This window comes from Nycticebus coucang, chromosome 7 (assembly GCF_027406575.1).
Source record: "Nycticebus coucang isolate mNycCou1 chromosome 7, mNycCou1.pri, whole genome shotgun sequence".
Taxonomy (NCBI): domain Eukaryota; kingdom Metazoa; phylum Chordata; class Mammalia; order Primates; family Lorisidae; genus Nycticebus; species Nycticebus coucang.
Genome location: NC_069786.1, coordinates 100,037,846 through 100,265,157, shown reverse-complemented (window position 1 = coordinate 100,265,157; position 227,312 = coordinate 100,037,846). Strand labels below are relative to the sequence as shown.

At 40.0% G+C, this 227,312-nt stretch overlaps 3 protein-coding genes, 1 non-coding gene and 1 pseudogene across 14 annotated transcripts; 3 read left to right on the top strand and 2 right to left on the bottom strand.

Moving 5' to 3' along the window:
• The first annotated feature begins 1,552 nt into the window (after positions 1 to 1,552).
• Positions 1,553 to 90,690, top strand: ICA1L (islet cell autoantigen 1 like). 7 transcript variants are annotated; one of them, XM_053597440.1, is made up of 14 exons: positions 1,553 to 2,100; positions 3,031 to 3,157; positions 36,313 to 36,481; positions 40,759 to 40,831; positions 45,310 to 45,433; positions 47,567 to 47,765; positions 49,718 to 49,843; positions 51,520 to 51,618; positions 53,733 to 53,818; positions 57,899 to 57,942; positions 61,539 to 61,613; positions 66,204 to 66,461; positions 69,522 to 69,611; positions 75,161 to 76,616. In XM_053597440.1, the coding sequence occupies exons 3-14, from the start codon at positions 36,320 to 36,322 to the stop codon at positions 75,274 to 75,276; spliced, it is 1,452 nt and encodes a 483-aa protein (XP_053453415.1). In that variant the 5' UTR covers positions 1,553 to 2,100; positions 3,031 to 3,157; positions 36,313 to 36,319; the 3' UTR covers positions 75,277 to 76,616. The 7 variants fall into 7 exon arrangements, with proteins under 7 accessions (XP_053453415.1, XP_053453418.1, XP_053453413.1 ...); XM_053597442.1 differs by lacking the exon at positions 3,031 to 3,157 and adding an exon at positions 10,683 to 10,710 and having other exon boundaries at positions 2,084 to 2,100; XM_053597443.1 differs by lacking the exons at positions 3,031 to 3,157; positions 75,161 to 76,616 and adding an exon at positions 90,276 to 90,690.
• LOC128590188 (zinc finger Ran-binding domain-containing protein 2-like) lies at positions 8,710 to 9,692 on the top strand (annotated as a pseudogene). The gene has a single exon (XR_008381238.1). The product of XR_008381238.1 is annotated as a zinc finger Ran-binding domain-containing protein 2-like (transcript).
• FAM117B (family with sequence similarity 117 member B) lies at positions 48,681 to 220,611 on the bottom strand. Of its 4 annotated transcripts, XM_053597436.1 has the most exons (9): positions 219,843 to 220,611; positions 148,007 to 148,158; positions 118,701 to 118,793; positions 116,659 to 116,772; positions 99,408 to 99,551; positions 97,424 to 97,649; positions 94,867 to 94,987; positions 49,841 to 49,912; positions 48,681 to 48,896 (listed from the first exon to the last, which is right to left on the bottom strand). In XM_053597436.1, the coding sequence occupies exons 1-9, from the start codon at positions 220,429 to 220,431 to the stop codon at positions 48,875 to 48,877; spliced, it is 1,533 nt and encodes a 510-aa protein (XP_053453411.1). In that variant the 5' UTR covers positions 220,432 to 220,611; the 3' UTR covers positions 48,681 to 48,874. The 4 variants fall into 4 exon arrangements, with proteins under 4 accessions (XP_053453411.1, XP_053453412.1, XP_053453409.1 ...); XM_053597437.1 differs by lacking the exons at positions 48,681 to 48,896; positions 49,841 to 49,912 and adding an exon at positions 59,105 to 59,953; XM_053597434.1 differs by lacking the exons at positions 48,681 to 48,896; positions 49,841 to 49,912 and adding an exon at positions 81,568 to 85,418.
• LOC128590984 (U6 spliceosomal RNA) lies at positions 64,101 to 64,208 on the top strand. The gene has a single exon (XR_008381440.1). It is a non-coding gene; the product is annotated as a U6 spliceosomal RNA (small nuclear RNA).
• LOC128590189 (non-histone chromosomal protein HMG-17-like) lies at positions 109,182 to 109,904 on the bottom strand. Its single transcript, XM_053597445.1, has one exon. The coding sequence runs from the start codon at positions 109,794 to 109,796 to the stop codon at positions 109,524 to 109,526; it is 273 nt and encodes a 90-aa protein (XP_053453420.1). The 5' UTR covers positions 109,797 to 109,904; the 3' UTR covers positions 109,182 to 109,523.
• Positions 220,612 to 227,312: the final 6,701 nt, after the last annotated feature.

Sequence of the window (227,312 nt, the reverse complement as noted above, 5' to 3'; positions counted from 1 at the left end):
TTTAAGGATCTGGACTTTGAGAATCTGAGGAAAAGTTGTGGATTCTTTCCTAAAAAAGTGACACACACCAAAATTTTACATATAATTTCAGGTATTTGCCCATTCCTTGAAATCTAAGTATCTCAGAGTAAGAATCTAAAGACATCTTAATATTTTCTGTCCTGATTAACCCTCTATAGTATAAAAGCGTGCCTCTTTTCCTATTCTAAAACTACATTTTTCAGATTTTTTTTTTTTGGTAGAGACAGAGTCTCACTTATTGCCCTCGGTAGAGTATCGTGTCACACAGCTCACAGCAACCTCCAACTCCTGGGCATAGACGATTCTCTTGCCTCAGCCTCCCAAGTGGCTGGGACTACAGGCACCTGCTACAACGCCTGGCTATATTTTTGTTGCCGTTTGGCCAGGGCTGGGTTTGAACCCACCACCTTTGGTATATGGGCCGGCACCCTACCCACTGAGCCACAGGCGCCACCCCATTTTTCAGATTTTTAAGGGGAGTACTTTGTAATATTAATATTCTGGAATCCCACCCCATCTTTGGTTTTCATGAGCATATAGACTAGTCATCCCCTTGGCAATAAGCTTTTTATTCCTTGCTTGCCTATGTGTCACAATTAATATGCAATTAATAGAGGCAGTAATATGCAATTAATTAATATTCTGCAAAGTTTTTGTAAAGTTGTCAAATTTCGGATTTAACAATAATTTTTTCATTTTAAAAATAAAGCATCTCCCATTAGTAACACAGTTTTACTTTTGCCCTATTTCCTTTTTTTTCCCTTTTGAAGACTCATTTATCACAAAAATTATGGATATGTGCATTTGAGACCAGTTGTTAGCAGCTGTTAAATTAGTCCTCTTAAAAATGAGAGTTAAATATAGTGTGTGAAACTTCCCTCGTGCCTAGCATTGGTACAAATGCTCCAGGAATGTAGAAGGCTCAAAAGCTTAGACCAGTGTTTTTCAACCTTTATCTCAGGGCACACTTAAACCTATAAACTTCCGCGGCGCACTTAAATTATGTTGAAGAAAGAAAGAAAGAAAAGAGTAAAAAAAAAGAATATACTTGCTGTGCTTTGAACTTTTTTTTTTTTTTTGTAGAGACAGAGTCTCACTTTATGGCCCTCGGTAGAGTGCTGTGGCATCACACAGCTCACAGCAACCTCCAACTCCTGGGCTTAAGTGATTCTCCTGCCTCAGCCTCCCAAGCAGCTGGGACTACAGGCGCCCGCCACAACGCCCGGCTATTTTTTGGTTGCAGTTTGGCCGGGGCTGGGTTTGAACCCGCCACCCTCGGTATATGGGGCCGGCGCCTTACCGACTGAGCCACAAGCGCCGCCCTGCTTTGAACTTCTTTAGAAAATAATTTAATCAACGATCTTTAAATTTTTTTGCGGCGGAGCGGTTGAAAATCACTGGCTTAGAGTCTCGCAGGGGCGGCACCTGCGAGCCCTGCGGCTGCAGTGAAGGCTCGGAGGCGGGGTGGGGGGGGACCCGAGGTGAGGGCGCGGGGCTCAGAAAAGGAAGCCGAGAATTCCTTCCACTTACCCACACCTCAGAGGGCTCACAGTTCCTCATTGTGATGTTTTAACCGTTCGGTGTTTGTTATTATTATTCTTATTATTTTTTGAGACAGTTTCGCTTTGTCGCCCTGGGTAGAGTGCCGTGGCCGTTTGGTGTTTGGTATTTCAGTTAAGTAAAGGCGCATTCAGGAAAGGAGGAATAGAACGGGTCCAGGAGTCCGCTCAAGAACCGACAGAGACACCATGGGACTCTACCCAGGGTGACAGCTTGAGATTCTGTCTCGAAAAAAAAAAAAGAAGAACCGACCTAGAGACTAGTCGGTCCGGAGCCGGTCTTCGGTGCGGCTAGGCTGGCGCCCGCGGGGAGGCAGGCCGACGCCGCGGCCGGGTGCTGGGCCGCCCGGTTTAAACCTCCCGCCTCCCGCGGCGGGAGCCCGACACCTCCACGCGCTGGTGCGGAGGGGCACGGGCTGCGGCAGCGGCGGAGGCCGGACGGGTGCCGGGACGGACCTCCGCGCGGCCGAACGCGACCTGAGGCAGCGGAGGACCGGCGCGTCGCGGCTCCGGCGTCGCGGTGAGCGTCTGCGGCCTCCCGTCCTCCGTCTTCCTCTTGGGCCGCGGTCCAGCAGGAGGCCAAACCTTGGGTTCCCATGGCGACGCCGGGAGGTGGGGGCGCTGACGGATGCGCCGTCCACAAGCGCACGCGGTCTCTCAGGGCCCTGTCTGGCCTCGGTTTCCTCAGGGACCCGGGCCCCAGCCTGCGGCCTTCCTTTGGGGCAAGGCCCTCGTTCGAGCTCCTCCGGACAGAACCGGCAAGGAGTGGCTTTTCGGGCGGCTGGGTCTTCTTGGGCGTAAAGGACCATCTACCCACCCTCGCCCGGGTCGTGACCCTGAGCAGAGGCCTGAGGCTTGTTTGGGTGATTTCTGTCGAAGGTGTAGGTCGCTTCTAATAGAGGCAGATGCTCACAGCTTTCAGGTGCTTGCCGGCTGACCACCTTTTAATTTTGTGCATATTTTTATTTCACTATTATTCTGTGATGTAAATGTCTTCCCTAGAAACTAACTGGCAACCGATTGATAAAACAAAAGTAAATAAATGTTCGCGGTTTGGGCTGAACTGCGGAATGCGCGCGCTCCTGCGGGGTTCGGAGCACAAATCCTGCCTCCCCAGGCCGGGAACCCAGCCCCCCTGCGCGGATCTTGTTCCCGGATCATCTGATTAGGTCCCCAAGTGATGTCAGTGGTCAGATACCTGACACTCTTAAGAAACATAGAGTGGGTAAAGTGGGGTGGGTAATCCATCCTGGCAACTCACCCGCGATGCTGTGGCTTTGCCAGTAGAGGGGGTGGGGTCATTTTTCGTGTAATAGATGCTCCTGATGCAGAGTATAAAAGCTATTATAAATTAGTTCACGTGAAATCGCTTGTTTGGAAAATAACGTTTTCCATGGTTCTGGATTTTTTTCTAAGTATTTATGTATTAATTTATTTGGTTCTAACTCAGGCAACGTACTGTAAGGCGATATTACTTTAATCATCTTCACACCAATATTTATGGAGTAGCGACAGGTGCCTCATCCTTTAGAAGGAGTTAATTGTACATTTACTGGCCAAATAAACATCTCCTAATGGTATGTATTTATTTTTATATGACCAAATTTATAACTTGTTTTATATGTTATTAACACCCAGCAGTCTTAGAAATCTACGTATTTAATACTGTGAAATGATTATACATCTAGCCATTGAAAACAGCTATGTGCAAGGCATTACCCATAGTTCTAATTACTAGTAATTATAATTGCCAAATGATTATAATTTTAGAATAACAGGTGCTCAGAGATCACCTAGGTCAGTTCAAAGGCCAAAAATTTCAAACATGAGATTGGTGGAAAAAGTAATAAGTTACTTTTTTTTTTTTAAGACAGTGTCTGGCTTTGTTGCCCTGGGTAGAGTGGCGTCATAGCTCACAGCAACTTCAAATTCTTGGGCTCAAGCGATTCTCTTGCCTCAGCCTCCCGAGTAGCTGGGACTACAGGCTCTGGCCACAATGCCCGGCTGTTTTTTAGAGACAGAGTCTCACTCTTGCTCAGGCTGGTCTTAAACTACTAAGCTCAATCAATCCCTCCGCCTTGGCCTCCCAAGAGCTGGGATTACAGGCATGAGCTGCTGTGTGCGGCAACATTTTTATTACAAATGCTTATCATAATATAGCTCATACCTGGCTTGCACCAGCCACATACACCCATGGTTGGCGGGTTCAAACCCAGCCTGGCCAGCTAAACCATAATGACAACTGCAACAAAAAATAGCTGGGCGTTGTGGTGGGCGCCTGTATTCCCAGCTACGTGGAAGGCTGAGGCCAGAGAATCTCTTGAGCCCAAGAGTTTGAGGTTGCTGTGAGCTGTGATGACACAGCACTTTACTGAGGGCGACAGCTTGAGACTCTTGTCTCAAAAAAAAAAAAATTAAAAAAAAACTTATACCCATTACTGAACTAGGACCAAGTATCAACGTATTAAATATAAAATATAATATACTGTTTTGTTTTACTATACTGTAAAACTTTGTGAATTTATTGTTTGATGCATCCTATGTTTAAAATTTTTTCTTTACTTTTATACTTTGGCTTTTTCAGTACTCACTGTGCCTCCTTTCAATTGTTATTCTTTACATGTATTTTTAAAATTTCAGAATATTATGTGGTACATACATAATTTGCTTTTAAATATTTATAGTCAGAGTTATAGGTGTGTTCCTCATCCAGTAATTGTGCAGTGTACCCATGTAATATACCTGTTGGGTGGGAATTTACCCATCTCTTTTTTCCATGCTTTCCTACTTGAATTTCATTGATAATTTACCTACGTAAGAACATATAGTACATATGGTGTTTGTTTTTCCATTCTTGCCATATTTCATGTAGGAGAATGGTCTCTAATTCCATCGAGGAATTGTAACAAAAGATACTAGATTTCCATTCTTGTGGCTGAATAGGATTCCATGGTATATATATACCACAATTTATTTATCCATTCATGTATTGATGGGCACTTGGGTAGTTTCTACATCTTTGCCATTGTTAATTGTGCTGCTATGAATATTGAGGTGCAAGTGTCTTTTTTTCCATTGGGTATATAACCTAGTAGAGGGACTGCAGGATTAAAAGGTAGTTCTACTTTAAGCTCTTTGAGGAATCTCCATACTAGTTTCCATAGAGGTTGAACTAGTTTGCAGTTCCACCAACAGTGTATGAGTGTTCCTTTTTCTTCGCATCCACACTGGCATCTGTTGCTTTGGGACTTTATGATGTGAGCCATTCTTACTGGTATTAGGTGATATCTCAGTGTGGTTTTGCTTTGCATTTCCCTGATAATTAGAGACAATCAGCAGTATTTCACGTGTTTGTTAGCCATTAGTCTATCTTCGTAAGAAAAGTTTCTGCTCGAAGCATCACCGCGCAGTGTCCTGGCGGGCTGTGTCCTGGGGCCTTGCGCAGCAGTTTGCACTTGGACTCTTTGTCATCACAACAGAACTAGGATTTATTGCCTTCCAGTGGCTGGGTGACCAGATCCAGGTGCGTAGGTGGTGCCCGGCTGTCCACGGCATCCTGGGCTGCGGGGAGGTGTGGGAGGAGCCACTCGGTTGGTGGGAAGGTTGGTGGAGAGGCCACAGAGAAGCCTCAATACTAGTAGGGTGGGTGTGAAGGGCAACCCAGGCCGGATTCTGCCCCATCTGATAAGAGTGGCCCTTTCCAAGGCTGGGTCCTCTGTGGAAGAAAACCCCAGAGAGGAAGTTCTCAGGGTGCCATCAGGGTGTGGCCTGCAGCAGGCATGGCGATTTGGAACTTATAATTGTTTAAAGTGTTAAAAAAAATTACAAATGATTTACTCCGAGTGTGTAGAGTTTAAAAAGAATGTTTATTGAAGTTAAACAAAAAAGTTTCTGCTCATCTCTCTTGCCCCATTTCTAATGGGGTTGTTTGATCTTTTCTTGTCGATTTTCTTAAGTTCTTTGTAGATTCTGGTAATCAGTCCTTTACCGGATGTTTAGCATGCAAATATCTTCTCCTATTCTATAGGTTGTCTGTTTGCCTTGCTCACTGTGTCATTGGTTGTGCAGAAACTTTTTAACTTGATCAGATAGTCATTTATTTATTTTTGTTGTTGCTGTGATTGCCATTGGGGTCTTCATCATAAATTCTTTACTTAGGCCAATATCTAGAAGACATTTTTATATTCTTTAACAGAAACAGATGGGGTGTGCGAAAGACTTTTAAATATGTCAGTAACTGGAAAGAATACCTCGTATGAAGTGGATTTTGTTATTTAATGGAATTGGATTCCCTTTTTCCAATTTGTTTATTATTCATTCATCCCTTAATTTTGCCTTTTTCTGGAATCAAAATTTTCAAACTTCTTCATGGACCAAGTATTCACCATTAAAAGTTAGTCACCCTGGCTCAGTGCCTGTAGCCCAGTGGTTAGGGCGCAGGCCACATATACCAAGGCTCATGGGTTTGAACCCAGCTGGGACCTGCTAAGCAACAATGACAACAGCAACAGAAAAATAGGGGGCCTTGTGGCTGGTGGCTATAGTCCAAGCTACTTGAGAGGCTGAAGCAAGAGAATCGCTTAAGTCTGAGAGTTTGAGGTTGCTGTGAGCTGTGACACCACAGCACTCTACCGAGGGCAACACAGTGAGACTCTGTCTCAAAAAACAAAACAAAACAAAAAAAAAGTTAGTCACCTTCTCTGTCCTTATTATTTTGCTATTGTTGACTCATTTGCATATAGGGTATCTTTTTCTTTTTTGCTTAATTTAGTTGAAATAGATAAGAAAAAAACAAAGACTGATGTAATAATATCTATATTTGCATCAGTCAACATTAAAAACTGTTAGCATTTTCTTATATTTCTTTCTAGGTTTTTTGTTTTTGTTTTTTGTTTTGAGACAGAATCTCACTCTTTTGCCTGGGCTAGTGGAGTGGCCTCATCATAGCTCCCTGAAACCTGAAACTCTTGGGATATCCTCCTGCCACAGTCTCCTAGGTAGCTGGAACTACAGGCACACACAACCACATCCATAATTTGTCTATATTTTTGTAGGTGACTCTATTGCTCAGGCTTGTCTCAAAGTTCTAGCCTCAAGCAATCCTTCCACTTCAGCCTCCCCAGGTGCTAGGATTATAGAAGTGAGCCACTGTGCCCAGCCTCTATAGTGTTTTTAAAATAAATTAGAGATTTCTGGCCGAGCATGGTGGCTCACGCCTGTAATCCTAACACTCTGGGAGGCTGAGGAGGCTGGATTGCTTGAGCTCACAAGTTCAAGACTTAACAAAAGCGAGACCCTGTCTGTACTAAAAATGGAAAAACTGAGGCAAGTGAATCATTTGAGCCTGAGAGTTGGAGGTTGCTGTGAGCTATGACGCCACAGCACTCTACCCAGGGCAACACCTTGAGACTGTCTCAAAAATAAATAAATAAATAAAATAAAATAAATTAGAGATTTCTAATAATGTTAAAGTTCTTTTTCTGCACATCCAATCCTCTTATTCCTAACTCAAGTACTCATCATTATGATTTGCTGTGTTTTGTATCTTTAAAAAAATGTTTTATGTGGTATGTTTTTAATTTTTAAATGTCATATCATATTGGATATAATCTGTACTTTTTGCACTCAGTATTTTTTTTTAATCTATTTTGATATTGATAATCTAGTCAATAGCATATTTGTTTTGTATAGTATTCTGTCATATGATTATATTACTTTTTGTTCATAGATTTTGATTAATAAGATTGTTTCCAGTTTTTGAGTATTACATACTAAAATAAACAATAGATATTCATTCGGTAAATTTTTTTTTTTGTAGAGACCGAGTCTCACTTTATGGCCCTCGGTAGAGTGCCATGGCCTCACACAGCTCACAGCAACCTCCAACTCCTGGGCTTACGTGATTCTCTTGCCTCAGCCTCCCGAGCAGCTGGGACTACAGGCGCCCGCCACAACGCCCGGCTATTTTTTTGTTGCAGTTCAGCCGGGGCTGGGTTTGAACCCACCACCCTTGGTATATGGGGCCGGCGCCCTACCGACTGAGCCACAGGCGCCACCCACATTTGGTAAATACTTAGCAAGCATCTACTATGTGCTCCACACTATTTGCTCACAAACAGGTGAAAATCTCTGCCCACATAAAGATTTAAATACCTAGTGATTGGCTCAGTGCCCATAGCTCAGTGAGTAGGGCGCCGGCCATATACACTGAGGTTCGTGGGTTCGAGCCCAGCCCAGGCCTGCTAAACAATGACAATTGCAACCAAAAAATAGCTGGGCGTTGTGGCAGGCACCTGTAGTCCCAGCTACTCAGGAGGCTGAGGCAAGAGAATTGCTTGAGCCCAAGAGTTTGAGGTTGCTGTGAGCTGTGATGCCATGGCACTCTTCCAAGGGTGACATAGTGAGACTCTGTCTCTAAATAAATAAATTAATTAATTAATACCAGGTGATAGAACTGCTAGGTCCAGGAAATAGAAATACCTTTAATTTTATAAGAAACTTCCAGACCTTTTCCAAAATAGTTGTTCTATTTTATATTGTTCTATTTTATACTTTCATCTGAAAAATATGAGAGTTGTAGTTGGTCATGTCCTCATCAGTTGTCATACTGGCAGTCTTTATCATTTAAGGCAGTATAGTGGGTGGGTAGTGGTGTATTTTCAGCTGAGAATCCATGCCTGCTCTTAGATTTATCAGAAGTTTCCACGGCCATGGTGCCATGTGTGCCTGTAGTCCTAGCTATTCCATATGCTAAAGTGGGGGCATTACTTGAGCCTAGCAGTTCAAGGATCATTGTGCCAGTGCACTCGAGCTGGGTAACATTGAAATCCCACCTCTTAAAAAAATACAAAAACTTTTTTTTCTTTTTGAGGGAGATTCACATAACCATACAGTTAACTATTTTGAAGTATATAATCAGTGCTATTTAGTGTTTTTACAGTGTTGTGAAGTCAGCTCTCTCTAGTTTTAAAACTTTTTCCTTACCAGCCAGGTGCAGTGGCTCACACCTGTAATCCTAGCATTCTGGGAAGTGAAGGTGGGTAGATCCCTTGAGCTCAGGAGTTTGAGACCAGCCTGAGCAAGAGTGAGCCTCCCATCTCTATTAAAAATAAAAATAAAACAACTGCGGGTGGCTGTGGTGCTGGCGTCCAAGATGTCAACCAAGAATTTCCGAGTCAATGACGGAGACTGGATTTGCCCGGACAAGAAATGTGGAAATGTAAACTTTGCTAGAAGAACTAGCTGTAATCTGTGTGGTCAGGAGAAAACAGCTGAGGCCAAGATGATGAAAGCTGGGGGCACTGAAATAGGAAAGACACTTGCAGAAAAGAGCCGAGGTCTTTTTAGTGCTAATGACTGGCAGTGTAAGACTTGCAGTAATATGAATTGGGCCAGAAGATCAGAGTGTAAAGTGTATGCTCCAAAGTATGCTAAATTAGAAGAAAGAACAGGGTATGGTGGTGGTTTTAATGAAAGAGAAAATGTTGAATATATACAAAGAGAAGAATCTGATGGTGAATATGATGAGTTTGGATGTAAAAAGAAAAAGTACAGAGGGAAGGCAGTTGGTCCTGCATCTATATTGAAGGAAGTTGAAGATAAAGAATCAGAGGGAGAAGACGAGGATGAGGTTGAAGATCTTTCTAAATATAAATTAGATGAGGAGAGGATGAAGATGATGCTCATCTCTCAAAATATAATCTTGATGCCAGTGAAGAAGAAGATAGTTATAAAAAGAAATCTAACAGACAAAAGTCGGTCAAAGTCTCGATCTTCACATTCACGATCTTCATCACACTTATCCTTCCCCTCAAGTTCAAGGTCTAGGTCCAGGTCCCGTTCAAGAAGTTCTTCAGTTCACAGTCAAGATCTCGTTCCAGTTCTAGAGAACGTTCAAGATCTCATGGGTCAAAATCAAGATCCAGCTCCAGGTCCCACAGAGGCTCCTCTTCCCCATGAAAAAGATCTTACTCAAGTTCATCATCTTCTCCTGAGAGGAGCAGAAAGAGAAATTGTTCTAGATCTTCTTCATCTGCTGATCGCAAAAAAAGACGAACAAGATCACAGTCACCTGAAAGCCAGGTGATTGGTGAAAACACTAAACAACCCTGAGTCCAGGGCCAACCCCTATGGAACATCACTACTTTACCCAGGCGCCGCAGGTCATCTTCTGGATCATCCCATTCTGGTTCTTGTTCAAGTTCAAAAAAGAAATAATGTGTTAAAATTTACATAAAAAAAAAATCCAGTACAGTGCATGAAGCATATTTTTAAAGAAGTTGGTGTCTTACTTGGTCGGAAGTGCTAAATCTGCTAGTAGAGGTGCATGCCTTCATTGCTTTTCAGAACAATACACCTGTGTTTATTTGTGAAGTTAAAAGTAAATAGCATTTTATTTGTCTCAAATAAATAATGTCTCAAAATAGATGTTCTATTTATCATTTATTATTTACAACCATTTGCTTCATCCATCAACCATCTCAGCTATGACAGAATACTTTGTTTCCTAATTTAAACTCTGTTTTTCTCATTTCCAAATATGTCCTGTCTATTGACTAAGACAGTGTTAACCAGGTTCGTTTGAACTTTGTGCATGGAGGCAAGACTGGTAAACTTGTTGGAAACTGCCTGTTTTATGTTTTTATCTGATAAAAGAAGTCAACCTGTTTGTTGTTAACATATGTCAATGTTATACTTAACATAAAAAAGTTAAACAGTTTAAACAGCTAACTGGAAACTTGTTTATTTTTAAATTCCCTATGCTAAGGGTGCCTTAGAATCATTGTCTCCCTTTTATCTAGCTTTATTTTTTTGTACCATCACATTTATTGCAAAAGAATCTTGTGGAATTCCTGAAGGAGAAAATGTTATTTTCCTTTCTGACACATAATTTGGGGCAAGAAAGAAAGCCTAACATTTCATCTGCATTGATAGGGTTTCCTGTCAGGAGAAACATCTTATTTTAAAATGTACCATCAGTATTTTAAGAAGCTTTGTGTGATACCCTTTAAAATCCAGTTGTGAAATGTGATAGGGTAGAAAAGGCTAAATCATAGTTAATGAGAAAATTTAAGAAAGCTTTTGAAGTATATTTCTTTTCAGATGAAAGGACACCACAGACATTGTGAATGTAAGTGAACATTTGTCTCTAGATGACTTACTATAAACACTGCATAAAGTTTTCTTCCAAATAAGGCAAAATCATTATTTTTTTCCTGTTCACTTGAAATAACTTATGGCTTAAAATGCTTTCAGAGTTTGTTTTATTTTTCAAAATTAAAATTTGGTCGCTGAACTCCATTTTGTTTTCTGGTTTAAAAATGAAAAAGGTTTCTCTTAACAGTATCTTCAGTGACAATACAAGGTAAGTATATTAAGGGAAACTGACAATTGTGCTTGTGGGTTTTTGTTACGGGGTATTGACTTATTTTTTGGTTTTCTTTCCCCGGAACATTGTCTGCTACAGTTTAAATAAAAATTTAAATTTGTTCAAGGTATTTAGTAGACAGATCAAACAAAATTAAATTTGTTTTTTATTTTAAAGTGTTTTTCTCTTCAACTTATCTAAAAATGAAAGCAAGATATTTTATGTAGAAATATTTTGATAATATTTTTACAATGGCTTTCCCGTGTTTTTATGTCTTAATTTTCTTTGCTATGTGTACTGTAGGTTGCACAAGAACTTTTCCTCTCTTGTAATTGTGCCTCAGACTTTTTTTTTTTTTTTTTTTGTAGAGACAGAGTCTCACTTTATGGCCCTCGGTAGAGTGCCGTGACATCACACAGCTCACAGCAACCTCCAACTCCTGGGCTTACGCGATTCTCTTGCCTCAGCCTCCCAAGTAGCTGGGACTACAGGTGCCCGCCACAACGCCCAGCTATTTTTTGGTTGCAGTTCAGCCTGGGCCGGGTTTGAACCCGCCACCCTCGGTATATGGGGCCGGTGTCTTACTGACTGAGCCACAGGCGCTGCCTTGTGCCTCAGACTTTTTGAAAGTCCACCTTCTAAGTTGCTCAGATCATCTTCTAGATTCTGCATGTTACCATTGGTTTATTTTTGTGCTTTCTGTATTTAAAACTTTGACTGTACTAAGCAAATGCAAGGTAATAAATTTAGCTAATAGTAGTTTACAAACAACTGAGATGATTATGATTTAATTTGGTTGAACTAAGCTGTGTACTGGTTCATTTCATAAGGAAATGATACTGTAGACAAATGTAAATAAAGCCTGTGAGTCAAGCATCAAGTGGTGTTTGTTAGAAATAAACTAGAGATTTAAATAATAATAATAAAATTAAAATAAAAATAAAAAATTGGCAGGCACCTGCACTCCAGCTACTCAGGAGGCTGGGTCAGGAGTATCATTTGAACCTAGGAGCTTGAGGTTGCTGTAGCTAGGCTGATGCCATAGCATTGTAGCCTGTGGTCACAGAGTGAGACTCTGTGTCAAAAAACAACAAAAACAAAACTTTTTCATTACTTTATTAGAAAACACCTCCTCGGGCGGCACCTGTGGCTCAGTGAGTAGGGCGCTGGCCCCACATGCTGAGGGTGGCGGGTTCAGACCCAGCTCCAGCCAAACTGCAACAAAAAAATAACCGGGCGTTGTGGCGGGCGCCTGCAGTCCCAGCTGCTCGGGAGGCTGAGGCAAGAGAATCGCTTAAGCCCAAGAGCTGGAGGTTGCTGTGAGCCGTGTGACGCCATGGCACTCTACCGAGGGCGATACAGTGAGACTCTGTCTCTACAAAAAAAAAAAAAAGAAAGAAAGAAAACACCTCCTACTCATTCATTGATCACTCAGTTCTGTTTTATTGATGAGTGGTATTTCATAATATATTGTAATTTGTTTATTGTTAATAGACTTTCTAATTTTTAGCTATTATGAATACAGCTGGTAAGAACATGTATAGGTCTTTGGGCATAAGTTTTCATTTCTCTTGGGTAAATATTTCAGAAATTATTGAGTTTGTGTTCAGTGTTTATAGGAAACTGTCAAATTTTGCTGAAGTGGTTATACACGTACTATTTTATATTCCCACAGGAATGTATAAAGGTTCCAGTTTTTTACCGTCCCTGCCAACATTTTGAATTGGCAGTTCATTAGCAAATTCAAGTGATTGTGTGTTAGTATTTCTTTATCGTTTTAATTTGCATTTCTCTGATAAGTAATGATGTTGAATATCTTTTTATATGCTTATTGGCCACTAGTATACAGTCATGTGCTGAATAATGATGTTTCTGTCAATGACAGACCACATACACAACAGAGGTCCCATAAAATTGTGATATTGTAACTTTTCTGTGTTTAGATATGCAAATACAGGTACTTGCCATTTTGTTACATTATTTAATAATTTAATATGCTGTCTAGGTTTATAGCCTAGGACCAAGAGGTCACTGTACCATGTAGCTTAGGTGTGTAGTAGATTTATACCATCTAGGTTTGTATAAGTGTGCTCTGTGATGTTCACACAATGACGAAATCACCTAATAACATGTTTCTCAGAACATACCCCCATAGTTAAATAATGCATGACTGTATATGAATATCTTTTGTGAGTTTGCTAAAATAATTTACCTATAAAAATGAGAATGTCTAGCTGGACGTTGTGGCGGGCGCCTGTAATCCCAGCTACTCAGGAGGCTGAGGCAAGAGAATCGCTTAAGCCTGGGAGTTGGAGGTTGCTGTGAGCTGTGTGATGCCACAGCACTCTACCAAGGGCCATAAAGTGAGACTCTGTCTCTACAAAAAAAAAAAAAAATGAGAACGTCAGGCTGAATGAGGTGGCTTATGCCTGTAGTCCTAGCACTTTGGGAAGCCGAGGTGGGTGAATAGCTTGAGCTCATGAGTTCAAGGCCAGCCTGAGCAAAAGTGAGACTCCATCACTACTAAAAATAGAAAAACTGAGGCAAGAGGATCACTTGAGCCCAAGAGTTGGAGGTTGCTGTGAGCTGGTCTCGAACTTCTGAGCTCAGGCAAGTGTTGGGATGACAGGCATCAGGCATGAGCCACTGCCTGGTTCAATTTTTTTATAATTCATGTTTTTTGTAGTTTAAGAAATCTTTACCTACCCCAAGGTTGCAAAAATTTTCTTTTAGGAGTTTTACAGTTTAAAATTTTACATTTAAATCTGTTATACATTTTCCATTAATCTTTGTATATGATGTTAAGAGTGAAGAATATTTCTTTTGATATTCAGTTGTCCTAGAATTATTTGTTAAAAGTCTATCCTTTTGGGCGGCGCCTGTGGCTCAGTCGGTAAGGTGCCGGCCCCCATATACCGAGGGTGGCGGGTTCAAACCCGGCCCCGGCCAAACTGCAACCAAAAAATAGCCGGGCGTTGTGGCGGGCACCTGTAGTCCCAGCTACTCGGGAGGCTGAGGCAAGAGAATCGCTTAAGCCCAGGAGTTGGAGGTTGCTGTGAGCTCTGTGAGGCCACGGCACTCTACCAAGGGCCATAAAGTGAGACTCTGTCTCTACAAAAAAAAAAAAAAAAGAAAAGTCTATCCTTTCTACCAGTGAATTGTTTTGGTAGCCTTGTCAGAAATGATTTGGGTGTGTATTTGTGGGTCTATTTCTGCATGCTCTTTAATTTTTATCAGCAGTATGCTATATACCCTGTTTCCCCAAAAATAAGACATCCTCCGAAAATAAGACCTACTTACAGGAAAGATAAGACGTCCCCTGAAAATAAGACCTAGCGCATCTTTGGGAGCACACCTTAAAATAAGACACTATCTTATTTTTGGGGAAACAGGGTAGTAGTCCAGTACATCTTTCATTGAATTTGTTGCTAAATATTTCATGGTTTTGGATACTATGAAAATGATAGTGAATTTTTTTTTTTTTGGCCAGGGCTGGGTTTGAACCCTCCACCTCCGGCATATGGGACTGGCGCCCTACCCCTTGAGCCACAGGCGCCGCCCCGACAGTGAATTTTTTATTTCACTTTCTTTTTGTTTGTTACAGATACACAAAAATGTGATAACATTTGTTTTAGATTGACTAATTCACTAATTGCTAAATTTACTTTGATCTACTAAGTAGATACAGTAGGGTTTTAAAGAGTCTTTAGGATTTTTGTATACATGATCATGTCACCTGTGAATAAAAACAGGTTTGCTTTTTCCTATTCTACGTTAAAGTGGTATGAGTGATCATCTTTGCCTTGTTTCAAGTCTTTATTTTTTTTGAGACAGAGTCTCAAGCTGTCGCCCTTGTTAGAGTGCTGTTATATCACAGCTCACAACAACCTCAAACTCTTTGGCTTAAGTGATTCTTTTGCCTCAGCCTCCCAAATAGCTGGGACTACAGGCACCCACCACAATGCCTGGCTTTTTTTGGTTGCAGTTGTCATTTGGCAGGCCCCGGTTGGATTTGAACCCTCCAGCTCCAGTGTATGTGCCTGGTGCCTTAGCCACGTGAACTACAGGCGCTGAGCCCCTTGTTACAAGTCTTACAGGAAGATGTTCAGTATCTCACAGTTAAGTATAATGTTAGCTGTTGGTTTTGTTTGGTTTTGTTTTGTTTTTGAGACTTGAGTCTCAAGTTGTTGCCCTAGATAGAGTGCCGTGGCATCATGATAGCTCACAGCAATCTCCAACTCTTGGGCTCAAGCCATCATCTTGCCTCAGTTTTTTCTATTTTTAGTAGAGACACAGTCTCAATTTTTGCTCACGGTGGTCTTGAACTTGTGAGCTGAAGCAATCTACCCGCCTCAGCCTCCCAGAGTGCTAGGATTACAGGCGTGAGCCATAGTGCCCTTAATCGACATCCTTTGTCATCCCTACTTTGCTGTGTTTCTTTTTTTTTAATCATGAATGAGTCATAAGTTTTCTCAAAATTTTTTTCCTACATCTGTTGAAAAGATCATATGATGTTTCTCCTTTAATGGTAAACAAATCTTGCATCCTTGAAATAAATTCCACCTGGTTAGTTGTATTTTATCTTTTTATCCTACTCTTTATATATGCTTTTTAGAGCTGTTAGAATTTTGTGAGTGATTTTTACATTCATGTTTGTGAAGAATATTGGTTTATGATAATATTTTCTTGCAAAATCTTTTGTTCTAACATGAGGGTTATGCTCATAAAATGACTTGGGTACTGGCCAGGCACGGTGGCTCACACCTGTAATCCTAGCACTGTGGGAGGCCAAGGTGGGTGGATTGCTTGAGCTCCCAAGTTTGAGACCAGTCTGAGCAAGACCGAGACCCCCATTTCTACTAAAACTGCTTGAGCTCAGGAGTTCAAGAGTGAGACTCCATTTCTACTAAAAATAGAAAAAACTAGCCAGGCATCATGGCAGGCACCTATAGTCCACGCTACTTGGGAGGCTAAAGCAAGAGGATCACTTGAGCCCAAGAGTTTAAGGTTGCCTTGACCTATGATGCCATGGCAGTCTACTAAAGGCAAAAAAGTGAGAGTGTCTCAAAAAAAAAAAAAAAAAAGTTGAGAACCGTGACTTCCCCTTGTACTCTGTAAAAGAGTATGTAAATGTGATGCATATCTTCTTAAATGTTTGACAGAATTCACCAGTGAAGCCATCCAGGCCTGCAGTAAAAAAATTACAAATTCAATTTTTAAAATGGTTATAAAGTAATATAGATGATTTCTTCCTTGTATTAGTTTTTTTGTAGAGACAGAGTCTCACTGTACTGCCCTCGGGTAGAGTGCCATGGCGTCACACGGCTCACAGCAACCTCTAACTCTTGGGCTTACACAATTCTCTTGCCTCAGCCTCCCAAGCAGCTGGGACTACAGGTTTTGTGCAGTTTGGCCAGGGCTGGGTTTGAACCCGCCACCCTCGGCATATGGGGCCGGCGCCCTACTCACTGAGCCACAGGCACCGCCCCTTGTATTAGTTTTTTGTTGTTGTTGTTGAGACAGGGTCCCACCCTATGCCCCTGAGCAGAGTGCAGTGGGCGTGGTAGCTCACCACAACCTCAGACTCGGGGCTGCCGGCACCCCACTGCCTCAGCCTCCGGAAGCCGCTGGGATTACCGGCGCCCAGCTGGGTTTTTCCATTTTTTTCACGAGTCGGGGTCTCACTGTCGCTCAGGCGAGTCACGAACTCCTGAGCTCAAGCGATTCTCCCTCCTCAGCCTCCCACAGTGCTGGGATTACAGGCGTGAGCCACCACGCCCGGCTGTATTAGTTTTTTTAAGCTGCAACTTTTCGAGGAATTTGTCCATTTCATCTAAGTTGTAGAATCTTTTGTCATAAAGTTGTTCATAATATACCTATAACAATCTTTTTTCTTTCTTCTTCTTCTTTTTTTTTTTTTGTAGAGACAAGAGTCTCACTTTACTGCCCTTGGTAGAGTGCCATGCCGTCACAGCTCACAGCAACCTCCAGCTCCTGGGCTTAGGCGATTCTCTTGCCTCAGCCTCCCCAGTAGCTGGGACCAGGGGCGCCTGCCACAACACCCAGCTATTTTTTGTTGCAGTTTGGCCAGGGCCGGGTTTGAACCCACCACCCTCCGTATATGGGGTTGGTGCCCCACTCACTGAGCCACAGGTGCTGCACTATAACAATCTTTAAATGTCTGTGGGTTCTATACTAATCTTCCTTCTTTTTTGCCTGATATCTCATTTGCATTTTCTTTCTTTCTTTTGTTCTTTTTTTTTGAGACAGTCTTATTATGTTGTCCTCCATAGAGTGCTGTGGTGTCACAGCTCACAGCAACCTCAAACTCTTGGGCTCAAGTGATTCTCTTGCCTCAGCCTCCTGAGTAGCTGGAACCACAGGTGCCCACCACAACACCCAGCCATTTTTTTGGTTGCAGCTGTCAATTGTTGTTTTTAGCAGGCCCTGGCCGGGCTTGAACCCGCCACGTTTGGTGTACGTAGCTGGTGCCCTACTCACTGAGCTACAGGTGCCAAGCCTTTCTTTCTTGATCTGTCTTGCTAGAAGCTTATAAATTTTAGTAATTTTTTCAGGAGAACCAACTTTTAACTTTGTTGATTTTCTTTCTAATTTGTTTCCTATTTCACTGAACTTATAATAATTTTATTATTTTTTTCTTCTAAAAAATAATAACAACATGGGTTTAACTGGCTCTTCTTTTTCTAACTTCTTCAAGTGGAAGCATAGATAATTGATTTTATACCTTTTTCCTTTTCTTCTCCTTTTTCTTCCTTCTTTCTTATTTCTTTTTTCATTCTTCTGACAGGCTTTCAGTCTGTTGCCCAGGCTGGATGGAATGACATGATCATAGCTCACTATAGCCTTGAACTCTTGGGCTTTGGAGTAGGATTGCTTGAGACTAGTTTGGAGTAGGAGGAGTTAGAGACTAGTTTGATCAACATAGTAAGACCTCACCTCTACAAAAAAAAATAGAAAAATTAACCAGGTGTAGTGGTACACTCCTGTAGTCCCAGCTACTTGACTATAAGGAGGCAGGAGGATCACCTGAGCCAAGGAATTTGAGGTTGTAGTGGCTATGATGATGCCGCGGCACTCCAGCCCAGGCAACAGATTGAGATCCTATCTTAAAGAAACAAAACAAAACAAAACAGGAATATATGGCTCTACCTTAACGGAAAGGGGGATACATATATGTATTTACAAATGCCAGTGTGATGCTTAATGGTAAAGCATCATTAGCACTCCCACCAAAGATAGAACAAAATCAAGGAAGCTTCCCACTAGTCTATTATTTAGCATTGTTCTAGAAATGGTAAACAATACAGTGGGATTAAAAAAGGCACGATACTTTTGAAAAGGAGAGACAAAATTATCATTATAGACACTGAATAGGATACCTGAAAAACTTAAGATATGCCATTAAGAAACTATTACAAGGGGGTGGCACCTGTGGCTCAGTGGGTAGGGCACTGGCCCTATATACCAAAGGTGGCAGGTTCAAACCCAGCCCCGGCTAAATTGTGGCAAAAAAATGGCCGTGCATTGTGGTGGGCGGCTGTAGTCCCAGCTACTTGGGAGGCTGAGGCAGGAGAGTCGCCAAAGCCCAGGAGTTGGAGGTTACTGTGAGCTGTGTGATGCCATGGCACTCTACCAAGGGCGATAAAGTGAGACTGTCTCTACAAAAAAAGAAAAAAGAAAGAAAGAAACTATTAGAAGGAATAAAATATTTTAATAAGGTAATTATAAAATGTACAGAATTAAACCATTTTCCTATTGATTTCCAAAAAATGAATCATTAGAAAATATAATACAAGAAAAGTTCATCCTAATTAAAATTCCTAAGAATAAATTCAATAAGAATAATCTAATGTTGGCAACTTAAACATGTCTCAAATTTTTATTTTTATTTTTTGTAGAGACAGAGTCTCACTTTATGGCCCTTGGTAGAGTGCCGTGGCATCACACAGCTCACAGCAACCTCCAACTCCTGGGCCCAAGCGATTCTCTTGCCTCAGCCTCCCGAGTAGCTGGGACTACAGGCGCCCGCCACAACGCCCAGCTATTTTTTGGTTGCAGTTCAGCCTGGGCCGGGTTTGAACCCGCCACCCTCTGTATATGGGGCCGGCGCCTTACTGACTGAGCCACAGGCGCTGCCCATGTCTCAAATTTTTAAATATAACTTACTTTACTTATAAAAAGTCTTTAATAAGCACATTTAACAAAAATGTGTATTGCTAACGTCTCTGAATGGTGAATGATTTTGCGACAAATGAGGGTAAGTGATACTCTAATCTCTTTATAGCAAATTGTTTTATGCCATCTCAGTTATGATTAAGATCTAAAAAATCTTCAGTTGGTCTATCATTTTATGGAAGTCTCCATCCCTTTTGAATTAAGATAGAAAGTTAGACTAAAGCACCTCTAAAGTTTATTTTAACATTTCTTTTGTTTTTTTTTTTTAGAGACAAAGTCTCACTTTATTGCCCTCAATAGAGTGCTTTGGCGTCACGGCTCACAGTAGCCTCCAACTCCTGGGCTTAGGAGATTCTCTTGCCTCAGCCTCCTGGGTAGCTGGGATTACAGGTATCTGCCACAACGCCTGGCTATTTTTTCTTTTGTTGCAGTTTGGCCGGGGCTGAGTTTGAACCCACCACCCTCGGTATATGGGGCCGGTGCCCTAACCACTGGGCCACAGGCACCACCCTATTTTAATATTTCAATGGTGTGGTTTAAGTATCTGTTATATATACATATTTCTCTGTTAGTAATCTTTTTTTTTTTTTTTGAGCAGGGTCTCCCTCTGTCACCCTGGCTAAAGTGCAGTGGCATCATCATAACTCACTGCTACCTCCAACTACTGGGCTCAAACCATCCTCCCTTTGCCTCCCAAGTAGCTAGGATTACAGGCATGGGCCACCATGCTCGGCTAACTGTTCTATTTTTGGTAGATATGAAATTTTGCTTTTGCTCAGGATGGTCTTGAACTCCTGTCCTCAAGCAATCCTCTCCTGTCCTCAAGCAATCCACTTTATAGCCCTTGGTAGAGTGCCATGTTGTCTCAGCTGACAGCAACCACCAACTCCTGGGCTTAGGTGATTCTCTTGCCTCAGCCTCCCAAGTAGCTGGGACTACAGGTGCCTGCCACAACGCCCAGCTAGTGTTTTTTGTTGTTGCAGTTTGTCCGGGGCCGGGTTTGAACCCGCCACCCTCGGTATATGGGGCTGGCGCTCTATGCTCTGAGCCACAGGCGCTGCCCCCCAATTTCTACTTTCTTTTTTGAAGGTCTCATATGTTTTCACTGCTTAGCCATGTTTATAGAGCAAATACTCATGTCATCATTTTTTATTTAAGTTCTGTTAAAAGTTAAAATGAGTGGGTGGCGCCTGTGGCTCAAGGAGTAGGGCACCAGTCCCATATGCCGGAGGTGGCAGGTTCAAACCCAGCCCCGGCCAAAAACCACAAAAAAAAAAAAAAAAAAAAAAAAAGTTAAAATGAGTAATATCAAATGATAAGACTTCTTAGGGGGTGGCACCTGTGGCTCAAAGGAGTAGGGCGCTGGCCCCATATGCCGGAGGTGGCAGGTTCAAACCCAGCCCCGGCCAAAAACTGCAAAAAAAAAGAAAAAAAGAATTCTTAATTTAAGTGCCAGCAATTTTTGTTCTAAGCACTTTACATATGTTTTTCATTTAACTTATAACAACCTATTTTAATCTTCTTTTACTGATGAGGAAACTAAAAGTCAGATTAGTATAACACACAATTTCCTAGAACTAATAAATAAGAGTTCTTAGCTTGAAACATAGTCTGACTAAAGACTGAAGCTTGAAACATTTAATATAAATAAATTGTTTTAAACAATTAAAATGAATATTTAATTGCCTGTTAAATATTTCTGTAAACTTATATGTGTCTTATTTCAAACTCAAAATGTCAGAAATGAAATATATAATTTTCCTACTTAGATAGCTGCTTCTTCTAACGGCTTTATTTTTCAGGAGCAAAATGGTAAGTTGTTATTTTCTAAATTCTATAGATTCTTACTGTCCGGATCATCAGTCTGCCTTTTTATTCTTTAGCCTATATTCAGGATAACATTTCCTTGCCTCATGCTGTTAAAATCTGTTTTTCTTCAACATACAGTTCAAAGGAAATTTCACTCATGGTACCCAGTACACCTGAATTCTAATCCTATTTGTTAGTTATTAGCTGTGAGATTTTTGGCAGGAAAGGTGGATAAAAGCTCCTTTACAAATGAAGTAGATGTGATTTAATACATAGTGTTTCTAATAACTATTCTAACTTCTCAGACATTTTTATTTGCACTTACTAATTATTTCAGACAGGTCTGATTGCTGTATAAAGTATAGGCACTCAATGTATATTTAATAATGAATGAATGACTCACTTTTAGTAAGGACGTACAAGTGTTGCATCGTACTAATGAATAAAATATAAAAAGGTAAAACCAAAAACATATACCTGGGCTCAATAATCAACTAGACATTAAAAAAAAATAGTTATATAAAAACTAGTTATATATGTTAATTATAATACATTTAGAAACTACAAAAAACTGTCATCCATGATTTCACTTCAGAGAAAGCCATTGTTGACATTTTAGAGTGTTTCCTATCAGTCCTCCCCACAGTTTTTTTCTCCCCAGTTTATAAAAAGTCATTTATAAACTGTGACTCTTTGATGATTATGTTGTAAGAAGATTCATGGCTTGAGAGCCAGAATAATAAGGAGTACTACATTAATATATATATATATGTTTTTTTTTTTTTTTTTTTGAGACAGAACCTGAAGCTGTCCTCCTGGGTAGAGTGCTGTGACATCACAGCTCACAGCAACCTCCAACTCCTGGGCTTAAAGGATTCTCTTGCCTCAGCCTCCCAAGTAGCTGGGACTAAAGGCGCCTGCCACAACGCCCACCTATTTTTTGGTTGCAGTTGTCATTGTTGTTTGGTAGGCCCGGGCTAGATTCAAACCTGCCAGCTCTGGTGTATGTGGCTGTTGCCTTAGCCGCTTGAGCTACAGGCGCTAAGCCAGTACTACATTAATAGTAAACAGCAAACATGTGTAATGTATTTTCTTAATTGCATCAAATAGTGGTGTTATATTTAGGCAAAAGCCTTCACAGATTATTTTTCTCATAGGGATTTCAGTGCTTTAGCTTGCACATTTCACATCAGTCTGTTTTGCCTGCTTTCAGGCAATGAGATTGTGAGTACAAAACTACTCTAGGACAATATTGATTTGTTTTATTTTGTTGTAAGATTTAAATTCCAAATTGGGAGAAAGCTCAATGTGTTAAATATTTTATAGTGTAAAAGGGAATAAAGTGTTCTATGTGGTTAATTATTTTCAAACTTTAAAAATTGTGTTTTACTAGAAATAAAGGAGAATTCTATTTAAGTTGGCATGGTAAGAATAGCTCTAAATTTCTAGTAGTCATTAAAAAGAAGATAGCATGGCTAAATAATAAAATAAACTTATTCAAAATCCAAAGGTTGGGGGAAAGGAAAGCAAAACCACAAAAAAAGAGCAATGTTTGGATAATAAAACACTGTTATGCTTGTGTTTTGAAACTGCTGAAGTTGGCATTACAATTTATTTGGAATCTTGAAATAAATATTTTTCAAATGTCAAATCTGGACCAGAAACAAAGTAAAACACAAAGTGGTAAGTAGGGCTGAAACAAATGTGCTAAGGTCTTAATAAAGAAGTAGTTAACTTTGGCCAGGTATAAGGGTTCATGCCTGTAATCTCAACATTTTGGGAGGCTGAGGAGGCAGGATCACTTGAGGCCAGGAGTTTGAGATCAGCTTGGAGAATATAGCAAAGCCTTATCTTCAGAAAAAAAACTTTTTTTTTTTTTTTTTTTTTTGTAGTTTTTGGCCAGGGCTGTGTTTGAACCTGCCACCTCCAGCATATGGGGGCCTGCACCCTACTCCTTTGAGCCACAGGTGCCGCCCCCACCCCCAATTTTTTTTTTTTTTTTGAGACAGAGGCTCACTATGTCTCCCTTGGTAGAATGCCATGGCATCACAGCTCACAGCACCCTCAAACTCCTGGGCTTAAGGGATTCTCTTGCCTCAGCCTCCCAAGTAGCTGGGACTACAGGTACCGGCCACAATGCCCGGCTATTTTTTTGTTGCAGTTGTCCTTGTTTAGCAGACCCTCAGTGTATGTGGCTGGCGCCATAACCATTGTGCTATGGGCACCAAGCCAGAAAGAAAAATTTTTTTAAAGTAGCTGAGTGTAGCACACACTTTTAGTTGGAGGCCGAGGCAGGAGGATTGTTTGTGCTTAGGAGTTTGAGGTTATGGTGAGCTATGATCGTGCCACTGCACTCCAGCCTGGGTGACACAGCAAAAACAGAAATAGCTCCTGGCATTCAGGCATCTTGGAATTCAGTTTCTGTAGGCTGGTAGAAATTAAAGGGTTTCCCATTCAATGTTCCTTCATTTCATTTCATTTCATAGATCAGTCCTTAACAAAAATGATATTTTGGCTTCCAGCTACCACTCTTTATTTCTTTTTCTTTCTTTTTTTTTTTTTTGAAACAAAGTCTCAAGCTGTCACCTTGGGTAGACTGTCGTGGCGTCACAGCTCACAGCGACCTCAAACTCTTGGGCTTAAGCAACTCTCTTGTCTCAGTCTCCCATGTAGCTGGGACTAGAGGCACCCGCCACAACACCCAGCTATTTTAGCTGGCCCAGGCTGGGTTTGAAACCGCCAGCCTCGGTGTATGTATCTGGTGCCCTCCCCACTGAGCTAAGGGTGCCACCCCACCCTTTATTTCTTAATTTGTTTAGACTAGTGTAGGGAAAGGATTCCTCAGAGACCCCCAATATTTTATGCAATGGTGGGGACATTTGAGAAATAAAAGCATGAAATATAGATGGAAAGGCATTTGGTAAGACTAGGAAATATGCTATTTACAATAGCATCAAAAAACATAAAATACATAATAATAAGTTTAACAAAAGATGTATAGATAATCTATTAAAAACCCTAAAAACTATTCAAATATTGAAAGACCCAAGTAAGATATATACGATATTCACGGATTAAAAGATTTAAATTTGTTAAGGTGCCATTACTCTCCAGATTGATCTACAGATTCAGAGCCGTCTCAATCAAAATCTCAGAACTCTATAACTCAATAGTAAAAAGACAACTCAATGTTATCACAAGCAAAAGACTTAACTTTACAATATAGGGTATACAAATAGCCAATCAGTACATAAAAAGTGCTCATCATCAGTGAAATGCACAATAAAGACACAAAGAAATACCACTATACAATGATTAGATTGGATAAAACTGAAAAGACTGCAAAATTTAAATGTTGGTAAAGATATTGCTCATACATTGCTAATGAAAATGTAAAAAGCAATTTCTTTATTTTAGCAGAGCTGCTTAGACCTGAAGCAATTTCTTTTCTTTTCTTTTTTTTTTTTTTTTTTTTGTAGAGACAGAGTCTCACTTTATGCCCCTTGGTAGAGTGCCGTGGCATCACACAGCTCACAGCAACCTCCAGCTCCTGGGCTTAAGCGATTCTTTTGCCTCAGCCTCCCGAGTAGCTGGGACTACAGGTGCCCGCTACAGCACCCGGCTATCTTTTTTTTTTATTGTTGGGGATTCATTGAGGGAACAATAAGCCAGGTTACACTGATTGCATTTGGTAGGTAAAGTCCCTCTTGCAATCATGTCTTGCCCCCAGAAGGTGTGGCATGCACCAAGGCCCCGCCCCCTCCCTCCTTCCCTCTCTCTGCTTTCTTATAGATATGTTTATTATAGCTTTATTTATAATAGCCAAAAACTGTAAACATACAGAGATACACTCATACCAAAGGAATACTATTCCACAATTTAAAAAATGAACTAACTAGTAAAAACTAAGGTGAACAAAATCAAAACACTAACAGCTTCTGATAGGGTAGGGATTGACTAGAAAGGGAGATGGAAGAACTTTCCAGAAAGTTGGAAATTGTTTATCATATCCATTTGGCAAATGTATATAACTAAAGAGTTTACACTCTGGGCTCTGGAGAAGCTCTTGCTGCATGTGGCTTCACTCTGGGCTGCAGCTCAGCCTGCTTAAAGATCTTGTGCCCATCTCAACCCTAAAAACACTCTAACACTGAGCCCACCAGTGCTCTCATTCTCACTCCTAGCTGCCTCACAAGCATTTTGTATTCTATTCTCACCCAGAGCAGTAAGGATTCCTGCATCCTAGGAACCAGTGCCATTACTGCCTGGGAACTCAGAGCACCTATGGGTGCTATTCATCAGGCAACAACGGCAAAAGGGATCCTTTCACAGTTTAGTTGGTGGGAGAAAAATAGGTTGGAGGGACCCTAGCACTCATTGCCACCAACCTTTGCCACAATTTCCACAACATTTGCTGCTATGGATCACTGCAATTTTCATCAGCACTATACTCAGCTAACAGAGCTGTATAGAGATTACACAGCTAGCACCCTCATTGGTACCAGAACCATTGCACCCCTCACTACCACAGGGGAAAGCCTTTCCACAGTGAAACTAAGCCCATAAAGCTTACAAACAGTGATTGCTCCACCAAATGCATAGGTATCAATGTAAGATAACAAGAAATATAAAAAACCTTGGCCTACTAATAGCTCATGTCTATAATCTTAACACTCTGGGAGGCTGAGGCAGGAGGATTCCTTGAGCTCAGGAGTTTGAGACCAGCCTAAGCAAGAATGAGACTGATCTCTACTAAAAATAGAAGAACTGAATGGGAGTTGTGGCAGGTGCCTATTGTCTCTGCTACTGAGGAGGCTGAGGTGGGAGGATTGCTTGAACTCAGGAATTTGAGGTAGCCATGAGCTAGGCTATGCCCCAGCACGCTGGCCTGGGGAACTGAGTGAGACTGTCTCAAGAAAAAAAAAAAAAAATGAGAGAACAAAGAAAAGAAACATACACTCTGGGAGGCCCAGGCAGGTGGACTGCCTGAGCTCACATGTTCAAAACCAGCCTGAGACAGAGCAAGATTCCATCTCTAAAAATAGCTGGGCATTGTGGCAGGTCTCAACTACTAAGGAGGCTGAGGCAAGAGAATTGCTTGAGCCTAAGAGTTTGAGGTTACTATGAGCTATGATGCCAGGGCACTCTACCAAGGGTGACAAAGTGAGACTCTGTCATAAATAAGAAAAATGAAGCAGACATAACACTACCAAAACAACATAATAATCTCTCAGTAAATGACCCTATGAGTTGTTTAAAAGAGAATTTAAAATAATTGTTACAAGGAAGCTCAATGAATTTTAATAAAATACAGAGAAACAATTCAGTGAAATCAGGATAACAATAAATGACTAAGAAATTTAACACATTGATATTATTTTTAAAAAAAATTTTGAAGCTGAAAAATACAATGAATGAAATGAAAAAATGCAATAGAGAGCATCAGTAGCAGAACTGATCAAGCAGAGGAAAAAAAAAAATCTGTGAATTTGAAGACAGGATACTGGAAAATATATAGCCAGAGAAAAATAAAGAATGAAGAAAGTTTACAATATTTAAAGTTTACACGATTTGCTCAAAAGAGCTAATATTCTAATTATAAGAGTTTAAGAAATAGAAGAGAGGGCGGTGCATGTGGCTCAGTGAGTAGGGCGCTGGCCCCATATGCCGAGGGTGGCGGGTTCAAACCCAGCCCTAGCCAAACTGCAACAAAAAAATAGCTGGGCGTTGTGGCAGGCGCCTGTAGTCCCAGCTGCTCAGGAGGCTGAGGCAAGAGAATCGTGTAAGCCCAAGAGTTAGAGGTTGCTGTGAGCCATGTGACGCCACGGCACTCTACCCAAGGGCGGTACAGTGAGACTCTGTCTCTACAAAAGAAAAAGAAAAAGAAATAGAAGAGAGAAAGGGGTAGAAAGCTTAAAGAAATAATAGAAAATTTTCTAAATCTGGGGAAAGAGATGAATATCCAGGAAGATCAAAGGTCTCCAATCAGATTTAATCCAAATAATATAGTGATAAATAATTAACCTGTCAAAAACCAAAGACAAAGAATACTAAAAGCAACAAGATAAAAGAAAGAAATTATATATAGAAGAGTTTCAAGAAGGCTAACAGTGGATTTCTTAGCAGAAACCCTATAGGCCAGGAGAGAGTAGAATGATAAATGTGCTGAAGGAAAAAACAAAAAAAAAAAATCCCCTGCCATCCAGGAACACTGTACTTGGCAAAGCTATCTTTCAGAAATTAAGGAGAGTTAAAGACTTTCCCAAACAAAAGTTGAGGAAGTTCATCACCACCAGACTTGTCTTACAAGAAATGCTAATGTGAGTTCTTCAAGCTGAGAGAAAAGAATGCTAATGAGTAACACAAAATTATCTAAAAGTGTAAAACTCACTGATAAAAGTAAGTACACAAATTCAGAATACTCTAATACTATAACTCTAATGACCTATACCTTTATTTATGAATGTTAAAGATCAATACTATTACAAATAATAGCTACAATAATTTGTTATTGATGTATGATATAAGAATGTGAACTGTGCCATCAAAACAAAGTATGGGAACAGGGTGGAGTAAAAGTGTAGCATTATTCTATGGGATCAAAGTTAAGTTGTTAGCTTGAAATGTAATGTTTTATGTAAGCTTCATGATAACCAGAAAGCAAAAACTTGTAGTAGATAAAAGATTAAAAGTGGGCAGGGCCCATAGCTCAGTGGGTAGGGCGCCAGCCACATACACCCAAGCCAGTGGGTTCAAATCGAGCCTGGGTCAGCTAAACAACAATGACAATTTAAACAAACAAACAAACAAATAGCTGGGTGTTATAGCAGGCGCCTGTAGTCCCAGCTACCTAGGAGGCTGAGGCAAGAGAATTGCTTAAGCCCAAGAGTTTGAGGTTGCTATGAGCTATGATGCCACACCACTCTACCGGGGACAAGAAAGTGAGACTCTGTCTCAAAAAGAAAAAAGAAAGATTAAAAGTGAGGAATCAAAGCATACCATGAGAGAAAACTATCTACTCACAAAGGAAGAGGGCAAAAAAGGAAAAAAAGAAACAAAGGATCTATAAAATAACCAGAAAACAGTTACCAAAATGGCAGTACTCAGTCCTTGAATATAATTAATATAATTATAATATATAATAATAGTTACCTTGAATATAATGGATTAAGTTGTTCAATCAATAGACATAGAGTGGCCCAATGGATAAAAAAACAAAACAAGGAGAGGTGCAACTATATGCTGTTTATCAGAGACTCACTTCACTCTTAAAGACATGCATAGATTAAAAGGGAAAGGAAGGAACAAGATATGCTATGCAAATGGAAACCAAAGAGAGTGGGAATAGATAAAATTATATCAGATAAAAGACTTTACCTCAAAATACTGTAAAAGAAGGTCATTATGTTAATGACAAAGGGATTAAGAAGATATAATAATTTCAAAATACATATTTGGCCAATAGTAGAGAATCTAAACATGTATATAAAGCAAATATTAATAGATCTGAAGAGAGACATCAATATAATAATAGTAGGGGTCTTTAACACACCCTTTTTCAACAATGGACAAATCATCCCAACAAATTCAATAAAGAAACATTGGGTGCCCGTGGCTAAGTCAGTAGGGCACCAGACCTATATACTGAGGTGGCAGGTTTGAACCTAGCCCTGGCCAAAATGCAACAAAAAAAATAGCTGGGCATTGTGGTGGGCGCCTGTAGTCCCAGCTACTCAGGAGGCTGAGGCAAGAGAATCACCTAAGCCCAAAAGCTGGAGGTTGCTGTGAGTTGTGACACCACAGTACTCTACTTAGGGCGACAGAGTGAGACTCTGTCTAAAAAAAGAAAAAAAAAAATTGGAATTGAACTTTTTATTTTATTATTTTTTGAACTGTATTTTAGAACAAATGTACCTAACAGACATATGCAGAATATTCCATTCGATGGCAGCTGAAAACATGTTTCTTTCTTTTTTTTGTTTTGTAAAGACAGAGTGTCACTTTATCGCCCTCAGTAGAGTGCTGTGGCGTCACATAGCTCACAGCAATCTACAACTCCTGGCCTTAGGCAATTCTCTTGCCTCACCCTCCTGGGTAGCTGGGACTACAGGTGCCTGCCACAACGCCCAGCTATGGAAACATGTTTTTCTTACGTGCACATGGAACATTATCCAGGATAGATCAAATTGTAGGCCACAAAGTAAGTCTTAACAAACTTAGTAAGATTGTATTATATCAAATATCTTTTCCAACTACAATAGTTTGAAACAGAAATCAATAATAGGGGACTTTGCCTAACAATTGCAATCAGTGTAACCTGGCTTATTGTACCCTCAATGAATCCCCAACAATAAAAAAAAAAAAAAAGAAAAGAAAAAAATAATAGGGGCCAGGTGAGGTGGCTCACGCCTGTAATCCTAGCACTCTGGGAGGCTGAGGCAGGTGGATTGCCTGAACTCACGAGTTCGAGACCAGCCTGAGCCAGAGCAAGACCTCATCTCTAAAAATAGCCAGGCATTGTGGTGGGCGCCTGTAGTCCCAGCTACTTTGGAGGCTGAGGTAAGAGAATCACTTGAGCCCAAGAGTTTGAGGTTGCTGTGAACTGTGATACCATGCCACTCTACCGAGGACAACAAAGTGAGACTCTGTCTCAAAAAAAAAAAGAAAAAATGATGTTCCTAAACACTCAATTGGGCAAATAAGAAATTAAAAGCAAACTTTTTAAATATCTTGAAACAAAAGTGGAAATACAACATATCAAAACTTAGGATGGTGCCTGTGGCTCAGTGGGTAGAGCACCGACCCGTTTGAACACGGCCCGGCCAGCTAAAACAGCAATGACAACTGCAACAACAACAACAAAAAAGCCAGGGATTGTGGCGGGCACCTGTAGTCCTGGGTACTCAGGAGGCTGAGGGAACAAAATTGCTTAAGCCAGTGGTTCACAACCTTCCTAATGCCGCAGCCCTTTAATACAGTTCCTATGTGTTGACCCACAGGATGAGAACTGCTGGCTTAAGCCCAAGAGTTGGAGGTTGCTGTGAGCTGTGATGCCACAGCACTGTACCGAGGGCAACAAAGTGAGACTCTGTCTCAAAAAAACAAAAAAAAATCAAAACTTAAGGGATGTGGGCGGCACCTGTGGCTCAGCGCCAGCCCCATACGCCGAGGGTGGCGGGTTCAAACCCAGCCCCAGCCAAACTGCAACAAAAAAATAGCTGGGTGTTGTGGCGGGCGCCTGTAGTCCCAGCTGCTCGGGAGGCTGAGGCAAGAGAATTGCATAAGCCCAAGAGTTAGAGGTTGCTGTGAGCCGTGTCATGCCACGGCACTCTACCCCAGGGCGGTACAGTGAGACTCTGTCTCTACAAAAAAAAAAAAACTTAAGGGATGTTACCAAAAGCACTGTGAAGAGGGAAGTTCATAGCAATTAACACCTACATCAAAAAAGAAGAAAAAGGCTTGGCGCCTGTAGCTCAGCATCTAGGGTGCTAGCCACATACACCGAAGCTGGTGTGTTCGAACCCAGCCTGGGCCTGCCAAACAACGACAATTACAACAAAAAAATAGCTGGGTGTTGTGGTGGGTGCCTGTAGTCCCAGCTACTTGGGAGGCTAAGGCAAGAGAATCACTTAAGCCCAGGAGTTGGAGGTTGCTATGAGCTGTGATCTCACGGTACTCTACCCATAGGGACAGCTTGAAGCTCTGTCTCAAAGAAAAAAGGAAGGAAATAATAAAGCTCACAGTTAATATAAACAAAGTAAGTAAAGACTAAAAAAAAAAAAAAAACAATACAAAAGATCAACAGCAGGGTAGGGTGACTCAGGCCTGTAATCCTAGTAGTTTGGAAGGCTGAGGTAGGAGGATTGCTTGAGCTCAGAAGTTCAAGACCAGCCTCAGCAAGACTGAGACCCTGTGTCTATTAAAAATAGAAAAATCAGCTGGGCATTGTGGCAGTTGCCTGTGATCCCAACTACTAGAGAGGCTGAGGCATGAAGATCACTTGAGCCCAGGAGTTTGAGGTTGCTGTGAGCTATGATGATGCCATAGTACTCTACCCAGTCTTAGGAAAAAAGAAGAAAAGGAAAGATCAACAAAACTAAGAGTTTTTTAAAAAAGATAAATAAAATTGGTAAACCTTTAGCTAGACTGAGAAAAAAAAGAGAAATAAATAAAACCAGCAACAATAGAGGAGACATTATAACAGAAACCATAGAAATATAAAGGATCGCTCTCTCTCCCCTCCTCTCTCTGTTTCTCTTGGTCTCCGTCTCTCCCCCCCTTCTTCTCTCTCTCTCTTCTCTCTCTCTTCTTTTCTCTCCTCCTTGGTGCTGCTCTGCAGCATCCCTTTCTCACCAATAAAAACCTTTCGTACAAGCAAAAAAACAAAAAAAGAAATATAAAGGATCATAGACTGCCATGAACAATTATATGACAACAAATTGGATAACATAGAAGAAGTAAATTCCATGCCTGGCCAGATCGGGTAATTTTTATTGATTCAAGTTCACTTCTAACTTCTGCCATATTTAGTTTGCTTTTAAGGCTATCCAGTGTTTTTTTAATTATAGTTATTGAACTTTGTAGCTAGAGACTTTCACTTGTTTTCTTCTAATATTTTCTATCTTTTCATTTATTGTGCACATATCCTATTTTAAATCTTTGTATTATACATGTTTATAATGGCTGCTTTAAGTATGTGTCTGATTATAATATCTAGGAAATCGTAGGGGTTTGTTTTTATTGACTACTCTCCCCCACCCCACCCAGAGTATAGGTCACATTTTCCTATTTCTTTGTATGTCTAGTGTTTTTTTGATTGGATACTGGCCTTTTGAATGATGCATTTCAGAGACTCTGGATTGTGTTTTGTTTTTCTGAAAAAGAATTTTTATTCTCGAAGCCAATAACTTGGCTGAATTCAAACTCCAAACTCTGTCTCCTCTGTAGAGGTAGCAGCTAAAATCTTCACTTACTTGTTTTAGTTATCATTCAGGGGCTGATTTTCTGCCAGGGTTCCTGGAGTTTCCTCCTTCAACTCATGATGAGTTTAGTGATCAGCATAAAGATTAGGAGAAATTTATACTATATAGAATTGGTTCCCTCATCTTTGGTTCCCTCTCTTCCAGGATATCACTCCTAAATTTCTGGTATTTCTGCCAGCCTTGAATGCTGTCATTTGATATTTCAAACTAGTAAGACTTGGCTTTCTACTCTGGAAGGTCAAGGCAGGCAGATTGCTAAACTCAGGAGTTTGAGACCAGTCTGTGCAAGAGCAAGACCCCATTTCCAAAAAAACATCCGGGCATTGTGGTGGGCAGGATTTTGAGGTTGCTGTGAGCTAAGATGCCATGGCATCCTACCAAGGGCGACAAATTGAGACTTTGTCTCAAACAAAAAAAAAAAAAAAAAAAAAAGGCTTGGCTTTCTGGTTAACCTGCTACTACCAGTGGCAAGCAGATGTAGCAGTGCTCTCAATCAAAACCCACAAATGTGCAAATCTCACTTTTGCAGGTTTACCCTCCCAGACACTTTCTCCCCTTGCCAGGGAATGTGTGCTTTCTGTAGGCAGAAGATCCTCCAGAGAGGAAAGGGAGAAGTCAAGTTTATTACTCTCGGATTACCTGTCAGACAAGTTACTCTTTTTTTTTTTTTTTTTTTTTTTGCAGTTTGGCTGGGGCCGGGTCCGAACCTGCCACCCTCGGTATATGGGGCTGGCGCCCCGCCCACTGAGCCACAGGCGCCACCCCAGACAAGTTACTCTTTTTCCTCCAAGAAGGAAATAATGAGAATGGTGAGAGGACAGCAGTAAGTTATTTAAGCTACATCAACATGGAAGTCAATGGAGGAAAGAGATGTGTTCTCCTGATGCTCCCTAGCATTTTCTTCTCTTAACTCATTAGGCCTAACATAAGCCTGCAGTCAGTTTAGTAGAAGAGATTAGCAATTTGTCATACAATTGGACTGACCCTCATGCTGATAACAATTATAAAATGGGGTATGGGACAGCACCTGTGGCTCAGTGAGGAGGGTGCTGGTCCCATATACCGAGGGTGATGGGTTCGAACCTGGCCCCCACCAAAATGCAAAAAGAAAAATAGCCAGGCATTATAGCAGGTGCCTGTAGTCCCAGCTACTCGGGAGGCAGAGGCAAGAGAATCACCTAAGCCCAAGAGCTGAAGGTTGCTGTGAGCAACCCACACACTCTACCAAGGGCGACAAAGTGAGACTCTGTCTAAAAAAATGAATAAATAAATAAATAAATAAATAAATAAATAAATAAATCAAATGGAGGAGGAGGGGAGAACTTGAAAGCAGTTAATAGTAATGAAAAGCAGGGCGGCGCCTGTGGCTCAGTTGGTAGGGCGCCGGCCCCATATACCGAGGGTGGCGGGTTCAAACCCGGCCCCGGCCAAACTGCAACAAAAAAATAGCCGGGCGTTGTGGCGGCCGCCTGTAGTCCCAGCTGCTCGGGAGGCTGAGGCAAGAGAATCGCTTAAGCCCAGGAGTTGGAGGTTGCTGTGAGCTGTGTGAGGCCACGGCACTCTACCGAGGGCCATAAAGTGAGACTCTGTCTCTACAAAAAAAAAAAATAGTAATGAAAAGCAGACAGAGGGTGGCGCCTGTGGCTCAGTCGGTAAGGCGCTAGCCCCATATACCGAGGGTGGCGGGTTCAAACCCGGCCCCGGCCAAAATGCAACCAAAAAATAGCTGGGCGTTGTGGCAGGCACCTGTAGTCCCAGCTACTCGGGAGGCTGAGGCAGGAGAATCGCTTAAGCCCAGGAGTTGGAGGTTGCTGTGAGCTGTGTGAGGCCACGGCCCTCTACCGAGGGCCATAAAGTGAGACTCTGTCTCTACAAAAAAAAAAGAAAAGCAGACAGAAACTGGATGGGAAAGAAATATTGCCGGTTTCCCTCAAGATCCTCTATGTATTAGCACAGTGTAAAACTTGAGGGATAACATATAAGAGGCTCAGCAAGGGTGACTTATCTATACTGCTCAGGAATCTAGGAGCCTCTCCAAAGGACAATATCCAGAGGATATTTGGAAAAGTGGTCATTTTGTGGATTTTATAGTTTGTATTCATTCTGTTTTTATGCTTTTTATTAAAATCTCCTTTGTCTAATATTTATATTGCTATCCTGATTTTTGTTTGTATTACTTGGTATCTCTTTACCTATAACTTTACTTTTATTCTTTGTGTCCTTTTGTCTTAGATGGTTCTCAAATAGCTTACAGTTAGATTTGGGTTTTTTTTAAATGATTTTTGAGTTTTAGTATTTACAAAGAAGTCTACATTCATTTATACAAAATATTCTCATTCTTTAGGCTTGGTGCCTGTAGCTCAAGCAGCTAAGGCTCCAGCTACATATACCAGAGCTGGTGGGGTCGAATCCAGTCCAGGCCTGCCAAACAACAATGACAACTACAACCAAAAAATAGCTGAGCATTGTGGCGGGCACCTGTAGTCCCAGCTACTTGGGAGGCTGAGGCAAGAGAATCGCTTATGCCCAGGAATTAGAGGTTGCTGTGAGCTGTGATGCTATGGCACTCTACCTGGGGCAACAGTTTGAGACTTTGTCTCAAAAACAAAATAAAAAATATATTATTGTTCTTTTTCTATCATCTTGGTTTACACTGTGTGTTATATGTTACCTTACTCCTGTTTTTCCTATCCTGTCTTTGCTAAAGTTTCTCTGGCTTTTTGGTTTTATCCCTAGTAATTTGGAAATTAGGTATGCTATTTTTATTTAATTAGTAATTACTTCAAAATAAAAAGAAAGCGAACCTCTATTTCTTTACCAACATGAGGAATACTATCTATTGCTGTGCCTAAAAGTGATGAATGAGTCACATACTTCAGTACCACTTTTTTGTTCCAATGCCCAAATTTTACTGGAGTCAAATTATTTTTATTATTTCTTCTTTTATATTTCCTTAAGAAATAGTTTTCAAATTTGCATTTCCTTATATAGCCATGTTAACCATGTTAAGAACAATTACTTTCACATAAATTTTTGTGTTTGCATTTTATAATGTCTATTTCTTTCATAACAACTTTCTCCTATACCTAAGGTCTTTATTTTTGTTAGTTTATTGGCTATTAAAGTATTTCTATGAGTGATTTTTAAGGGATATGAATTTATGCATATCTTAGAATGTTTATTAAATGTGTGTTTGTCTTACATAGTAATTGTAACTATAGGAAGTTTTCCTAAGGAAATAATAGTAGCATGAAAAGATGTGTTTACAAGTTTGTTCATTTTGCAGAATTATTACAAAAGCAAAAGTTAGAAACAAATAAACATCTATAAATAGGGATTGGTCAAATAGAATTATTTTCAGACATAATTGCAAAATAATAAGTTTTATTATCCTTCACCTAACCGAAATTAGTATAAGTATCATTAATCTTTAGCCTGCTTTCATATAACAAATTTAGCTAAAACAAAGCAAGCATTAGTATGTTTGAATATGAACATATTCTATTATCTTTTTTAGCTTGTCAATTAGATAGATATTTCTTGTTGAGAAGTGTGTGTGTGTGTGTGTGTTTGTTTGTTTTTGAGACAGAGTCTTACTCAGTTGCCCTGGGATTGAGTGCCATAGCATCATAGCTTATAGCAACCTCAAACTCTTAGGCTCAAGTGATTCTCTTGCCTCAGCCTCCCAAGAGTAGCTGGGACTACAGGCAACCGCCATAATACCCGGCTATTTTTTTTTTCTTTATTAAATCATAACTGTGTACATTTATGCATTTATGGGGTACAATGTGCTGATTTGATATAAAATGTGGAATGCTTACACCAAACTGATTAACATAACCTTCAGCTCACTTACTGTTGTGGCAAGACATTTATACTCTATTCTTAATAGTTTTTGAAATGTACTATTACATTATGCACTTAAGGTGAGGTCCCACCAGGGGCTATTTTTTTAGAGACAGGGTCTCACTCAAGTTCAAGTTGGTCTCAAACTCCCACCTTGGCCTCCAAGAGTGCTGGGATTACGGGTGTGAGCCACCACGCCCACACACACCCCTTTGCTTTTTGAGACTGAGTCTCGCTTTGGGGCCCTTGATAGAGTGCTATGGCGTCATAGTTTACAGCAACCTCAAACTCTAGGGCTCAAGCGATTCTCTAGCCCCAGCCTCCCAAGTAGCTGAGACTACAGGTTCCCACCGCAAAGCCTGACTATTTTTAGAGACAGGTCTCGCTCTGGCTCAGGCTGGTGTCGAACCTGTGAGTTCAGGCAGTCCACCGGCCTCAGCCTCCCAGAGTGCTAGGATTACAGGCATGAGCCAACTTGCCCAACCTTATTTTTGAGAAGATTTTTAAAAGAAGTTTAATTTATTCCTTATAGTCACTCCATGGATTCCTTTGGGCAACCAAGACCAGAAGATAACCAGTCAGTAGTCAGCAGAATGCAAAAGAAATACTGGAAAACTAAACAGGTCTTTATCAAAGCAACAGGAAAAAAAGAGGATGAGCATGTGGTGGCATCTGATGCTGAACTTGATGCTAAACTTGAGGTAAATCTAAGTATTCTGTGTATTACGTGTAACTGGGACTTCCAGGGGCTCCTAGGGACTCCTAGGGGGAATTACCAGCTTTCACACTGAAGAGCTCATAGGGATAAATGTAAGTTTGATAATAGAATGTTTAATTGCATCTAATTGCCAATTAGAGTTTTGGATAGAAGATTATAATTCTTACAAACTAAGAATTTACAGAATTGGGATTTATTAAAGTAGAGAAATTATGAATTAGGCAATTTCTCTGGCACATATATTATAATTTTTTTTTTTTTTGTAGAGACAGAGTCTCACTTTATGGCCCTTGGTAGAGTGCCGTGGCCTCACACAGCTCACAGCAACCTCCAACTCCTGGGCTTAAGCGATTCTCTTGCCTCAGCCTCCCGAGTAGCTGGGACTACAGGCGCCCGCCACAACGCCCGGCTATTGTTTGGTTGCAGTTCAGCCTGGGCCGGGTTTGAACCCACCACCCTCGGTATATGGGGCTGGCGCCTTACCGACTGAGCCACAGGCGCCACCCCCATATATTATAATTTTTAAGCTAGACATTAATTCCCAATTGGAACTATATACCCATTACATATAAGGACATACTATTTTGTAGTTTTTTTTTTTTTTTTTTTTTTTTTTTTTTTGAGACAGAGTCTCACTATATCAGTCTTGGTGGAATGCCATGGTGTCACACCTCACAGCAAACTCCAACTCTTGGGCTTAGGCGATTCTCTTGCCTCAGCCTCCCCCCAAGTAGCTGGGACTATAGGTGCCCACCACAACGCCCGGCTATTTTTTGTTGTAGTTGTCATTGTTTGGCAGGCCTGTGCTGGATTCAAACCCACCAGCTCCAGTGTATGTGGCTGGCGCCCTAGCTGCTGAGCTACAGGTGCCAAGCCTATTTTGTAGTTCTTTAATGTGAAGTCTTGTACTCACTGAAATAAACTAATTAAAATCAAATAGTGAATGAAGGTAAGAGTTTTCTTATCTTTTTATTAAGGAATACAATTATTGGAGTATTTTTTGGTGTTTCTCATTTTAAATAAAAGAGGTAATTGCCATGAATTAACTTTAAACCTATACATGTTTTGGGCAGTGCCTGTGGCTCAGTGAGTGGGGCGCCGGCCCCATATGCCAAGGGTGGCAGGTTCAAACCCAGCCCCGGCCAAACTGCAACAAAAAAATAGCCGGGCGCTGTGGTGGGCGCCTGTAGTCCCAGCTGCTTGGGAGGCTGAGGCAAGAGAATCGTGTAAGCCCAAGAGTTAGAGGTTGCTGTGAGCCGTGTGACGCCACGGCACTCTACCCGAGGGCGGTACAGTGAGACTCTGTCTCTACAAAAAAAAAAACAACAAACCTATACATGTTTTATACTTTTATACTTATACATAAACTAATTTAAGATGGCTTTTCTATTTTCAAGCAATGCTCTGTTATACCTGGAATATAATCTTTACATTGAGATTCTTAAAAATGTAGGTCTATTTACAGTAGAACCTCTATAAATTGACCACCCACGAACACCATTTCTTTTTTTTTTTTTTTGTAGAGACAGAGTCTCACTTTATGGCCCTCAGTAGAGTGCCATGGCCTCACACAGCTCACAGCAACCTCCAACTCCTGGGCTTAAGTGATTCTCTTGCTTCAGCCTCCCGAGTAGCTGGGACTACAGACGCCCGCCCCAACGTCCGGCTGTTTTTTGATTGCAGTTTGGCCGGGGCTGGGTTTGAACCCACCACCCTCGGTATATGGGGCCGGCGCCTTACCAACTGAGCCACAGGCACCGCCCACGAACACCATTTCTACACATTGACCTGTTTGTGGGTGATCAACTTACACAGGCTCTAATGTAGACACATATAGGTCTTTAAATATTTCAGTCTGCAAAAAATAAACTTATGTCTTGGTCATAACAAATGTGGAAATAAATAACAAAGTAATAAGCTTTTGCTATTTATGTTGAAAAGTATTCCTCTTAGGATTCAGTGATAACTATGGAAAAATGAGGGAACTTTCTTTTTTTTTTTTTTTTTGTAGAGACAGAGTCTCACTTTATCACCCTTGGTAGAGTGTCTTGGCTGGGGCCAGGTTTGAACCCGCCACCCTCAGTATATGGGGCCAGCGCCCTCCTCACTGAGCCACAGGTGCCACCCATGAGGGAACTTTATTATCATAGGTAGTGTATGTTAAGAGAACTTGTCACTATTTCTAGATATATTACTGGGAAGGGGAAATATATGATGTTTTTGTATTGTTTTACATTATTAGATCTTTTTTGGATGACATATTTCATATTCAGTGTGAAATTGTCCACTAAACAAATATTTGGAATCACCAAGAACTTTCTCTCATGATTTGCACTACTTTTTTTTTTTTGGTGTTTGGCCGGGGCTGGGTTTGAACCCGCCACCTCTGGCATATGGGACAGGCGCCCTACTCCTTGAGCCACAGGCGCCACCCGATTTGCACTATTTTTTAAAGAATGAGAAATATTTTCATTGTAAAAATAAAAAGCCAAAATATACAAGTCTTGCAAAGATACCTGAGGAAAAAAATCAGCCATAATCACTTCATCCTAGTAGAACTATCTTTTTTGTATTTTCTAATCTTTCATATGCATTTAAAACAGCTTTTTAAATTGCCAAATCTGGATATCAATTCCAATTCAAACATGTTTAAACTTGTATGGGAAACTATGATTAGTTCTCCTTTAACATTTTAGTGTTTGTTATCAATCTTCCTTAGGTTTGTCCAAACAGCAAAATAACAGTAAACCTGCTTCAGAGATAGTATATTCAGACTTCTTGATGATATTGGGAATTTATTGGATATTCAAAGGGTTGCAGGAGTGTCTAACCTGCAGCCCATGGGACTGCATGCTGATTTTGTGAAGATTTATTTTGCTTATCTGTGGTGTTGGATATCAAGAAAAGTATGCACAGACCTTTTTTTGCTAACTAGCTTTTGCTAGTGTTTGTGTATTTACAATGTGGCCCAAGACAACTCTTATTTTTCCAGCATGTGGCAGAAGAGAAAAGTGGTTTGGGGTCACCAGATGAGGGGGTATTGGCGTGAGGAATGAAGAGGCTTGACACAGGGTCTGTGTCTAGGGACTGAGGAACTCTGGGAGGAGCCCTCCTGAGAAAACCTTGGTCCATATTTATTCTCATAAAATGGGAAGAAATAGACAAAAGCTGATTAGGGAGGACATGGAGAAGGTCAGATAGAATGTCTTCACCTTTGTTTTTGCAAAACCACAGACCCTGAGCCACAACCCCTGCCTCTAGCATCAAGAGACCTTTAGAATCTAGAGAATCTTTACCATAATTATTATTGCCATAGCTCACATACACATTTTTTCTTGGAGATCAGTTTTCTGATCTCCTGCACTTATACAACTCACATGCCATTCTCGTGATTCCCTAGGTCTCTCAAGCAGGAAGCGAGTTTTATGTTAAAGATCATGGCTCAGTTTCCCCTAAGAAAAAAGGTTGGACACAGGGCTTAATTTTACAAAATGGTTCCAAGGTCTTTTAAAACTAGTCTTAAAAAAATTGTTCAGTATAGGAATCTGTGAAGAGACTACACTTTAAAATCTATGCTGGTTTGCTTATCAAGGAAAAACTACATTAATATTATAGATATATGTAAAGAGTTATGTCACATGTATACTGTGCCCTCACCTCAAATTATCATGTGCTTAACTTTGAAATTAAAGTCTACTAGATGTTTTAGTTCTTTTCTATTAGCAATTAGGAACAGTAGTAATGAGGGGATTAATATCTATAGAAAATTCTAAACAAAAATAACCCAAAAATAATTTATATTTGAGGTTATAACACATTATTTTAACAGTAAATTTAGTGAACTGTTTTTCATAGACCAATACTGGAAAAAAGCTAGACTCAGAGTTATCACTTCCTGAACTTTATCTATACTCATTTCATCTGTGGTTGGCAATATTTGATGCAGTTTTATTGGATTTACCTTCTTGCTATTTAGATAGTTTGAAGCTGAATGGAGGACAAATTCTATAGTTCTTTTTTTATTTGCTCCCATCTATTTATCACCATTTTTTCCAACCCTTCTGGGGGAAATCTAAACATACTTTCTACATTAGAAGTAAAACTAAAACTGAAGTGTGTTGTAGCCAAAGAAAATAGATATAATATTTATAAAAGAGACATAATACTTACAAGAAAACATTATGCTTCCAAAGTGCTTATTACAGATATTTTATATATTTATGGTTCTTTAAATTGTCCTAATAAAATTTATATTTCAAGGTTTTTCACTCTATTCAAGAGACATGCACCGAACTTCTGAATATAGCCGAGAAATATCAACTGAGACTCAATGGTATGAAAACATAGATACTTCTGATAATTCTCACTTAAATATTTGTTTGCATTTTTGAAAATGAATTAATGTAAAATTAGTAGAACTATTTTTTGAATAGTTTCTTATGGTAAAATATGAATATTTACAGTGAGCTGTTTTTTTTTTTTTTTTTTTTTGGCCAGAGCTGGGTTTGAACCCACTACCTCTAGCATATGGGACCAGCGCCCTACCCCTTTGAGCCACAGGCACCCCACCCTACAGTGAGCTGTTCTTAAAGCCTCCAGCATCCATCCCTTTTTTCCTCAGTTCATCAAATCCTGACATAGATTGATTTTGCTAATATTCAGTTTTCCTTCAAGAGTCTTAAATCAATTGCTTCTATCACCTAAAAACTGTCCCTTGACCCTGACTTGCCCTTGCAGTTAACATCACATTCCTCTGTTCCTCTTTATAAAAAAAAAAAAAATTAGTGAGTGTATGATGCCCCATAATCATATCATTGTATACAGTTATGATTTAATAAAAAAAAAATTGACATAATTGCATGCATGATCTCCATTCCTTTCCTTCCATTTTATCTTACACTCACTCCAGTCAAGTTTTTGTCCCCACCACTCCACCAAACTTCACTTGTCAAGTTTGTAAATAGCTAAATCCAATGACCCATTATTTGGCTTATCACATTATTTAACACAGTTGATTATTCTCTCCTCCTTGATACACTTTCTTCACTTGACTTTCCTGTTTTCCTCCTCCTGGTTATTCCTTCTCAGTATCCTGCCCTTGCTGGATTCTCTTCTCTCCTTGACCTTTTCATATCGAAACTCAATAAACTAAAACTCTCTCTCCTCTTTAGCCATATTAATCCTCTTGACAGTAGGCATATCTGCATAGTGGGCTCCCTAACTTTCTTTTGTGTTTGGTGAAATGTCATCTTTTAATGAGACCCTCCCAGAGCCACATATCTAAAATGTAATACTCCTCTCCCTCAGAACTCACTGTACACATAACCATATTTACTATTTTCTATATTTTATTTATTGCTTTTCTTCCCTCCCCTAGAATGTGTCCTTGTAGAATTTGTCTGTTTTGTTTATTTCTGTGTCCCCAAAGTCTACAATGTCTAGCATATATTCAGTCCTTAGTAAATATTTACATAATGAATGAATGCCTTTCTTGTATAGAAAAGAAAGAAATTCAATAGAGCCTGATTATTAAAGTATATTTTAAATACGTGCCATAAGCAAGGTTATGTGCCTTTCCCAAGGAAATAGTTGGAAACACAAACTTTTGGTAACAAAATAAGAGATGATACAAATAGTATGTATTGGAGTTCAGAATAGTATTATAAACATAACGTTGAATTCCTAGGAGTAAAAAAATAACTGTATTGCAGCAATTGGTAAAGGCAACTCCATAGCTGGGAATTGAGGTAAAAAGAAAGTTTAAATAAATTGAATATTTAGGTTGGGTGTAGTGGTTCATTCCTATAATCCTAGTACTCTGGGAGGCTGGCCTGAGTAAGAGTGAGACCCCATCTCTACTAAAAATAGGAAGAAAAAATAGACAACTCTCTGGGTGTAGTGGTGCAAGCCTGTAGTCCCAGTTACTCAGGAGGCTGAGGTAAGAGGATGGGATCACTCAAGCCCAGGAGTTTGACGTTGCTGTGAGCTATGATGCCATGGCACTCTACCCAAGGTGACAGAGTGAGACTCTGTCTAAAAAAAAATAAAAATTGAATATTTAGAGAAAAGAAGAGATTTGAAGTCCAGGGAATGAGCTTAAAGACTGAGGACAGCCTGCCTAGACAAAAGAGTTTATCACTGAAACTAATGGAAGAATAAAGGAGCAAAGGAAATTTAGGGATATGGTACATATTGTACCAAGGAGTAAAAGGCCATCACAACCATTAGACTAAGGATATGTTTTGATAGAAATGAAAACATGAAGAAACCTGTTTAAGTTTGTGTTATTTTGCCTTGAAATCACTTATCTATTAGCACTCTGGTGGAGCATTCCAAGATAAGGAGGGGATACACATATATGGATTTCATTGTGTACTTTCTTTTTGAGATTATATATAAATATAATCTTTCTTGAAGACTGTTACATTAATATATCTCTGTTGGGAATAACATCAGACAAATGTATAAGGTTTGTCCAGTGCTATAAATGTTTATGGAAATCACTTGACAGGGTGAAGAACACATTGGGGTGGGGGTCTCTGTAGAATTTGGCAGGCAGGTCCCAACACAGAAACAGCACAAATGCATCCTCATCTCCTACCCTTTCTGCATTGATTAAAGGAAAGGTTCAATGATGGTTCATGCTCATTGATACTTGATAATGAAGGTATTCCAAGTTCTCAGAGGGATTTCTGAATCATCATACACAAATGAATATTTTTTTCTAACAGTGTTCATTGTGATAATTATGAAGTTCTATTCCAAAGGAAATGTATAATCTATATGTATCTCAACTAATCAGATGATTAATATGGCTACCCAAATCTCATCCAGTCTAGATCAGTTTAGTTGTTCATAGTACAGTACATGATTTTATGAAAGATGATACTCCAGAACGTAGACACCTCCCTGAAAACACCATCACGCTCTCCTTGGGTCACTCTTGTAGGCATGACAGAGAGTAGCAGCAGGAGTAGGGAGCCAGCAAGTGAGAAGGTCTGAGTTCTGTTGTTGCCTCAGAGATACTCAGGGACTTGTTTTCAGTTTTCTTATTTTCTTTTCTTTTGAGACAGAGCCTCAAGCTGTCGGCCTGGGTAGAGTGTTATGGCATCACAGCTCACAGCAACCTCTAACTCCTGGGCTCAAGCGATTCTCTTGCCTCCGCGTCCCAAGTAGCTGGGACCACAGCCCAGAAGCTGGGCTGGATTCGAACCCGCCAGCTCAGGTATATGTGGCTGGTGCCTTAGCCGCTTAAGCCACAGGCACCGAGCCTTGTTTTCAGTTTTTAACTTCAATTCTTTAGAACTGAATCTTTTAATTCTTTTTAGACAGAGTCTTACTTTGTCACCCTCGGTAGAGTATTGTGGCATCTTAGCTCACAGCAACCTCAAACTTTTGGGCTCAAGTGATTCTCTTGCCTCAGCCTCCCAAGTGGCTGGGACTACAGGCACCCACCACAATGCCCAGCTATTTTTTTTAAAGACGAGGTCTCACTCTGGCTCAGGCTGGTCTCAAACCTATGAGCTCAGGCAATCCACCTGCCTCAGCCTCCCAGAGTGCTAAGAACATAGGCATGAGCCACCACGCCTGGCCCTTAACTTCAATTTTTCTATCAGTGAAAGAAGGAGAAATTAAGCATGACATTTGTTGTCATTTTGTTCTTTTTAAAAATTCATAGTTATGGGGCTGGGCACAGTGGCTCACGCCTGTAATCCTAGCACCCTGGGAGGCTGAGGTAGGTGGATTGCCTGAGCTCACAGGTTTGAGACCAGCCTGAGCCAGACTGAGACCCCATCTCTAAAAAATAGCCGGATATTGTAACGGGCACCTATAGTCCCAGCAACTTGAAAGGCTGAGACGAGAGAATCACTTGAGCCCAGGAGTTTGAAGTTGCTATGAGTTCTGATGCCACGGCACTCTACTGAGGGTGACAAAGTGAGACTGTCTCAAAAACAAAAAAAAAAAAAAAAAAAAAAGTTCATAGTTATAACACTTCATGGGTTTTCTCCCTTTATTAGTCTTAGTATGGCTAGAGGGTTACCTTACATTCTATCAGTGTTTAAACTGTGATGAAGGACCAGTTTATTGTTTTGTGGTTTTCTTTCCATCAATTGTAAACTGATACTTTAAAAAATTCAATGAAAATTAATTTTTAGAAAAATGAAATAAAAACATGAAGAATGTAAGCTCAGTTTTAAAATTATTAGGTTTAACAAATGTAAAATGCTCAAAATTTTAAGTTTTGTACAGTTATTCTCAGTTTCTTTACTTACCTTGTCATAGGTTGGTAACAGAGGATTCTGGTCCATCGCTACACTTTGAGTAGAACTCTACTATGATGACAAATTTTAAGGTTGCTGATGTAAAATTTTGGACATCTCTGGGTCTGGGATACTAAACATAGGGAACTGAAGCCATGATGGTAATCAAGAATGAATGAGTTAACAAGTTTAAATAGGAAACAAATACTTAGTAAGAGGCAATGATCCTAAAATGTATCTCTGGACATTTGAAAGTGCATTATTTGTGGTTTTGTTTTATTTTGTAGATTTGAGGGTTTTTTTCCCCTAAAGATCAGTCTTTCCCAAAGCAAGACCCACGGATTCACTGCATCAAAACCATCTGGAGTGCTTGCAAGATCAGAATCTGTGAATGGAGCCCAGGAGTTTGTATTTAAAAAATACATTTCTCTTCTTCCTTCTCCAACTGAATCTTAGTATAGAGTTATTGCTGTGAGAATTTTAGTTGTATGTGTATTTTAAACAAATGATGAAATAAAATAATTAACTATATTGTAATTTTTCCCCCTAGTTATATCAGAGGAAGAAAATGAGCTAGGGCTCTTTTTAAAGTTTCAAGCAGAACGGGATGCAACTCAAGCTGGCAAAATGATGGATGCCACTGGCAAGGCACTCTGTTCTTCAGCCAAGCAAAGGTTTACCATGGTTTTTCATCATCCTTAAATCTATAGGCAAATGACATTTTGACATGTGTATTTAAATTTGCCTATTTGTAAAGCTCACTGATCATTCCAATAAAGGGTAAAAGAGAAATATATTGCAGTATAAACTGTTTTGATACCTCTTAATTACTAATTATGTATTCAGAATAATTATTTAACAATTGATGTTCTTGGTTGCTTAATTCCTAGGAATAGCCTTTAGTTCTGTATTTATAGTTCTTAAGTGGTTTAATGTAACAGTCATAGAATGGCTAATATTTTTATTTTTTTATTTTTTTGAGACAGAGTCTCACACTGTGCCCTGGGTAGAATGCTGTGGCATAATCATAGCTCATAGCAACCTCAAACTCCTGGGCTCAGGCTATTACCTTAGCCTTCTGAGTAGTGGAGCTATAGGTGCCCACCACAATCCTGGCTAGTTTTTTCTATTTTTAGTAGAGATGGGATCTCACCCTTGCTCTAGTTGCTTGAACTCCTGAGATCAAGCAGTTTTAGTAGAGATGGGGGTCCCCCTCTTGCTCAGGCTGGTCTCAAACTTCTGAGCGCAATCAATCCACCTACCTAGGCCTCCCAGAAGGCTAGGATTATAGGTGTGAGCCACTGCACCTAGCCTGTTTTTGGTTTCTTAGAATCAAGATCTTAACTCTATCACACAGGCTGGAGTGTAATGATGAGATCATAGTTCACTGCAGCCTCAAACTTCTGGGCTCAGGGATCCTCTTGCCGTAGCCTCCTGAGTATCTGGGATAATAGGCAACACCACTATTCCTGGCTAATTTTTTAATATTTTTATGTAGACATGGTCTTGCTATGTCACCCAGGATGGTCTCAAACTCCTGGCCTCAAGCAATACTCCATCTTTACCTCCAAAAATGCTGGGATTACAGGCATGAGCCACTGTGTCTATCCTGATTTTTTCTTTGTAATTATTTACTTTCCATTTGTTATTTCACAATGTTTTAACACAAAGATGCTTGCTTCAAAAAATCTCCTATAATTACTAAAGATAGCCCAAATCTTTGCATTTCAGAAGAAAAATAAAAACAGTCCTTATTAGACCTGTAATGATGATAACTAGCATAAGTACCTTCAATCTGAAACATCACATCAGTGCAAAAGTCCATCCTAAAGGAAGTGACAGAGAGCAGGGACCTCCAATTAAGTCAAAAGCAGAGCAGAGGAGTTGGATTTGACATATATTTTTTAAATATAGTAGAACCTCCATCACTGACCACCTCCCTACATTGACCACGTTAAGTTGACCTAATTTTCATAGACTAGACATGCACCACATATACTCAGTGGATGTTCCTTATGTTGACCACCTCCATATGTTGACCGGTTTGTTACAATCTCTTGGGTGGTCAACCTCCAGAGGTTCTGCTGTTTTTTTGTCTTCATCCTTAGTTGCTAAGAACTCTAAACCCTTTAGTTCTTGTATCTGCTGTTCTAAATCCAGGTTTTCCCTAAAGTAGGCAAATGAAAGACTTTCTATTAAGGTAGTATACTTTATGAATACAGGTTCTCTGTTACCCTCAAACCTCTTTTCTAAATGGTATATTTACTTGGCAGGTTATTTACATGTGGATTAACATCCAAAGTGTTGCAAAAAATGATATATTTCCTAAAGTAACAAAAATGGGCAAATACAGAAACATCTTTATTAATATACTTCAAAGTTGGCTACATGATCCTTATTTTTCTTTCTTTTTTTTTTTTTTTAGAGACAGAGTCTCACTTTATCACCTGTGGTAGAGTGCTGTGGCATCACAGCTCACAGCAACCTCCTTAGGCAATTCTCTTGCCCCAGCCTCCCAAGTAGCTGGGACTACAGGCGCCTGCCACAGCGCCCAGTTATTTATTTATTTATTTTTGCATTTTGGGCCAGGGCTGGGCTTGAACCCACCACCCCCGGTATATGGGGCCAGCGCCCTACCCACCGAGCCACAGGTGCCACCCAAGCCTTACTTTCTTTTTAATTTCCTTAGGTATCTTAATAGTTTTTTATTTGTAGAGTCATCTTGCTGCTTTAAGATTGGTTTAAATCTTTGTTTTGTTTTACATATAATATGTACAACCATCTGATTTTTACCTCTCTCCCATTAGATTGGCCTTATGTACTCCCCTCTCTCGTCTTAAGCAAGAAGTAGGAACATTCAGTCAAAGAGCAGTGTCTGATACCTTGATGACAATTAATCGGATGGAGCAAGCACGCACAGAATACAGAGGAGCTCTACTGTGGATGAAAGATATATCCCACAAACTGGACCCAGACACCTTAAAACAAATGGAAAAGTTCAGAAAAGTATGAAAATGCATCCTTTTCCTTCTTTTGATACATAAAATACAGAACTGCCACAGAAAAATTTAATCAAGATGATAAAATGTCAGACTATTTTTTTGAAATATGTTTTATTATAAATTCTTGGTTACTGGAACATTATAGTTAAAGTACAAAAGCTTGTCACACTTTTATTTTCACTCCTTGACTGGCATCTCCACACCATCAACCTTTTTAATTTTTTATCTCCTGTAATAGATCTAATTACTCTATAAATGTTGCCTACTTGGACTTTTGAGATTTGTTTGGAGGAAGAAAATAATTTATTACTGCAAAATTAAAAAAAGTAATTTAAGTAAAAAACTCAGGTAAAATGATTAATTATAAGAAAAAGCAAAAGTCATCAATTTTTTTATTCTGCTACAATACAAAGTTTGACCACAAACTTTCACCAGCCCCATATACTGGAGGTGGTGGGTTCAAAACTGGCCCCAACCAAAAACTGCAAAGAAAAAAAAAAAAGAAAGAAAAAGAAAAAAACAGCAGAAAATTACTTTAATCTCACTATAATTAAAAACAAAAATTCAAGACCACAAACTTTGTAAGCAACTATGTATAGACATGTGTTTTTGCTAAACTAACTATGTATGGACATATGTTTTTGCTAAATAAATGCATTATGAAATATATTCCTTAAATTTACCATACATGAATAATAAAGTTCATTTACTTCAAAAATATTTAGAGAATCCATAATAAAAATCATAATATTTAATATTGCTGGAGCCTTTACTGTGTGCTAGCTGTTATAAGTAGTGCCTCATTTATTACACACAACAACCCTAAAAAGCCTCAGGCCACAGCAACCTCTTACTTTGACAAGGAGATGATAATCTAAGGGAGTGGTTGCACAACATGAATGCACTAAATGCCTCTAAATTGGATACTATGTTAATTGTATGTTACCTGAACTTTACCTCAATTAAAAAAAATACAATCCGTATTTCTATGTAGGCACAAAAGGCTCAAGCTTACTGGTCCTTCTGTCAGCCTCATTTTACACTGTCTTCCTGTTCTCCAGAAAAGATATACTCTACTCTCTTCTTTGCTGTTCTTCAAATGTGTCAAGCTCTTCAGATCCTCCCATTCCAAGACCTTTAAAGATTTTTTTTTTTTTTAATTTTTTTGTTTGGAGACAGAGTTTCCCTTTGTAGGAGATTCTTTCTAGCAGATATCTTTATGTTGAGAAAATGAGATAACAGATGGAAAATACATAGTTAAGTAAAAAAAATCCAAATAAAAATAAACATTTAAAATTTTTCATGAATAGTGTTTAGCTAAAAGAAGAATAAATGGAAAGGAGGCCTAGTTAAAAGGTTGAGAAGCATTAATGATATTTTAGAATCAGGCCAGGAGCTGTAGCTCATGCCTATAATCCTAGCACTTTGGGAGCCAAGGTGGGAGGACTACTTGAGGCCAAGAGTTCAAAACGGGTCAGGCGACATGGCTTTTACACCTGTAATCCCAGCACTCTGGGAGGCCGAGGCAGGTGGATTGCTTGAACTCAGGAATTCAAGACCACTCTGAGCAAGAGCAAGACCCCATCTCTAAAATTAGCCAGGCATTGTAGCAGGTGCCTATAGTCCCAGCTACTTGGGAGGCTGAGGCAAAGGATCACTTGAGCCCAAGAGTTTGAGGTTGCTGTGAGCTATGGTGCCAGGCACTCTACCTAGAAAGAATCTGAATATAGAAAGAATCTCCTATAATTACTAAAAATAGATAAAATCATCATCATTACTCATGAAATATTAATATTATAATATAGTGAAAAGGAATTTATTATACGAAAATATATGTATCTGAAAATATTTATTACAAATGCTTATTATAAATGTATAGTAAGCATTTATTATAAATCTTTGTCATATTTATATCTATATTATTGGTAATAATAATTAGCATTTTTGTGATTGCAGGTACAGACCCAAGTGAGAAATAGCAAAGCTTCTTTTGACAAGTTAAAGATGGACGTTTGTCAGAAAGTGGATTTACTTGGAGCTAGTCGCTGCAACATGCTATCTCATTCACTTACTACCTACCAGGTACCCACCTCCATGGTCAGCATGTCCTTGCAGTAAAGATGAGTGGTGAGATTCCTTTTTAAAAATTGTCTAAAGGGCACAAAAAAGTATATAATTGATTAGATCTTTTGACTCTTTTATAATTAATTGAGATTATGACAGCCAGAGAATCTTAAAGTTCTAAAATAAAAAAGACCTTAGAGATTGTCTACTCTTGTATCTATTTTTGTTGATATCCTAGGAGAAAGACTTAGGGACCATCTGAGATTGGAAAGGGGAATACTGAGGAGGCACAATTTAAGGCCCATCAGCCTTGATTCAACCAGAGCTGCTACACTTCTGATTTTGAACTTCCACATACAAATTCATTTTAAGCAAAGATGCCACGGCCCCAAAAGTTTGAAAACTTTTCCGTTGTTTTCTTTTTTTTTTGTAGAGACAGAGTCTCACTTTATGGCCCTCGGTAGAGTGCCGTGGCCTCACACAGCTCACAGCAACCTCCAACTCCTGGGCTTAAGCGATTCTCTTGCCTCAGCCTCCTGAGTAGCTGGGACTACAGGCGCCCGCCACAACGCCCGGCTATTTTTTGTTTTGGTTGCAGTTTGGCCGGGGCCGGGTTTGAACCCGCCACCCTTGGTATGTGAGGCCGGCGCCCTACCGACTGAGCCACAGGCGCCGCCCACTTTTCCGTTGTTTTATGGATGAAGAATATTAAACCCATGAGAATTAAAGTAATGGCAATGTTGGGCTTAAAAACCTAAGTTTTCTAATTCTAGGTCTACATTCTTTTCTTTCTGCCAAGATGCCATCCCATATCACTTTAACCTCAGAATTCTCACTTGTGCTTATACAGTATTATACATACATACATACAGTGAAAAATTTAGGTATTAACAAGAAGCAGTTACTAATTTTAACATATATTCACAAACAGCAAAATAGAATAAACTGTACTCACTTAAGAGTAATAAACTGAAGGAAATGGATATTCAGTCCTGATTTTAGGGAATCTATCTTATTCAGTATTATGGAATTCTGGAATTAAGAAGGGATGCACTTGAAAATAAAGGTATATGACCATCTGTGTAGCATAACACCTGAGACACAATAGCTGTTGTTTCAATTCTCCTTTGTACTCTCTACTTACCCCCTCACTTTAAATAGGAACCTCATAGCAGCAAGGAACATTTCCTGTTACTTGAGTTAGCTTGAGAACAGATTTTTTTGGCAAATCTTTCTTGAACCTTAGATGAAAGGTCATATACAGAGGTAAATTTTATCTTTTTCCAATTAAAGAAATGCTTATCTTTGCCTCTGTAGAGATTGGTATTTTTGTGCTTTTACTATTTCTCTATTGGATACCTCAGGTGTTCTAATCCCTTAGCTACAGTCACACTCTCGGTGGCGTTACTGTGCATTCCAGGGTGGTACACAGATAGGTACACACACCTGCAGACACAGATACCAATTGTTTCCCTGTCCTGTTTCCCTTATCCTTCCCTCTCCACAGATGCCAGTTCTTGTGCAGAATTACTTTTTGCAATGCTTTCTGGTTCTCCAAACTTGGGAATCTGAATTTAGTTCCTGCTTTTTCTTATTTGGCGACTATTCATCTACTACACTAGTGAGGAAAAACAGCACTTAAAAAGTCGTAGAGGAAAAGCAGAACTCTAGTGTCACTTTATCTTTTCATGCAGAGAACACTGCTTGGATTCTGGGAGAAAACAGCTCGAATGATGTCCCAAATCCAGGAGGCCTGTATTGGCTTTCATCCACATGATTTTGTAGCTCTCAAGGTAATTTCTTTCATGTTTTCTTGTTTAAATGTATTATACTTCCTTTGAGTTATAACGTTGAAACTATTTTTGCTAAGCCTAATTTTAAATTTGTAGAACATTGAGAAACATTCTTCTGGACTCCGTTAGCCAAGGATGAACACTTCTTTGTTTTCAAATGCTGCCAGCAGCACCAAAATACATGAGAACACTGCGGGCAGGCTAGAGAAATTAGTAGGACAGGGGAAAAAAGAGGGATAAGATAAAGAGAAAATTAAAATGCAAAGTAGATAAGAAAAGGCTATGAAAAGGAAAAACTCAAGAGAAAGAAGTAATGGAAAGTAGTCATATGTTCTCACAAATGACCAAATTACCTACCTGACAATTTTACAAGTTGAAGAAAAATTTCTTAGTTTTACTTTTACAACAGTTCATGATACCAAAATCAGGCCAGTTATGATCATTATGTATGTGTGATTGAAGTTGAAGAGAACAATATGTTAGATCAGCTTTTTCTATAAAACAAGTGAAAGATGCTCTCTATCATGCTTTTATTATTTATTTATTTATTTATTTATTTCTGAGACAGAGCCTCAATCTGTCGCCCTGGGTAGAGTGCCATGGCATCACAGCTCATAGCAACCGCAAACTCCTGGGCATAAGCGATTCTCTTGCCTCAGCCTCCCAAGTAGCTGCGACTACAGGCACCTGCCACAATGCCCGGCTATTTTTTGGTTGTAGTTGTCACTGTTGTTTGGCAGGCCCGGGCTGGATTTGAACCCGCCAGCTCTAGTGTATGTGGCTGGTGCCTTAGCCACTTGAGCTACAGGCGCCAACCCAACTATCATGCTTTTAACATGTGCACATCTTCCTGTCATCGTCTTTGCATATGGTTTATCCAGCAGAGACACATGGTGATAAATCATTTCTTCAATTCTAGTAAGCTAAGTTTTATTATCTTTTAACTTACCATTCTGCTTTATTATCAGTAGACCTTGAAAGTGTTATTGGTTGGTTTGCTCAAGTTGGATGGGATAGGTTCATATCTTGTAACCATATTCCTGGAGTTTCGGATGCATTTTTTTTTTTTTGAGACAGTCTCATTTTGACACTTTCTGTAGAGAGCTGTATTGTCATAGCTCACAGCAACTTCAAACTCTTGGGCTCAAATGATTCTCTTGCCTCAGCCTCCCAAGTAGTTTGGACTACAGGCACCTGCCATAAGGCCTGGCTATTTTTTTAGACATGGGGGGGTCTTGCTCTGGCTCAGGCTGGTCTCGAACCTGTGAGCTCAGGCAGTCCACCCACCTCAGCCTCCCAGAGTGCTGGGATTACTGGCATGAGCCACTGTGTCCCGCCCTAGGACATAGTTTTTTTTTTTGTTTTTTTGAGAGAGTCTCAATATGTCACCCTTGGTACAGTGCTGTTGCATCACAGCTCACAGCAACCTCAAACTCTTGGGCTCAAGCTATTCTTTTGCCTCAGCCTCCCAAGTAGCTGGGACTACAGGCACTCACCACAATGCCCGGCTATTTCTTGTTGCAGTTGTTATTGTTGCTTAGCTGGCCCATGCCAGGTTCAAACCCCTTAGCCTGGGTGTATGTGGCTGGCGCTGTAACCACTGTGCTATAGGTGCCAAGCCAGGCAGGATGCATTTTTAAAGTCATGTTTGGATATGGCACCTTCCAGCTCAAAAGATGCCCTTGAATTAGGTTGTGGTTTGTTTTTTACTATTTATTTTTTTACAATAAATGCTTCACTGTATAGCATATGCTCTGCTTAGGCAAATTTTAAATCCAATACTTGCTTGGAATTGAAGTTGAAACATTTTAGCTGTATTTTAGGCATTGCAATGCAGGTTGTAACATAGTTTAAGTCTTAAGGCCTATCACAGAGTTGTTAAACCAACCTGTGGCTGGCCCACATCACAATGTGTGTGGTTCCCACAGGCAGCCAGGATAAGTAAGTATATGAGGCTCAGTTCAAATTACTTTAGCAGACATTTCCCGTATCTTTCACTCTCTAGTTCAGAACTATTTCTGTTTGATATTGTTCTTTAGAATTTTTATTCTCATTTTGTTTGCAGAGAGAACAGATTCTTTCTATCTACTTACCATTGAATTTCTTATCCTTAGCGATCACAAAACACTACAAGCAAGCTTACTGAAGACCACAAAGAAGAACAAATAGAAGGCAGTTTTCTTACTGAAAACCTCAATAAGTAAGCAGGCATACATTATATAATATTGTTATGGAAGCCCTAGATATCATCATATGATTTATGTGGAACGAATTGTTCCTTCTCTGGCTTACTGTACACTTGTTTCCATGTTTTGTTTTGTTTTTTTTTTTTTTTTTCAGTCAACAATACTAAACGTTTGTGTCATGGTCCATTGTGCATTGCTATAACAGAATACCTAAGACGGGGTGTTATGTAAAGAAAAGAGGTTTAAAGGCCGGGCATGATGGCTTACCTCTAAAATCCTAGCACTCTGGGAGATGAAAGAGGGGAGGATCACTTGAGGTTGGGAGTGCCAGAGCAAGACCCTGGCTCTACCTAAAATAGAAAAGTTAGCCTGGTGTGGTGGCACACACTATAGTCCCAGCTGCTCAGAAGGCTAAGGCAGGAGGATGGCTTGCGTCCAGGAGTTGGAGGTTGCAGTGAGCTATGATGATGCGACTACACTCTACTCTATTGTCAAAAAAAAAAAAAAAAAAGGTTTTATTTAGCTGACAGTTATGCAGACTGGGAAGTTTGAAGGCATGGCCCTAGGTTCTGGCAAGGGTTTTTGTGCTGTATTAAGAGAAGTCAAAAGGGAAGCAGACACTAGCCAAGCAGCAAAATCTAAGAGGCATTCTGGCTTTTAAAATGACCCACTCTCACAGGAATATACTGAGAAAACTAACCAGTTTTGTGAGAGTGAGAACTCACTACCACGAGAACAGCATCAAACCATTCATGATGGATTGGCCAGGGCTAGCATGGCCCAGATGCTTCCCCACTAAGCCCATCTTCCAAAATTGCCACCTTGGGGTTGAGATCACATTTCAGCATGAGTTTGGTGGGGACAAACTCAAACCTTAGTAATTTGTTTTGAAGCCTTACAGTTTTGTGGTTTTTTTCCTTCCATTTTTAATATATCAGGCAAAGGAGACGACGTAAGTACCAAACAGACTGGGGTGTAAGACCAGATTCTGCCATTTAGGACCTCTAGAGACTCTCTGAAGGGACAGATGGAGAGAAGAAAGGAACAGGTATAAGCAACTGTGAGACAAACTATTAAAAATCTGTCTCTAGGGCCAGGAGTGGTGGCTCATGCCTGTAGTCCCAGCACTTGGGAGGCCGAGGCCAGTGGATTGCCTAGCTCACAGGTTGGAGACCAGCCTGAAAACAGTCAGGCGTTGTGGCAGGTGCCTGTAGTCCCAGCTACTTGGGAGGCCTGAGGTTGCTGTAAGCTGTAATGCCACAGCACTCTACCAAGGGTGGCAAGTGAGACTTTGTCTTAAAAAAAAAAAAAAATCTGTCTCTAAAATAACACAGATAGGACAGGGACTGGTTATCTGAAAGGGGATCTTGCAATGTACGATTTTCATGTTGACTGTTTCCCTTTTATTACATCGTCCCTTTGTTTTTCTTTCAGAGCTGCCACTTAATCCTCATTTTAAGACTGTACTAAGTGTTATAACAAAGTCAGAAATAAAAGGCCAAATAGCAACTAACTATATATTGTTGAGTAGAAAGTAAAAATTTCCCTATGGGGAAATCCAAACCAAATTTTTGGCTAATGTGAATATAGAAATATCTTAGGATCAACACTTCTTAAACATCTAGTTAGAAATTAAATTAACAGGGTGGCGCCTGGAGCTCAGAGGGTATGGCGCCAGCCACATGCACCACGGCTGGTGGGTTTGAACCCAACCCAGGCCTGCTAAAAAAAAAAAAAAAAAAAAAAAAAAGCCAAGCATTGTGGCAGGTGCCTGTAGTCCCAGCTACTCAGGATGCTGAGAATTGCTTGAGCCCAAGAGTTTGAGGTTGCTGTGAGCTGGGACATCATGGCACTCTACTGAGGGCAATAAAGTGAGACTGTCTCAATTAAAAAAAAATTAAATTTAACAAATATCTAATTAAATTAATAAATATATAGTTATAAATCAAATTTAGTAACTTAGTTATATATTGACATTTAAAATAACACATTACATAAACTGTTTAATTGGTTTTTTCTATTTTCATATTTCATGAAAGTTTTTTTTTTCTTGTAGAGACAGAGTCTCACTGTACCGCCCTCAGGTAGAGTGCAGTGACATCACACGGCTCACAGCAACCTCTAACTCTTGGGCTTACGCGATTCTCTTGCCTCAGCCTCCCAAGCAGCTGGGACTACAGGCGCCTGCCACAACGCCTGGCTATTTTTTGGTTGCAGTTTGGCCCGGGCTGGGTTTAAACCCGCCACCCTCGGCATATGGGGCTGGTGCCCTACTCACTGAGCCACAGGAGCCACCCTTCATGAAAGTTTTATTCAAATTCTTCTCCCTCATCTTCACCTTACAAGGGCTACTTTTTGAATGAACACATTGTCAGGCGCTTTACCTTCACTCCCATGCAGGTTTTTAAAAAAAAAAAAAATATATATATATATATATATATATGGGCGGCGCCTGTGGCTCAGTGAGTAGGGCACTGGCCCCATATGCCAAGGGTGGCGGGTTCAAACCCAGCCCCAGCCAAACTGCAACAAAAAAATAGTCGGGCGTTGTGGCGGGCACCTGTGGTCCCAGCTGCTCGGGAGTCTGAGGCAAGAGAATCGCTTAAGCCCCAGAAGTTGGAAGTTGTTGTGAGCCGTGTGACATCATGGCACTCTACCTGAAGGCGGTACAGTGAGACTCTATCTCTACAAAAAAAAAAAAAAAAATATATATATATATATATATATATGTCATTGAAAATTTCATTCCTAATCATAAGCATTTATTTTCTCTGTAGGTTTATTTTTGCAGTACTAGCAAATAAAAATTATATGGGTTTTTAAGTATCTTTAAAGACTTATTTATTTATTTATTTATTTATTTATTTATTTTGATACAGTCTCAAGCTGTCACCCTGGGTAGAGTGCTATAGTGTCACAGCTCACAGCAATCTCAAACTCTTGGGCTCAAGTGATTCTCTTGCCTCAGCCTTCCAAGTAGCTGGGACTATAGGCACCCGCCACAATGCCTGGCTACTTTTTGGTTGTAGTTGTCAGTGATGTTTGGCAGGCCTGGGCTGGATTCGAACCCGCCAGCTCTGGTGTATGTGGCTGGCACCCTAGCTGTTGAGCCACAGGCGCCCAGCCTAAAGACTTAATAATCTCAAGTACTAGTAATTGTGAGGTTATACCCTAGGTATAATGACTAAATCTGTGCTCAATTTGTCTCACTTTTTGAATATTACATCAGATGGATGCTGTTAATATCCAAAATTAGTATTGATAGATGATATTTTAGGCAAATGTGTCATTTGCAAACATCACTTTGTTGTTCAAAATAAAGTATCCCATTTTTTCTGGAGTTTTTAATTCCTATGATTTAATTCTCAAGGTTTTCATTCTTTCTAGAGATCTACAGAATAAGTAGGAAATTCACTTAGATATAGATTTTAGGAAATCTACTGGACAACTATTTTATGTCTCCTGAGTTAAAAAAAATGTTAAAGTCAGGCAGCGCCTGTGGCTCAGTGGGTAGGGCACAGGCCCCATATACTGACGGTGGTGGGTTCAAAACCACCCAGGCCGAACTGCAACAAAAAAATAGGCATTGTGGCAGGCAGCTGTAGTCCCAGCTACTCGGGAGGCTAAGGCAAGAGAATCGCCTAGGCCCAAGCGAGCTGGAGGTTGCTGTGAGCTGTGACGCCATGACACTCTACCGAGGGTGACAAAATGAGACTCTTGTCTCTAAAAAAAAAAAAATTAAAGGCATATAAAACTGGGGAATAGGGTGGTGCCTGTGGCTCAGTCGGTAAGGCGCCGGCCCCATATACCAACGGTGGCAGGTTCAAACCCAGCCCTGGCTGAACTGCAACCAAAAAATAGCTGGGCGTTGTGGCGGGCGCCTGTAGTCCCAGCTACTCGGGAGGCTGAGGCAAGAGAATCACTTAAGCCCAGGAGTTGGAGGTTGCTGTGAGCTGTGTGATGCCATGGCACTCTACCGAGGGCCATAAAGTGAGACTTTGTCTCTACAAAAAAAAAAAAAACAAAAAACTGGGGAATATGAAACCAAATGTATTTAAACAAAAATTAATGCATTTAAAAAATTTTTATTTTAGGTTAATCTTGTCAGATGAGGAAGCAAGCTTAGGGAATGAATCAGGTAAGATGGTAAATTACTTTGAAATGGTCACATTTAAAATGTCAAACAGTTTAACACAGCCTTTTAAAAGAGATTATGTTATGGCTCGGTGCGGTGGCTTACACCTGTAATCCCAGCACTGGGGGAGGTTGAGGCAGGTGGATTGCTTGAGCTCAGGAGTTCAAGAACAGCCTGAGTAAGACTGACACCCATCTCTACTAAAAATAGAAAAACTAGTTGGGTGTGGTGATGGGCACCTATAGTCCCAACTACTTGGGAAGCTGAATCAAGAAGATTGCTTGAACCCAAGAGTTTGAGGTTACTGTGAGCTATAATGACATAATGGCACTTTACTCAGGGTGACAGAGTGAGACTCTGTCTTAAAAAAAGAAAAAAAAAAAAAAGAAAAAGAGAAGAAGAATGTAGCCTTTGAATTAAAAGTAGACCATATTCTTAATCACAATAGCTAAGATAAGGAATCAACTTAAGTGTCCAACAGTAGATGAAAATTTTAAAAAATGCTATATATACACAATGGAATATTATTCAGCCTTAAAAAAGAAAGAAATCTTGACATTTACGACAACGTGAATAAGCCTGGAGGACATTATGAAAGTGAAATAAGTCAGGCACATTAAGGCAAATATCACATGACCTCACTTATATTTGGAATCTAAAAAAGTTGAACTCATAGAAACAGAGTAGGAGTGGTGGGGCCAGGCGTGGTGGCTCATGCCTGTAATCCTAGCACTCTGGGAGGCCAAGGCAGGTGGATTGCCCTGAGCTCACAGGGTCGAGATCACCCTGAGCAAGAGTGAGACCCCCATCTCTAAAAATAGCCAGCAACTGTAGCTCAGGCTACTTAGGAGGTTGAGGCAAGAGAATCACTTGAGCCCAAGACTTTGAGGTTGCTGTGAGCTATGACACCCATGGCACTCTACCAAGGGTGGCAAAGTGAGATTCTGTCTCAAGAAAAAGAAAAAAGAAAAGAAAAGAAACAAAGTAGAGTGACAGTTATTTAGGGGAGCAAGGGGCACTGGAGAGCTGTTGGTAAAAGGATACAAAATTTCAGTTACATAGAAGGAATAGGTTCAAGAGATGTGTGGTACAACATGATGACAATAGTCAATAACAATGTATTATATTTGTCTATCCAATATTAGTGACTGAGGCAAAAATATGAATCGAAGGAGATTTATTAAAACAAAGCTGAGGATGTATCCCCTGGCACATGAACCACAGGCGAAACTGTGACTGTCTTTTTGGGAAAAACATGAACCACAGGCAAAACTGTGACTGTCTTTCCAAGGGTGAATTTTAAAGTTTCAGCATTTAAAAGCATATAGAAAAAAGTAGGTGTATGTGAGACAAAATGGTTATATTCTGGTGAGAGCAACGAAAATCTACATTTTATGTAACATAAGGGCAATGTTCAAAGAGAAAAAAGGAGTGGAGGAAGCATCAATAATGTAGCTGTCCCAGGGTAGGAGGAATAATGTCTGATCTTGACTTGTCTCTGTTCTGTCCTTGTAAGATAAACCTAAATTCATTATTAGTGCGAAATCAGAACAGACATTAGTTTGAATAGCTAGGCATAGCCTACAGACCTAAAGCTACAATTTGCATGTCCTTGATTGGAAGTCAGCAAGGAATTTACTTAATGAATGATATGTAGGGCCAATTCTTCACAGGTGCCTGAGGCCTTTACCTTTTCGTTTGCATAATTGGGGTTGGGGGGCAACCCTAACATTTTTATTTTGTTTTCACATATTCTTGAAAATTGCTAAGAGTAGGGTGGCGCCTGTGGCTCAGTGAGTAGAGCGCCGGACCCATATACTGAGGGTGGCGGGTTCAAATCCAGCCCCAGCTGAATTGCAACCAAAAAATAGCCAGGCGTTGTGGCGGGCGCCTGTAGTCCCAGCTGCTCAGGAGGCTGAGGCAGGAGAATCGCTGAAGCCCAAGAGCTGGAGGTTGCTGTGAGTCCTGTGACATCATGGCACTCTACTGAGGGTGGTAAAGTGAGACTCTGTCTCTACAAAAAAAAAAAAAAGAAAATTGCTAAGAGAATAGATTTTAAGGTCTGCATCATAAAAAATGGTAAGTATATGAGGTAATACAAATGTCATTAGGGGTTGGTGCCTGTAGCACAGTGGTTATGGAGCCAGCCACATACACTGAAGGCGGTGGGTTCAAACCTGGCCCGGGCCAACTAAAATAACAGCTAAACAACTGCAACAAAAAAATAGCCAGGCATTGTGGTGGGTGCCTGCAGTCCCAGCTACTTGCAAGGCAAGAGAATTGCTTAAGCTCAAGAGTTTGAAGTTGCTGTAAGCTGTGACACCACAGTACTCTACTGAGGGTGACATAGTGAGACTCTGTCTCAAAAAAAAAAAAAAAAAAGAAAGAAAGGGCTCGGCGCTCATAGCACAGTGGTTACAGCTCCAGCCACGTACACTAAGGGTGGCAGGTTCAAACCCGGCCCAGGCCAGTTAAACAACAATGACTGCAACAAAACAATATAGCCAGGCATTGTGACGGGCACCTATAGTCCCAGCTACTTGGGAGGCTGAGGCAAGAGAATCACTTAAGCCCAGGAATTTGAGGTTGCTGTGAGCTGTGATACTACAGCACTCTACCCAAGGGAATAGCTTGAGGCTCTGTCTCCCCCAAAAAAGAAAAAAAAGAGTCATTTAGCTCAATTTAGCCATTTCAGAATGTATACGTATGTCAAAACAACATATTTAAACACAATGAATAGATACTTTTTGTCAATTTAAAAAATAATGAAAATGTAGACCATATCCAATCATTCAACATAAAATGAACATCCATTGAGTCAGAGTGTCAGAGGCCTGGGGATCTGGCAGAACAAATTAAAATGGACTATTAAGGCCAGGCGTGGTGGTTCATGCCTGTAATCCCAGCACTCTGGGAGGCTGAGGCGGGCAAATCACCTGAGCTCATGAGTTCGAGACCAGCCTGAGCGAGAGCAAAACTCTGCCTCTAAAAGCAGCCAGGCATTGTGGCAGTCACCTATAATCCCAGCGACTTGGAGGTAGAGGCAAAAGAATTGCTTGAGCCCAGGACTCTGAGTTTGCTGTGAGCTATGGCGCCATGGCATTCTACCAGGGGCCAACAAGTGAGGCTCTGTCTCAAAAAAAAAAAAAAAAAGAAAAGAAAAAGGAGAGTGGACTATCAGAGAGTATAGAATAGAAAAGGTCCACGAAGGAAGGAATAGGGTTTAGAATGTGAAAGCTTTTAACTTTCAAGGGAACACAGAAATAACAGAGGACCTGAATTCCTGTGGTATTATGATGTAGTTTGTTATATACACACAAATGAGATTTATATATATAAGATTCTTTATAATTTGACATCTCCCTTTTATATGTATTACAATATGATTTGGTCAATTGAATATTTGACCTAATTATAGAATATTATATCTAGTCGATAGGCTTGCTAATTTATCTATCTTGTTCAATTTATCTTTTTCTTTTGCAGTTTTTGGCCGGGGCTGAGTTTGAACCCGCCACCTCCGGCATATGGGGCTGGCCCCTACTCCTTTGGGCCACAGGCGCCACCCTCAATTTATCTTTTATATTCTCTTCTTTTAGCAACCACAGATTACAAGGAAAAACATTTTCAAATGAGAGAATTTGGAGCATCTCCGTTTCCTAACTCTGAAAATGGTAAGAAATTATCATTTCACTATATATAAGAATAATCTGTTATTTAAAATTCTTCCATTTTTATTTATCACTTATTTCCTTAACATTAGAAACTGTATAGGTCTCTATATAGGGATACAATCCTATACTTTTGTAGCATATCACAATGGAAATTAAATAATTCTTTGTTTTGTAGGTTTGGGCCCTATAACAATGTATCTGTATAACTCTGAGTATAGCTAGGACTGGATCTATTTTACTGTCTCATCTACCTCTACCATCCAGCAGTAAATTTTTTTTGGTTTTTTTTTTTTTTTAGACAGAGTCTCACTATGTTGCCCTGGGCAGAGTGCCATGGCATCACAGCTCACAGCAACCTCCAGCTCTTGGTCTTAAGCGATTCTCTTGCCTTAGCCTCCCAAATAGCTGGGACTACAGGCGCCCCCCACAACGCCTGGCTATTTTTTGGTTGCAGTTGTCCTTATTGTTTTAGCAGACCCAGGCTGGGCTCGAACCTACTAACCCCAGTGTATGTGGCTGGTGCCCTAGCCACTGAGCCTCAGTAAATATTTGTTGAATGAATGAATACAATTTGTATATCCAGTGTCATGAGATACTAAAATGTTAAATGTCATTCAATGGTAAAGAAATTAAAATCATTAATAACAAAAGTATGACCCTAACATTCCAGTTTCCTTATCTTTGAGATGAGGTGTCAAAATTAAATCAGGCTGGGTGTGGTGGCTCATACCTGTAATCCTAGCACTGTGAGAGGCCAGGACAGGAGGATCCATTTGAGCTCAGGAGTTTGAGACCAGCCTAAGGAGGAGCAGAGACTGCCACCTCTACTAAAAATAGAAAAAAATAGGGCGGCGCCTGAGGCTTAAAGGAGTAGGGCGCTGGCCCCATACACCAGAGGTGGTGGGTTCAAACCCAGCCCCAGCCAAAAAGTGTAAAAAAAAAAAAAGAAAAAGTATCTAGGTGTTACGGCAGGTACCTGTAGTCCCAGCTACTTGGAGCCTGAGGCCAGAGGATTCCTTGAACCCAGGAATTGAGGTTACTATAAGGTAGGCTGAAGCCATGGCACTCTAGCTTGGGCAACAGAGTTAGCCTGTCTCAAAATAAAAAAAAAGAAGAAGAAGAAGTAGTGAGATTCCCTACGCCACACCCCATCTCTTAAAAAAAAAAAAGATAAATTAAGTACATTTTAAGGTGTGCACCTATAGTCTCAGCCACTCAGGAGCCTGAGGCAGAGGATCTCTTGAACCCAAGAGTTTCAGGTTGCAGTGAGCTATTATGAGGCCACTGCTTTCCAGCCTAGGTGACAGAGTTAAGACTCTGTCTCAAAACAAACAAAAAAGCCAAAAACTAAACCAACTTTAATGTACTTTCTAAGCATTAAATAACTACCTTGAATATCCCACGCAATTATGTTGCAAGTATTTTCTCCTTGTCAGTTGTTTGACTTTTTCTGTTTCTTTTAAAATTAAAAAATAATTTTGTTAAAAGTTTTCAAAATTTTATTTTATCTTTTATTGGATGTGAATTTTAGCCATAGTCAGGAAACTTTTCTCAAACTCGGGTTATAGAGAAATTCTCTTATGGTTTTTTTCCAGTATTCTAGTTTTATTTTTCTATTACATTAGATGTCCAGTTCATTTTGGAGTTTATTCATGTATATGGTGTTGGTACTTTAAAATATTAACAAATAATTCATAACTAAGCTGGGCGTAGTAGCTCGGTGGTTAGTGTAATGGCCCCACACACTGAGGGTGGCGAGTTTGAACCTCACCTGGGCCTAATTAACAAAAAATAAAAAATAAAGTACCATCTTTCTCCCAGAAATTTGAGATAATATCGTATCATGTGCTAGATTTCTATAAGTATTTGAGTGTTATTTCTGGACTTTTAAGGCTGTGGTTTTTCCTCTGTTCATTGTTATTTAAGCACTCCATTGTCAAAAGATAATTACAACAAATTTAAAGATTTTTTTTTTTTTTTTTTTTTTTGAGACAGAATCCCACTCTGTTGTCTAAGGTAAAGTGCTGTGACTTCATAGTTAACAGCAACCTCAAACTCTTGGGCTCAAGAAATCCTCCGGCCCAGCAGTTCTCAACCTGTGGGTTGCTACCCACAGGAACTGTATTAAGGTGCTGCGGCCTTGGGAAGGTTGAGAACCACTGGTCTAGCCTCTCAGCCTACTGAGTAGCTAGGACTACGCCATGCTCAGCTAGTTTTTCTATTGTAGTAGAGACAGGGTCTCAACTCCTGCTTAGGCTGGGCTCCAACTTCTGAGCTCTGAGACACTTTTCTCAGCCTCCCAGAGTGTCCACCACAATGGCCAGCTGTTTTTTCTATTTTTAGTGGAGACAGGGTCTCACTCTTCCTCATACTGGTCTTGCTGGTCTCAAACTCCTGAGCTCAGGTGATCCACCACCTCAGTCTCCCAGAGTGCTAGGATTATAGGCGTGAGCCACCATGCCCAGCCAAATTTAAAGATCTTAACTGGTGCTTCCTTCAGCAGCATATATACTAAAATTGGAACAGATTCAGAGCAGATTAGCATGTCCCCTGCGCAAGGATGACATGAAAGTTTGTGAGGCATTCCATATTTTAAAAAATAAACTAAACATCTTAACTGGCTTTTATTTGCAATTCTAGACTCTAAAAAGAGTATTTCGATGATCTGAGCAGAGGAGGTTGATTTTTTAGACAGAAAAAGGTTAAGAGAAGCAGAAACAGGAAACAAAAAGTGGATCGGTCATTGCAAACAAAGACTGGCCTGCTTGGATATTTTGGCTATTATCTCTGGCTCTTCTGATTTCTTGAAAGGTCAAATAACTTAGTTTTAGTTTAGTAATGCAAGAACTTTAGCATGAATAACTCCATTTTGGTCTAGTGCAGGAGCTCACTCAGTCCAAACCAACGGTCTCCTATAAATTTTATTTAACATCATGGATTGTGATACAAAATGTTTTATTATTATTTTTCAGAAAGTATTTCCCCTTTCAACCCAGAGTTGTTTAACAGATGTTTTTTCAACTTATAGATGGAAGAACCTTTTTGGGTTTAGTTTTATTTTTTAATTGCTTTTTCTTGCATTATAATCAGTGCATGTCTGTAATATTTCTTTCTTTTTTTTTTTTTGAGACAGAGCTTCAAGCTGTGGCCCTGGGTAGAGTACCATGGCATCACAGTTCACGGCAATCTCCAACTCCTAGGCTCACGTGATTCTCTTGCCTCGGCCTCCCAAGTAGCTGGGACTACAGGCACCTGCCACAACACCCGGCTATTTTTTGGTCGTAGTTATCATTGTTGTGGTACAGGTTTGGGCTGGATTCGAACCCACCAACCATCTCTGGTGTATGTGGCTGGCGCCTTAGCTGCTTGAGCTACAGGTGCTCAGCCATTTTCTTTTTTTTTGAGACAGAGTCTCACTTTGTCTCCCTCAGTAGAATGCCATGGCGTAATAGCTCACAGCAAACTCCAACTTCTGGGCTTAGGTGATTTTCTTGCCTCAGCCTCCAGAGTAGCTGCAGCCACAGGTGCCCACCACAACACCTGGCCATTTTTTGTTGCTGTTTGGCCAGGGCGGGGGCCAGGTTTGAACCCACCACCCTTGTATATGGGGCCGGTGCCCCACTCATTGAGCCACAGGTGCCGCCCTGTCTGTAACATTTCTACTTCAAGAACTTACTGATTTTTGTGTATCTTAGTAAAATCAATTTGTGAATTTTGAACATGTGCTTGAGAAGGTGGTTTGTTTCTATTTATTGTAGTTTGTGTATATCTAAAATACTACCTAATTGATTATGCTGTTTAGATCTCTTATATATTTACCTATTATTCATCTTCCTGGCCTATTTTTTTATTTGGAGTGGTATGTTAAAGTCTCTTATTATTATTTCTATTTCTTTTTTTTTTTTTGATTGGGGCTGGGTTTGAACCCGCCACCTCCAGTATGTGGGGCCGGCGCCCTACCCCTTTGAGCCACAGGCACTGCCCTATTATTTCTGTTTCTTTTGCATCACCTGTGGTTTCTGTCTTCCATAGGTGGTAATTTAATTATTTCATATATAGAGATTTATAACTGTTGTATCTTCATCATGAAATTAACCATTTTGATCTAAATCCTGCCTAATTAGAAATATTTTTCACATAAACATCTAATCAATTTAGTTCATTAAAAGTTATGTAGTTGGGCATGGTGGCTCAGACCTGTAATCCCAGCACTTTGGGAGGCTGAGGCGGGAGGATTGCTTGAGCTCAGGAGTTTGAGGCTTGTCTGAGCGAGAGTGAGATCCCAACTCATGAAGAAAAATGAAAAACCCCGCCGGGCACCTCAGCAAGTGCCTGTAATCCAGCAGCTTTGGAGGCTGAGGCAGCAGGATGCCCACAGCCCGCGTCTGAGGTTGTAGTGAGCTACGACGCCACTGCATTCTGCTCAGGGCATAGGAAACTCTGTCTCAAAAAAAAAAAAAAAAGAAAGAAAGAAAAAAGTTATGTCAATAACAGTATGAGAACAATTAAACAACTTTCATTTGTCCTATGTCCTATTCTTCCTTCCTCAAAAAGAAAAAAAGCCTTTCTGTTTTCGTTTGTACTCAACAGTTGCAAAAGATCTACCTGTGGGTTCACTAGAGGGAGAAAATTTTGAGAAGGAATTCTCATTTCTGCACAGCCTCCTAAGTCCTGGTTCTTCAAGTATTGGTGAATTTACCCACGAATGTCAGACTGCCTTTGGGAGCCCCATTGCCAGTCTCACATACCAGGAGCCTTCTGTGGGGTCTGAGCCTCTTGCTCATTCCTCTAGATTCCTTCCTTCACAACTCTTTGACCTTGGACTTCATGCCACTGGAACTTTCAACAGTAAGTGTCTTTGAAACATTTGGACACATGTGCCTTACTTTAACTTTGTGAAATGGTTAACCTCAGTACTACCAGGTAAAATCCCATAGACATACTAATCAATTGGAAAAATATCAAATATAATCACCACTGGAATCTGTCAATGAATCTGAAACAAAGGCTGCTTCCCTGCCTCCTCCACTAAACCCCATTTTTTGCCTTTTTTACTTTCTCAGGTATCTGGTTTGAAACTCCTGACCTACTAATTACTCCTACATAAGTCAGGTGATGCTGTTTGTCCCATCAAGCAAAACTTGGTGTGTTCTTTTTTTGTGGGTTCAGAGTTGACAAGTGCTCTGGAGAATGGTTCCAGGGTAGCCTTCTGGGCAAGGCAGCATAAGCGGAAGACTATGGGAGAAAACCAGGGCAGGGATTTTCCTGAAGAGTCACCTGTTTTGTTAATGTCAAAGAGTTTCTAGTCACCTGCTGCTCCATCATCCTGTGTCTAATTCTGCACCTTGGGGTTCATTTTGCTCCTCACAGCCCCATATGAAATGGTCCTATCAGTTCTGTTTCTAAAGCATGTCTCAAATTTCCCACTCCTCCCCTCTGCCTCCACTCCCAGAGCTACTTAGAGCCATGCTTGGTTTCCTGGGTTGCTGCATTAGAGTTCCTAACAGGTCTCCAACCCCAATTCATCCTCCACACTCCCCGCTCTCATTCTAAGAAACGGATTCTGATGTCAGTAACCCTGATTACATCTTTTAAAAATGAAGGACCATGGTCTCCAGGATAAAACCTTCCTCTGCCTACATTCCATCCTTATGACTTATATCAGTTCGAAATACTTAACACCATTTTCTGTAACCACATTGAGTACTTCTAGATCCCTTTGAGGTATTTTTGCTTGTATTGTCTTTTTGCTTATGATGTTCAGTAATGGAGCTTGGATTTGACCTTGAGTATTAGATTCCCAATTAAGTATTTTCTCCACAACTGCCAATCCCTTAAACGTCCTCAGTACTGCCAATTGGAAGTGGTTTCTCCCTTTTCTGGCCTACCATAGTACTTTTAAAAATCTGTTTTCATGGCTGTGATCATCATTTACCTTGCCTTTCCATCCCTGTCTCTCATCCTCTAAGGAGATTTTAACCTCTGAACAAAACCCTCATGGTCGCTTGGTGCCTGTTGCTCAATGGTTAGGGTGCTGGCCACATACACCAGGGCTTGGCAGGTTCAACCCCGGTCCGGGCCTGCCAAACAATGACAACTACAACAAAAAAATGGGCAGGCGTTGTGCCAGGCGCCTGTAGTCCTAGCTACTTGGGAGGCTGAGGCAAGAGAATCGCTTAAGCCCAAGAGTTTGAGGTTGCTGTGAGCTCAGTGCTCAGCACTCTACCCAGGATGACACAGAGTGAGACTCTGTCTCAAAAAAAAAAAAAACAAAAAAAAAACACCTCATGGCACCTAGCAGTGTCTTAATGCGTTATACTTTGTATTAAAATACTTACATTCATACTTTATCTACAAGCATCCCCATGATATGTGGGATGAGTTATCTTTGTGCTTTCTATGATGGGAGCATAAAGTTAGCTCAATGAATAAATATCAGTTAAATAACAACTCAGTAAGAACTTACTGAATAGCCTAAAAGTATTATTTGATAAAGAGGCATTCGATCTAGGATAATTCAGGTATTTTTCTATAGTAAAAATCTGGAAAATATTTATTCCTGCATGGCATATCAACGGCCCAGTAATTATAAAGATGTACAAACACTCTCTACTATGAACTCCTTCTCTTTCTCCGTAACTTGCCACATTTCTAACAGCACTGGGTTTTTCTTAGTTTCTGGCAATGTAGTATCAACAATATATTTTCACCACCCAAAGTATTTGGTGTGATCTCTGCCTACAGGCACACAGGATATTTCCATTTCATAGCAGAGGCCGTTGAAACCCAAGGTTTGAGTGACTTGCTCCAGGACACCAGTTTAGTTTAAACAGTTAAGAGGTGATCAAAATCTGAACTATTTCCTTTCCTCTGTGTCCCTTCTTTTTCTTCTGTGATGTAGACCAGAAAATGATCTGCCATGAAGAGTCTCAGGCTCCATCTAACTTGGGCCTCCATCTCTCTGTGTAAGGAAATGATTAGGCAGAATAGTCTAAGTTCCTTTCTAGTTGTCTGCCTTAATTATACCATAAATCATTTTTCATGTGGTAGTAAAAATTTCCCCGTGTTCTCATAGAATATTCATAATGACACTTTTAAATTACATAGTGTTACTTTATACACCATAATCTACTTAATTCCTTATTGTTTCTCTTTGTTCATTATTATAGATAATGCTGCAATGAACATAATCATGCATGTACTTTTTCGTTCCATTACATTATTTCCTTAAGATAAATTGCTAGGAATGGGATCACTGAATCCAAAAGTATGCACATATTTATACGTTTCAACATTCTAATTCTCAGGCCTATTCCCTGTTTCTGATTCCTTAGAGCTCTTTCTACACCTTTTGTTTTGTTCTTGTTTGTTTGTTTTTTGAAACAGAATCTCAAGCTGTCACCCTGGATAGAGTGCCGTGGCATTACAGCTCACAGCAACCTCAAACTCTTGGGCTTAAGCGATTCTCTTGCCTCAGCCTCCCAAGTAGCTGGGACTACAGGTGCCCGCCACAATGCCCGGCTATTTTTTTTGTTGTTGCAGTTTGTCATTGTTGTTTTAGCTGGCCCGGGTCAGGTTTGAACCCACCAGCATTGGTGTATGTAGCCAATGCCCTACTCACTGAGTTCTGGGTGCCATCTTTCTATACCTTTTCTATGTGTAACCCCCCACACACACACTTTGAAAAATATAAGGAAGTCTAACTCTAGCTGGAACTAAATTTAGATGATTGAATAAAATACATAACTGTGGATAAACTGTTAGTGTTTTATACATCTTATACTGTAGAATCTTACCTTGGTACAAAGATTGAAGGACTTAGATATTCTTACTTACTTATTCTTGTTTTTTCTGATGATACTTCCTACTTGATTGACAATTAATAATCCTTACTTCCCTTCCCACCAGGCTGGGTCTCTCGAGAAAGATCAGAACTTCCTCTTCCACACATTGATAACCAGCCAGTGCCTTCACAGAGTCCAAAGAAATTAACAAGATGTAAGTTCTTTTTTTTTTGGTTTTTGGCGGGGGCTGGGTTTGAACCCGCCACCTCTGGCATATGGGACCGGCGCCCTACTCCTTGAGCCACAGGCGCCACCCAAGATGTAAGTTCTTTATATTCTTTGCCATTGGATTGGATTAAGAATCTGGTGAATTCAGATAAATTTATAAAAGGATCACTATACAGTCTCTTCCTCATATTGTCTAGAAAATATTGTTAATGAGTTATTATTAAAATGAAAGCTATACCTGGCTATCCCTCACCATGAGATACACAGAATAGAAATGTGTGAGCTTACCATTGCATACCACATTCTGTAATCTTTCATTTTTCGTGTTAAAGTTCGTTGATAATTGATATACCGTTCAAGATAAAACATGCTTATTGATTACAGGACGCCTGTTGACAATGCATTCAGTTACAATGCTTACCCGGTTAATCATTTTTGTGTGTACAGTTCAGTATAGTTTGTTCACACTGCTGTTAAATAGATTTGCAGAACTTTTTCTTTTCTTTTTTTTTTTTTTTTTGTTGAGATAGAGTCTCACTAGGTCACCCTCAGTATAGAGTGCTGTAGCGTCATAGCTCACAGCAACCTCAAATTCTTGGGCTTAAATGATTCTCTTGCCTAAGTCTCCCAAGCTGGGAATACAGGTACCTACCACAACGCGTGGCTGCTTTTTTTATGTTGCAGTTGTTGTTTGGCAGGCCCTGGCAGGGATCGAACCCGCCAGCCCTGTTATATGTGGCCGGCACCCTAGCCACTGAGCTACAGGTGCCAAGCTGAACTTTTTAATGTTTGAACCCCAAACTCTATATTCTGGGAGGCTGAGGTAGGTGGATTGCTTGAGCTGAGGAGTTTGAGACTAGACTAAGCTAAGAGTGAGACCCCATCTCTACTTAAAATGGAAAAATTAGCTGAGTGTTGTGGCAGGTGCCTGTAGTCCCAGCTGCTTGGAAGGCTGAGCAAGAGGATTGCTTGAGTCTAGAAGCATCATTCTACTTTTCTTTTTTTTTTTTTCGGGGACTGGGTCTTACTCTGTTGCCCAGACTGGAGTGCTGTAGCACAATCATAACGCACTGTAACCTCAAACTCCTCAAACGTCAAGAGATCCTCTTGCCTCAGACTCCTAGGTGGCTGGGACTACACAGGCTAATTTTTCTAATATTTTGTAGAGATGGGGTTTCACTATGCTGGCCAGGCTGATCTAGAACTCCTGGCCTCAAGCAATCCTCCCACCTCAGCCTCCCAAAGTGCTTGGATTACAGGCATGAGCCACTGCACTCAGCCTTACTTTCTATTTTTATGAGTTTGGTTACTTTAGATACCTCATACGAATGGAATAATCCAGTATTTGGTTTTTGTGAGCAACTTATTTCATTTAGTGTACTTTCCTCAAGGTTCATCCTGTAGCATGTAAAACAATTTCCTCCTTTTTAAGACTGAATATTCTATTGAATAGATATTCCATACTTATCTGTTCATCCACAGATCACATTCTTTAAACACTCTTCTACTGATCCCCAATCCTCTGCTATAAAGACTTCTTCCCAATTCCGTTATCTATTTATTAGCAATATAAATTCATGTTTTCAAATGGTTTATAGTCATCACTGTACTTAATCATTCTGGTGCTCAAATTGCTCATGTTAGCCAGTAGGAACCCTTTCAGGTTGACTTCTAACTCCTATGACATATTTTTACATTTTGAAATAATTTCAGATTTATAAAAAGACTGCAAAAGTAACACAAAGTATTACTATTTATTTTTCTGTTAGGTTTCTCAAAATGTTACCATATTTGGTAACCATGATTCTCAAAAATATTGCCATGTTTTCTTTATTCTCCCTCTCTGCATTTATCTATAAATTTCTTCTGAAATGAAATAGTTAAGTAGCAGACATAATGTCTCTTTGCTATTAAATATTCAGTATCTGTTTCCTAAAACTAAGGATATTTTTACATAATCAGAATGATAAAAATCATGAAATTAGCACTGCCAAAGTATCACTGTTTATAGTAACCTACCGACCTTATTTAGATTTGTCACTTATAAGAGAAAAAGATTGTTTGAGTTTTTCCTTGTCCATGATCTAATCCAGGATCACATATTGCCTTTGTCAGGTCTCTTTAGTCTTCTTTTGATCTTTAACAGAGTTGCATTTATCTCATGTTTTCTCATAATTAGATTCATTTTGGCCAGACCAGCAGCACAGGAATGGTGTTATTCCTTCTTAGTAAACCGTATCAGGAGGTGCATGATGATGCATTGCCGGTGATGTTAACTCTGATTACTTGGTTAAGGTGGTATTTGTCAGGTTTCTCCACTATAAAATTACTATTGTATTTTTCCCTTGTGGGAAATATTTTGAAACTGTGTAAGTGCCTTATTTCTATCAAGATTTTGCCCCTAATTTGGCATTCACTGATAATTCTAGCATAAAACATTACTATGGTTGTTGCCAAATGGTAATTTTTAAATTTCCTTATTTCTTCCTTATTTGAGATGGAGTCTCACTCTGTCATCCAGGATAAAGTGTAGTGACATGATCATAGCTCACTATAACCTCAAACTCCTGGGCCCAAGCAATCCGCATGCCTCAGCCTCCTGAGTAGTTACAATTGACTACAGGCATGTGCCACTACACCCGAGACAGCGTCTCACTATGTTGTTCAAGCAAGTCTTGAACTCCTGGCCTCAAGCAATCCTCATGCCTCAACCTCCCAAAGTTCTGGGATTATAGGTGTCAGCCACCATGCTTGACCTATTCCTTCCGTATTTATGAGTTAGCATTCTACTGTTTGGAAAAGATTTCCTTTGTTCTCCAGTGCATATTTATTTATTCATTGATATCTATGAGTTTGAGCTCTTGGCTATTTTATTCTTTCCAATACTTTGAGGAAAGTCAATAGGGGAATCCATCAATCCCAAGCAAATCACAAATTCACACTGGTAGATTCAGGGATTCAGAATACCTGTAGTTTTCTTTCCTAAAATCAGCTAAAGCTGAGTTTGTGCTTAATCATTTTAAATAGAGACTATAAAGTAAGTCCCAGGCCGCCATACAACAATGATGGCTGCAACCAAAAAATAGCAGGGCCTTGTGGCAGGTGACCGGAGTCCCAGCTACTTGGGAGGCGGAGGCAGGAGAATCGCTTGAGCCCAAGAGTTGGAGGTTGCTATGAGCTGTGATGCCACAGCACTCTACCCAGGGTGACAACTTGAGGCTCTGTCTCAAAAAAAAAAGAAAAAACATAAAATAAAATAGAGACTATAAAGTAAGTTTCATAAATGAACACAAAAAAGCACAGGTGCTATTTACCTATAATCCATGGGGCTTATTTTAGAGAAAATAAGGGGGAAAAGCCCCCAGACAAAAGCTACAATAAAGCTAAGAATAAACCTGAGAATTCTAACTAAAATTGAAGTTAACAATTTAAAAATCAGTAAGTGCCCCCACCTCATTAATTATTAAGGAGATGCAAATTAAAAGCAAAATAAAATACCAATACCTACCTACTAGAATGGCTAAAATGAATTTAAAAAAATAATCTGACATATTGACAATGATGTGGAACTAGAATCTCATACTTTTTGTAGGAGTATAAAACATGCAATTCCACTCCTAAGTACATATCCAACACAAATACATTTATATATTGACCAAAATATATACAAAAGAATGTTATCATGACACTGTTGCTAACACCTCAGAATGGCATTTACCCCAATGTTTCTTGAGGGTGGGGGGATTGCGTAGTGACTAGAAAGGGTGTCCTAGGGAGCTTCTGGAGAGTGGCTACATTCTATTTCTTTATGCTGATATTGCTTATATTTACTTTATGAAAATTAATTACATTTTTGGGCTCTTTTTCTATTATTACATTAAATAATTCAATTTCTATTTGCTATCCTATATGACTCTCTGAAGGTAATACAAGTGTACAATTCAGAGGCTCCATAAAAAAATGAGACCTTCATTTCCATGATGAATGTAAAACCATCCTGCATTTGCATAATGTACAAATTTTACATACTCATCAGAACCTCTCGACAGCTGAGTGAGAGGGGTCAGGCATTACTATAATGACCACTGTTTGACACCTGTTCTTCCACCATAATTATTAATGGCCCCGCATTTTATTCTCAAGTACCTTGATTTAATGATGAACTATGTGGTTATTACTTCACGGAAAAGAGCCCGAGATTAAATGACTTGCCTAATACTACTCTTTAGTAAGTAGAGTACCCAGGACTCAAAGCCAGAACTGTGTGGGTATCACTGATAGTGTGTCAGGTTAGCCAGAAACAGAACTAGACCCAAGTGCGTGGAGCTGTCACTCTTTAGTGATGCTTGAGGTTTAGGATCCCCACAGTTCAACCCCCACCTCTCTGGCAGGCAGTGTTAACCATGATTGTGAAAGGTTTCCTTGGCTCTTTAAAGGAGGATGGCCTTCTATTCTCTGTCCACCATGAGTCTGGTTTCATATCCAATTCTCAGATTGTCTCTGGGCCTCAATTCTGCTTTCTGAACCCCTTGGCCTTCAAGGGCTTAGCTTTCTGAGATGACCCACTGACTATGCATTCTTTCTTAGTCCTAGCCCACAATCTAACCATATACTCTTGAGTATCTGCCACAATCCAAGCTGTAGACTATTGAGATATAAAGTTTTCCAATCCCCATAAGGAGACATGAGGGATTTTATCACTAAGTAGTACATTGTGTATCTGTGACATAATGTTCGCTATAAAATGTTATGGATATCAAAAACGTGGAAAAGACAGCAAACAACTAAAAACCAAAATGACAACTGGTGAGTGTATTGATATGGTAAGATTAGGGGGATTTTTTTCTTTGTATCTTTTTATACTACTACTTTCATAAATAAACACAAATAGATTTTATTTTATTTTATTTTTGAGACAGAGCCTCAAGCTGTTAACCCTGGGTAGAGTGCCGTGGCATCACAGCTCACAGCAACCTCAAACTCCCGGGCTCAAGCGAGTCTCCTGCCTCCGCCTCCCAAGTAGCTGGGACTACAGGCACCCGCCACAACGCCCGGCTATCTTTTGGTTACAGCCCTCATTGTTGTTTGGTAGGCCCGGGCTGGATTCTAACCCTCCAGCCTGGGTATGTGGCTGGCGCCTTAGCCGCTTGAGCCACAGGTGCCAAGCCACACAAATAGATTTTAAACACCACGTTTAGGAATGTCATCTTTTACTTGATAGGAACAAAGATTACTTTAAATTTTAAACCTTATCTGAGAGCCTTGTAACTATAAATTATCTCAAATGTTTCTAAGAAGACTATATTCATTCTTAGAGCAGCACACAATTCTTTATATAGAAGCCTCAGCAAAGCACAAGGTATCTCTGTTAGTGTTTCAAGATTATTAAGGGGCTACAATTGATAGTGTGTCAGTTATCTTAATTTTTTTATTCCACAGCAGCATCTACTTCAAAAGCATAGAAGCTGTACAAAAATATGATTTCAAAAAGCTGAAACTCCTTAATGTGTTTCTTTTCTTTTTCTTTTTTAATAGCCCCCAACAATGGTAGCCAAGACATGTCAGCCTGGTTCAATCTATTTGCAGACTTGGATCCTCTTTCAAACCCAGATGCTATTGGACACTCAGATGATGAACTTCTTAATGCTTGACTCCTGTTATAATGTGACTTTAATGGCCTTGAGACATCAATTTTGCAACATATTGCCTTTGCGGAAAGGAGTTTATATTGTAACCCACACACAAAAGCATGGTGTTTGCAAACACCTGACAGTGTCACTGTCAGTGTCACCTGACAGTCAACCTTAGACAGATGGTAAGGACCACATTTGAACAGATTAAGTACATCTTTAGTATCTTAGGTTTGCAGTTGTTGATACTCTGTGGAAAATATTGCAAACTACTAAGTCTGGTATTTACATACCACAATTTATGTCAAAATAAGTTAGGAATAATTCTGTCAATAAGGAGTTGGACTATTTAAGTTGCCTTGTCAGCTATAAGAATTCTCTAGGTGGATAAAGGGCAGCATGTAAGTTGGGTTGTAGTTTGAGGTTTATTTATTTATAAATAAAATAGTGATGAGAAGTTTTTCTGTTGTAGGAAATAGCATTAAAACCAGACCAGCTTTGTGTTTAATTAGAAAGGTAGAAAAGATCTGAGAACTCAATTCTTTAATGAAATTACAGAGAAACTCAATACTGTTTTTCTGTATTTGGAGGCTAAAATGGAATGTTATCATTCATACAAAATCATGGACATCTCCCAAATATCTTATTAAATTTTCATGGGGGAAGGAGCATAATAATTAATTTGCTAAATCCATTCTCTGGAGACACAGAAAAATTTATTTCCCATCTTATAAACCACTAAATGCCTACAAATATTCAAGTCATCGTGTCAGTATCTTTAGGCCTGGTTTTTCAGACTGCTACTACAGTAATATGCAATATTCATATTTTTCCTGAAAAGAAAACAAGGGGAAAGTATTCCCTAAGCAACTGGCAATAGTATTCCTAGAATTACCTATAAATTTCTATCTGAACGAGGCAGAGAACTCTGAACATCTTATCCTTATACATATTTGCATTACCTCATATTTTGTGACATGATTTAACCCAGAATACTTTCTGGTTAAGATACCGAAAGCTCTACCTGATCAATAAAAAGTATTTCATTTTCCACTTCATTTCTGTGGGTGGCATCATCTAAGGCTCCATTATTTGATTACCAAATACTGTTATCCTTGGAAGGTTTAGAATCTAAGTACTGGGAAGGAAGACTATTTAATGGAAGCTGATGAACACAAAACAGCTGTACACACTCATCAATTACTCAATTTTCTGTCCTATTTTCTTGCTCATAGTTTTGAGTCGATTTTCCAACAACATTTAAATAAGTTGTTCACAGTAGTTCCATGTGATCTTAGTTCTCAATGGGCTTATTTATAAGAGAATTACTTGTAATGTCCAAGTTATTGTATATAGAAAACATTTTTCTATATACAATAGAAAAATGTACAAGGAATGGACCAGAGTAGGTAAAATGCAGACTATCACCTATCTATACCATTCTGGCCTAACGCCGGTATTAACTGCCCACAAACTCTCCAGAAAACCACCGCTATGGTCAAGTACCACACAGGCTGGAAAAAGCTGTTTGAACATGAGAAAAATGAACTCAGGAAAAGGTTATGATCACAATATTATTCCTATTTCATTATTGATTTCAGTGAACTGTTATCTCTTCAGAAGTGTTTTTTAAAATAATTTTTTTGGGGGTGGAATATATGACCAATGTTAATAATTTCAGAAGCATTTTTAACTCTTCCTTTGTGTTCAGTGAAACTTCCCAGAATGCAATACTATCATTCATCTGCCAAGATTCAATCACCAAGATTATGATTATGAATCACAATCTAAAATCTATACCCATAGTGGCTCTGGTGTTCTCAACTTTTGAGTACCTCAGAAATTGCTAACTTTGTGTGTTGAGTTTGTGCTATTTTTCCTTGCATTGGCAGCCTAATGCATTAGTTCAACAACATTTGTAAACCTTCCTCACATGCATGCAAAGCAGTAGTTTCTGTTATCTGACATAAACAAAAATCTTTTGATGAGGAGAACCAGAAGCTTGAATCTCCAACTATGAAGGGATAACATCTCAATTTTCCAAGAGCAGAAGTTCTTCCCAAATTGAGACATAAAAGGCATTTTTACTATTCATTTCTTAGTTTCTGAAACAGTGCCTCTTTCAATAGAGTATAGTTTCCCATTTAACCCAGAAGCACCATTAACTACCTTAGCAACTCTAGTTATAATTTCAACAACTCTTACTTTTGAAGAGCATGTAATTGTTATTAAAATAAAGGTAACCATTCTCAACATTATTTGAGTGTCAACCATTAAAATTTTTGTGGTCAGAAAGAGAAGTTTTGCTCTATTAAATCAATATTGCTAATATAGGAAACCAATCACACATTCAGTAAAGGGTGAAAAGGACAGGATGAGCACAGGACAGGAAGGTGCCCTGTGGTTCTTTGTCTCAATCTAGACCATTTAATATGAAGTAAATTCAGTGTTCTTTACCAAGCTGAGAACACTCTTTCAAAATAGGTATTTTTATGTTAAATAGGGGAAAACACTTACCCAGTATAAAATAAAGGTAAGAATACATTTAAGCTTTAAAAATCTCTAGAGGAACTAAAATTTGCCTACTATTTCTACAGCCACTTTATAGGAGTATCAGTCACATCAGGGCATATTAAATGAGACTTGTATAACTTTGTACTTTTGAAATCTTGCATTAATTATATAACATAGCTCCGATATATGATTAGAAACAAACTGTACTTCCACAAAATAGGTTTTAGCATTTGCACATTGAAAAAAAAAACTGTATTTCAACTACAGATACTTATTTCACATAACTATCCGTGTTGACCATTTAGAAATGTAAAGGTCTTATAGCATTAGAACAAAGGAAATGTAAATGTGCTCTGTAATTTTTCTAAGCCTCTTTTAATAAAGATTTTGAGATGGCATAAAACAAGTTTGTTTCCTAAAGTGTTCAATACAAATCCAATTGTTTCCCTATTCAAAAACTTGGGTTTTATCACAGAATGAAAATAAAACTGGAGCAATTAATACCTTTCCAATTTACTTCATACAGAAGGGGACTATATAAGACATGGGAAATAATGTGTGTTCTTTGGGTAAATACTTTCAGTAACAAATACAAACTATCAAATACCATAATTTTGAGCCTAGAAACCATAACCAATAAAATATAAGGCACAGTACTTAACCTCATCTGTTGAAGATAAGAATAAAAAAAGGAAGCCAAAACTTATCCAGTTATTTCTATTTTCCATGGTATTGTCAGGGCCCTGCAACAATGAAGCAGCTCCAGAATTTAGGAAGGAAATACAACTTTAAATTTTTTTAAACTAATTGAGTAGTACTGCAAGTAAGCCATTTCATGCAAGAGTAGAGTGTTTAAATACGGCAAAGAAAACCTATGAAATAGGATGGGGAGAAAAATGGTGGGTTAGGATGGACTTCACATCTAGAAGCACAACATAAACTACCATTTTTTACATACCATTTAAAAGAATACTTAAAAAGAGTTCAATAAAAGCTGTCTTTAGCATTTAAAAATCAAGACATGAATCTTCACTCAGTCAGGTAAACCATTCATTGGCCAAAGAATAAATGCAAAAAGGAGAGAAAGATTTTTAAGTGTTTTTACATTTGTACATTTGTAAACTTCTTGATTTCATGCTGCCTCAACATCCCCACAAACAAGCTGTACGCACCCAGCCCAGGCAACCATGTGCACCAGTGTGATACCTGTAGTCCCTGCCAGGAGTTCACTTCCTGCCCTCTGGACAATGACCAGTAACATTCAAGTGTACCAGTGAAATACCCTCACACCTTTTCTTGTGTATATCACCCTGCCCCAAGGCACTTGCCCATGGTTCTTCCCGTGTCCCCTACCTCCTTGGTTAAGGCCCCTCTTATGTGATCCCCCTTCCCTGCACTCAGTGACTAAATAGAACCTGTGAGTGTAATAAATTATTTTGGTAGTGCCTTCTAGCACATTTGAATTTTGATCTAGGTGATTTCATTTTATTATTTTCTCTCTATAATGGACAAATCAAGTTATCAAGATTTAAAAACTTATGTAAGTCTCCCTCAAAAAGTCAGGTTAAGGCCAGGCACAATAGCTCACACCTTTAATCCTCGCACTTCAGGAGCCCAAGGTAGGCCCATTGCTTGAGGCTTAAGAGTTCAAGACTAGGTCAAACAAGAGCAAGACTCCATCTCTACAGAAACTAAAAAATAAGACAGGTGTGGTGATGCAAGCCTTTAGTCCCAGCTACTCAGGAGGCTTAACTGGGAGGGTCACTTGAGCTCAGGCATGTGAGATTCAGTGAACTATGATGAGACCACTACATTCTAGCCCTGGCAACAAAATTGAGACCTTGTCCCCCTCCCCCCAAAAAGGTTAATAAGATAGATGCTCACCAAAAATGTGACTGAAGTTTCTGCCTTTCTAAAAGATGTACTCCTCAAATTAAGGAAATGTTTCTCTTTAATTTCTATAGCTATAGCAACATTAAAAACCAGGGCTGACCTCCTTGGTCAGGAACTGCTGTCTAACTAGCTTCTTTTCTTTTGACCCTCTAAACCAAGAGCCAGTAGTTGCAGCGAAGAGGACTACAGAGAACAAACAAGACAATGGACCATTGATACATAATCTACAACAATACCAACTCCTCTTATTATTATTTTTTTTGGTTGCGGCCGGGTTCAAACCCACCACCTCTGATATGGGGCCAGCACCATACTCGAGCCACAGGCGCTGCCCTGTTTTGTTTTTTGAGATAGGTCTTGTTCTGTCGCTTAGGCTACAGTGCAGTGACATGACCATAGTTTACTGAAGCTTCAAACCCCAGAGCTCAATTGATCTTTTTGCCTCCTAAGAGCCACCAGGCACCACCAGGCCCAGCTAATTTTTCTATTTTTTGTAGAGATGGGGTCTTGTTGTGTTGCTCAGGCTGAGCTCAAACTTGCTTCAAGCAATCCTTCCACCTCTATCTCCCCAAATACAAGATTACAGGTGTGAGCCACCAGGCCTGGCCCTTCGCATCTTTTAACCCTTAATAAAAAATACTTTTTGTATTACAACCTAGTAAGTAGATTATATTTCTCTAACAAGAGTTTTATACACAAAAATACTCTTGTGTGTGAATATATTTATTTTTCTATTCTGCTATATTTTTTTACCAAGTTGGTTGAACCCATTTAATTCAAGACTAACAAAGCTTGAAAAACACCAAATCAAAGAGATACAATGTAGGTTTTATCTTAGTATTATCATACTACATAGGTTTTAAAAGTTTATTATTATTTTTTTTTTTTTGAGGACAAGAGTCTTGCTTTGTTTCCCTTAATAGAATGCTGTGGCATCACAGCTCACAGCAACTTCAAATTCTTGGGCTCAAGGGATCCTCTTCCAAGCCTCAGCCTCCCAAGTAGTTGGGACTACAACTACAGACGCCCGCCACACAACACCTGGCTATTTTTAGAGATGGGATTTGCTCTTGTTCAGGCTAGTCAAGAACTCCTGAGCTCAAGCAATCGGTTACCTGCCTTGGCCTCCCACAGTGCTAGGATTATAGGCATGAGCCTCCACACTCAGCTCCCTTAAAAGTTCATTTTCAAAGCACAAGCTTAGCAAGGAAAAACGCTTAATACTTGGTATACATTAGCATGTAACTGCTATGGAAAGTATACTACAACTACGGTATGTCACATATTTGCTGCTCTCACCTTCTTTGAAGGTGGAGGGAAAAGAGAAAAAGAAAGGGAGAAAACCGTGTGCCAATTTTAGAGATTCTCTTAACTTTTTCCTTCGGAAATAATTTTCCGAAAATTTTTACTTCACTTAAAATGTGTTCCTGCTTTCTAAAGAGCTTACAGTACAGCCTTCTGATCAGCTCTGTTTAGCTCTGTTGTGTTGGGAGACTAAACCCCTCTGCCTAAACATGTCTTGCATATATAAATAAAACATTGTCACAAAAGAAAATGGCTGACTTAGCAGGAACAAAAGAAAACTTCTGTATAGTTTAGAATGCAATTGAGTCTGACCAGCCAGCTCATCTCTAACTGTGAAGTACTGAATTACTTATATGTACATATACATATTTCTTTCAGTGGGCTTATTTTAATGTTTGTTCAACTTTGTGCTAAGCACAAAGATCAGCTAATTTCAGTTCTACAGCAAGTAAGGAGTAGCAAGGAACCTGCTGCTGAACACAAACACATTTTTCTATCAATCTGTAAAAAACATACCATTTGTAAGTTGTTTCAGGCTAGACAGTCTGAAAAGAAATATGAATTTGAGACAATATTCATAAAAATATACAGGAAAAATTCTCAAGAAGAACAGACTTTATTTTAAACATAAAAGTTCTATTTTCTTGTGAGGCAGCAACAAGGGTTCAGGTACAGGGAGTACGTAAGTACATAGTAAAAGTATCTATCACCATTGAAAATGCTGTGTTTGGGGAGAATTGTTAGACAAATTTTTTTAAAACTGTTTTAAAAATGTTTATACAGCTTCAACAGACATGAAAGATGGAGAGTTTTAAAAAAGCAAATTATATTCTTCAACAGGATTATATAAACAAAATATTCTTTAGGGCTGCTTTGCTTATTAATTTAGGCAGAGTCAAATGTAAAGTGTAGAGTTAAGTATTCTTAGCTTTATTTTGTAAATGCAACACTTCTACTTGTTCAGTTTTGAAACATCAAAATTCCAAGCATTAAGGAATGAATCTTAAGTTTAGAATAGTAAACTTAGTAAAGGCAATTTTCTTTTATTTTCCTTAATCCAGTCCTAATCTTGGACATAAAAAGGCTATAAATACTGCCATTTTTATACCTATTTCCAGTGAAAACCAACCATTAAAAATAGGAGGAAAAAGCCTTTCATGTTGTCAGATGTCCCAGTTAGCAAGAGCACCTTCTAGAAGACTGATTTGGACTGTGGTCATAAGCATAAGAAACATTTTAAACAAATTGAATAATCTAGTTCAAAAATAATTTCGGCATCCATGCTCACTATAATTAAGAGGCAAAACTAGTATTTTTAAAAAGCATAATTGTTCACAAAAGCCATGACAAGTAAGACTTAGTCATGATCAGAAATAGTCAATTTATATGTTTTATCACCACAAGGAAGAAACTGCTTATGGATTAAAAAAATAACTAAGACTGACAAAATGAATAACCGAAGAATAGCTACTTTTGCTAAAAGATACATGCCACCCATTCCTTTGTTTTTACTACGATGGAAGTCAATTTATTTAAAATTTAAAAAATTTAAGTTATAATTACTATTGAAGCTATTCTATTTACCATCTGTACAGTTTTCTACAGAATTATAGAGTATAATTTTCGAAAAAGATATTATGCATTCTGTTGAGAATAGTGTTATTTTCACTGGAAAGCTGTAGACCCACTTTTTAAAAAACCACCTTATTTAACCAAAGATTAAATAAAACAGCTGAATGGATGTATGGTTAATATTTTTAAGACTGTGATAAAGCTTATATGCTTAAAAAGTAGCCCTTTGGCACTGGCAGTTAGCGTTGTTTTGTATTTAGTACTTTTTTTTTCTCCCAAATCTCAGGCTATTTCTCCCAAACCCAAGGTATATGTCTGGTAGCCATACAAGTCATTTACCTGCAGATTCACATTTGCCTTATAACCAAACATTAGACTGAAGTTCCATTTATAAGGCTATAAATAATAAATCTGAAACTTATTCTTCCATTCTGATTTTAAATTAAAGATATATGAAACTCTACAGAAAGATATGAATTAGACAAATGTACAACACAGAGAAAATGGGAGAAAATCTGTTTACAAAGTAGCGTTCTAGTTTTAAAATACCCTTGTGACCAGAGGAAAAGGAGACAGAAGAGGAACAGAAGTGTACTCCAAAGAAAAGATTTAATGAAATTCAAGTAATAAAAAAGCCACCTCCTCCCCCATTTATAGCAACTCACTTGATTTCAGTTTTACCTTTTCTTCTATATTCTGATAGGGCAAATACTCAAATGATGAAATGGTAAAGACAAAATGCATAACAAAGAAGGCAAAGAATCAAAGTTCTCAATCAGAAAACTTAGACCCCAAATAACTGAGTTTTTACTGACTGAGAAGCCATAATGTACTAATTCTGAGTTAATTAGTTTTGGGTGGAAAAAGTACAAAATTCATCTATCTTACCAACTAAAACTTGACAGATTCACTCAAATGTTTGAATTTATCTGATTTATCTAACTATATCCCCATTTTAAAATTAACAGGGCTTATTTTAAATTACTTAGATGTTTTAAAGGTGCATGAGTATAGGAAGTCCTTTCAGAAGAGTTATGGCTGCCACTCGGTTTTCCTTGATAGACTATGTCTGGACTAGCTGACATATTAACCTAAACTGCATCCTTTTTATAATGATTTTAAAACCTTTTCTGCCTATATTTATAGGAACAGTAAATTATTGCATATAAGGTAATATATGAAGATATGAAAAGGACGCTTTTTTTCATCAACACTGTTTACTGAAACTCTTCTAAAAAAGCTGCTCCTTTATCTCACTACCAGATGCCCAGAAATGAAATACTATTGTCATGTCATCTTGGCAGTGATTTGTATTAGATGAGCCCTAATCCAGAATTGTATGGAGTTTTCAAAGGTGCCTGTTGCTTATGCTCCAAAGTCCTTGTCTGTTTTCCTCCCTGGAAATGTGGAGGGGAAACCAGCAAATCTATAGGCAACAAATCTCAGTGCCAATCACCATAAAGAAAACGTCAGTTGCAAGATTCTGTGGCTACGGATTGCTATTCAATGGATTACACTCCTGGCAAACTACTAACCCCAACCAAATCCACAAGACAACAACATCACAAAAGCAAAGGAGGAAATCCATGCACAGCCACTTCAGGGTCTCTTGGGGCTATGATACAGTAACGATAAAAGGCAGAATGACACTTGTGGAGAAGGAAGGAGGGAGACTGTGTCATATACTATTTCACAGAAAACCAAAGGGACTCCTTACTCTTAGCTAGTAATCAACACGGGGTAGTTTCCTTTTGGCTCACTGACTTAAAGTTCCAATACAGATGAGAACATATTAAAGCACTTGTTTTCAATTTTCTGACCACATAGTGAAATGTGTACAATAGTGAAGAAAACAGTCTTACAAGTATTTCACCCAAAGCACAAACTTGACATCAAAAAACATAAATCACATAATGTACGGATATTGCTTTTATCTCTTTTTATATATACTTATTCAATGCATTTACTTATCAATCCTTGTTTGGGAGAAGAACACAGTCATGAGATTAAGATTGCTGGGAAAATGTCAACAATCCCTTTGGTCCCAAAGCTGAAAACAGCTGAGAAAAGCATACATCTAGAAAGGGAAACGAAACAGAGGCCACCAAAGAATCTTTTGAGCGTCCTGTTTGCTATGTTTCAGAAAATGTAACTGGTATTATAAAATAGTCCTTTTCATATAAAAGGTGGTTCTTGCAGCATCGTTTACATGTCCCTTTGGGAATTATGTTTGCAAGAATCAGGTTTTATGTGTTGTTGTTTTTTAAATAAGTCTAATTTGAAAGCAAAAAACAATTCAATACTGTCCTTCCAAAGTAAAGAATGAGACCTTTCTTTTTTCCATCAGTACTTTAAGAAAAAGCAGGCTAAGCACTGAGGGTTGGTCTTCATGAGTGGGGTAGAGCTGTCAGAGGGGCTGTTATTCCAGAAGCCTCACTGTCACATGTCACTGGAAAGCTGGAGCACATCACAGCTAAATGGGAGCACATGAAGCCATCATAGTCAAATGATCCAAGGAGGTTCTCAGTTTCCCAGAACAATGGTCACGTAGCACTGGAACCTACCCTTCGGCTTCCTCAATTGGTTCTGGTGGTGGCAGCAGAGAAGATGATGGCATGACTGTACTTGTTCCTCGAGAGACTCGGTCTTGCTCTGTGTTTGTAGACAAGGAGGCCACAGCGATAGGCTGTAGCAGAGTGGTTGTCATGCCAGTGGTCACTGTCAGGCTATGGCCAGAGCCCTTAAGGGTAAGATCTGGGGTGGGAAGAAGTGGCTTGAGGATGCTGACGAGGCAGAAAGCAGAGCCGCTTTTAGGAATGAAATTCACCTTGTTTTTGTCAGGACAGTAAAAGGCTGGGATTTCATGAAGTTGTTTTGGCCTAGACATAGAACAGATAACTCAATACTTAAAGTAAATTTAACACTAGATAAAAAACTCTTATTTTTAAAAAACTGATAACTTATAGATACGTAAAAGGAATATAAAACTCAAGCTATGTCTGTTAAAAGCTTCAAATGCCCACCTGTAATCCCAGGAAGCCGAGGCAGGTGGATTGTTTGAGCTCACGGGTTTCAGACCAGCCTGAGCAAGAGTAATACCCCATCTCTAAAAATAGCCGGGCGTTGTGGCGGGTGCCTATAGTCCTAGCTACTTGGGAGGCTGAGGCAAGAGAATCATTTGAGCCCAGGAGTTTGAGGTTGCTGTGAGCTGTGATACCACAGCACTCTCCTGAGGGCGACAAAGTGAGACTCTGGCTCAAACAAACAAACAAAAAGTTTCAAATGCCAAGGGCTAAAGTGCTATTAGACATATGATTCCAATATGTATCTTAGAATGCTAATAGAACCCCATTCATCATTAATGCTTTCAGTTCCTGGAGACTCCAAGTTCCCTGAGCAAGGGGCTCAGGCTGCTGACCACTGCATTTCAATGAAGACTTTAGACAACCAATACTGAATTTCCTAAAGCAAAAGAAAAATCTAGATGTTTATAGACAAAAATATGTTTCACTACCATGGTTTGTCAAAGGTCTGTACTATTCTGAATGGAGATGGCATGGAAATTAAGGATATATAATACTTATCTTTTGTAAGTTCTACCATGGCATGATTAAACTTTAGTAGATATGGGTTTTCTCCTCAAATGCTCTTAAAAATCTCTTTGAAACCATTCTTTGAATTAACTGTGATGGTTTTCTAAGCAACATACTGTAAATGTGACATTAAAATAAAAACTCCTTTACTTTTTAAGTTTTTTATTGAAGCCAAATACTTCTCTGTTTACAGGTCCTCCTGAAAATAAACCCAAATTGTTGGAAAGGATATTGGTATTAATGGTATTCCCTGAAAATTAAAAATATTAATTGAAATACATATTGAACCAGGGAATGCCACAAAATTAAGTTGGTAGAACCTGAATATATCAAGATAGGCTGATTGTCATCTACCCCAATGATGATTTGGTCCAATAAAAATCTAAGTGTGCTGAGCATGCATGAGGTTCTGAGGACAAAGATGAAACAATCAGTAAGGAACAGATGGACTAAATTTATAGTTAAGGAAGAGGAGGGTGCTAGAGACAGACAGTATTTCAACATAGTTAGTCTGCTTTATAATCTTACTGTTTTAGACATTCAAAACATTATTCAGAAAAGGGATCCATAAGCTTTACCAGACTGCCAAAGTTGTCCAGAACGCAGAAGACATTAAGGACTCTGCCAACAGACTGGTACAAAGGTTTGTTGAAAGTTTAGAGACATCGGCTGGGCACAGTGGCTCATGCCTGTAATCCTAGCATTCTGGGAGGCTGAGGCGAGTGGATTACTTGAGCTCACAAGTTTGAGACTAGCCTAAGCAAAAGCGAGACCCTTTCTCTACTAAAAATAGAAAAACCGAGGCAAGAGGATCCCTTGAGCCCAAGTTGGAGGTTGCTGTGAGTTATGATGCTATAGCACTCTACCCAGGGCGACAGCTTGAGACTCTGTCTCAAAAAAAAAAAAAAAAAAAAAGTAAGTTTAAGGGACATCACAAGGGAGTAGATAACATATGGCCGGGAGGAAAAGGGAGAGTCTGGCAAAAAGTAAATATCATCTGAGCTGGGATTTGAAGAATGAGTGAACAACAGACCTAAGAGTTGGCACAAAAAAGATGTGCGTTCCAAGTAGACATGATTAAGTGGGCAGATATTACTACTGACCAATATCCATGGGTAGCTTTGGCAAGTACAACAATTTAAGAACAAAGAAAAGGAGATCATTTAAATTATGTTTTACCAGTACACTATTCTTTCTTGACTACAACGAAAACTTAATAAGCCACAGGAATATCTGGATGTATTTCTGATAAGAATACACACTCCTGTATTTTTATCACTGAGAGTATGGTTTTCAATTCCTTAACAAAGAGAGGAGACTGGGGTTATATTTCTACAGTTAAATGATGCTTGAATTTTCCTTTGAAGACAGAATTACTATATTTTGCTGTGTATAATGTGCACTTTTTGCCCAAAATTTTAAGGGAAAAATAAGTATGCACATTATATATATAGTACTAATTTCATATCTATATAAATGTTTTTAAGTCTTTTATATATGCTATGCATTAAAAGTTAACTCTAGAAAGCAATAATGGTATCTGTATGCAAAATACCTTGGAATATGGTAATTGCACCCCCTATGTGTTACTCCCTTACTCCCTCCTCCACAATTGCCCCCACTGGACAGGCACAGGAGCCTCCAGCCTGCCTGGCCACTGCTACTGCTGCCACCCTGGAAGTGGACATGCTGCCAACAGCACACCGTGGTTAGTGTCATGGCTTTGGCAAAAGGAGGGTGGAAGTGGCCATGCAGTGTCACCTCCTTCTATTGGAAGAGGCGTGAGGCCCCGAGCTGGCCGCAGTGTAGAACCAGGGAATAAGCTCAGGCAGCAGGTCAGAGTGGTCCAGATGATCTGAATGCCAACCTCCACCAATTGTACCCTCTAAACCCACCTTCATCCCCAAATCCTCTCATTTCCTATTCCCACTCATGTCCATCAGTGTGAATGTGGCCACAGCCACTGCTCTGCTACGAAGCCTGACAATTTTCCAGGAAGCTAGTATGGGGGGCCAGGACTGGTCCTACCTGCCCCAGGCTCCTGATAGTAGATCCCTGCCCTAGGCTCCTGATAGTAGATCCCTGCCCTTTCTGGGCTGCCTAGTCTCTTGTACAGCTGGCCCTATTCTGAGGCTCCTGGAACAGTACGAGTCTCGAGGAAGATCCCTGACTGGGGGGTCTGGGAGACCCAGTTCTGAGACCTGGTTCTACTAGTACTTTGGGCCTGTGACCTTGGGCCTCAGTCCCCATGAAGTTTCTGTCTGTAAGGGTATCTGGTATGAAACATGAAAGCTCAGGGACACCTGAGCTCACAGATTGTAATTTTGAGCTTCTGACTTGTCCGAAGTCTCAAGTTATTGAGTTGGCATAATTTTCCAAACTTGCCAATACTTAGAACTATCTAGGATACTTGTTAACAGAATGGACACCCAGATATTTCTTCTGGGGAGTTGATTCAGGTGTATTTGGGTATGGTTCAGGAGTCTCATTTTAACCAGTCCCCTGGGTGATTTGTACAATTTGAAAGTTTGGGAAAGGCTGGTGTCTATTCTGAAGTTACTGAGTGCCTAAGGTCTAGATGGCTGAAAATCACGGTCTGGTCACTGAAGAGAAATGTAAATGTAGAGTACTTCACTGAGGTACCTTCACTTAAGGCTTCCTTCTCAGCATGATATCCTGGGGGCCTCACAATGGAACCAGCTGCGTTGAGAGATGAGGCAGCCCAGAAAGGACAGTGATTTGTCAGGAACCTGGGACAGGCAGGGCCAGCCCTGGCCCCTCACACCAGCTTCTTGGGAATTAAGCCCAGGGTTTCTCAGTGGAGTAGCTGTGGCCACATTACTGTGATTGGGTGGGAATAGGAAATGAAATGATGTGGGGGTGAGGAGGGCCAGGAGGGGCAGCTGAGGGAGGTCAGGTGCTCAGGTCATCCAGACCACTTTCACCTACCTCCTGGTTCCTCCACAGCAGCCAGCTCCGCACCTCATGCTGCACATGAGAGAAGGAGGCACCAAGTGGCCATTTCTGCCCCCCTTTAAAAATAAAATGAAAGAATTTTTTCCTCAAAGTTTTGGCCAAAAACATGGGTCCATATTATATATGGAAACGCATTATCCACTGCAAAATACAGTATTTGAGGTAACTTTCATCTTTATAGAGTAAAACCTATTCTTCCTCACAGAAGAAAAAGCTAATTATTTTTAACACATTCAACCCAACGAGGCCTAGGTTTTTAATTAATTTATTTGTTTGAGGTTATCTTGATAAAAGCGACTTAAAGACATGTGGCTAGTAATAGACCTCTAGGATGAAACATCACATTTCTGAAACACAAAGAAACTTTTTGGCTTTGATAAAGCTCTTGTTCTGGAACTGTTTTTTAAATGACAGGAATCTAAAAACCATTTAACTTCCTTACTGCTTTTGTGAAAACAGACTTAGGACATACCTCACACAATATAACATAAAGAGAGTAATAATTTGTCTAACTGATAGGATCAAAGCTGCAAGTACTGCATTGCTTCAAAGCATTCTTTCAACTTAAGAACCATACAGAGAAAAAAAACTCAGAACTGGTTCTAAAATTATTACTTTTCCTTAAGCAGTTATTCTAAAATAGTTATTCCAAAATGCCTCAAAGTAGCTTTAACTAAAAAAATACCTCTCTATATTGCAAAGACCACAAGATTTAGGAATCTAAGGTCGAGGAGTTAATTAGATGTGATCAGTAGAGAGCAATTCAACTTCATTAAAAGAATTAATTACATGCAAATGGCAAGGCTATGGTATGAGCTATGTACACATAAAAACGAATATAGAGACAAAAGTGCAAAATCCGGGTTTGCCCTTTCTGGGCCCAACTCCCAACCACCTATTTTCGTTCGGGTAAATAGGCATTTCTAGAAACTAGAGATCATCCCTTACCTCATGCCAAACCCCAGTTTAGGTCAGAGTTACTACTTTAAACCCAAAGAAAGACTTAGAGAGAAAGGTATTCTTAAAAGAATGATTAGACAATCGAAAATTTTAAATTAGGACCAATAATCTACCTTAGCTGCTTTAATGCTAGGTTGGGCAAAAAGAAACTATTTTCAGACTTTGAGTAACTTGTTTTTCTTTTTTTTTTTTTTTTTTTTGAGACAGAGCCCCAAGCTGCTGCCCTGGGTAGAATGCCATAGCATCACAGCTCACAGCAACCTCCACCTCCTGGGCTCAAGTGATTATCCTGCCTCTGCCTCCCAAGTAGCTGGGACTACAGGCGTCTGCCACAATGCCCGGCCACTTCTTTGGTTGCAACCATCGTTGTTGCTTGGCGGGCCCGGACTGGATTAGAACCCGCCAGCTCAGGTCCATGTGGCTGACGCCCTAGCCGCTTGAGCCACAGGCGCCGAGCCAATTGAGTAACTTGTTTTATTGATAGAAGGTTAAAATTACTTCTAAGAAATCCACTCTTGGGTTTAGAAGATAATTAAAATATTAATAGGTTTTTGTGTGCTACACATCCTTTACATCAATAAAATTTATAATAAACCTTACTTTAAAAAAAAGAATAGGTTTGCCTAATGACAGATCAATGTGCCATAAAACACCGTAATGTGTGAAGCTTTATATTATGTTTCTTTGATGGATTTATCCACACACTCACCTGCTTGCCTTTTCTCTCCTTCCTTTAGATGCAAATGACATTATAGTATAGAGCACAGATACTATGTCCTGAGAAATTTTCCAAATGCAATTGTCTAAGACAGGTACTGCAGGACACTAACCTACATAACAAATATTCAAAGTCATTTCTAAAAGAGAAATTCAAATTGCTTTTGAGCCAATCAATCATTTCTCTGCACTTAGGCAAATCCTAATCGCCAATGAGTAAATCAAACAGCTCAACTCCAAAAAAGGTACAATTGAGCCAATTGATTTTTACTTAACAGAATGACCCCCCCCTTTCTGCTTTTTGGTTCTGTAATGGCATCACAAAAACAGAGCTGGCTTCCCTCTCCTACCACAGAAAACCAAAAACAAATATACAGTGCTCAGATTATCACCAGTAAGAACTCAGAGCTCAAATACTCATAATGAAGATAAGACAGTTCCCAGAATCACAGAAAAATGAAAAAAACAAACAAACAAACAAAAAAAAAACGCTAAGCAGATGGAGTGACACATCATAGCATATAGAAAATTTCCAACCAATTTACAAAAGTTTTCAGTTCCTATACCGGAAAAAGTGAGACTAAAGTAGACAACTACCTTCCCCACCACTTCGGGTTCCTTGGCAAGAGACCTGTCCCTGCTCTAACCCACAGGAAACATCATGAGTGCCATAAGAGAGACATATGGCTGAGGACAGGCAGAGACAAGGGGCGGGGGTGAGACTACCACTGTTAGCCCTGGAACCTCTGCTCTGTAACTCTGCCAAAGAAGACATCTAATCAGAGTGACTGTCAAGTAGCACCACACTATAGGAGGTAGATTCCACAGGTCTCTTAGGTATGAATCCTCAGCCAGCCTTCATGTATTTCTGTAATATCCTCTTTGGGACCTCTCATTTTGTAGAGGCAGCACTCCAACCGTTTACTAGAACCATGGGAAACTTGGGCTTAAGATGCTACCTAGACCCAAAAAAGAAGTCAGAAACCAAATAGTAAACAATCTCTAAGCAAATATATCAAATATAAACCTAAACAAGCCATGGAGAGGAGACTGGAATAACTACTCCTTCAATGCAAAGACAAAGATGTATATTTACAGCAAATAGGGAACCAAGATCTCCCCAAATGGACAAAATCAGGAAACAGAGACTAACACTAACAGGATGGTGATGTGTGAGTTCTCTGAGAATTCAAAATAGCAGTTTTAAAGAAACTCAGTGATCTCCAAGATAACACAAAAACTAATTCAGAAATTTAACAAAGAGATTAAGATAATTTTTAGAAGTCAACACCTTGGAATTGAGAAAGACATGCAATTGTGGAACTGAAAAAATTCATTAGTGGCTCTCAGTAACAGAATGGATCAGGCAGAATTGATCAAGAATCAGTGAACTTGAAGACAGGCCATTTGAAAATACAAGTCAGAGGGGCGGCGCCTGTGGCTCAGTGAGCAGGGCGCCGGCCCCATATACGGAGGGTGGCGGGTTCAAACCCAGCCCCGGTCAAACTGCAACAACAAAAAAAAGCTGGGCGTTGTGGCGGGCACCTGTAGTCCCAGCTACTCGGGAGGCTGAGGCAGGAGAATCGCCTAAGCCCAGGAGTTGGAGGTTACTGTGAGCTGTGTGACACCACGGCACTCTACCGAGGGCAATAAAGTGAAACTCTGTCTCTACAAACCAAACAAACAAAAAAAAACCAAACAAACGAAAATACAAGTCAGAGGAGAAAAAAGAATGAAAGGAACAAAATATGCCTATAAGATATAACTGGTGTTCAAGAAGGAGTTGAGCAAGAGCAAGGGGTAGAAAGCTCATTCAAAGAAGTGGTAACAGAAAACTGTCCAAAACATATCTCTTTAGATAAAGGTATAGGAAGACCAGAGAAAACCAAACAGTCCATAGAACAAAAGCAAAATACTTTCTTTTCTTTTTCTGAGATAGAGTCTCACTCTGTTGCCCTGGGTACAGTACTGCGGTGCCATCATAGTTCACAGCAACTTCATACACTTAGGCTCAAGCAATCCTCCTGCCTCAGCCTCCTGAGAGGCTGAGACTAAAGGCACCAACCACCATGCCTGGCTATCTTTTGTTTCTATTTTTAGTAGACTCAGAGTCTCACTCTGGCTCAGGCTGGTCTCAAACCCCTGAGCTCAAGCAATCCACCTGCCTTGCCTCCCAGAGTGCTAGGATTACAGGCATGAGCCACCTCACCCTGCCAAAAATACTTTCTTTTTTCATTTTTGAGACAGTCTCACTTTGTCACCCTTGGTAGAGTGCCACGGCGTCACTGCTCACAGCAACCTCAAACTCCTGGGCTTAAGCAATTCTCTTGCCTCAGCCTCTAAAGTAGCTGTGACTCTAGGTGCCCACCACAACGCCTGGCTATTTTTAGAGATGAGGTCTCACTCTGGCTCAGACTGGTCTCCAACCTGTGAGCTCAGGCAATCTACCCGCCTCGACCTCCCAAGTGCTGGGATTACAGGTATGAGCCACTGCCTGGCAGAAATACTTTTCTTAAACACTCAGCTAGCACCAGTTAAAACTTAAAGGCTGACAAGGCAAATAAACAAACAATTTGCAGTTGCTGTCACAGAAGCAGATATAAGACCAATAGCTGGTGTTTCCCAGTAGAGAAGTTGAAGTTGAAGGGATTCAAAAACAATGTTCTTTGTATGGGAAGATTATTCAGAATTTAGGTTACAGAAAACACTGCCATGAGAACACTTGAGAAAAACAAAAGGATGCCATATTTCAAATCACTGCAAGGTCTTCATGATAAAGGAAAAGGGCAAACTGTGTGAAATGAAGGAGGATGGACAATCACCATGTTGGTTCCAAGTAAGAAAAAGCTAAAAGGTACAGCTACAATGAGATGAGATTGTGTAGGTTATTACTGTATCCCAAATAATGTTCATTACCTGATTTGGAGACTCTCATACATACCTCAAAACCCTGCAATCACTTTTTATACGTGGCTTATTACAAAAGTTTTGAGATACACAAAAATGAAAAACCGTAAAACCTGCACAGACAGAAACAAAGGAAGCCCTCCCAGCAATACTGACAAGTTAGGCAAGTTGAAACTTAAAGTGGGTGAATCAAAAAGGATGCTGTTGACAGTGTTTCATGGAAGTGAAATAATGGACCTTCTCAAAACTTTTGTAGTGATCCATGCACATAAAGCTAGAAGCTCTAGCTGCTGAAAACAAAAGGCTGTATACTTTCTGGGCAAATTGGGAGTAGGTGACAAAGGGAGTAGGTAACAGAGTACCAGCCAACAGAAGTATGTGAGAATAGGAAATCACACAGCAATGGCACCATACTGGGAGAAGAAAAGAGCCATACTGGGTGAAGTCCACAGTGTATCTAAATAAATATACTATTGAATTCAACTTGACTGGAAATAGGTTAAAAAATGTAGCCACAAAAGTTACTTTGGGACAATTGAGCAAATCTGAATAACTAGGTATCAGCAGATATTAAGTATTACTATCCAGTTTATTTTCTTTTTTTAAGAGTCTCACTCTGCTGTGCTCGGTAGAGTGCCGTGGCATCACAGCTCACTGCAACCTCAAACTCTTGGGCTCAAGCGTTTTCTTGCCTCAGTCTCCCAAGTAGCTGGGACTTCAGGCGCCCACCACAACGCCCAGCTATTTTTTTTTTAGAGACTGGGTCTTGCCCTAGCTCAGGCTGGTCTCAAACTCGTGCTCAGGCAATCCACCCACCTTAGCCTCCCAGAGTGCTAGGATTACAGGCGTAAGCCTCTGCGCTGGGCCCAAGTAGCTGACATTCTTTTTTCTTTTTTGAGACAGAGTCTCACTTTGTCACCCTTTGTAGAGTGCCATGGCATCATAGCTCACAACAACCTCCAACTCTGGGCTCAAGCAATCCTCTTGCCTCAGTTAATTTTGTTCGGTATGATAATAGTACTGTGGTTATGTAGGAGTAATATGGTTACTTTTAGCAAATACAGAAAAGTATTAGTAATGAATGTGGGTGGCAGATATATGGGTGATCTTTATACTATTCTTTCACAGTATTTGAAAATTCTCATAAAATTTTTTTAGGAGAAAAAATACTTACGAGCATTCTTCAAAGACTTTGACCCTTTCACAGCCTTCAGGAGGTTCCCTTTTGAACATGTAACTGTTGTTAGGTTTTGGTGAGGTTGCATATTTGGGCAAAGGAGAGTTGTTCCCATTCTCTACAAGAAATGACACGCTAAATTACTAATACTACCACATAAAAGAGTAGGCATGCTATGTTTAATTCTTGCATGTTCTCCCCCACCATCAACTACTTAAGGGCAGAAATTATGCTTTATTATCAACATCACCCCAGAATCAAACACAATTCTGGTAAAAAGGAGGTAACTGACGCTTAGTAAATAAATGTATAAACATATAAAAGATGGGGCCTTGGTGTGTGTCACACTTTATGGGGGCAAGACATGATTGCAGGAGAGACTTTACCTAACAATTGCAATCAGTGTAACCTGGCTTATTGTACCCTCAATGAATCCCCAACAATAAAAAAAAAAAAGGTGAAAAAACAAAACATATAAAAGATTTATTTCTTTTCCACTTACAAGTATCATAGCCTAGGCCTTATCACGTAATCCTTGGTACTGAATTATGTTCTTTATCTCTCTCTCACACATGTATGTTATACCACAATAAATACACTCAAATGCCACCTGCATTTTTCCCATTTCCAGTATGTGAAATAGTTTTTCATTGGTTGCTGACCATTAACTCTTGGCTTGCCCTTCAGAACTTCAATTTGATGTCTTTGTTCCTCAAGTTACAATCTCTGCTCCAGGTGGTCAGCCACTGTATGCTATGCCAAACATTTCCTTTTGACTATCAACTTCCCCTTACCTAAAAGGGTTGTAAATTCTGTTTGTTTTCCAAAACTTCCTTCAAAATCTGGCTCACAGTTTCTGAAATCTTTCCAAATTAACCCTATCAAAAGGAACACTTCTTTACTCTTTTTTTTTGTAGAGACAGAGTCTCACTTTATGGCCCTCGGTAGAGTGCCGTGGCCTCACATAGCTCACAGCAACCTCCAACTCCTGGGCTTAAGCGATTCTCTTGCCTCAGCCTCCCGAGTAGCTGGGACTACAGGCGCCCGCCACAACGTCCGGCTATTTTTTTTTTGGTTGCAGTTTGGCTGGGGCTGGGTTTGAACCCGCAACCCTCGGTATATGGGGCCGGCGCCTTACCGACTGAGCCACAGGCGCCGCCCCACTTCTTTACTCTTGATAATCCCGTTCAATGCTAATGTCCTCAGTTTACACTATATTAACTTAAAATTTCTTATATTACATAACTGTTCTAATTTTCAGTCTGTGTCAGCTAAGCTATAAATTCCTTGCTGACAGTTGCACTGTGGCCCTGGTTTCTTACAAAAGAAATTCATACAAGCCAATCAGGCTATCAGCTTCCTCAAATCAAATGCAGCAAACTTAAAATTTTAGTTTATTAAAGGAGTTCCTACATGTTATTGATTTAAAAGTAGAAAAAGTATGAGAAATTAAGGGACAGGTTTTAACAGCCATTTTTAAAAAACTGACTTAAAAAAAATAAATAAAAAACTGACTTATAAGCTAGCAAGAGAAGGTCCAAATAAGAATAGTTTACAACCATCCATAGTTTAAAGTGACTTCTTCACTGAGTCTTCTATCTTATGCATTTACAATAGTTTCAATGATTTAGGTTATTAGTAGTATGGGCAGTTCTAACAGCAAAACATTTTAGGACATTCATCACACTGTATGTAAATTCTAAAGAAATGACTACTGAACTGAGCTTTAGAATTAATAAGTGTCATAGTATTGCCTTCATACACATAAAATTACTAGAATTCAGCTAACAAAATACTGACCTGATATAAACAAATAAAAAGATAATATGATTTAAAAGAGTAAGGATATTTGTAATTAACATTTGAGGCGCTTCTCTCTCAAGGTTATTCAAGTATTCTCCAACTTTGACATCAGGCTTGCTTTGAATACTCATCTTACATCACCATCAACATGAATCAGTATAAATCTTGTTAGAAATATCACAAAGACAGATCCTGAAAAACACTAGAAGGCTTTGAATATATTAAAAGTTTTAAGGTAATAAAATTGTGACTAGTGATGTGACAAGAGAACAAAGTGCTTTTTAGGACAAGTGTTCATCTCATTATGCCAAAAAGAATGTTTCTCACTAATGAGTTGTACTAACAATATAAAAATAAGTATAAACAAGAAAGCCCATAAACCTATCCAAATAGACTATCAACTGAGCACTGCATTAAAACCTACCATTTTGTACTCTAATTTTTTTTTTTTTTTTTTTTAGAGATAGAGTCTCACTCTGTTGCCCTTGGTAGAGTGCTGTGGCATCATAGCTCACAGCAACCTCCAGCTCCTGGGCTTAGGTGATTCTCCTGCCTCAGCCTCCCGAGTTGCTGGGACTACAGGCACCCACCACAACACCCAGCTATTGTACTCTAATCTTTTAAACCTACGTTTGAAAAGATTACCCTAATACTCTCAAATGAGTGTGATTTGCAAGAAAATGAAGAGAAGGAATGACAAAATAGGTAGTATCTAGTTATCATCGAGTAACAAATTCTTCTAGCATTGCACCTTTATCTCTGGGGTCAACAAGCAGGTCATCAGCAGAACAAGGGCTCTCCTCGCTACCTTCATTGGAAATGGTGAGGAATGAGGTGGGGGACACAGACTGAGAGCGGCTGCTGTCGTTGCTTCCCCTGTCTGCCCCGCCGGGTGTCTGTGTGTCAATGCTGCGTGTGCTGCTACTTCTCTGGACAAGGGGTGGAGGAGCACGGTGGCCATCTGGAATATCTTGTGGCTGTTAGAAAAATTCCAAAAGCATATGTATATTTACCACTGAGTTTTCAAAGTCACCACCAATGCATCCAATGTCAACCTTCCCTTATAATACCAGAGACTCACAAATCAGAAGTCCTACTTATCAGGCATCTGTTGTTTGTTAATGACATCCCTATCTAATCTGACTCCCTCAACTGAGTGTCTTCTGTGAAGACGTTGTTTTCCTAGGGCCTGGTACACAGTAGGTGGGTAATGCTTGTTGAATAAATGAGTTGTGCTGAATTGCTTATTATGTACTAAATGTTATTTTCTTTTTTTTTTTTTTTTGAGACAGTCTCACTATGTCACCCTTGGTAGAGTGCCGCAGCATCACAGCTCACAGCGACTTCAAACTATTGGGCTTAAGCAATTCTCTTGCCTTAGCCTCCCAAGCAGCTGGGACTACAGGCGCCCACCACAACGCCTGGCTATTTTGTTGTTGTTGTAGTTGTCATTGTTGTTTTGTAGAGAAATCTAGGTATTTAACTCTAGGTTCCATATTAGAAGAAAATGTTACCCATAGCGGGAACCAGTATACTTGATGCCAGGCCTCTGTTACTTTTCTGTCCCTGCCTACAACCCCAATAGTTTTTTCAAAGCAATTTTGATAAGTGAGAGAAAGGTTAATCAAAGCAGCACTAAATATAGGGGGAAAATGAAAAGAGACATTCACAGAAAAAACTTGTGTGGCTCTTTTAGTGGGGTAACCAACTACCTGTACACATTTGATTCATTTACTTTAGTTTCATCTGGGAAAGTTTACCTCCCTCATGCAGAATGAAGGAAAAGGTGTGTGGGGAATTGTGTTTTCTCTAAGCAAAACCAACGTTTTATCTTAAGGGACCTTGAGATCAATAAAATCCGTAAGCATCAAACTTCCTAATTCTTCCCTCATTGAAGAATGGAAGCTAAGATAAATATACTGTGACATAGTTATAAAGCCTAAACAATTTTTCTCCTTGTTCTTACAGATGATCTAGTCTCATGAATATTCGAGTTAAGTAGAAAGAGCAAATAGATCATTTCTAACTGCACTTGACAATGACAGAGCCCATCATGTCAACCAAAACCTGACAAACAAGGAACAAGGAGATTTATGCTTATACAGTAGTTAATGTCATGTAACTCACATTCCCCCAAATTACCAAGCTAATCTTTCATTAAATGGAATTAAAATAAAGGAGAAGTGCTTTACCTATCTACTAATTTTTAAATACAGATCAACAAAAAAGTTTCTGTTTAAGGATCCAAATTTAAGTCTGATCAGTTGCCTCTATGAGATGCAAAGAAATGTGAACTTTTTCATTCACTTGCCCAGGTCAAAAACTTTCAAAAGAGATAAATTATTATTATTTTTCTTTTGGTAGAGACAGAGTCTCACTTTATGACCCTTGCAGAGTGCTGTGGCATCACACAGCTCACAGCACCTCCAATTCCTGGGCTTAGATGATTTTCTTGCCTCAGCCTCCCAAGTAGCTGGGACTACAGGCGCCTACCACAATGCCCGGCTTTTTTTTTGTTGTAGTTTGGCCAGGGGCCGGGTTTGAACCCGCCACCTTCGTATATGGGGCTGGCACCCTACTCACTGAGCCACAGGCGCCGCCCACCAAAAGATAAATTTTCATTCTCTCTTCCAGAAGGAAGCAACATAAGTAAACAAGCAAAACAAAATTGTGAATTTTTTAATAGTTATAAGAGTTCAACAGTAAGGATCATTTTAAGACACAAGATTACTTACTATTAGCTGCTCTTCCTTTTCCCCAGTCTCTTTAATTATTATTTCAATCTCTTGATTCAATCCTTCCACACTATTCCGGAACCGGGAGCCTGTTGATTTGGTGATAGGAATTACGGGAATAAGTGCACTCTTTGGAACAGGAGCCTTAAGAAAATAGGGTAGAGAAGGAAATAAAATAATTTTAACATTACCTTTAACTCTCTAGATTGAAACATAATTCCAACAGACATTAAGTAACTCAAAATAAATCAAGGTAAAGTTTTTAGGCCTCACGAAAAAATGTGAGTAACCAAACCTGCTACTTAGCATATACAAAATGTAATTTAAAGCCCCCAAAGCAGACAATCAAGGTAGAATTTTGGAAATTCATTCACATCTGTGACAGACAAGAAAGGGGCTAGAGGCTGGGTGCATGGCTCACACCTGTAATCCTAGCACTCTGGGAGGCCAAGGCAGGTAGATCACAAGAGTAAAAATCCATCTCTATTAACAATGATAGAACTAACCCAGAGATGTGGTGGGTGCCTGTAATCCCAGATAATTTCGAGGCTAAGGGAAGAGGATCGCTTGAGCCCAGGAGTTTGAGGTTGCTGTGAGTTATGATGAGGCCATAGCACTCTACCCAGGACAAAAGAATGAGGCTCTGTCTCCAAAAAAAGGAAAAGAAATAGGGATATACTAAAAGAACGTCAATCTCAGAAATTCTTGTATGATTATAACACAGTTCAGATTTCAGAACACAACTTTAAACTCAATACCACAATTATCTATATTCCAGAAAAGAAACAAAAAAGTGGTTACCAAGAAAGAAAAGAAAGGTTTTTTGGCTAGAAAAACAAAACCACTTCCATGTACAGTATTGAGACTACAGAAATGAAAATAACTTCTTTTGAAATTTCATTATTTAAATCTTTGTTGTAATGATTTAAATGTTTTGTTTAGGAAAAAAATGATACAATTCGGCCCATAGCACAGTGGTTATGGCGCCTGCCACATGTACCAAGGGTGGCAGGTTCGAACTTGGCCTGGGCCAGCTAAACAACGACAACTGCAACAAAAAATAGCTGGGTGTTGTGGCAGGTGCCTGTAGTCTCAGCTACTTGGGAGTCTGAAGCAAGAGAATCACTTAAGCCCAGGAGTTTGAGGTTGCTGTCTCCCAATCTGTGCAAGCCCCCAGTCAGTTATTTTGTTATGGTAGCCAGAGAAAACTAATACATATATACTTACCTTAGTTTTATTTTTCATTTCCACAGTTTTCAACAGACATAAGAGACTACTAAATTACATAACCCACAGATATAGTGATTCTGAGAACTTTACTATGTCTATATAAAGTTTACCCCGAGGAACTATTTGTAACTGGTCCTGTATTCATATTGCAAAAGTAAACAATATTCACTGAAGAAAAATAAATGAAATTCTATCACCCACAGGTAATTATTTAATAAATATCCTTCTATCTAGCCTTTTTTCTTTTATGCATATCCACTTTTAACCAAGTCCATAATCTTATACATAGAAAAATCTGTTTTCCATAATGGCTAGGCTAATCTACTTTCTCACCAAGAGTGGATACAATTTTCCTTTTCTTTACTTTAGTGTTATTTTTTAACTTCTTATCAGATCTCTAACACCTCTCCATGCTTGAAACTTTTGTTTACCAAATCATTTTTAGTTGATTAGTAGTTCATTGTATGCGTACATTGTATTTAGAAATCAATGTTATTAAATAGTTTCCGAATTTTCACTATAATAAACCCCTGCTGTTATAAACATTCTCTTAGATAAATAGTTGCAAATATTTCCTTAGAATAAATTCCTAGGGTGGGAGGACTCTTGGCTAAAGGACAGAAAAAAATAGGCAAGATTTTCAGAACTTTGACCCATAGTGCTAAATAGAACAATAAAATATCTTTACTCTCTATGTCTATATAAATGTACTACATGAAAAATATATACTTTACAAAACGCTCAACACTGGATTCATTTTTAACCATCCTAAATTTCATAAATTACAAAGAGTCTCAATTCCCTTAACTTAATATTATTGAGTATCAGTGAAGGTGAATGTTTTAAATGATTACCAGTCATTGATCCACTCTGTAGCAAGGGAAAGTGTTTTTATTTTTCTGATTAGCTTGAAAGAGCTCTTCATAATATAAACTGTATCTGATATATTGAAAATGTATTTTTTTTTGAGACAGGATCTTGCTCTATTGCCCAGGCTGGAGTACAGTGGTGTGATCATAGCCCACTGCAGCCTCAAACTTCCCATTTAAGTGATCTTCCTGCCTCAGCCTCCTGGGTAGCTGAGACTACAGGTGTGTGCTATCACACCCAGCTACTTTTTTTAACTTTTTATAAAGATGGGGCCTTGCCGTGTTTCCCAGGCTGGTCTTCAACTCTTGGGGTCAAGTGATCCTCCCATCTCAGCCTCCCAAAGAGTTAGGATTTTAGGCGTAAGGCACTGTGCCTGGTCTGAAAACATATTTTAATTCTTATTATTCAATGTATGAGTCATTGGATTATTTTTCACTGTATCTATCTCTCTCTATATATATCTATATAGATCTATATATAAATATATATTAAATATATAGATATAACATATATCTATATATATATTTAATATATATTTATATATTTATATAGATATATATTTATAGATATATATTATAGATACAGTGAAAAATATTTATATATATAGATAGATAGATATATTTTGAGACAGAGTCTTGCTTTGTCACACTCAGTAGAGTGCCATGGAGTCACACCTCACAGCAACCTCAAACTCTTGGGCTTAAGTGATTCTCTTTAGGTAGCTAGGCCTATAGGTGCCTGCCACAATACTCAGCTATTTTTTTAGAGACAAAGTCTCACTCTGGCTCCGGCTGGTCTTGAACTCATGAGCTCAGGTAATCCACCCGCCTCAGCCTCCCCGAGTGCTAAGACTATAGGCATGAGCCACTGTTGTCTGGCCCTATTTTTCATAATATGTTTAAGGGCCATTTCCACATCATCTTTTTTGGGTGTTGTCTTTAGTCATTTGTCCCTTTATTTTTGTCTTTTGACACAGAACAATTACAGGTATTTTTGGAGTACATAAGATATTTTAACACATGCACATAATATATAATGAATAAATGAAGAGGATTTAAGATATTTATAACTTCAAACATTATAAATTTTCTCTTCTAGCTATTTTGAAATATATAATAAATTTTTATTTTATTCCAGGTTAACATGAGGGTACAAATCACTAGGTTACAGTATTTGTGTTTGTTAGGTAGAGACCCTCACGCACTTGTGTCCTGCACCCAAAAGGTGTGCCATATACGTTTACAATTTGCCTTTTAAGTGGGAACATACCAATTTCCTCCCCTCTCCCTCCTCCCTCAGTCCCCCTACTTCCCAACTTGAAGTGAATTGAGTTTTTCTCATGGACGTGTGTTAGATCATCTACTGGCTTTCTATTAGTATTTTTATTTATTTATTTATTATTGTTAAATCATAGCTGTGTACATTAGTGCAATCAAGGGGTACAAGGTGCTGGTTTCATATACAATCTGAAATATTCTCATCAAACTGTTCAACGTAGCCTTCATGGCCTTTTCTTGGTTATTTGTATGTAGACATTTGTATCCTGCCTTTAGTAAGTTTCGCCTGTACCCATTTTAAGATGCACTGTAGGTGTGGCCCCACCCATTAGCCTCCCTCCATCTATTAGTATTGAGTACGTTGGATATTTGGTTTTCCATTCTTGTGCTACTTTACTGAAGAGAATGTGTTTCAACTCCAGCCAAGTTAATATAAAATATGCAAAGTCTCCATCTTTTATGGCTGAATAATAGTCCATGATGTACATATACCACAGTTTGTTAGTCCATTCCTGAGCTGATATGGGCATTTAGGTTGTTTCCACCTCTTGGCAACTGTAAACTGAACTGCAATAAACAATCTAGTGCAAATGTCTTTATGATAGGGCTGGGCGCCCACAACTCAGTGGTTAGGGCAATGGCCACATACACCAAGGCTGGTGGGTTGGAACCTAGACCAGGCCTGCTAAACAACAATGACAACTGTAACAATAACAAAAAAAAAACTGCTGGGCACTGTGGCGAGCACCTGTAGTCCCAGCTACTTGGGATACTGAGGCAAGAGAATCACTTAAGCCCAAAAGAGCGTGAGGTTGCTGTGAGGTGTGACCCCATGCACTCTCAAACAAAACAAAACAACAAATGTCTTTATGATAGAATGATTTTTTTTTTTCTTCTGGGTAGATGCCTAGTAATGGGATTGTAGGATCATCAAATGGGAGGTCTAATTGGAGTTGAGGATTCTCCATACTTCTTTCCAAAGAGACTGTATAGGAGTTTGCAATACCCACCTACAGCATAAAAGCATTCCCCTCTCTTCACATCCGTGCCAGCATCTGCAGCCTTGAGACTTCGTGATGTCAGGTATTCTCACTGGGGTTAGATTATTGTCTTAGGGTGGTTTTGATTTGCATTTCTCTGATGATTAGGAATGATGAGCATTTTTTCATATGTTAGTCATTCCTCTGTCTTTCTCAGAGAAGGTTCTGTTCATGTCTCTTGCCCAGTGGTAGATAGGATTGTTTGCTCTTTTTTTGATTAATTTGAGTTCATGCACAATGTCTTTTCCCATTCTGAAGGTTGTCTATTTGCATTAATTGTTGTGGCCTTAGTTGCATAGAGGCTTTTCAGTTTAATTAAATCCCATTTGTTTATTTTTGTTGTAGTTGCAATTGTTGAAGTCTTCAAAAAATCTTTGCCCCGTCTTTTACATGTGCTTATCCAGTTCTCCCAGCACCATTTATTGAATAGGGATTCTTTTTCCCCAGTGTATGCTTTTGTTGGGTTTTATCTCATGGTTTTCTATTGGTTTTCTGGTTTTATCTCTTGGTTTTCTGTTCAGTTCCAAATGTCTGTCTCCATTTTTGTGTTAATACCAGGCTGTTTAGATCACTTTGAACTTGTAAGATAGCCTAAAGTCCGGTAGGGTGATCACTTGAGTCCGTATTTTGGCTGTTGTGAACAGTGCTGCAGTAAGCATATGGGTAGTCTTGACAGAATGATTTCCATTCTTTTGGATAAATACCCAAAAGTAGTAGGACTGCTGGATCACACAATGGTTCTATTTTTAGTTTTTTGAGAAACTTCCACACTGTTTTCCATAATGGGTACACTAACTTACATTCTCACCAAGAGCATATATAACTTTCCTTTTCTTCACACCACCCCACCATTTATTATCTTTTGCCTTTTTTGACATCAATCTTCCTAACTGGGGTTAGATGACATCTCCTTGAGGAATATGATTGGCATTTACCTGATGATTAGTGACGCTGAACATTTTTTCAAACACTTGTTCGCCATTTATATGTCTTCCTTTGAGAAATATTGATTTAGATCCTTTGCCCACTTTTAAATAGTACTGTTTTTTGTGGCTAAGTTGTTTTGAGTTCCTTGCATATTAGTTGCTCACTATATGAACAGTTCAGAAATATTTTATCCCATTCTGCAAACTGTCTCTTCATTCTGTTGATAGTTTCCTGTGCTGTGCAGAAGCTTTTTGAGTTAATAAAACTCAAACCATTTGTCTGTTTGGTTTGGCTGTTTGTGTTCTTCAAGTCTTAGCCATAAAAAAACTCTGCCTAAATTAATGTCCTAAAGTACTTCCCCTGTGTTTTCTTCTAGCAGTTTTATAGTTCTGGGTTTTACGTTTAAGGTTTTTTTTTTTTCTTTTTATTGTTGGGGATTCATTGAGGGTACAATAAGCCAGGTTACACTGATTGCAATTGTTAGGTAAAGTCCCTCTTGCAATCATGTCTTGCCTCCATAAAGTGTGACACACACCAAGGCCCCACCCCCCTCCCTCTGTCCCTTTCTGCTTTTCCTCCCCCGCCCATAACCTTAATTGTCATTAATTGTCCTCATATCAAAATTGAGTACATAGGATTCATGCTTCTCCATTCTTGTGATGCTTTACTAAGAATAATATCTTCCACTTCCATCCAGGTTAATACGAAGGATGTAAAGTCTCCATTTTTTTTTTTTTTTGGTTTTTTGGCCAGGGCTAGGTTTGAACCCACCACCTCTGGCATATGGGACCGGCGCCCTACTTGAGCCACAGGCACCACCCAGTCTCCATTTTTTTTAATAGCTGAATAGTATTCCATGGTAGACATATACCACAGCTTGTTAATCCATTCCTGGGTTGGTGGGCATTTAGGCTGTTTCCACATTTTGGCGATTGTAAATTGAGCCGCAATAAACAGTCTAGTACAAGTGTCCTTATGATAAAAGGATTTTTTTCCTTCTGGGTAGATGCCCAGTAATGGGATTGCAGGATCAAATGGGAGGTCTAGCTTGAGTGCTTTGAGGTTTCTCCATACTTCCTTCCAGAAAGGTTGTACTAGTTTGCAGTCCCACCAGCAGTGTAAAAGTGTTCCCTTCTCTCCACATCCACGCCAGCATCTGCAGTTTTGAGATTTTGTGATGTGGGCCATTCTCACTGGTGTTAGATGATATCTCAGGGTTGTTTTGATTTGCATTTCTCTAATATAGAGACGATGAACATTTTTTCATGTGTTTGTTAGCCATTCGTCTGTCATCTTTAGAGAAGGTTCTATTCATGTCTCTTGTCCATTGATATATGGGATTGTTGGCTTTTTTCATGTGGATTGAGTTCTCTATAGATCCTAGTTATCAAGCTTTTGTCTGATTGAAAATATGCAAATATCCTTTCCCATTGTGTAGGTTGTCTCTTTGCTTTGGTTATTGTGTCCTTAGCTGTACAGAAGCTTTTCAGTTTAATGAAGTCCATTTGTTTATTTTTGTTGTTGTTGCAATTCCCATGGCAGTCTTCTTCATGAAGTCTTTCCCCAGGCCAATATCTTCCAGTGTTTTTTCTCTGCTTTCTTTGAGGATTTTTATTGTTTCATGCCTTAAATTTAAGTCCTTTATCCATTTTGAATCAATTGTGAGTGGGGAAAGGTGTGGGTCCAGTTTCAGTTTTTTACATGTACACATCCAGTTCTCCCAACACCATTTATTGAATAGGGAGTCTTTCCCCCAAGGTATGTTCTTACTTGGTTTATTGAAGATTAGGTGGTTGTAAGATGTTAGTTTCATTTCTTGATTTTCAATTCGATTCCAAGTGTCTATGTCTCTGTTTTTGTGCCAGTACCATGCTGTCTTGAGCACTATGGCTTTGTAGTACAGACTAAAATCTGGTATGCTGATGCCCCCAGCTTTATTTTTATTACTAAGAACTGCCTTAGCTATACGGGGTTTTTTCTGGTTCCATACAAAACGCAGAATCATTTTCTACAAATCTTGAAAGTACGATGTTGGTATTTTGATAGGAATGGCATTGAATAGGTAGATTGCTTTGGGAAGTATAGACATTTTAACAATGTTGATTCTCCCCATCCATGAGCATGGTATGTTTTTTCATTTGTTAATATCCTGTGCTGTTTCCTTTCTGAGGATTTCATAATTTTCTTTATAGAGGTCCTTCACCTCCTTCGTTAGGTATATTCCTAGGTATTTCATTTTCTTTGAAACTATGGTGAAGGAAGTTATGTCCTTAATTAGCTTCTCATCTTGACTGTTATTGGTGTATACAAAGGCTACTGACTTGTGGACATTGATTTTAAATCCTGAAACATTACTGTATTTTTTTTTTTTTTTTTTGTAGAGACAGAGTCTCACTTTATGGCCCTCGGTAGAGTGCCGTGGCATCACACAGCTCACAGCAACCTCCAACTCCTGGGCTTAAGCGATTCGCTTGCCTCAGCCTCCTGAGTAGCTGGGACTACAGGCGCCTGCCACAATGCTCGGCTATTTTTTGGTTGCAGTTTTGGCCGGGGCTGGGTTTGAACCCGCCACCCTTGGTATATGGGGCCGGGGCTTTACCAGCTGAGCCACAGCCGCCACCCACGTTACTGTATTTTTTGATGACTTCTAAGAGTCTTGTGTTTGAGTCTTTGGGGTTCTTTAAGTATAAGATCATGTCGTCAGCAAAGAGGGAGAGTTTGACCTCCTCTGCTCCCATTTGGATTCTCTTTATTTCCTTGTTTTGCCTAATTGTATTGGCTAGAACTTCCAGCACTATGTTACGTTTAAGGTTTTAATCCACCTTGGATGATTTAGGTATATGGTGAGAGATAAATTCCTGGTTTCATTCTTTTGCATAAGGATATTCAATCTTCCCAGCACCATTTATTGAAAGGATATCTTCTCCTCAACATACATTCTTGGTGCCTATGTCAAAAACCAGTTTGCTGTAAATGTATATATTTAAGCTCAGGTTTTCTATTCTGTTCTATTAGAGTACGTGTCTGGTTTTATACCAATACCATGCTGTTTTGATTACTACAATAATTTTGTGTAGTATATTTTGAAGTCATGTGGTAAAAGAACTTTATTCTGTTACTTAGTATTGCTTTATTTGGGGGGGTCTTTGTATTTCCATATGAATTTTTGGAATGTTTTTACATTTCTGTGAAGAATGCCATTGGTATTTTGATAGGGAATGCATTAAGGCGTAGATTACTTTGGGTAGCACAGTCATTTTAACAATATTAATTCTTCCAAACCATAGCATGAGATTTCTTTCCATTTCAATTTATTTCATTGGTGTTTTATAGTTCTCAATGTAGAGGTTTTCACTGCCTTGGTTAGATTTACTCCTAGGAAGGCCAGGTGTGGTGGCTCATGCCTGTAATCTCAGCACTTGGAAGGCCGAGGCGAGTGGATTGCCTGAGCTCACAGGTTCCAGACTAGCCTAACCCAGAGTAAGACCCCACCTCTAAAAAAAAAAAAAAATAGCTGGGCACTGTGTTGGGTACCTGTCGTCCTAGCTACTTGGGAGGCTGAAGCAAGAGAATCACTCAATCCTAAGAGTTTGAGGCTGCTGTGAGGTATGACACCATGGCACTCTACCTAGGATGACAAAGTAAGACTCTGCCTAAAAAAAAAAAATATTTACTCCTGGGTATTTCATCACTTTTTGTAGCTAGCACAAATGGGATTGCCTTCTTAATTTCTTTTCTTTTTTTTTTTTTTTTGAAGACAGAGTCTCACTATGCTGGGTCTATAGGCACCCACCACAACACCCAGCTATTTTCTTGTTGCAGTTGTCGTTGTTTGGCAGGGCTGGACTGGGTTCGAACCCACCAGCTCCAGTGCATGTGCCTGGTGCCCTAGCCACTGAGCTACATGTGCCGAGCCTGCTTTCTTTTTTTCTTTTCCCCCCCTAAGCCAAACTGTATCCAGCTTTATTAAAGATACTTTTCATAAACAATCATGGTATTTCAGACAGGACATGGGCAGACGATCGTTAACAGTATACAACAACTTTCAAACTCCCTTCTTCAATGTTCTACCAAAAATTGGTATAGTGGCTTTTATAGAAAGCCACTATAAAACCCAATGAAGTCTTCATTTGATGCTCTGAACAGGGAAGTTTAGAGTGAGGGCTGACATTTCACATTTAGCATGTTGTTTAACAACTTTTCACAAGCTGACCCTAACTTTCAGGAAATGAAATGAAAATGGTAGAATTTATCTGAAGATCCAACAATCTACAAATGGAACCGCTGCTCTTTTGAGGGATGCCATCTCAGTGGTATTATAATTTGAAAAGTCCAGATTCCTTGATATACTGGTAACCAATTATTGGGGGTCAGGTCACAAGAGGTGACTGTGTTTAAGGGAGTTAAGACTATGCTGAAGACTGAGGGAGAATAGAACATAAAAACAAATTAGTTTTTCCATACCACAAGGCATTTGTGCCAAGGTAGCTGTGTGTCAACATCAGGGAATCCCTTTTCTTGGGAGCCAAGAAGTCTCTCAAAACTAGAGGGAAAAAACATTTTCCCTCATATCAATCTAGCTTTGGAGACATTCTATTAGTGACATATGCCCCTTCCCCAAAAAACAATGAAGTGTTCTGTGTGCTAACAACATACCTTAAAAAAAAAAAAAAAGTAAAACAAAATTCTGCATTTTTATAAAACTTGATAAAAAATAGTATTTCAAACTGTACAGTCACCAGAAGTACACAGTTATCAAAAATGCACACACTTCACTTGGCATCTCCAGCACCTTCAGCTTTCTGTGCCCAGTCTGTTTTGGCATCTCCGTTTTCTGCAGGGTTATTCCCCTCCTTGCCAGCGTCAGCTTTTCCCTTTTTCCCTTTGGGCACCTTCTCTCCCTTCTTTGCAGGGGCCTTTTTAGGCTTGGGCTCTGGCTTTGGAGGAGCAGGTTTAGCAGACAACCTTGCGGATCTTCTCTGAGGTTTGTCCTTTGCCTTGGCTTTATCTCCTTTAGCACCCCCTTCAGACTTTCTCTTGGGCATGGTGGCAATGGCGGCGGGACGTAGGCGCTGTACGCAGGGATGCAGCAACACGCGAGCTTTGATCGGTCCGGGGGTCGTTCTCGCCTCTTCTTCTTCACACTGCTTGGGCTCCGGGGGTTTTATCCGAGCCTGCTTTCTTAATTTCTTCTTCAGCTAGTTCATTATTGGTATGTTAAAACACTAATTATTATATGTTGATTTTGTATCCTGTTAACATTCCTGAATTTTCTTATAATTTCTAAGCGTTTTTTGATAGAATCTTTAGGTTTTTCTTTTTCCTTTTTCTTTTTTGAGACAGAGTCTCACTATGTCACCCTTGGCAGAGTGCTGTCGCATCACAGCTCACAGCAACCTCCAACTCTTGGGCTTAAGCGATTCTCTTGCCTCAGCCTCCCAAGTAGCTGGGACTACAGGCACCTGCTACAACGCCCAGCTATTTTTCGGTTGCAGTTGTCATTGTTGTTTAGCTGGCCCGGGCCGGGTTCGAACCCACCACCCTCAGTGTATGTGGCTGGTGCCGTAACCACTGTGCTACAGGCGCCAAGCCTCTTCAGGTTTTTCTATATATATAGAAGATCGTGTTGTCTGCAAAGAGAGACAACCTGACTTCCACTTTTCCAATCTGGATGTATTTTATTTTTTTCTTTTGCCTGACTGCTCTGGATAGGATTTCCAATACTATTTTGAAGAAGAGTGGTGAGAATGGCTTTTAGAAGAAAGGCTTTGATCTTCCTCCATACAGTTATGTTAGCTGTGGGTTTGTCATATATGCCTTTTATTATTTTGAAATTACTGTGCTTCTATGCCTAATTTGTTGTTTTACAACATTATTTGTATCGAAAAGGAAGGGAGAAAAGGCAAGCAGGTGTGTAAATGGATAAATCCATCAAAAAACATAATGTTAATCCTCACACATTACAGCGTCTTATGGCGCACAGATTTGTTAAGAAACCTTATTCTTTTCTTAAAGTAAGATTTACTATAAATTTTATTGATATAAAGTATGTGTAGCCCATAAAAACTTACTAATATTTTAATTATATTCCAAAGATGAATTACTAGTAGTAACCTAAGAGTGGATTTATGTCTAAGTTGTCTTCTAAGAGCTTTTGGCTTACATTTAGGTCTTTGACCTTTTTTGACTTCCTTTGGTATGTAGTGTTGAGGTAGGCAAATACATTTTCTAAATTATATTTTAAAAGGTAGAATTGGCTGGGCACGGTGGCTCACACCTATAATCCTAACACTCTGGGAGGCCAAGGTGGGTAGACTGCCTGACCTCACAAGGTTCGAGACCAGCCTGAGCCAAGAGTGAGACCCCCCTCTCTAAAAATAGCCAGGCGTTGTGGCAGGCACCTGTAGTCCCAGCTACTTGGGAGGCTGAGGCAAGAGAATCACTTAAGCCCAAGAGTTTGAAGTTGCTGTGAGCTAGGACACCACAGCACTCTACCAAAGGCAACAAAGTAAGACCCTGTCTCAAAAATAAATTAAATAAATAAAAGGTAGAATTGCTACCATCCTTTACTATTATCTGCCCCTTATTATCATATCTCATCAATCATCACTTATTATACAGTTGGGTTTTTTTTGTTTGTTTTTTGAGACAGAGTCTCATTTTGTTGCCCTCGGTAGAGTGCTGTGGTGACATAGCTCACAGCAACCTCAAATTCTTGGGCACAAGTGGATTCTCTTACCTCAGCCTCCAAAGCAGCTGGGATTACAGGTTCCCACTACACACTCTGCTAGTTTTAGAGACAGGATCTCACCTGGCTCAGGCTGGTCTCGAACGCCTGAGCTAAAGCAATCCACCCGTCTCAGCTTCCATTAGCATAGAATTTAAAAACTCAGACTCTGCAGTCAGAATGCCTAGGTTAAAATCCTAGCCGTCTCATGTAACCTTGATATACCTAACCACTCTGGGTCTTAATTTTCTCCTTTATAAAATGGAGGTAATAATAATCCCCACCTTAAAGATGATGACTAAATGCCAAAATATATCCAAATGCTGAGTAGAATGCTTGTCATATAGTAAACATGTTCAAAGCCTCTATCTTACTTGAGGCAATCATCATTTCTTACATGGATTACTAAATCCTATTCTTATATGGTTCCCCTGCCTCTAATCTTGCACTCCAAACTTATTCTCTATTCTGAACCTATAATCATCATTATAAAATGCACATAAGGACCTATCAATCTTGTACTTAAAAAAAATAGTTCCCTGGTATCCCTAGGATGAAGTCCAAACATCCTCACAAGCAAGACATGGAGACTTCAGGTCTGCTGGTCTTTACCTCTCCAGAGTAATCTCTTACTACTGCTACTACTCCTACCCGGGACCACGATTTTTTACCCCACTAGAAGACTAACTCCTATTTATCTTTCAGGGATCAAATAGACACCACTTTCTCTGGAAATCCTTTCTAGATGGCTCCATCCCCAGTCGAAGAATGAATACCCCTTCTATAGCATTCTGAACTCTCCCTACCGACACATTCATTATACAGTTACAATTAACTGTTTACTTGTACCTCTGTTAATGAGACTACAGTCTCAAGATATTTAATAAATGCTGTATGTCTACAGGTATGCTCTCAAAAGTATACATGTATCATTGTGGCACTTTTCTCCACTAGACAGAGAACCCACTAAAACAAAGCCACACTAGTAACTTAATAGAAAATATTCTAATGCTTACTCCCCGAGAGTTTAAATTAAATATGAACAGCACGGTTATAATCATTATGATACACATAGATCTCATTTATGGTTGACTATTTACACACAATAAAACAAGTTATGCAGTCAAGATGTTTGATGTGTCAAATGTCCAAAATGCAAACTAGACAAATATATTTTTCAAGTTCCTCTGCTTTCTAGTCTTTACCTTCTTTGTAATGGGATGTTTTTGAATTGAACAAACATAAATTTCATGCAAGCTCCAGTAATCTTTATTAAGTAAATTCAACTTGCAAGGGGAAAAAAGGAAAGTTCAAATAATTTTAGTACTATAATATCATTGATTTTAATGCAACTTTCCAAACAAAAAAATCACTTCAGAAACTATGAACTCCTAAAAACCACCACTTGATTAATAAAATTCAATCTTAACTCCTATCCTACTCAGAGTAAAAGTATGGATTAGGAATAAAAAGTGGCTTATCTTGGGGCGGCCCCTGTGGCTCAGTCGGTAAGGCACCGGCCCCATATACCAAGGGTGGCGCGTTCAAACCCGGCCCTGACCAAACTGCAACCAAAAATAGCCGGGCGTTGTGGCGGGTGCCTGTAGTCCCAGCTACTCGGGAGGCTGAGGCAAGAGAATTGCTTAAGCCCAGGAGTTTGAGGTTGCTGTGAGCTGTGTGATGCCATGGCACTCTACCCGAAGGCCATAAAGTAAGACTCTGTCTCTACAAAAAAAAAAAAAAAAAGTGGCTTATCTTTTAAAAACACATATGAATCTCTTTTTTTTTTTTGAGCCAGAGTCTCACTCTGTCACCCTGGGTAGAGTGCCATGGCGTCATAGTTCATAGCAACCTCAAACTCTAAGGCTCAAACAATCATTTTGCCTCACCATCCCAAGTAACTGGAAGTACAGGTACCTGTCACATCGCCTGGGTAGTTTTTTCCATTTGTTTATTTTCTATTTTTCAGTAACTGGCTAGTTTTTTTTTAATTTGTTTGTTTTACTTTCTATTTTTTAGTAGAGACAGGATCTCACTCTTGCTCAGGTTAGTTTTGAACTCCTGAGCTCAAGCGATCCTCCTGCCTTGGTCTCTGAGAGTGATAGGATTACAAGTGTGAGCAATTATGCCCAGCCAGAAATACATATAAATAATTTCTGAATGAATAAGAGGGAGGGGAAAGTTGGCAAATTCATCTATAAAACAACCATGGTCTTCGGATTTTTGAGGATAAGGAAGGTCTGTTTTTAATTAATATTTCAAATTCAGTGATTATTAATATATACAAATTTTTCTTTACCATTTTGCCAATTTATAATTTGTTTCTTCATAAATAAATACAGTTGGCTCAGCACCCATTGCTCAGTGGTTAGGGTGCCAGCCACATACACCAGGGCTGACGGGTTCGAACCCGGTCCAGGCCTGCCAAACAACAACTGCAACAAAAAAATAGCTGTGCGTTGTGGTGGGTGCCTATAGACCCAGCTACTTGGGAGGCTGAGGCAAAAGAATCACTTAACCAGTGGTTTTCAACCTTCCTAATGCCGCAACTCTTTAATACAGTTCCTGTGGGTCGCAACCTACAGGTTGACAACTGCTGGCTTTGAGGTTGCTGGGAACTGTGATGCCACAGCACTCTAATCAGGGCAACAGCAAGAGACCCTGTCTCAAAAAAAAAAAAAAGAAAGAAAGAAAGAAAAAAATACAGTTGGTATGGTATAAGTTTTAAAATACATTAGTGTATAATCTTATTTTAAAATAAATTATCTTACATGTGGAAATAAAGCTACTGGAAACTACAATCAAACTATAAAATTTGTAGAATCAGATTTAATCCATGTATTAATATTTTAGGGCAAAATCTGTTAGAAGAAATAAATACCTTTAACCATACTTTCTATTGCAAACAATCCACACATACTTAGGAATCATCAGAAACTATTATCCTATAATAGTTTAGTGGTGGCAGGCCAAGCATGGCCTATAGTCCCAGCTACTAGGAAGGCTGAGGCAAAAGGATCACTTGAGCTCAGGAGTTCAAGACCAGCCTGAGCAACAGTGAGACTCCATCTCTACCAAAACTAGAAAAAACTAGTGGGGCATAGTGGTATGTGCCTATAGTCCCATGTACTCAGGAGGCTTAAGTGGGAGGACTGCTTGATCCCAGGAGTTTGAGGTTACTGTGAGCTATGATGATACCACTACACTCTATTTCGGGGCAAAAGAGCAAGACTTTGTCTCAAAACAAGAGGGAGATGAAAGGGGATGTTAGCAAACCTTTTCTGTAAAGGGACAATCAGTAACTATTCTAGGCTTTGTGAACCAGATGGTCTCGTCACACTACTTAATAACAAAGTCCACCAGTATCCATGGGAGATTGATTTCAAAAAAAAAAAACCTCTGCAGATACTAAAATCCACAATGCTCAAGTCCCTCATATCCTAATAAAATAATGTGTTATTTGCATATAACTTGCACACATCCTCCCATATACTTTAAGCCATCTCCACATTATTTGTATTACCTAATACAATGTAAATAACATGTAGATAGCTGTTATATTATATTGATTTTTTATTGGAATTAATATTTATTGTTGTGATTTTTTTTTTTCTCTAACTTTTCTTTTTGCAGTTTTTGGCTGGGGCCGGGTTTGAACCGGCCACCTCAGGTATATGGGGCGGGCGCCCTACTCCTTTGAGCCACAGGCGCCGCCCTCTCTAAATATTTTTGATTCATGGTTGGTTCAATCTGTGAATGTGGAACTCATGAATACAGAGAGCCAAACATATATTTCTGTGGCACAAAAGGAACCACAGACAATACATTAAAAATAAGAATGGACTCGGCACCCATTGTTCAGTGGTTAAGGCGCTGGCCACATACACCAGGGCTGGCGGGTTTGAACCTGCCTGGTCCTGCTAAACAACAATGACAACAACAACAAGAAAAATAGCTGGATGTTGCGGTGGGTGCCTGTAGTCCCAGCTACTTGAGAGGCTAAGGCAAGAAAATCGCTTAAGCCCAAGAGTTTGAGGTTGCTGTGAGGTGTGAAAACACGGCACTCTACCAAGGCCAACACAGTAAGACTTCGTCTCAAAAAAAAAAAAAAATAAATAAAAAACAAAAAAAGTAAGAATGGCTATATTCCAATATACCTTTTTTTTTTTTTTTTTTTTGAGACAGAGCCTCAGAGCCTTGAGGCACCCTGGGTAGAGTACCATGACATGACAGCTCACAGTAACCTCAAACTCCTGGGCTCAAGAGATTCTTCTGCCTCCGCCTCCCAAGTAGCTGGGGACCACAGGTGCCTGCCACAATGCGCGGCTATTTTTTGGTTGCTATTTTTTGGTCGCTGTTGTTTGGCGGGCCCAGGCTGGAGTCGAACCTGCCAGCTCAGGTGTATGTGGCTGGCGCCTTAGAGGCTTGAGCCACAGGCGCCGAGCCGCCAATACACCTTTCTTTAAAAAACTAGGTGGTGGGCCATTCTTGGCTTCCACTCCACCCTTCATTGATACAACACTACGCCATAAAATAATCTGAAAGTCACAGAACTAAGCCTTCTAGTTTCTCCTCTACCTCCCAGGCCTTACCTACTTACTGATGAGATAGAAAATTTAATCTAGATTCTCCTATTCTCAAAGCTTCACTTAAGAGACTTAAAAGGTTCAATTATAAGAACTTGCTTTCTCCTTGCTGTGAGACCTCAACCAATTTCAATTCAGATAAACAAAATTCCTTCCTGAGTGAGCCATCAAATGCAGTTCATAAGACTCTATTAAGGAATCAAATGTAAAGGTTGTTCCTTACCAAAAGGCTTTATGAAACAGGCATTATTATCCCCAAACTTTAGATGAGGAAACCGAGACTTAAAAGGATAAGTGCAGGGTCTGTTCCACAGCTAATATTTATGTCTCTACAGTTTCCTGCCTCCAATATATTGAAGTGATGAAAGACAAAATACAGTAAATCAAAATAGATAATCAGCTATATCACCTAGAAGTCATATGTCAAGTCACTAAAGAAAATATTCAGTTTTCTTATAAAAGTTGTGATTCAGTATTTAAATTGCTGTTTCATATATGTTTTTGGACATTTTTATCCTGAAAAATTACCAAGAAAATAAATCAACAGGAAACCACAAATTCCTTTTCTGGATTTTGTGGTATCTGTGCTCCTACCTGACATTGGTTAATAGCTGTGTGGTTGCCATGGAATGGAGACTGTCTTTCTTTATCACGATGATGTCGACTACTATGTTTACTTCTCTGCAATTGCTGACGTAATTTCGCAATCTGAAAAAGGAAAAATTAAGAAGTATACCAGAGTGTTTTCCACTCTAAATAAAAACATATCCTTTCCTTAATCAGAACCAGTAAAACTCTTTTTTTTTATTTTTTTATTTTTTGTAAAGACAGAGTCTCACTTTATGGCCCTCGGTAGAGTGCCATGGCATCACACAGCTCACAGCAACCTCCAGCTCCTGGGCTTAAGCGATTCTCTTGCCTCGGCCTCCCAAGTAGCTGGGACTACAGGCGCCCGCCACAACGCCCAGCCATTTTTTTGGTTGCAGTTCAGCTGGGGCCGGTTTTGAACCCGCCACCCTCGGTATATGGGGCTGGCGCCTTACCAACTGAGCCACAGGCACCGCCCAGAACGAGTAAAACTCTTAATAAATCCTTCAAGTTCTTAAACCATACTACAAAATATGATTTAATGTACAGAATTTTTATACACACACACACATATATGTATCTTTCTTTTAAAGAGAAACAAAATTATGTTCCAACATTATTCTCAGCCTTCAAGCTTCCTAAGCACTGTACAAATTTTTTAGTATTTAGAATAAATTATGTTATAGCTTTCACAAAGAATTCAAATAACAACAATTTTTCTCATTGTTCTTGCAGTAAGTCCACTTTTGTTTAGATTTCTTTATTGAACACCTAACCTTTAACAGTTCCAAAAATCATTTATTTATTTATTTTCGCTTTGTCGTCCTCGGTAAAGTGCCATAGCGTCACAGCTCACAGCAACCTCAAACTCTTGGGCTCAAGCGATTCTCTTGCCTCAGCCTCCCAAGTAGCTGGGACTACAGGCGCCTCCACAACGCCCAGCTATTTTTTAGAGACGGGTTTTGCTCTTGCTGAGGCTGGTCTCAAACCCATAAACTCAGGCAATCCACCCACAATGGCCTCCCAGAGTGCTAGGATTACAGGTGTGAGGCACTGCACCTGGCTCAAAAATTATTTCATATTTAAAAATTAAATCTAGGCTGGGCATAGTGGCTCATGTCTATAATCCTAGCACTCTGGGAGGCCAAGGCAGGAGGATCACTTGAGATCAGGAGCTCTAGACAGCCTAAACAAGAGAAGACTCTACTAAAAATACAAAAAATAGCTGGGCATAGTGGCAGGTACCCGTAGTCTCAACTAATCAGGAGGCTGAGGCAAGAGGATCACTTGAACCCAGGAGTTTGAGGTTGCTCTGAGTTAGGCTGATGCCACAGCACTCTAAGCCTGGGGCAACAGAGTGAGATTCTATCTCCAAAAAAATAAATTAATAAACCCAAGGCACTCTGTATATGTTGCACTAAATTGTTCTAGTAGGGTCTTAGTGGTTAGTGATCAGAAAATTTAAAAATAAATAAATTAATAAAAATCAATTCTAGCCATGAAATTCACAAATATTTAAATAACAAATGCATTGTATGTATACATTATATTCTTGTATAGTGTACAATATATTATGGTATACACTATATTATTCACTGAATCTTTCTTTTATTTCTACACTATATGTAAAACAAAAACGTTATTAAGTAGAGGCATGGAAAATTGTAATCCTACTATAGAGCCATAATCAACTTGGTCATACTGGGCTACTGAATTTCAGAAACATTACCATATACAGAAAAATAATAAATGTAAATTTGTTACATCACTACAACTTTATAAATCTGAGGTTTATATTACGTTGACAGGTATGGTTCTCTCCTAAAAAAACAAAAAGACAAAACATACTAATCAGGTAAGTAATGTGAACATTTCCTTATTCAAATCTTTTATCAAATCAACACAGTAACTGTTTTTCTGTTGTTTCTCAAATTAAAAAGAAAAAAATCAGCATAAAATTACAAATCCTTGCTGAGCACAACTTCAAGGAAATAGTTAACAAAAGGATCAAATTTCTACACCCACACCTTCAGAACCATTTTCCTGACCTCCTTAAGTTGATCTGTACTGCCCCAGGATGCTGAGCGCTTGTGAGACCCTTTCTTCTTTTCAGCATATTCTTCAGCCCATGCACTCTCTGTCTATAGGAGAGAGGTTATTTTAATAGAAATCATTTACAAATAATGTATACAATCAATGTAATCTGGTTATGTACCCTAAATGAATCCCCAAAAATGAAAAAAAAAAAAAAATAATAATAATGTATACCATATTTTTCTGTTATGTATTCCCAAAGAAAAGCTAGATATTAGAAAATATTTAAAATAACACAAATTATTCGTAATTCTCCTCATATCAATTATTAATTATATACAGTATCTCAGCCTATTTCTCTCATTTCTATTATTATAAAAATTAATCTTTTTACATAATTGTAATTATACCATACATAAAGCATTTACTGAACAAAGTTAACTATAGAGATGTATGCTAATAATAGCTAATATTCTTGTGCTAAGTGCTGTGCTTTCATATGCTTTATCCAATGTGACACACAAAAGTTGCTGAAGGTGTCACAGCTGGGAAGGGGCAAAGCCAAGAAATAAACCTAGAGCTCATTAAAAATTTAAATTCTATACTATGTCTTGTCTTTTTTTAAGTATCTACAGAGACTAGCCCCCTGCTCCCAAATGCTAAGTCTTTAGTGGTTATACAAAACACAGAATTTAAAAACCATGTACTAGAAAAGAAAGTACAAATGAATTCTTATCTAATGAAACTATGCTCAACCTCATCCATAACAACAGAAATGAAAGTTAACACTTCACCTAGAGTAAGCAATTCATTAACACAAATTGTCCAACATAGCTGGTAGGAGTGTACATTAGTACACTAATAAACGCACACACTGCTGGACACAGCAAACCTTTTTTGGTAATTTATCCTGTAGATGTGAAAAATGGACATTTTTATGTACAAAATGACACATTCATATTATTCTTTATAGCATTATTTTTACAAGTAAAAGACTGACACAATGTAAACAAATTATTTAGGCTTGACTAAATAAATTATGGTGTATATTTATGACAGAATACTATGCAACTATAAAAATATCAATAAGGAAATTCACAACATACAGATATGAAATAATCTCCATGATATACTATTAAGTCCAAAACCTCAACGGTCAGTACATTGTGTATAACAACTGCTTTTATAAGGAACTACTAAAAAATATATAGAATGGAACCTCCATAATTGACCACCTTTTTTAAGTTGACCTAATTTTCATAGACCGGAAATGTACTACATATACTCAACGGAAGATGACCTCTACATATTAGCCCCCTGTTAAGCCGTATCTCAACTACTTGAATTGTGGCATGCAACATTAATTTACTCTCTATATCCTGACCAGTTAAACCCACTCAACACCAAGGGGCAGAAATTTTATTTAGAAAATTTAGAAATATGCTCCTGAATTGTATTACTTTTTCTTTAGTCTAAGTTCTTTTTTCATGTTTTATTATTATCACGTGTTGAATTAGGTCTAATGTCCTATTGTTTATTATATGTTGCAGAAGATTTTTTCAACATAAAAGATGATCTGAGGGTGGCACCCGTAGCTCAGTGAGTAGGACACTGGCCATATATACTGAGGCTGGCGGGTTCAAGCCTGGCCTGGGCCTGCTAAACAACAATGACAACTGCAACCAATAAAATAGCTGGGCATTGTGGCAGGTGCCTATATTCCCAGCTGCTTGGGAGGCTGAAACAAGAGAATCACTTAAGCCCAGTTTGAAGTTACTGTGAGCTGTGACGCCATGGCACTCTACCAAGGGCGACACAGTGAAACTCTGCCTAAAAAAAAAAAGAAAGAAAAAAAAAAAGAGAGACTGGTCTGACTTTGTAAGTACCCCCTATAAATACTGAAAACTTTTACTGTTAACTGAGACATGGTGGCCCGAAAGAAAAAATTCAAACACCTGACACTGATGGAAAAAGTTAACTTTCTACACTTTCTAGAAAGCAGCAGCCAAAGAAAGATGGCAGAACATCTTGGTGTTAAGCAAGACCACAGTTAGCAACATCCAAAAACATAAACATGAGTACCTGGAGAGATACAGTAAGGAAAGTGGAGATGTACGGTGGAAAAGAAGGAAAATTTCCCTCAATGAAGTGAATGAAGTCACATTAAACTGGTTCAAATAAATGAGGGTAGTTAATGCCCAATCTCCAAGCCAATGATCCAAGAAGTTGCTAAAAATTTCACACAGGAATTTAGAATGGCAGATTTCCAAGCATGAAGTGGTTGGCTTGAGAAATCTGAATTGTGAAATAAGATCTCCCAGAAAGAAATGTGGTGAATCCAGTGAAGTTCCAGTAGAAGTTGTGGGAGGTTTCACCTAAAAGTTCCCAGACCTTGCCAGAAGTTTCAAAGATGATGACATCTTGACAACTACAACCAAAAAATAGCTGGGCGTTGTGGTGAGCACCTGTAGTCCCAGCTACTTGGGAGGCTGAGGCAAGAGAATCGCATAAGCCCAAGAGTTTGAGGTTGCTATGAGCTGTGATGCCACGGCACTCTACTAAGGGCAACACAGTGAGACTTTATCTCCAAAAAAAAAAAAAAAAAAAAGATGATGACATCTTTAATGCTAATTTCTCAAGGCAATTCCTGACAGGAGCCTCATCATGAAGAGTGACAAAGGTAACAAGCAAAAAACTTTCCAAAGAAAGTTTCACAGTTCCGCTCAACTGGAGAGAAACTAAAGCCTCAATGACTGGTACATTAGCAAAGCCACACACATTCAAGAACTTGAAGCCTGAAGACCTCCCATCACTTGGAAATGCACATGGATGACTGATACCCTATTTGAGTGGGTGAATGATATGATCAAGAAATGAAGAAGAAACCTTCTAGTCTACTGACAGAAAAGCTAACTATCCTGGACACCCACAAGTGAATCATTTCACAAATGTGACACTGAAATTTCTGCCTCCAAACACAACCTCAAAAATCCAACCTCTTGACCGAGGCATCGTCAAAACATTTGAAATACACTACTGAGCCCAGCTCCTGCAGTGGGTCATCATAAATCACAAACCTATGGTTCACCTGCTCTGGATGCTATCCTCTGGATCATTCTGTTTGGAATAAAGTTCAGCCAGAAACAATACAGAGTGTTTTAAATAAGTTGGATTTCTTTTTTTTTTTTTGTAGAGACAGAGTCTCACTGTACCGCCCTCGGGTAGAGTGCCGTGGCGTCACACAGCTCACAGCAACCTCTAACTCTTGGGCTTACGCAATTCTCTTGCCTCAGCCTCCTGAGCAGCTGGGACTACAGGCGCCCGCCACAACGCCCCGCTATTTTTTTGTTGTTGTTGTTGCAGTTTGGCCGGGGCTGGGTTTGAACCCGCCACCCTCGGCATATGGGGCTGGCGCCCTACTCACTGAGCCACAGGCGCCGCCCTAAGTTGGATTTCTTAAATCCAACCCAAGAGCAAGATGTTTTGGTCCTATCAGATAGTCCATCTCCCATGGCAGAATTTGAGGGAGTAGATTTTGAAGGTTTTGTTGTAATGGATGATGAGGTGGCAATCTATAATGAACCTGACCCAGAAGCAATTTTCCAAGCAATATTGACCGAAGTACAGACCAGCATTAAAGTGCATGAAGCAAATGATGAAGCAGAAGAAGCAAGTGAGGATGACACAGAAATTGCAGTCTGCAAAAGAGGTTGTCAGGCATCAGATAATGCAGCTCGTCATGTATGTGGAAAAATGCCCAGGTATGCTTTCTCCACTTCTGTTTGTAATAAGAAACAGGCCAAGATTGACTCTCTTTTTCAGAAAGAATGATTAAACAACGAGAAAATAGTAAATGTATTATATATGATACTGTATGTATGATTGTACTGTGTTTTGATTATTTATAATTTTTGTATAATATTCTCTAGTAAAAACTACATAAATAAAGTACATGGGGCCAGGCTCAATGGCTCATGCCTATAATCCTAGCACTCTGGGAGGCCAAGGCAGGTGGATTGCTTGAGTTCAGGAGTTTAGCCTAAGCAAGAGAGACCCCGTTTCTAAAAATAGCTGGGCACTATGGTGGGCACCTATAGACCCAGCTACTTGGGAGGCAAGAAGATCACTTGAGTCCCACAGTTTGAGGTTGCTGTGAACTATGATGCCACAGTACTCTACCAAGGGTGACAAAGTGAGATTGTCTCATGTATGTATCAGCACAATAGGCATAGTTCCTTCTGTTAATGACCTCTGTACGTTCACCAGTTTGTTACCATCACTTGGGTGATCTACTATGTATGTATGTGAATTACCTCTGGAAGAATAAATATGGTAACAAAGGAAATCAATACCAGTGGCTGTCTCCTTAAGACCCTACGCTATTTGCCCTTCTGTACCTCTTAAATTTTGTAGCGTATGAATGAATTCAAAGAAAATTAAAAAGTAGTAAAAAAAAAAAATGCTATGCACAGTTAAGTTTCCTTTCCACCTTTTTTTTTTTTTTCTTTTTTTTTGCGATAGGGGTAAAATGCAGTGGCATCATCATAGATCACTACAACCTCAAACTGCTGGTCTTCCCACCTTAACCTCCTAAGGCTGGCTAATTTTTCTATTTTTTGCTCAGACTAATCTTGCTGGCCTCAACCAATCTTCTAGGCTCAACCTCCAAACTGCTAGGATTACAGTCATGAACCACTGCTCCCAGTCGTCTTTGCACTCTTAACCTACCAGTAACTAATTATAAAATGCTCTAGTTTCAAATGGGGAAGAAAAGGAAAGGTATTTCAAGGTCAAGAAACTGTAACCCTTATTAGTCATTGACCAGACCTGGATCTCCTCTTTATAGCTAAGAGGACTCCATTCCACAAGGATCCTTAAACATTGAACCATAAGGAAGGGTTGCAATTCAGCCAATTTCTCATCACTCCATGTCCTCTTTCACCCTAAACTCCACTTTCACTTTTTTTTGAGACTGAGGCTCAAGCTGTGGCCCTGGGTAGAGTGCCCTGGCATCACAGCTCACAACAACCTCCTGGGCTCAGAAGATTCTCCTGCCTCTGCCTCCCAAGCAACTGGGACTACAGGTGCCCGCCACAACGCCCAGCTATTTTGGGGGGACATAAAGATGGTAAACTAAAATCAATTAATGTAACAAACCACATTAACAAAATAAAAGACAAAAACTATATGATCATTTCAATAGCCAATGATGAAAAACTAAAAGCTTTTCCTCCATGATCAGGTACAAGGCAAGGATGCTCACTCTCACCACTTTTGACCAAGAAATTCTACTCCAAGGGTTTATCCAGAAATCCTTATATGAGTGCACAAAAACCTATAGGCTGGGCATGGTAGCTCGTGCCTGTTATCAAAGCTCTCTGTGCAGGGTTACAGAGTAATAGTCTGTCTCAAAAAAAAAAAAAAAAAATTTTTTTTTTTTAAAGTGGAAAATACCAACTGTTTGTGAAAATAGGGGAAAACTGAAATCCTTGCTGGTGAGAATGTAAAATGATGCAGCTGCTGTGGAAAAGCTAAACAAAGAATTATCATATGACCCAGTAATTGCCACTCCTAGATATTTATCAAAAGGAACTGAAAGCAAGGATTCATACAGACACTTACATGCCAATATTCATTGCAGCCACAAGGCAGAAACAACCCAAATATCCATCACCAGATGAATGGATAAACCAAAGGTGGATAAACCAAAAGTGGCTTATCTACACAATGGAATGTTACTCACCCACTAAAAGAAGTTCTAATACATGCTACAACATGGATGAACCTTAAAAACATTATGTTAAGTGAAATGAGTCAGATACAGAAGGATAAATTTTATGTGATTCCAGTAAGATGAAATATCTAGAACAGGGAAATTAGTGGAAACAGAAAGTAGAATAGTGGGTAAATTATCAGGGGGTAGAGCTTAGAGAGAAAGGGAGGATGAGGAGTTACAGGACTTCTGTCTGGGGGATGAAAAAGTTCTGAAAACAGTAGCAATGGTTGCCCAACATTGTGAATTTAATTAATACCACTAAATTGTACACAGGCATGCCTTGGAGATAATTGGGGATTCAATTCCAGACCACAACAATAAAGTAAATATCACAAAAAGGCAAGTCATATGAATTTTTCCTTTTCCCAGTGCATATAAAGTTATTTTTATACTATCAATATAATGTATCCATTAAGTGTGCAATAGCATTATATCTAAAAAATATACATATACCTGAATTTTAAAATATTCTATTGATAAAAATGCTAATATCATCTAAGCCTTCAGTGAATCATCTTTTTGCTGGTGGAAAGTCTTGCCTCGATATTACCGTCTGCTGATTGATCAGTGGTGGTTGCTGAGAAGTGGGATGGCTATAGCAATTTCTTAAAATAAACAACAATGATGTGCCACACTGATTGACTCTTCCTTTCCCAAAGGATTTTTCTGTAGCATTCTTCCATTAAGAATGGCATCTAGAATGGTGAATCCTTTCAAGAAAGTTTTCAGTTTACTTTCCCCATATCCATCAGAGAAATCACTATGTTAAGACATGAACGTGAAAATCACTCCTTAATCCATGTGCTACAAAATAGATGATGTGTTGGCAGGCACAAAAACATTAATCTCCCAGCACATCTCCAGGACCAGGTTCATTATTAATAAGCAGTAATATTTTAAAAGGAATCTTTTTTTCTGAGCAGTAGGTCTAAAAGTGGGCTTACAATATTCAATAAACCATGCTGTAACACAGATGTGCTGTTATCTAGGCTTTCCTGTTCCATTTCTATAATATAGGCAGAGTAGATTTAGTATAATTTTTTTTTTTTTTTTTTTTTTTTTTGTGGAGACAGAGTCTCACTTTATGCCCCTCGGTAGAGTGCCATGGCATCACACAGATCACAGCAACCTCCAACTCCTGGGCTTAAGCGATTCTCTTGCCTCAGCCTCCCACCACAACGCCCGGCCATTTTTTGGTTGCAGTTCAGCCGGGGCCGGGTTGGAACCCGCCACCCTCGGTATATGAGGCCGGCGCCTTACCGACTGAGCCACAGGCACTGCCCGATTTAGTATAATTTTTAAGGGCTTTAGGATTTTTGGAATGGTGAATGAGCACTGGCTTCAACTTAAAGACATCAGCTGCATTCGTCTTAATAATATGGATATATGTCTGAACCCAGGGAACCGGAAACTACAGGGGAAATAAAATATTGCAAAAATGTTTAAATAAACTTTAAAAACTTTAAACATGATACGGATTAAGCAGAAAAAAAAAAAAACTAGAAACTGTACTGTTAGAGATTTTAAATAATCACAGAGTTCCAAACAGTCACAATTTCAGAAAAGACTGATTACTTTAAATGAGTACAGACTCTTTCTTTCTTTCTTTTGAGACAGAGCCTCAGGGTGTCTCACTGGGTGGAGTGCCATGGCATCACAGCTCACAGCAACCTCCAATTCCTGGGCTCAAGCGATTCTCCTGCCTCTGCCTCCCAAGTAGCTGACACTACAGGCGCCCGTCACAACGCCTGGCTATTTTTTGGTTGCAGCAGCCGTAATTGTTGTTTGGCGGGCCGGGGATGGATTTGAACCCTCCAGCTTGGGTGTATGTGGCTTGTGCCTTAGCCACTTGAGCCACAGGTGCCGAGCCCAGACTCTATGTTTTCATTTCTATAGATGCCACTGAGGTAATCTCAAATTGCCAAGGATCTAACAATAGGTCTCAATTTCAAGGGTATCAAAACAGAAAACTGAGGCCACCAAGAACACCTGGAATTTTGAAAACCAACATGCAAATCCAAAAACCACTCCTAAGTGTGTTTACTTGGTCCTGTAAAAGAACATTATCTCAAAAAATGCTGGGGACAGCTCGGCACCTGTAGCTCAGCAGCTAGAGCACCAGCCACATATATCAGAACTAGTGGCTTCTAACCCAGCCTGGGCCTGCCAAACAACAATGACAACTACAACCCAAAAATGGCCGGGTGTTGTGCCAGACACCTGTAGTCCCAGCTACTTGGGAGGCTGAGGCAAGAGAATCACTTAATCCCAAGAGTTGGAGATTGCTGTGAGCTATGACGCCATAGCACTCTACCTAGGGCGACACAGACTCTGTCTCAAAAAAAAAAAAAAAAAAAAAAAAAAGTGGTGGGTTCAAGAGACTGCTGGTAATGTAAATTTGAACTTCAAATCAAGCTATACTTTAACTCATTTTCAACGGTCAGTATAAAGAATTTTTTCAATCTTTAAATGTTTTTCATTCTTCACTAGCAGTAAATCTGTAAAGATTCTACTCATTCACTCCTTTGCAAATATTACTTAGGCATTTAACCTATCAGGTATAGAGAGTACTAAGTCCTGGAGATGGAAATACAGCAATGGACAGGCCAAACACAGTTCCTACCATCATGGGGCTTAATAGATAATGAGTATAAGAAATATTAATTTACACAAATATTTAATTAATTGTTAATTGTGGTAAGAACTATAAAAGAAGCTCAATTAAGATGCAGTCTTCAACTGACTGGATGATCTTGGACCTTAGCTTCTTTATCTGTAAAACTGGAAGACAGATCTGAAAGACTTAAGATTCTTTTAAATGAAAAAAATTTCACAAACCAAAAAGTATAAAACTTTGCTTCCAGGGTCCCTTTGTCATGTCAAGATAGTTACTTTTACAGACTATTAGCAAACTCATATAGTCTTCATCTCCTAACATATGAAGATTTTTGGCACAAAAACTTAAGTTTAGGTGGTTATCTTTATTGTTACAAATTTTTGTGTTCAAATTTCATATATAGAGAGGGCCAAAAAATGTATGTACATTTTAAGAAAGAAAATAAAAAACATAGCTGTTTTGGTTTTCTTGGACTCGACAATCAGTCGAACTGCCTTGGGAGAGCTTGGGCAGGAGTACAGAGGACTTTAGGCATTGTCTAGGGCCTCAGACTGAGCTGCTGAGCCAGACAGAGCCGGAGCCATTGTGGCAGAAGTGCCCTGGCAAGCTCTGCCCTCAGGGTCACAGAGCAAGGTCACAGAGCAAGGTTCGGAAAGGAGTGAGTAATCTAGTGACTGAGCAGCCTGAAGGTGGGGATGGAGATGCCTTACAGCTTTGTCCCTCAAGGGCACAGAGTGAGGCTGGTTTTGGCACACTGGGTAAGTGGACAGCCACTTCAGATGTGATCCCAGCAACAAGTGCTTTCCTGGGAAAGCTTCTGCTTAGCCAAGTTTAACAGTTTAAAGTGCCTTTAAAGAGGACTGAGGAGAGATTTAGGCTCTCCACCCTCCTGGGTTTGAGAAATCAGCAGAGGCCTACAGTCGTATCAGCATTGTGATTAACATCTTGTACCCCAGAAGATCACCTGTTGCCCAGACAAAATTATGCAAATATATATACTGCTTTGTTTTTGGTTATGTTGTTGTTTTGTTTTTTAATTTTAACATTTTCCCTATAGATTTTTTCTTTTTTCTTTCTTCATTTTTCTACTTTAAATATAATTTCCCATTGTTACCTTTTTCAACAATTAAACCTGATTTTTGCTAGTGTTTCTACCACTATAATTTGGTTTTTCCCCCAATTTAATTCCGTAAAGTTTTCTGTTTGCTTGTTTTCGGTTCATTTATAGCATTTTTGTCTTTCCTCTCTACTTGGTGGAGGTGGGGTACTGTGTCCTACAGGCTAGCAAACAGCTACTGACCTCTGGCACCCCCAGAGGTTGGGGGTTTTTTAAGGTTGAGTCAAACTATCCTGCTGTACACCTATATTGCTCTGTCTCCCTCTTTCTGTGCCTCTCTTCTTTTTGTCAATATTCCCTTTTATCCACTTCCTCTCCTTTCTCTTATTTCCCTTCCTGCTCTTAAACCTTCTCATCCTTCTGGTCCTATACCAATAGGATTCATTGAAACCCTAGGCCAGAGGCATGGCAACTTAAAAAGCAACAGGAAGTGAAAGGAAAATTAGGGCAAGGAAACAGATAAAAGAAATCACTAATGAAGAACAATCACCAGAAAACTCCTGGCAACATGAAAAATCAGTTGAGAGCAACCCCCACAAGAAAAAGTGAGGTAGCTACTGCAGAGGATTCCATCTGTAAAGAAATGTTAGAAATTACAGAAAGGGAATTTAGAATACAGATGATGAAAACAATGAAGGAAATGATGGAAACAATGACAGAAACTGTTGATAAAGTGGAAAATAACCGAAAGGAAATCCAAAAACAGAATCAAATAAAAGATGAACAATATGAAGACTATAGAAAGGATATAGCAGAGCTGAAGGAACTAAAGTAGTCAATTAGGGAAATTAAAGATGCAATAGAAAGTATCAACAGATTAGAACATGCAGAAGAAAGAATTTCAGAGGTAGAGGACAAAACTCTTGAGATAACTCAGACAGTTAAAGAGGCAGAAAGGGGGTGGCACCTGTGGCTCAAAGGGGTAGGGCGCCAGCCCCATATGCCGGAGGTGGTGGGTTCAAACCGAGCCCTGGCCAAAAAAAAAAAACTGAAAAAAAAAAAAAAAAGAGGCAGAAAGGAAGAGAGAGAAAGCAGAACGTTCACTGACAGAATTATGGGATTTTATGAAGCCTTCAAACACACAATTGATAGGTATCCCAGAAGGGTAAGAAGAATATCCCAGGAGAATGGAAGCCATACTAGAGAATATTATAAATGAAATTTCCCAAATATCACCAAAGATTGTGACACACTGCTTTCAGAGGGACTTCTCTAATGAAACTTTCCAAGCAAGAGGACAATGGTCATCTACCTTTAATCTACTTAAACAGAACAATTTTCAGCCTAGAATTCTAAATCCTGCTAAGCTAAACTTTAAAACTGATGGAGAAATCAAATCATTTACGGATATACAAACATTGAGGGAATTCGCCACAGCAAGACCAGCTCTATAGAAAATACTTCAACCTGTTCTATACACTGCCCATCACAATAAATAAACAGCAAAGTAAGAACTCAGAAATTAAAGGACAGAACCTAACTTCCACACTGATTCAAAAGATAAAACGAAGCAATGGACTCTCACAAAATAGGATGAATAGAAGACTACCACACTTATCAATTATCTCAATAAATGTTAATGGCTTGAATTCCCCATTGAAGAGGCACAGAAAGGCTGACTGGATTAAAAAAAACAAGCCGTCCATTTGCTGTCTGCAGGAAACACACCTAGCTTCAAAAGACAAATTAAAACTCCAAGTTAAGGGTTGGAAAACAATTTTTCAGGCAAATGAAATTCAAAAGAAAAGAGGAGTTGTGATCTTATTTTCAGATACATGTGAATTTAAAGGAACTAAAGTCAAAAAAGACAAAGATGGTCACTTTATATTGGTCAAGGGAAAAATACAACAAGAAGACATTTCAATTCTAATATTTATGCACCCAATTTAAATGCTCCCAGATTCTTGAAACAGACCTTACTCAGTCTGAGCAATATGATATCTGATAATACCATAATCACAGGGGACTTTAACACTCCTCTTACAGAGCTGGACAGATCCTCTAAACAGAAATTAAACAAAGATATAAGGAACTTAAATGAGACCCTAGAACAACTGTGCTTGACAGACACATATAGAACACTCCATGCCAAAGATAAAGATATACATTCTTCTCATCGCCCCATGGAACATCCTCCAAAATTGATCATATCCTAGGACAAAAAACAAACCTTAACAGAATCGAAAGAATTGAAATTTTATCTTGTTATCTTCTCAGACCACAAGGCACTAAAGGTGGAACTCAACTCCAACAAAAACGTTCAACCCCACACAAAGGCATGGAAATTAAACAACCTTCTGTTGATCAAATGACAGATGGGTGCAGGAAGAAATAAAACAGGATATCATTAACTTCCTTGAGCATAACAACAATGAAGACACAAGCTACCAAAACCTGTGGGATACTGCAAAAGAAGTTCTGAGAGGAAAATTTATCACTTTAGATGCCTACATTAAAAAAAAAAAAAAACAGAAAAAAGAGCACATCAACAAATTCACAAACCATCTTATGGAACTGGAAAAGAAGAACAATCTAAGCCTAAACCCAGTAGAAGAAAAGAAATATCCAAAATTAAATCAGAGATCAATGAAATTGAAAACAAAAGAATCATTCAGAAAATTAATGAAACAAGGAGTTGGTTTTTTGAAAAAATAAATGAAATAGATAAACCTTTGGCCAGACTAACTAGAAATAGAAAAGTAAAATCTCTATAACCTCAATCAGAAATGATAAAGGGGAAATAACAATTGATGCCAGAGAGATACAAGAGATCATCTCTGAATACTATCAGAAACTCTATGCCAAGAAATTTGACAATGTGGAGGAAATGGATCAATATTTGGAATCACACCCTCTCCCTAGACTTAGCAGGAAGAAACAGAGATCCTGAACAGACCAATTTCAAGCTCTGAAATTAAAGAAACAATAAAAAAGCTTCCAACAAAAAAATGCCCTAGTCCAGATGGCTTCACACCAGAATTCTATCAAATCTGCAAGGAAGAGCTTATTCCCATACTGCAGAAATTATTCCAAAAAATTGAGGAGGAAGGAATCTTCCCCAACACGTTCTATGAAGAAAACATCACCCTGATACCAAAACCAGGAAAAGACCCAACTTAAAAGGAGAATTTCAGACCAATTTCACTCACGAATATAGATGGAAAAATTCTCAACAAAATCCTAGCCAGTAGATTTCAGCTTATCATCAAAAAAGTCATACCATCATGATCAAGTAGGTTTCATCCCAGGGATTCAAGGCTGGTTTAACATACGCAAGTCCATAAACATTATCCACCATATTAACAGAAGCAAAAAGAAAGACCATATGATCCTCTCAATAGATGCAGAAAAAGCATTTGATAAAATCCAGCACTGCAGAGTACAGGCATAGGTGGCACATTTCCAAAACTGATTGAAGCTACCTATGACAAATCCACAGCTAATATTTTACTCAATGGACTAAAACTGAAAGCTTTTCCTCTTAGAACTGGAACCAGACAAGGTTGTCCTCTGTCACCATTACTATTCAACATAGTGTGGAAGTTCTAGCCAATACAATTAGGCAAGACAAGGAAATAAAGGGAATCCAAATGGGAGCAGAGCAGGTCAAATTCTCCCTCTTTGACCTTATACATGATCTTGTACTTAGAGAATCCCAAAGACTCAACCACAAAACTCTTGGAAGTCATCAAAAAATACAGTAATCTCTCAGGATATAAAATCAATGTCCACAAGTCAGTAGACTTTGTATACGCCAACAGTCAAGATGAGAGGCTAATTAAGGACACAACTCCCTTCACCATAGTTTCAAAGAAAATCAAATACCTAGGAATATACCTAACAAAGGAGATGAAGGACCTCTGTAAAGAAAATAACGAAATCCTAAGAAAGGAAATAGCAGAGGATATTAACAACTATAAGAAAATACCATGCTCATGGCTGGGAAGAATCAACATTGTTAAAATGTCTATACTTCCCAAAGCAATCTACCTATTGAATGTCATCCCTATTAAAATACCAACATTATGGTTCGGCGCCTGCAGCTCAATCAGCTAAGGTACCAGCCATGTACACCAGAGGTGGCAGGTTCAAATCCAGCCTGGGCCTGCCAAACAACAATGACAACTACAAGCAAAAAATAGCTGGGCATTGTGGCGGGCACCTGTAGTTCCAGCTACTTGGGAGGCTCAGGCAAGAGAATCACTTAAGCCGAGGAGTTGGACGTTGCTGTGAGCTGTGATGCCACGACACTACCCAGGGTGACAGCTTGAGGCTCTGTCTCACAAAATATAAACACACACACACACCCCTCAACATCATACTTTCAAGATTTGGAAAAAATAATTCTGCGTTTTGTATGGAACCGGAAAAAAACCCTGTATAGCTAAGGCAGTGCTTAGTAATAAAAATAAAGCTGGGGGCATCACCATACCAGATTTTAGGCTATACTACAAAGCCACAGTAGCAAAGCCCAAGTGCCCATCGATCCACGAATGGATTAATAAACTGTGGTATATGTACACCATGGAATATTATGCAGCCTTAAAGAAAGATGGAGACTTTACCTCATTCACGTTTACATAGATGGAGCTGGAACATATTCTTCTTAGTAAAGTATCTCAAGAATAGAAGAAAAAGTATCCAATGTACTCAGCCCTATTATGAAACTAATTTTTGGCTTTCATATGAAAGCTATAATCCAGTTATAACCTAAGAATATGGGGAAGGAGGAGAGGGAGGGGAGGGAGGGGGAGGATAAGCGGAGGGAGGGTCATAGGTGGCATTACACCTGCGGTGCATCTTACAAGGGTAGATGTGAAACTTAGTAAATGTAGAATATAATTGTCTTAACACAATAACTAAGAAAATGCTAGGAAGGCTATATTAACCAGTATGATGAAAATGTGTCAAACTGTTTATAAAACCAATGTATGGTGCCCTGTGATCGCATTAATGTACACAGCTATGATTTAATATTAATAAATAAAAAAGACATAGTAGTGAAGACAGCATGGTACTGGCACAAAAATAGAGACATAGACACTTGGAATCGAATACAAATAGAAAACCAGGAAATGAAATCAACAACTTCCAATCACCTAATCTTCAATAAACGAAACAAGAACATACCTTGGGGGAAAGACTCCCAATAGATGGTGCTGGGAAAACTGGATATCCACATGTAAAAGACCGAAACTGACCCACACCTTTCTCCACTCACAAAAATTGATTCAAGATGGATAAAGGACTTAAATTTAAGGTATGAAACAATAAACATCCCCAAAGAAAGCATAGGAAAAATACTAAAATATATTGGCCTGGGGAAAGACTTCATGAAGAAGACTGCCATGGCAATTGCAACAACAACAAAAATAAACAAATGGGACTTAATTACACAGAAAAGCTTCTGTATAGCTAAGGAGACAACAACCAAAGCCAATGGACAACCTACACAATGGGAAAGGATATTTGCATACTTTGAATAAGACAAAAGCCTGATAACTAGAATCTATAGAGAACTCAAATTAATCCACATGAAAAAAGCCAACAATCCCATATGTCAATGGGCAAGCAACATGAATAGAACCCTCTCTAAAGAAGACAGATGATGGCTAACAAACAAGAAAAAAATGCTCATCATCCCTAATATTAGAGAAATGCAAATCAATACCACTCTGAGATACCATCTAACTCCAGCGAGAATGGCCCACCTCACAAAATCCCAAAACTGCAGATGCTGGCATGGATATAGAGAGAAGGGAACACTTTTACACTGCTGGTGGGACTGCTAACAGACACCACCTTTTTGGAAGGAAGTATGGAGCACCCTAAAAGACCTCAAGCTAGACCTCCCATTTGATCCTGCAATCCCATTACTGGACATCCACCCAGAAGGAAAAAAATCCTTATTATCATAAGAACACTTGCACTAGACTTTATTGCAGCTCAATTTACAATCACCAAAATGTGGAAACAGCCTAAATGCCCACCAACCCAGGAGTGGATTAACAAGCTGTGGTATATGTACACCATGGAATACTATTCAGCCATTAAAAAAAAATGGAGACTTTACAGCCTTTGTATTAACCTAGATGGAAGTGGAAGACATTATTCTTAGTAAAGCATCACAAGAATGGAGAAGCAAGAATCCTATGTACTCAATTTTGATATGAGGACAATTAATGACAATGAAGTGGGGTGGGGAAGGGGAAAGGAGGAGGTGGGGTGGGGAAAGGAAGAGCAGAGAGAGGTAAGGGGGTATGGGGGTAGGGTCTTGGTGTGTGCCACACCTTTTGGGGGCAAGACATGATCGTAAGAGGGACTTTACCTAACAAATACAATCAGTGTACCCTGGTTTCTTGTAGCCTCAATGAATCCCCAAAACATTTAAAAAAAATTTGTGATACTCAGTATGTATCGATAAATTTGTTGTTTTGAATATTGTATCTAATATCTCTTATAATTGCAGAAATCTAACCTGATCGAGTACTAGTAACACTCAAGTATTACTCAACATACATCAAAATTATTTTAAGATTGAGAGTTAGATTAAAGATGGCAGCCGAGTAACAGCTTCCCCGCAACTGGGCATGGTGAGTCTGGGGAGATAAGACTCCAGACTATCAGAGGCTGATGGGATCTGCCTATAATCATCCCTTTGAGGATACAGGGAGTGAGCAAGTGACTTCTGGACCCCAGAGGAGGACAAAAAGAGTGGGAAACTGGCAAGTGGTTGCATGTGTTTGATCGACCTAATCACGCCGGCAACCGTAAGTACAAGCAGCAGTGAGACTGCAAACCAAAAAGGCCTTACTTGTGAACTGTTTCAGTGCTTTTGGACTTGGTACTCAGTTGAACTGCCTTGGGGAGAGCTTGAGCAGGAGTGCGGAGAACTTTGGGCATTGTCTGGGGCCCCAGAGAGACCCACTGAGCTGGGCGGCAAGGAGTCACTGTGTGAGAGAAATGCCCTGGCAAACTCCGCCCTCAGGGTCCCAGAGCAAGGATTAGGCGGGACGTAGTAACCTACTGACTGAGCAGCATAAAGGCGGGGACTGAGCTGCATTACAACCTTAACCCTTAGGGGCAGACTGAGACGGTTTTGGCACACTGGAGGCTCAGGCTGTTGCCCTGGATGGAGTACCGTGGTGTCACAGCTCATAGCAACCTCAAATTCCTGGGCGTGGTGCTGCCTGGACCTCCATAAGATCTGTGCCGTGACCCCGCACTAACTGGGCCTCCATATGCCCTGACCAGGAACTGCGGGAGCCGTGCAACCCTGCATCCTCCCTCCTCTGTCCTCCCAGCCTCCACACTGGCCCGCTCGTCTGACCAGGAATACCAGGAGCCGTGTGCCCTCTGGAACCCTTCTTGCCTCTGCGCAGAGCCCTTCTCCTGGCCAGAGACTGCAGGAGTCTTGAGCTCTCTGTGCCAAAGTCACTGAGCGACAGGCACTCCCAGAACCATGCGCACCACCTCCCGCCCTGTTGCTGGATCCGGGTGTGTCACACTCTAGAGTTGCTTCCACAACGAGAACTCCCTAGCTGGCGTAGCCCCAGAGGAACTACACAGAGTTACTCCCTATAAAGATGTAGCAACAACAGAGTGATCCCACTGGGATCTAATGTTTGAGAGACACCTCCCCAACTCTGAGGACGGCCAGAGGCAATGGTGAAAAACAATCATGAGGCGAAATCAACAGAAAAACTCTGGCAATATGAATAATCAGAGTAGATCAACTCCCCCAAGGATCAATGGGGCAGACACAATACAAGATCCCATGCACAAACAAATAGCTGAGATGTCAGAAATCGAATTTAGAATATGGATAGCAAGTAAGATTGAATTAGAACTCCAAGCAGTAACCTAAAAGATATCTCAAGAATTCAACAAATTCAAAGACCAAATGACCAAAGATTTTGACACATTGAGACAAGAAGTTGCAGCCCTCAAAGATCTGAGAAACACAGTACAATCCCTCAGTAACAGAATGGAGCAAGGAGAAGAAAGGATTTCTGACATTAAAGACAAAGTTTTCGAATGCTCCCAAACTCTCAAAGAGGATGAGAAATAGAGGGCAAAAACAGATCACTCTCTCAGAGAGCTCTGGAATAATTCAAAGAAATTCAATATTCGTCTAATAGGGATCCCTGTAAGCAACGAAGTGGCTTCACAAGGTACAGAGTCTCTTCTCCATGAGATTATGAAGAAGAACTTTCCAGACAAGCCAAGAGATTCTGAAAATCAGATAGCAGACAGTTTCAGAACTCCAGCACGACTCAACCTGAATAAGACATCCCATCCCCCAGACACATCATAATCAATTTCACTAAACTTAATATTTAGGAGAAAATTCTGACAGCTGCCAGATGAAAGAAAACCATTACCTACAAGGGGAAGAATATTAGAATAACTACAGATCTCTCTGCTGAAACCTTTCAAGCTAGAAGAGGATGGTCATTGACTTTTAATCTCCTAACACAAAGTAACTTTCAACCTAGTATCCTATACCCAACTAAATGGAGTTTCATTTATGACGGAGAAATTAAATACGTCAATGACATTCACATGTTGAAGAAATTTGCCATAACTAAACCAGCTCACCAGGATATTCTCAGACCTATCCTTCATAAAGACCAGCGTAATCCTCCACCACAAAAGTAAACTCACTCAGAGAATTTTGATCAAATTCCAACTTCCACAGTCGCAAAAGGATTAAAAATGTCTACTGGACTCTTGAAAGGCTCATCAATATTCTCAATTAATGAGAATGGTTTAAACTGTCTTCTAAAGAGGCACAGGTTGGCTGACTCAATACAAAAACTCAAGCCAGATATCTGCTGCATCCAAGAATCGCATCTTACATTAAAAGACAGATATAGACTCAAAGTGAAGGGATGGTCATCTGTATTCCAGGCAAATGGAAAGCAGAAAAAAGCAGGCGTTGCAATCCTGTTCACAGACGCAATAGGCTTTAAACCAACCAAAATAATTAAGGATAAGGAGGGACACTTCATATTTGTTAAAGGTAATACTCAATATGATGAGATCTCAATTATTAATATTTATGCACCCAACCACAACACACCTCAATTTATAAGAGAAACTGTAACAGACATAAGCAACTTGATTTCCTCCACTTCCATAGTAGTTGGAGATTTTTACACCCCTTTAGCAGTGCTGGATAGATCCTCCGAAAAGAAGCTAAGCAAAGAAATCTTAAGATTTAAACTCAACCATTCAACATCGGGACTTAACAGATTATCTACAGAAGATTTCATCCCAACAAAACTGAATACATATTTTTCTCATCAACCCACAGAACATATTCCAAAATAGACCACATCCTAGGCCAAAAATCTAACCTCAGCAAATTTTAAAAAATAGAAATTATTCCTCGCGTCTTCTCAGACCATCGTGGAATAAAAGTTGAACTCAATAATGACAGGAATCTGCATACCCATATACAAACATGGAAGCTATGCAGGAACCTGCATACCCATATAAAAACGTGGAAGCTAAACAACCTTATGCTGAAGGATAGATGGGTTATAGACAAGATTAAGAAGGAAATCACCAAATTTTTGGAACAAAACAACAATAAAGACATGAATTACCAGAACCTCTGGGATACTGCAAAGTCAGTCCTAAGAGGGAAATTTATAGCACTGCAAGCCTTCCTCAAGAAAATGGAAAGAGAGGAAGTTAAAACTTAATGGGACATCTCAAGCAACTGGAGAAGGAAGAACACTCCAACCCCAAACCCAGCAGAAGAAAAGAAATAGCCAAAATCAGAGCAGAACTAAATGAAATTGAAAACAAAAGAATTATACAACAGATCGATAAATCCAAAAGTTGGTTTTTTTAAAAGATCAACAAAATAGATAAACCTTTGGCCAACCTAACCAGGAAAAAGAGAGTAAAATCTCTAATTTCATCAATCAGAAATGGTAAAGATGAAATAACAACAGACCCCTCAGAAATTCAAAAAATTCTTAACGAATACTACAAGAAACTCTACTCTCACAAATATGAAAATCTGAAAGAAATCGACCAATATCTGGAAGTACGCCACCTACCAAGATTTAGCCAGAATGAAGTGGAAACGTTGAACAGGCCTATATTAAGTTCTGAAATAGCATCAACTATATAAAATCTCCCTAAAAAGAAAATCCCAGGACCAGATGGCTTTACGTCAGAATTCTACCAAACATTTAAAGAAGAATTAGTACCTATACTACTAAACCTCTTCCAAAATATAGAAAAAGAAGGAATATTACCCAGCACATTATACGAAGCAAACATCACCTTCATCCCCAAACCAGGGAAAGACCCAACAAGAAAAGAAAATTATAGACCAATATCACTAATGAATATAGATGCTAAAATACTCAATAAGATCCTAACAAACAGAATCCAACAACATATCCAAAAAATTATACACCATGACCAAGTTGGATTTACCCCCAGGGTCTCAAGGCTGGTTCAATATACGTAAATCTATAAATGTAATTCAACACATAAACAACCTAAAAAATAAGGAACATATGATTCTTTCAATTGATGCACAAAAAGCTTCTAATAATATCCAGCATCCCTACATGATCAGAACACTTAAGAAAATTGGTAAAGAGGCGGAGCAAGATGGCAGCCGAGTAACAGCTTCCTTGCATCTGGGCACTGTGAGTCTGGGGAGCTAGGACTCCAGGCATCTCTGGCTGGTGGGATCTGCCTATCATCACCCCTGAGAGGATACAGGGAGTCAGCGAGAGACTTCTGGACCCCTAGAGGAGGACTAAAACAGTGGAAAACTGACAAGTGGTCGTGTGTGTTCAACCCGTCTAAACCTGCCCGCAACTGTAAGGTCAGTAGCAGCAAGACTGCAAACCAGAAAGGCCTTACCTGTGAACTGTTTTGGTGTCTTTGGACTTGGCACTCAGCTGAACTGCCTTGGGGAGAGCCTGAGCGGGAGTGCGGAGAACTTTGGCCTTTGTCTAGGGCCCCAATCTGAGACGCTGAGCCAGACGGAGCTAATAGTGTTTGGCTTTGGGTCACAGGCAGCCATTGTGAGCGATCTGCCCCGGCAAGCTCAACCCTCAGGGTCGCAGAGCTAGAAGTGGGTGGGAGGTGGTAACCCAGCGACCAAGTAGCCTAAGGGCGGGGTCTGAGCCGCCTTGCAGCCCTAACCCTCGGGGGCAGAGGGAGACCAGTTTTGGCACACAGGGTAAGTGGATAGCCACTTCAGCAGTGATTCCAGCGACAAGCACTTCCCTGGGAAAGCTTCTACTCAGCAAGTGAACAAGTTCAAAGTGCCTTTTAAGTGGGCTGAAGAGAGATTTAGGGTGTCTACCTGCTGGGGTTTGAGAAACTAGCAGCCTCCAGTCGTATCAGAACTGTGATTAACATCTCATACCCCAGAAGACCACGTGTTGCCCAGACAATATTCAATAACATAAACATACAGCTTTGTTTTTGGTTGTGTTTTTTTTTTTTTTTTTTTTGGTTTGGTTATTTTTTTTGTTTACTTTGATGTTGTTGATTGTTGTTTTGTTTTTTAAGTTCAACCTTTTCCATATAGATCCTTTTTCTTTCTCAATTTTTCTAGTTTAATTATAATTTCCCATTGCTGCCTATTTCAACAATTAGAACTTCATTTTTGTTAGTGTTTCTACCGCTATTATTTGGTTTTTCCAGCCAATTTTATCCCATAAAGTTTTCTGTTTGCTTGTTTTGGTTTGATTTATAGCATTTTTGTCTTTCCTCTCTACTTGGTGGAGGTGGAGTACTGTGTCTGATCAGGCTAGCAAAGAGCTGCTGACCTCAAGAGAACCAACCAACTGGGCACCCCCAGAATGTGGTTTTTTTTTTTTTAAGGTTGTATCAAAGTACCCTACTGTACACCTCTATTGCTCTGTCTCCCTCTTTCTGTGCCTCTCTTCTTTTTGTGAATATTCCTTTTACCTACCCCCTCTCCTTTCTCTATTTTTCTTTTTTTTTTCTTATCACTCAGTCCTCCTTTCTTGCATCCCTTTTTTGCTCTTCAACCTTCTCACCCTTCTGGTCCTGTAACCCTTAGTCCACAGGCATGAGAACTTAAAGAGCAAAAGGAAGTGAAAGGAAAATTATGGCAAGGAAACAGATAAAAGAAATCACTCATGAGGAAGAATCAGCAGAAAACTCCAGGCAACATGAAGAACCAGTCCAGAACAACCCCGCCAAGGGACCGTGAGGTAGCTACTGCAGAGGATTCCACCTATAAAGAAATGTTAGGAATGACAGAAAGGGAATTTAGAATACACATGTTGAAAACAATGAAAGAAATGATGGAAACAATGAATGAAACTGCTAATAAAGTGGAAATTAACCAAAAGGAAATTCAAAAACAGAATCAAATTAAGAGATGAACGATACGAAGAATATAAAAAGGATATAGCAGAGCTGAAGGAAATGAAACAGTCAATCCGGGAACTTAAAGATGCAATGGAAAGTATCAGCAACAGGTTAGACCATGCAGAAGGAAGAATTTCAGAGGTAGAAGACAAAGTTTTTGAGATAACTCAGATAACAAAAGGGGCAGAAAAGAAGAGAGAGAAAGCAGAACGTTCACTGTCAGAATTATGGGACTTTATGAAGCGTTCCAACATACGAGTTATAGGAATTCCAGAAGGGGAAGAAGAATGCCCCAGAGGAATGGAAGCCATACTAGAGAATATTATAAAAGAAAATTTCCCAAATATCACCAAAGATTCTGACACACTGCTTTCAGAGGGCTATCGGACCCCAGGTCGCCTCAACTCTAACCGAGCTTCTCCAAGACACATTGTGATGAACCTGTCCAAAGTCAAGACAAAAGAAAAGATTCTGCAAGCTGCCAGGAGTAAGCGCCAGTTGACCTACAGGGGCAAATCCATCAGAGTGACCGCAGACTTCTCTAATGAAACTTTCCAAGCAAGAAGACAATGGTCATCTACCTTTAATCTACTTAAACAGAACAATTTCCAGCCCAGAATTCTGTACCCTGCTAAGCTAAGCTTCAAAATTGATGGAGAAATCAAATCATTTACGGATATACAAACATTGAGGAAATTCGCCACAACAAGACCAGCTCTACAGGAAATACTTCAACCTGTTCTGCACACTGACCACCACAATGGATCAGCAGCAAAGTAAGAACTCAGAAATTAAAGGGCAGAACCTAACCTCCACACTGATGCAAAAGATAAAACTAAGCAATGGACTCTCACCAAATAAGATGAATAGAATACTACCACACTTATCAATTATCTCAATAAATGTTAATGGCTTGAATTCCCCACTGAAGACACATAGATTGGTTGACTGGATTAAAAAACACAAGCGATCCATTTGCTGTCTGCAAGAAACACACCTGGCTTCAAAAGACAAATTAAAGCTCTGAGTCAAGGGTTGGAAGACAATTTTTCAGGCAAATGGAATTCAGAAGAAAAGAGGAGTTGCAATCTTATTTTCAGATACATGTGGATTTAAAGGAACTAAAGTCAAAAAGACAAAGATGGTCACTTTATATTGGTCAAGGGAAAAATACAACAAGAAGACATTTCAATTCTAAATATCTATGCACCCAATTTAAATGCTCCCAGATTCTTGAAACAGACCTTACTCAGTCTGAGCAATATGATATCTGATAATACCATCATAACAGGGGACCTTAACACTCCTCTTACAGAGCTGGACAGATCCTCTAAACAGAAATTAAACAAGGATATAAGAGATTTAAATGAGACCCTAGAACAACTGTGCTTGATAGACGCATATAGAACACTCCATCCCAAAGATAAAGAATATACATTCTTCTCATCACCCCATGGAACATTCTCCAAAATTGGTCATATCCTGGGACACAAAACAAATATCAACAGAATCAAAAGAATTGAAATTTTACCTTGTATCTTCTCAGACCATAAGGCACTAAAGGTCGAACTCAACTCTAACAAAAATGCTCGACCCCACTCAAAGGCATGGAAATTAAACAATCTTCTGTTGAATAACAGATGGGTGCAGGAAGAAATAAAACAGGAAATCATTAACTTCCTTGAGCATAATAACAATGAAGACACAAGCTATCAAAACCTGTGGGATACTGCAAACGCAGTTTTGAGAGGAAAATTCATTGCTTTAGATGCCTACATTCGAAAAACAGAAGGAGAGCACATCAACAATCTCACAAGAGATCTTATGGAATTGGAAAAAGAAGAACAATCTAAGCCTAAACTCAGTAGAAGAAAAGAAATATCCAAAATCAAATCAGAGATCAATGAAATTGAAAACAAAAGAATCATTCAGAAAATTAATGAAACAAGAAGTTGGTTTTTTGAAAAAATAAATAAAATAGACAAACCATTGGCCAGACTAACGAGGAATAGAAAAGTAAAATCTCTAGTAACCTCAATCAGAAATGATAAAGGGGAAATAACAACTGATCCCACAGAGATACAAGAGATCATCTCTGAATACTACCAGAAACTCTATGCCCAGAAATTTGACAATGTGAAAGAAATGGATCAATATTTGGAATCACTCCCTCTCCCTAGACTCAGCCAGGAAGAAATAGAGCTCCTGAACAGACCAATTTCAAGCACTGAGATCAAAGAAACAATAAAAAATCTTCCAACCAAAAAATGCCCTGGTCCAGATGGCTTCACACCAGGATTCTATCAAACCTTCAAGGAAGAGCTTATTCCTGTACTGCAGAAATTATTCCAAAAAATTGAGGAAGAAGGAATCTTCCCCAACACATTCTATGAAACAAACATCACCCTGATACCAAAACCAGGAAAAGACCCAAACAAAAAGGAGAATTTCAGACCAATCTCACTCATGAATATAGACGCAAAAATTCTCAACAAAATCCTAGCCAACAGATTACAGCTTATCATCAAGAAAGTCATTCATCATGATCAAGTAGGCTTCATCCCAGGGATGCAAGGCTGGTTTAACATACGCAAGTCTATAAACGTTATCCACCATATTAACAGAGGCAAAAATAAAGATCACATGATCCTCTCAATAGATGCAGAAAAAGCATTTGATAAAATCCAGCATCCTTTTCTAATTAGAACACTGAAGAGTATAGGCATAGGTGGCACATTTCTAAAACTGATTGAAGCTATCTATGACAAACCCACAGCCAATATTTTACTCAATGGAGTACAACTGAAAGCTTTTCCTCTTAGAACTGGAACCAGACAAGGTTGTCCTCTGTCACCTTTACTATTCAACGTAGTGCTGGAAGTTCTAGCCAATACAATTAGGCAAGACAAGGAAATAAAGGGAATCTAAATGGGAGCAGAGGAGGTCAAACTCTCCCTCTTTGCTGACGACATGGTCTTATACTTATAGAACCCCAAAGACTCAACCACAAGACTCCTAGAAGTCATCAAAAAATACAGTAATGTTTCAGGATATAAAATCAATGTCCGCAAGTCAGTAGCCTTTGTGTACACCAATAACAGTCCAGATGAGAAGCTAATTAAGGACACAACTCCCTTCACCATAGTTTCAAAGAAAATGAAATACCTAGGAGTATACCTAACGAAGGAGGTGAAGGACCTCTATAAAGAGAACTATGAAATCCTCAGAAAGGAAACAGCAGAGGATATTAACAAATGGAAGAACATACCATGCTCATGGATGGGAAGAATCAACATTGTTAAAATGTCTATACTTCCCAAAGCAATCTACCTATTCAATGCCATTCCTATCAAAATACCAACATCGTACTTTCAAGATTTGGAAAAAATGATTCTGCGTTTTGTATGGAACCGGAAAAAACCCCGTATAGCTAAGGCAGTTCTCTGTAACAAAAATAAAGCTGGGGGCATCAGCATACCAGATTTTAGTCTGTACTACAAAGCCATAGTGCTCAAGACAGCATGGTACCGGCACAAAAACAGAGACATAGACACTTGGAATCGAATAGAAACCAAGAAATGAAACTAACATTTTACAACCACCTAATCTTTGATAAACCAAACAAGAACATACCTTGGGGGAAAGACTCCCTATTCAATAAATGGTGTTGGGAGAACTGGATGTCTACATGTAAAAGACTGAAACTGGACCCACACCTTTCCCCACTCACAAAAATTGATTCAAGATGGATAAAGGACTTAAATTTAAGGCATGAAACAATAAAAATCCTCCAAGAAAGCATAGGAAAAACACTGGAAGATATTGGCCTGGGGAAAGACTTCAAGAAGAAGACTGCCATGGCAATTGCAACAACAACAAAAATAAACAAATGGGACTTCATTAAACTGAAAAGCTTCTGTACAGCTAAGGAGATAATAACCAAAGCAAAGGGAGAACCTACACAATGGGAAAGGATATTTGCATATTTTCAATCAGACAAAAGCTTGATAACTAGGATCTATAGAGAACTCAAATTAATCCACATGAAAAAAGCCAACAATCCCATACATCAATGGGCAAGAGACTTGAATAGAACCTTCTCTAAAGAAGACAGACAAATGGCTAATAAACATATGAAAAAATGTTCATCATCCCTATATATTAGAGAAATGCAAATCAAAACAACCCTGAGATATCATCTAACACCAGTGAGAATGGCCCACATCACAAAATCTCAAAACTGCAGATGCTGGCGTGGATGTGGAGAGAAGGGAACACTTTTACACTGCTGGTGGGACTGCAAACTAGTACAACCTTTCTGGAAGGAAGTATGGAGAAATCTCAAAGCACTCAAGCTAGACCTCCCATTTGATCCTGCAATCCCATTACTGTACATCTACCCAGAAGGAAAGAAATCCTTTCATCATAAGGACACTTGTACTAGACTGTTTACTGCGGCTCAATTTACAATCGCCAAAATGTGGAAACAGCCTAAATGCCCACCAACCCAGGAATGGATTAACAAGCTGTGGTATATGTATACCATGGAATACTATTCAGCCATTAAAAAAAATGGAGACTTTACATCCTTCGTATTAACCTGGATGGACGTGGAAGCCATTATTCTTAGTAAAGCATCACAAGAATGGAGAAGCATGAATCCTATGTACTCAATTTTGATATGAGGACAATTAAGGACAATTATGGTTATGGGGGGGGAACAGAAAGAGGGAAGGAGGGAGGTGGGTGGGGCCTTGGTGTGTGTCACACTTTATGGGGGCAAGACATGATTGCAAGAGGGACTTTACCTAACAATTGCAATCAGTGTAACCTGGCTTATTGTACCCTCAATGAATCCCCAACAATAAAAAATAAAAAAAGAAAGAAAATTGGTATAGAAGGGACATTTCTTAAACTAATAGAGGCCATCTACAGCAAACCCACAGCCAATATCATATTGAATGGAGTTAAACTGAAATCATTTCCACGTAGATCAGGAACCAGGCAAGGTTGCCCATTGTCTCCATTGCTCTTTAACATTGTAATGGAAGTTTTAGCCATTGCAATTAGGGAAGAAAAAGCGATCAAGAGTATCCACATAGGGTCAGAAGAGATCAAACTTTCACTCTTCGCAGATGATATGATCGTATACCTGGAAAACACTAGGGACTCTACTACACAACTTTTAGAAGTGATCAAGGAATACAGCAATGTCTCAGGCTACAAAATCAACACCCATAAATCTGTAGCCTTTATGTATACCAACAATAACCAAGCCGAAAAAACAGTCAAGGACTCTATTCCTTTCACAGCAGTGCCAAAGAAGATGAAATATTTCAGTGTATACCTAACAAAGGATGTGAAAGATCTCTACAAAGCGAACTATGAAACTTTAAGAAAAGAAATAGCTGAAGATGTGAACAAATGGAAAAACATACCATGCTCATGGCTGGGAAGAATCAACATTGTTAAAATGTCCATACTGCCCAAAGCAATATATAACTTTAATGCAATTCCTATTAAAGCTCCATTGTCATATTTTAAAGATCTGGAAAAAATAATACTTCATTTTATATGGAATCAGAAAAAACCTCGAATAGCCAAAACATTACTCAGCAATAAAAACAAAGCAGGAGGAATCACGCTACCAGACCCGAAACTGTACTATAAATCCATAGTGATCAAAACAGCATGGTACTGGCACAAAAGCAGAGAAGTAGATGTCTGGAACAGAATAGAGAACCAAGAGATGGATCCAGCTACTTACCGTTATTTGATCTTTGACAAGCCAATTAAAAACTTTCAGTGGGGAAAAGATTCCCTATTGAACAAACAATGCTGGGTAAACTGGCTGGCAACCTGTAGAAGATTGAAACTGGACCCACACCTTTCACCATTAACTAAGATAGACTCTCACTGGATAAAAGATTTAAACTTTAGACATGAAACTATAAAAATACTTGAAGAAAGTGCAGGGAAAACTCTTGAAGGAATCTGGCTGGGTGAATATTTTATGAGGAGGACTCCCCAGGCAATGGAAGCAGTATCTAAAATACACTACTGGGACCTGATCAAACTAAAAAGCTTCTGCACAGCCAAGAACATAGTAAGTAAAGCGAGAAGACAGCCCTCAGAATGGGAGAAAATATTTGCAGGTTATACCTCCGATAAAGGTCTAATAACCAGAATCCACAGAGAACTCAAACGTACTAGCAAGAAAAGAACACATGACCCCATCTCAGGGTGGGCAAGGGACTTGAAGACAAACTTCTCTGAAGAAGTCAGATGCACGATCTACAAACACATGAAAAAAGCTCAACATCCTTAATCAGAGAAATGCAAATCAAAACTACTTTGAGATATCACCTAACCCCAGTAAGAGTAGCCCACATAACAAAATCCCAAAACCAGAGATGTTGGCGTGGATGGGAAGAAAAGGGCACACTTCTACACTGCTGGTGGGAATGCACACTAATACGTTCCTCCTGGAAGGATGTTTGGAGAATACTTAGAGACCTAAAAATAGACCTGCCATTCCATCCTATAATTCCTTTACTAGGTTTATACCCAGAAGACCAAAAGTCACAATACAACAAAGACATCTGTACCAGAATGTTTATTGCAGCCCAATTCATAATTGCTAAGTCATGGAAGAAGCTCAAGTGTCCATCGACCCACGAATGGACTAGCGAATTGTGGTACAGTTATACCATGGAATATTAAGCAGCCTTAAAGAAAGATGAAGACTTTACCTCTTTCATGTTTACATGGATGGAGCTGGAACATATTCTTCTTAGCAAAGTATCTCAGGAATGGAAGAAAAAGTATCCAATGTACTCAGCTCTACTATGAAGCTAAGTTATAGCTTTCACATGAAGGCTGTAACCCAACTATAGCACAAGACCATGGGGAAAGGGCCCAGGAAGGGGAAGGGAGGGGGGAGGTTTTGGTGGAGGGAGGGTAATGGGTGGGGCCACATCTACGGTGCATCTTAGAATGGGTACAGGCGAAACTTACTAAATGCAGAATACAAATGCCTACATACAGTAACTAAGAAAATGCCATGAAGGCTACATTGAACAGTTTGATAAGAATATTTCAGATTGTATATGAAACCCACACATTATACCCCTTGATTGCACTAATGTAAACAGCTATGATTTAAAAATAAAAATAAATTAATTAATTTAAAAAATTATTTTAAGATCTATTTAAAATGTATTATTTCCCAGGCCCCAACCAAGTCTTACTACAAAGTTATCTGAAAGGTAGGCCTGAGAATCTAAACTTATGATTAGCTCTTCTGATAATTCTAATATACAATAGTAGTATTTCAATAATTTGAACAGAGTAGAACAAATAATATTTATGAGAAATGGCTCCATAGTAAAACACGTTAGGATAAGAACTATAATAAACCTACCTGTGTAGCTTTGTCCCGCATGCATGGTGCAGCTTGCCCGTGACTATCACGAGGCCAGTGGCCAGCAAGATACGGAGCAGCAAGAGTATCCAGGGAGGAAGTGCGCCGGATAATACTGGAGGGGCTTGAGGAAGGCTGTCGCGATTTGTCACCTAGATTTAAGACATTAAAAAATTATTTAAAAAAGAAATTAGGGCCTGGCATGGGGGGCTTATGCCTGTAACCTTAGCACGTTGGCAGGTCAAGGCCAGAGGATGACTTGAGACTAGGAGTTCAAGATCAGCATAGTAGGATTCTGTCTCTACAAAAAAATATATAAATAAATACAAAAATTACCTTGGCTTGCTCACATCCTCCTGTAGACCCAGCTACTTGGGAGACTGAGGCAGAAGAATTGCTTGACCCTAGGAGTCTGAGGTTGCAGTAAACTACAATGATACCACTGCCCCAGCAATAGAGTGAGACCTTGTCTGAATTTTTAAAAAAAAGGATTAGAAGGGAAACAAAGCAGAAGTTTTAATTATTATTATTATTATTATTTTTAATTTGAGAACATCTCACTCACAGCAACCTCAAACTCTTAGGCTCAGGCGATCCTCTTGTCTCAGCCTCCCAAGTAGCTGTGACTACAGCACCCACCACAATGCCTAGCTATTTTTTTTTTTTTTTTTGTAGAGACAGAGTCTCACTGTACCGCCCTCGGGTAGAGTGCCGTGGCGTCACACGGCTCACAGCAACCTCTAACTCTTGGGCTTACGCGATTCTCTTGCCTCAGCCTCCCGAGCAGCTGGGACTACAGGCACCCGCCACAACGCCCAGCTATTTTTCTGTTGCAGTTTGGCCGGGGCTGGGTCCGAACCCATCACCTTCAGCATATGGGGCCGGCGCCCTACTCACTGAGCCACAGGTGCCGCCCACGCCTAGCTATTTTTTAGAGACAGGGTCTCGCTCTTTCTCAGGCTAGTCTCAAACTCCTGAGCTCAGGCAATCCACCAGCCTTGGTCTCTCAAAGGCTAGGATTACAGGCATGATCAGTCCAAAAGCTAAGTTTTAAACTACGTAGAAAGTTCTCCAACTTAAATAGAATAGCTCCCCTTTATCCATGAGGGATACATTTGAAGACCCACAACAGATTCCTGAAACCTCTGATAGTATATATAGAGTTTGGTACTATGTATTTTCCTATATATACATACCTATGACAAAAATTTATGAGATTAACAACTAAGAGTACTCTAGAACAATTATAACGTTTTATCAGCATAACTGCTTTTGCATATTGGGGCCATTAAATAAAAGAGGGATTACTTTAACACAAGCACAATAATCCCACCAATAGCTGGTGTGATAACCAAAATGGCTACTAAGTAACTATCTGGGAACATATATAGCATGGATATGCTGGACAAAGAGATGATTCACATTCCCAGTGGAGAGAGTGGGACAAGAGACTTCATCACACTAAGTAGAATGGTGTACGATTGATAATACACAAGTTGTTTATTTCTGGAATTTTTCCACCGAATCTTTTCTGACTGAGGCTGACCATGAGAAACCAAAACCATAGAAAGTGAAACCAGAGAATCATACTGACTGAAAACAATCAATCCCACCCCAGGCCTACCAAATCAAAATCTCTAAGGGTGGTCCCAGGAATTTTCTACAGAATTGATATATACCTAGTATTCAAAAAAATACTTAGCTGGAATAAAAATAAGACAGAATAAATTATGGGAAAATATAAAAAATTAGTGACAATATTTCAAGTTATCTGACACCAACATTTAAAATTAATACTGCGATATCAACAGAAACCTTCAAAGGATAGATGGTTAATGATGCAACTGCCTCGTAACAGTACTAAACCTCCCTCCAAAATCACTTGGAAGTCAAATTAGTATCTTGTTCACTGATCTCTTGTCTATAAGATTATCCTAGCAGACAGATAAGTCAAATCAATTGAAAGAACATCACCTTTGTAATGGGAGTAGGTTTTAACAATACATTAATTATCAGACATTCCATGTAAACTACAACAGTAAAAATAATACAATGGCAATACAGCAAATGTAAAATGTAATATGAGAAAGATGTATATTAAAAGGTAGCCGTTGCAATAACATAACTGTTTCCCCCAAATAGAAGATAGTTTTCACTATGTAAGAAACTAAAACATTGTGAACATCAGATTTCTAGCTAATAATACAATAACTAACGTTTTTTCATTTATAAAAACTAAAATTCTACAACAATTCAAGCAAACTTTCGTTAACTCAAAATAAACTTTAAGGCCATCCATGGTGGCTCATACTTTGAGGTGGGGAACTACTTCAGATCAGGAGTGACACCAGCGTGAGCAAGAGCAAGACTCCATCTCTACAAAAAAATATGACAAAAAAATTAGCAAGGCATGGTGCTGTAGTTTAAGCTACTCAAGAAGCTAAGGCAGGAAGATCCTTTCAGCCTACCAGTCTTGAGGGTACAGAGAGCTATGATGATGCCACTACACTTTAGCCTGGATGACAGAGCAAAACCCTATCTCAAAAAATAAACATCAAGTACTAGTCAACATCACATGTGATTTAACAAATGGAAAAATAAACCTATGCATAGTCCTGCCTGTAACTGCCGGTGAACAGGAAAATATTAAGAATTATATTTCCTAAAAAATGGACCACAATAAAACTAAAATCAATCCCTATCTCTAAAAAAATAGCTGGGTATTATAGCAGGTGCCTACAGTCCCAGCTACTTGAGAGGCTGAAGCAAGAGAATCAATCACTTGAGCCCAAGAGTTTGAGATTTCTGTGAGCCATAATGCCACAGCTCTCTACTGAGGGCAACAGAGATTCTGTCTCAAAAAACAACAAAACCTAACATTGGGCCCTGCACGTAGTAGGCACCCAACAAATTATTCTATAATTTATTTTTCCAAAAGAGACAGGTTTGGGATTCTCTTCAAGTCTGGTGGACACTAAGCCCTGGCCCTCCTGGCATCATGTGCTGTGGTGCTGCCTACCAGTGTGGTCCAGCTTGGTGTTTGGCATGGAGCACATCATTCACTGGCTTTGAGCACACTGGCTTTCCCAAGGGGGACCTGATGAGCCCACGAAAAAAAAAATCAAACTCCAGCAAGAAGATGGAGTCAGGACTTTGGAATGTGTGAGTTAGAGGAAAAGATAAAGCAGGCTTCCTATCTGGTCTCAGTGAACATGCTTATGTCCCAGGCCTGGGATTTGGTGTCCAGTGGTTGCTGAGGACAAAGCTGACTACAAAGGATACTTTTTTTTTTTGAGACAGAGTCTTACTATGTTGCCCTTGGCAGAATGGCATGGCATCACAGCTCACAGCAACCTCAAATTCTTGGGCTTAAGCGATTTTCTTGCCTCAGCAAGAAGCTGAGACTACAGGTGCGTACCATACCACTCAGCTATTTCTTTGTTGTAATTGTCATTGTTGTTTGACAGGCCCAGGTTGGGATCGAACCCACCAGCTCTGGTGTATGTGGCTAGCACCCTAGCCGTTGAGCTACAAGCACTGAGCCACAAAAGATACTTCCGTCTTTTTAGCCTGGACAATAACCTGGAGCTTTAAGAACTATTCACAAGTTTTTTCTTTTTATTAACAGATTTACTGAAATTCACCTTTTGAAATGTGCAATTAATCTTCCTATGAGCGATTATTTAAAAAATCCATAAAGTATACAATTAAAAAAAAAACTAAAATCACTGTGCACATCTTTTTTTTTTTTTTTTTTTTTTTGTAGTTTTTGGCCGGGGCTGGGTTTGAACTCACCACCTCCGGCATATGGGGTTGGCACCTACTCCTCTGAGCCACAGGCGTCGCCCCACTGTGTACATCTTGTTTTTTTTTTTTTTTCTGTGTACATCTTTTAAGATTAAGTACCTAAATCTCAAAGAGGCGCTTGGGGCCTGTACTCAGTGGTTAGGGCACTGGCCACATACACCAGGGCTGGTGGTTTTGAACCTAGCCCAGTCCTGCTAAAACAACGACAACGACAACAAAAAAAAAAAGCTGGGGCAGTGCCTGTGGCTCAGTGAGTAAGGCGCCGGCCCCATATACCGAGGGTAGCAGGTTCAAACCCGGCTCCGGCCAAACTGCCAACAAAAAAAAAAAGCTGGGCATTGTGGTTGGGCTCCTGTAGTCCCAGCTGCTTGGGAGGCTGAGGCAAGAGAATCACCTAAGCCCAGGAGTTGGAGGTTGCTATGAGTCATGTGACACCACGGCACTCTACCAAGGGTAGTAAAGTGAGACTCTGTCTCCACAAAAAAAAAAAAAAAGAAAGAAAGAAAGAAAAGGGGAAAAAAGAAAAAAAAAAAAAAAAAAGGTGGCACCTGTGGCTCAGTGTGTAGCGCGCTGGCCCCATGTACTGAGGGTGGCAGGTTCAAACCTCGGCCCCAGCCAAACTGCAACAAGGAAAATAGCCAGGCGTTGTGTTGGGCATCTGTAGTCCCAGCTACTGGGGAGGCTGAGGCAAGAGAATAACATAAGCCCAAGAGTTGGAGGTTGCTGGGAGCTGTGATGCCACGGCACTGTATTGAAGGCAACAAAGTGAGACTCTGTCTCTTAATAAAAATAAATAAATAAATAAATAGCTGGGTGTTGTGGCAGGCACCTGTAGTCCAGCTACTTGGGAGGCTGAGGCAAGAGAATCGCTTAAGCCCAAGAGTTTGAGATTGCTGTGAGGTGTTGATGCCACAGCACTCTACCAAGAGTGACATAGTCTCTGTCTCAAAAAAAAAAAAAAAAAAAAAAAAATCGATCAATCTCGAAGAGGCGTAATAAAACCATTTGGAAACTAATGATCATGTTTAAAACTTTAATCATTCATAAAGACCACTTAAAAGTAATTGTAGAAAACAGAAAACAACAAAATGTCCAAAGTAAGAGGGTGACTGAATACATTTTGGCGGAGTCATATAATGTATCATAGACCATTCAATAGAATAAACACATAGATGTATATGTTCTGGTGTAAAGATTCATTCATGATAAACTAAGTGAAAAAAGGCAAGTCCTCACACATTTGTAAAAGGTATAATTCATCTGTTGTTTTAGAAAGTAATTAGATGTCTATAAATGTGTGTTAGTATATTTACTTTTAAAAATCTGGAAAACTATGCATACAACTTTTGGGGGACAAAATTACAGTTTTAATTCCTAATTTTGGTATTTCTATAATGCTTACTTTTTTATAGGGGGTTATCGTTAGAGAAAAGATATGAATACAATAGAAACTGAGAAAACTACCACACTAAAGATATCTAAAACCAAGGCATCTATCCAGAACCTAGACTACCACCCAAGCACCCACAATCAAAGCCAAAGGTTCTTACCCCACATATGCTACAGATACATCCTTATGAGTAAGGGAGGGAGGAACCCCATCTAAACTAAAGAAAATTCAAAAATAAGAAGCAACAACTGCTTCAAATGAGAAGGAATCAATGTAAGAACTCTGGAAACAAAAAAATCAGAGCAAAAGGGTACCTCCAAAAGGGCACACCAGCACTCTAGCAATAGATACTAACCAAAAGGAAAATATTAAAATGATAGAAAAAGAATTCCAAATATGGATTATCAGGAAGCTCAATGAAATCTAAGAGAAAATGGAAAATCAACCCCAAGAAACCAGAAAAACAATTCAGTAAATGAATGAAAAATTCACTAAAGAGATGATTAAAAAAAAAAAAAAAAGAAAAACGGAAACAAAAAAAGAACTTCTGGAAATGAAAACTTCATTGAAGGAATAAAAAACACAATGGAGGGCAGTGCCTGTGGCTCAAGGGGTAGGGCACCAGCCCCACATACCAGAGGTGGTGGGTTCAAACCCAGCCCTGGCCCAACCCAAAACCACAAAAAAACAAACAAAAAAAACCCCACAATGAAAACTTTAAGAATAGGCTACAACAGGCAGAAGAAAGAATCTCCAAGCTTTAAGACAACTCTTTTTGAATTTACTCAGTCAGAAATAAAGAAGAAAAGTCTAGAAGAACAGCAGTTCTCAACCTGTAGGTGGCGCGACTCCTTTGTAACAGTGAAAATACATCTCGTCATTACGAAGGTTGAGAACCACTGGTCTAGAGGAATGAACAAAACTTACAAGTATTTGAAATTATGTAAAATGGCCAAATATAGTATTGCGCCCAGAATTCGAAAGCCCAGAACTCAAACAATTTGGAATCCCAACAAAAATTCAAGCAAATTTTGCCCGAAATCTGAATACTGCTTTGGAATCCAAATGCCCAGCATGTTGTCCATGTGTTTTTATATATATGGTTCCCAGCAGTTAGGCTATCCACACACTTTGTCATTCAGTTCATTGTTGGAAGCTGTAGTGAAAGCATCCTGTGTGATTTTTGCTGCTCATTTTGTTTTTGAGTCTGTTTTGTGTTCGTTTTTCTACAATAACAACTAAGTATATTTGCCATGGGTTCTAAAAAGTGTAGTGAGGAAAGTAAGAGTAACAGGAAAGGTGTTAGAGCTACAATTAAAGTTATGAAAGATCTTACCACTAAGCATGAAAGTAGTACATGTGTAGTTGACCTCGATACTATGCACAAGATGACTATGTTAACTGTTGGAATAATTTTGAAAAATAAAGAAGCTATCAAAGCAACTGATGTAGTGAAAGCAGTTACAAAACTGGCTTCTAGGAGATGGAAAAGTATGAAAAAGATGGAAAAACTACTCTTAGTTTGGATTAACGAAAAACAGCTGGCTGGTGATGTGATTTCTGAGATTATAACCTGTTAGAAAGCCAAAGTCCTCCACAATGATTTAGAGAAAGGCATGCCTGATACTTAGTGCTCAAAAGGAAGAGTTTAGAGCCAGTAGGGGGTAGTTTGAGAACTTTTAAGAAAAGGACTGGGAGCAACAGTGTTGTTATGCATGAAGAAGCTGCCAATTCTAATTGGGAAGCAGCTGAAAAGCTTGTAGTTTGTGGAGTTTTAAGAAGTTTGTGAACCTGGCCAGGCCCAGTGGTTCACACTTGTAATCCTAGCACTCTGGGAGGCCAAGGCCAGTGGACTGCCTGAGCTCACAGGTTGGAGACTAGCCTGCAAGAGCAAGACCTCGTCTCTAAAAACAGCTAGGCATTGTGGTGGGTACCTGTAGTCCCAGCTGCTCAGGAGACGGAGGCAAGAGCCTGGCTTTAGCCCAACAGTTTGATGTTGCTGTGAGGTACGATGCCATGACCCTCTACCAAGGGTGACAAAGTGAGACTCCGTCTCAAAAAAAAAAAAAAAAAGAAGTTTGTGAACAGTGAGGGTTATGTTTCAAAGCAAATGTTCAACTGTAAAGAAACAGGCCTTTATATTTTTAGGCTTTTATATTTTTAATTTTATTAATTTATTTTTTTTTTTCGAGACAGAGTCTCATTTTGTCGCCCTGGGTAGAGTGCCATGGCTTCACAGGTCACAGCAACCTCCAACTCTTGGCTTAAGTGATTTTCTTGCCTCCCAAATAGCTGGACTATAGGCGCCTGCCACAAGGCCCAGCTATTTTTAGAGATGAGGTCTCGCTGTGGCTTAAACTCGAGAGCTCAGGCAATCCACCTGCCTCAGCCTACCAGACTGTAAGATTACAGGTGTGACAGACTGTGCTGTGATAGAATCAGGTGTACCTGCTCAAATAGACCTGCCCCGCCCAGGCAGGGTCAGGTTCATGACCTGCCCTGGCAGGGTCACACTCATGTCCCTCCCAGGAATAGGAATGCTGCCAGTTGCTGCCCTCCATAACCCTTTAAATCCCCATTCGCCATAACCGACATGTGGAATTCCTTTCTTGATTTCACAGGTTGAAATAAAGATCACATTATTTCTACAGAATGGGGGTTCCGTTTTCCTTTGTTTTGTGCCTTGGAATAATCCTTCATCCCGGATCCAGAATCTTTTATATGGTGCTGAAACCAGGGTTGCAGAATAGCCCCTTTGCTGGGCTGCAAATATACCCCATCACAACCAAACAGACCTTATTTCCACAAGATGAAGAGAAACGCTACACTCTCCAACCTTGCCTAACATTCATCCTCTTAATACTGAGGTAAGCCCTTATCTAAAAACTTTCTGCACTTCCTTCCTCTTCCCATCCCTACTCTACCTCCTGTTCTCCCTACCCTCTCTTTCCAGGCTCTTAAGTATTCGTATATAATCTCTTGGCTCCTTTTACCCTGGTGGTCGCACACAGAGGCCAAGTCCTGTCTCACCCCAATCTTGACCTCCTGGTGCCCTATACTGTGGGGGCAGAGACCCCTTCGGCTGGTTAAGGTCACATGCAGAAGCCAGGCCCTCTTTTGACCAAAGTCATACATGGAGAGTCCAGGTAATTTCCTGGTGCCAGACTCATCAGTCCATTGCCCTACCATGGGGCTAGATCATTTTCAGTCATTCGGTGGAACAGGTTCACTCATCTAGAATCTTCCTAGAGGTCTAAATCACTTTTCGGCTGACAGCTGCACAGAGGCCAAGTCCTCTCTGGCTACAGTCTCAGTCATTTTGTTTCCCTTTTTCCCCTTCGAAAGTTTCCTTTATTTTCGTCTAACAGTAGCACACAAAGGCTGAGTCCTCTGACTGCAGTTTCGGTTATTTTCATTCCTCCTTTGCCCCCTTGAAAATTCTCTTTGTATCTTTAATCTCATTTATTTTCTACCTCCAGTTTTCCCTATGGGCATCACTCAGTCACGGATTCCCCCTTCACCTGTAAGCTGTCTTCTAACTCACCTGAAACCTCTACGTCTCTATCCTAACCTCAAACCTAAACGTCTCATTTTTTTCTATAATCCTGCTTGGCCTACGTACAGACTTGACAGTGGCTTACATTGGCATGAACACAACACCTTTGATTTCTCAATTATCACTGAACTCAATAATTACTGTAAAAAATTGGGCGAATGGTTAGAGATTCCCTACATCCAGGCATTTCTCTTAAGACCCATCAGAATTTCCATTGTCTATTCCTACCCTAGCAAACAGCTTTTCCCCTTCTGCCCTTCCACAACCCCTCCTATTCCTTTCCAACCCCCCTCCTATAATCCCTCCATTTTCTCAACCAGAACACCTGAAAAATTCCTGTGCGGGATACCCTTCCTCCGTCTATAACCGCCCATCATTCACCCATTCTCATTGCCCTCCAACCCCCACATCCATATCCTTCCCTTAAACAATATCCCATCCCCCCCTCTTCAAAAGGGAGAAAAATGGCAGAATTCCCCCAGGGCCCTCAGACCCCCTAATGAGATCTCATTGATCTTGCCTTCAAGGTGTGGCAGCACCTCTCAGAACTCAGTTATCAGTTTCCAACAATAGGTGAAACCCAGCTACTTCTTGAAATTCCTAGGGACATTCCAAAAAAACCAAAATCTTCCTGAGGATCATGCTTTACGTGTACCAGACCAGGGTAATTGGCAAAGCATGCAACCTATGAAGGTCTTCACTGACAAGACCTAATGCCTGACCTGAGCCTAGCTGCAAAAGACTGATGACCCCTAGCAAGTCAGGATGCCCCCTGGACACAGTCCTGGAAAGCTAAACTCTTCCTTTTTTTCCTAATGAAAGGTAAGCCAATCCCTTTTCTGATAAGCATGGGAGCAACTTCTTCCACGCTGCCACCTAATAATTGTTCTCTAAAAACATGCAGAGATGTCGGTAATCGGTATTGCCAACATTCCCCTACTAGATGGAAATGTCCTCTCAGGATTACTAGTGGCCCTGACATCTCCCAGTTATTGTATGTGATAGAGCCACTATTTAAGCTATTGTTTCTCATTCTCAATTTTAGACCAGTAACCCTTCACCTTATCTCTCCATTTATTAACCAGTCACTGGAAAACAACTGCTCATATCCTTGCCCTATTGGATACCAACAACCTCAGACTGAAAAAGCCATAGTTCCTGTAAACGCCACTCCCCTCCCCATTACTCTCCCTCTCCTATTCTTTTTGCAGGCAGCCCATGTAGCCCCTCCCTCCACAGGAAGCAGTCAAAGACAACACACTCATTACCCTGCCTTCTTATAATAAATTAAAGAGGCTGGTATGATAGAATCAGGTGTACCTGCCCAAACAGACCTGCCCCACCCAGGCAGAGTCAGGTTCATGTCCCTCCCAGGAATAGGAATGCTGCCAATTGCTGCCCTCCCTGAACCTTTATCCCCATCTGCCATAACCCACATGTGGAATTCCTTTCTTGACTGCACCCTACCTGCATCCAGGTGGAAATAAAGACCACATTATTTCTACAGAATGGGGATTCCATTTTCCTTTGTTTTGCACCTTGGAATCTTTCATCCTTGGGACCAGAACCTTTCAGCCTGGACTATTAATTTACATTTTTATTCAAACATTATTTGTTAATATTTTATCTTAAAATCCAGTGTATTTACTGTTAAAATCATTTTGAAAATTTGAGTTTGTGGGATGTAGGAACGAATTCAGTTTCTATTACTTTAAAGAGAAAAAACTGTCTTAGAACTTGAATAATTTGGAACTCAAATGGGGTTCTGGAATGGATTAAGTTCAGATTCCAAGGTATCACTATCAGAGGCATCCCTGAGGGAAGAAGAAAATGCACAATGGCTGGAAAAACTATATGGGGGAATGAGGGTGAGAATATGGTTACTTAAGAGAAAAGTCATACCTTAATGTGTTCACATTGCTAGAAATAATGAGTTAACAAGCTTAAAACTGATATTCAATTGTTTATTGTAAGTAGGTTAGAAACTGAATTAAGAAAATGATTGCAGATAATGGGCAAAGGGAACAGACAGGAACGAAGTGGATCAGAGAAAAGGAGGTACACATTCAGACTATAGGACCTATACTGAGAAATCTATAATCTGTTGCAAAATGGAAAGCCTGTTAAGTCTGGCCCTTTAAGACAAGACGACTGTTGCAGAGGTTTTGAGAGAGGCTACCTGAGAAGGGTGAGGTCTAGGAGAACAGGTCTTCTCAAGGAGACCACGAGGATACACCTGCGGGGTCCTCTCCATGGTGACTTAGCTCTTGGGAATTTGTAAACTTAACTTCCTGGAACTTGGAAATTTCCAAGTTCTGTGAAATCCTGTAGTTCTATAGGGGCTGGAATAGCATCTCCAGCTTGACTCAAACTAGCCAATGAGAAGAGTACCTGTGGGTTGGAACTTTTTGACTGTCGATAAAAAGGGAAAGACCAAGCCAGGTGGGGAGTGTGGCCATTTGGAATTCTTCTATGCCATAAGCTCCCAGCTGGTAAATAAAGCCCTTCCTCTTCTAAACATGGTGTTTGGGTACTCTTTCTCTAGTTGGGCCTCATCTTCCTGCAACAGTTTCATCCCTCCCTCAGTGCAATGCTGCCCCAAGGTCTTTGGATACTGAGGAGGCCAGGCTCCCACAGGTGGGACTGTTCCCTCAGAGTGATAAGGGGGTTGTGAAGATTTACTAAAGAAGGCCAAATGGGCTGGACATAGCACAAACACTTTGATTTCATAGGAAAGAAAAAGTTTCTCAGGGAGGTGAGGGGAAAGGACACCTCCCTTCTCATTTCTCAGTATTGCACAGTACCCAGCTGCCCACAAGGCTTCCCAGAGGCTTAATTACTTACCTTGGCATATGTGTGGGTCGGCCTTGACAACCTGCACCTGGACATTTCTGTTCCAGATTTTGTTTGTGTTAGGATCAAAAGTAACGTACAGTGATAGAAGAAGTCAATCAATACAATTAAGATAGTTAATTAAAGAAATAGTTTGGTTAGAAAATGCAAGCCCAACAAGAACCATCACGTAAGTGTTTAGCCTCTCCCACCCTCTTTAATGTATGCAATAAAAACGAGATAGCTCAGAGCTAGGGGCTGCCACCAGTTCTCATGCTTGCTTGGTGACGGTCAGTCCCCCAACCCAGATCTTTAGAAAACTTTCTCTTGGGCGGCGCCTGTGGCTCAGTCGGTAAGGCGCCGGCCCCATATACCGAGGGTGGCGGGTTCAAACCCGGCCCTGGCCAAACTGCAACCAAAAAATAGCCGGGCGTTGTGGCGGGCGCCTGTAGTCCCAGCTACTCGGGAGGCTGAGGCAAGAGAATCGCTTAAACCCAGGAGTTGGAGGTTGCTGTGAGCTGGGTGATGCCACGGCACTCTACCGAGGGCCATAAAGTGAGACTCTGTCTCTACAAAAAAAAAAAAGAAAACTTTCTCTTTATGTCTTGACTATTAATTTTTCCCTCATCCTCCGGTTTCGACAGCCACTGGGAGAGAACTCATGGTATAGTTTGGGACTAGTCCCCAACAGGGAATAGGTGAGGAAAAATTCCCTGGTCTTGCTTTAGAAATGTAGATATCCAAGTACCATAAGCTCAATGAACACCTGGTAGATTCACTGCAAATAGGCAATCACCAAGACACACAGTCATCAGACTGGCCACAGTCAACATTATGGAGGAATTCTTAGGGCTGTGAAGAGAAAACAAGTAACTTACAAAGGAAAACCTATCAAGCTAACTGCAGATTTCTTGATGGAGACTTTACAAGGCAGAAGGAACTGGGGCTCCATTTTTGGTTGTTTTGAACAGAACCAACTGCCAACCTAGAATTTTGTATCCTGCAAATACTAAGTTTTCTATATGAAGGAGAAATAAAGACTTTCCAGATGGCTGTTTTGAGGCAATGTGTCAAGACCAGACCAACCCTACTGGTCACATGGATTGCTTTTGTAATGCTTGAGTCAGAGCTATAAGTGTAGCCATCACCCAGACAGCGTTCGTTGTACTTATCAAGTAGGTACTGTACTCAAATGTTTACTGCAACACAATTCATAATTGAAAAGATGGAAAAGTGCCTATCAATTCATGAGTAGATTAACAGAAATGTGGTATATGTACAGCATGGAATACTACTCAGCCATGAAACGATGAATTGATGGCTTCTGCAACAATTTGGATGAAACTGGAGACCATTATCCTAAGTGAAGTATCTAAAGAAAGGGAAAACAAACACCACATGTACTATTAAAATGGAACTAACCGATGACTATAATGTACACAGAGGGAAGTAAAACTCAGTGGAAATCAGGGGGTGGGGGGGAGAGCGAAAACCTATCTAATGGAGACAAGGAGCAGTATTTCAGTGAGGGACACATTTACAGTCCTGACTCAAGCATTACAAAAATAATCCATGTAACCAAAAACATTGTAGTCCTATAATATTTTGAAATTTAAAAAAACACATTAAAAAAAATAAAAAGAACCGAAAAAAATGGCAGCACAGCTCGCTCCCCATAAGGAATAACAGCCCCCACCTCCTCAAAGAACTGACACCACCACGGTCCCCCACCCCTGCTGCAGCCCAGCCCAAAATGAAAAAACAATTTACCTCACAAAAATAAAAAATAAAAAAAAAAAGAGGAAAAAAGATGGTAATTAGATGTCTATAAAGTATGTTAGTACATTTACTTTATAATCTGGAAAAATATGCATATAACATTTTGGGGACAGAATTACAGTTTTATTTTCTATTTTAGGCATTTCTATAATGTTTAAATTTTTATAAGGGTATCTTCAAATAAGAAAATAATGGAAACATTTTTAAAACTTACTTTATTTTGCCATGTACAATGTGCATTTTTTGCCCAAATTTTTGAGGGAAATATAAAGATGCTAGTTAACACATGAGTAGTACTAATTTTGTGTCTGTATGTTTTTAATTCCTTTATTTATGCTTAGGCATTAAAAATGTTAACTCTAGGCCCGGCACCTGTAGCTTAAGTGGCTAGGGTGCCAGGCACGTACACCAGAGCTGGCAGGTACAAGCCCAGCCTGTGCCTGCCAAACAATGACAACTACAACCCAAAAATAGCCGGGTGTTGTGGCGGGCGCTTGTAGTCCCAGCTACTTGGGAGGCTGAGGCAAGAAAATCACTTAAGCCCAAGAGCTGAAGGTTGCTGTGAGCTGTGACGCCACAGCACTCTACCCAGGGTAGCACAGTGAGAATCTGTCTCCAAAAAAAAAAAAAGGTTAACTCCAGAAAGCAATTACAATATCTATGAGCAAAATACCCTGGAATGTGGCAATTGTTTTTGTTGAACTTACCACAAAGTTGCAACAAAAATATTTTCCACCAAAAAAGAGAGAAGTATTTCTCTTCCTGTGTGTTAGGTGGGAACTAGCAATCTAGCTGATATTTTACAGAATTACTGGAAAATCCCTTCAAAAATGTCAAAATAGTTTTCATACACTCCATGCTTTAAGCTTCGAGTTTAAATTTAAAAATTAAAATGAAAAATCTCTTTTCCCTGAAAGTTTGGGCCCCAAACCTGGGTGCACATTATACACAGGACACATTAGAATGCAAAATATAAGTTACTTGCTTAAAAATATAAAAATGACTATTTTAAATTTTGGGACTTATTTATATTTGGTGTTGGAAAAACTATAGCCTGCAGGCCAAATCAGCCCTGCATCTTTTATTATATGTTATAGCAAGCAAGCTAGAAAATTGTGCATTTTTAAATGGTTAGAAAGAAAACTGAATTTTTTTTTTTTTTTTTAAGACAAAGTCTCACTTTATCGGCCTTCGGTAGAATGCTGTGGCATCACAGCTCACAGCAACCTCCACCTCCTGGGCTTAGGTGATTCTCTTGCCTCAGCCTCCCAAGTAGCTGGGACTACAGGCACCTACCACAATGCCCAGCTATTTTTTTGTTGCAGTTTTGCCGGGGCTGGGTTCGAACCTGCCACCCTCAGTATATGGGGCCTAATGCCCTACCCACTGAGCCACAGGCGCCACTCAAAAATCGAAATATTTTGTAAACATAAATTGATATCAAATTCAAGTGTTCATAAATAGTTTTACTGGAACACATACATGCTCATTCATTTATACCTGTATACTGTCTAAGCTGCTTTTGTGCTACAATGGCAGAATTAAATATAGGCACTAAACATCTTATTGTGGCCCTCTCATTGCTTCACAGTGCCGTTCAGAACACCACAAATTATAGTGACAAAGTCACACCATGAATATTATTTATGTGAAAAGTCATACTCAAAAATCATATGTAAAATTTCATTACTGATCAGCATTAACAGATGAACATTTCCAATTAATCTGATGACATGGAATATACTATCTCTGAATCAAAATTAAGTGAAATAGTACCCCCCTCTTAAAAAAATTCTCTCATTAGAACTGCATTACAAAAAAACATTAATTTTGAAATTTCACCAATTAAAAATTTGTAGAAAAGTCTTCTCTGTTGTTATATTAGTACCTACACAATAACTTTCATTGTGCCTCTTCGCCTGCAAAGCCTACAATTTTACTATGTGGCTCATTACTGGAAAAAGTCTGCTGACCCCTGGTTGTTACTGTATGCCTCTGTCTTGTTTTCTATGCTAGAATATCATGTATCTCTTTTTGGAGGAAGGGCAAGAGGAAGAAGGTAAGTTTAGCTAATGTGTGCTTAAATGAATTTCAGAGGAGCTTTAAAAAATATTAAACAAACATATGCTTAAGACTGTATTACAATGCTATCATTCTAGTTCTATTTGAGGGAAAATACCTCACTCTTCATAAAGCTAATATGAATGAAAACACTTTTTGTCAGGCGGCGCCTATGGCTCAGTGAGTAGGGTGCCGGCCTCATATGCCGAGGGTGGCGGGTTCAAACCCAGCCCCGGCCAAACTGCAACAACAACAACACAAAAAAATAGCCGGGCTTTGTGGTGGGTGCCTGTAGTCCCAGCTGCTCAGAAGGCTGAGGCAAGAGAATCGCGTAAGCCCAAGAGTTAGAGGTTGCTGTGAGCCGTGTGACGCCACAGCACTCTACCCGAGGGCGGTACAGTGAGACTCTGTCTCTACAAAAAAAAAAAAAAAAAAGAAAACACTTTTTGTCATTTCTCTTCCTATCGTATATTATTGTCTTAATAAAGGTCTTGGATAGTTACAAATATAAAAATTCAGTTGCTGATTATGTGACCCACATAACAAAAGATGCAATTACACTATGACAATAGTTATAGCAGCTGTGTTGCTGACAATCATAAAAGCCGCTGCACAGATATGCCTGATACATAATTTACTTTCAAAATGGCACAATTATTTCACTAAAACAATGTCTAATTGTTATAAATACTAACCATCTTTCCATATACATTCTTCCTTTTATAGTACATTTTGATTCAACAGAACAGAAAATAAATGTAGTACAGACATGCATGTTCAAGAAAACAAACACCCATGTTATTAACTGAACAAGTGAAAAGCAATAAATACACATTCGTGTACATTTATTGGGATATAAGGATAATTAAAAGATGACTATTCTCAGCTTTAGGGGAAAAAAGGCATATACACTATATAAACTGGCATAAAAAATCAAATTGCTAAGAGCTGTCTGGCACTTTTCTTCCCCGTGATTGCTTCAAGTTGCCTAATCAAACAATTTACTAATGCGTCAGATTTCATTTTATGGATTTTTATTTAAAAATTCAAGAGTTGACTTTTCAACCATGCCTCTCAAGATGATTAGATTTACTCATTTCTTTTAGAGACAAGATCTCACTGTCACCCAGGGTAGAGCACAGTGACATAATCATAGCTCACTTCATCCTCAAACTCCTAGGCTCAAAAACCCCTCCTGCCTCACCCACCCAAGTAGCTAGGACTACAGATGCACATCCACACCCAGCTAATTTTTTTTTATGTAGAGACAAGGATTGCTCAGGTTGGTCTTGAACTCCTGGCCTCAAGTGATCCTCCTGCCCTAGGCTCCCAAAGGGCTGGGATTACAGGCATGAGCCACTGTGTCTGGCAGATTCTTTTTCTATAATGAAATGGAGAAGAGATGTGTATACCTGTAAAAAGTACTAAATACTTTGTTTTGAACTCCCTACCCCAATTCACTTCAACATTTACCAAGGGTCTGCGATCCAGTTTCTTTCTTTCAAAAAAAAAAAAAAAAAAAAGAGACAGTCTCACTTTGTCACCCTCGGTAGAGTACTGTGAAGTCGCAGCAACCTCATACTCTAGGGCTCAAGCGATTCTCTCTTGCCTCAGCCTTCCAAGTAGCTAGGATTATAAACTCCCACCACAAGGCCTGGCTATTTTTAGAGATGGGATCTCACTCCTGCTCAGGCTGGTCTCCAACCCATGAGATCAGGCACTTTTCTTCCCTGTGACTGCTGTTGCTTCAGTTGCCTAAGCAAACAGAATTTACTAATCCTAGCACTAGGCCTCCCAGAGTGTTAGGATTACAGGCGTGAGCCATGGAGCCCAGCCTATTTGTGAGCCAGTACTAAGCTCTAAAAATTAAAAGAAGTCACAGCCTGCATAAAGAACAATCTATACCTCGCTTATCGTTTTTCCGTTTCAATCCAAATTCCCAAAACCAACAGATTTGGTGCCTAATTATGAAAGACATTACTTATGGATGGAAACCTTAATGAAGATGACTCAAAATGTCCTAGCCTAAGGCTATATTTATAAGGAAATATAGAGGAAGGGGCTCTGACAACTAACGAAAAACTTCACAATCTGGACTCTCTGGCCTTTTTTTTTTTTTTTTTTGCCCGGCACTGCCTCAATCCCTACGGAGCCCACAGACTTGCAGTTTCCAGTATTCACCATGTCCGACATGCCTTCAGGTCTTTGTCCCTACCTAGATCACCCTCATATCCTCTTCTTTGGTTTGGCTAACTCACGCTTAACCTTTCAAAATTCATTTCAGATGCCACTGCCTCTGGAAAATTTTCCGTCAACAGCCACCTAAGCCCAAGAAACACATCAACATCTACTCTGCATCCCAGTAATAATATTTGACATATATAAAGTATCTCCTAAATAGCCAAAGAAAAAATTAATTTGCTTGGTTAATTAAGAAAGATCACCCCCTAAATAAGATTTGAGAAGAGATGTAGAGAAGAGAATGACTTCTAATGTTACTACTATTTATCAACAAGGACAGGAGTATGTAATAAATTTGTTAATTCAAAGCAAATTAAAAACATTGACTCAAAATGAACCTGAGTTTTAAATTCGAAAGACTTGTTCTTTAAAAATCAAATCTTTTTTTTAGGACACTATTAAACTTTGCTTTAAATACTTCTTTGGGGAAGAGGATACCACATTTCTAGTCAATGAACAGAAACATTTTTACAGTAGTCTTTTATTTTTAATACCTATTATAACATGAATTCATAGGGAAAACGTTCCAGCATCTCAGGGAGGGGCCTGTCCATTGAACGTGACAAAGCTTGCTATGCCTATTATGCCATGAATTCATGGGGAATAGATTCTAGTACCTTACCCTCCTGTTCAACTGGTTCTCTTGGTTCTCTTGCGTGCTATACTGTATGCCCACCATACCATGAATTCATAGGAAATGGGTTCCAGGAGCTCAGACTCTTTTCCATTGGTTCTCACAAAGTGTGCTTCTCTGGATAGAGCAGGCTGGTGTTTCAGTTGAACCCAGGTACCTTTCTCTTCAGCCTCCTTTTTCTGATCATTTTCTCTTTCCTTCCTTCTTTTTTTTGTTTAACAGGCCTTGGCCAGGTTTGAACCTGCATCCCCAGAGCTCCAACCATTGAGCTATGGGCACTCAGCCAATTTTTCTGATCATTTTCCTTCACGTTTTAGAAAGCTATCTTGGTTCAATATGAACATTAATCCTCTTGGCAAGAATCTTGCCCGTAACTTATTTGTTTATAACAATGCCAGTGGCATGCTTGTTAACACTGCAGACTCTTCAGTTTTGCCATGGTAATATTTGTGTGGAATGCTTATTTAAACAGTAGAAAATTTTTTCCCATTCCCTTGATGTCTACAGTATCACCTTTCTTGTAGATTCACATATATGTGGGCAAAGGAACAATTCCATGTTTTCTAAAAGGTCTAGAGAACATGTATCGGGTGCCTCTCTTCTTTCCCTTTGTGTTCGTCATTTTGGTAAACTACTGGAAGATGGTGTCTCCAGCCCAAAAGCTAAAATTCAAGTCTTTACAGAGGTTAATTAATGATCTACAACAAAGTGTGGCACTGAAAATTTTGATCAATGCCTTGGGCTCTAGAGTTCATGGCTTCCCAAAAATCAATACCACTTCAACTGGTTCCAGGGTAATTTCAATGGCACTAGCAGAACATCTTGAACCACGGCCCCCAGGAATTATTACATTATAAAGGTTATACAGACCTTGCTGTACTATAACATTACAGTTAGGTGTTTGTAGAATTTGATGAGATCATGGCTTAAAGGTTATATTTCCTATTACTCACAATAATCAACAAGCACAAGGAATAAATTAGATATATTTATTAGTTCAAACAGGGAATAATACTTTGCATTTTCAAGTATAAAAATGATAACAGGACCAAAAAATTTCCCAATGACCACAATCCAGAGATAACCACTTTAATGAGTATTTATTTCCAGAAATATATCTATACTTAAACACATAATTTTATATAAAGTCCTATTAAACATGCAATTACTTTTTGGTGAGGGAAATAAAGGATGTGAAGAACCTATTTCCATGACAATAAATATAAACTTAATAACACATCATGATTAGTTGTATTTAATGGATACACCATAACTTGATCCCATATGGATGACCACTTTCTTTCTTTCTTTCTTTTTTGAGACAGAGTTTCACTATGTCGCCCTCGGTAGAGTGCAATGGCATCACAGCTCACAGCAACCTCAAACTCTTGGGCTTAAGCGATTCTCTTGCCTCAGCCTCCGAAGTAACTGGGACTACAGGCACCGGCCACAATGCCTGGCTATTTTTTTGTTGCAATTGTCATTGTTTAGCAGGCCAGGGCCAGGTTCAAACCTACCAGCACAGGTGTGTGCAGGCAGTGCCCTAATCACTGAGCAAAGAGCACCAAGCCTGATGATCGCTTTTAATGGTAGATAAGATACCTTTTTAGGGGCAGCGCCTGTGGCTCAGTGGGTAGGGCGCTGGCCCCATGTACCGAGGGTGGGGAGTTCAAACCCGGCCCCTGCCAAACAGCAACAACAACAACAACAAAAAAAAAAGCAGGTGCCTGTAGTCCCAGCTACTCAAGATACCTTTTTATACTTGTTTAATAATTGCTGTGAAAAAATTTCTGGACACCAGGTGGCGCCTGTAGCTCAAGGAATAGGGCTCCAGCCCTATATATACCAGGGGTAGCAGGTTCAAGCCCAGCCCCGACGAAAAAACTGCAAAAAAAAAAAAAAAATTCTGGACATCAAATTGTTATATCTAAGATTACAATAGATTAAACTCTTGTACTACCTAACTGCCTTCTACCAGAAAGGATGTGGCAAAACATATGTCATCACAAGGGTACCCATTTTTCACATTCTTATTGAGTAAGTATATTTCATCTATTTTTGCCAATCTCAAACAGATTTTAAAGATACTGGCGCCTGTAGCTCAGCGGTTAGGGCACCAGCCACATACATCAGAGCTTGCGGGTTGGAACCCAGCCTGGGACTGCCAAACAACAATGACAACACAACCAAAAAATAGCTGGGCATTGTGGCAGGCACCTGTAGTCCCAGCTACTTGGAAGGCTGAGGCAAGAGAATCACTTAAGTCTAAGAGTTTGAGGTTGCTGTGAGCTGTGATGCCATAGCACCTACCGAGGGCAACATAGTAAGAATCTATCTCAAAAAAAAAAAAAACAAAACCATTTTATTTGCATTTCAGTTACTGAGTTCTAAATATTCATACTTTTACTGGTCATTCATATCTTTTATACAATTCTGATATTTTAAAAATATTACTCCGAATTTTTCTTTTCTTAATCTTTCAGACATCTTTTCCTTTGGTCAAGAAAACTTTTTTTTTTTGGCGGGGGGGGTGAGAAATAGTCTCACTCTATCATCCAGGCTAGATGCCATGGCATCAGCCTGTTCACAGCAATCTCAAACTCCTGGGCTCAAGCAATCCTCCTGCTTTAGCCTCCCAAGTACCTGAGACTACAGGCACCCACTATAACAACCAGCTAGTTTTTAGTAGAAATGGGGTCTCCCCGGGTGGCGCCTGTGGCTAAGGAGTAGGGCGCTGGTCCCATATGCCGGAGGTGGCGGGTTCAAACCCAGCCCCGGCCTGCCGGGAGCCAAAACATCTCACAAGAATGCCCCTTGCTATCTTGATTTTACAGGCAAACTGTTCTCAGGAATTCAACCGTAAACAGCAACGGTACTCTCCCCTTGCATATCTCTCAAAAATGCACCCCCCCCGCCTTAGGGTCCTTCTAGTAATTTTCCAGAAACTAGCCCCCTCCCCTGCCCTGTTAGGAATAGCCCTTAGTTACTTCCTCGTTTGTGTGCTTATAAGTCCAGCTGAAAAATAAACTCGACGGAGCTTGATCAGACTCTTGACTTGCTCTCATTCTTTCGTGTCTCTTGTCCCCTCATTCGACTGACCCCTTTGTTTCCCAGGTCCCCGTTGAATTCCCCGCGGGCCGGGGCACCGGCCAAAAACCACAAAAAAAAAAAAAAAAAAAAAAAGAAAAAAGAAATGGGGTCTCCCTCTTGCACAGGCTGGTCTCCAGCTCTGGAGCTCAGGCAATCCACCTGCCTTGGCCTCCCAGAGTGCTGGGATTACCAGTGTGAGCCACCATGTGGGCCAGGTGAAGAAACTTTTAAGTTAAAACAAGTTCCTTCAGTTTCACTACAGTTTCCTTTTATTAAATTCAAGTAAAAATAAATGTAGTTGAATTCATTTTAAAGAACATGTATAGTATAATTAAATTCTTACCAAATTATTTGTCTTTCATCTGCTGTCTTAAACAGAATTTCTGTCTCATGCACACATACACAAACTTGCACACTCTTAAATGTCTCTGGAAGGAAACACTAAAATCTGATACTGGTTGCTTCTAAACTAGAGAACTGGATGGCTGACAGAGATGCAAAGGAGATAGTTTACTGTATTCCCAACTGTATCTTCTAAATCTGATGTATAAACTTATTACCTATAGATGAAATTCATATTCCTTGATTTAATGATTCTACATTTAGGTACATATATAAAAGAATAACAAAATATAAAAATGGCTTTAAATACAAAAATATTCCTAACTTTCACAATAGTCAAATCACAAATATGTCCAAAAATTGAAGAACAAGCAAAACTAATAGAAAACATATAATGGAATATTAATCTAAAATTAACATAATCAAAGGGAAATTTTAGGAAAAAATTTGTTTCCATAATATATTTCTAATTTTGTATCTTCTTCAGTATTTCCATGTTTCTTTCCCAGTTAATTTTTCACTAAGTTTTCAATGTAAGATTGGCAAATAATATAACCAAAAACTGATAAGAGGCATAGTAATAGTTAATTAATAATTAATCCTAATAAGAACTAAATGGACAACTTAGCAAAAATTATTCCCATTAGGCATGGTATCAAAAGATAAGGACTATTTTAGAAATTTAAAAATCAAATTACTATACTTTTGTTGGATGAGGTATAATTTACATAAAATAAATGTACTCACTTTTTAGTGTATAATTTCAGAGTTTTGAAAAATAAACATACCCATTAAATTACCATCATAATCAAGACTTAGAATACTGCTATCACTCCCCAAACAATTCTTCATGCCTCTTCGAAGTTAACCTCTTCACCCTTGGACCAAGGGGTACTCGGACCTACTTTCTGTCATTAAAAATTAGTTTTGCTTTTTGGAAAGTGTTATACAAATGTAATCATATAATGGTACTCTTTCGTGCCTGACTTCTTTCATTAAGCAGTGTTTATGAGATTCATCCTTCATTCATCAGCAGTTAATTCCTTTTTATTGCTGAGGAATATTCCATTGTATGAATGTAAGTGGTAGTTTATTTTATGTGTCACATTAACTAGGTCACAGGGTGCCCAGATATTTGATTAAACATTATTCTGAGCCAGGTACAGTTACCTATAACCTTAGCATTTTGAGAGGCCAAGGTGGGAGGTTTGCTTGAGGTCAGAAGTTTGTTGTATGGCACACAAAAATATACAATAACAATAATGAATGCCACTCAGCAAGACACCAGCACATGTTGACATGAACAGAGTTGAGACACTAATATGCCAAGGCTATGAAACCTTACTAAGTTGTTTGTACAATGTACAGTGCCGCCAAAGTAAGTGTACAGTCGCAAGCTTGCGAACTTAACTGTCAGACATCATACAACAGTTCTGATGATCATTCCAGAAAAAGTTCCAAAAATACTTTGAAGGGTGGACTAGGCACTGGCATCAGTACATAGCTTCCCAAAGGGATTATTTTGAAGGTGACAGCACTGATATCCAGCAATTAAGTATGTAATACCTTTTCTAGGATGAGTTTGTAAACTTAATCGTAAGACCTTGCCTGTATCCTACTGGTTCTTTTTTCCAGAGAACCCAACCTAATACAATATACTACAATTTGTTTATCCAATAGCCTACTGATGAACATCTGGGTTGCTTCAGGTTGTTTATTAAGAATTATGTATTGGGCGGCGCCTGTGGCTCAAGAAGTAGGGCGCCGGTCCCACATGCTGGAGGTGGCGGGTTCAAACCTAGCCCCGGCCAAAAAAAAAAAAAATTATGTATTAAAATTCTTGAAAAAGTCTTTTTGCGGGTATATGTTTTCATTTCTTTTATGTAAATTATGTAGATCTCGCTTTATAAGAAACTGACAAAGTGTTCAACAGGTTATACCAGTTTTTACTTCTACAAAGAATGCATTAGAGCGCCTATTATTCTATGGTCTTCATCAACATTGTCAGATATTTTCATGCCAGTCATTTTAGTTGACATATAATGGTTCACTATGACTTGAATTTGCATTTCCCAATGAGGAAGAGTACTTTTAAGTGCTTTTTTTGGCCATTCATATATTTTCTTTGGTGAGATACCTGATCAACCCCATTGTTCATTTTTTAAATGGGTAGTATGTCTTATTAAATTGGATTTATATATTCTAGATGTAAGTCCTTTGTCCAATCTATGCAATGAACAGTTTTGCCTACTTTGAGGCTTATCTTCTCATTTTTTAAATGCCGCCTTTCAAACAGCAATTTTTATTTCTATTAACGATTCATATTTTTTGTGTCCTAAAGAAATCTTTGTCTACCCCAAGGTCAAGATTTGCTCCTATGCCTTCTTTCAGAAGTTTTACAATTTTAGCCTTTACATTTAGGTCTTTGATCCATTTGTATTTCATTTTTGTGCACAGTTTGAGGAAAGGGCCAAGGATTATCACCCCTTCTCCATATGGATAACCCATTTGGTTCCAGAACCATTGTTGAAAATACTATTCCACCTTAGGAAGCTTTATTGAAATGTGTAAGTTATTTTTATTCTATTCATTAATCCACTTTCTGTCCATAGGCAGTGTAGTATAAATTCTCCAACTTTAATTATTTTTTTTTTCAATATTGTGTTAACTATTTTAGTCTTTGCAGTTTCATGTAAACTTTAGGACCAGAATGGGCATCATGAGAGCTGACATCCATGGTTTGTTCCTGATCTCGTAAGGAAAGGAACATGATATTAACTTCAGGTTTATATTATATACACTTATGAATATCACAGTAAAGCAGCTCTTTATTAGAAGTTTCTCTTCTTGCCCTAGATTTCTGAGAGTTTTTAACATGAAGAGATGTTGAATTTTATCAAAGATGTTTTCTGTATAATCTGAGATGATCACAAGGTTTTCCCTCTTTGCTCTTAGATAATACAGCAGAATAATAGATACACAGCCAATTCTCATTATTCGTGGTAGTTATCTGGCCTACAAGCTCACCAAAATTCTGAATTAGCAAATACTAAACAACTACTCCTCAGAGAACCACAGGTTTATACTCCTATCAGCCTCTAATCACATTTTCATCAACCAAACAATATGTAACTTTGTTTAATGTGTTTGTGTTTAAAGACACCTTATTTAATACATATTTATTAGTTCATTAACATTATAATTCATGGCCAACACACTATACTTCATGCCTGAATTAAGTTATCTAATACAAATTAATTCCTCCAGAAGGTACATTATAGCCTCCTTGCATTTAAAAATACTAGACAGCACTGCTGCACTATGTATGCTTGGGGCCAATTTAACCAACAAAATCATTACCAAAAAATGTAAAAAACATGGCACTAAAAGGACGTTTGTTCATAGTATGAGACCTGAAAGAAGGCAGAGGGCTTTGTTTGACCTCAACGGGGAATGTGTGTGTCAGGCAACTCAAATTTTCCATTGCACTTGCATGTTCACAAAGGACCACAAAAGTACCCTAAACTTTGACTGTAGAGTTATAAATACATTTAGCAAGTAGACAAATTTGCAGTACACAATCTGTGAATAGTAATAATTGAGTGGCTCGGTGCTTGTAGCTCAGGGGTTAGGGTGCCAACCACATACACCGGGGCTGGAGGGTTCGAACCCAGCCAGGGCCTGCTAAAAACAAAAATGACCAACTACAAAAAAAAAAAAATTGCCAGGCGTTGTGGTGGGTTCCTGTAGCCTATATAGTCCAAGCTACTTGGGAGGCTGAGGCAGGAGAATCCGCTCAAGCCCATAGCACTCTATCAAGGGCAATATAGTGAGATTGTCACACACACACACACAAAAATATTTAGGGTATGTTGACTTTTTTACTGTTGAATCAAACAGTAAAGTTTAGCTGGTATAAACTTCACCTACTCATAATGTATGATCATTATATTTATATAGCCAGATTTGACAGAAATATTTTGTTAAGTTTTGTGTTTGTACTCCTGAAGGATACTATTCTATAGTTTTCTTACAATGTCTCTGTGGCTTTACTATTGGAAGAAAACTACATCACAAATTTAGTTAGGGTACTACCTCTTCTATTTTCTTGAAAGATTTATGAACAACTGGTATTATTTCTTCCCTAAAAGTTTGGCAAAAGTCACCAATACCATTTGCCTTACAGTTTTCTTTTTGGGAAAATTATAAAATAATAAATTCAATTTCCTTCACAGATATAGAGATATTAAAGTTTTCTTTTTTTTCTTTTTTGAGGCAGAGTCTCATTATGTCATGTCACCCTCGATAGAGTGCCATGGCTTCACAGCAATTTCAAACTCTTGGGCTTAAGCTATTCTCTTGCCTCAGCCTCCCAAGTAGATGGGACTATAGGCACCCGCCACAATGCCCAGCTATTTTTGTTGTTGTTGTTGCAGTTGTCACTGTTTATCAGGCCCAGGCCAGGTTCAAACCCACCAGCCCCGGTGTCCATGGCCAGCATCATAACCACTGGGCTACGGGTGCCAAGCCGAGGTATTCAAGTTTTCTATTTCTTCTTGCATCAGTATTGGTAGTTTGTCTCTTTTAAGGAATTTGTCCATCTCATCTAAGTTACTAAATTTACTGGCATAAAGCTGTCCATAATGTTCTTTTTAGCAAAGAGTAGCAACATCTACTCTTTCTCTCCTACCACTGATAATTTTTTTTTTTTTTTTTTTTTTTTTGAGACAGAGCATCAAGCTGTCCCCCTGGGTAGAGCACTCTGGCATCACAGCTCACAGCAACCTCCAACTTCTGGGCTCAAGCGATTCTCCTGCCTCCGTCTGCCAAGTAGCTGGGATTACAGGCACCTGTTACAACACCTGGCTATTTTTTTGGTTGCAACCGTCATTGTTGTTTGGTGGGCCTGGGTTGGATTTCAACCTGCCAGCTCAGGTTTATGTGGCTGGTGCCTTAGCTGCTTGAGCCACAGGCACCGAGCTGATAATGTGTATCTTTTTTCCCTTCATCAGTGTAACTAAATGTTTATTAGTTTATCCTTTCAAAGAACCAGTCTGTCTACCTGAGCAACATAGCAAGCCCTGTCTCTAAAAAAAAAAAAAAAAAAAAGAAAAATTAGCCAGGCACACCTGTAGTCCCAGCTACTTGGTAGGCTAAGGCAGGAAGAGTCCTTGAACCCAAGAGTTCGAAGTTACAGTGAGCTATGATAACCCCATTGCACTCTAGCCAGGCAACAGAGTAAGACCCTATTGCTACTTAAAAAAAAAAAAAAAAAAAAAAAACAGAAAAATTAGCTGAGCTCAGTAGCACACGATTGCAGTTCCAGCTCTTAAGGAGGCTAAGGCAGGAGTCTCATTTGAGTCCAAGAGTTGGAGAAGCTATGATGATGCCATTGCTTTCTAATTCAGGGCAATAAGAGTGAGGCTCTGTCTCAAAAAAAAAAAAAAAAAAACAAATAATAATAATAATAATGAAAACCTGTACCTCAAAAAAAAGGGAAATATTTAAATTCCAAATAATAGGGTTTTTAAAAAATATATCTTTGTTATTGATTTCTAATTTAATTTTGGTTTGGTCACAGAACATATTCTATATTATTTCATGCCCTGATCCACCTTCTTCAAAGTCCAGATTTACACCAATAGTCTGTGAAAGGGAATTTCTCTATCATGAGTGACAAAATTCTTCCAACCTCTACCCACTCTCAAGACCATTTCCACATTTCTACATATTTGTTACGGTGGCACCCCACTTCAGGCACCAAAATCTGTATTAACTAACAATTGCTGTGTAAAAAATTACCCCAAAACTTAGAAGCTTAAAACAATGAACATTTATTATCTCATAGATTCTTGGGGTCAAAAATCTAGGTGTAATTCAGCTGAATGCCTATGACTCAGAATTTGTCACAAGGATACAAATCAAGACATCAGCTAGGGCTTTAGTGACCAAGGCTCAAGTGGAAGAGGATCTACTTCCATGCTCATTCACATGGCTAGTGGCAGATACGTTTCCCTGCTGACTGTTGTTGGCCAGAGACATGAGTTCCTTGCATCATGGGCCTCTCCACAGGACTATGTACAAGTAAATATCGCTTTCCTGACAGAGCAAGGACACTGAGAAGAAGCAAGTGAAAGAGGGAGAGCAAAAGACAAGGGACAATCTTTTGGTAACCTAATTTCAGAAGTGACATTCCATAACTTAACACTGTACTTTTTCTTAGAATTGAGTCACTAGGTCCTGGTCACAATGAAGGAGATGGTATTACACAAGGGCATGAACACCAGGAGGTGGGACCAATTGGGAGCTAGTTCAGAGATTACCTACCACAAGAGGCATAACCAAGGCGCCAAAGACCATAAACAAGGGATCCAGAGAAAAAATGCCTAGAAGAATAAACAAAGGTTTTCTGAAAGAAGCAGCACTAGATCAAACTCTTTTAAAAATAGGAATTGAGGCTGGGCACAGTGGCTCATGCCACGAAGCCAATTCAGGTGAATTGCTTGAGCTCAGGAGTTTGAGACCAACCTGAGCAAGACTGAGAAACCACTCTAAAAAATAGCCAGTGCAACTACAACAAAACAAATGGGACTTAATTAAACTGAAAAGCTTCTGTCTTCTTTAGAGACAACCAAAGAAACAGACAACCTTCAGAATGGGAAAAGATATTTGCATATTACAAATCGGACAAAGTCTTGATAACTAGGATCTACAGAGAACTCTAACCAAAAAAGGGCCAACAATCCCATATATCAATGGGCAAGAGACATGAATAAAACCTTCTCTATGGAAGATAAATGAATGGCTAACAAACATATGAAAAATGCTCATCATCCCTAATCATCAGAGAAATGCAAATCAAAACCACCCACTATCACCTGACCCCAGTAAGATCAGCCCACATCACAAAGTCCCAAGGCTGCAGATGCCTGGTGCTAATGTGGAAAGAAGGAAATATTTTCACACTATTAGTGAGACTGCAAACTCATATAGCCTCTTTGGAAAGAAATATGGAGAATCCTAAAAGAACTCAAATTGGATTCTCATTTCACCCAACAATCCCACTACTAGGCATCTACCCAGAAGAAAAAAAGTCATTTTACCATAAAGACATTTGCACTAGTTTATTGCAGCTCAATTTACAATCACTAGGACGTGGAAACAATCTAAATGCCCATCAACTCAGCAATGGACTAACAAATTGTGGTTTATGCACACCAAGGAATACCATTCAGCCATTAAAAGATGGAGATTTCACATCTTTTATAAAATCCTGGATGGAGATGAAACACATTCTTTTTTTTTTTTTTTTTTTTTTTTTGGAGACAGAGTCTCACTATATTGCCCTCAGTACAGAGCCATGGACTTGCAGCTTACAGAAACCTCAAACTCTTGGGCTTAAAAGATTCTCTTGTTTTAGCCTCCCAAGTAGCTGGGACTATAGGCGCCTGCCACAACGCCCGGCTATTTATTTTTGCTGCAGTTGTTAGTTGGCCCAGGCTGGGTTCGAACCCACCACCCTCAGTGTATATGGATGGCGCCGTAACCACAGTGCTACTTGCACCAAGCCATGAAATACATTCTTCTTAGTAAAGTATCACATGAATAGAAAAGCAAATATCCAGTGTGCTCAATACTAATATGAAGCCAGCAGACAACCTAATGCATGCCCAAATAGAAGAAAAACTCATTTCAATTCAAGTTGGGGGGATAGGTAATGAGGGGAGGGGAAATGGAAGGGGCTGGGGCGCTCTCACTGAATGGGCATGGGTGGGGGAGACTGACACCTTTTGTATATGGAACAGAATCACAAGATGAACTGTACCTAACAAAATCAAATATTTTGCCTGATTGCTTTTACCCTCACATTAACCTGAAATAATTGATTTAATAATAATAAATTACTCAATCAAAAAATATATAAATAAAAATGTATTCTGATTTTTAAAAAAGTAAAAATAAAAATAAAATAATAGCCAGGTGTTGTGATGGGTGCCTATAGTCCCAGCTACTCAGGAGCCTGAGGCAAGAGGATTGCTTGATCTCAAGAGTTTTAGGTTGTTATGAGCTATGACACCACAGCACTCTACTCAGGGCACGAAAGTGAGGATCTCAAAAAAAAAAAAAAAAAGAAAAGAAAAAAAGGGAATTGGATAGGGATGGAGGTGAAATTGGCATGCCAAAAATAAAAAAGAGAAATGGTGAAATATAGCTCTAAAAACTGCATGTACCTCATAATGACTGAAACAAAAAGACAATGCAGTATGACCATAAATTGGCTAAAGAAGGTCTTGGGTGTTACTCCAAGGATTTTTATTTTTATTCTATAGGCAGTAAGGGAAATGATGTAACCAGATTTGGATTTTAGAAATAATTTTTGGACAAGAATTGCTTTATCAGCTGTGCACCCATGACTTTAATCTATCTCTACAAGATTACTTCTAAATTTCTCCTTCTCGCACAGTACTCTAGACACACTCTTGTACATACTAATGTATAAAATTGTCTAGTAAGTGTCCACTTAATATCTTACAGCTATGTCAAACTCAGTGGGTTTAAAAGTCCAGATGGAGAAAAACTCAGTCTATTGCAATAAACCAAATGTGCAAGGCAACCAGAATCAAGAAGTTTAAAATGTTTAAGAACAACTCAAAAGGTCAGTGGTACCAGGTCCTCTAGAAAGAGAGACAGAAGTACAGTGGAAGAAGTAGATTATGGAATTGAAACCACCCAAATCTTGTTCAATCGCAATTCCATCAGTTATATCATTACCTGGTTAAGTTCCTTATTACTCTGAACTTCTCTTATCACATCTGTAAACTAGAAGTTTTAGAAATAGTGAATAGCATCTAGCATTATTATGTGTTCCCCGAGTTTCAGGCTTACTAGGGGATAATGACCTCAGTTACAATCCCACTGGGTTTGATACAGTGGAAGGTATCAAGCTGGGACTCAGCAGGCAGTTTTATACATCAGTATATATATATGAGTGTGTCTAGAGTTCTGTGCCAGGAGAAATTTAGAAGTAATCATGTACAGACACATTAAAGCTCTAACTATACAGGTGATGAAGCTTAGGAAAGGAAGTACTGAATGGAACCCTAGAACACAAGAACACTTTGGGGGTGGGATGAAGAACATTTCAGGAAACTACAGAGAGAAGTTTGGGAAAGATGCTACCTCAATGGATTGCTGTGAGGATTAAATTGGAGAAAAAATATATAAAATACCCATCACGTAGGGGGCACTGCACCCCCCTTAATGAGCCATTTCAATACAGTCAAGTCATTAGGCAGAAGTCATAATGGATAGTCACAAACAGGAAGAAGTTAGACATAACTCTTTCAAGAAGGTTCTTAATGAAGATAAAGAAATCAAGTAAAAGCTGTAGGAAATAGGTAGAAGGAATGACTTGATTTTAATTCACCATTCTAGAGCCAGCACTAGCAACTTTTTTCTTTAACACTGAAGTCCAAAGCAAACAGTAAGAAAAAATACTTGATGGGAAGAAAGGACTACTCTACTGACCTTTTGAGTTGTTCTTAAACATTTTAAGCTTCTTGATTCTTGGTTGCCTTGCACATTTGGTTTACTGCAATAGACTGAGTTTTTCTCCATCTGGACTTTTAAACCCACTGAGTTTGACATAGCTGTAAGATATGTTTCCCCGAAAATAAGACATCCTCCAAAAATAAGACCTACTTACAGGAAAGATAAGATGTCCCCTGAAAATAAGACCTAGCGCATCTTTGGGAGCACACCTTAAAATAAGACACTGGGTAGCATATATGACATCCGCCATCTGTTATCAAAGTTCACACTACCCTAGTTCATAAGTATGCAAAGGCTCCTTTTTGGGTTCCCACTATAGTCTTTTACTTCGCTGACAAACAATTGAAAAAACTAAAATAAATAGATCCATTTGCAACCAACAACCCATGTTAATGTCAGTCTTCAAAGAGTGACAACAAAGAAACAATATATGAAAAACGCACAGAACTTAAATTTTGTATTTCAAGAAATACTTTAGGATCTTAATAACAATGAGTACACTTAATCACAAAGTACTTACTAACATCCACACCATTAGCTTCAACTCTCTCTCCCTAGCATGAGACCTACATTCACAACTACTTGTCCTTATGTCCAAAAAGGTGAACTATGAACAATTTTGAACATAAATTCTCAATTCATCCTCCCATGTTGCCTATTTCCATGGTATTCATTCAATGAACATTCATTGAGCATCTATTATAGACACAGGAATGACCCAAAGAGAAAGATACCTGCCTTTGGAGAGCTCATGTTTTAAGTGAGACCATAAAACGAGCAAATATGTTGGGTGCTGACAGAGAAAAATAAAGCATGGCTAGAAGAGTGGAGGGTGTGCTGTATTGCCATTTTACAGAGAAATTAGAGAAGGCCTTTCTGGTAAGGTGGCATTTGAAAGAGAACTGAAAACAGAGACCAGAAAGAGGCAAAAGTATGGGAGTGACCTAGCCAGAGAAAAGAGCCAGTGAAAAAGCCCTTAGGCAGAAGCAATAAAAATCACTTAAACCTTTCTTCTCATGCAACCCTCCCAATAAAAAACTAAGTTTCACAGACACTATCTTTCTATCACTTCTTCCTTTCCATACCCATTACTACTGTCCTAACTTAAGGGTTTCATCACTTCATGCTTTAGCAATTAATTACACAAAACTAGTTAGCTTTCAGCTTCTTCCTTCCATCTTACCTTTCACTTTGCCACCATTTGTTCACATTTTTATTCCCTCAAAAGTTGTCAATGATTCTAGAGTCAATGATTCTAGAGTACAGACAAAACAAAATCTTTTTATTCTTTTAAGGCATACGTGTACTTTGTAAATTATTTTTTAACTGACAAAAAACTGTATTTATTTATTTATGGTGTACAACACATTTTGAAATAACATATACCCTCCAGAGGGTATCAAGCTAATCAACATACACATTACCACCTCACATACTTATCAATTTTTTATATCTAACATTTGAAAACTCCTCCAAATTTGTCCCGGTCTTATTTTTCCAACCTTATTTCCTAGTACTCCTGGAAAGAACAAGAAATAAAGTGGTTAAAACAAGAAATAAAGTTGTTAAAACAGCCAAAAAACTAAAAATAGAACTACCATATAACCCAGAAATCCCACTGCTAGGTATATATCCAAAAGAAAGGCATTCGGTGTATCAAAAAGATACCTGCACTATCATGTTTACTATAGCACTATTCACAATAGCCAGTATTTGGAATCAATCTAAGGGTCCATCAATGGATGAATGGATAAAGAAATTGTGGTACATATACACATGATATTATATAGCCATAAATAAGAAAAATAATCTTACCATTTGCAACAATGTAGATGGAACTGAAGATTATTATGTTAAGTGAAATAACCCAAACACAGAAAGATAAATCTTGCATGTTCTCACTCACACATCTGAGCTAAATGTAAAAACAATTGATCTCTTGGAGATAGAAAGTCAAACGGTGGTTATCAGAGTCTGGGTAGCAGGGAGGGGGGGAATAAAGCTGGAAAGTTAATGAATACAAAAATATACAGTGGCACCTCCATAGCTGACCACCTCCCTACAGTGACCACCTCAAGTTCATCTAATCTTTACAGACCAGGTACACACCACATGTACATATCAGTAATGTAGGCCTAGTTCTTTACATTGACCACCTCCATATGTTGGCCAGTTTCTTACAGTTCGCTGGGTGGTCAACTTACTGTTAGTTATACAGAACAAACAAGATTTGATAGCACAACACAAAGTAACTGTGATTAATAGTAAACTAGGGTATACTTTAAAATAACTAAAAGAGTAGAATGGGAATGTTCCTAATACAAAGGAATGATAAATGCCTAAAGTGACAGATACCTTAATTACCTTGATTTGTTCAATATACATTGTATGCCTGTACCAAAACATCACAAGTAACCTAAAATGCGTGATATATACAACTACTATGTGTATATACAAATAATTAAAAAATTAAAAACAAAAATCAGAAAATCAGAAACTGGATTAAAAATGCTGATTTGTCACTTACTAAACGTATGATCTTGGGTACATTATTTATTACATCGCTGTTCTTTCAGCTTCCTTAAGACTTGTGAAAATTAAAATAAAAACCGCACTCTGGGAGGCTGAGGCTTGTGGATTGCCTGAGCTCAGGCATTAGAGACCAGCCTGAGCAAGAGACCCTGTCTCTAAAAATAGCCGGACATTGTGGTGAGCACCTCTAGTTTCAGCTACTTGGAAAGCTAAGGCAAGAGGATCACTTGAACCCCAGAGTATGAGGACCTAGCGCATCTTTGGAAGCACACCTTAAAATAAATGTGCTATGATGCTACAGCACTCCACCAATGGTGACAAATAAATTAAAACAAATAAATTTTAAAAATAAAAACCAAAATTGTGCCTGGTATGTTACATATACTTAATAAAGTCATTTCAAATATTTATCTACTACATGTATCCTCTCTATACTCATTTCCTGCCACCTCCTACCTTATGCATTCAATAAATATTTACTAAATTATGATGTACTCACATATAGAGCACAACTTCAGTAAAATGAGTGAGGTTTATTCTATGTTACATGTCTCAAACGTTAAAAATTAAAATAGTGGGTGGCACCTATGGCTCAAGGAGTAGGGCGCAGGCCTCATATACAGGGGGTGGTGGGTTCAAGCCCAGCCCCGACCAAAACTGCAAAAAAAAAGAAGCAGCAGTCTAGTGAGTCTTAAGAGGGGAAAAATACAGACTGCTTGAGAAGCTTATGCAACAGGAAGAGTTATCAAGCTGAGACCTGAAGAATGAGCATGAATTGGCTGGGAGTAGTGGGAGCTCTTCAAACCCAGGGCTCAAAGTGTAAAGGGCCTAAGCCAAAAAACTGAACTTTAGCTTAAAAAGAAAAAAAATTAAACGTGCTCAATATGGCCTAGATACAGAGATAGAGGGGATGAATATAGTTAGATGAATAAGCTTCACACTTTCTGTACCAGAAAGCCACCACTCATATGAATCTGATGTGTCTGGCATATATATAATTTCCTTTGTTTTATCTCTGATGAAGATCTATCTACTGTTAAGTATCATCTCCAATAAACCTTTCCCCAACTTTCTAGACCACGTATACCTCTTCTGTGTGCCTAGAGCCCTGACGACATATATATTCAAGCACTAGCCATAGAATTTACTGAACGCATCTCCTTTATTTCTCTCATCTCTCCTTGCAGGAGAGGATTTCCTATGTCATTTTATCTATATTCTTTGGTATACAACTGGAGTCAGCAAACTATCAAAGGTTACTTACATTTCTAAATAGTTGGGGGGAAAAAGAATACTTTGTGACACATGAAAATTATACAAAATTAAAATTCAGTGTCTGTAAGTTTTATTGGGATACAGCCATACTCATTTGTTTATACATTACCTATGACTGCTTTCTTGCTACAGTAGCAGAGATCATAGGTTGTGACAAACCTGTATGGCTCCCAAGTCCCAATTATTTACTATCTGGCCCTTTCCAAAAAGCCTGGCACACTGCCCCTGACTTGCTTTATGCTTTACCTATCACCTTAGTAATTTGAAAGTTGAGTGGGGGGGGCGGGGGGGGCGGCGCCTGTGGCTCAGTGAGTAGGGCGCCGGCCCCATATGCTGAGGGTGGCGGGTTCGGACCCAGCCCGGCCAAACTGCAACAGAAAAATAGCTGGGCGTTGTGGCGCGTGCCTGTAATCCCAGCTGCTTGGGAGGCTGAGGCAAGAGAATCACGTAAGCCCAAGAGTTAGAGGTTGCTGTGAGCCATGTGACGCCACGGCACTCTACCCGAGGGCGGTACAGTGAGACTCTGTCTCTACAAAAAAAAAAAAAAAAAGAAAGTTGAGTGGGGTAGGGAATATTAGATTTTCCAGAGAAGTAATATATATTTAATATGATAATATCCTTTTTTTAAATAAAAAATATTTTCAGGGGCGGCGCCTCTGGCTCAGTGAGTAGGGCGCAGACCCCATATGCCGAGGGTGGCGGGTTCAAACCCAGCCCCGGCCAAACTGCAACCAAAAAATAGCCGGGCGTTGTGGCGGGCGCCTGTAGTCCCAGCTACTTGGGAGGCTGAGGCAAGAGAATCGCTTAAGCCCAGGAGTTGGAGGTTGCTGTGAGCTGTGTGATGCCACAGCAGTCTACCAAGGGCCATAAAGTGAGACTCTGTCTCTACAAAAAAAAAAAAAAAAAAAAATTTTCATAGTAGTCTCCTTGTTAGCATACAGTAGAATCTCCATAGTTGACCACTTCACAATATTGACGACCTCCTTAAGGTGACCTAATTGCCATAGGCCAGATATGTACATTATCAGTTCCTTACCAGTCAGTTCCATACAGACAACCTCTGTATGTTGACCAGTTTGTTACAGCCCGTTGGGCAGTCAACTTACAGAGGTTCTACTATAATGATAAACATTCTATCTTGAAGACAAGAAGATTTCATTTAGGGTGGCACCTGTACTTCAGTGGACAGTACGCCAGCCACATACACTGAAGCTGGCGGGTTTGAACCCAGTCTGGGCCAGCTAAAACAATGACAACTGCAACAAATAAAATGGTGGGGCATTTTTGCAGGCCCTGTAGTCCCAGCTACTTGGGAGACTGAGGCAAAAGAATCGCTTAAGCCCAAGAGTTTGAGGTTGCTGTGAGATGTGATGCCATAGCACTCTACCCAGGGCAACATAATTAAGACTCATCTCAAAAAAAAAAAAAAAAAAAAAAAAAAAAAAATTTTTTTTTTCTTTTTTCATTTAAAAATAAGATTTGATTTGACCTTATAGTCACATAAACAGAGACACAAAAACATATCTTGGAGACTCAGGTCCCGTGTTCAACAGATCCTTCCCTACTGGCTAGCTTTCCTGGATTCAGCTGAAACTGAGGAAAATTTTCCACGTAGACCAGACAAAGGTAAAGTGATTCCACTTCCCTAGCACTGTGTTTTAAAAGACTAGGAGCACACAGTCCTTTTATCTAAACCTACATAAAATGAAACTAATGCAAACTTTTAAAAATTGGAAATTGTAGACAGAATTAGAGAACATATTCGAATCTATAAAAACTGTGAAAGTTCTATATGAAAGAACCAATTTTAATCTCAGAGAATAAATGAACCACTGAAAAAACTCTTTTGAACCCTTATACATCAAATGCTGCCAAAACTTTAAAGAGGAAAAATGAAGAAATAGTCCCTGCACTTCTTTGGTTGATGCCAAATTAATGACTTAGATAATACCAAGGTTCAATTTTGTGAAGAACTAAATGATTTTTATTTTTTACTATTTGTGACTTACCAATAAAGGAAATAGTAATTATGCAATTGTATACACTCAACATCTAAGGAAGAAGAAATGTGATTTTACAGGTCTTAAAAACCACCATTAAAATTAATGAAATCTTGACAGCTGAGTGAAAATTCTTCATGGCCAAATGGGTTAGAAGATTCTTCATGGCCAAACTGCGGCCCGTGGGCCACATGAAGTGGTGAATTGTATTTGTTCCCGTTTTGTTTTTTACTTCAAAATAAGATATGTGCAGTGTACATAGGAATTTGTTCATAGTTTTTTTTTTTAAACTATAGTCTGGCCCTCCAACGGTCTGAGGGACAGTGAATTGGCCCCCTGTTTAAAAAAGTTTGAGGATGCCTGGGTTAGAGACATTATTCCCTTATAATTTCCAGCCTCCATTACAACTAGCTTGGAGCCATGCATCTGGTTCTGGCCAAAGCTGATCTAAGAACAGATGTACCTTCATTATGATTTTTCCTGTCCATGTGGCTGAATGAGACAATCTCAGAAGAGCTCTGCCACAGAGCCACCTAACCAACACTGGCCATCGTAAACCTTTGCTATGTCAAGTTGTTAAAATTTCCAGGATTTGGTGCAACAAAAATGTTAACCACCCTAATGTAAAGCAGAGAAACTGAACCAGAGCAGGAGGGCATGGTTAGTGCAGATACTTAAGTTTTTCTACCAAAATACAGAAATTTTATGAAAATTAAAGCAAATACTGGGGCAGCGCCTGTGGCTCAGTCAGTGGGGCGCCGGCCCCATATACTGAGGGTGGCGGGTTCAAGCCCAGCCCTGGCCAAACTGCAACCAGGAAATGGCCGGGCGTTGTGGCGGGCGCCTGTAGTCCCAGCTGCTCGGGAGGCTGAGGCAAGAGAATCGCTTAAGCCCTGGAGTTGGAGGTTGCTGTGAGTTGTGTGAGGCCACAGCACTCTACAGAGGGCCATAAAGTGAGACTCTGTCTCTACAAAAAAAAAAAAGCAAATACTGAACTATTTTTAAAAATATACAATACACTGCCTAAGAAGGAGAAAACATAAGAAAAAAAGAATATACATTCTACCATTTATAGTTGAATCAATCAATGCCGCACCCATATCCATTCACAGCCACTGTGGAAGGCACTTTAGTTTCTATGGACAGTTCTCCAGACAATTTCTTAGCATCTGTGCCTCTCTCCCAGAGGGCTTTTCTCTAGCTGAACTAGCAGACTCAGCATGGCAGCAGGGTTAAGTCAGAAAGTCTGGGAGTTAACAGCCCCAGAAATGTCACCAGTAAAGGAAAAGAGATAGGGAGATAAATATTGTATCCTTTAATGGGATCATCTGAGGTATGTTCTACATGATCTATCAGAGTGGTCAGTGAGATGAAAGTCCAGTTGCCCACTGTGGTATACTACTTCTTAATGTGCCCTTTTTGGCTTTTGTCCCTTTCCTGTCTCTTTCCGACTTCCTCAACATCCTTTGCTAGGATCATCTTTTAAATGAACCAATTGAAACTAAACAAATCCTTGTCTCAGGGTTTTCTTTTGATGGAACCCAAACTAAAACACTACGTAGCATTAACTTTTGAAATTGTCTTTATAACCTATAAGACTACAACTTTCCCGTCAATATGGTGAATTATGTGAGAAGCAATGTTAAAAATTCATTAAGTCATTTTTCTGGCTCTTTGGACATCAAACTAAAGATCACAATTATTCTAGATTTAGAAACTAGGAGAAAAACTAATACTTTTAAGCTTTTAAAATTAATAGAGCTCAGCATATTTAGCAAATTTAAACACAAAGCTTTAAAGGAATCAAACTTCACAGAATCCAAACATCATGGTAGCACTATTATCTTTGCCTGCCCAATATACTCATTTTCCCTAGCCCCATCTTTTGGTAACAGACTCTGGTCCTTAAACGGGGTTGAGTACATGACAAGGCTTAGCTAATAATCATCCTTCTGAGTGCAATAATTGATTCTAGAATGGGCACATAACCAAACATAATTCTCCCTGGAATTTTTCTAGTTGGAGTTGATGTGGAAGAAGCCCTCTTACTTTGTGGTTCTTGCAGATGAAAATACAAAATACAAGTCTGGAAGTGTCTGTAGCCCTGTTCCTTATGTAGAACAGGGGCGCCAACCTTTTGGCTTCTCTGGGACACACTGAAGAAGAGCTGGCTTGGGCCACACATTAAATATACAAACACTAACAAAAGCTGATGAACCAAAAAAGAGTCCATATGTAATTTTCATGATATCCACACCACCACAAATAACAAAAAAAGTCCTCACATAATAATACTAATTATGCAGTGGTCCAGTCAGAGAGTCTTTTAAAATTGTCAAGCAGGTTCCAAGTTTATGATCACTGATACAGAAAATGTACAAATAAGTAATAAAACATCTTTGTTTTCTCTTGATATTTTTTATTATAAAAGAAAAGAGAGTAACATAAAACTAGTGGGATATTTGACATTTTAATTGATATAAGGATGTTTTTGTTTGTGTTTTGAGACTGAGCCTCACATTGTTGTCTTCAGTAGAGTGGCCATCACAGCTCACCGTAACCTCAAACTCTTGGGCTTAAGCAATTCTCTTGCCTCAGCTTCCCGAGTAGCTGGGACTACAGGCTCCCACCACAATGCCCAGCTTGACACTGGATTTGAGAAACTAATGCATCAATAGCTGGTTCGATGCAAGCTGCTGTAATTCTCAGTGAGCTCTCTAGGAGAGAAATTTTACCAATTTTTTCACATCACAATAGCCACTGATCCAATTAATGTATTTATTATCTGTGCTTCAACCAGAGACTGAAAAGGAGGAACTTATGATTTATATTATGCCTTATTTTGGTGTTCTTTCGAATTATCCAGCTTAGTTAAGTTATGTATTCAATGCACTGTGACAAGATTTTAAAAAGACAGCCTTGGCTGACTGTGGTGGCTCATGCCTGTATTCCTAGCACTTTGGGAGGCTGAGACAGGAGGAGGATCACTTGAAGCCTGGAGTTCAAGACCAGCCTTCATAACATAGCAAAAGACCCCATCTCTACAAAAAATGATAATAATTTTTTAAAAATTAGCTGGATGTGGTAACATGTGCCTTAGTCCTAGCTACACAGGAGGCTGAAGGCAAAAGGACTGCTTCATCTCAGGAATTTGAGGTTACAGTGAGCTACGATGATGCCACTACTCTAGTCTGCGCAACAGAGTGAGAACCTCAATATTAAATAGACGTGAGTTGAAATCCCACATTTAAAAATTCCCAGGCAGTGCCCGTAGCTTTGCGCGTAGGGCACTGGCCACATACACTGGAGCTGGTGGGTTCAAAACTGGCCCAGGTCAGCTAAAACAACAATGACAACTGCAACAAAAAAATAGCCAGGCATTGTGGCAGGCGCCTGTAGTCCCCGTTAGGTGGGAGGGTGAGGCAAGAGAATCACTTGAGCCCAAGTTTGAGGTTGCTGTGAGCTATCACACCATGGCACTCTACCCAGGGCGGCACTCTACCCAGGGCAAAAGCTTAAGACTCTGTCTCGGGGGGGAAGGGGAGCTGGTCGTGTGGCGAGTGCCTGTAGTCCGAGCTACTTGGGAGGCTGAGGCAAGAGAACTGCTTAAGCCCAAGAGTTTGAGGTGGTTGTGAGCTGTGACAACACAACACTCTACTGAAGGTGACGTAGTGAGACTCTGTCTCAAAAAAAAAAAAAAAAAAAAAATTCCCTAAAAGACTAAATTACTCAACTCACGGGGACCGAGTATTCTCATTTATGAAATGGAAATAAACACAGCCTACTCTAGAGGTATGTATCCAATGCATGAGGCACGTACTCAAGTATTACTTCCTTCTTTCTCTTTCTTTGCTGATATAGAAAAGTTGACACAAAATTCACTGTCCTATACAACATTTTAGAATACATTCTTTTAAATAAATCTTGTGTCAAAAGGATTACTATTACTAATTTCTCTTCAAAAAGAAAACGAATTTTTTAAAAAATACTTCCTAAATATTTAGATTCTAGACAAACTAAAGTTTACACATTTAGGGAAGTTCTGCACAGTGATGTGACAGGTGTTTCTTAATAAAATTTTTAAATGCTGTGATTTGATAGTGATTTTTATTTCTAACACTGCTCTACAACTATTCTCACTGTTGTCATTCTACAATCTCATCCACTCCTCTATGTGGTTCAGCCATGCTAGATGTTCACTTCACCACTTACCAGTTATCTTGTCACCAGCAAATATCTCGAAGGCCTCACAAGACTGAAACCTAGCAGAAATAAACACAGCCAGGATACCTCTTCAACTAGATAATCCAACTTAAAGTCACATAGGTTAGTTTAGACCCTAAGCTATCTAATAGACCAAATAGTTAATGTTTTGCCTTGAGACTTATCTAAAACACATCACTTCATGAAAATAGAGCACACAAAAAAGCTTTTGTTTTTTTGAAGCTACCTAAAAAAGAAAATGTACTAAAATAGCCGAAAGAAAGGCCATTTTTAATGACATTTGTACTCTTATTTTTAAACCTTTTTAAACATTTAACCTTATTTTAAATCACTGCTATAACAAATAGATTTTTTTGGTAAGCCCTTTTATTATAGTAATAAAACATACTATTTCAAAATGGCCAAAATCCAGAAGTGAATAGAGTAGAAAGTGAAAGCTATCTGTGATGCACTCCCCCAGCATACCCACCAGTGGAAACTAAGCTAGAGTCTTGCTGGACTTTTTTTTTTTTTTTTTTTTTTGTAGAGACAGAGTTTCACTTTATTGCCCTCGGTAGAGTGCCGTGGCATCACACAGCTCACAGCAACCTCCAACTCCTGGGCTTAGGCGATTCTCCTGCCTCAGCCTCCCGAGTAGCTGGGACTACAGGCGCCCGCCACAACGCCCGGCTTTTTTTTTATTTTTATTTTTTTATTGCAGTTCGGCCGGGGCTGGGTTTGAACCCGCCACCCTCGGTATATGGGGCCGGCGCCCTGCTCACTGAGCCACAGGCGCCGCCCTGGACTTTTTTCAAAATACAGACATATGCAGATACACATTCAGATACAATTAAAAACCAAACAAAACAAAATAGATGTCCTAGGTTGAGCTTCTGACTCTTCAAGCTTTTTGTACCTCCCATCTTCACCTGGAGAAATGAGTGTGCACATGTATGCACATTTGTGAATGTGATATACCAATAATATTTTTTACCATTTTTCCAATGCAAACTCTGAGAAATTAACTTGTTTCAATTTGATTTAATGTAAAGTTCACAATAAAGACCAAATCCGCTTTTCACTATATTTTCTCAACAGAGCCCCTGTCATCAAGAATTTCCTATGCAACAATTACTACCTACCATGCCTGATATAATCAGAAAAAAATTACAGAAAAAATATTTTATTCTTCTATTAATTTTTAGTCAATAATAAATGCTGCCGTAATAATTTTTACAACTATCTGTTCTGTAATATGTACACCATAACAGTCACTATGGACTGGATAAAGGGTTGGGTGCGGTGGTTCAAGCCTTAATCCCAGCACTTGGGAGGTCAGTCAGGTGGATTGCCTGAACACATGAGTTTAAGACCAGCCTGAGCAAGAGAGAGACCCCGTCTTTAAAAAATAGCCAGGCGTTGTGGCAGGCACTTATAATCCAGCTACTTTTGGAGGCTGAGGCAAGATGGGTGCTTAAACCCAAGAGTTTGAGGTTGGGTTTAAGCTAAGAGCTTAAGATGCCATGGCACTCTACCAAGGGTGACCAAGTGAGACTCTGTCTCAAAAAAAGAAAAAAAAGTCACTATGAAAGGGTAAGACTGACAGTTTGTATTCATTTCTTAACTGACTTATGGTAGGCAGAATTTTAAAATGGTCCCCCAAGATTTCCTGCCCTAATTTCCAGAACTGTGAATATGATGAGAAAGATTTTGTAGATGGAATTAAGGTTACTAATCTATTAATGGTAAGTTAATCAAACAGGAGATTATCCAGGGGGGCCCAATCTAATCATAGGTACCTTTTAAAAGTAGAGTGTTCTCTGGCTGGGCACAAAAGAGAAAATCATTGGGATTTTATTTACATATATGTGTGTGTGTATGTATGTATGTATGTATTTTGGAGATAAAATCTTACTATGTCACCCTCAGTAGCGTGCCATGGCGTCACAGCTCACAGCAACCTCAAACTCTTGGGCTTAAGTGATTCTCTTGTCTCAGCCTACCCAAGTAGTTGAGACTACAGGCGCCCACACAACGCCCAGCTATTTTTTTGTTGCAGCTGTCATTGTTGTTTAGCAGGCCTGGGCCAGGTTTGAACCCTCCAGCTTCGGTGCATGGGGTGGCTCCATAACCACTGTACTACAGGCGCCGAGCCTATACGAATTTTATGGAAGAGAGAGATATTCTATTGCTGGCTTTGAAGACCCAGGAAGTCTTGTGGAAAAGACCTCAGAACCAAGCGACCCCTAAGAAAAGAGCCTGCAAGAACAAAAGCATCTTAGTCTATGACCTCAAGGAACTGACTAGATTCTGCCAAAGACACGAATGAGTTTGGGAGCCTGTTCTTCCATGAAAGTCTCTAGATAAGAACCTAACCCAGGGGCGGCGCCTGTGGCTCAAAGGAGTAGGGCACCGGCTCCATATGCCGGAGGTGGCGGGTTCAAAACCAGCCCCGGCCAAAAACTGCAAAAAAAAAAAAAAAAAAAAAAAAAGAACCTAACCCAATTAACATTTTTATTTTGGCCTGTGAGACCCTGAACAGAGAACACAGTGGAGTTTCCTCCCTGCCCCCACTTTTGACCTACAGAACTTTGAACTAATAAGTAAATAAGTGCTAAGCTACTAAATTTGCAGCAATCTATTACTTATCTATAGAGATTAATACACTGATCCATAGAGAAACCCATAAGCAATTCCCACAGACTGATGTGAGGTCAAGACTACAATGGTAAGGCAAATGAGGCACTTGTCCTGAGCACAAAATAACTTACTACATAAATCACGATGAACAAACCATCAAAATTTTAAAAAGACCATATTCAATCATGCACTTACATGACTTAACTTTGACCCTGTTGTCTCCAATCTTTAAAATTTTGATAATTAGTTCATCATGAACATTCAAAAATTAATTTTTATCTAAAAAACATATACATATTTTTTTGAGACAGAGTCTCACTTTGTCATCCTCACTAGAGTGCCCCTGGCCTCACAACTCACAGCAACCTCAAACTCCTGGGGTCAAGCAATTCTCTTACCTCAGCTTCCCAAGCAGCAAGGACTAAAGGGCCCGCCACAACGCCCAGCTATTTTTAGAGATGGGGGTCTCATTCTTGCTCAAGCTGGTCTCGAACCTCTGACCTCACCCTCCCAGAGTGCTGAGATTATAGGTATGAACCACCATGCCAGGCCTAAAAATATTTCATTCATGCCAGCTGCAGTGGACTCACACCCGTAATCCCAGCACTCTGGGAGGCCAAGGCAGGTGAGATTGCCTGAGCTCAGGAGTTCGAGACCAGTGTGAGCAAGAGTGAGACCTCATCTCTAAAAAATGGCCAGGCATTGTGGCAGGTGCTGTAAATCCCAGCTACTCAGGAGGGTGAGGCAAGAGAATTGCTTAAACCCAAGAGTTTGAGGTTGCTGTGAACTGTGATGCCATAGCACACTACCAAGGACAACAATGTGAGACTTAGTCTCAAAAAAAAAAAAAGAAAGAAACTTTTATTTATCATGCCTGTAATCCCAGCACTTTGGGAGGCTGAGGCAGGAGGGTGGCTTGAGGCCAGGAGTTCAAGACCAGCCTGAGAATGGTGGTGCCTATAGATCAATGGGTAGGGTGCTGACCACTTACACCCAGGCTGGCAAGTTTGAACCCTGTCTGGGCCAGCTAAACAACAATGACAACTTTAACAAAAAAATAGCCAGGCATTGTGGCGGGTGCCTACAGTCCCAGCTACTTGGGAGGCTGAAGCAAGAGCATCGCTTAAGCCCAAGAGTTTAAGGTTGCTGTGAGCTGTAACACTACAGCACTCTACAGAGGGCCACGTAGTGAGACTCGTCTCAAAAAATTTAAATAAGAAAAAAATGGAAAAACTCATATGTAGATTTTAAAAAAAAGACCAGCCTGAGCAAGAGGAAGTCCCTGTCCCTACAAAAAATAAAATGGTTCCCTCAAACTGATGTGAGGTCAAGACTACAATGGTGGCACATGTGGTGGCACAAACCTGTCCTCCCAGTTACATAGGAGGCTGAGGGAGGAGGATCAATCACTTAAGCCCTGGAGTTTGAAGTCACAAACAGTTATCATGATAGCTCTGCACTCCAGCCCAGGTGGAAGAGACCCTGTCTCCAAAAAAAATAAATAAATAAAAAGAAGAGATAATATTAATCCTACACAATTACACATCGTCTTCTAGCAAACAGAGGAGGAAGAGAACACTTCTTAGCCCATTTTACGAAGTGAACATTAATATGATACATAAACTAGACAAAGCCATTACAAAACAGAGCATTACCAATATACCAACGAATATAGATGTAAAAATCCTCATCAAAATTACAGCACAAGGCCACTTTGGAATACTGTAGGTCCTTCTAAACATACACTTACCATATGATCCAGCAATCCCACTCTTAGGTATTTAACAAGAAAAACTAAAACACTGTTCACAAAAAGACCTATACACAAATGTTTACAGCAGTTTTATTACTTATTACCAAAAACTGCAAACTCTCAAATATACTTCAACTGGTCAAGGATAATGTGTGGTATATCCATATAATAGAATACTAATACCACTAAAAAATAAGAAGGAATAGACTACTGCTACATGCAATAATATGAATAAATCTCAAGTGCATTATGCTAAGTGAATAAACTAATTTTGTACTAGTCACTTAATTACTTGGAAACTCCACTGTCTACTTGAGAATAGTGGAAAAAGCTAAATTAAGAATCATGACTAATTTAACTTCATAGGCACTCTGAAAGGGTCTTTGGTCAAAGAACCATATTTTCTTAACAGACATTTATATCAAAATTAATTTAGATATAAATATAAATATATATTTTTTATAAAAATTAATTTTGCCAAAAAATCGTATTTTCTTTTTTTTTTTTTTTTTTTTTTTTTTTTGTAGAGACAGGGTCTCACTTTTATGGCCCTCGGTAGAGTGCCGTGGCCTCACACAGCTCACAGCAACCTCCAACTCATGGGCTTAAGCGATTCTCCTGCCTCAGCCTCCCGAGTAGCTGGGACTACAGGCGCCCGCCACAACGTCCGGCTATTTTTTGGTTGCAGTTTGGCCGGGGCCGGGTTTGAACCCGTCACCCTCGGCATATGGGGCCGGCGCCTCACCGACTGAGCCACAGGCGCCGCCCAAAAAAAATCGTATTTTCTTAATAGACCTGGGACTATACCCCAATAGAATGGGGTATAAGGCCAAGTGAGTAGTTCACTTCACTGGTTCTCAAGGTCTGAACATAAGAGGAAACCAGAATTTACATTTCTAACAAATACTCGGATGACAAAGTCTTTGCTACTAGAATAGCAGACTTTCCTGTTTTAACAACAGCTTAAGAACAGTCAAATGGCTGGGTATGGTGGCCCACGCCTGTAATTAGCACTCTGGGAGGCCAAAGTGGGTGGTTTGCTTGAGCTCAGAAGTTCAACGCCAGCCTGAGCAAAAGCAAGACCTGTCTCTACTAAAAATAGAAAAACTACCCAGGCATTGTGGCAGGCCCTGTCTCAGCTACTTGGGAGGCTAAAGCAAGAGGATCACCTGAACCCAGAGATTCAGGCTGTAGTGAGCTATGGCACTCTACTCAGGATGAAAAGAGTGAGACTTGTCAAAAGAACCATACAACAAGAAGATATCTCAATTTTAAACATTTTGCACCTAATTTAAATGCTCCCAGATTTATGGAATAGACCTTGATGGGTTTGAGCAATATGATATCCCATAACACCTTAACAATCGGTGACTTCAACACCCCTCTCACAGAACTGGACAGATCCTCTAAACAGAAACTAAGTAAGGATACAAAGGACTTAATGTGACCCTAGAACAAATCGGATTAACAAACACATACAGAACACACCATCCCAAAGCAAAAGAATATACTTTTTTCTCGTCAACTCCTGGCACACACTCTAAAATAGATCACACCCTATTGGCACATACTCCAAATAGGTCACACCCTAGAATACCAATCAAACCTCAGCAAAAGTAAAGGAACAAAATTATACCATGTCTCTTCTCAGACCACAAGGCTATAAAAGTGAAGCTCAACTCCAACAAAAATGTTCACCCCCACACAAAGTCTTGGAAACTGAATAACTCAGGCTGAAGATAGTTGGAATCAGGAAGATATGAAAGAGGAATTTGTTGGGCGGTGCCTGTGGCTCAGTGGGTAGGATGTCAGCCCCATATACTGAGGGTAGCAGGTTCAAACCCGGCCCCAGCCAAACTGCAACAAAAAATAGCCGGGTGTCGTGGCAGGTGCCTATTGTCCCAGCTACTCGGGAGGCTAAGGCAAGAGAATCATCTAAGCCCAGGAGTCGGAGGTTGCTGTGAGCTGTGACGCCAGGGTACTGTACCCACTCTACCCAGGGTGACAGTGATACTCTGTCTAAAAAATAAAAAGATGAATTTGTTAATTTCCTCAAACATAACAATAATGAAGACACAAGTTACCAAAACCTCTTAGAATAGAGCAAAAGCAATCCAGAGAGAAAAATTTATTGCACTAGATGCTTATCTTTAAAAAGCAGAAAGTAAGCGCATCAACACACTCACAAACCATTTTATAAAACTGGAAAAAAAGAACACTCGAACCCTAAACTCAGCAGAAGAAAAGAAATAGCCAAAATTAAACCAGAGATTAATGAAACTGAAAACAAAAAAATCATTCAGAAAATTAATGAAGGGATGGCGTGTGTGGCTCAAAGGAGTAAGGCGCTGGCCCCATATGCCGGAGGTGGCCGGTTCAAACCCAGCCCCGGCCAAAAAAAAAAAAAGAGAGAAAATTAATGAAGCAAAAAGTTGGTTTTTTTTTTTTTTTTGTAGAGACAGAGTCTCACTTTATGGCCCTCGGTAGAGTGCCATGGCCTCACACAGCTCATAGCAACCTCCAACTCCTGGGCTTAAGCGATTCTCCTGCCTCAGCCTCCCGAGCAGCTGGGACTACAGGCGCCCGCCACAATGCCCGGCTATTTTTTGGTTGCAGTTTGGCCAGGGCTGGGTTTGAACCCGCCACCCTCGGTATATGGGGCTGGCGCCTTTCGACGGAGCCACAGGCGCCGCCCAGTTGGGTTTTTTTTTTAAAGTAAATAAAATAGATAAACCTTTGGCCAGATTAACCAGAAATAGAAAAGTAAAATATCTAGTAACCTCAATCAGAAATGATAAAGGGGAAATAACAGATGCTACAGAGATACAAGAGATTATCTCTGAATACTACAAGAAACTCTGACCAGAAATTCCAGAACGTGAAGGAAATAGATCAATATTTGGAATCATACCCTCTCCCTAGACTTAACCAGGAAGAAATAGATCTCCTGAATAGACCAATTTCAAGCACTGAGATCAAAGAAATCACCCAACAAAAACATGCCATCCAGATGGCTTTACAGCAGAATTCTATCAAAGCTTCAAAGAGCTTATTCCCGTACTGCAGAAATTATTCCAAAAAATTAAGGAGGAAGGAATCTTTCCCAACACGTTCTATGAAGCAAACATTACCCTGATACCAAAACCAGGAAAAGACCCAACTTAAAAGGAGAACTTCAGACCAATCTCACTAATGAATATAGATGCAAAAATTCTCAACAAAATCCTAGCCAATACATTACAGATTATCATCAAAAAAAATCATACATCATGATCAAGTAGGTTTCATCCCTTGATCAAGCTTATCGTCAAAAAAAAAAATCATACATCATGATCAAGTAGGATGCAAGGCTGGTTTAACATATGCAAGCCCATAAACGGAATTCACCATATTTACAGAAGCAAAAACAAAGACCATATGATCCTCTCAATAGATGCAGAAAAAGCATTTGATATTATCCAGCATCCTTTTCTAATTAGGCATTGGCGTTACATTTCTTAAACTGATCGAAGCCATCTATGACAACCCCAAAGCTCATATTTTACTGAATGGAGTAAAACTGAAAGTTTTTCCTCTTAGAACTGGAACCAGACAAGGTTGTCCTCTGTCACCACTACTACTCAACATAGTGCTGGAACTTACAGTCAACACAATCAGCAAGAAAAAGAAAAAAGGGCATCCAAATGGAGACAGAGGAGGTCAAACTCTCCCTCTTTGCTGAGGGTAAGATCTATACTTAGAGAACGCCAAAGACTCAACCACAAGACTCCTGGAAGTGATCAAAAAATACAGTAATGTCTCAGGATAAATCAATGTCCACAAGTCAGTGTCCCTTGTATACACCAATAACAGCCAAGATGAGAAACGAATTAAGGACACAATCCTCTTCACAGTAGCTTCAAACAAAATGAAGTATCTAGGAATATACCTAACAAAAGAAGTGAAGGACCTCTATAAATAAAATTACAAAACACTAAGAAAAGAAATAGCAGAAGATATAAACAATCGGAAGAACATACCATGCTCATGGCTGGGAAGATTCAACATTGTGAAAATGTCTATACTTCCCAAAGCAATCTACAGATTCAATGCCATCCCTATTAAAATACCAACATCATACTTTTAAGACTTGGAAAAAATAATTCTTCGTTTTGTATGGAACCAGAGAAAATTTCACATAGCTAAGGCAATTTTTAGTAATAAACACAAAGCCAGGGGTATCAGCCTACCAGACTTTAGGTTGTACTACAAGGCTATAGTGATCAAAACAACATGGTTTTGGCACAAAAACATAGACACAGACATCTGGAACCAAATAGAAAACCAAGAGATCAAACTAGTATCTTATAGCCACCTAATCTTTGATAAACCAAACAGAACATACACTGGGGGCAAGAATCCCTATTCAGGCGGTGCCTGTGGCTCAGTGAGTAGGGCGCCGGCCCCATATGCCGAGGGTGGCGGGTTCAAACCCAGCCCCGGCCAAACTGCAACAACAAAAAAAAATAGCCGGACGTTGTGGAGGGCACCTGTAGTCCCAGCTGCTTGGGAGGCTGAGGCAAGAGAATCGCGTAAGCCCAAGAGTTAGAGGTTGCTGTGAGCCGTGCGACGCCACAGCACTCTATCCACGGCACTCTACCAAGGGCGGTACAGTGAGACTCTGTCTCTACAAAAAAAAAAAAAAAAAAAAAAGAATCCCTATTCAATAAATGGTGCTGGGAGAACTGGATATCCACATGCAAAAGACTGAAACTGGACCCACACCTTTCCCCACTCACAAAAATTGATTCAAGATGGATGAAAGACCTAAATTTAAGGCATGAAACAATAAAAATCCTCAAGGAAAGCATGGGAAAAACACTTCAAGATATCAGCCTGGGGAAACTTTATGAAGATGACTTCCATGGCAATCGCAACAACAAAAATAAACAAATGGGACCTAATTAAAAGCAAACAGACAACCTACACAATGGGAAAGGATATTTGTATATTTGGGGGTTTTGTTTTTGGGGGGATACTTTTTGAGACAGAGTCTCACTATGTCACCCTTGGTAGAGTGCTGTAATGTCACAGCTCACAGCAACCTCAAACTCTTGGGCTTAAGAGATTCTCTTGCCTCAGCCTCATAAGTAGATGGGACTACAGGCACCCACCACAACGCCTGGCTATTTTTTTGTTGCAGTTGCCATTGTTGTTCAGCTGTTCCGGCTGAGTTCGAACCCTCCACCCTCGGTGTATGTGGCTGGCGCCCTCACCACTGTGCTACAGGCCCCGAACTGGTATTTGCATACTTTGAATAGGACAAAAGCTTGATAACTAGGTTCTACAGAGAACTCAAATTAATCAACATCAAAAGAGCCAACAATCCCTTAGATCACTAGGCAAGAGAGATGAATAGGACCTTCTCTAAAGAAGACAGACCAGTGGCTAAAACAAACATGAAAAACTGCTCATCGTCCCTAATTACTAGAGAAATGCTAATCAAAACCACACTGAAATATCTATCACCTAACCCCAGTGAGAATAGCCCACATCACAAAATCTCACAACTGCATGGATGTGGAGAGAAGACAACACTTACAACTGCAGCTGGGACTGCAAACTAATACAACCTTTTTGGAAGTAAGTATGGAGAAACCTCAAAGAACTCAAGCTAGACCTCCGATTTGATCCTTCAATCCCATTACCGGGCATCTACCCAGAAGAAAAAAAAAATCCTTTTACCATAAGGACACTTGCACTAGACTGTTTACCACAGCTCAATTTACAATTGCCAAAATGTGGAAACAGCCTAAATGCCCTCCTACCCAGGAATGGATTAACAAGCTGTGGTACATGTATACCATAGAATACTATTCAACCATTAAAAAAGATGGAGACTTTACATCCTTTGTATTAACCAGGATGGAAACGGAACACATTATTCTTAGTAAAACATCACAAGAATGGAGAAGCAAGAATCCTATATACTCAATTCTGATAAGAGGACTATTAATGATTTAGTATATGGTGGGAGGTGGGGGAAAGGAAGAGAACAGAAAGGTTTAAGGAGGGAGGGGGGTGGGGAGTCACGGCATGTGACACACCTTTTGGGGGCAGGACACAGTTATAAGAGGGTCTTTACCTAACAAACGGAATCAATGTAACCTGTTTCTTTGTACCCATGATGAATCCCAAACAATAAAAAAATAAATAAATAAAAATAAAGAGGAATTAATTTGATCACTTTAAAAAAAAATTAAAATTAAAAAGAAAAGTGCCTGGCTGGGCACAGTGGCTCACACCTGTAATTCTAGCACTCTAGGTGTCTGAGGCTGGTGGATTGCTCAAGCTCACAGGTCTGAGACCAGCCTCAGCCAGAGCAAGACTGTCTCTAAAAATAGCCAGGCATTGTGGCTATAATCCAAGCTACTTGGAGGCTGAGGCAAGAAAATAGCTTAAGCCCAAGAATTTCAGATTGCTGTGAGCTGTGATGCCACAGCACTCTACCAACGGTGACAAAGTGAGACTCTGCTTCAAAAACAAATAAAAAATAAAAGTGTCAAATGTGCCCCAAATTTTTCCAAAAGTGTGCCAAAGATTTTCAAACCCTCCCTGTTCAAAATAATGTTTACCAACTCTCCCTGCTAAATAAAGGACCCCAAATTAAACATTTTAGCATATGCAATGCCTAAAAAAAAAAAAAAAATCAAGTAAGTACAGCTCCTCTTCTTTTCCCAAATTGAAGTTATTTGAAATCATTAATAAATTCAAGCTGAACAATCAATCTCCAAAAGCACAATTACAAACTTTAAGAATGGATAACTGGAAGGGAATACACTAAAATACCTAGTCTTTTCCTTTATCTTACAAATTTTCCAAGTTATAATTACTTTTCTTATTTTAGTTTTTCTTTTTAGTTTGCTGGTTGTATATAGAGGAAATGTTAAAAAACTTTAGTGCAGGCTAGGTACCCATAGCTCAGTGGTTAGGGCACCGGCCACATACACTGGGACTGGCAGGTTAGAACCTGGCCTGGGCCTGCTAAGTAACAATGACAACTACAACATAAAAAATAGCCGAGTGTTGTGGTGGGCACCTGTAGACCCAGCTAACTTGGTAGGCTGAGGCAATAGAAATCACTTAAGCCCAAGAGTTTGAGGCTGCTGTGAGCTGTGATGCCATGGGCAACACAATGAGACTCTGTCTCAGGAAAAAACATTAGTACATTATGTTCTAGAAATCCATGGCCTACTATGTACGCATACAGAAAATACAATAAATAGCATTTATGAAACCAGTTAATAATGACAACCCTGGGCGGCGCCTGTGGCTCAGTCGGTAAGGCGCTGGTCCCATATACTGAGGGTGGTGGGTTCAAACCCGGCCCCGACCAAAATGCAACCAAAAAATAGCCGGGTGTTGTGGCGGGTGCCTGTAGTCCCAGCTACTCGGGAGGCTGAGGCAAGAGAATCGCTTAAGCCCAGGAGTTGGAGGTTGCTGTGAGCTGTGTGAGGCCACGGCACTCTACCAAGGGCCATAAAGTGAGACACTGTCTCTACAAAAAAAAAAAAGAAAAAGAAAATAATGACAACCTTAGGCAAGGCACAGTGGCCTGTAATCCTAGTACTCTAGGAGGCTGAGACACGTAGACTGCTTGAACCCAGGAGCTCAAAACCAGCCTAAACCAGAACAAGACCCCGTGTCTCTAAAAATAGCCAAGCATTGTGGCAGACACCTGTAGTTCCAGCTACGTGGGAGACTGAGGCAAAAGGATAACTTCAGCCCAAGAGTTTGATTTTACTGTGAGCTATGACACCACAGCACTCTACTGAGGGTGACAAAGTGAGACTCCGTCTCAAAAAAAATGACAACATAATTAACCCACTCAAGAAGGTTCAAAATTTCAGCCACCACTATGCTCTCTCATCCCTCATATTTAAACATTTAACAAGTCCTATCAACTCTCTGCTTCCTGAACAAGACATTTTCCATTCACACTACATACAACTACCTATTTTCACACAAATCAAGAGGGCTGAAAAATAGTGGAACTGAGAATAAATATTATATAAAAGACATTTTTCCTGTTTTTAATTGCCTTAAAAGATAATCATCTAAAGTAAAAACAGATAAAATATTTGAAAAATAACAAAATATTTGACAATTACAGTACAAAAGATGTGAAAGAGGAGATGGAACTATGTTAGTATCTACTATCTAACGTGAAGTATTAGAGAATACAGAGAACGTTTCCATCACTTGCAAAATTATATTGGACAGCAGTGCTCCAGTACAACCACTAAAATCACAGTAAAAACAGGCATATCTAATGACTAATAGTGAAGATAAAAAAAAAAAAAAAAAACATAATTGGGCAGCGCCTGTGGCTCAGTGAGCAGGGCGCCGGCCCCATATGCCAAGGGTGGCAGGTTCAAACCCAGCCCCCACCAAACTGCAACAAAAAAAAAAAAAAAAAATAGCCGGGCGTTGTGGCGGGCGCCTGTAGTCCCAGCTACTCGGGAGGCTGAGGCAGGAGAATCGCCTAAGCCCAGGAGTTGGAGGTTGCGTGAGCTGTGTGATGCCATGGCATTCTACCGAGGGCAATAAAGTGAAACTCTGTCTCTACAAAAAATAAAAATAAAAAAAAATAATCCAAAGGAAGACAGAAAAAATAAACTAATGAAATTCAGGTATGAGCTAGTATCAATTCTAAAATATATCTGACAATAGAAAAACACATATTTTTTTTTTTTGACCAAAAAATTTTATTTCTAAGAATTTATCCTACAAACTCATATACAAGTGCACAAAGAAGTGCAGGCCAGGCCAGGCATGGTAGCTCACTCCTATAACCCTAGCACTCCGAGGCTGAGGTAGGAGGATCCCTTGAGCTCGGGAGTTCAAGACCAACCTGAGCAAGAGTGAGACCCCCCCCCAATCTCTACTAAAAATAAAAAAATTAGCTGGGTGTTGCGGTAGGCGCCTGTACTCCCAGCTACTCTAGAGGCTGAGACAGCAGGATCACTTGAACCCAAGAATTTGAGGTTGCTCTGAGCTAGGCTGACATTAGGGCACTCTATCCTGAGCAACAGAAAGAGAAGACCTCAAAAAAAAAAAAAAAAAGAAGAAAGAAAAAGAGGCTCAGCGCCTGTAGCTCAAGCAGCTAGGGCGCCAGCCACATACACGGGAGCTGGCAGATTTCAATCCAGCCCAGGCCAAAAAATAGCTGGGCATTGTGGCAGGCGCCTATAGTCCCAGCTACTTGGGAGGCTGAGGCAAGAGAATCACTTGGGCCCAGGAGTTTGAGGTTGCTGTGAGCTGTGACACCACAGCACTCCTCCCAGGGTGACAGTGAGACTCTGTCTCAAAAAAAAAAAAAAGAAAGAAAAGAAAAAAAGAAGAAGTATATACAAGAATATTCAACATAGCATCATTTAATAAAGAAAGTGGCTCAGTGGCTAGGGCGCCGGCCCCATATACCCAGGGTGGTGGGTTTGAACCCAGCCCCATCCAGCTAAAACAGCAATGACAACTGCAACCAGAAAATAGCCAAGCATTCTGGCAGGTGCCTGCAGTACCGGTTACTTGGGAGACAGAGGCAAGAGAATCATTTAAAAAACAAAAAAAGAAAGAAAAACTGTAAATGATCTAATGTTCACAAATGCAAGCCTGATGAAATAATAATAATATGTGGTCCGTAATAAACCTATATACACAATGACATATGCAAATATTTGTATGTATATACAATAACTCTGGGTTTATACAAGAAATGGTCTTTTTTTTTCCAAAAGGATCTTTACTGGAAAAGGCAGTAAATCTAGACAACTACAACTATAAAATGAGCCAAAGAAATGGTTTCTGTGAAAAGAATGAACTGAGAGTCAAACAGCAGGAAGACTGTTTACTGTATTCTCTTTACCATTTATTTTTATCACCTGCAAAGAAAGAAAGGGGAGAGAGAACAGAGAAAAGGGATCAAGGGAGGATGACATTCTGGTAAGTAGACTAAATCACACAATTAGAGAGTGAGTTCCCTGAAGACAAGGACTCCAAAATATTTCATGTTATTTCCAAAAGAAGTTTACGATAGCTCAATAAAGAAAATTAAACCAATTAAAAATGTCATGTAGCCAGGCACAGTGGCTCACACCTATAATCCTAGCACTTTGACAAGCTTCAAGGAGGGATGAGTGGATCACTTGAGCTCAGGAATTTGACACCAGCCTGAGCAAGAGCAAGACCAAAAATTGAAAAATAAGCTGGGTATGGTGGCGGGTGCTTATGGTCTCAGCTACTCAGGAGGCTGGGGTGGGTGGATCACTTGAGCCCACAAGTTTGAGGCTGCAATGTGCTATGATAATGCCATTGCACTCCAGCCTGAGCAACACATCAAGACTTCATCTCTTAAAAAAATACAGCTAAGGACGGTGCCTGTGGCTCAAGGAGTAGGGCTCCGGTCCCATATGCCGGAGGTGGCGGATTCAAACCCAGCCCCGGCCAAAAACTACAAAAAAAAAAAAAAAAAAAATACAGCTAAAAACAACATCTTAGCTAAGTCTTTTTTGGAGAAAACAGCTAAGTTCAACTTAACCTTTTTGAAATTAATCTCTTTTCATAGATCTTTAAAAACTCTTAATGCAATCACAGTACATTTTGATTTATTAATTAGTATAAGACAAAATGGGATTTTTTTCTAGATTTAATTTAAATGAAATTAGGAAAGTTATTTTTTCTTTTTTTTCCTCCTTTTTTTTTTTAATTGTTGGGAGGAAAGTTATTTTTTCAATAAGAAAATTTATAATGTTCATAGTAAAGCTAGCCATAGGTCAAGGCAATATGAAAAAAATATAGTTTAAGACACAATTAGATCAAATAAGAGTTTGAAAAACTTTTTCTCAATATCATGATCTGTGTCAAATGTAAGTCTAGCACAATTACTAACAATTGTGCAGTAATGTAATTTTTTCATTTTCTTTAGAAATGGGGTCATGCTATGTTGCCCAGGCTGGCCTCAAGCAATCCTCCCTCAACTTCCTAGAATCTGGGATTACCAGCATGAGCCACTAGGCCCAAACCATTTTTAGTTTTATAAGGGGTAGGGAAACATCTCTTGTTCATATCCTAATTCACATATCTTATTAGCCTCTTATATAGCAAAAACTAAGGATAAGATTGTTTTTACTACTTGAGCAAAGCATTTACATAGGAATTTCATTAGAAGGAGAAACTGAAGTTTCCTCAACTTCTCTACTCACTTGCAATAATGGTGATATCCCTAGTGCAGAGGGGGAACCATACAAAACAAATACGCTAATAAACTTGTAAAATGAACAGATCCAGGGAGAAATCAGTCTATACCCACAAGAGCATCATTACTAGATTATCTCAACTTTAGTGATCACAAATGCATGGGGGTTCTCTGAGAAATGTCAATTATTCCAAGGAGTTCTCCAGAGCAAAAAGATTAGGAAAATCTGCTCTAGAGAGATTAACTGGACCAGATCTGGACTTAAAAGACATCAAACATATCTTTAGGCATGACACAGTAGAACTCTGCCCTGGCCCAAGAGAAGAAAAAATCTATAGGTGCTAATCCCTTCATTGTAAGATCCTCTAGGCTACTGCCTGATCAAGACACACTAAAGATCTAATCAGAACTTTGGTGTCTCATTTAAGTATTAATAGAAAACTAATAAATGTTTCCAATCAAGGGCGGTGCCTGTGGCTCAGTGGTTAGGGCGCAGGCTCCATATACCAAGGGTGGCGGGTTCAAACCCAGCCCCGGCCAAACTGCAACAAAAAAATACATGGGCATTGTGGTGGGCGCCTGTAGTCCCACGTACTCAGAAGGCTGAGGCAAGAGAATCACCTAAGCCCAGGAGTTGGAGGTTGCTGTGAGCAGTGTGACCCTCAGTAGAGGGCCATAAAGTAAGACTCTGTCTCTAACAAAAAAAAAAAAAAGTTTCCAATGTAAAAGACAAAGACCCCAGTTGCTCATGCCCATAATCCCTTTTGGGAAGGTCAAGGCAAGAGGACTGCTTGATCACCTAGTCAGCAGCACCTACTGCCATAGCAGCACCTATCGCCTAGTCAGGCCTGGTGGTGTGCACCTATAGTTCTAGCTACTTAGGAGGAGGCAGCTATGATCACACCACAATCTGGGAAACAGAGTATGACCTTGGTTTTAAAAAAAGGAGCTCGGGGCGGCGCCTGTGGCTCAGTCGGTGGGGCGCTGGCCCCATATACCGAGGGTGGCGGGTTCAGGCCCGGCCCCGGCCAAACTGCAACCAAAAGATGGCCGGGCGTTGTGGCGGGCGCCTGTGGTCCCAGCTACTCGGGAGGCTGAGGCAAGAGAATCGCTTGGGCCCAGGAGTTGGAGGTTGCTGTGAGCTGTGTGAGGCCACGGCACTCTACCGAGGGCCATAAAGTGAGACTCTGTCTCTACAAAAAAAAAAAAAAAAAGGAGCTCGGAGGACAATGCAGAGAGCAAAAGAAAGTTTTGAGGGTACTCATACCTTTTATAAACACTTTTAGAAGGCATTAACAAAACAAGAAACGATCAGAGCCAACTTGGGCCCTGCAGAATAGCTCCTGCAAAGAAGGGTGGCGAGAAGAAGAAGAGGCACCATCAACGAGGTGGTGACTCGAGAATACACTATTGATATTCACAAGCGCATCCATGGAGTGGGCTTCAAGAAGTGTGCCCCTTGGGCACTCAAAGAGATCCAGAAATTTGCCATGAAAGAGATGGGAACTCCAGATGTGCGCATTGATACTAGGCTTAACAAAGTTGTCTAGGCCAAAGGCATAAGGAATGTCCCATACCGTGTGCAGTTATCTAGAAAACGCAATGAAGATGAAAATTCACCAAACAAGCTCTATACTTTGGTTACCTATGTACCTGTTACTACTTTCAAAAATCTATAGACAATCAACGTGGATGAGAACTAATGGGTGACTGTCAGACACATCAAATTATAAAATAACCAAAAAAAAAAAAAAAAAAGAAAGAAAGAAAAACAATCAGAGTACAAGGTTAAATGCTCTTGGAAAATGAAAATAGATAGCCAAAATGTAAAAAAATCAATAGAAAGGAAATGGATAAAAATAAATCGCTGAAAAGAAAAACAAAAAAGATAATGAGATGGAACTAGGATAGAAATGTAAAAGTCTGGCTACGCCTGTGGCTCAGTGAGTAGGGCGCCAGCCCCATATGCCGAGGGTGGTGGGTTCAAACCCAGCCCCGGCCAAACTGCAACCAAAAAATAGCCGGGCGTTGTGGCGGGCGCCTGTAGTCCCAGCTGCTTGGGAGGCTGAGGCAAGAGAATCGCGTAAGCCCAAGAGTTAGAGGTTGCTGTGAGCCGTGTTAACGTTATGGCACTCTACCCGAGGGCAGTACAGTGAGACTCTGTCTCTACAAAAAAAAAAAAAAAAAAGAAAGAAATGTAAAAGTCTAAGAGATACCACCTCTGGATAACAAGGGTTCCAAAAAAATAAAACAAAGACAACAGAAAGAAGAAATGATAGAAGAAAAACTCCCAGTAAAATGAATAAAAAACACACACCTCGGGCGGCACCTGTAGCTCAGTGGGTAGGGCGCTGGCGCCATACACGAGGGTGACAGGTTCAAACCCGGGGCCTGGCCAAACTGCAACAAAAAAATAGCCAGGCGTTGTGGCAGAAGTCTGTAATCTCAGTTACTCAGGAGGCTGAGGCAAAAGAATGGTCTAAGCCCAAGAGTTGGAGGTTGCTGTGAGCTGTGTGATGCAAGGCACTCTACCGAGGGCGGTAAAGTGAGACTCTGTTTCTACAAGAAAAAAAAAAAAAAAAACACACACACCTCACACCAAGGCAATCCTCATTTTAGAATGGTGGTAACATGAGTGTGGGGTATTCAGCACGCCCCTGGGCGAAGGGCTCAACTACAACTTGAACTTTACCTTAGAAAGGGAAACTATGTAACCTAAACACCCTCCCATTAATCTGAAATTTGAAGAACTATTTACAAATAGAAAAACAAACAAATAAAAAGAATAAAACAGTACCATAATATGAAAAAAAAAAAAAAAATGGAGGCTAGTGGGTCCAATACACTACCACCTAATAAAAAAAAAAAAATGGTGGTAACACTACATAGAGAAAACACACACACTGGCTAAGAATTGGAATGGCATCAGAATTCTCAACAGCAATTCCAGAAACTAGAAGATGAAGTGCTTTCAGTAGAAAAATTATCTCCAACATAAAATTCTAATTCTACAGCTAATTAAAACAAGTTTGAAAATACATCCTCAGACTGGCTCAGCACCTGTAGCACAGAGGCTAGGGCGCCAGCCACATACACCAGAGCTGGCAGGTTCGAACCCAGCCCGGGCCTGCCAAACGACAATGACAACTGCAACCAGAAAATAGCCAGGTGTTGTGGCAGGTGCCTGTAGTCCCGGCTACTTGGGAGGCTGAGGCAAGAGAATTGCTTAAGCCCATGAGTTTGAGGTTACTGTAAGTTATGATGACACAATGGCACACTCTACCGAGAGAGACATAATGAGACTCTGTCTCAAAAAAAATAATAAATAAATAATATATATATATATCTCCTCAGACATTCAAGGTCTCCTTTTCTTTTGTAGAGACAGAGTCTCACTTTCCCGCCTGCGGTAGAGTACTGTAGTGTCACAGCTCACAGTAACCTCCAGCTCTTGGACTTAGGTGATTCTCTTGCCTCCGCCTTCCGGGTACCTGGGACTATAGGCGCCCCCCACAACGCCCGGCTATTTTTTTGTTGCAGTTCAGCAGACACTGGGTTTGAACCCGACACCCTCAGTATATGGGGCTGGCGTCCTACCCACTGAGCCACAGGTGCCACCCTGACACCTGTGGCTTAAAAGATTATGTATCTCCCATGTACCTTGACTCAAAAAATTATCAGAGAATATTCTCCAGCAAAACAAGATCCAGAAATCAAGTACCCAAAACAGGACAAAGGTGAAGGGAATTCCCAGGGAAGTTCAAAGACAGCAGCTGTGCCACAGATCTAGCCATCAGGGAGCTAGAAGAATAAAGAACTTCAGAATAAAGAATAAAGAATAAATAAAGTTTTGGAATAGGAGAATAAAGAACTTCAAAAGAAATATCCCACCACCACCCCCAAAGAAAAGCAAAAGTGAAAAATTACTTGATATATTTTTAAATATTTAAAAGAAGTTTGGGGATAAATTTTGTTAAGTACATATAAAATGAAGCAAACAAAAAGCAATTTTAAAACTTCTTGAAGCATAAAAAGTTATTAAAGAAAGGAAATGCAACTGTAGTGTACCATACACAGGTTCTGCTATAAACAATATTCACGGTCATAATAATTTAAGCATTAATACTTATTTAACCAAAAGAGTGCTATGATTACAATGGGAGGAATGAGGAAGATAGCAAGTAGGGTGTTAAATGTATGTTTTCCATAGTAGGAAATCACTCGACCGGGCCTGGTGGCTCACAGAGCTGGTAATCCCAGAGCTTTGAGCAGTCAAGGCAAGAAGAATGTTGAGGCCAGGAGTTCAAGGCTGCAGTGAGCTATGATCATGCCACTGCAGTGCAGCCTGGGTGACAGAATAAGACACTGTTTATTAAAAAAAGAGAGAGAGAGAGAGACCAGGAATATTGGCTCACACCTTCAATTCTAGCATCGTAGCACTTCGAAAGGCCAAGGCAAGAAGATCTCTTGAGGCCAGGAGTTTGAGACCAGCCCAGGCAACAAAGCAAAACCCTGTTTCTTTTTCTTTCTTTCTATCACAGCTCACAACAACCTCCAGCTCTTGGGCTTAGGCGATTCTCTTGCCTCCTGAGTAGGTGGGACTATAGGTGCCCACCATAATGCCCGGCTATTTTTTTTATTGCAGTTTGGCTGGGGCTGGGTTTGAACCCCTCACCCTCGGTATATGGGGCCAGCGCCCTACTAATTGAGCCACAGGCACAGCCCGTAAAACCCTTTTTTTTTTTTTTTTTTTTTTGCCGTTTTTGGCCAGGGCTGGGCTCGAACATGCCACCCTCGGCATATGGGGCTGGCGCCCTACTCCTTGAGCCACAGGCGCCTCCCCTAAAACCCTTTTTCTAAGAAAGAAAGAAGGGAAATAAGAAAATCACCATATAATACATAAAAATAAAAAAGAAAACTAATTTCTAAAGCTGCAGTATAAGCATTATTATTTAGAAATGTGTAGGTAACCCAACTTGACCCTGAGAGTCTTATCCTCTCATCTTCCTCCTCAGACAGCACGAATTTCACCACTCGCTCCATTACCTTCTTTCTCCACTACCTACCAGTTCCTGGGTTCCATCCAGGCACCCAGCAACAGTGTCCAGCCTGTTAGCAGTACAGCCAGCATCTATGCAGACATCAGGGGCTCTGGCTCCCGGAACTCTGTGTTGTGGGGTGACTTATGGGTAAGGGGCATGGCCACAGGATGGGAGGCATCCAAACCAAGGAGACCATGCAAGAACTAAATGACCACCTGGCCTATCTGGAGAAAATGAGGAGCCTGGAGAGCAAAATTTGTGAACACCTGGAAAAGGGACCCGATGTCAAAGACTGGGCACATTACTTCAAGACCACTGAGGATCTGAGGGCTTAGATCTTTGCAGATTCTGTGGACAATGCCCACATCATTCTACAGATTGACAATGCCCATCTTGCAGCTGATGACTTTAGAGTCAAGAACGAGATAGAGCTGGCCATGCACCAGTTTATGGAGAACAACATCCATGTCAGCCAGCTGCAGCTGGCGACTGAAACTGAGGCGCTCAAGGAGGAACTGTTCTTCGTGAAGAACCACGAGGAGGAAGTAAAAGGCTTACAAGCCCAGATGCCAGCTCTGGGTTGACTATGGAGGTAGATGCCCCCCAAAACCAGGACCTCAACAAGATCATGGCAGACATATGGGCTACTATAATGAGCTGGCTCAGAAGAACTGAGAGGAGCTGAATAAGTACTGGTCCCATCAGATTGAGGAGAACACCACAGTGGTTACCTCTCAGTCTGGTGAGATCAGAGCTGTTGAGTTGACACACACTTGAGCTGAGACATACAGTCCAGTCCTTGGATAGTGACCTGGACTCCATGAGAAATCTGAAGGCCAGCTTGTAGAAGAGGCTGAGGATGGTGGAGACCCACTATGCCATACAAAGAGCATCTCAGTGGGGTCCTGCTGTATTTGAAATCGGAGTTTGCAAAGACCCAGTCAGAGAGGCAGCACCAAGCGTAGAAGTACAAGGCCCTGCTGAACATCAAGGTCAAATTGGAGGCTGAGATCATCACCTACCACCACCTACTAGAAGACAGGGAGGACTTCAATCTTTGTTATGTCCTGGACAGCAGCAACTCCATAAAACCATCCAAAAGACCACCAACTGCAGGATAGTGGACGAAAAAGTAGTGTCTGAGACCAATGACATAAAAGTTCTGATGCATAGAGGCAGTAGGAACAGGGTGCCCTTACCCCAATAAAAAGTTCAGAGGGTAAAAAATAAAAAATAAAAGGTGTAGGTAAACACCAAAAGAAACCAGTAAGAGTTGGAGGTGGTTGTCTCTAGGGAGGCATGAAGAGGAAGTGGAGAGATGTGGCAGAGAAACAAACATTTTATTTGATCTAAGTGCTGTCAGACATTTTAAATTATGCAAATATAGTTTGATAAAAATAAAATTTAAACTAAAAAGTATAGTATTAGGGCGGTGCCTATGGCTCAGTGAGTAGGGCGCCGGCCCCATATACCGAGGGTGGCGGGTTCAAACCCAGCCCCGGCCAAACTGCAACAAAAAAATAGCTGGGCGTTGTGGCGGGTGCCTGCAGTCCCAGCTGCTTAGGAGGCTGAGACAAGAGAATCGCGTAAGCCCAAGAGTTAGAGGTTGCTGTGAGCTGTGACGCCACAGCACTCTACCCAAGCGCAGTACAGTGAGACTCTGTCTCTACAAAAAAAAAAAAAAAGAGAGAGAGAGAGAAAAAAAATACATAGTATTAAGGACAAGCATGCTGTTTTTTTTTTTTTTTTTTCCAAGTAATTTGAAGTAGTTTCAGATGGAAGTAGATTTCTCAACTTCCTTCCCTTCTGTTGCTGAGTTATCTATTATCTTAACCCACACCCATAACTCTTCCCCTCCTAAGAGAAAGAAGTGTCTTTAATTGTTCCTGAGATTTCTGGGCTCTCTCATGTACTGGGTCCCACTGCCTCTCACATTTTCTATAACCTTGCTCCATCTACTATTGCCATCTTCTCTTGAACTTAACAATTTTTCTTAGAGAAAATTCTCTGAATCCTTTCCCTAAACCTAACCTTAAGACAATCCTTCATCCAGTTTTTTTTTGGAGACAGAGTCTCACTTTGTTCTCCTCAGTAGAGTGTTGTGGAGTCACAGCTCATAGCAATCTCAAACTCTTAAACTCAAAGTGATTTTTTTGCTTCAGTCTTCCTGGTAGCTGGGACTACAGGCACCTGCCACAATGCCCGGCTATTTTTTAGAGAGGGGGATCTTGCTCTTGCTCAGGCTGGTCTTGAACTAACACTCGTGAGCTCAGGCAATCCACCCGCCGTGTCCTCCCAGAGCGCTTGGATTACAGGCGTGAGCCACCTCACCCAACCCTTTATCCAGTTTTTTGCCACTTTCTTTCCTTTCACTAACATAAGAGTAATTTATATTCATTACCTCTACTTTCTTACCTACCACTTTGATTTGATTTGTGCCCCCACCATGTGTTACTCTACTTTCAGAGATCTACTGACCTAAATGCCAAATTCAAAAGCCTATTCTCCAGACAGCCTATTGTTCTCTTCACAGCATTTTAAAATCTTTACCATCTCCTCCTTGAAATGCAATCTTTCTTTTGGCTTTCCCAACACTATTCTACCATTTCTCCTTCTAACACATTCACAAGCTTCTTCACATGTTTTTCTTTCTACCTTAAAATGTTTGTTTTCTCCCCAGAGTTCTATCTGTCCTCAGCATTCTCCCCCATTTTTCCATCCTATTGATTAGTTATTTCAAGTGCTGCCAATATACAAATGTCTAGCATGAAGTACATGATAAATGAATGCTTACTGAATTGCAGTGAGTTGAGTTTCAATTTTTACCCCCAGTTCTGACTGAATCCTGGTTCCAAAGGTGTTTTTGCTACCATCTAGAAAATTACCTTAATTTTCTAAGAGTACAAACCAAGTATGTTAAAACTGTTTTCCTTTCCCAAACTTCCCTCCCCCACTAATACCAATTACCACCACAATTGAAACTATCATCAACTTTCCCTTTCTCAATCCCTATATCCGGCAGTTTACCCAACTGAAGTCTCTTCATTCTTTTATCTTCGCTATTCCTACTGCTGCTGCAGCTACTGCCATTGCACCTAAATGCAGTACTTTTATGAACTATTATCCTCCAGTTTCTCCCACTGCAATTCACACTCTACTCATCCTAAATACACACACATCCATCTAGTACTAATAATAAATTGACCTTTAATGTCTACAACCTTGGATAGGAAGGATAATATGAAAATAGTTAATATTGACAGATGTCGGGCGGCGCCTGTGGCTCAGTTGGTAAGGCGCCGGCCCCATATACCAAGGGTGGCGGGTTCAAACCCGGCCCCGGCTGAACTGCAAACCAAAAAATAGCTGGGCATTGTGGCGGGCGCCTGTAGTCCCAGCTACTCGGGAGGCTGAGGCAAGAGAATCACTTAAGCCCAGGAGTTGGAGGTTGCTGTGAGCTGTGTGATGCCATGGCACTCTACCAAGGGCCATAAAGTGAGACTCTGTCTCTACAAAAAAAAAAAAAAAATATATATATATATATATAGAAAGATGTCCATATCTCATGCACAGATTACTAAGATTATATCCTTATAGCAATCCTTTATTGTAAATACTGTTAGTATCCCATTTTTACAAGTGAGGTGAATTTGCCTAAAGTTAAACAGCTAGCAAGTATAATAAATAACAATGACAGTCAGGCAGCAGAGCATATACTTTTTTTTTTGAGATCGACTCTTGCACTCTCACCCCTAACTATAGTAGAGTGACAACATTATACTTCACTGCAACCTCCAATTGCTTGGCTCAAGTGATCCTCCTCCCTCAGCCTCCAGAATAGCTAGGACCAGAGGCATACGCCACCACACCTAGCTAATTTTTTTCTATTTTTGGTAGAGACGTGATCTCACTCTTACTCAGGCTGGTTTTGAACTTCTGACCTCAAGTGGATTCTCCCACCTCGGCCTCTCAGAGTACTAAGTTTACAGGCATTAGTCACTGCCCCGGCCCAAAGTACATACCATGGCATACATTCTAATTTTTTTTAGACAGAGTTTCACTATGTCACCTTCGGTAGAGTGCTGTGGCAGTACAGCTCATAGCAACCTCAAACTCCCGCGCTTAAGGGATTCTCTTGCCTCAGCCTCCCAAATAGCTGGGACTATAGGCACCCACCACAACACCTGGCTATTTTTTTTTTTTGTAGTTGTCATTGTTGTTTGGCAGGCCCAGGCCAGGTTCGAATCCGCCAGCCCCTGGTGTATGTGGCCAGCGCCCTAGCCCCTGAGCTATGGGCACCGAGCCAACATTCTAATTCATATATTCTACTCAAGGCCATTCTGAAAACGTATTAATTAAAACTGCTCCCTCTCTCCCCCCTCTAGCATCTTACACCCTAACATTTTAATGTAGGATTGAATATGATACGTATGTTTTCGTACTTCTCAGATCCATCTACAAAGTTTTATTCCTCTCCTTCCAACATTATTCAAAAATCCATCTCTGTGAGAACTTCTATACCCATCTTCTGTTGAATTATTCACTCTGAGCTCACAGCACTCATCATATTATATACTTAGGTCTTACACGGCTAGTTTGAATCTCTGAAGTTCCCTGTCTTTTACATCTTTGTACTGCACAATAACACATAGAGTAGTTCAATCAAAGCTTAAAGAATTGAACTTAATTAAAAGTAAATTCTATTAGCCAGGACACAGAACTATAAAAGCAAGATTCTATTTTGTCACATTTTCAATTGTAAAATAGAGACATCACAAACCAAAAGGATTCCCTTGAAGGTATGAAGTTAGCAGCAATCCTGCAAATGTTAAAGAAACACTGAAATCTTTTTTTTTTTTTTTTTAGAGACAGAGTTTCACTTTATCTCCCACCATAGAATGCTGTGGCATCACACAGCTCACAGCAACCTCCAACTCCTAGGATTAGGCAATTCTCTTGCCTCTGCCTCCCGAGTAGCAGGCGCCCACCACAACCACCTCCCAAGCCCCCCACCATTTTTTTGTTGCAGTTTGGCCAGGGCTGGATTTGATCCTCGGTATATGAGGCCAGACCCCTACCCACCAATCCATAGGCACCGCCCAGAAACACTGAAATCTTTTCTGGGTGGGGGGAGCATAATTTATTTTTTTGTTTTAATTTATTTATTATTAAATCATAGCTGCGTACATTAATGCAATCATGGGGCACCATACACTGTTTTTTTATACCATTTGACATATTTTCAATCACACTGATTAATAGAAACACTGAAATCTTAAAGGGGTATTCCACAAGGTACTAGAAAGGAAATCATCAAAGATGCTACAAATATTAAGTTCTGCCACCCTGCTTCCTGACTCTATTAGTCCAGAGATGTTCATCTCCCAGGCTGCTCTTAGCATTCTCACACCCCAATGAACAACCAAGTTAATATACAACTTGATACAGTACATCCAAAGTAAGAGGTTAGCTAACAAGAATACAACTTGCTATCTATGTTATCAGCCACACACTACAAAAATAACTCATAAACCTGTACTAATGCCTTTTTCTCTAATGAGTTTTCAAACTATTTTCCTTGGGGATTTGTAGCCATTTTTCTCCAATTTAGAGCACAGCAAAATTACAGGGGAGTGTTTGTTGGCAGTGTGAAGAGAAGACTTTCAAAGCCTAGAAAGAGTAGGGCCCGAGAACTTGCATTTTTAGCAAGAATCCTGGGGTGCTTTCCAACACCAAACCCCAATTTTCCAATTCTCTGGTCACCAAATAGATGTTCAACAATTCAATTCTAACACTACCCAGAGTCAGCACAGACCTTACAGCTTAAAGGCTCGGTCCCACCAGATTGCCCCAACTTCAGATTCCAAGTCTAAGACTCACAGCCCATCTGTACTCTGACTGACTATAGACAAATAGAGGGTTCACATGACCCCTCCTAAGGTTTGATAACTTGTTAGAGTGGTTCACAGAACTCAGGGAAACACATTACTTACGTTTACCAGTTTATTATAAAAGGATACAACTCAGGGACAGCACTAGGGAAGAGACGCATAAGGCAAGGTATAGGGGACAGGCAAAGCATCATGTTTCCATACCCTTTCCAGGAACCACTCTCCCTGCACCTTTGGTTTACCAAACCTCCGAATCTCACTGTTCAAAGGTTTTTATAAAGCTCAATCTCCAGTCCTCCAACTTCTTTTCCTGGACGTCTGTGGGTTGGGCTGTAAGTTCTAAACCTCTAGTCATCTGGTCTTAATGAGGCTAATCAGGGGCCCCACCTAAGACACCTCATTAGCAGAGACCCAACTGAAATGGGTTCATTATGAATAACAAAAGACACTCTCCCCTTATTTAGTTAATTACAAGGGCTTTAGGAGCTCAGTGCAAGAACTATGGACAAAGATCAAATATATTTCTGTATTATACTATATGCCCTAAGTAACTCTGATAGAGATGAACAACAGACCACACTCTGAGAAACACCATTCTCAACGTTCACAGGCAATCTTATCTCCAATCTGAAATTTCATACAACCATAAAAACTTAGCTTAAATTGGCAATTTATGTTACGTTCACTAAAATTACAAGCCAAACAAATACACAATAACTAACTTTTATACTGAGGTACTGTGCTGAGAATTTTTCAGTTTTCTCTCATTTAATCCCTACCATCAAATGAAGCGGGTATCATCACCCACTGTATAGAAAAGGAAGTTAAGAGTTAGAAAGTTATTCACTTCCCCTTATCACATGGTTTCTAAGTGGTGAACACAATTAGCATTAAACCCAGGCTATCTACCCAATGCCTATTCTTCCAACTTCTGTTATGCCATCTCTCCGTTTTTAACCTACTCGACATTATATTGAATAAGACAGAGTCAGGTAAAAGAAGGGAAGGCACAAAAACAAATTCATGGTTAACACTGTTGCCTATCTTCCCTAAACATATTTCAGTTCCCAATGGCAATCCACTGTGCTATAGAGATGGGAGGCACTGAAGATGAGAAGTTTAAAATCTGTCAGGGAAGGATCACTTTACAGTAGCCAAGAAAAGGAAGTTCTAATCAGCCAATAATTAGCTCTAGACCCAGAAGAATAAAGCACTTGAGTAGATAGGGATCCTGCAACCATCAACTTACAGACTTTGAGATACTAGAACCCTAACAAAGGTGATGGCATTCAGCTCATCTGGTAAGACACCTGGAAGCCAGCAACCTGATATAGGTGGACCTTAGAGTCATACCAGCTTTAAAAAACTGTATTACATAGACCTTTGCCCTCCACAGTAAGAATTTTTACATTTCACGGAGGTTACAAACTGGTGGTAACTTCCCTTTAGTCAGAAAAAGGGAATGGAGATTACAAAGACTCTTCCTTCCAGATTTAGTCACACAAAAATAGCAAATCATTTCATCATAGTTTTTGTGTTTGCTATGAACACTTGAAATCTGAAAACATTCTGTTCTGCTCTGGGAAACAAGAATACATTTCTGAGAAAAAAGCTATCAGACATTCACACTTGAGTATGACTTAATAACAGTCACCATCTCTCACAATTAGTTGAAAGGGCTGCAGAAGAAGAGAAGAAGGATTAAGGTTTTATTTTTCTTTTCTGGAGGGGGGCTAATAATGATGATTAATTTTTACAGCAAATACTCTATGGAATGATAGATCTGGGGAAGGGAAGCTTTAGAAAACATGAAGAGCAAGCACATGAAAGAGTCTGAGATCCCCAGAAACAGAGGCCTCCCCCTAGAGTCATTTTGGGTTTTTTGATTTGTTTTTTTTTTGAGACAGAGTCTCACTCTGTTGCCCTGGGTAGAGTGCCATGGCATTGTAACTCATAGCAACCTCAAATTTTTGGGTTCAAGTGATCCTCTTACCTCAGCCTCCCCAGTAGCTGGGACTACAAGTGCCAGCCACAACACCCAGCTGGTTTTCAGTATTTTTAGCAGAGAGAGGGTCTTACTTGCTCAGGCTAGTCTTGAACTCCTGAGATCAAGCAATCCACCTGCCTCCCTCTCCTGCAGGTGTGAGCCATGGAGGCCACACCCCTCCTCTGAGATTCAGAGAAAAAAAAAAAAAAATAGCACCTTCCTCCACACTGCCAATAACTTAAATTTATTTAAATTTAACCCAATACTCCTCAGGTGGCTTCTCTACTTTGAATGTTAAATAGTTAATAGGGTAGCCAGATTCTGTTATCAGACCAGGAGCCTGCCTCCTTTCTCCACATCTACTTTCCATTAAAACAGCTCTCTCCTTCCCCTCCACCAGACACACTGTACTGGCTCCAGAAAGCTGAAGGAATGAAGCAATTTTTTCATCAGATATCAAAAGAGTTGCTTCAAAAATTAAGTACATGTTATGATCATGCCTCTGGATTCCAGCCTGCACAACAGAGAGACCTTGTCTCTAAAACAAACAAAAACTAAGTACATGTGATTTTGATGTGCTATATATTGCCCAGGTTCTACCTCATAAATTATGAAGCACTTCCTTGACACGACCAACCACAGTTCAAACACCAACTCTGCCACTTATTACTTATCTTCTCTAAAGGCTACTGTGAAGATTAAAATGAGATTGTGTGTGACAATCACCAATGATAAAGTAGAAGTTCAGTAGGTGATAGATACCATTTTGAGGCAGAGGGAAAGGTCCTAGTACTTCTAACAATCAAGGTTTCTAAAAAGCATGCTGCATCTTCAAAGGGTTTAAAACACTACTCTGGTTCTAATTAGAGTAATTTGTTTTTCTTCATCAAAAAGAAAAGACAATTCATCATTTTTTAGGACAATTCTTTCCAAAAAGCATTACCTAAAACTTTTCAAAAATAAAAAGATTCATCCTACTTCCTCCATTTCTGAAACTACTTCACCTGACTTACTTGGTTCGGAAGTACTGTACTAAGTTTCCTGGAATTTCCAACCATTCTGCCTGTAATATTCTAACAGAAATTCCCCAGACAGGGACAAACAAAGATATATGTTGACAAAATTAACACATTATTAAAAACTATACATTTCTTTTTTCACTAGATTCTGACATGAAGGCAACCAGATGAGAAATTTTGTCCCTTCCCACTTACCACATTGAATTTCTTTTAAGTTACTCTTTACGAACCCAACAGTTCCATTCATTTTTTTCCCCAAGAAAGCTCTCAAATAAGCAGAAAAGAAATTTTAAGTTTCCCAAACAATAACAAGATGGAGACAAATCCTAGAATTTGTTTTTCTATATTCAAAACAAAATCGGTACAGCAGAAAAAATACACTCAAAGTTACAAAGCCCATAAACCTTTCCAAAGAAATCTTATTTAACTTAATTCGCACTTCTCGTGACCATTTACCAAGTCTTAGAGAATAAAACGCACCCTAATTCACGTCTCTTCAGTGCTCTAAGTCTACCATTACTAATGCATTCAGTCCACCCAGATCTGAAACTGCTTTGTGGAACAGAAATACTTAGCAGCAGATATGTACTGTACTAGTATTAACAATGTCCCTAACGAAGTGACAAACCAGTCTCGCCTCACCCTCAAGGTAGGGTAAGGTAAGCAGTCACCAGCGGTAAGCCAGAACCCCAGGTTTATAATTAACACCTATCAGCCAAGCACAAGGCTAGCGGATGCACCTCCACCGTCAGGAACCGCGCCAGGCGGGAGGAGGCACCCAGGAGGCGCGCGGACTGCCGAGCCGGCCCGACCCAGCCCAGGAAAGGTGGGGCCGCAATGCCCCGGTCCCCACCGCCCGGGCCCCGCCCCGGTCCTCAGAGCCCCGCGGCAGCGCCGCAGTCCCCGCGTGGAGCAGCGCGCGCCCGGGACCCAGTCCCGCCGCGGCCTCCCTGACGCCACACGACCCAAGCACTTACCTGCTTTGCAAACCGGGGCGCTCGGGCTCCTCTTCTCCGGGGAGCTTCGGCTCTGCTCCGGGGACCTCCTCCGGTGCCGGACGCGGACTGGGGGTGGGGCTGCGCTCACCTCGCCGGTCCACAGGTGGGTGGGCGACGAGCTGGGCGACGACACGGTACCCAACAGAGGTGGCGGAGGTGGCGGCCGAGGTGGGCTCCCGCGAGCCCCGGGCGCGGCGCCGCGCGTGGGGCTGGTGCCTCGCGTGGATGTCGTGCACGCGCCCGTCTGCGTGGCCACCGTGGGACTGGTACGCGCCGCCGCGCTCCCGCCGCCGCGAGTGGGGCTTGTACTGCGAGAGGCAGTGCGCGGGGCCCCGCTGCCGCCGCCGCCGCCGCCTGAGGCGCCACAACAGCCACCGTTGTTGTTGCCGCCGCCGCCGCCGCCGCTCCGCGTGGGGCTGCCATGTTGCTGCTGCTGCTTCAGCTGGAACGGAACTGTCGCCCTCATGGGCTGCAAGCGGCTCCCGGGTGCCCCGGCCGTGGCGACCGCACCACCCCCAAGGGAGCCGCCCGGCGTCGGGGACCCGTTGCGCCTCACCCGCTGGGACATGGTCCCCCCCTCCCCAGTGACTGGGCGAGCCGGTGGGGGTTTGTTGTTGGGCTGCAGGGGGACGATTCTTGGGGCCGGAGGGAAGGCCCCTGCGACAGGGTGACGAAGCCGAACTCTGGGTTGCGGGGGGCGACCGAGCCGCGGCCAACAGCAATGAGGTGGTGCAGCCGCTACCGCCGCCGCTGCTGCTCCTCATCAACAATAGTGTCTCCTCCGCTGCCCCCGCCCCCCGCGAGCGCCCATTGGTGTAGCGTCAACCGCGCTCGAGCCGTTCCACCGCGCCCATTGGCTGAGAGCAGCTCTGATCCCGGGCCCCCGGGGCCTTAGCGAGCCTGGGTGTGCGCGGAGCCTGTCTGCTCGCTCTTTAAAGAGAAAGAGGCCCGCCCCCCGTAGGGAGGAGGAGTGGAGGAAACAGGCGGCGTGTATGTGTAGGGTGCGCGCGTGTGTGTGTACACGTGAGTGCACGTGTACGCGCGCCTGGCCACGCGCATCTTTCCCTTCCCACTGGGGGGAGCTCTGGGGACTCACACTCAGGAATGTTGCCAAAGGGAATGTCCAGAACCAGAGCAGTCCTTGGGCATAGTCTAAAGCATTTTCCGCATAACTCATTTCCTTCAGTCTCTGCTGGGTTGTGTCCTAATTCCATCTACCTATGAGCAGGGCTCAAAAAGAGAAGAAAATTAATCTTACTAGCGTTTTACACCCCTCCTTTTTCTTTCTTAATGTTTAAAGCTCTCCAAAAAGACAAATCTCAGGTTAAAATTGTTGGTTAGAATACGATTTTAGGTAGTCTCTATAGAGTTCGGTTACCAAATGTTGTTGCCATCCTCCTGTATCTCATGTAATCAAGAATTTATTTTAGGCTCGGCGCCCGTAGCTCAGTGAGTAGGGCGCCTGCCACATACACTGAGGCTGACGGGTTCGAGCCCAGAGGGGCCTGCTATACAACAATGACAACTGCAACCAAAAAAAAAAAATGGCCGGGCGTTGTGGCCAGTGCCTGTAGTCTCAGCTACTCGGGAGGCTGAGGCAAGAGACTCGCTTGGGCCCAAGAGTTTGAGATTGCTGTGACCTGTGATGCTACGGCACTCTACCGAGGGTGATGTGGTGAACTTCTGTCCCCCCACCCCAAAAAAAGAATTTAGGGCGGCACCTAGGGTGGCTCAGTGGGTAGGGCGGGGCCCCATATACCAAGGCGGAGGGACACCCGCCAAACTGCAACAAAAAAAATAGCCAGGCGTTGTGGCAGGTGCCTGTAGTCCCAGCTACTCGGAAGGCTGAGGCAAGAGACTCGCCTAGGGCAGCGCCTGTGGCTCAAAGGGATAGGGTGCTGGCCCCATGTGCCGGAGGTGGTAGGTTCAAATCCAGCCCTGGCCAAAAACTGCAAAAAAAAAAAAAGAGACTCGCCTAAGCCCAGAAGCTGGAGGTTGCTGTGAGTTATGATGCCACGGCATTCTACCGAGAGCAACAAAATGAGACTGTCTCAAAAAAAGAAATTTTTTTTTATTCTAATCCAACACTTCACTGTTCCCTGATACCTTGGAAAGATGTCTGCTACCTTACCAATTTGTAAGTGCTATAGGGGGCCTTATTTGATCCTCCAAATCATTATTTGAAACAAAACTTGAGGCGGCGCCTGTGGCTCAGTGAGTAGGGCGCCGGCCCCATATGCTGAGGGTGACAGGTTCAAGCCCAGCCCCGGCCAAACTGCAACAAAAAAATAGCCGGGCGTTGGGGCGGGCTCCTGTAGTCCCAGCTGCTCGGGAAGCTGAGGCAAGAGAATTGCGTTAAGCCCAAGAGTTAGAGGTTGCTGTGAGCCGTGTTACTCTACCGGAGGGCGGCACAGTGAGTCTCTGTCTGTACAAAAAAATAAAAAAAAGAAACAAAACTTGGCCAGCCAGCCATAGTGGAGAAACAAGTCTTTGTGGTATAGGCAAGGACTCAGGAAGGCAGGCACTGGCTCTAGAATAACCTCAGGGGCTCCTCAGCAAGATGGAAGAAAAAAAAGTGACTATACACCCTACACGCTCCCCTCTTTGGCTATAAATTGCCTGTGCATAGCCTCTTTTCTCTTTCCTACTTTATTAGATGTGTATTATAGACAGATTTTATCTGGTAAAAATGTAGGAATGAGAGACACAGTATAATTCACTCTGAACTGAAATCCTACTAGGTTCCTGTGCACTGTGATCCGAAGTCTTTGAAGACCTAAAGCGAAGTTTTATATCCAGATCCACCACTTCCTCTGTGACCTGGGGTAGCTCACTAGCCAATTTCCTTACCTGTAAAACGCAGTTAAACAAAAAACCATACAATTCCTTCATACAATTGTGATTACTATCCAGGGATCAAATAAGAATGTGGTGCTCAATAGAATCTCCATGTGATTCAGAGGCCCACATTTCTCCTATTTCCCTTTCTCCTTTCCTCTCCCCAAACACAGATAGGCTCCAAGCTATTGGCCCAGGACCTACCTTCAGTTGGCTGGGGCTTTGGATAGATTTGACATCACTGTCTGTCCCCTATAACATGGAGTGAGAACAAATTCAGCTTTTCACAAGATAGAAACATACAGGAAACTGCCAACAAGATCCATAAGAGGGGCGGCGCCTGTGGCTCAAGGAGTAGGGCGCTGGTCCCATATGCCAGAGGTGGCGGGTTCAAACCCAGCCCCGGCCAAAACACCACAAAAAAAAAAAAAATAGCCAGGCGCCTGTGGTCCTAGCTACTTGGGAGGCTGAGGCAGGAGAATCGCCTAAGCCCAAGAGCTGAAGGTTGCTGTGAGCTGTGATGCCACTACACTCTACCGAGGGCAACAAAGTGAGAGTCTGTCTCTAAAAACAAACAAGAAAGAGGGCACATCAATAACCTCATGAACCAGCTATGGAATTGGAAAAAGAAAAACAATCTAATCCCAAACCCAGCTGAAGAAAAGAAATAACCAAAATTAAATCAGAGATGAATGAAACTGAAGACAAAAGAATCATTCAGAAAATTAATGAAATAAAAAGTTGGTTTTTTGAAAAAATAAATAAAATCAATAAACCTTTGGCCAGATTAACTAGAAACAGAAAGGTAAAATCTCTAATAACCTCAATCAGAAATGACCAAGGGGAAGTAACAACAGATGCCACTGAGATATAAGAGATCATCTCTGAGTACTATAAGAAACTCTATGCATGGGCAGCGCCTGTAGCTCAGTGAGCAGGGCGCCAGCCCCATATACCGAGGGTGGAGGGTTCAAACCCAGCCCCAGCCCAACTGCAACAAAAAAATAGCCAGGTGTTGTGGCGGGCGCCTGTAGTCCCAGCTACTCAGGAGGCTGAGGCAGGAGAATCGCCTAAGCCCAGGAGTTGGAGGTTGCTGTGAGCTGTGTGACGCCACGGCACTGTACCGAGGGCAATAAAGGGAAACTCTGTCTCTACAAAAGAAAAAAAAAACAAAACTCTATGCCCAGAAACTGGACAATGTGGAGGAACTGGATTAATACCTGGAATCACACCCCCTCCCTAGACTTATCAAGAAGAAACAGATCTCTCGAACAGACTGATTTCAAGAACTGAGATCAAAGAAAGAATAAAAAATCTCCCACCAAAAAAATGCCCTGGTCTGGATGGCTTCACACCAGAATTCTATCAAACCTTCGAAGAAGAGCTTATACCCACACTGCAGAAATTATTACAAAAAATTGAGAAGGAAGGAGTCTTCCCCAACATATTCTATGAAGCAAACATCACTCTGATACCAAAACCAAGAAAAGACCTAAAAAGGAAAATTCTCCTTTTTAGGAGAATTTCAGACCAATTTCACTAATGAATATTGATGCAAAAATTCTCAATAAAATCCTACCCAACAGATTACAGCTACGCATTAAAAAAATCATTCATTATGATCAAGTAGGTTTCATCCCACAGATGAAAGACTGGTTTGACATACTCAAGCCCATAAACAGAATTCATCATATCAACAGAAGCAAAAACATAGACCATATGGCCCTCTCAATAGATGCAAAAAAAGCATTGATAGAATTCAGCACTCTTTTCTTTTTTTTTTTTGGCCAGGGCTGGGTTTGAACCTGCAACCTCCAGCATATGGGGCCAGCGCCCTACCCTCTGAGCCACAGGCACCACCCTCAGCACTCTTTTCTAATTAGAACTCTGAAGAAACTAGACATAGGTGGCACATTTCTTGAACTGATTGAAGCCATCTATGACAAATCCAAAACTAATATTATGCTGAAAGCTTTTCCACTTAGAACCAGAACCAGACAAGGTTGTCTCTATCACAACTACTATTCAACATAGTCCTGGAACTTCTAGCTAATACAATCAGGCAAGAGAAGGAAATAAAGGGCATCCATGGGTGGCGCCTGTGGCTCAGTGAGTGGGACGCATGCCCCATATACCAAGGGCGGCAGGTTCAAGCCTGGCCCTGGCCAAATTGCAACAAAGAAATAGCCGGGCGTTGTGGTGGGCGGAGGCAAGAGAATTGCCTAAGCCCAGGAGTTGGAGGTTGCTGTGAGCTGTGATGCCATAGTACTCTACCGAGGGCAATAAAGGTGAAACTCTGTCTCTAAAAAAAAAAAAAAAAGGGCATCCAAATGGGGGCAGAGGAGGTCAAATATCCCTCTTTGCTAATGATATGATCTTATACTTAGAGAACATCAAAGACTCAACCCCAAGACTCTCGGATGTGATCAAAAAATATAGTAATGTCTCAGGATATAAAATCAATGTTCACAAATCAGAAGCCTGTGTATATGCCAATAACCACCAAGATGAGAAGCTAATCAAGGACACAATTCCCTTCACAGTAGCTTCCAAGAAAATGAAATACCTAGAAATATACCTAACAAAAAGAAGGACCTCTATAAAGAAAATTACAAAACACTAAGAAAAGAAATAGCAGAAGATATTAACAATTGGAAGAACATACCATGCTCATGGCTGGGAATAATCAACATTGTGAAAATGTCTATACTTCCCAAAGCAATCTACAGATTCAGTTTAATCCCCATTAAAATACCAACATCATACCTTCAAGATTTGGGGAAAAGAATTCTTCTTTTTGTAAGGAACCAGAAAAAAACCTGTGTAGCAAGGCAATTTTTTTTTTTCTGAGGCAGAGTCTAACTATCTCGCCCTCAGCCCTCAAGAGAGTGCTGTGGCATCACAGCTCACAGAAACCTCAAACACTTGGACTTAAGCGATTCTCTTGTCTCAGTCTCCCAAGTAGCTGGGACTACATGCACCCGCCACAATGCCTCAATATATACGTATATATTTTGGTTGCAGTTGTCACTGTTGTTTAGCAGGCACGGGCCTACCCACTGAGTACGGGCACAGCCCCGAGGTAATTTTTAGTAATAAAAATGAAGCTAAGGGCCACGAGTGGTGGCTCACACCTATAATCCTAGCACTGAGTAAGGCTGAGGAGGGTGGATTGCTTGAGTTCACAAGTTCAAGGCCAGCCTGAGCAAGAATGAGACCCCCTTCTCTAAAAGAAAATAGCCAGGCATTGTGGCAGATGCCTGTAGTCCAAGTTCCTCAGGAAGCTGAGGCAAGAGAATTGTTTAAGCCCAAGAGTTGAGGTTGCTGTGAGCTGTAATGCCACAGCACTCTACCCTACCAAAGGTGACAAAGTGAAACTGTCTCAAAAAAAAAAAAAAAAAAAGAAAGAAAAAAGCTGAGGGCATCTGCCTACCAGACTTTAGGCTGTACTACAAGGCCATAGTGATCAAAACAGCACAAAAATAGAGACATAGACATCTGCAACTGAAGAGAAAACCATGAAATGAACATCTTGCTGCCACCTAATCTTTAATAAACCAAACAAGAACGTACACTGGAGGAAAGAATTCCTATTCAATAAATTGTGCTGGGATATCCACATGTAAAAGACTGAAACTGAACCTGCACCTTTCTCCACTCACTAAAATTGATTCAAGGTGGATAAAAGATCTAAATCTAATGCATGAAACAATAAAAATCCTTGAAGAAACTGTGGGGAAAACACTTGAAGTTATTGGACTGGAGAAAGACTTATGAAGAAGACTGCTGTGGCAATTCCAATAACAAAAATAAATAAATGGGATTTAATTAACCTGAATAGCTTCTGTACAGCTAAGGAGACAACAACCAACACAAACAGACAACCATCAGAATGGGAAATGATATCTGCACATTATGAATTGCATATTAATTTGAGTTAATCAAATTAATTAACATCAAATATGCTAACAATCCCTTAGATCACTGGGCAAGAGAGATGAATAGAATCTTCTCTAAAGAAGACAGACCAATGGCTAAAAACATGAAAAACTGCTCATCATCCCTAATTATCAGAGAACTGCAAATCTAAATCACCCTAAGCTATTTCCTAACTCCAGTGAGAATGGCCCACATCACTAAATCTCACAACTGCAGATGCTGGTGTGGATGTGGAAAGAAGGGAACACTCGGACACTGCTGGTGGGACTGCAAACTAGTACAACATTTTTGGAAGGAAGTATGGAGAATCCTCAAAGAACTCAAACTAGACCTCCCATTTGATCCTGCAATCCCAATACTGGGCATCTACCCAGAACAAAAAAATCCTTTTACCATAGGACACTTGCACTAGACTATTTACTGCAGCTCAATTTACAATCACCAAATTGTGGATACAAGCTAATTGCACACCAGTCCAAGAATGGATTAACAGGCCGTGGTATATGTATATCATGGAATACTATTCAGCCACTAAAAGATGGAAACTTTACATCTTTTGTATTACCCTGAATGTATTTGAAACACATTCTTCTTAGTAAAGCATTGCAAGAATGGAGAAGCAAGAATCCAATGTACTCAATTCAGATATGAGGACAACTGATGACCTGGTAC

What these genes read in the sequence shown, in the direction of transcription:
- ICA1L (XM_053597438.1), top strand. Translation starts at nt 36,320, where the DNA reads ATGGATTCCTTTGGGCAACCAAGACCAGAAGATAACCAGTCAGTAGTC. An exon ending in ATATCAACTGAGACTCAATG is followed by an intron (nt 40,832 to 45,309) that starts GTATGAAAACAT and finishes TTTTCCCCCTAG; the next exon opens with TTATATCAGAGGAAGAAAAT. An exon ending in TGTTCTTCAGCCAAGCAAAG is followed by an intron (nt 45,434 to 47,566) that starts GTTTACCATGGT and finishes CTCTCCCATTAG; the next exon opens with ATTGGCCTTATGTACTCCCC.
- LOC128590189 (XM_053597445.1), bottom strand. Translation starts at nt 109,796, where the DNA reads ATGCCCAAGAGAAAGTCTGAAGGGGGTGCTAAAGGAGATAAAGCCAAG.
- FAM117B (XM_053597434.1), bottom strand. Translation starts at nt 220,431, where the DNA reads ATGTCCCAGCGGGTGAGGCGCAACGGGTCCCCGACGCCGGGCGGCTCC. An exon ending in GTACAGATCAACTTAAGGAG is followed by an intron (nt 116,773 to 118,700) that starts GTCAGGAAAATG and finishes TTCCTTTTTCAG; the next exon opens with ATTGCGAAATTACGTCAGCA. An exon ending in TGTTGACCCCAGAGATAAAG is followed by an intron (nt 94,988 to 97,423) that starts GTGCAATGCTAG and finishes CATTTCTTGTAG; the next exon opens with AGAATGGGAACAACTCTCCT.